This window comes from Nothobranchius furzeri, chromosome 5, assembly GCF_043380555.1.
Source record: "Nothobranchius furzeri strain GRZ-AD chromosome 5, NfurGRZ-RIMD1, whole genome shotgun sequence".
In the NCBI taxonomy this organism is placed as follows: domain Eukaryota; kingdom Metazoa; phylum Chordata; class Actinopteri; order Cyprinodontiformes; family Nothobranchiidae; genus Nothobranchius; species Nothobranchius furzeri.
In genome coordinates this window covers 40,926,082-41,180,807 of record NC_091745.1, presented here as the reverse complement: position 1 = coordinate 41,180,807, position 254,726 = coordinate 40,926,082, and the positions used below count along the sequence as shown (strand labels likewise).

At 43.6% G+C, this 254,726-nt stretch overlaps 7 protein-coding genes and 1 long non-coding RNA gene across 32 annotated transcripts; 3 read left to right on the top strand and 5 right to left on the bottom strand.

Annotated features, from left to right (window-relative positions):
• The first annotated feature begins 30,824 nt into the window (after positions 1–30,824).
• LOC107396180 (lipid scramblase CLPTM1L) lies at positions 30,825–45,577 on the top strand. Of its 3 annotated transcripts, XM_054740442.2 has the most exons (18): positions 30,825–30,959; positions 40,067–40,284; positions 41,252–41,343; positions 41,429–41,597; positions 41,689–41,810; positions 41,912–41,990; positions 42,068–42,185; positions 42,271–42,365; positions 43,665–43,749; positions 43,822–43,922; positions 43,994–44,044; positions 44,113–44,172; positions 44,238–44,320; positions 44,524–44,558; positions 44,639–44,694; positions 44,778–44,822; positions 44,906–45,039; positions 45,202–45,577. In XM_054740442.2, the coding sequence occupies exons 2-18, from the start codon at positions 40,081–40,083 to the stop codon at positions 45,260–45,262; spliced, it is 1,590 nt and encodes a 529-aa protein (XP_054596417.2). In that variant the 5' UTR covers positions 30,825–30,959; positions 40,067–40,080; the 3' UTR covers positions 45,263–45,577. The 3 variants fall into 3 exon arrangements, with proteins under 3 accessions (XP_054596417.2, XP_015831247.3, XP_070407864.1); XM_015975761.3 differs by lacking the exon at positions 30,825–30,959 and having other exon boundaries at positions 39,933–40,284; positions 44,113–44,163; XM_070551763.1 differs by lacking the exon at positions 30,825–30,959 and having other exon boundaries at positions 39,933–40,284.
• A 4,258-nt stretch (positions 45,578–49,835) lies between these two features.
• On the bottom strand, positions 49,836–140,802 carry LOC107396176 (focal adhesion kinase 1). 19 transcript variants are annotated; one of them, XM_054740436.2, is made up of 37 exons: positions 140,646–140,802; positions 128,769–128,795; positions 118,977–119,257; positions 118,710–118,876; positions 114,902–114,989; positions 114,663–114,742; positions 111,440–111,502; positions 111,286–111,340; positions 110,903–111,043; positions 110,731–110,808; positions 109,750–109,857; positions 108,928–109,045; positions 108,712–108,742; positions 108,326–108,396; positions 107,961–107,978; positions 107,432–107,488; positions 100,279–100,299; positions 98,509–98,606; positions 98,264–98,348; positions 86,897–86,997; positions 80,855–80,970; positions 80,587–80,687; positions 80,423–80,512; positions 80,124–80,328; positions 70,992–71,103; positions 69,394–70,221; positions 63,806–63,883; positions 63,526–63,714; positions 63,219–63,344; positions 58,135–58,194; positions 53,547–53,586; positions 52,485–52,588; positions 52,275–52,283; positions 51,012–51,167; positions 50,420–50,500; positions 50,261–50,346; positions 49,836–50,187 (listed from the first exon to the last, which is right to left on the bottom strand). In XM_054740436.2, exons 3-37 carry the CDS (start codon positions 119,211–119,213, stop codon positions 50,061–50,063), a joined length of 4,125 nt encoding a protein of 1,374 aa, XP_054596411.2. In that variant the 5' UTR covers positions 119,214–119,257; positions 128,769–128,795; positions 140,646–140,802; the 3' UTR covers positions 49,836–50,060. The 19 variants fall into 19 exon arrangements, with proteins under 19 accessions (XP_054596411.2, XP_015831232.3, XP_015831227.3 ...); XM_015975746.3 differs by lacking the exon at positions 140,646–140,802 and adding an exon at positions 140,264–140,397; XM_015975741.3 differs by lacking the exon at positions 140,646–140,802 and adding an exon at positions 138,996–139,103.
• Positions 140,803–145,451: 4,649 nt separating this feature from the next.
• Positions 145,452–152,241, bottom strand: LOC107396184 (protein NDRG1). Its single transcript, XM_015975767.3, has 12 exons — positions 152,061–152,241; positions 151,680–151,785; positions 151,449–151,569; positions 151,254–151,316; positions 151,088–151,148; positions 150,862–150,948; positions 147,027–147,083; positions 146,779–146,945; positions 146,590–146,689; positions 146,433–146,468; positions 146,298–146,349; positions 145,452–146,174 (listed from the first exon to the last, which is right to left on the bottom strand). Exons 1-12 carry the CDS (start codon positions 152,109–152,111, stop codon positions 145,948–145,950), a joined length of 1,128 nt encoding a protein of 375 aa, XP_015831253.3. The 5' UTR covers positions 152,112–152,241; the 3' UTR covers positions 145,452–145,947.
• A 13,420-nt stretch (positions 152,242–165,661) lies between these two features.
• Positions 165,662–167,823, bottom strand: lhb (luteinizing hormone subunit beta). The gene is made up of 4 exons (XM_015975766.3): positions 167,719–167,823; positions 167,451–167,542; positions 166,348–166,466; positions 165,662–166,212 (listed from the first exon to the last, which is right to left on the bottom strand). The coding sequence occupies exons 2-4, from the start codon at positions 167,539–167,541 to the stop codon at positions 165,979–165,981; spliced, it is 444 nt and encodes a 147-aa protein (XP_015831252.1). The 5' UTR covers position 167,542; positions 167,719–167,823; the 3' UTR covers positions 165,662–165,978.
• Positions 167,824–169,554: 1,731 nt separating this feature from the next.
• On the top strand, positions 169,555–172,553 carry LOC139070098 (spectrin alpha chain, non-erythrocytic 1-like). Of its 4 annotated transcripts, XM_070551760.1 has the most exons (8): positions 169,555–169,736; positions 170,886–171,008; positions 171,075–171,291; positions 171,709–171,801; positions 171,912–172,016; positions 172,089–172,121; positions 172,192–172,227; positions 172,436–172,553. In XM_070551760.1, the coding sequence occupies exons 4-8, from the start codon at positions 171,736–171,738 to the stop codon at positions 172,511–172,513; spliced, it is 318 nt and encodes a 105-aa protein (XP_070407861.1). In that variant the 5' UTR covers positions 169,555–169,736; positions 170,886–171,008; positions 171,075–171,291; positions 171,709–171,735; the 3' UTR covers positions 172,514–172,553. The 4 variants fall into 4 exon arrangements, with proteins under 4 accessions (XP_070407861.1, XP_070407860.1, XP_070407863.1 ...); XM_070551759.1 differs by having other exon boundaries at positions 170,886–171,291; XM_070551762.1 differs by lacking the exon at positions 172,089–172,121 and having other exon boundaries at positions 170,886–171,291.
• Positions 172,554–172,762: 209 nt separating this feature from the next.
• Positions 172,763–173,265, bottom strand: LOC129163331 (uncharacterized). The gene is made up of 2 exons (XR_008563204.2): positions 173,212–173,265; positions 172,763–173,130 (listed from the first exon to the last, which is right to left on the bottom strand). It is a non-coding gene; the product is annotated as an uncharacterized lncRNA (long non-coding RNA).
• A 4,460-nt stretch (positions 173,266–177,725) lies between these two features.
• Positions 177,726–184,343, top strand: cox20 (cytochrome c oxidase assembly factor COX20). The gene is made up of 4 exons (XM_015975932.3): positions 177,726–177,882; positions 183,419–183,533; positions 183,699–183,762; positions 183,857–184,343. Exons 1-4 carry the CDS (start codon positions 177,850–177,852, stop codon positions 183,999–184,001), a joined length of 357 nt encoding a protein of 118 aa, XP_015831418.1. The 5' UTR covers positions 177,726–177,849; the 3' UTR covers positions 184,002–184,343.
• Positions 184,344–215,601: 31,258 nt separating this feature from the next.
• deptor (DEP domain containing MTOR-interacting protein) lies at positions 215,602–254,220 on the bottom strand. Of its 2 annotated transcripts, XM_054740445.2 has the most exons (10): positions 253,990–254,220; positions 253,720–253,809; positions 239,725–239,903; positions 238,496–238,619; positions 231,601–231,779; positions 228,572–228,754; positions 221,173–221,310; positions 219,562–219,632; positions 219,356–219,460; positions 215,602–216,022 (listed from the first exon to the last, which is right to left on the bottom strand). In XM_054740445.2, exons 1-10 carry the CDS (start codon positions 254,001–254,003, stop codon positions 215,894–215,896), a joined length of 1,212 nt encoding a protein of 403 aa, XP_054596420.2. In that variant the 5' UTR covers positions 254,004–254,220; the 3' UTR covers positions 215,602–215,893. The 2 variants fall into 2 exon arrangements, with proteins under 2 accessions (XP_054596420.2, XP_054596418.2); XM_054740443.2 differs by lacking the exons at positions 253,720–253,809; positions 253,990–254,220 and adding an exon at positions 253,133–253,587.
• Between the last annotated feature and the right edge of the window lie 506 nt (positions 254,221–254,726).

The window sequence follows — 254,726 nt, the reverse complement described above, 5'->3', positions numbered from 1 at the left end:
TTACGAACGTCTATTTAAAAAAAAAAATATATATATATATATATATATATATATATATATATATATATATATATATATATATATATATATATATATATATACATACATTTATATTAATAGGGGTGGTGACAATAGTAAAATGGAAGGTTTGATTTCTGAATTCTGAGATTTTATTTTCACAAAAACTATTGATTTCAAAGTAAAATTTACGAGTATTGTATCAGAAAAAAATCTCCCGATTTTACTCGCTTTTTATTCTTATATTGTCTAAATTGCTTGTTTTGTATAATATTTTTAAACAACCTGCTAGTTTACATATTTGTTTTTGTCACTGTCACTTTTCCAGGTGTTGTGCCATAAATCGACTCACTGCCAAAAAATGATTAGCTTAGTTTTGTCCAGTTCGGAAGTTTAAAGTTCATATTTGGAGACCAACCTTCACAGTTTGGAGGCTCACGCTGGTGAGGAAACACCATTAGTTCTAGTAACACCTGGGCTCCCAAGGCCTATTCTGACAGGATGGATGTTACGGGACCCTTAAGTGTTGCTATTTGTCTTAAACGTTCGCAATGAGGATATATTAATCTATGGCGTTTGAAGCGTGCCACAACCCGTGCACGCGGATTGGGTCCACAGCGCGCGTGTGAACGGGACTCGCGAGCGAAAATATACATGGCGAGAAATATGCGATTGAAAGGTGGTTTGTGGTAAGAACTGGCTTTCTTTATGTTACAGCCTTGATACTAAAAAATAAACAAAATGGCGCCCTGTATTGAATGTAAACGTTGTATAAATGTAAATAAACAATTCTCCAGCGATTTGATTTTTTTCCCCTACCTTTCTTTAGTGGCTAATCATTTTTTGGCAGCAAGTCGATTTATGGCACAACACCGGCAGCTGGGCTATTTGTTATTGTCAGAAAACTCAATCAAACGGGAAATATGGTAGATTCCTGTTGTGCCCCAGGATGCAGAACAGATGCGGACAAGATAAGGGAAGAGCCTTATACAGGATTCCCCAAGATCCGGAACGCCGTAAACGTTGGATGTGTCATGTGAATAGATACAGTGTGTATGCCTTTAAGACTTGCCTGAAGTGGGAGGAGTTTAGAAGGAGTTCGGCGGGCTGGGAAATAAACACGACATGAGCTGAAGGACGTTGAGTCATTTTATTACATTGGTTGTACTTAGAACATGGTGTCAGAAGTTAAGCGGTGAATATGGCCAAGTTTAACCCTCCCGACAACTTTGACTTCACCCGCCCGGAGCAGTGGCCGGAGTGGAGGCAGCGGTTCCAGCGTTACCGGCTAGCAACTAAGCTAAACCTTGAGGATGGTGCTGTGCAGGTTAGCACACTACTCTACGCGCTTGGCAAGGAAGCAGAACAAATGTTTAACACTCTGCGGTTCGTTGAGGAGGAGGATGAGGAGGACTATGACACGGTATTGGAAAAGCTAAATAATTACTTCATTCCAAAAGTTAACGTCATCCACGAATGAGCACGGTTTTACCTCCGCTCGCAAAAGAAGGGTGAGTCCGCGGAGGAATACATACGTACACTCTATGAACTGGCCGAGACCTGTCAGTTTGGTCCAGCGAAGATTGAAAACATTCGCGACAAGTTAGTGGTTGGGATCCTGGATAAAGACATGTCAGAGAAACTACAGTTGAAAGCTGACCTCACACTGGAGAAAGCCGTGGAGATGGTGAGACACTCTGAGCAGATAAAGGGGCAAGTTAACCAGCAAGCTAAGGCTGACACGGGAGATGCAACATTTCTGAGTGAGGTCACACATTCTTGTACCTGTGACTGCAGGGATGCAGCAGCTCTGAGTGAGGTTAGACACAATGTGCGTGCTGCGCCTTCCCAACAACACAGAGGAAGAGAGAGGGCGCGGGGTGGCGGCGGGCCCCAGGCGCCAGGGCAACGCGACGGCAACGCTGCAGAATCTAAATGCTTCAGGTGCGGACGGGATCACAGGAGCAATACGCTGTGTGCAGCCAGGCAAGCAAAATGCAGAAACTGCCATAAAATTGGACACTTTGCCGCCGTGTGCCGCTCGGCAAGAGTAAATGAAATAACAAGAAGAGAAAGGCTGGATGAAAATTACAACGAGGGGCACTTCCTGGGCGAGATAAAAACAACACATCTTCATGTAACTGACTCTAATAAGCCATGGACTGTCAAACTAAACATCTGCGGTACCTCTGTCAGCTTCAAAATTGATACTGGTGCAGATGCCAGTGTAATTTCAGAGGACACATATCATCGCCTCAACAGCTCGCCCCAACTATCAAGCGCCCACACAGTTTTCGACAGCCCTGGTGGAAGGCTCAACTGTCTAGGACTGTTCACTGCCACTACAAAATATAAAGGGCAAAGTTTCAGGTTCAACATCCACGTTATGGAAACAACTAATGGTAGCAACTTATTAGGCCGTGATGTTGCTGTGGCGATGGGACTGGTGAGGAAAATGGAAGAGGTGAGAAGCACGTTCGGGACGGATCTAGGCCTCCTAAAAATAAAACCTGTGAAAATACATCTGCAGGACGACGCTGTCCCATACAGCGTCAGCACAGCAAGGAGAGTGTCTGCCCCCCTTCTCTCTAAAGTCGAGATCGAGCTCGACAGGATGCTGAAATGCAATGTCATAGAAGAAATAACAGAGCCAACAGAGTGGTGTGCTCCCATAGTTCCAGTCCCTAAGAAAAATGGTGAGGTACGGATTTGTGTTGATTTGAAGAGACTGAACATGGCGGTGAAGAGGGAACGATTTGTCCTACCCACCATAGATGATATATTGCCGAGGCTAGCAGAGTCTCGAGTATTTTCTCTACTGGATGCAGCAAGCGGCTTCTGGCAAATCCCACTTGAGAGAGGGACAGCTAAACTAACCACGTTCATTACCCCAGTGGGTCGGTTCTTTTTCAAGCGACTGCCCTTTGGAATCTCCAGTGCGCCAGAAATTTTCCAGAGGGAAATGTCTGTGCTGTTCAGAGGACAGGAGGGAGTGGAAGTGTACATGGATGACATCCTCGTCCATAGCAGAGATGATAAAGAACACGAAGAGAGACTCCAAAATGCTCTGCGTATCCTGAAAAGTGCAGGCCTAAAACTGAACAATGAGAAATGTTTCCTCAGACAAAGACAGCTGAGCTATTTGGGACATCAAATCGGCGGTGATGGCATTCAGCCTGATCCCTCTAAAGTAGCTGCCATCACAGAGCTACAGCCCCCAACTGATGTGCCTGGCTTGAGGAGGTTCCTGGGCATGGTCCATTACCTTGGACGCTTCCTGCCCAACCTATCTGATGTGATAAAGCCACTCAATGACCTGTTGAGGAGTGAAACAGTGTGGACCTGGGACACAGCACAAGATAACGCATTCAACAAGGTAAAACAACTCATTTCCACCACACCTTCACTTGCATTCTATGATGTAACCAAACCAACCGTGGTGAGTGCAGATGCGAGTAGCTACGGGCTAGGTGGGGTACTGTTACAGAGACACTCAGATGGACTGAAACCAATAGCTTTCTGTTCAAGATCATTGACTGAAGCTGAGATGCGCTATGCACAAATAGAGAAAGAATGCCTGGCTGCAGTTTGGTCCTGCGAGAGATTTTCCACTTACCTATATGGCCTGGACAACTTTACAGTCCATACAGACCACAAACCGCTGGTTCCCCTAATTAACAACAAAGATCTTGAAAGGGTCCCCTTGAGGTGCCAGCGGTTGCTGATGCGGATGATGAAGTTTAACCCCATCGCAGAGTATGTGCCGGGGAAAACACTGACAGTAGCCGACATGCTTTCCAGACAGCCATTACCTGTAATAACAAGTGAAGTGTCCGAGCTAACGTATGATGTTTCAGTGTTTGAAGATGCAGCTCACATGGCATGGCCAATGTCACCCTCCAAACTGGAACGGATCAAGCAGGAGACGAGTGTGGATTATGACCTGCAGGTGGTGAAAAGATTGATCTTGGAGGGATGGCCAAAGTATGTGGGGAGCGTACCCGCACAAGCTAAAGCTTATCACCACTGCAGTAACAGCCTGTCAACGTCAAAGGGTCTTGTGCTGTATGGAGACCGCATCGTGATTCCTCACAGTATGAGAAAAGAGATCCTTCACCGGTTACATGATGGACACCAAGGCATCACCAAGTGTAAGGAACGAGCGCGCCTGAGTGTGTGGTGGCCCGGACAAGGGAAGGACATCCCAGCTAACAGGGAACGTTCCCATAACTTTCGCTAACATTCTTTAAAAGTTTTTTTAATGTTAGTACATAACGTTGCTAAAGTAATGTTTTCAAAATGTTCTTTGAACGTTATTAATGTTGCTGTAACGTTGATAGAAAATGTTCTTAGAAGATTGTTATAAGAACGTTGTAACAACATTATTTCTGCATGATGAAAGTTCTCATAACGGTGATAGGAAACGTTTTTATAACAATGTTCTCTGAACGTGTATATAATGTTATTGTGATTGATCAAAGTTCTCAAAATGCTGAAAGAAAACATTCCTAGAACCATGTTCTTGTAACGTCTTTACAACGTTATTTATGGTTGATGAAAGTTCTAACAATGTTTGTTAGAAAACATTCTTTGAACCACATTATTGGAACGTCTTAACAACGTTATTCATGACTGATGAAAGTTCTCATTATGTTGTTTGAAAACATTCATAGAACCTTATACTCGGAACGTTTTCACAACATTATCTGTGATAGATGAAAGTTCTCACAATGTTGCTGGAAAACATTTTCAGAACCACATTCTTATAATGTCTTTACAACGTTATTCATGATTGATGGAAGTTGTCATTACGTTGTTAGAGAACAATTTTAGAACCACATTCTCGGAACATGGTAACAACGTTATTTATGATTGATGAAAGTTCTCTTAGTGTTGTTAGAAAACATTCTTAGAACCACGTTCTTATAATGTCTGTACAACGTTATTCATGATTGATGGAAGTTGTCATTACGTTGTTAGAGAACAATTTTAGAACCACATTCTCGGAACATGGTAACAACGTTATTTATGATTGATGAAAGTTCTCTTAGTGTTGTTAGAAAACATTCTTAGAACCACGTTCTTATAATGTCTGTACAACGTTATTCATGATTGATGAAAGTTCTCATAATGTTGATAGAGAACATTTTTAGAACCACATTCTCGGAACATGGTAACAACGTTATTTATGACTGATTAAAGTTCTCTTAGTGTTGTTAGAAAACATTCTTAGAACCACGTTCTTATAATGTCTTTACAACGTTATTCATGATTGACGAAAGTTCTAATAATGTTGATAGAGAACATTTTTAGAACCAGATTCTCGGAACATGGTAACAACATTATTTATGATTGATGCAAGTTCTCTTAGTGTTGTTAGAAAACATTCTTAGAACCACGTTCTTATAATGTCTTTACAACGTTATTCATGATTGACGAAAGTTCTAATAATGTTGATAGAGAACATTTTTAGAACCAGATTCTCGGAACATGGTAACAACATTATTTATGATTGATGCAAGTTCTCTTAGTGTTGTTAGAAAACATTCTTAGAACCACGTTCTTATAATGTCTTTACAACGTTATTCATGATTGACGAAAGTTCTAATAATGTTGATAGAGAACATTTTTAGAACCACATTCTCGGAAGATGGTAAAAACGTTATTTATGATTGATTAAAGTTCTCTTAGTGTTGTTAGAAAACATTCTTAGAACCACATTCTTATAATGTCTGTACAACGTTATTCATGATTGATGAAAGTTCTCATAACGTTGTTAGAGAACATTTTTAGAACCAGATTCTCGGAACATGGTAACAACGTTATTTATGATTGATGAAAGTTCTCTTAGTGTTGTTAGAAAACATTCTTAGAACCACGTTCTTATTATGTATTTACAACATTATTCATGATTGACGAAAGTCCTAATAATGTTGATAGAGAACATTTTTAGAACCACATTCTCGGAACATGGTAACAACGTTATTTATGATTGATTAAAGTTCTCTTAGTGTTGTTAGAAAACATTCTTAGAACCACGTTCTTATAATGTCTGTACAACGTTATTCATGATTGACGAAAGTTCTAATAATGTTGATAGAGAACATTTTTAGAACCACATTTTCGGAACATGGTAACAACGTTATTTATGATAGATTAAAGTTCTCTTAGTGTTGTTAGAAAACATTCTTAGAACCACGTTCTTATAATGTCTGTACAACGTTATTCATGATTGATGAAAGTTCTCATAACGTTGTTAGAGAACATTTTTAGAACCAGATTCTCGGAACACGGTCACAACGTTATTTATGATTGATGAAAGTTCTCTAAGTGTTGTTAGAAAACATTCTTAGAACCACGTTCTTATAATGTCTGTAAAACGTTATTCATGATTGATGAAAGTTCTCATAACGTTGTTAGAGAACATTTTAAGAACCCCTTTCTCGGAACATGGTAACAACGTTATTTATGACTGATGAAAGTTCTCTTAGTGTTGCTAGAAAACATTCTTAGAACCATGTTCTTATAATGTCTTTACAACTTTATTCATGATTGATGAAAGTTCTCATAACGTTGTTAGAGAACATTTTTAGAACCAGATTCTCGGAACATGGTCACAACGTTATTTATGATTGATGAAAGTTCTCTAAGTGTTGTTAGAAAACATTCTTAGAACCACGTTCTTATAATGTATTTACAACGTTATTCATGATTGACAAAAGTTCTAATAATGTTGATAGACAACATTTTTAGAACCACATTCTCGGAACATGGTAACAACGTTATTTATGATAGATTAAAGTTCTCTTAGTGTTGTTAGAAAACATTCTTAGAACCACGTACTTAAAATGTCTGTAAAACTTTATTCATGATTGATGAAAGTTCTCATAACGTTGTTAGAGAACATTTTAAGAACCCCTTTCTCGGAACATGGTAACAACGTTATTTATGACTGATGAAAGTTCTCTTAGTGTTGCTAGAAAACATTCTTAGAACCATGTTCTTATAATGTGTTTACAACGTTATTCATGATTGATGAAAGTTCTCATAACGTTGTTAGAGAACATATTTAGAACCAGATTCTCGGAACATGGTAACAACGTTATTTAAGATTGATTAAAGTTGTCTTCGTGTTGTTAGAAAACATTCTTAGAACCACATTCTTATAATGTCTGTACAACGTTATTCATGATTGATGAAAGTTGTCATAACGTTGTTAGAGAACATTTTTAGAACCCCTTTCTCGGAACCTGGTAACAACGTTATTTATGACTGATGAAAGTTCTCTTAGTGTTGTTAGAAAACATTTTTAGAACCACGTTCTTATAATGTCTTTACAACGTTATTCATGATTAATGAAAGTTCTAATAATGTTGATAGAGAACATTTTTAGAACCACATTCTCGAAACATGGTAACAACGTTATTTATGATTAATTAAAGTTCTCTTAGTGTTGTTGGAAAACATTCTTAGGACCACGTTCTTATAATGTCTGTACAATGTTATTCATGATTGATGAAAGTTCTCATAACGTTGTTATAGAACATTTTTAGAACCAGATTCTCGGAACATGGTAAAACGTTATTCATGATTGATTAAAGTTCTCTTAGTGTTGTTAGAAAACATTCTTAGAACCACGTTCTTATAATGTCTTTACAACGTTATTCATGATTGACGAAAGTTCTAATAATGTTGATAGAGAACATTTTTAGAACCAGATTCTCGGAACATGGTAACAACATTATTTATGATTGATGCAAGTTCTCTTAGTGTTGTTAGAAAACATTCTTAGAACCACGTTCTTATAATGTCTTTACAACGTTATTCATGATTGACGAAAGTTCTAATAATGTTGATAGAGAACATTTTTAGAGCCACATTCTCGGAAGATGGTAAAAACGTTATTTATGATTGATTAAAGTTCTCTTAGTGTTGTTAGAAAACATTCTTAGAACCACATTCTTATAATGTCTGTACAACGTTATTCATGATTGATGAAAGTTCTCATAACGTTGTTAGAGAACATTTTTAGAACCAGATTCTCGGAACATGGTAACAACGTTATTTATGATTGATGAAAGTTCTCTTAGTGTTGTTAGAAAACATTCTTAGAACCACGTTCTTATTATGTATTTACAACATTATTCATGATTGACGAAAGTCCTAATAATGTTGATAGAGAACATTTTTAGAACCACATTCTCGGTACATGGTAACAACGTTATTTATGATTGATTAAAGTTCTCTTAGTGTTGTTAGAAAACATTCTTAGAACCACGTTCTTATAATGTCTGTACAACGTTATTCATGATTGACGAAAGTTCCAATAATGTTGATAGAGAACATTTTTAGAACCACATTTTCGGAACATGGTAACAACGTTATTTATGATAGATTAAAGTTCTCTTAGTGTTGTTAGAAAACATTCTTAGAACCACGTTCTTACAATGTCTGTACAACGTTATTCATGATTGATGAAAGTTCTCATAACGTTGTAAGAGAACATTTTTAGAACCAGATTCTCGGAACACGGTCACAACGTTATTTATGATTGATGAAATGTCTCTAAGTGTTGTTAGAAAACATTCTTAGAACCACGTTCTTATAATGTCTGTAAAACGTTATTCATGATTAATGAAAGTTCTCATAACGTTGTTAGAGAACATTTTAAGAACCCCTTTCTCGGAACATGGTAACAACGTTATTTATGACTGATGAAAGTTCTCTTAGTGTTGCTAGAAAACATTCTTAGAACCATGTTCTTATAATGTCTTTACAACGTTATTCATGATTGATGAAAGTTCTCATAACGTTGTTAGAGAACATTTTTAGAACCAGATTCTCGGAACATGGTCACAACGTTATTTATGATTGATGAAAGTTCTCTAAGTGTTGTTAGAAAACATTCTTAGAACCACGTTCTTATAATGTATTTACAACGTTATTCATGATTGACAAAAGTTCTAATAATGTTGATAGACAACATTTTTAGAACCACATTCTCGGAACATGGTAACAACATTATTTATGATAGATTAAAGTTCTCTTAGTGTTGTTAGAAAACATTCTTAGAACCACGTTCTTATAATGTCTGTAAAACTTTATTCATGATTGATGAAAGTTCTCATAACGTTGTTAGAGAACATTTTAAGAACCCCTTTCTCGGAACATGGTAACAACGTTATTTATGACTGATGAAAGTTCTCTTAGTGTTGCTAGAAACCATTCTTAGAACCATGTTCTTATAATGTGTTTACAACGTTATTCATGATTGATGAAAGTTCTCATAACGTTGTTAGAGAACATATTTAGAACCAGATTCTCGGAACATGGTAACAACGTTATTTATGATTGATTAAAGTTCTCTTCGTGTTGTTAGAAAACATTCTTAGAACCACATTCTTATAATGTCTGTACAACGTTATTCATGATTGATGAAAGTTGTCATAACGTTGTTAGAGAACATTTTTAGAACCCCTTTCTCGGAACCTGGTAACAACGTTATTTATGACTGATGAAAGTTCTCTTAGTGTTGTTAGAAAACATTTTTAGAACCACGTTCTTATAATGTCTTTACAACGTTATTCATGATTAATGAAAGTTCTAATAATGTTGATAGAGAACATTTTTAGAACCACATTCTCGAAACATGGTAACAACATTATTTATGATTAATTAAAGTTCTCTTAGTGTTGTTGGAAAACATTCTTAGGACCACGTTCTTATAATGTCTGTACAATGTTATTCATGATTGATGAAAGTTCTCATAACGTTGTTATAGAACATTTTTAGAACCAGATTCTCGGAACATGGTAAAACGTTATTTATGATTGATTAAAGTTCTCTTAGTGTTGTTAGAAAACATTCTTAGAACCACGTTCTTATAATGTCTGTACAACGTTATTCATGATTGATGAAAGTTCTTATAACGTTGTTAGAGAACATTTTTAGAACCAGATTCTCGGAACATGGTAAGAACGTTATTTATGATTGATTAAAGTTCTCTTAGTGTTGTTAGAAAACATTCTTAGAACCATGTTCTTATAATGTTTTTACAACTTTATTCATGATTGATGAAAGTTCTCATAACGTTGATAGAAAACATTTTAAGAACCACATTCTCGGAACATGGGAACAACGTTATTTATGACTGATTAAAGTTCTCTTAGTGTTGTTAGAAAACATTCTTAGAACCACATTCTTATAATGTCTGTACAACGTTATTCATGATTGATGAAAGTTCTCATAACGTTGTTAGAGAACATTTTTAGAACCAGATTCTCGGAACATGGTAACAACATTATTTATGATTGATTAAAGTTCTCTTAGTGTTGTCAGAAAACATTCCTAGAACCACATTCTTATAATGTCTGTACAACGTTATTCATGATTGATGAAAGTTCTCATAACCTTGTTAGAGAAAATTTTTAGAACCAGAATCTCGGAACATGGTAACAACATTATTTATGATTGATTAAAGTTCTCTTAGTGTTGTTAGAAAACATTCTTAGAACCATGTTCTTATAATGTCTGTACAACGTTATTCATGATTGATGAAAGTTCTCATAACATTGATAGAAAACATTTTTAGAACCAGATTCTCCTGTATTAATGGCACCAGTTTGAACTCATTATCTGTATAAAAGACACCTGTCCACAGCCTCAAACAGTCAGACTCCAAACTCCACCATGGCCAAGACCAAAGAGCTTTCGAAGGGCACCAGGAAAAGAATTGTAGACCTGCACCAGACTGGGAAGAGTGAATCTACAATAGGCAAGCAGCTTGGTGTGAAAAAATCAACTGTAGGAGCAATTATCAGAAAATGGAAGACATACAAGACCACTGATAATCTCCCTCGATCTGGGGCTCCACGCAAGATCTCATCCCGTGGGGTCAAAATGACCATGAGAACGGTGAGCAAGAATCCCAGAACCACACGGGGGGACCTGGTGAATGACCTGCAGAGAGCTGGGACCACAGTAACAAAGGTCACCATCAGTAACACACTACAACGGCAGGGAATCAAATCCTGCAGTGCCAGACGTGTTCCGCTGCTGAAGCCAGTGCATGTCCAGGCCCGTCTGAAGTTTGCCAGAGAGCACATGGATGATACAGCAGAGGATTGGGAGAATGTCATGTGGTCAGATGAAACCAAAGTAGAACTTTTTGGTACAAACTCAACTCGTCGTGTTTGGAGGAAGAAGAATACTGAGTTGCATCCAAAGAACTCTATGCCTACTGTGAAGCATGGGGGTGGGAACATCATGCATTGGGGCTGTTTTTCTGCTAAGGGGACAGGACGACTGATCCGTGTTAAGGACAGAATGAATGGGGCCATGTATCGTGAGATTCTGAGCCAAAACCTCCTTCCATCAGTGAGAGCTTTGAAGATGAAACGTGGCTGGGTCTTCCAACACGACAATGATCCCAAACACACCGCCCGGGCAACAAAGGAGTGGCTCCGTAAGAAGCATTTGAAAGTCCTGGAGTGGCCTAGCCAGTCTCCAGACCTCAACCCCTTAGAAAATCTGTGGAGGGAGTTGAAAGTCCGTGTTGCTCGGCGACAGCCCCAAAACATCACTGCTCTCGAGAAGATCTGCATGGAGGAATGGGCCAAAATACCAGCTACTGTGTGTGCAAACCTAGTAAAGACCAATAGTAATCGTTTGACCTCTGTTATTGCCAACAAAGGTTATGTTACAAAGTATTGAGTTGAATTTTTGTTACTGACCAAATACTTATTTTCAACCCTGATTTACAAATAAATTCTTTAAAAATCCTGCCATGTGAATTCATGGATTTTTTTCCACATTCTGTCTCTCACAGTTGAAGTGTACCTATGATGTAAATTACTGACCTCTGTCATCATGTTAAGTGGGAGAACTTGCACAATCGGTGGTTGACTAAATACTTTTTTGCCCCACTGTAGTTCTGACAAGCTTTCTCTGTATTCATCTTATCTGTTTCTAATACATTCTACATTTTACTTTGATCTAGCTAAATAACTCACCCATAAGACAAAAATACATTAAAAAATTTATAATAATAATTTTCACATGAGAGTACTATCTTTCTAACATTTGTTTTATTGGTTCCCACATTTTTTCTAATTTCACTAGTCCCAGTCATAGTCTTGCATTAATTTGTTCCATTTTGTAGACCTGTCTAACTCTGTCTCTCCACTGTGCCACCCTTGGGGGTTCTGTGTCCAGCCATAAAACCTTAATACACTTCTTGGCAGTCATAAGCAGAATTCTGATTACGTATGTCTCCATTATGTGTGTAAGAATTTTTGTATAGCATTCCCAGTACAAACCATTTTAACTTAAATTGTAATTTCACCTTCCAGGTTCTTTCAATTTCTCCCTAACACCTTCCCAGAATGGTATGAATTTAGGGCAGAACAAAAGTATATGTGAAAAGTCTCCCACTAGCCCGCATTTTCTCCAACATAAATTTGAAACGTTACTATTTAAATCAAATCACTTTTTTTGTCACGTCACATGTGCAGGTACACTGGTACAGTACATGCGAATGAATTTCTTGTGTGCGAGCTCCACAGCAACAGAGTTATGCAAAAATACAGTAATGTAAAAACAAGTAAAATATAAAAATGGCTAATCTAAGTAATAATATGTATAAGTTGTAATGTATATACATTACTAAATGTTTATGCAAGTATATTATTATTATTTTTTTTAATATATTGTTCTACGTGTGTGCGTGTGAGTGTGTGAGTGTGTGTATAGTGTGTATATACGTGTTTTACAAATGAATAAAGTAAACAATAAGATAAGAGATATAAAACGTACAGAGGCTGGTATGTGCAAAACAGTGGCATTAATGTACAGTATGGAGTGTGTAATGTTGGAGTTTCAGTAGTGAGGGTGAGGTGTCTGCGAAGTGTTCAGCAGTCTGATGGCCTGATGGAAAAAACTGTCTCTCAGTCTGCTGGTTCTGGACCGGATGCTGCAGAACCTCCTTCCTGATAGAAGTAGTCTGAACAGTTTATGGCTGGGGTGACTTGAGTCCTTGATGATCCTCCCCGCTTTCCTCAGGCACCGCTTCCTGTAGATGTCCTGGAGGGAGGGAAGCTCACCTCCAATAATCCTTTCTGCACACCGCACTACTCTCTGGAGAGCTTTGTGGTTGTAAGCGGTGCTGTTGCCATACCAGGTGGAGATACATCCAGTGAGGATGCTCTCAATGGCACAGCGATAGAAGGTCCTGAGGATGCGGCGGCTCATGCCAAATCTTTTCAGTCTCCTGAGAAAGAAGAGGCGCTGCTGTGCCTTCTTCACTGTATTGTTCGTGTGCACTGACCACGTAAGATCCTCAGCCAGATGAACTCCAAGGAAACGGAAGCTGCTCACCCTCTCCACAGCGTCGCCGTTGATGATGATGGGGGTGTGTATTCCTCTGCTCCTCCCGGAAGTCCATTATCAACTCCTTTGTCTTTGTGACGTTGAGGGTGAGACGGTTGTCCTGACACCAGTGGGTCAGGGCGCTGATCTCCTCCCTGTAGGCCGTCTCATCGTTGTTGGTGATGAGACCTACCACTGTGGTGTCGTCCGCATACTTCACAATGATGTTGGAGTTTCTCGTGGCCGTGCAGTCGTAGGTGTAGAGTGAGTACAGGAGAAGGCTCAGCACACACCCCTGCGGAGCACCAGTGTTCAGTGTGACGGGGGATGAGGTGGTGCCGCCTAGTCTGACCACCTGGCGTCTGTCAGACAGAAAGTTAAGGATCCAGCTGCAGAGGGAGCTGCTCAGTCCAGACAGTTTCCTGTCCAGCTTAAAGGGAACAATGGTGTTGAATGCTGAGCTGTAATCTACAAACAGCATTCTCACATACGTGACATGATAAGTGGAGTTTTAAAGTATGCGCCTTCACCTTCCATTCAAATTCCCTCCAAGACAGACTATTAGTTAGTTTATGGCCTGCTTCAAGTGTTTCCTCCCATTCCTCATCTGTCATCATTATGTTCACTTCCAGTTCCCATTTTTCTTTAATATCTGTATTCTTAACAGTCAAATCCTGTTGTAAAGCTTTATATATTTTGAAATCAGTCCTTTTTTTTGACATGTCCTTTCTGTTTAACATATTCCTCCATATTCCTTGCTTGAATCTTTGCCTTATTTCGAAATAACTAGTCAATTAAGTGTGAGTATTGAGTGGTACTGGACTTCTGTAAAAATAATTTTCATAGGGATGAAGAAAGTACTCTGTCTGGCTGTCCTAAATAACATATTAAGCATGAAATTACGAATTATTGTGAAATTACACGCACAGGAAGTGCTTTTATTTTGTAGCATTTGCTCAGTCGGCTCTCGAAGCTTCTGGGCAGACCGAGAAGAAGAGCAGGGTCGGAGGTGCATTAACTGTCGGATGTCACGCTTCTGTTCTGCACTTGACAGTCGATGCTTCTGCACCACTGAGCTAAATGTAAGTAGCCACCATAAAAGTTGCTTAAATGTTTTTAAGACGGACATGGTGAGTAATGTTGGCCACGTAGCAAGCTAATATGCTAAGTCATCGTGTAAGTTAGCTGTGTTATTAACGTTGTGTGCGACTAAAGTCCGTTTATCAAATGAAACGAGCAGCGCTTTCTCATTATTGAAGGTTAGCATTACTTTAGATACTTTTTATTAGACTTCTAGAGACTTATTCCCTCCATTTTTGTCCCCTCCATTGTATTTTTTTTAAACGTGACGTTCTGAGAAAAAAATGAAAGCGGGAGCTCAGCGCCACCAAGTCAAACTTAAACGTCCATTTATTAAAAGTAAATGAGCAGTGGTCTCTTGTTCAGCGATGAAAAATCAGTCTGTGTTGTAAACTATTTTCCCCGTAGCACCTGTGCCATAGCTTTGCAAGCAGCCTGCTTTTTTAACCGTAGAAGAGGATTGTGACCGCAAGAGACGAAGCAGTGCTGTATCTCGATGCTATGTTCCCTCCTTCCCTCCATTTTTGTCTCCTCCATAGTTTTTTTAAAACGTGATGTTCTGAGGACAAAAAAAAAAAACAGGAAGTTCAGTTCGCTGGCGGGAGTTTGTCAGTTTTTGTGAAAAGTTTTATTTAATACACACATATACATCGAAATTTTGTTAATGTTTTTATCATCAAATTAACTAGTGCTCAGTTGCACATATCTTGAACCGCAGAACGCTGTTTCTATTAATTTCACAGTATTTTAGTGTTGTAATTTTGTCCTTACTGTACGCTGTTGCTACAGATTCTTTTCTTTAAATGTTATGTTTTTAGCTTTGTGTGGATAAGTCAAATTACACTTGAATCTTCTCACATAGCTTCATATATAGTGGAGGACTGCCTAAATTTTGCTGACTAACACAGATCTACCTTGTGATTACCAAAGTTTTTTTTCTCTACTGATTATGCTTCCTGGTGTAGATGTGTAAATGTAGAGTATCTGCGTTCCTATGAGCTGTCAGCCACACCGGGAAGCATGTCTATGAATCTAAAGTCAGACTTCAATGATCCAACCCCACTTTCTGCACACAAGATTGATGGCATGCTGCTGTTGACCCCCAAGAGGTTCATACAAGTGAGACAGAAGTAAGAACACTGGTGAGTAATTCTCACAATCTGTATTTTTGATGGCACATTCTAAATAACATGACTATATATGTATGTATGTATATATGTATACAGATTTGTCTTTTAAAACTCGCTTTGGCACAGAGGCTGTTATTCATGATTGTTAACATTCAAAAAACTTATGAAAGCCCTATGTTTTCTGTATTAAGGTGCTTTTAACTTAAATATCTCTTCATTTCTTTATTACAGTGATGGCGGCTGAAGCCCCACGAAACATGATCCTACGTGCTGTCGAATCTGACCGTGTAATTAAATTAAAACTTGACTCCTGTCCGGCCTCTTTTGATGAACTGATTAAGATTTTAAAAGAAAAACTGGAACTTGACTGTGATTTCAATTTGAAATACGAAGATCCAGACTTTGATGGAAGGCTCACTTGCCTTGTTGACATAGAGGAGTTACCACAAAAATCCTGTGTTCATATTTCCCTTACACAGGATTCTCGTTCTGTTGCATCAACTGATACCTTTTCAGATGTGTCATCCCCAGAGCGTCTAAGCAGATGGCCCCCAGGTCCTTTTCAGATTCCCAAATTTCCATTTGACATTGAGCTGACACGTAGAGATGTGAATACTGAATTTGAAAAGAATGAAAGACTTCAGTTGTCAAGAATCTGGCATCTACCATATATACAGTAGGTTCAAGGCTTACCCTAGTGACAAAGAAATAGCAATGGTCTTGTGAGCAAACATCATGTTTAAAAGAAGCAGGATCTGACAGTGGTTGGAATGGATGGAAAAACAGCATCAAGTTCAAAAAGGAAAATTACAGGACTAAGAAGAGAAGAGAAGAGCTGGATGTCAGGAGGTCTCCGTAAATGCTGGGAAAAGAAGCCAAAGAAACCCAGAGAATGAACCTTCCCATTCAAACATCCAAGCGTGCAGAACTTCCTGCCTAACTTTCCTCAAGGAGAAGACCCCTCTAGTCTGGGCTGTATGAGGCAGGCTGTTGTTGAGGAAGTAAAGAAGACTGAGAGAAACATATGTGTTATTAGCCGGATGATGCAGACAACATTTGCCTTGAGACGACAGACGAGTCATGTCCTGCCCTCCTGTGAAAGAGCTGATGGACCTCTGGCCTGCTCTTCATATGCCAGCTGAGGTAATGAGGATCAGCTCTTTCATCTGGTTTTATCTTTGACCATGCTATTTCACATTGCGTGTAGCGTTGCTGTATTTCATTCATCATAACTTAATAATTGTTTTTATTGTACTGTTCTTTCATTAATGCAGGTGTATGCAGAGTTTCAACGAATCACAAACCAGAACCGTCCTAACACCTTTTATGCGCAGCTAGATCGCCACACTCCTCATTTGATGGCCTTATTCAGACAGAAAGCTTCCAAAACTGGAAAGACTGCAAATGCTTTGGCTGACATTGTCAAAGCCCATGATGCACAGGTGAATATACAATTTACAGGTAATGTCTTTATGCTATGAGTATTGGAGCCACTGAAGAAAAAAAATATAGAATTCTGAGAAAATAAGTCATAAATCTGAGTTTAATCTCAGAGTTCTGACTGGTACCTAAAACAAAAAAAAAGGGAAATTGGGGAAGATTATGAGGGGGGATCAGAATTCTGACTTAAATCTTAAAATTCAGGCTTTTATTTTTTTGTTTGTTTTGATTTGGGTTTTTTTAACAAAAAATTCCTAAATAGTTTTTTGTTTGTTTTGTTTTAGGTTTATGAAAAAAGTCAGAATTCTGACTTAAATCCCAGAATTTTGAAAATATCTGAGTCTTTTTCTCAATTCTTTTTTTCTTCTTCAGTGACTCTAATACTCTTAGGCAATAAGGCAGTATTAGGGCCACTGAAGGAAACAATTGAATACTAAGATAAATGTCAGAATTCTGACTTTATTTATTTTATTTATTTTCAGATTTTTTTCTTCTTCAGTGGCCCTCATACCCCTCCGTATTATGTAATGTTAAACACTTCAAATTAACTTTTGAATTCAGCAGTTTATCATTGGATTTAGATGCAGATATCACTGTCTTGGAAAATTGGTCAGAGCAATTTGGCATTGAGTTTGATTAGTCAACTTGACAGTATTTACACTCTTAATCTTCTTAGGAATTGCATGATGTCCACACAAGGCGTACCACTGTTCTCCATGCCCTTCCTGTCTATCTGCGTGAGGAAACCTCTGGGTTTTTGAGGACATGTGTGGTAAGTCCCAGTATTGTAAATTTGAACAAATCATTCTATTTATTTATGCATAAAGACAACACACATGAACATTTTGGAAAATGTGCCATTGTTTCAACTACAAACCTTTGGCAAGATGTTTAAGCCTGCCACACACGAGAGCAATCAGCTGAGCAAACGGCCTCGAATGACTGTTTGCTCAGCAGATTGCTCGCCATGTGCGCCTGATTTTCACTGAGTTTTCTGCCTCTCGAGACGCTGAGGTGAATATCTGACCAGTTAGATATTTTCTGCCTCACAGGGGTAAAAACTCGCTGTGTGTGCACTACTGAGCTGCTGGCTGAGCTGAAATATTCTAGTGGCCAATCAAAGCACTTTCTCCGCTCACATGACCCCAAGATGTATTCAGATACAGCCCCTTACCTTGTCTGCGTGTCTGAAAAATAAACAAAACGGTACCTTGCGGATCGATGGGCCCACTGTTTCCATTACCCTTTCGGAAGGATTCTGGGTCTTCCAGGTGTGTCTCGGAGTAAATTGGCATAAACTCCTTGCCTGGTCCATCTTTCCAGCTACTGTACCCATATTTTCCTAACCTTGAAATGCCGGTGGCGGCGACATTTCGTCAACAAAAAAAGGATAGGCATTTCCTCCGTTTCCAGCTCTGTCTCTGTGTTGTTTCTTTTCTGACATGCAGACAGGGGGCTGCCATCTTGGGGTCATGTGAGCGGAGAACGTGCTTTGGTTGGCCACTAGAATATTTCAGCTCAACCAGCAGCTCGGTAATGCGCACACGGCGAGTTTTTACCCCTGTGAGGCGGAAAATATCTTAACTGGTCAGATATTCACCTCAGCGTCTCATGAGGTGGAAAACTCAGTGAAAATCTGGCGCACATGGCGAGGTATCTGCTGAGCAAGCGGTCATTCGAGACCGTTTGCTCAGCAGATGGCACTCATGTGTGGCAGGCTTTAAGGCACTGAGAAAATTTAACAATCACTGCAAAGAATTCAAGTAGCTTTCATTAGCATAACACAGGCACACACTGAAGCCATCTCACTTTATTCGTAAATGAGAGCACAAAGCAACAGAATGAACAGGAGTAGGGCTGGGCGATATGGCCTAAAATCAATATCACCATATATTGAAGATCTCACCTCGATAACGATAAGTAGACGATAACTACAGGAATGCGTAGCAACAATATTTGTCCACTAGATGGAGCTGTCTCGTGTATTACAATGACTAAAATTTTACATGACTCAAGGTGCTACAGCTTCTTAAAGGGACATAAATGTGGCCAACTTACACATCTTTTCATTTTTTTATTATCAAATTTATTGACATGGGAAAAATTATCTGGATGAGAGACAAGAACTTGGATAACGATAAATCTTTGACATGTTGCCCAGCCATAAACAGGAGTCTATCAGACTGCATTTATTGTTATTTACATGACAATCTACTGAAATAAAAATGGCCACAGTCAGAGTTTCAGTTCAAATATGATTAGTGTATGATCTCCCTTTCATTTTTGTAAGGATGATACCAATGAGCCGGACCTCAGGGATGCAGCAGTTGTCCTCCTGACAACCATCACCGATGATGCCGAGAGTCCAGTTACGTACGACCCAGTGAGAATCTCTTATCCTAGAGCAGTGGTTCCCAAACTTATTTAGCCGCGCACCCCCTTCTATGTCCCGACCATGTCGACGCACCCCCCAGCCACCACATCAGGGCATGGCTATATATATATATATATATATATATATATATATATATATATATATATATATATATATATATATCAGACGTCAAGCTAAACAGACAGGGTTAAAAATAATGATCGACCTTTTCCCCCATCACTTTCATTTTTTAAATAGTAATTAATAAACATTCGATACCATTATGATTTCCTTTGATTTAATTTTAAATAAATATTTAGAGTGTCCAGGTAGCACATCAACAATGCAATTTAACGGTTTTCTTAAAGTAGGAACGTTTAACCTGTGCGGCCAGAGCGCTCTCCTTCCTTCTGTTCTGCGTAAACCTGAGCTGATCACCTACTTGTGCGTAATCAAATGTCTATAGGGGACAAGATATAGCCATGAGGTTCACTTTTACCTCAGACCGACTTATTGCTGTTTTATGGTGTGGCTGAATCTGCGATCCGCTGCCACGCTGACTGGAACAACAAATGCTGCAACAGGGGTTGTAGTCAGGTTCGGAGTCACTGCTGGAGCGGACCCGACTTTAATACGTCATCCCAAAATAGAAGCTAATATCTTAATTTGACCTGGAATGAAAAATGTTTTAAAACCTCTTAAAAGTTTTTATCACAGAGGAGGCAGCGCTCATTTCTGGGGCGCCGGAGTTTGCGCAGCGTGCGCTCTTATTGAATCTGCGTGTGTGTGTGTGTGCGCGCGGCACAGCTCCATGAGGCGCTCCAGTCACCTCGCGTCGTTATCGGCGTTATTTAAACCAATGTTGTAAAATGACTTCTGCCCAGCCCAGATGTGCTCGCTTGTGCACCCGTGAGCCGTGGTTCAGCTGGCACGCGTCTGACCTCTGACAGACGCACTCTGAACTTCAGATCTCCGGCACGCTGTTAATAGCCTGAATGGGAATCATTTCTTATTTATTTAATTACATCCACAATGTTCTGTGTGTGAGGTTTACAATGTCAGAACACCTGCATGAGACAGGTGTTAATTACAATCTGCCAGAATGACTCACCACCTTCAGATTCCTCCAACACCGTTAAAAATGATCAAATACGGAACATATCGGCGTGCGCAGGCCAGAGTGCTGAAGCTCGTCGCATTGTTATTATGAAGCTAGGGCACATGTGGAGGACACGCGCGCGCGCGCAAAAATATACTTGTTTTCAATTATATTTATTGTGGCCACTTACGTTTTCTTTGGCCCACCCACAAATGAGTTTACGCTAATAGTGACATATGACAGACTTCTCTGAGCTCCGCAGCCATTACACTTTTCACCTCGCGCACCCCCTAGCGGCAGCTCGTGCACCACACTTTGGGAATCCCTGTCCTAGAGGGTGATGTGATTGTCAACCTCTCCAGGCTTCCTGATGCCTTCCTGGTAATGTTCAGCCTCATCTATGCCTTACATCTAGATTATCCGAAGGGACTGACCAACACATTTGAGTTCATGCAGAAAATCTTACTTGGTCTAAACTGTCACCCAAGCTGCAGAGTCAAAAATGACCTGATGTTACATGTGTAACTCAAAATCTTAAAGAGTGGTGGAGTCAGATGGCTCACTCTGTTAGAGCACTGTCCACATCCACAATGTAATTTACTATTTGTCTGCTCTTTAATTGTTGATGTTAAAGTAACACACCACCATTTGGGCAAATATGTTCATTTTCCACTTCTCCTTGAGTTAACCCTCCCACTGTCTTTATGGGTGACCCCGCGAGGAAAGTTGACCATTGAGCAGGGTTGATGGTTCATCCCTTGGGTCTATATGGCAGAGGTGAGGAGTGAGCACCACCTCACCCCTGTCACGTGGACCTCAAGGGATAAACCATCAACCCTGCTCAATGGTCAACTTTCCTCGCGGGGTCACCCATAAAGACAGTGGGAGGAACAGTTGAGTTTTACCTTTTCTCTGTTCGTCCAGCCGTTCTGAGTCTGGCAACTCCATTTGTGGCTTTAGTTTCTTCGTCTTCGTCTTCGTCTTCCTCCGCTTATCCGGGTCCGGGTCGCGGGGGCAGCATCCCAATTAGTCTTTAGTTTAGCATGAATAATTGAATCGGATTAGCCCATTAGAATCTAATGCTAATAGGCTAATCCGATTCAATACTCGACTGGTTTTATGCCAAATGGCATAAAGTACTCACTGACTTACTTGATAGTGGTTAGTGTAATTCATATTTTGTTAATGTTGAATTGATGTGCATCCTGATGTTGCTTTAAACCAGGGATTCCCAAAGTGTGCGCGAGCTGCCGCTAGGGGGTGCGCAAGGTGAAAAGTGTAATGGCTGCGGAGCTCAGAGAAGTCTGTCATATGTCACCATTAGCGTAGAAACTCATTTGTGGGTGGGCCAAAGAAAAAGTAAGTGGGCACAATAAATGTAATTGAAAACAAATATATTTTTGCGCGCGCGCGTCCTCCACATGTGCCCTAGCTTCATAATAACAATGCGCCGAGCTTCAGCACTCTGGCCTGCGCACGCCGATATGTTCCGTATTTGATCATTTTTAACGGTGTTGGAGGAATCTGAAGGTGGTGAGTCATTCTGGCAGATTGTAATTAACACCTGTCTCATGCAGGTGTTCTGACGTTGTAAACCTCACACACAGAACATTGTGGATGTAACTAAATAACAAGAAATGATTCCCATTCAGGCTATTAACAGCGCGCTGAAGATCTGAAGTTCAGAGTGCGTCTGTCAGAGGTCAGACGCGTTCCGGCTGAACCACGGCTCACGGGTGCACAAGTGAGCACATCTGGGCTGGGCAGAAGTCATTTTACAACATTGGTTTAAATAGCGCGAGACGCGGTGATTTGAGCGGCTGTGCTGCACACGCGCGCACACACACACGTGCACACAGATTCAATAAGCACGCACGCTGCTTTAACTCCAGCGCGCCGTCAGACTGAAGGCAGAAATGAACGCTGCCTCCACCGTGATAAAAACTTTTAAGAGGTTATTTTTCATTCAAGGTCAAATTAAGATATTAGCTTCTGGGATGAGTCGGGTCCGCTCCAGCCAGTGACTCCGAACCTGCAGCATTTGTTGTTCCAGTCCACGTGGCAGCGGATCGCAGATTCAGCCACACCATAAAACAGCAATAAGTCGGTCTGAGGTAAAAGTGAACATCATGGCTATATCTTGTCCCCTATAGACATGTGATTAATACGCACAAGTAGGTGATCAGCTCAGGTTTATGCAGAGCAGAAGGAAGGAGAGCGCTCTGGCTGCACAGGTTAAACGTTCCTATTTTAACAGGGTGTCCGCGGGGTTTTAAAAAGTATTAAAAAGTGATAAATAAAAATAGTCAAATTTAAGGCCATTAAAAGTGTTAAATTTGGTCTCAGAGGTATTATTTTTTCCAAATTAGGTATTATTTTTTCAGACTATCAGATGTCGTATTCTGAACATCGTCATAGAAATATATTCCGAATGAAATGTGTTGAACGATTATAAAAACAAAGCAAGCCGATTATTTGCTCCTCCCACTTGCGCTGCCTTGAGTTGCAAATGAAGCGCTCCTCCCAGTGTTGCCAAGTTAACTTAGCGACTTTGACGCTATTTCTAGCAGCTTCTCAGACCCCCTTCTTGACTTTTTAAATCTTAAAAGTACCTAGTGAACACCTCAGAAACATCTCTGGTAACCCTTAGCTACTTTCTGGATAACTGTCGTCGACATTTCCTGCAGGTTAGCTAAACACTCCGCCTGCGCTCTGGACCGTTCTTCAGGACATTAGGAAAGGGAATGATGTAGTGATGTGTCAGTCGCTAAAGAAACGGCTCTCGGAGCCGGCTCCCTGTTGGATTAACCAGAGTGAGTGACACACACCCGCACCTGCGGACTCCTGAGCCGATAAAAACGGCTAAATGTGCGCGTGCGGCGTGCTAAACACACGTGCAGCTTGCCCCTGATTGCTGTGAGACCGGGTTGGGGGTGGGGGTGCAGCTGTGGTTGGGACAATTATTACATTAACTGATGGACTTGTAAATAAATAGTTTATAAATAAGGTAGAAATAAGTTCCTCACGCTGATAAATAAAAACTAATCTCTCTGAGGACATGGTGCTAGTGCACTCCTACAGCACCTTGACACGACTCAATAAATGCTATGCAACATTTAGTGAACAGCAATTTGCATGTATTTATAAATGCCACTGTATAATTCTTGCTGTCAGTATTTGCAAGATATTGGTATTTGGGTCTGTACTGGTTAGACTTAAATGAGTTAAACCAAGGTCTATAGCCCTTGGGTCATAAACTAGGAGCTATAAGTATATTGGTCTTTTTATACTGGGAATCAGGAGTTATTTTAGTGATCATCTTGTTTCTTGTTTATTTTTGCCCTGATTGTGCCCTGAGCAGTTTTATGACTGAATAAAAATAAAAAAATAAAAATCTACATAATTTGAAAAATCGTCTTAAATAATCGAGATCTCAATTTCAGTCACAATAATTGTGATTATTGTTTTTGCCATAATCGAGCAGCCCTGCTTTAGCATATCCGGTCACATAATGATGACGTCATATTCAGTGGTCGTTGTGCATCATTTCAGGCCTCGTTGTCGACTGTCTGAACCGCTGAACAGAAGTGCCTGGCTTATTTTCTAAGTAAAATAAATATGTGCAATACGTTGTCAACATCAGTGAGTCTCTAAGTCTATTCTTTTTGTATGTTATATATGTTAAAATATGTGTAAATAGGTCGCTGATTAACACTTGCAATTTAGTGTTGTGATGGTTTTAAAAAAATTCTGAAGGTAGTAAAAAAAGTATTAAAAAGTATTAAATTTTACTTAAGGATTGCTGTATATACCCTGTTTAAGAAAACCGTTAAATTGCATTCTTTATGTGCTACCTGGGCACTCTAAATATTTATTTAAAATTAAATCAAAGGAAATTGTAATGTATCGAATGTTTATTAATTACTATTTAAAAAATGAAAGTGATGGGGAATTTTTTTTAACCCTGTCTGTTTAGCTTGACATCTGATAAATATATATATATATATATATATATATATATATATAGAGAGAGAGAGAGAGAGAGAGAGAGAGAGAGAGAGAGAGAGCCATGCCCCGATGGGGGGGGGGGGGGGTGCGCGGCTAAATAAGTTTGGGAACCACTGCTTTAAACCACCTACTCAAAGAAAGACTACACACTGCTGTTGTCCAGTTTTCAAAAGTGTCCGTTTGTAATTGTTTCTTTCAAATTTTGTTTTATTTTCTGTTTGAGTTGGCTTAATCTGTAACTTTAATTTGATCATAATTTGAAAATATATTTAATATAAACTCCAAATATTTAAGTTTATTTATGTTCTGATGTACTCAAATATCTGAGTTTATAAACTCAGAAAATATGAGGCAACTGATTGCCTTACATTTTTTGAGTTCTTCCTACTTATTCGGGTTTACAGTGTACGAACTGTAAAGATTTTGTGGTGTCAGAGTTCACCTAACAGTTCAAGTGTTCATTTTTTTGCTTTGTGTGTTCACAGGGCATGCTCAGTTGAAGTTTCCCTCTCTGCGCGTTCAAGATAAAAGAAAAATAATACGAAAGAAATGCAACAATGAAAACTTCAAAAAGGCATCAACAACCAAGCAAGTGGATCCATAAAATGGACTGATTTTTTTAAAGGCATTTTTAAAAAGTCTTTCAAAATGGACAGAATTAACGCGTTAAACATGTTCAGAACAGTTTGCGTTCTCATCTTTGATTAATCCTGGTAAACAGGTCTGTTTTTGTTCTGTTCTAATTCTCTCTGTTTAATACATTTAAACAAAATTACTTAGCTACTTTATTAACTTTTTTCTCTGCATAAAGACGAAGTATCAGTAAATAGTGGAAATTAAATGTATTGGTAGTAAGCAAATAGATGTTAAATGTTACTTGCAGTATGTGTTTATAGAGAAAATAGAGATACTAAAATTTACTAAAAGAATATTACGTCAAGTTTACTGTAAAGTGTACTTTCAAAACTGTAAGTATACTCAATTATATAAGAAGTACACTACAAGTAAACATATATTATTACTTTAAGTATAATTTTAAGTATACATTCAAAGAGAAAAGTATACTCAATTATTTCAAAAGTACACTGCAAGTAAACGTATAATGTTAAAGTTTATTTTTAAGTATACTTTCAAGGGCAAAAGTACTCAATTTTATTAGAAGTAAACTTATACTGTTACTTTTAAGTATACTTTGAAGGAGAAAAGTATACTCAATTATATCTGAAGTACTCTATAAGTAAACTTATATTATTACTTAAAGTATATTTTAAGTATACATTCAAGAAGAAAAGTATACTCAATTGTATGAAAAGTAAACTTATATTGTTACTTTAAGTATACTTTCAAGGACAAAAGTATACTTAATTATATCAGAAGTACACTCCAAGTACACTTGTGATGTTACTTTAAGTATACTTTCAAAGAGAAAAGTGTACTCAATTATATCAGAAGTACACTACAAATAAACTTAAATTATTACTTTGAAGTATACTTCAAGTATACTTTTAGTGGCCCAATTTAGACCCAAGGAGTATAATTCTAAGTAAACTTTAAGAACAAGTATGCAAATAAACTTATGTACACTTAAGTATACTTGAAATTAGATACTTAAAGTATACTTCTTTTTCGTAAGGGTTTCAGAAACTAAAGTTTTTGCAATGTTATACTAATGTTACTGCAAAGTAATATTAACCTTAAGATAACGTTTCAGAAACATTAATCTTCTGTTCCATTATTGTTTTGCTAACCTTAAGATAACGTTCCAGAATCATTATGCTGATGTTCAAGCGTTGTTTTGCTAACCTTAAGATAACGTTCCAGATACATTATACTTGTCATGTTCTGTGTCCCTTTGTTCCCCAGCCCCTCCAATTCCCACTCCAGGTTCTCCTTTTGTGTTTCATATCGCCCTCATATGTCCTTTGCATCTCATTTATGTGTCTCCTGTGTTCCTTTAGTCTTCTCCAGTCATCCCTCTGCAGTGTTTATAGTTTCAGCTTTTCATTTTTATTAGTCTCTTTAATATGTTTTGTCCCACCGGTTTTTGTAGTTCTCCTTCCCTTTAGAATTTTAGTTATATGGTTGCTTTTGTGTTTTTAGGTTCACTCTTAGGTCATGTTAGTTTCTTCCCTGATTAGTCATTGCTTTCACCTGGTCCTCCCCCCACACTCCACACACCTGCAGCTCATCTGCCTCCCATTATGCCCCAGTGTATTTAAGCCCTGTCTTGTCTCTGTGTCTTGTCGGTCCATTGTTGTTTGTTGTAATTCTGTCAAGTTCTTCTCGTGCCTCTAGTGCTTGGATCTAGTCTTCTCGTGCCTCTTGTATTTTTGGATCTCCAGATCTCTATCTGGATTTTTGGACTGTTGGCTCCCAGCCTTTTGGATTACTTTTGTTTTTTGGTTACTCCTAAAATAAAGGATTTCACTTTACATCTTCCCCAGCCTCGTGTCATCCTGGGTTTCAGCATATTTGGGTCCTAAACATCCCCAGATCGTGACAATACTGATGTTCCAGCGTTGTTTTGCTAACCTTAAGATAATGTTCCAGATACATTATGCCGATGTTCCAGCAATGTTTTGCTAACCTTAAGATAACGTTCCAGATACATTATGCTGATGTTCCAGCAATGTTTTGCTAACCCTAACCCTAACATTCCAGAAACATTATGCTGATGTTCCAGCAATGTTTTGCTAACCTTAAGATAACGTTCCAGATACATTATGCTGATGTTCCAGCAATGTTTTGCTAACCCTAACCCTAACATTCCAGAAACATTATGCCAATGTTCCAGCAATGTTATGCTAACCTTAAGATAACGTTCCAGAAACATTATGCTGATATTCCAGCAATGTTTTGCTAACCTTAAGATAACGTTGCAGAAACATTTTTCTAGCCTTTAGATAACGTTCTGGTAATGTCAGGCTAACGTTTTAGCAATGTTTTGCTAATGCTGCAACAATGTTTTTCCAAACATTAACAAAATGTTCCGGTAACATTGTAGCAGTATTGCAGCCATGTTATGAAAATATTCCGGGAACGTTATGCTAATAATCAAATAACGTTTCAGTAACCGTTCCAGTAATGTTATGCTAATGTTCTGTTAACATCACGCTAACCGTAAAATAACATTCAAACAACTTTAAGCAAACATTCCAGCAATGTTTTTGTATCGTTAACACACCATTCCAGTAACGTTAAAAAAACTGGACATTTCTACGTTTTTACAACATTCAAAGTAAACATTCCCATAACGTTCTGTTAACATCATGCTAACCGTAAAATAACATCCAAACAACTTTAAGCAAACATTCCAGCAATGTTTTTGTAACGTTAACACACCATTCCAGTAACATTAAAAATACTGAACATTTCTACGTTTTTACAACATTCAAAGTAAACATTCCCATAACGTTCTGTTAACATCATGCTAACCGTAAAATAACGTTCAAACAACTTTAAGCAAACATTCCAGCAATGTTTTTGTAACGTTAACACACCATTCCAGTAACGTTAAAAAAACTGGACATTTCTACGTTTTTAAAACATTCAAAGTAAACATTCCCATAACGTTCTGTTAACGTCATGCTAACCGTAAAATAACATTCAAACAACTTTAAGCAAACATTCCAGCAATGTTTTTGTAACGTTAACACACCTTCCAGTAACGTTAAAAAAACTGGACATTTCTACGTTTTTAAAACATTCAAAGTAAACATTCCCATAACGTTCTGTTAACGTCATGCTAACCGTAAAATAACATTCAAACAACTTTAAGCAAACATTCCAGCAATGTTTTTGTAACGTTAACACACCATTCCAGTAACGTTAAAAAAACTGGACATTTCTACGTTTTTACAACATTCAAAGTAAACGTTCTGTTAATGTCATGCTAACCGTAAAATAACATTCAAACAACTTTAAGCAAACATTCCAGCAATGTTTTTGTAACGTTAACACACCATTCCAGTAACGTTAAAAAAACTGGACATTTCTACGTTTTTACAACATTTAAAGTAAACATTCCCATAACGTTCTGTTAATGTCATGCTAACCGTAAAATAACATTCAAACAACTTTAAGCAAACATTCCAGCAATGTTTTTGTAACGTTAACACACCATTCCAGTAACATTAAAAAAACTGGACATTTCTACGTTTTTACAACATTCAAAATAAACATTCCCATAACGTTCTGTTAACGTCATGCTAACCGTAAAATAACATTCAAACAACTTTAAGCAAACATTCCAGCAATGTTTTTGTAACGTTAACACACCATTCCAGTAACGTTAAAAAAACTGGACATTTCTACGTTTTTACAACATTTAAAGTAAACATTCCCATAACGTTCTGTTAATGTCATGCTAACCGTAAAATAACATTCAAACAACTTTAAGCAAACATTCCAGCAATGTTTTTGTAACGTTAACACACCGTTCCAGTAACATTAAAAAAACTGGACATTTCTACGTTTTTACAACATTCAAAATAAACATTCCCATAACGTTCTGTTAACGTCATGCTAACCGTAAAATAACATTCAAACAACTTTAAGCAAACATTCCAGCAATGTTTTTGTAACGTTAACACACCATTCCAGTAACGTTAAAAAAACTGGACATTTCTACGTTTTTACAACATTTAAAGTAAACATTCCCATAACGTTCTGTTAATGTCATGCTAACCGTAAAATAACATTCAAACAACTTTAAGCAAACATTCCAGCAATGTTTTTGTAACGTTAACACAACCGTTCCAGTAACATTAAAAAAACTGGACATTTCTACGTTTTTACAACATTCAAAATAAACATTCCCATAACGTTCTTACAACAAATTTTTGTTAGCTGGGATCCAGGAACTAGTGACAAAATGTCTGGAGTGCATGAGAGTCAGACCTACACAACAGAAGGAGCCTCTGATTACAACACCACTACCACAGAGGCCCTGGCAATCGATAGGCGCGGACATCTGTGAGTATGAAAAAGAACATTACTTGGTAGTTGTGGACTTTTATTCTCGTTATTTAGAGTTGGCTCACCTACCGGACATGAAGAGTGAGACCATATGTTCCCGCCTGAAAAACATGTTTGCTAGGTGGGGTTGTCCAGATGAACTCACCACTGACAATGCTACACAGTTTACGAGCAAAGAGTTTGAAGGTTTTTCTGTAGCCTATGATTTCAGGCACATCACCTCCAGCCCCCACTATCCTCAGGCCAATGGTGGGGCCGAGAGAGCTGTTCAGACAGCAAAGAGGATTCTCCGGCAGGACGACCCGTTTTTGGCTCTCATGGCCTACAGAGCCACGCCAGTACAAGCCACAGGGGCCAGTCCTGCCCAGCTGATGATGGGTCGTCAGATCAAGACGACTGTACCTACAATCGGTAAGGTTCTGCTGCCTAAGTGGCCCAACTTCGCAAAGGTGCGTGCAGCCGATGCCAAGGCGAAAAGGAGCTACGGACATGCCTACAACTGACGCCATGGTGCCAGAGCACTCCCACCCCTTACACCCGGGCAGGATGTGGCGGTGAAACTTGATGGTGATTCTGGCTGGACATCTGCGGCAACGGTCCAACAACCACATCCAGCTCCAAGGTCCTACCTGATCCAGACAGAACATGGGACACTGCGGAGGAACCGGCGCCATCTACGACCAATATTCCTTCCTGGTGTGGCAGATCAGCCACCACCACCATCGTCAACACCCCAACCCACACCTTTAGGCTCCCCGGTTAGAGGGGCTGCCTCACCTAATGAAGAGTCTGTTTCGCCTGCCCAAGGGACCGTCCCAGCAGACCTTTCTGATTCTCCTCCAGGATCAGCTCGGATGTCTTCTACAGGCAGAGTCATCTGGACCCCCAGGAGGCTCAAGGACTTTGTTTGTTATTGAACTGTATAGCCGGCCTAAATGGAGCAGAATAACCTCCGGCCGCTATAAGGGTGTTTGGGTAGTCCACCCCATCACCCCAACGACGCATGTATGGTTGCCTGTTGCCTCCAAAAAAAAAAGAGAGTGTTGGGTGATCGTTTGTAATTATTGTGATTGACTCTTTGGTTAAAAGCATCTATGTTATGTTCCTACTGTCGGTTGCTGTTACAGAGGGTTCCAATGCTTTGAGGAAAAGACGTACTTTGTTCTTTCACATACTCTGTTTACACTGTCTCTGACTCAAAGGAGGGGAGATGTCATGTGAATAGATACAGTGTGTATGCCTTTAAGACTTGCCTGAAGTGGGAGGAGTTTAGAAGGAGTTCAGCGGGCTTAGAAATAAACACGACACCTCTTGAGCTGAAGGACGTTGAGTCATTTTATTACATTGGTTGTACTTAGAACAGATGATTGTAATAAAACGCGCTTAGTGACCGGGCTAAAATGAAACTGTGGGACCCCGAGAGTAAAGGTTTTCACTTATAAATAATGCAGCGACCGCTTCATATCAGGTACTTAAACCAACGTTTCCTCAACTGTGTATGGTATTTATTTTAAATGCTTTTATTACGATTCTTAGTGGGCTTCCTAAACTTATTTAGGCGTGGCTTTTTCTGTCCTATTACTCACAGCAACAAGTAAACATCACGTAAAACGTTACCTCGTGATTTCTGCGTGCTGCCGTTTACGTGTTCAATGATCACAGCAATTAATCGGCTAAGCTGTATTTAATTTTTAAGCAATGGTTGATCAATTGTCAGATCACATAAAAAGCACTTTGGATTGCTATTATCTGTCTCACTGAGACAGATTTCAGACAGATCCTGAGACGCTCCTGCCTGACATATTTATTTTATTCACGGAAAAAAATCAAACAAGTGATTTCTCTTTGCGTTCAGTTTATACATTCAAACAGCACAGCACTCTATTTAAACTACTTCCGTGTAAATCTGTTATTTGTCCATCCATCCATCTATTTTCATCCGCTTATCCGGAGTTGGGTTGCGGGGGCATGTAGCGTCGAGAGGCCCAGACTTCCCTCTCCTCAGCCGCCGGAGCCAGCTCCTCCGGGGAAATCCCAAGGGGTTCCCCGGCCAGGTCCCTGTAAGAAGTCCGCTCCGACAGCTTCTGGCGTTTTTAAAAAGTATCCCAGGGGCACGGTGGTCGGAGAGGTTTAGTCTATTTAATTTCTGACTATATAAAACGATTTCTTCGGTTTTAAAGTGTGAAGTAAACTCAGACGAAGTAAAATCCAAGCGGATCCCGTTCATGTTCATGTTTACATCTGTGTTTGTTTACCTTTTTTTCCCTGCCAAAATGGCGTCTACTAACTGAGAGTCACGTGGGGTCCGGAGCTCCATAGATAAGAGCTGTATGTACAGTCTATGGAGCTGTTGTACAGCCCTGACCGCTGCGTGTCAGCACATACTAGCTCTATCACAAGTCCCATTTATTTAGCATAAGGAGCCTTTAGATCTGCCCGCTTTGCCCATCTTTCCTTAGTTTACTCCATCTATGTTTTTATATTCCCTACTTCTAAATAAAGTGATGTTCTGTCTGGAAGAGTTTTTATGGCTCCATGCTGATGTGAGGAGAGATCACCACATGTTGCATAAGCCAGTTAAACACCGAAACCAGAGATGATTCAATGTTACTGTAGGGTTAATGACCTAAACATAGGAATTAAAGGCTGTTGCTATCATCTTATATTTAATTCCTAAGATCAAACAAATTGACGAATGAGATTATATATGGATATATAAATATAATAGATATAAATTCATACACCAACTTGCTTGGTCTATGTTTAATCAAAAGATTATAATATTTATTTTTAAAGATTTAATTTAATAGCAAAGATTATTTGTTAATTCAGAAGATCTAAAGATCTTTGCCTGTTCAGTGATCAATGTACACCCACTCTGTGTTTATTTCAAGAAAGAGTCAAGTTTAAGAAGGTTAAGAAATTTATTACTAAACAAATATAAAACATGACAATTTATAAAAGACTTTGATATTAAAAAGACTTTGGTATTAAAAAAGCAACCCTGTGTTTGGATGAATCTAATATGAAGTGTTTGTTTGCAGGTGAATGCAATGTCTCAGAACGTGTCTGGCACAGGTGTGTTCTCTGGAGGGCCCTCGGTCGACGCTGTAGCGTAATGGTTTATTGACGTTACAACTCGCAGGTGCAGTCAGAGATCAGGGTCAGCCAGTGTGGTCACAGGGTGGCATTCAACCTTCCCCCTGTGGTAGGCGAGTCACCAACGTCAGGTCTAGAGGTCACTAGCACCAGCTGTAGGAGTAGGGTCAGTGATGTTGTCAGCCCCCCCCTTCGGCAGGTGGCATCCCCAACGCAAGGTACTGGGCTTCAGCTGGAGTCTCGGTGCCACCATCAACTCCCCCTTCGGCAGGTGGTGTTCCCACTCCAGTGTGCGGAGTCTCAGGTGCAGTGCCACTGCAAACTCCCCTAGGTTAATGTTGTTTATGCTTGACGCATCCGCGAGGTTGCGTCATTTTAACAACCACGCCCCTCCACAGCGCCTCTGCACGGCCCAAAATTTCCGCACCGCGCACCTAGGAAATTTTCTAACCATGCGGACGGTCGGACGCGGAAAAACATGGCGGACTGGCAAGAACTAGTATGGCAGAGGTTTGTAAATACAGACATTTGTATGATTCAGCTCTCAAAGATCACCGCGATCAACACGTTGTTAATAATTCTTGGAGAGAAATAGCTCGCACTGTCGGAAAAGACGAGGAAGCTGTTAAAACATGCTGGAATGCCATGTTGTAAACAGTAATTTTTACTTCTACTATGGTGTAGTGTTGGATGCATGCCGTAGAGCTCTATGCTGCCCCCTACAGTTTGAGAGAATATTAGCTCACCGCAGAGACAAGCCGCATGAACCTATAAACGCTGCAAGTTGTGAAGCGCGTTCCATCCGCGAGCCGCATCACCAAGCGGAAAGTGAATGCGTCAAGCATAAACCAAGCTTAAGGTGGTTTTCCCACCCCCGAGTGAAGCAATCTTGCTGCAGAGACGACACAGACTCTGTGGGTGTCACTGACCTTGGAGGCTGTGGATCGACTGGTCACTCTGACAGCGCCGTTGTAGTTAACAACACCTAGAGAGGGAATGACACGAACACGAAAGAGAGCCCATAGCTCAGGAACGGAGTCAAGCTCGACAGGAGAAGGCAGATGAGCTGTCGGATCAGAAAGGTACAGGATCATCCTGCTAATATCAGAGTCCTGGGACTGAAGACTGACAAGGTTGTTTTCAGAAAAGACAAGAAGAACAGACTCAAAACCATCGGACGGTCGAGAGGTGGACGCGTTAACGGCCTGAGCTCAAGTCACGACACACACACGGGGTGGGTTTGACCGAGAAGACACACTGTCAGGGAGCCACAAGGGGTTAAAGGACCATGGGGTACCAACAGCTGCACCTTGTTTGGCAAGAGAGTCTGCAATCAGATCCTTATCAGTTCCGGGTACACGAGAAAGACCTTTGACTTCACGCCAATAGATCTGCATGTCATGTGATGTCGCTAGGGTTATCACAAGCCATGAAGAGGTCTTCATGTTTAACGGGCTTCCGATTAGAGGTTAAGAACCCGTTAATTTTCCAAGAAGGTAAGGGAGGTGGTGGAGGACCTAAACTTGGAGACGGCCACAGAGAAGGAACGCTCAGAAAGATAGGAGGAGAACCACTCCAGAGCCGTTCCTGATAGAACTACCCAGTCTCTCAGCCTCTCCAGTTGCAGGTGATGGTCAACAGTGTCAAAAGCTGCAGTCAGGTCCAGCAGGACCAGAACAGAACAGTCCCCTGCATCACTGTGAGTCAGAAGGTCATTAGAGACCCTAAGGAGAGCTGTTTCAGTAGAATGAGCTCTACGAAAACCTGACTGGAAGCTATCATAGATGTTATGTTCATCAAGAGCAGCTGTGAATTGTTTAGCCACAACCTTTTCTAAGATCTTGGAGATGAACGGAAGTTTAGAGATGGTCTGAAGCTGCTATGGAGAGAGGGGTCAAGACTCGTTTTTTTAAGAAGCGGGTGGATTACAGCGTTCTTAAAGTAAGCAGGAACCTGACCAGAAACCAGAGAAGCATTAATTATAGAGAGCACGCTGGGACCGATGGACTGAAAAGCACTTTTAAACAAAGACGAGGGTAAGATGTGGAGGGGGCATGCAGAGGTCTTCATAGAGTTAACTAGTTTGGTTAACTCAGGCAAAGAAACAGGAGCAAAGCTATCTAGGATGATGGGCCTGGTTGGAGTCAGGAGAGGCAGTGATAAGGCTGAAGGAGAGATGCTAGATCTAACCTTATTGACTTTGTCCACAAAGAAAGACAGATAGTTCTCACAGTTTGCAACAGAGTGGATGGAGGCTGTAGGAGAGGCAGGAGAGACGATGCTGCTGATGGTGTTAAACAGCACCTTGGGGTTCCCTTTGCTCTGGGACACCAGGTTGCAGAAATAGGAAACCCTAGCGTCTCTGACTGCAGAGTTAAAGGATGTCAGAAGATCTTTTAGGTGCAGCAGATGGACGTGGAGATGAGTTTTCTTCCACAAACGCTCAATTTTTCTGCATTGGCACTTCAGGCTATGAAGGCTGTCATTAAACCAGGGAGTAGGGTTCACTGCAGGAACTAATCTGGTTCTGACAAGACAGATGTTGTCCAGAATGGAGAGGCAGTGATCGTTAGACTGAGAAGGTAAGGAATCTGGGTCGTTATCAGAAGAACAGGGTGGATCAAAAGCAGCAGAAAAATTTCTAGCTGTGCTCTCATTAAGAAAACGAGAACTAACCATACGGCGAGCAGGAGGTGGGGACGCAGAAACTGACAAGTTAAAGAAAATGCAATGGTGATCAGAAGTAAAAACAAGGTCCAGAGTGTGCCCCCTGGTGTGTGTGGGGCCAGAAACATGATGGGTTAAGCTGAAGGAGTCCATAGTGCTGGAGAAATTCATGGCAAAGTGATGGGAGGGATCATCAACGTGGATGTTAAAGTCACCAACAATCACCAGTCTGGACAGCTTCACAGTGGAGGATAGAAAGTCACTAAACTCCTGAAGGAAAGAAGTGTTTGGACCAGGTGGACGATAGACCACAGCACAGTAGAACGGGCCCTTACACCCGACTTTAATCAGCTGCAGTTCAAAGGAAGCAAAGTGACCAGAGGTTGTAGAGCTACGTGGAAGATGGTCTCTGTAAACAACAGCTAGGCCTCCACCACGACCAGAACCCCGGGGCTGGCTAAGAAAAGAATTACCACTCGGGCAGAGTTCAACCAGACCAGAATATCGTGGGCGATTGTGAACAAACGGAAGGACAAAAGAGTCTGGCGATCATAGGAGATGGCAGCAGGGACACTACTGAAGAGTATCGCAGACAGGAGCAAGGTGAAAAAGAGGAGGTTAGTGGAGAAAAGTTTGAAAAAGTGGCCGGTGACTGCGGCTAAGCCAAGCACAGGCGCCATCTTGTTACCGACCGGAAGCGGAAAGAAGGTCACTGGCCGATGTTGTGTTTCAATGACGATGATTTTCTGTCCACCAATGTAGCTGGAAAAGTGTTTAACTGCCCACATGGTGGAAAGCAAAGCTTTTCACAGTCAAGAGAATTTAAACTCAGGACCGGACAAGAGCTTACTAGCATATGCTACGACACGCCTGTCACAGTCATATACTTGATAAAGACCGACACTGAAGCAGTTAGATGAGAACACGACCTCAAGGTGGAACTCTTTGTCACAATCAGGAAGCGCCAGGCACGGAGCTGAGCATAATGCGACCTTCAGGTCGTACATGGCCTGCCGTTGCTGCTCAGTCTGAGGATGTGCCTTTCGAGTAGACTGAGCCATGCACGCGTGGCCTGTTGCTGCATGTCATTCCCTCTTTGGGTGTTGTTAACTACAACGGCGCCGCCAGGGTGACCAGTCTGTCCAATACCTCCAAGGTCAATGACACCCACAGAGTCTGTGTCGTCTCTGCAGCAGGATTATTTCACCCAGGGGTGGGAAACCCACCTGCCCTAGGGGAGGGAGGCTGACAGTTGCAGTGGCACTGCACCTGAAGCCTGATTCATGCTTCTCCGTCTGCGTCAGTGCGAGACACGCAACGTCCTTGCGGGCCTGCCGGAGAGCTCCGCAAGGACGGACGGAGTCGAGCTCTCTTTTCTAAACATCCGTCAGTCGAGACGGACAACGCAAGCTTGTGATTGGTCAGGACGCCGCTGTTGTCTACACCGCTGCCATTGCGCCCTCAAAAGCATAAACAGAACCGAGGATAACTAGCGGCAGACACGGAAAAGCTTGAAGAATACATCGCGACTTAACTCTAAAACATGAACGTTTAATTCTCCTGTGACTGGAGGAGTGAAAAGATGCGCAGCAAGCGTTTTATTTGTGGATGGAAATGACAGGAAACTTGGGTTTAGAGGTGGTGAGCGCATGAAGAGGTGGAGGAGGATGAGAGACAAATTTGTCTGTGTTAAAAAGTCTCTTATATACAAAAAACACAATATAAACGCACTATCTTGGACCGATGGATGACAGGATACCACAGAACAGCGCTACGCCCTCTGTTGTCCTGCCGGGCAATTGCTTTGCAACACTCCCCAGGAGACGGAGAAGTATGAGGGCAAAACGCTTCCGTCAATCCGTGCGCGTCTGTCCCTTGCGGAGCTGACGGAGAAGCATGAATCAGGCTTGAGACTCCGCACCCTGGAGTGGGAACACCACCTGCCAAAGGGGGAGTTGATGGTGGCGCTGAGACTCCAGCCGAAGCCCAGTACATTGCGGCGGGGACGCCACCCGCCGAAAGGGGGGGTCGACAACATCACCGACCCCACTCCACTACAGCCGGCGCCCGTGACCCCCAGCCGAGCCGACGAGTCACCCACCGACGGGGTGGCCGAACGCCCCCCGCACCACCACCGGCCTACCCCGATCTCTATGACTGCACCTGCGTGTCGACTGAGGGCCCTCTGGAGCGCACATGTGTCACCCTGAATCAGTTCTTCCTCTAAAAAAACAGATGTGTCACTGTCTATTTCCTCTAATTCTTCATCAGTAGGAGACATTTCCTCCTTTTCTTCTAAAGAAAGTGATATTTCATCATTCTCCCCAAAGTTCTCCTCCATAATTGTGGAAAGACCAGCCTGATTCTCCCAAATATCCCTCTCTGTAGTCAGAGACAGACCAGCGTCCTCCCCCCATTGAGTCAAACACATCCAAATCTGACGTAGTTACTTCATCTGACGAAAAATCAGAAAGGTGCTTCACCTGAGACTAAATCTGTAAGGCTTGTTACCAGCATTCAGACATCAATTCTGTTTGCTTCACAGCCAGACAGGACACGGTAAAAAAAAAATAAAATAAAATAAAGAAAAGAAAAAGAAATATTTTTCAGTCAGTGGTTCTGCGTCTTCATGGGCCACAGAGAGACTTGTTTGGGATCCAGAATCCTCTTCATAGAAAACCGATTGTTCGACGTCTCTGAGTAGACTAGTTTCTATCTCCAGGCCAATCTTCCGCTGAAACCGGAGATGTTTTCGCTTCTCCTTCCATAAAGCCTCTAATTCTTTCAACTCACTGGGAGCTTTAGAGCCAGAGTCTCTTAAGTCAAACACATCCAAATCTGACGTAGTTACTTCATCTGACGTAAAACCAGAAAGATGCTCCACCTGAGACTAAATCTGTAAGGCTTGTTACCAGCATTCAGACATCAATTCTGTTTGCTTCACAGCCAGACAGGACACGGTAAAAAAAAAAATAAATAAAGAAAAGAAAAAGAAAGATTTTTCAGTCAGTGGTTTTGCGTCTTCATGGGCCACAGAGAGACTTGTTTGGGATCCAGAATCCTCTTCATGGAAAACCGATTGTTCGACGTCTCTGAGTAGACTAGTTGCTATCTCCAGGCCAAAACCATCGCTGCTTTCATTTTCTGGTTTTCGCAAAGTGGATAAACTGTCTTCTGTTTCTCCGTAAGAATGTTCAACATCAGTTCTGTCAGCTTTCAGAGAGAGACGATTCGTCCCTTCATCGTCTGTAACCGATGGGTCGATGTCTCTGTAAAGAAGAAGAAAGTATCATTTCTATAGCGCCTCTCAAGATAAAAATCATGAGGCGCTTCTCAAAAGCACAAAATGTAAAAATATAAAAAAGCATTTAGAAAATGTTTAAAATACATATTTAAAATGAGCAAAAATTGGCAATTGTGATTAAAAAATGTCAAGAAAGAGTGAACAGGAAAGAGGGAAATCAGCAGTGTTGGGCAAGTTACTTCAAAACTGTAATGCATTATTTATTACTTGTTACCCTCATTTTAATGTAATTGATTACATTACAATATTACTGATTTTAAAATGTAAGGCATTACACTACTTTGGCATTACTTTAAGTTACTTTCACCAAAACAACTTCAATATGAATCTGGTAATGTGACGCTCAGTGCTTTAAAATGATTGTTTATTAAATAAAAGCAACAACAATCTGTACTCTCAGCACGCTGCCATCTTAGATTAACTGAGCAGGGAGTGAGGTGGTGGGGGCTCCAAGCCCATTTTGCTTTGGTCCCCAAATGCCTTGATACGGCCCTGGATGTGGGACTGACTTCTGGGGTGATCTGATTCTATCACATGTATAAATATGAAATGCTTATATATTTTTGCTTTTCACTGGTAAAAATGTGTATTGGGGATAAATCTACCTACTTTTTTCCTCTTTGTTTTGTTTTCTTGACTTTATTTGAATAATTTCCGGCCCTTTCTCTAACCTTCCTGCATGCTGCATGTTTTCACCGTCTTCCAGAAAAACAGTTTCCTAGATTTCTAATCAGCCAAAGGGATCTACCGAACGCAAAAAAAAAAAAGCTTAATATGCGCTGCGCTCCCGCAGCAATGAGTCGAAATCACCGAGCGAGGGCACAGATTATGAACTCAGCTGAAGCAAAGCACGTCATATATATATATATATATATATATATATATATATATATATATATATATATATATATATATATATATATATATATATATATATATATATATATATATATATATATATATATATATATATATATATATATATATATATATATATATATATATATATATATATATATATATATATATATAAATAGGGGTGGTGACAATAGTAAAATTGAAGGTTTGATTTCTGAATTCTGAGATTTTATTTTCACAAAAACTATTGATTTCAAAGTAAAATTTACGAGTATTGTATCAGAAAAAAATCTCCCGATTTTACTCGCTTTTTATTCTTATATTGTCTAAATTGCTTGGTTTGTATAATATTTTTAAACAACCTGCTAGTTTACATATTTGTTTTTGTCATTGTTTTAATCAATTTTCAAATAGAAGACAATCTGAACAGTAAACGGTGTCTAAACATTAATCATCCAGCAAAAACAGGCAATTTCCGTAATTTGTAGCCAGATTTTCTCTGTAGTGATCCAAATCTAGTGAGGGCGGAGCCGAGCAGGTTAGCGTCTGCATCGGGATGCGGGAAACCGGGATGATGCTGCGGAACGGATGAATCTGTGTGGATTATATTATGTTATAGATTAAATCGGGTCTCTTTCTTTGTTTAGTTCCATCGTTAGCCATGTTCCCGTCCTGTTACTCCAAACCCGCGACAGAAGGCGGGGGGAAAAGGAGCTCCACCACGAAGCTGCTGCTGGGTGTGTTTGTGGTGTACGCGCTCCACAGCGCCTGGATGCTCTACGGCTTCCTCAGCACCAAACCCTGCGACGGAGGAAGAGGAGAGCTCTGCATCGTCTCCTACCTGGCTGCTAAACCCAGACTGCAGGTTGCACATGCTTCTTTATTCATCACTAAATATGTCAGAGGTAACAGGAACCTGGGCGGTCCAGTTAGCACATAGCAGGGTTGCTTTGGTTTTCTTGTGTCATGACTGTTAAAAGTCCCTCGTTTGTGTTGCATTGATCACACTACATTTCCCATGATGCCCGTCAGCATATTATATGGCATCCTGAGTGTGCCCGGCTGTTTTGAGTGGAGTTGAGGTGTTTGTCAGTGTTTCCTGGGTGTATAACTCCTGTGTGCGCACTTATTATGAGAGTATGGAAGCTGAGCTGAATGTATGTGCATGTATAAACATGGATTGATGTCCCCTATTGTTGTTTATTGTTATTTGTGGACTGTTTAGTCTGTATAGTACAGATTTACAGAATCCAACGCCATGATGGGGCCTACAGTGTGTTGGGTGTGTTTGCTGTGCTATTTATCCTAGTCGCTTGACAGGATTTAATCTATTAGTGGTGTGTCTCCAATCTTCAAACTGTTGGCCTGCTAAAGTTAGCTGATATTTGTCACTTGATAGTGCCATCTGGTGGATGTATTATGAAGGTGTAGATTGTGGTACTAGAGGTGGAAAATCATTGTATAGGGTTGTAGATTGACCATCATGTATTGCTGTCTGTTAATCTCTCCTTTATTTGTATTTTCTAGATAATCACATCACAGTCACACACACACACACACACACACACACACACACACACACACACACACACACACACACACACACACACACACACACACACACACACACACACACAAACCTCTCTCTGAGGACATCCGTACACACTGGAACAGAATGCTAATAAACAGCTTGAACTGTACCAATGGAGTTGACTGTTCCTTCTGACCGAGGAAGACTCGGTTGAAGCAAATCGGAAATCAGTGCTGTAAATTCTCGATGACATTTGGATATAAAACGTTGAGGTTTCATGTTTCTCTCCTCTTTTATCCAGCTGAGTGTCTTCACCTGCCTCCAACCAGACGACAGCCCCCTCAGCCTAGCTGTAAAACTCGACCCCTTTGACCCCGACTCTACCTTTGAAAAGTCAGTTTGGTTTAATGATGTGATCACTTCAAATAATAGTAATATTTATTTTTTAATATGTGAATATTTCTCATCCCCTTGTCAGGCAGGTGAACGTGTCTCTTCCTGAGCCAACCCGAGCTAATGGCTCTTTGTATGCAGTTGTTTATGTTCACAAAGCTGGAGTTTCTCCTCTGGAGGACAGAAGAGAGGTCCACCACTCGTCTCGTCTCACCACACACGTCACCCGCCCACGCACACGAGTCCAGGACAAGGTGACACTTCCTCTCCAGTTCTGTAAAACAGTGTCAGATCTCAGCAGAATTTGCTGCATGTCTGTCTTTTTTCACCCCGTGTACCCGTCAGAACCTGAGACCCGAGAGCGCTGTGTCCCACTGGAGACCACACCTGTCAATCACAATGATGTCAGAGGACTTTAGCTTCAGTAAGGCGGGACTTCCTAGTGACGTGCGTCGCTACATAAGAGTGTAAGTCACAGGAGGAGTTAAAGAAAGCCGAGGCTGATTTTTGCTTTTCTGTGTCTGCAGAAAATATTCAGTCTTCATCAATCTGACTGTTTTTCTTGCAGCTCCCAGGAAGGCGGACGGACGATTTACCTCCCTATGCTGCTGATCGACGAGCTCGGCTTCAGAGTCAGAGATCTGGTGGTGGGGAAAGTCTTCTGTGCAGGTTTAAATCATTTATTAGCTTTTAAAAATGAATGCACCCATCCATCTGCTGGCAGGAGATCAACATCAGCACCGCGCAGCTCCCTCTGACTGTGTCCTACGAAGGAATCTCTCTGAGAAAGTTCAGGTTTTCCATCCATCTACACGACATTGTGTATTCTCTGAGGCAGTTTGGTGAGAGGAGTCTGTGTGTTTCTAATGGAGCATCTACTTACTCCAGCTGTCTGCTATCATGGTGATGAATGTGTGCTTTCTGAAGGCTTCACCGAGGAGAACATAGACGAGATCAAAGCGACTCTGATGGGATCTGACCTCTACCTGTTGGTGCTGACGGCGCTCACCACAGCCCTACAGGTAAGAGAACACGTTTCACTCTACGTTTTTACCGTGTTGACTAAATAGTAGGGATGCACCAATCAGGTTTTTTGCTGCCGATCACCGATACCGATTACGTGGATTGGCCAGAAATTTTCTACAACATTATAATGAGTGCTGCAAACTACATAATCTGGGAATAAATGCAATGTAACCTAATCTAAAATGGTCTGTATTAGGGTTGTCACGGTGTGAAAATTTAACCTCACGGTTATTGTGACCAAAATTACCACGGTTTTCGGTATTATCGCGGTATTTTTTTTAAACGTGCTACATTTTCACAAAATTAAATAAACCCTGTATGTCAGGAAATATTGTCCTCAGTTTGTGTCTAAATTTAGCCTAAAATGTATTATTTTATGTTGTTTATTTGTTTACATTTTTCCCCTTTAGTCTTTAAAATACCAATATTTGCCCATAACTTCTTATTTTATGTCTGTTTGATGTCATCATTTTAAAAATATTAGATCAGATGATACTCAGTACTCAAGTAGCCTTCTAATCAGATACTTTTTTACCCTTACTTGAGTAATAAACCCTATATCAGGAAACTATTGTCCTCGGTTTGTGTCCTTCCAGTGAGCTTTGCAGATGTGGGAACATGTCATCAGGCAGTAATCATTTTTAAATTCATAATTATTCTCGGAGAGAAACCAACTCTTATCTGCCCCTGGGAGCCCCGTAATGCATAGCGTCATTTCAACATGGGGGTGTCCGTGACACGGTTTATATGCAGGTAGCGGCGCTGTGGCTGCTTTATATAGCGACTCGTTGCATTCTCCCTCAACCCAAATCCTCGGATCACGCATTTTAGCTAAAACACTAACGTTAGCTTGCCTTGCGTTGACTGTAGAGTTGTGGGTGATGGTCACGCAGATGTGTCATGAGATTTGAAGCGTTGCTGCCTTTCACAGACACTTTTTCTGCACGTGCTTCAAACAGGAGAGCCGTCTTCTATAAACTCCCTCGGCATTCTTCAGATATCTAAAAAATGCCCGTACTACCGACTTTGTCTTCTTTGAGGGATAATAAATGTCCTGAGCACTGCCGTCTCCTCCTTTGGCCATTATTTCAGCTTTAGCTTCAAGAAAGTTTTGGTCGTAAACAACGAAGCGCGCAACGTCTGCTTTGATCTATTTTGAAAACTCCGATCAAAACCGATAGGGGAGCTATCGGCCGATTACAATCAACTGCCGATCCATCGGTGCATCCCTACTAAATAGTCTAAGAACCGGGTCTCGGGGCGGCTTATTTATTTATTTTTCTGCTTTTGCTCAGCTCATCTGTGAATTTCTGGCTCTAAAAAAGGACATCGGTTTTTGGAGGAAGAAGAAGAGCATCGCAGGGATGTCGAGGAAATCGGGTGTTTATCATCGTTATGTGTTTGAGAGATGACATGCATTTGTTTACTGTAACTGGTCTCATCCGTTCGTAGTTCTGTGGCGCTGTCTTGGCACTTTGCTGATTTTCCTCCGTCTGCTGGAGGAAACCAGTCTGCTGGTTCTCCTTCCTGTTGGACTGGGAGCCTGTGTGGAGGTTTGCTGGTCTCTTCTAACAATTAAGAGTTAAACAGATCTAATGATAACAATGATCTTTGTTCCCATCAGGTGTGGAAGGTGTTCAAAGTGTTTAAAGTCCATCTCGGTAAAAGGTTTCGTGTGAGTATGAGGCCTTGCCGGGTTCTCGGGGCGTGGGGCGATTTATCGAAGCTCTTTTCTTACTGCAGATAAACAAGCTGGATGAGGAGGAGAGGAAGACGGTGGAGTACGATGCTCAGGTTTCTCTTGTTAGTCTGCCCCCCCCCCCACTCTGGACTGGACTGAGTCTAATGAAGTGTGATTCCCTCTGCAGGCGTCCCAATTGCTGTCCTACTTGGTGTATCCTCTGTGCATCAGTGGAGCCGTTTTCTCGCTGGGATACTTACGCCAAAAAAAGTATGACCACTTTCATCCGTGCCACATAAACTTTCAGTTTTATGTTTATTACAGCGTCATTATTTCAAAATAAAATATAGGAGAACACTTTAGGGTGCTTGTTTCTGGGATATAATTGCTGCTTTTATACAGAATGAATTTATCATGAAGGAAACCGAACTACATAAATACTTTATTATTATAACTTTGTTCTGTTCCGACAGTTATTACTCCTGGTTGATCAACACCCTGATCACCGGTGAGCTTTCGTTCTACTTCAGCTGATCTCTGGCCAGATGTTCTGAAGTTAACATTAAACAAGTGTCCGCTCTCCTGTAGGAGTGTACGCGTTTGGTTTTCTGTCCATGGCTCCTCAGCTCTTCATCAACCACAAGGTCAGGTAACCCGCCTGCTGAATGTCGGGGTCAGAGTTTGCTGACTGAGTAAAATTAACATGTTTTTGTTCTCCGTGGAAAAGCTGCAGTCAGTGAGTCACCTGCAGGGGTCAGTGTTGATGTACAGAGTAAGTTCTTCACTGATCTCAGTGTTGCAGCTGCATTTGGTTCCCACTCTTTGATGTATTCATCTCCAGACTTCTCTCATCAGGGAATGAACACCCTGATTTCAGATCTGTGCTTCTGCGCCTCCTCTTTTGGCTCTCCTGTACCCTTCTCCTCCTCCCACCAGCTCTCCTGCTTCAGAGACGAGCTCCTCTTCTTCCTCTACCTCTTCCAGCGAAGGTACAACAAATGCTGCTCATGAAGGAACCCAGAGAGAATGAGTCTTGGAGATCAGATCAGAAAGCCAAACACCAAACTGTTTTATTTGACTCAGTGATAAAACCCAGAAGTTGTTTTTATTGTGATAATAATAATTTCCTGCTGGTCTCATGTCTCCACCAGATGCTACGCTTCTGTTGCTAAAAGACGAGAGTCTGTCACCAGGAAAGCGAAGACCCAATGAGGAGATCAGATCAACCAGAGACAGCACAACTGATCTCAGCTATACGATCACAGAGCTTTTCTTGAGTTTTATCATGAGCTCAGTATTTTCTGCTGCTGTAAAGGATCTGTCATCATCGCTCAGAGCACCTCATTTAAAATGTGTCTAAAGAGAGAAAGGCTTTGGAAAGCAGCTGGTTTGGTTTTAAAGTGTGATTTAATAATCTCTGGTAAAAATCTTCTCTTGTTTGTTGTTTCAAAGCTTAGATTTACATACGTGTATGATTTTGTTTTTTTTCCCTGCTGCATCAATAAATCTAAAAGATTTTTTCTGTTGGCTTTGGAAACTTTTCTCTCCTGACTGTAAAATAAAGTTGCAAGAGTTTTTTCTGCAGGGACTGAAAATCTAACTGCGTCTTTAACAAGAAATAATGAATAAAAAGGTGAAACTATGAAAACGCATGACTGCAAACTTACTGACAGTTTCTACTGAAGCGTTAGCTCCCTGGAAAACGAAAGGTTTCTAAGAAGAGGTGGAGTCGCACCTGAGAGTCACGTCATACCTGTTGGCCCGGTCTGGATCTGTGACTGCTGTTAAATTCAGAAGGTATCTACGAAACCACAGCAAAACGCCGCGTGAGACCACATCTGTGCAGGGCCAGACTAACACTTTGTTGTACCCTGGGCAACAATATTCAAGGGCCCCATCATCACGACCCAAGGATCACCATAATATGGTCACATACAGAATATTTTACTGTAATATGCAGTAAATATACTCAATACTTGAATGCCTGAAATCACGTAACCCACTCAGTGTAACCTTTGACCCACCTTGTGTGGACTGACCAATGAAGAGAGGGTCTTAACTTGAGGCCCTCTCTTTGTTGGTCAGTCCGACTCTCAACTGACGTTCAAAGTCATAGGCAGCGAAGTGTCTCTGTGCAGCGCTAAAGCCCGGGTGGACAGTTTGTTTAATATAGGGTGATCATATTTCCCTCGTCACACTGGTGGTGGTGGTGGTGGTGGTGGTGGTGGGGTGGGGTGGGGGGGGGGGGGGGGGGGCTAATTTTGCCTTGGCCCCCAAAATGTCTTGAAACGGCCCTGGGTGTGTGACTGAATTTTGAAGGTGATCTGAATTGTATCAGATGTATAAATATTACATGTGTAGAACTTATTGTTTCATACAGGTAAAAACACTAGTGGATATAAATCTACCTACATTTTACTTTTCAACACTTTGTTTTGTTTTCTTGTTTGTATTTAACTATATTTTCCTGTCCTGTCTGTCTCTCATCTTCCTGCATCTCCTCTAAACTCTCCAGAAAATCTGCTGCCTGGATTCTCACTTTTTCACCTCATCAGTTACTTTTGAGCAGCAGGGAGGAGAGCTGCAGCATCACGTGAGGAACACCAAACATCGTTCCCACCTCTGACGGGATGAAACAGGAATTTACATGTGTTGGTTTAAATCAGCTAAAGTGTGCTTTTCCCATCATGCATCAGTTTGGTGAAACGCCAGCAAAGCAGAAAACCAAGAATCAGCTTCTATATAATTAAATAAGCGAGCCTGAGGAGTTCAGAAGCCATTTTTCACTCGGTTCTGTTGAAACATCAAATGAGCATCCTGTTCTAAACTTCTGTTGACTTAAATTAGGACTCAGTCTGGTCGAACAGATTCTGTTCTCAGGGATTATTTTCCCTCCAAGATTAAATCTCATTTTCTAAAGCAGGAAACGTCTCCTTAAGAGGCTGACACCAGCTGAGACTAGTTTGACTACAAAAGTTGGATCTTTAGAGATACGTGTGCTTGTTTGAAGGCGTTGCATGTCTCTTTTATTTCTTTTGGTAGTCACCTGTCAGCCATGTACGACTATAAACCATCTCGACATGAACGTCAACGTGAAACCACCTGAAAAACCTCCAGGAACGCCACCCTCATTAACGTTTGTGCCGCTTTCATCGTGTGATGTGTAATCCAGCTTTAAACGTGCTCCTGTGCAGTAATCCCACTGAAGTCCTACGTGTGCAGCTTCTCCTCCACCAACGCAGCGTGTAACCAGAACAACCAGGAGTGCCAGCAGCCACTCGACACCTGCATGACCATCGTTGACGCTTTGGGTAACCGGCTGCTGCGGATTATGGTCCAGCTTTGAACAATAGAGCTTTCATTTGGATTAAAATGAGTTGATGGTGACACATTGGGCTGGATTATTAATAGTTGCTGTTGAATTATACAACTCTAAAGTTGAGATCACGACAGCTGTTCCAGACCTAGAACTTTTAGATGAGGCCAATGCCGACGACAAGAGCCGTGCTAAAAACTCGCTTTTACAAATGCTGACACAAAACATTCCCCCTAAGTCTTCATTAGGAGTTATTTAGTGAATGTGAGATGTTATTTTTTAAGGCAGCGGAGGTTTTAGTCGTGAGATTGCGGAAGACGTTTCTGCCCCAAGCCTCTTATGGAGTTCCAGAGGCGTCCTAGAGCAACCAGGTGAGACCCACAGAGCTTTAGATGTTCTGGGTTCTTTAGAACGTGGCATGATGAGATGCTTTTTGAGATCTTGTAGCCAACTTTGTGCTGTCAGACAGGTTCTGTTGAAGTGATTTCTTACTTCTCCAGGTCTGGTAGCAATCAGGTGTGGGTTTGGTTAGGCTAACTACATGTAGCGTAATGATAGTGTTAGTTAATTACTGATACAACACAGGGCCAGGTCGGTCTGAATAGCTTCTTTTTTGTTAATGAATGAAACCATCATCTGAAAACTGCCTTTTCATTCACTCAGGTTATCTCAATAAGTCGGCAGCCCAGTGAAAGTACCTCAGTGTAAAGTTACTGTTAAGTTGCAGTACCCTCCACCCGCCACAGAGAGGAGCTGCACCATCAGCAGCCTTCCACATTTTCAGTGCAAATCTCTAAAGTTCCCTCTTTGTGTGATGTTCAGGTCCGGTGACGGCCATCGTGAAGCAGCATGCCAGCAGCACTGCGTGCAACGGGACCGCCTCCACAGCCTTCGTCGATGCAAACGGAAACAGCGTGAGCTGCTGTGGCGGCTACGACTACTGTCACTACAGCGGCGCCGGCTCTGTTCACACACACACACCGCCATGCTGCTCGCCGCGGGTGTTTCACTGCTGCTGGCGCTCTGAGGTCCTCCTCTATCGTGTTTATAAAGCATCGTGTAAATACTCTGACTCTGTAAGACTCCTGTAAACAACTATGTCCTGATACTTTTATAGTTTATAAGCTGTTTGTGATAAAATCACTTTTACACTCTTTAAAGTGAAGAACAAAAGCATGAAGTCAATAGTTTTTAAAAATGAATGAAACTGACCAAAAGCGTCTCATTTTCCTCTCATCGTTATTTTATTTCACCGGTTCTTTCCTCCTATTTAACACGGTGGCAGATTCGGCCGAGAAGACAAGATAAAAACCAGTGTTTACTAGTTCTGTACACCTCACCAGTGAGACACACCAGTATCGCTTACAATATACCAACATGAGCAGATTTACACAACAACAACAACGCCGAGATAAAATAGATTGTTTTGTTTACGTGTTTTTAAATAGTTTAACCCAATCGGACCCAGATTTCCCATCTCGTCATCACTGGTTAAAAACTAAAATATTCTGGGTAAAACTGGATTAGGTTGGTTTTTTTTGGTGCTGTGCAAATATGCTCTTTTCCATACCAGTAAATCATGCTGTGCCAGTATAGTCACCAGTACGGTCTACGTAGCCGTCAGTCGTACTCCAGGTGGGCTCAGTGTCGACAAAAACATCTGGGACCTGATTTCAGATCTGCAGAACGAGTTCCAGTCGTGTCGATCCACATTTCAAGTGTGTTTGTTCACCTCTAGACGGTTGCTAGGTGGGACATTTCTAAAGTGTTACACCTAACAGGAGCACAACGTTTCTGAGGCGAGGTTTGTTTTTGTCCCGAGAATACACAAGATTTTCTTTTTTGTGCCCCGGTCGAGTGACTAGACACTTCAAAGTGGGACACCAGTCTTTTAGGAGCAACATCTCGGACCAACCAGAGGACACGTTGTTGTCTTTATGTTAATATTTTAAAATCAAACTTTTCTCTTAGCTGCTGGGATTGACCGTCTGCTTGTGTTCAAGTTACAGTTTTCCGTACAGAGGAAGAAGAATGTCACCGATAAAAACAACACAAAGACATGGAGCCAGCCAAAATTAAACAGGAAGTAGGAAAGATTTGGATTCTTCACATTTAGAGTCTTTAAAACCTGCTCTGAGGAGCAGAGGAAGACTGCAGGAAGAGACCAGTGAGCAGGAAGAGGACGGGGACAGTGTGGACTCCTGCTCCTCCCTCTGTCTCCTCTATAAATAAAAGCTGGTGAGACCGAGAAAACAACGCAGAAGACTCTTCCAGAGCAAAACCGTGATGCCTTCACTGAAATCCGTCAAGTTGAAACCTCCGTCCAGAACAGAAAAGGTTCATGACTCCACTGAGAATTAAAACAGCTGACTGATGTCGGCCGAAGCTCGTTCCCTCCGCTAGAAACATTCCTCTCAGATTATTCACAGTCCAGTCAGCATGACAGTGTTGAGTCTAATAAATCTCCAGTCGTCGCTGCTCCTCTCGTCTTTACAGTCCAGACCCAAGGGAATGACGCTCCCACGCTCTGATCCAGGACGTGGTTTTGATTGGTTCTCGTACGAGGAAAGTCACAGTGGTTGATGATTTAACCCCATCCTGAAGCACGACTGTTGTTCTTCCCCAGGGAGCAAAATGACAAGAGCGGCCGCGGTTCACCTCGGAGATAGCTCTCATAAAGGGGGGTGAGCGGGGCTAGTGCGGGCGGGAGTGGGCCATCATCTTCAGCCGCGATTGGTCAATGACATCCAAGAGGTTCTTGGCATCGACGGCGAGAGCATGAGCGGCTGTCAGCATCTGCTTCTTGTAGTCCTGCTGGAGGCTGAGAAGAAGACATCAACGGGTTTAGAAGCAGGGAGATGTCTTCAGAAACTCATCGCACGCTTGCTGCCTACCTCGTCATCACATACTGTTGGGCTAACTTCATTTTCCCAATCAGCTCCGCCAGGTCAGAGTTCAACAGCTTTTGTGCCATCTCGATCTGTTAGAGATGAAGAGTTTCGACATCAGTCGGGAGAGAAGATGTAAAAACGCTGTGGAGTGTGTGTGTCTACCTCTCTGTGTGTGCTGGCTGGGAGTTGAGGTAGAGTCTCATCCACTGTGGCGAGTAACGTCCTCAGGGCCAGACCCACATCCTGGGAAACACGTGAAATCAGGACACGGTGGAAAAATAAAACAGCATCGTGAACGAACTGGAGACGTTAGTGATGCCAGACAGCTGCAGACTCACAACAGTTTCCTGTTTCTGTTTAGCGTGGCCAGCTTCAATCAGCTGTTCAAGGTGTTTATTAGGATGAACACATGTAAATAAAGAGTGAAAATCACTAAATATAAATAAAAGTTGGTTTTCCTTTTCTTTCCATCCTGCTGAGTTTGTAAGAGTGAAACAAAACAGAGAAAACAACTAAAAGGACTGATGAGGAGCTTTTAGTCCCTGGTGAGCCTAAGATGTCAGATCTGCTTCTGAATCATTATTTATTTAGTAGGAAGTCTAAAAATGTTAACCTTTAAAGATCAGCACAGCGTTCCTGAATCAAGAGGGTTTGCCACCGCGGTCAGCAGAACCGTCTGAGTGCTGCTATCGTCATGGCCGATGGATCCGAGCGGATTCAGACTCTACTGGGACATGGCCAGGACGTTTCTCACCTTCACCATGGGTACGTATTCCTCTGGAGGAGCTGGCTGAATCTTGCTCGACATCTCAATCACAGCCTTCACCAGGCCGGTCACGTTCTCGTACACTTTGTCGTTTGAGCGGTCCAGATTGGCCGTGGGAGGAGGGCTAATCTCCTGAGGCTGCAGCTGAACAAGGAGAGGAAAGGAAAACAAAGAGGATGGGCTCGATGACACCGGAGAGGTGCAGTGGAAAGTATAAATGACAAATAACAAACCCTGCTCAGAATTATGTAGATATACAGATGAACTAACTGGCCTTCTGCACATCTGATGAGTCAAAACTAAAATCGTCCCAACTTCCCAACAGTCAGTTTAACAAAACGGGTTTTCATCCAGAACCAGGAGCAGAGGACAGCGTGTAGTTCTCCCTTCTGGCCACTGGGCGGCAGTGTTACACCATTTGTACATGATTAACTTTAAAGTGAGGATTCAGGTAAAAACAAAAACATTTCAGTCATTCCATTCAAACAGCAACAAAAGTAAATGCCTCTCCAAAAGATCTGAACTGTCCCTTTAATGAACAAAAGCCCTTCTTCTTCTCGGTTTCTGCTCCAAGGCTGAACTCCTTTTTCTGCAGAACAAAACACTGATTGCTATGATTACTTCAGAGTTGATCAAATGTAAGCAGCGTGAGCATACACATGCTAAGCTAGGCTGATAGTTAAGCACGAGCCTTGGGTGAGGATTCTTGTGCTTGTGTTAGTTGTTTGCTAGCTGCTAGCTACACATAGCTACGTGCTCCAAGGACAGCAGATCTTCTGCACGGCAAATTCCCAATTATTCACAAGTCGTGCCAAATAAAACTAAAACAGTTCAAAAACTAAACCTCAAATCTACAATATTTCGTCATTTCTGAGAGAGGAAATGAAGCCGAAGGGCTGATGTATAATATGAGCATGGTGTGTAAAAGTTGGGTTCCTAAAGGAGTAAAAACCAATAAAGATATTTCCCAATATTACAATTAAACAATTAAAGGCCAATATCGGTAGACCGATATTAACAGACACCCCTAAAAAAGTCAATGAAACCTGTAAAACGAAGAGGGACGACAGGTTTGGCTAAACAAACAAGCCACTAGGATTAGTTTATGACGACAGAACTGAACGTTAGTTGGAGATTAGAAACACATGAAACCATCTTCTGAGCAGGAAGATGGTTTTAAACGTTAACATTACTGATGTAATTAGTTAGCCGAGGAATTAACGAGCTGACTCAAGACAGTGTGCTGCTTACCCGCCAGGGCTAGGGGTCAACAACAGGGAGGAGGAGGAGGAGGAGGAGGAAGAGGCAGAGCAGCCAAAGGAGAAAAAAGAAAATATTTTGTGTCAGCATTTCAAAACATGCATTATGTGTCTGGCTGAACTTGGCATGCTCCTACTAAAGAGAGGATGTTTTAGTAAAGGCTTGTGTGTATTTATTCACACAGTTTATGTGCAGATGTACCTTGACTCCATCGTTGTAGCTGTCTGCTGTGTTCAGACAAGCCAGACTGCCCACTTGGCTCTGGGCTCCAGGCCGGGGGGGCTTCTTCGGAGGAGCCACATGATCTGAGAAGCCCAAAGTAAAGGGAATTGGTCAGAACTTACTCAAGCATGCACACACATCCAGTTCTCTTGGATGTGTTTAAACAGAGTTGCTTCATATGAATGAAGTCATCATGCTGTAAATTAAAAGCAACCACTCATTATTTAATGAATCGCTTCTATATCAAACTTTAAATCAGTGATGCACCGATATGAAGCTTTTGGGCCGATACCGATATTCGATACTGAGATCACTGTTATGACAGATAACCGATATTTGCCGATACCGATATACTGACATTAATGCTTCTAATAGAATGACAATTATTAAAGCTGAAATTATGTTATTATGTACACACAACACACACATTTACGGTTCTGAGATGATTTCACTCACTGTTCACATGACTATAAACAAATACACACCACCCCCCCTCACCCTCTGAAACAGGCAAAAATATCGGTTGTTAATATCGACCCGGTTTTATTAATCGAACCGATACGATATGCTTAAAAAAGACTAACATCGGCCGATACCGATATTAATGCCGATATATAGTCCATCCCTACTTTAAATACAACCTTTTAAGCTCCGTATTCATATTATTCTAGACCTTTGGAACGGCGGCCAGCACTTCTGCTGGTTTGAACTACAATCCTGATCATTTTCAGAGGAATCTTTGGTTTTTAAATGGTTAACCCTCAAGTCTAAAACAATAACACCACTTTAAAAATATGTTGAGAAAGCCTGGAGATCTCCTGATAAAATCAAAATATTTCAAAGTTTTTTTTAAACAAATTATAAAGAAACAAGGGGTGGTTTAAACTTCTGAACTCTCCAGTATTTAATCTGAATGTGGAGAGGAAATACTAGAGCTACAGTCAGTTATAGTCTATGGAGAGGCAACAAAGTGCAGAAGATTATAAAAGAGCAGGAAACAATAGTGGTTGTGTGACTGAATGGTGCGGTTGTGTTTATTACCTGGTTTACCAACGGGCTGGTATATGTGCTGGCTTCCTGTCTGCACAAACAAACAAACATTGGATTTTTGAGTGCATTTAATCAAAGACTCCGCATGAAATTCACAGGCAAAAACCACCAGCTGTCTGCATCACTTCTTTTTTAAAATTTTATTGAACAAGGAAGAAAATCCCATTGAGATAAAAAACTTAGTTTTCTAGGGAGACCCGGTGAAGATCGGCAGCAGCAAGCATCACACTGAGTTACAGAAGAGAAAGTGACACAGTTAAAACACGTGCCAACGTAGTAACAAATAAGTTAGAATCTAAATGGAACAGTTACATGTCGTGGAGTTGGCCTCAAGACTTTTGTTTAGATTTGAAAACAAAATGAACTTTTTCCAGTCGTTCCGAGCTCAGGGTGCTAAAAAAAGCTCTTTCGCAGAGTTTGATGTGTGTGAATGGAAACGAAAGCAGACAAAGAGAATAGCGACCAGCATTATTAGTCTGCTGTTAGTAGAGACGTGCAGTGGTGAAAATCTGGCGATACGATACGTATCATGATACAGGGGACACAATACGATATGTGTTACGATATATTGTGACACATTCAGCCAGACGATTTTAACGATTTTTTAGACTGAAATTATTGTAGGAAAACTCAGTAGGCAGTCCAAACTGATAGATAACATGTTTAACCTGAGGTACCTGAACCATAACAGAGCAATTTACATTTCAGTGGTGGAAACTTCAATTCAATTCAATTCAAAAATACTTTATTAATTCCAGAGGGAAATTGATTGTTGTAGTAGCTCAGAATAATAATAATAATAAAGTCATCAAAGAGTTATTGTATATTACAATGGCTGCTGGCAGGAAGGATCTCCAGTAGCGGTCAGTGTTGCAGCGGAACTGAAGAAGCCTCTGACTGAAGACACTCTTCCATTGTCGGACAGTCTTGTGAAGAGAATGCTCAGGGTTGTTCATCATTTTCTTGGTTCTCTGGAGAATCCTTCTTTGCATCATCTCCTCCAGTGGTTCCACAGTCGTCCCCAGAACAGAACCAGCCTTTTTTATTAGGCTGTTGAGCCTTTTCAGGTCCCTGCTTCTGATGCTACTACCCCAACAGACGATGGCTGAAGAGATTACACTCTCAACAACAGACTTGTAGAAGATCTGCAGCATCTTGCTACAGACATTGAAGGACCTAGGCGTCCTCAAGAAGTGCAGTCTGCTGTGTCCCTTCTTGTAAATGGCTTCGCTGTTCTTTCTCCAGTCCAGTCTGTTGTCCAGGTGAACTCCAAGGTATTTGTATTCCTCAACCACCTCCACTTCTTCTCCCATGATGGAAACAGTGTTTGACTCCACCCTGTTTCTTCTGAAGTCTAAAATCATCTCCTTTGTTTTGTTCACGTTCAAGGTCAGATGATTGTTTCCACACCATGCCGCAAAGCACTCCACTAGCTCTCTGTACTCACCTTCCTGTCCATCTCTGATACACCCGACAACTGCAGAGTCATCTGAGTATTTCTGTAGATGACAGGTATCTGATTTGTACTGGAAGTCTGAGGTGTACAGGGTGAAAAGGAATGGTGAGAGTACAGTCCCCTGTGGTGCTCCAATGTTACTGATCGCCTGGTTTGATGTGAAGTTCTTCAGCCTCACAAACTGTGGCCTGTTTGTCAGGTAGTCTTTAATCCAGGCGATAGTTGAGGCCCCCACCTGTGTCTTCTGGAGTTTCTGGCAAAGTACATCAGGCTGGATTGTGTTAAATGCACTGGAGAAATCAAAGAACATGACCCTGACAGTGCTGCCTGCTTTGTCCAGATGACAGTGGGTTGGTTGAAACAGCTGGATGATGGCATCTTCAACTCCAACTCCATGGCGATAAGCAAACTGCAGCGGGTCCTGATATGTTCTAGTTTGCTTATTCAGGTGGACCAACAGGAGTCTCTCCAGGACCTTCATGATGTGGGATGTCAGGGCAACCGGTCTGTAGTCGTCACCGACAGATGGGCGAGAGAGCTGCTCTGCACAGGCCTTCAGTACTCTGGGGCTGACACCATCTGGACCTGCAGCCTTGTTCCTGTTCAGTCTCTCCAGCTGCCTCTTCACTTGACCTCTAGAGACAGATAGGTGGGAGGGGGAGGTAAATGGGGCAGCAGCATCTCCTGACTTGGTTGAAGACAGATTTATAGAACAAGAAGAGTCCATGACTGCATTAGCGGACAAAAGAGCTGGCGTGTGACAGGAAAATGTTGGATCAGAGGAGGATGGGATGTCTGATTGGCTGGGGACAGGCGAGGAGGATGCTGGCTTTGTTCCTGAACTGAACCTATTGAAGAACTTGTTCAGTTCATTGGCTGTGTCTAGGCTGCCATCTGTGCAATCCTTCCTCTGCTTGAAGCCCGTGATCTTCTTCATCCCTGACCAGACATCTCTGATATTGTTCCTCTGTAGTTTGTTCTCCAGCTTCTTCCTGTATGCTTCCTCGCTGTCTCTGATCTTGATCTTCAGTTGCTTCTGTATACTCCTCAATAATTCCCTATCTCCCTCCTTGAAGGCTCTTTGTTTCTCATTCAGCAGATTCTTCAGTTCACTGGTGATCCAGGGTTTGTTATTAGCGAAGCATCTCACTGTTCTGGTGGGTATGATGTTGTCCACACAGAAGTTTATATGGTCAGTGACAAATCCAGTCATGGCATTGATGTCCTCTTCATATCCTTAAACAAACAAACAAAACCCACTGCACACTGCACCTACTGTATTTTCCGGACTATAAGTTGCACTTTTTTTCATAGTCTGGCTGGTCCTGCGACTTATACTCTGGAGCGACTTATATACCAAATTATGTATACCACGCTGCTGTGGATCAGCTCTGGACCAGGAATAAGCTCCTCTGCCTCGCCATCACCTGCTGGAGACCATGGCACGCTGCTGCGGGCTGGCTCCGGTCCAGGTTTCAGCTCCTCTGCCCCACCATCACCTGCTGGAACCTGTGGCGAGTTGCTGTGGGCCGGGTGGCTCAGACCCAGTAATGAGCTCCCCTGTCCCGCTGGGAGGGTTTCAAACACCCCCATCACCTGCTGCAGCCTGTGGTGGGGTGCTGTGGGCCGACTCCAGCCCAGGAATGAGCTCTTCCCGCCCGCTGGGAGGGTTTGAAACACCGCCATCCTCTGGTGGAGACCGTGGCGCACTGCTGCGCCCTGATTGTTTATTCTGTTATTGTTATTGGTACTTGACCTGTAATGTAAAATGCTTGGTCTCAGATTTTGTAAGAAAAATAATTAAATTTCCCCCCAAAATGCGACTTATATATGTTTTTTTCTTCTTCATTATACATTTTATGGCTGGTGCGACTCATACTCCGGAGCGACTTATACTCCGGAAAATACGGTAGCAGTCGGTGTTTGTGTTGCACCAAATCCAAAGAAAATATACGACGGTTCGCAAGTTAATTCTTCAAAAGATTTAATACATGGCTTTTGAATATCAATATAATACCGCAGGAAAAAATATCGCCATATCAATATTTTCTTACATCCCTAGCTGAAAGTCTATGTTTTTTTATAGTTAAACAACTCAGAGACAAACTTTAACTGAAACTCGATCCGAGGGATAAAAACAAACCGACTCTGCTGTTTTTGCATCTTTGCTGTTTTCTCAGTATGAGAAAACAAAGTCCCCAAATACCCTGGTGCCATCAGAGTGTTGTGGCCTGACAATCACCAACACCCAAAAATACAGCGCTACAGCGATTCTCACACACACACACACACACACACACACACACATACACACACACACACACACACACACACACACACACACACAAACCACAACCATTCAATGGGAGGAGGAGGAGGACAAGTAGAGAGATGAATTACAGAGACAGAAATATCTGGCCTGTGGCAACTTCAGACTGCTACAACTGCTGCTGGCATCAGGGGAATCACACACACACGCACGCACGCACGCACACACACACACACACACACACACACACACACACACACACTAAAAATACACGATCTTAAAACACTAGGACTAGAACATCAGGGGTTACCTTTTACAGCAAAAACATGAAAACTGTTAGCAGCTGTTGTTTGGCCTCTACACAACATCTGAACAGAAAACAACTTCAGGTTCTCCCTCTCTGAATAAACGTCACATATCTGCTAAACTACAGATTACTGAGACTAATTTTCACACAAACCTCGTTCACAGCAATCACCAAGTTTTAAGATACAGCATAGAAAAATGAAGTAAAGTCATATTTGAAAGACCCAACTCTTCATATCTAATAATGCCTTTCAAATGTTTAAATATGGTTCACAATAAATCTGGAGGCATAAAGTGGGTTAAAGCCCTCTAATAATATCTAACAACACTGTGAGAAAACACTGACCCTTCATCGTTGACCCCACCCCTTCAGTTAGGCTACTTCCTGTCCCCACAAACAGCAGAGACAATCACATGGATGTAAATGTACACTATCCTGTCGAAAATAACATTTAAAATAAGAAAAGCAGCAAATTCAGAAAGCGTGTGTCAACCCCAGCAGAAGAGTGTGGAGTTTTAAAAGAAACGGCTGTAAAACGAAGACTCACCGGCTGGAGTCCACCTTCGTCTCTGTCCAAGCTGCCTCTGGAGCTCCTCGTGTCTGGTTTCTAAACATAAGATAATCACAAACATCAGGACGAGTCCGGGTTGAGTTGAATATTTAGATTTTACAGCAAAGTCACGCTGCTTTTTGCCCATGGCTTAACTAGCAAAATAAAAAACATGTTTAATCCAGGAACGTGCTCGTTCCCGTGTTATGGCCTAATATTAGCCCAGCACAGCTCAAAACTCTCCAACTGAAAAACGCAAACAAAAGAATTTAGACTTTCACAGCTGAACATCTGCATCTAAAGCCCAAAATAAACACACACACTACTGTAACACTGCTCACACACATCCATCCTCTCATACCAGTTTTCCAAGACAGGACTTGAAGACCAGCATTGCCACAAAGGGTCATCAAAGTTGTCTGAAGAGTCGTTTGTGTCCGAGATGTCTGAGGCGTTTTGCCTCTCTCTCTCCTCAGATTTTACACAATCCGTGTGCCTCTGTCTGAACGTTTTCTTGCTTTCTGCTCCCCTGATTGAAACTCCAACTTCCTGCCTGCAGCACACTTATATCAGACTCCAAAACATGGAGAGAGGGAAGGAGGAGGAGGGATACGCCGCCAACGAGCTGTCAGTAAGCCAGCACGGACACCATTTTTTCCCAAAAACCTTTTCTTTTTCACCCCCTCTTTCTCCTCCCATTCTCACTGAAGTAACCGTGTGATAAAAACCAGCCAGTCTCCAACAAACACTTTCACACGAGCATGCTCCAACAAACACACTCAGCTTTTCAGTAATGGTGTGTGTTGTTGGTTAGTGGTTATGGGTCAAAGACAGACTGTTGACTGAGCTGTCAGAGTCTGTAAGCCTATCATTAAAGCAGGAATTCGCACAGGACACATCTTCCTTCTCACTCACACTCACACGCACACACACAATAAAATCCTTCAGCAGAATCTCCAGCTACCTCTATCCCCGCTCACAGAAAAATGCATGAAACATGAAACCCTGCTCCCGTCTGCCAGCCTCATCTTCCTGTTCGCGTCCATCTAAAGCACAACATCCAGCCTGTTTTGGTCTCTCACCAGCAGAGGCAAGCACTGATCAGCCTTCATTACAAACTAATAAGGATAAGATTGCTCGTTCTCCCTCACAAAACAACACGATGAGCAGGGATACATAACTTTGAAGCACACCAGAGCTAGCTGTAGCTAGCTAGGCTCTTGTTCCAGCTCAATGCTATATGGAGACTCCATTGGGGAGGTGTGAGGGTGAAAAAGGCATCAGCTCACCATCAAACCCAAACTCTGACATTTGAAGGGGGATATTTTATGAGGGAGTTGTTTAATGTGAGCTCTGCCACTTCCATGTAAACCAGTCTGGTGGCATTGTTGGAGGTTGCAGGTTTGAATCCTGACTGCAGCCTTTCTGAATGTTTTTTCCTTTGCGTGCATGGATTTCCTCTGGTTTCCTCACGCAGACCAAAGACTTGCATGTTTAGTTTAATCTGTAAGTGGTTTGTGCAGTAATGGATGCAGACCTGATGGATGTAGAGGAGGGCGACATCATCCACTGGATTTCAGATGTTAGAAGCAACAGAGGAAACGCTTTCACGATATTAGATCATGTTTGGGTGGAATTGGGCAGGATTCGAGAAGAGATGCCAGTCACCAAGAGACCAAAGGTACTTTGGTTTATTATTATGAGCTTTCATCAGTGAGGAGCGGAGGGGTCTGCAACCTTTACAAAAGAGCTGTTTTCACCCCTCAGGTCACCTAAATTACACTTATTTAGAACTGTTGAGCTGTTACAAGGTCTTTCTTTCCTCAGAATCCTGAGAGCAACGCGACACGTCTGAGAATAAAGTCCAAATTCTTTTTTCCCTTTCCTGTGAATCTCTATTATGAGAGAATTGTTGTCTTTTTTGACAAAAAACACATAAATGGTTCTACGAGACCACGGTCTTAAAACAGAAAAGGGTAAATGCCTTCTCCAGGTCAGGGATGAGGTCCTGCCTCAAGCGGAGGAGTACAAGTATCTCAAGGTCTTGTTCACTAGTGAGGGAAAATAGAGCATGAGATCGATAGGCGGATTGGTGCTGCGTCTGCTGTGATGTGGGCGTTATACCGATCTGTCGTGATGAAGAGCCGGAAAGCAAAGTTCTCAATTTACCGGTCGATCTACGTTCCTACCCTCACCTACGGTCATGAGCTTTGGGTAGTGACCGAAAGAACGAGATCACAGGTACAAGCGCCTGAAATGAGTTTTCTCCACAGGGTGGCTGGACTCTCCCTTAGGGCGAAAAGCTCGGTCATCCGAGAGGGGCTAGGAGTAGATTTGCTGCTCCTCCACATCGAGAGGAGCCAGTTCAAGTGGCTCGGGCATCTGGTCAGGATGCCTCCTGGATGCCTCCCTGGTGAGGTTTTCTGGGCACGTCCAACTGGGAGGAGACCCAAGGGAAGACCCAGGACAAGCTGGACGGACTATGTCTCTCGGCTGGCCAGGGAATGCCTTAGAATTCCCCCGGAAGAGCTGGCCCAAGTAGCTGGGGGGAGAAAAGTCTGGGCGTTTCGGCTTAGGCTGCTGCCCCCTTGACCCGACTCTGGATAAGCGGCTGAAAATGGATGGAGAGATAAAACGTTCTAAACGTGTTACTGGTGCTTTAGCATTGCTCTGTTGTGAAATTAAACTAAATTATTCCATGAAAACCCGGCATTTTTTATGATCACTAAACAAGATTTAGTTAATGTTTAAATTCTTTTGTCCAACGTTATTAAGAGTTACTGAAGAGGGCCCCTTGTGGCTCCAGGGCCACAGCTTGAAAACCCCTGCTCTAAACCAATATGATGACATCAAAGTATTTCTAAACTGGCAACATCAAATATTTTATTTATCTGAAGGCATTTTCACCTTCTAGAGCCTCTCTAAGGGTCAATGTCAGGATGTATGTTTGTTTATTTCTCCTATTTACTTGTGTTATTTAATATTTTCTCAGTAAACTTTTGGGGCATCAATGAAAATGATACACACCATGTGACAGAATGAAACGGTAATTTGTTTTTATAGATGAAGGAATTAATCGGAACCGTTTTAATGCACTGCCACAACAAAACGTGGATGACATGATGCTCAAAGCAACTTAAAACTGATGTAAATAAAAACACAAGAAAAGAACCAATTAGTCAAGACATCTGTGAGAGAATGTCACACACAACATCAAATTAAAGAGAAATCATGTTGAAAGTTAGTTTTTTTATGCTCTTGTGCAGATAAATGAAAGTTTTTATCTCATTTGAAGCTTAAAGGTGTGGCTGACTCATTAAATTATTACATTGGCAGTGGTATGTAGTGGGAATTAATGCCTTATAAGTCGTACTCTGGGTACCAAAAGCCCTGGTGTGCCTGGCCAGTGACTCCTTTTACATTCCAACGTTGATGTTTCATCTCCACAAATAACTCAAGCCTGAAGGAGTTCTGCTCTGTGGGGGAGTTGCTAAGTCTAACAGTTAGCTTCTAGTTAGCTTTTAGCTAGCTGAGACGTTCTCTGCCGTTTCCTGGACGCTAAACCAACAGCCTTCCCCGTCGTGAGTCAAGATGGGTGAATCCATGAATGTTAAGTGACAGTGTGACGTAGATCTGTCAGGATTTTCTAACTCTAGAGTTTCACCGTCTGTTTTCTATCAGACGCTAATGCAGGAGGTAGGTGTAGGAGACTATTTTCATGTTCAGTCTGCATGAAAACTAATTATAATCAGAAATAATGATTAAAATTTATTTTCAGTCAACCACCTTTAAAGCCTTGCTAAACACTAAATAACACTAACAATTTAAGATCTTCTATGTGAAAGTTTTTACCTTCAGAGTTGAAATTTTCAGGTTAATCAGAAATTGAGAAAAAATAAAAATTTCTGATGATTCTTTAAATATAAATAAAAAAGGTCTAAATCCATAATGGCAGATCAGGGGTCTCATTTATCAAACATTGTGTAGAATCCTTACTAAAACCGTACTTAAGCTCAGCAAAACAAAAGTACTAACACCAAGTAGGTTTGTGATCTATCAAACATGGAGTACGCACAGCTGCACACAATCTCCTCTTCATAAATCAGAAACTATCTAGAAAGGTTCTCAGCTGCTTTTTAGTCACATCCCGCCCTCACCACGACCACTTACTGCCATAAGTGATAATGCTGCAGGATTTCATAATTGTATCCTTCTCAGCAGCAGCACTGCAGGTGCTCTCCATGTCCAAAATGTGTGTAAGCCAGGTCCTTAGTCAACTTAAAGTTGCGCACATTTTTCCGCTAAGTTTTCTTTTATAAATCCCAAAGTGAGTCACAAAAATATGCCGGATGCAACAGGTACCGTCCAAACCACCATAAAAACATAGAATCATCTTTTTCGACCTGTTGATGGCACCTTTCCTGCTGTAAATTTGTACGTAACGCACCCACGTAACAGTTGCGGATGTTTCTGACGGTCAGAAGTTCTCTGGACTTAAAGCTCCCCCCACTTAAAGCTTAGGAGACAGACACCAGTGAGACCTGGATCGGAGATCCAGTGGGAGAACTGGACGAACTACACTGGCAAGCCCCCCCACTACTTCTGCGCGAGCTACAAAACTGTACCACAACTTAGTATGCTAGCTAATATAGCTAGCCCCACTCAGACTCGGCTTCCTGTTTAGCTGCTCACAGCTGAGATCATGTGATTCATTCACAGAGGATCGAGAGGCGGTCAGAGGGCAGCCTGGCTGATAATCAGAATCCAATCTTTAAGAAGGGGAGGTTCAAAATGATTGGATGAGGTTTTGTCAGGATTGTACGTTTCAGGAAATTAAAATTATTCATTATTTTGACAAACCATTTAATTTATTGGTTGCCATGAACAAGTGACCAGCAGTTCAACTTATATGGCTATGTAGAGAATGCTGCAGAGAAAGACCACCAACCCCACCTTTAAGACGCTAATATTGTACAATTGGTGAGCGGTGTGTTAAATCAAAGATGTTAGATAAAAGATGTCCTGTCTAAGCGTCCTGTTCCAGGCTCTGTGTTGTCCTCCAAGTGTGCTGTGCGTGTTACCAGCAGCCTTTCCTCCTGCTCCAGCCACCTCTGATCCTCCTCCATCTGCTGCTGTTGTATCATCAGCTGCTCCTCCATTAACAGGCACTGCTGGCCTACACACTGCTGCATGTCTACTGCCCTGTCCTACGCACGCACGCGCACCCACACACACATAAACGCAACAAAAGACAAGCACAGCACAACAACCATGTACACAAACACAATGAAAGTGCATGAAAAAAATGCACAGAGACGAAATGAAGACAGATGGATGCAGAACTGAAACTAAGGTGGATGAAATTTTGTGTGTGTGTGTGTCTCTTACCTCCACTGCAGAGCCCCACAGTGCCATGTCTGCTCCGTGTGGCTGGGGGAGGTGCTGTGTGTGTGAGTGTGTGTGGATGTGATGACGAGGGTGTGTGTGTGCGTGGTGTGTGTCCACCATGGGAGCAGGTGGAGGGTACAGGGCGCTGGGAACAGACGGAAGGGTGTGAGGCCCTGGATACCCAGCCATCTAAACACCAAAAATGGACAAAAAACACAGATGTCTAAATGTTTCGCTCTGCGCCTGCAGCTGAGGGGTGTGAGGATTGTGTTTACGTTACCTGGTAGTGTCCAGGATGCTGGGGACTGGGGTAGAAACCCTCACTGGAGCGGGGACTGGGATAACCCGGTCTACTTGGCTATAAACAGGAAAAAACAACAAAAAAGAAGGTCAAGGAAGATGGAGGATAGAGAAAAGAGGCTGGATCACCATTTCCTGAATTAAACACACAATAATCCACACACACACAAACCCCTAGGAGCTGTTTGTGTGGTCAGGTTAGCTGTCATTTATCACAGGGAACACCCACAGGGCTGCAAATCCAGCAGGCTGTTAGTTCAACCAGAACACCAACACCCATGAGCGATTGTATTGTTAATCTCTGGTTAGATGTGATGCAGGTGTGTAAACACTGTTCACCAAAAACCTCTTTTTTCAGACTGTAATACGTCTGACTGGGTGAAACGAGGGGGAGTTAGGGGTCTGTGTGGGAAATGAGCTTTTAATGAATTACAACACAAACTCCTGTCGGCTTTATTGTCCAAACGGAGACGGGTCTGAGTCGGATGTTCTGCTGTCCGCTAAAAACAGAAGTACTTGGTGAACCCACAGTGTTAAATCTCCTGCTGCCTGATTCAGATGAAGCTGGGCAAAGCTGATGTAAAGTTGCTCCTCTTGGAGCCATGTAGGAGTTGGCTAAAAGATGCAACACAGAGCTCACTTTAGCACAACCACGTTGCACGTTCTACCTTCCACAGTCTGTCATAGAAGCTTTCTCTGGACCACACCTCCGACGGCAAGACAGACACCAAGACACGCAGAAGGGAGGAACCAGAAAGTAAAGGAAACACGGAGGGATGGAAGGAGACAAGGAAAGGGGAAAAGAAAAGCAAAGTAGGGAGGAACAAAGAGAAGCAGACAAGACAAAAAACTGAACATGAAAGAAAGCAGCTTTGAGAGTTCAGACACAAAGACAAACATGACTGTAGACGAGCTCATAGGATCAAGGTTCTGCAACATTTTAGTTTAAGTGATCGACAGAAAGCTTTAAACAAACGCTCCCTACAGATCATAAACACTGAAGCGTGAACGAGCCTCCTAGCCGGAAAAACAAGCGTTAGCCTCGTGTGACACTACGCTAACCTGCAGGCTGTGGCCTTTACAGGTGTCTGTTGAGCTTTGTCTCCTTAAACCAAACAGAAAAAAATGCTAGGTTGTGAGCTTGCTGGTGCCCTTCCTCAAAGATTTAATGTTTACTGAAATCAGAATAGCTGCGCAGTGGTGCAGTGGTTAGAGCTGTTGCCTTGCAGCATGGAGTTTGCGTGTTCTCCCTGTGCATGCGTGGGTTCTCTCCGGGTACTCCGGCTTCCTCCCACAGTCCAAAAACATGACTGTTAGGTTGATTGGTCTTTCTAAATTGTCCTTAGGTGTGTGTGTGTGTGTGTGTGTGTGTGTGTGTGTGTGTGTGTGTGTGTGTGTGTGTGTGTGTGCATGATTGTTTGTCCTGTGTGTCTCTGCGTTGCCCTGCGATGGACTGGCTCTCTGTCCAGGGTGTACCCCGCCTGATTGCCCGTTGACCGCTGGAGATAGGCACCAGCCCCCCGCAACCCTGCGTGGACAAGCGGGTTACAGAAAATGGATGGATGAAATCAGAATAGATTAGATCTTAAGCGTGCAAATTTATGTTAAAGGAAACTCCCCAGTTGGTTATTCAAGGCCCCGTTTATGTATGAAACAAATGTAGATCATGTAGAAAAATATGAAAATGTGGAAACAATCTAAAAAATAAAAAATATTTGTGGAAGAAAGTAGAAATACTTTAGTGCAAATACGTCCACAGATACATAAACCCGCTGTCAAAGTGCTAATTCTTACCTCCTTTATAAAAACGTATAATTAAATTGTCCCGTCAGACAGAAATGTGATCTCTTTCCTGTTTTACTTGAGAACACGAGGGCTGAAATGTATAAAATACTACGTCAAGCAAAAACAAAGAATGTTAATGTCCTACAGGTGTATGATGTGATCAGATATTGTTAAGTGCTGCTTTTACAGAAACTTTCCATTTGTTTCAAACGTATTTAACGTCATACCAGGTGGAAAGAAAATAATTCATTTTTTATGATTCAGGGAAAACAAAACTAGAGAAAAGGTCAAATAAATCTCATTTGTGGTTTTGAAGCATGAATCTCTGTAGTGACATGTGGGTGGTGTGAGTTATAAATGTTACAATTTAATAGATAGTAAGTAGAAAAGCTTTTTTAAACAACCTAACGTTGTAAAATACGTGCCTGTTCAGGTTACACAACTCCACACAAACCTTTAAGGACCGTTGTGTAGCGCATAACAATTAAAGTTTCCTTTCACCACACACACACGCACGCACACACACACACACACACACACACACTCACGCGCACACACACGCTCACGCGCGCACACACGCTCACGCGCGCGCACACACACACACACACACACACACACACACACACACACACACACACACACACACACACACACACACACACACACACACACACACAATCTTTTATTTGTACCCATGATAGGACTGTATTGACTTACATTCATTTTAGAGAGCCCACTATGCCTAACCCAAACCCTTACCCTAACCCTAACCAGTGTATTGCTAAAGTTATCTGTAACAAAAACTTAATTCACATCTTATCTGTAAACCTCACCCCTAGGGAGTACTCCGTATTAGGACCGGGTTTTGGTCCTAACAAGGACCATCGATTGTAAGAAGGTTAGTAAATATCTCAAATCAGGTCTTCACAATGGTAGAAATACAAGCCCACACACACACACACACACACACGCACGCACGCACGCACACACACACACACACACACACCATGTCTGTTTCTCTCTCTCTAATGGGCCATTCCCATCTGTACCGGGTCGGCCCGGGCCGGGTAGCCCCAGTCGGCCCCAGCCTGGCCCGGTTGATTCCACACATCCTTGTCTTAAGCCCATGTGGGCTGATTCTACCCACCAATCAGAGGCTTGCTCTAATGGAAGGTGTGAATTTGCTGTCAGCAGTGGGTGTGTTGGCCCTGGTCGGCCTGAAGCAGACCCCCTCAAGAAGAGGGCTGAGAATGAGCCTTGTGGGCCATTCCCATCTGTACCGGGTCGGCCCGGGCCGGGTAGCGTAGGTTGTTTACATATCTGGGTGGCCTGGAATTTTCCCGGGCCAACCAAGGCTCATTCTCGGCCCTCTTCCCGAGGGGTACTGCTTCAGGCCGACCAGGGCCAACACGCCCACTGCTGACAGCAAATTCACACCTTCCATTAGAGCAAGCCTCTGATTGGTGGGTAGAATCAGCCCATTCACACCTTCCATTAGAGCAAGCCTCTGATTGGTGGGTAGAATCAGCCCACATGGGCTTAAGGCAAGGATGTGTGGAATCAACCGGGCCAGGCTGGGGCCGACTGGGGCTACCCGGCCCGGGCCGACCCGGTACAGGTGGGAATGGGGCTTTGGTTGGCCCGGAAAAATACCAGGCCACCCAGATATGTAAACAACCTACGCTACCCGGCCCGGGCCGACCCGGTACAGATGGGAATGGCCCATAAGCTTCAGCAGTGCTAGGACACACAGCAGTCTGGTTGTAATATCAGATCACTTCACATTGTTACTGATCACCTCATGCTATTTTTGTCACATGTAAAGACACCCCCCCCATTCCCAGTCTTGGAGTCTGACAAAAAGCCAAAAAAACTGAGAAAAATGCCCAGCAACACCACCATTTTGTGTGTGTGGTAGGGGCTTATCTGCTTAAATGTCTCCCCAGCCTTCATTAGTGTCTACAGGAGTGATTCATCATAGAATCAAACAAATCAGCTGTGTTCATGATCTAAAACATGCAGAAAACATGCTGGCAGCAGACTGCAGTGTCAGGTATGTTGGCTCCAAGTCCACAGGTGGCGGACTGCCAGTCTGAAGTTGCAAGTGCTGTATTCTGGTGGTAGGGGGTCACAGTCTCAGTCACATTTTGAAAACCCTTTAAAGGGTAATTTCAGCCCATACTGGCTCAAGAAAGCGATTTAAAAATAAACAGTTGCATAGCATCCCTCTAAACCAATGCTAATGGTTTATTTTTTTGCTTTTTAAAGCCAACTGTGTACTGCTGGAGTCTTTCATGTGTACTACAAGAGTCACACTGTTAGCTCTGTGGATTTAGGATTTACTGCAGGCATCTCCAACAGGACAGAAATAGGATGCAATAATCCAAGGAACTTGAGCATCCACATTCAGACACAGGGTTGGGGCTGGGAACATGTTCAATAAAACATGCAACCAGATAAAAGGAAAACATGCTGATTGGGCAAAATTATATTATTATATTAAATCTATAAAATATTAGTAGTTTAGCAAAAGTATTGCTGCAACGTTTCTTCTTTTTGAGAATTGGTATAAAACTGGTTTATATTATTTTACACATCAATACCAGATAGTTTAAACCAATTACAAGTACTTACTTTTGAGTACTTGCAGATACCAAGTACTGATATGAGTATTAATAAATAAATCCCATTACACTTCATGTATCCCATTATCTCCGTTGAAATAGTTTTATTTTCATTAGAATCAATGCTAATGCTTTTTTCTAAGAAAGTTGCTTTTTTATGTAAAAACTTTTATGTGATTGAAGAAAAAACACGTTTAAAGGTGTGGCACTTTTTAAAGATGATTTCTAATTATAACTGGTCACTGTTGAGTTTTTCATGCAGGCTGAACATGTCTCCTACACCTTTCTCCTGCATTTGCTTCTGAAAGAAAATAGACGTCACACTGTCACTTAACCCATTCACTGCCATTGATGACTAAAGTCGTCATTTGCATTTTTTTTACTGTGTGGGCATCGGAACGAGCCCCCGCACCGTGAGAACAAACATCTCAGCTCTAAAGCCGATCTTCATCCGCATACGTCACACGTCACGTGATCAGGAAGCAGAAAATCCATGTGTTAGGAGATCGTTTTGTGCCGCTGCTGCAAAAAAAAGTGAGGCCAAACCGGAAAAGCTTCTGCCGATCACAATTCAAGAAGGGATTATGAAAGAACAGATAACGCTCAAAACGCGCAGATTCTTCCTGATGTAAGAAGTGAGTCTCTGCTTTTTTTTGGTAGTTTTGGCGTTGACATCATCCTAGTGCGCAACGTTCTGTGACTCTTGAAAAAATTGTGAAAACGCTGAAAAACGCTGACAGCGAAGGACTTTTCTGATCAGGAAACGGCCGGCAGTGAATGAGTTAACATTTGTGGACTCACCCATCTTGACTCACGATGGGGAAGGTTGTTGTATTGGTGTCCAGGAAAAAGCAGAGAACACCTCTACTGGTAGAAGCTAACCGTTAGCATTAGCAACTCCACCGCACAGCAGAACTCCTCCAGGCTCATGCGGTTTGTGGAGATAAAACATCAACGTTGCAGAACAAACAGTCAGTGGCAGAATCGTGCCGTTGTACTGATGTATTGATGAAACGAGTGTTCCACACCTTTAATGTAAAACACACATTTACTTATTTGTTTTACCTTCAACTGTTGGATGTTTTTAAATGGGCTCAAAAAGAAGTAAGGCTGCATTTTTATTTATGTGACCTTGTTATTAGATCAGCACACCACCTGCCTCTAAAGGTCTGGACCGGGGTCCTTGAGAGTGGGGACTGGCAAACGGGACATTGGTAGCTGCAGGACGGATGGGCAGTGGTTGAGGAGTGTTGAGGGATGGATAACGGGTCGATGGGACTGCAAGGGCCTTTTGTGTGTGTGTAGGATCAAGTGGGGGCTTCCAGTATGAATGCGCAGCAGGGGGTTTGGTATGAGGGTCAAAGTCAAGATGGGCTGGAGCACATGGATTAGTCTGGCGGTCAGGGGGAAAGCTGGGGGACAGCAGGGTCTCAGGGTTACAATTTGACTTGGACCAGATATGTTGTGGAGGATAAATGTTTGACATGCTGCTGAGCGAGGGGTCAAAGTCTGGTCCAGACCGGGAAAAGAGCAGAGGGAAGTGCCAAGAGTCGGTGTTGTTTAACTGGGATGAACCAAGCATGACATTTGGGACATTTGTCTTGAGGGGACAGCTGCCGGTGGACAAGCTGCGTGAATATGTGTGAGGTGAAAAGCCACCTTTACCCTGAGGCTGGAGCAAAAATGAGGAATAAGGGTTGGATTCAAGATGTAACTGGATGTTTTGCTGAGACAGAGATCTGTGTTGAAGAGCTGCAGAGTGAGGCTGAGGACTGGCAGAGGAGAAGCCAGGAGGAAAATTCAGAGGTAGTGAGAAGAGAGGAGGCGTGGGTGGGTGAGAAGGAGCGTGGGGAGATGATGGATGAGAGTTTCCAATGCAGAGGGGCAGCTGTGAGGGAAAGCGTTGGTTTGGAAGGCAGTGATGAGGAGAGGGAGCAGAAACACAATCCAGACTGAAGGTGGGCTGAAGGGAAGGACGGCGGCTCGGCTGTAGACAGAAAAACACAAGCAGAGGAGGGGCATGTGGAGAAAAAAAGGGTTTCACATAAAGAAAATACGTGTTGTGGTCAGGAATGTACCTGAAGACAAGTAGGAAAAAAGTCTGAAACACGATTAGGTTACTGTTTCATTTGCACTCCTCCTGGTTATAAAATCCACCAATTTTAGACGTTTTTCTCTATAACAGAAACCAGATTTTGTTCCAGAACTTTAAGACCTCCAAACCACATCTCCTAGTCTTGAAGATATACGGCCTTAGCTGCAACTAAAAGAAGCAGTTAGCAGATGCTGACAGCAGGGGAATGATGGCAGTAAGTCAGAGAGGAGCAGAGAGCAGCTGGATTAACAAGCTGAGAGGAGAGATGAGACGAGTCTGAGAGAGAGAGAGAGAGAGAGAGAGAGAGAGAGAGAGAGAGAGAGAGAGAGAGAGAGAGAGAGAGAGAGGGAAAGAGAGAGGGACGGAGGGAGGGATGGATGGCGTTAGTAACAAACATGCAGAAAACAGACAGTAGGGAGTCAACGTGGGAGGGGGGTCAATTAATCAGTGTTTTGGAGCATTTTGTGCACAAAGTTATTTCATAAAATCTGAAACAAAATTTGATACCACCTGCTTGACTTTTGCTGTATTCTAGTGAATTAGAACCCAAAAACTATGGAATAAATGTGTTTGTCAGAGAAATCAAACTGGTTCAAGTTCAGAAAAAAAGCAAAATAAATAAATAAATAGCACAAACACAGACACGAGAGTAATTGTGTCACCTTCGGCGGCGCTTCATCAGACCCTCCAGAGTCCCAGGAGACGGTGACCTGTCTCCTCATCTCCATCCTGCTCCTCTCTTTCTGCTGGAGTCTCTCCTCCTCCAGTATCGTGCTGCAAATAAAGAAAATGGCTGAATATAAACATAAATAAACAGTCTAAACAGGATATCAGCCACAGGACATCGCTCATAGTACAGGAGAGACAGTCGATAAATTGTGAAAATAAAAGTCAGACAACATTTGTAATTTTTAAGACAGAATTTAGCTGAAAACTCAGGACAGACTTTTCCAACATTATCACATCTAATTTCATCAGAATGAACTGCTGCCACCTGACAGACGGCGATTGAATCCTAACACACACACACACACACACACACACACACACACACACACACACACACACACACACACACACACACACACACAAAATATATATAGTAAAGGTTTTCATGTAAATTATCAATAAAAATCCGACACACTGCTTTTGGGCATCGATTCAGCATCATAATACGAACAACCGTGATATTTCAGGAAAATGGCCACAATGACCAAGTGGAATGAAAGCAGGAATCACGAGGCTCCTTCACTTGTTTTGTTATGAATAATTATGATTTTATGACTTCCTTTTACTTTCTTTCAAATTTCGACTATGAAACAAACCTTATCAAGTAGTTTTACTTGCTACAGTGAAAACATACAAATACTCAGTTTCACTTCCCAAGATTTCCCTGGACAGGAAGTTTTATCTTCTCATTCTTTTAACTGTCACTAGAACCCTGTTAAAAAGCACACACTGTTCTCCGATGGTTTTATTAGTGTTGGGAACACAGTTTTACACAAACAGACCTCCTCAGGGGCCAGAAGATAATATATGACTGTTTTTCCTCTTAAATAACTCACAATAACATTCCCTGAGCTGCTTACAATTAGAGAAACCACTGAAGGCAAATAAAAGACAACCCCCCCGCTCTGTCCTAGGATGTCTGTTGTGATGCACTGTTACAAACTACTGGCGTTTGCCTCCACTTTAATGACAGGATCCGATACAACATATGTAAAAAATTCAGGTAAACAGTAAATCTTTCGGTTACATTCTATAAAAACCAACTGAATCACGGAGAAATTACACAACATTAAACCCCGCAAACCAGAACATTTGTCCCAAAGTTACATTTAAGGAAAAACCAATCACACTAACCTGTTTTCAGATTAAGGCAGATTAAACTCTGAGAGGAAGAAGTCGATCGCTGGGAGCTACTGGGACCACAAACACAAAAGTGTGCCGTCAAACAATTCAGCACGCACACTCAACAAGGCTAAGAGCTATTTCTAGTCCCATCCTGCCCCCCTGCTCGCTCTGTTGTCTCCTGCTGAGTGTTTGCGTGTCCCTCCACCTGTCCGAGTCAGTCTCCTGATGCAGCTCGTCTTCCATCACAACACACAGTACTGCTGCTGTTTTCATCTATGAACTCTCCAATTAAAAATAATATTTTTGTCAAAAAGATAATGTGTCCTTACAGGTCGTAGGTGTGTTTTTGTTTCCCTGCTGAGTCACTTTTCGGCCCAAAAATCTGACAGCAGTTAGACCAGCTCAGCTCATTAAACTCAACCAGTCGGCCGCTCTGGCTCCACGTCGTAAAATTTAATCACGCATGAACGTGTGATGATGAAACTGTCAGCACATAGAAGCTGCAACACACACACACACACACACACACACACACACACACACACACACACACACACACACCACAGACAGTTTCCTACCCCAGCTTTGCTACCACTGCAGCACCTGGAATAACAAGACGTCCTACAGTTGTTTACTCAGGCTGGACTGACTGAACAGTTTTATGTTTTTCTGCAAATGTGTTGAGAAATCCTAAAGATTCAGTATCTGTTCATTCATCTCACACCTCACCAACATCAATAACAGCAGCAAAATACCTTTAGATGACCCGAGCAAGGGTGCCCGCAAGGGGTGGCCACCCCTAGAAAGTTGCTGCCCCCAACAAAAGACAGTGTTAAGAAATCATATTAATGTTCATTCAAACCATAAATTGATCTTACTTATTCAAGACATAATTGTAAAACAAAACAAAAAATAATACAACTAATGAGTAAAGAAATAATCAGAATTAAAAAAAAATACATACGTTTCTGCTGCTCCATTTAAAAAAGTTTTGATCTCCATAGTTTTTTTGTGAACACGGCAAAAGGTGAATTAAACTAAAAAAATACATAAAATTTTAAATAAATTATAAAACAACTGAAATGTATTTTCTGAAATGTTTGTTTGTAAAATTTTAGATACATGTTTGGATACATTCAGTTGTTTTAAATAAAAACAAATAAAGGAGCAATGCAATACAATGACATGTGCCACCCCAAAAATGTCTTTGGCCCCGCCTGGCCACCCCATCAAAATTTTCTGGAGGCGCCCCTGGACCCGAGCAGGGATGTTGCTATGCTAGAGGTCAGAATGTAACACGGCTCATCAAAAGTGCAGCAAAAATATTAAAAATTGTTAAATTTTTCCCCCCAAAAAGAAAGAATAATCTTGAATAGTGGGACAGTTCCCGTAAAATGTTTAAATGAGTTTGAAACAATCACTCTTCAGCAAATTTAATACATTGTTAGAAAGTTTTTATGGAAACATGAAAAGCCAAAAATCAAATGATGGGTTTTGCAGAAATGGAGAGGTTTCAGATTATTAAACAGAACTAATGGATATCTTAGTCCAGAAAAAAACATCTTCTGCTTGAACTAATCATCATGGTCAACACAGGCGCTACATTTAAATAAGGTATTTTATATTAAAGACACAAAAAACGATTACCACAATGCAAAAAAATATTTACATAATAGATCTAAAATACATTTTTTAGTCGATCCTAAAACTAAATGAAGTTCTCGACATTCAGGCTCGGCGTGTCGATTGTGAATGCGGGTTTGTTAGTAATAAAAAACAGCACTGCTGAGGTGTCTAACTCGCATGACTCAGCATCTGGACACCATTTAATACTAATTACACAGAGAAACAAAGTAAAAGAAACATTTAGAAAATCTGAGACAAGAAAAACCTTTACCTCAGACAACACCAATCGCACCAGAGAGTATCCTCTCAGAGCCTTGAAGGAAAACCAAACATCCAGTAGGCTGATGATCAGCCAGCTGCAGTCGGCGCTGACGCACCACACAGAGTCGACTACACCAATAACAGCAAACCGTACTAAACGGATAAAGACTTGAGCTCCTGGGTGATGAAACTATGCTCTGCTGCAGCTGAAACTCCATCAAACTGCAGGCGTCAGTCGTTCTTCAAACACACATCTCCATCAGGAGAAAATCTCAGCATCACACTTCTCCTATGAGCTACATTAGAGGTGGGATTATTCCTTCTCTCTTTCATACTCTCCATTTCTGCTCTTTGGAAGGTTGTAGCTGCTGTCAGCTGCCCGCCATGCAACACCCTTTAGGAAGACTGCAGTAGGAGTTAAAGCTGCATATTTGGCCTGAGAGGCCTATAATCGATATGATGATACAAGAGCGAGTCAGACCAAAGCTAATTCAGACTTTATAACCTTATACGGCACAAGTTTCTCCTAAGAACAGCCAGCACCCAGAATGAGCACGGTCAATGTTGACTCTGTATCCAGGGAACACCAAGAATTGGTTAGCCTTCGGCTATGTTGAGCTGTCATTTTCAATTTGAATGAATGTTCTTAATTTTGTCAACGCGGGGTAAACTTCAAACATGCGTCGAACAGGTAAAACAGGATGCCGAAGCCCTGTGGCTCGTTTTAGATTCAAACCCGTTAACAAAAGGAGACTGATAAAAGGCTTGAGAGGCCGGGACAGGACAGGAGGGAAAAGGTAGTGTTAAAAAAAGGAGAAATGAAGAATTTGCACTACTTGGAGGTGGAATTTCAGGTGTGAGTCATTCTGCTCTTTAAAAACTCATAAAAACCGCAGGAGTTAAATACGCACTCTTATTTTCCTGTTTCTGCTTTAGTAACGAGAAAATGTGCCTGCAGAGGGAAACTACGACGGCACCGTGCTGAGGCTGCAGCCGTGTGTGTTTCATAATGAGATTTTAGTGTAAAATATCACTTTTCACTAAATGTTTAAATCACAGAGAAAAAAGCTAAATGTTTTTTTTTTTTGCTAAGCACGCCCCCTGCCCTACAGCGCTCCTGTGCAATAGGAAACCGAGTGTCGACCAGAACTAACCAATAATGTTAGACTGTTTACATGCTTCAAATTTAAGGAACACCTCAGCTGATGCAGATGAACTTTTCATGGACAAGTAAGTCTCTAAAAGGTAAATATATGAAAACACAGCATGACATGAGAACCATACTTGTAAAACATGTTTTAGCTGTTTGTCAGCTACAGGACATTTATAAACAAAACATGTGAAGTCGCCACCTTAAAAAAGGGTTGCAGAGACTATTTGTGTCATATGCTTGTCAGCCACTAGTTGGTGCCATCGGATAAGAGAATAAAAAAAAAAATAATAATAATAATACATTTTATTTAAAAGCGCCTTTCTGGTCACTCAAGGACACTGTACAGAATAAAAACACAAATCATTCAGTAAGTAAACATACGTAAACATGAACAAACAAGGCACTCTAAAATTCAAAGCTGATATGGGGTTATGAAGAGGTGAGTTTTGAGTTGTTTTTTGAATTCTGTGAATGAGTTAATGTTCTTGAAGAGACGGGGAAGGGAGTTCCGGAGTTTGGGAGCGGTGCAGCTGAAGGCTCTACTCCCCATGGTGCTGAGACAAAAGGAGGGCACAGAGAGATGAATGGAGGAGGAGGACCTGAGGGAACGGGACGAGGTGACGATGTGAACAAGATCTGTGAGGTAGTGAGGGGCGAGGTTATGGATGGCCTTGAAGGTGAGAAGGAGAATCTTGTAGTTAATCCTGGTGTGCACTGGTAGCCAATGGAGTTGTTTGAGGATGGGGGTGATGTGATGAGAGATGGGAGTTTTAGTAATGATGCGTGCTGCTGCATTCTGAACCAACTGGAGCTTACGGAGGGTTTTTCTGAGGGAGGCCTGAGAGAAGAGAGATGCAATAATCGATACGTGATGTAACCAGACTATGGACAAGAATAGAAGTAGAGTGGACATCAAGGGAGGGGCGAAGACAATTAAAGTGACGAAGATGGAAATAAGCTGACCGTGTGATGCTATTGATATGAGATTGGAAGGATAGTGTGCTGTCTAGGATGACACCCAGACTCTTGACCTGGGGAGAGGGGGAAACTGAAGTATTATCAACTGTGAGAGAGAAACTGTCAAATTTTGAGAGGGTGTTCTTGGTACCAAACAAAAGAAGTTCTGTTTTGTCTTTATTTAATTTCAGGAAGTTCGAACTGAACCAGGATTTAATTTCTTGAAGGCAGGTGATGAGGGAGGAGGGAGGAAGTGCAGAATTTGGCTTACTGGACAAATAGAGCTGGGTGTCATCCACGAAGCAGTGAAAATTAATATTGAATCTGCGGAAGATATTGCCTAGGGGAAGGATGTATATAATGAAAAGGAGGGGCCCCAGGACAGAGCCCTGGAGCACACCAGAAGAAACAGAAGAGGGCTGTGAGCGGGAGGATTTGATAGTAATGAACTGAGTGCGACCTGATAGGTAGGACTGAAACCACTGAAGTGGGATGTTAGCAATGCCGATGGAAGATAACCTATGGAGGAGAATGGAATGAGATATTGTGTCAAAGGCCTCACTCAAATCAAAGAGGACCAGGATGGATAGTAGACCGGAATCAGCAGCAATGAGGAGATCGTTAGTTATTTTGAGGAGGGCCGTTTCTGTGCTGTGAAGTGGGCGGAAACCGGACTGGAAGGGTTCATTGAAGGAGTTTAGTGTCAGATGGGTGTGGAGCTGGGTAGCGACTATTTTTTCTAAAACTTTGGAGACAAAGGGAAGGATGGAGATGGGGCGGAGATTAGTAAAAATGTTAGGATCCGAACCAGGTTTTTTAAGTATTGGAGTAACTGCAGCAGTTTTGAAGATAGAAGGAACAATACCGGAGGAAAGGGATGCGTGTGTGAGAGCGGAGACGAGAGGGAGCAGGGAGGGGAGGCAGGATTTAACCAAGGCCGTGGGAAGGGGGTCGAGAAGGCAGGTAGAAGGCTTTGACTTGTGGATAATATCTGATATCTCAGAATCACTGGGAAGTTGGAAAATGGAAAATAACTGTGTTGGTTCGGGAGGATCATATGGGGAGATAGGGGGGATGCTTTGGTTGATTGCATGGTGAATGTTTATTACTTTTTCGTTGAAAAACAGAAGAAGGGCATTACAAGCAGCAGTAGAGCACATGTGTGGGGGCAGATTATCGGATGGCCAGTGAATTTTATTGATAATGGAGTACAATGACTTAGTGTTGCCTCGATTGGAGATGATTAGACAGGAGTAATACTGTTGTTTGGTTAGTATAATTAAGTCCTTATACTGAGTCATATGATTAAATAGAAATACTCCGGAAAGAGACTCACGGCCCTGTGTGTGTATCCTGCTTGTTACAATACTTGAAGCTTATAAAGCTTTGTTTATGCTTGACGCATTCACTTTCCGCTTGGTGATGCGGCTCACGGCTGAAACTCGCTTCACAACTTGCAGCGTTTAGGGTTCATGCGGCTTGTCTCTGCGGTGAGCCAATATTCTCCCAAACCGTAGGGGGCAGCATGGAGCTCTACGGCATGCATCCAACACTACACCATAGTAGAAGTAGAAATTACTGTTTACAACATGGCATTCCAGCAGTTTTTAACAGCGTCCTCGTCTTTTCCGACAGTGCGAGCTATTTCTCTCCAAGAATTATTAACTACATGTTGATCACGGTGATCTCTGAGAGCTGAATTATACAAATGTCTGTATTTACGAACCTCTGCCAAACTAGTTCTTGCTGGACCACCATGTTTTTCCACGTCCGACCGTCCGCGTGGTTAGAAAATTTTCTAGGTGCGCGTTGCGGAAATTTTGGGCCGTGCAGAGGCGCGGTGGAGGGGCGTGGTTGTTAAAATGACGCAATTTCGCCGCGCGGAGCCGTGCGGACGCGTCAAGCATAAAGCAACCTTAAAACAAACAATTTTGGATGAATCTGATTAAACGTGAAGTTCAGAATTGGCTTGACTTTTTTGTATTAGTGTAATTAACTTTAATAAAGGTGAAGATATTTGGACAACAATGGCTGAAGTAAGCAACTTGTTTTAGGGAGAAATCCCGTTAAAAACAAACAACTATTTGTAGATTCATCTGTGATGATCTGCTTTATTTAGATTTGCCGTAACCAAGTCTGGGTATCTCTGTTTTTCAGACCAGCTGTTCCCAGTGCTCACGTTTCATTTACGAAGACTAAAATCAACATTTCCAAAAACCATCAAGTCTTTTCATGTCTCAGTTATGACTTGATGAGTGAAGATAGCTGAGAAAAGCTTTGCCCAGACTGGACCTCAGCGCCTCTAGTGTACGAGCGCTCTGTCGTAACAGATATCTGGTTTCTGATAAACCTACCAACAGGACAGTGATGTGTCAGTCACCGGAGAGTTGAAGCACAAAAAGGTTTTGCATTTAATCTGCCCACAGCTCCATTACCACACCAACCACTATCTCATTAAGCAAAACAGCTTGGTGATAAAATGCATCCTCACAACCACAAACTAGGAATCCAGTGAGGAAATCCTCTGTGAAATCAGTGATTTCAGATACATGTTCTGTCTGGTTTGTGGGAGTAAAGGTCTGAATCTAAGGAACAGCAGGTGTGTTTTTGATGGAAACTCTTTGATGAGGAAACAAAAAGAAAGAAATGTTAACAAACCTTTATTAAGCCTGAAAAATGGCCAAGGTGATGATTTGGATGGCGACCAGCACTTAGGTGCTATTGGGGCGAACTGGAAGTGACTTATGACACCAAGTGGCAGAGGTGTGACCAAGTCACTGCTTTGCAAGTCACACGTAAGTCACAAGTCTTTCCATTCAAATCTCAAGTCAAGCCCAAGTCGAAGACTACCAAGTTCAAGTCGAGTCCAAAGTCAATGACGTGGAAGTCCAAGTCAAGTTCAAGTCCTTAACTTTGAATTTTCAAGTCATCAGTCTCCGTTTCTTATTCTGAGCTGAGCTTGTTGCACTTTTGTGCTAAAATATCAAATATGCTCAAGTCATCATCAAGTCAACAGATGCAAGTCGATTCAAGTTGCAAGTCATTGGCGTTCAAGTCCGAGTCAAGTCGTAATCTTTACAGATTTTATCAAGTCAAGTCAGAAGTTAATAAAATAATGACTTGAGTCCAAGTCATGTGACTCGAGTGTACACCTCTGCCAAGTGGTTCCATGCAGAAAAAAAATCTGTTAGCAGAAGTTTTTTTAACTGATCTTTTAAGTTTATTTTTCTTCATCTTTCTCCATGAGCCCAGTTTAGTTGTGAACAGCTGGGAAATGATATCTAAACAAAAGCAGAACTGAATAAAACAAACACATCAATCTGGGCCACAGCTGGAAAAAACAAAACAATGTTTTAAAGATCTAAAGAACTGATATTATTTGTCACATCTGTGCAAACATAATCTACCAAAAGAAAGAAGAGGTGAGAGTTGGAATCAAACAGCTCCATATAAACGATGGGTTTAGCTGTGTGTTAGAACAGAGAGAGTGACACCTGCTGTTAGAAAGAGGTTTACAAACACTTCACCTGGAACATTTACGGTCTACTTTCTACTGGTATGAAAAAAGGCCTCTAGTGCACTTCACAGAGATCACAAATGTACACATTTACCTATAAAGACAGGCAGCTTTTGAAAGACAACACGGATCTCTGACTTAGTGAGCAGAAATTGATACGAATAAGTTACAAGGGGGACAAAATGTCATTTGAATTAAAAAATAGGGTATAAATGACACCTGTAAACATGTCAGTTCGACTTTCTTCATAAAAAAATATTAGAGCAGAACAGAGAAAAGACACCAAGAGGTCTAAATCTAACATTTTCATCCTTCAGAAGGAGATAAGCATACTTCACAACATTTTCTGATCCAGACTAATCCAACCACTTAGGGACACACACACACGCACACACACGCGCACGCACACACACACACACTAAGTACCTGAGTTGTGTTTTGAGCTCATTGAAGCGCGGCCTCTTGCTGGGATCATACGACCAACACTTTGTCATCAAGCTGTAGAGAGTGGGAGGGCACTGAGGGGGCATAGCCAATCGCTCGCCGTTCTCTATCCGGCCGATAACGTCGTTGTTTTTCACACCCTGGAATGGCTTGACGCCGAACATCAGAATCTCCCACATGCAGACGCCTTTGAATGGACGGGCAACAGAGAAGTGCATCTTAGTGGGACAAACACATATCTGCTGCTGGGATTAAGAACAGAACTGCAGACTAAAACTCACCAAACATCCAGACATCGCTGGCTGTGGTAAATCGTCTGAAGTTGATGGATTCTGGAGCCATCCATTTAATTGGCAATTTCCCTTTGGATGCTTAGAAAAGAGAAAACAACCAGTTACACCTGACTGATGAGATGTGTTCACACAGCGTGAGAAGTTTCTGTTACCTTTATAATAAGAGCTATCCTCCATGTATCGAGATAATCCAAAGTCTCCCAGCTTTACGCAGTCAACCGTAGACACCAGCACGTTTCTCGCAGCAATGTCTCTGAAAAACAGAAGACACACTGATATTTACTCCATAAACAAAAACTGGAAATATTTCTCAGGAGCTTCTTTTTTCTCAGTAGATGGCAACACAAGCTCAAAGTCACCCACTATTAAACAACCTTTCTCCTACAACTACCTAATAATATGAATGTTTACAGTCTGTACCTGTGGACGAAGCGTTTGCTCTCCAGATAAGCCAGCGCTGTGCTGAGCTGGTAAGAAAACAGGATGAGAGTGGCCAGATCCAGACTGTACTTCCTAACTTGAAGAAATGAACGTAACTATGGAAAAAGGACGGGAGAAGAAGAGTGCAGTGAGCAGTTATTTAGACCAAAAAATAAAAATAAAAGAAAACATAAAACAGAAAGAGCCAATGAAGACAAATATGACAGAGAAATTCTAATAAAGCAATAAATTTAGAGAAGCAACATGTGAGGATTCCTGTAAAAACCAGTAACAAGTAAAACAGCAGAAAAAGGGTGTTGTTTTCATGTATTTCTATATGTTTCGCTTAGAAAATAGATGCAAAAACAATAAAACGTGTAAACAAATTGCGTGTGGGAAGCAAACAATTTATGACCTTGAAAGTGAAGATTAGGTACGACTCTTTTGACCTTTCCATCCATTCATAGTTTATTTACAAAGTACTTTTAAAGCGTTGCGGCTGACCAAAGTGCTGTACATACAAAACAATGCCATTACAAAAGTGGTGGACAAAACTAGGGTAGCGCGAATAACTAACCACAGAGGGGACAATCCAATAAAGCTAGTGTTACAATAGTAGTAATGCAAACATTTAAAAGCCTATGTAGCAATTAATACATATTAATTATGATCAATAAGATGTGATATTCCACACAAATATAAAATATCAACCTGATTGATCTTTGAATGTTTAATCAGAAGACTCTCGGGTTCTTTGCTTATTCAGGGACCATAAACACACTTCATATTAATTCAGACAGTGTCAGTATATAGTTTATAAAATCAATTTATTTATTTTTCCTAAACTAATGATACATGACAAGATATGAATAATGAGATGTGATGTGGTGGATGTGGTGGATGTGAGGTGTTGTGATGGAAGCTAGACGTTGTAGCAACCGTTCTTTGTATCTGAGACAAATGGTGAAATCTGGGTGTAAAAGAATTTGTTGTTTGTTATAAACTAGAGAGTTGTTTATTTATGAACCTCATCAGACTCCAGTATGCAGGCTTACGATACCCTGGTATGAGTTGCTCCCGGCGGTCTGGAGGGTTGCAGTCAGAGTGGTGAGGTCACCAGACGTCGAAACCACAACACTCAGAGATTAGTAGCTTCCTCTGAGTTCGGTTTCCCCGGCCATGAGATGCAACCCGGGGTCTGCAGATTAGGTGTGAAGTAGCTCTGAAGAGCTGTTGTGTCCGTAATCACTTGCAGCGTCGCAGAAGGGTTGTGACTTAAGGTCAAAGGAGTTTGTTTCAAAAGAGGCTTCTTTCCCAATTTGGCCGAATCGGGGCTCAGCTGGAAACTGAATTAATCGGGAAGTAAATCTTGTTTTATTAAACTACTTTGTTATGATTTCTGGCCAAGTTTGGCAAATCAGAATTTGACACGTTTCTGAGTATTTACCAACATCCCTCAGGAAGCCACGCCCTCCTCAGATACAAAAGTCTTAACACTGTGAATGAGAATCTTTAAAGGGACTTTACGGAGTTTTGAATTCTTATGCTCGTGATTGCCCCCTCAGGCCAAAAGCGTAACGGCATCTTCAATAGTAGACTCGTGCACGAGGCGCGCATGCTGTACGTGCACACTCCTTAACGAAAATAACAGCTGAGACAGTCCCGTGTGTGTGTGTGTGGCCCGGAGGACAGAACTGTAACTTTTATATCCTTGATGACACCTGAAACAACGTCAATCCAAAGAATGGTTCGGAGTGAAAATGGCTATTTTGTTGCTAATTTGCAGGAAATATCTAGAAGAAAGTTCTACAGAAAGTAGCTAAGGGTCCTCAGAAATGTAGCTAGGTTCATCACTAGGCGTTAGGAACAGCGACAAAGTCGCTGAGTTGGCACTGCCTCTCTCTCTGCTGCTAAAACTACGGATAGCAAATGCTACGGGCTATGTCTGAGCGTGAACGCGCATGAAGCAGCCTGCTCGACCCGAGCATCGCTCTTTTTCTGTGATTTTACAGAAAAACAGGCAATCACAGTAAAAATGCCAGGGCTCATTCTACAGGATCAGGGCATTGCAGGAGAATGTATGAAGAAGACATTTATTATTTCTATACATGTTCTGGCTGTCAAACTTCCTTATAGTCCCTTTAAAACTCATGTGATTTGTATGAGTGTACGCATTAACTTGTTAAATCAAACACATACTGATTTGTGATATAAATGGATAATTGTAAGAACAATATTCATTTCAAATTCATTGATTTATGCACAGGTTATTCAAACATTTGATTTAAACATCTTGTTCATTCATCACATATGATTATTTAACTTATAACTATAACGTCGTGGAGTCTTCACTTATTCAGAGTGAAGAATGTTGACGTCTGGCGTTCACACAGTGAGTGCAGGAACCTTGGGTGAGAATGTTGGTTTGAATGTTTTGTCTTCATGTTATGTAAACTCGAGCGGTGTTTTGTTATTGGACTTCTGTGCAAGCCGCAGTTTGGCCATAACGAACACCATGTTCGAACATAAGGATGCCCACCGGTACACTTGGTACCAGGGCAGCCTAGGTCACAGGTCGATGATAGATGTTGTAGTCGTATCATCTGACCTGCGGCCGTATGTTTTGGACACCCGAGTGAAGAGAGGGGCGGAGCTGTCAACTGATCACCACCTGGTGGTGAGTTGGATCAGATGGCAAGGGAACATGCCACGTAGACCTGGCAGACCCAAACGCATAGTGAGGGTCTGCTGGGAACGCCTGGCAGAAGAACCTGTCAAGACGGTCTTCAACTCCCACCTCCGGCAGAGCTTTGACCACGTCCCGAGAGCAGTGGGGGACATTGAGTCCGAGTGGGCCTTGTTCCACTCTGCGATTGTCGGGGCGGCTGTTGCTAGCTGTGGTCGTAAGGTGGCCGGTGCCAGTCGTGGTGGCAACCCCCGTACCCGCTGGTGGACACCAGAGGTTCGGGGAGCCGTCAGGCTGAAGAAGGAGGCCTACAGGGCGTGGCTGGTCTGTGGGTCTCCGGAGGCAGCAGACAGGTACCGGATAGCCAAGCGGGGTGCAGCAGTGGCAGTTGCCGAGGCAAAATCTCGGGCGTGGGAGGAGTTTGGTGAGGCCATGGAGAAAGACTATCGATCGGCTCCAAAGAGGTTCTGGCAAACTGTCCGGCGCCTCAGGAGAGGAAGGCAGCAACTCGCTCACACTGTTTACAGTGGGGATGGGGAGCTGCTGACGTCAACTGAGGCTATAGTCGGACGGTGGAAGGAATACTTTGAGGAGCTCCTCAATCCCACCAATGCGCATTCCGAGGAGGAACCAGAGCTGGGAGGCCTGGGGATGGACTGTCCGATCTCGGGGGCAGAAGTTGCTGAGGTAGTCAAACAACTACACAGCGGCGGAGCCCCGGGGGCGGATGAGGTTCGTCCTGGGTATCTCAAGGCTATGGATGTTGTAGGGCTGTCATGGTTGACACGTCTCTACAACATTGCGTGGTCATCGGGGGCAGTTCCTAGGGAGTGGCAGACCGGGGTGGTGGTCCCCATCTTTAAGAAGGGTGACCTGAGGGTGTGTTCCAACTATAGGGGGATCACACTCCTCAGCCTCCCTGGAAAGGTCTACGCCAAGGTACTGGAGAGGAGGGTCCGATCGATAGTTGAATCTCAGATAGAGGAGGAGCAATGTGGTTTTCGTCCTGGCCGTGGAACTGTGGACCAGCTCTATACCCTTGCAAGGGTGATGGAGGGGGCATGGGAGTTTGCCCAACCAATCCACATGTGCTTTGTGGATTTGGAGAAGGCTTATGACCGTGTCCCCAGGGGAACCCTGTGGGGGACGCTCCAGGAGTATGGGGTGGGTGGCTTTCTGTTAAGGGCCATTCAGTCCCTTTACCAGAGGAGCGTGAGTTTGGTCCACATAGCCGGTAGTAAGTCGGACCTGTTCCCAGTGAGGGTTGGACTCCGCCAGGGCTGCCCTTTGTCACCGGTTCTGTTCATCACTTTTATGGACAGAATTTCTAGACGCAGCCGTGGTGTGGAGTGTGTCGAGTTTGGTGGCAGGAGAATCTCGTCTCTGCTTTTTGCGGATGATGTGGTCCTCCTAGCTTCATCCAGCTCTGACCTTCAGCTCTTGCTGGGTAGGTTCGCGGCCGAATGTGAAGCGGCTGGGATGAGGATCAGCACCTCCAAATCTGAGACCATGGTTCTCGACTGGAAAAGGGTGGCTTGCCACCTCCGGGTCGGGGGAGAGGTCCTACCTCAAGTGGAGGAGTTTAAGTATCTCGGGGTCTTGTTCACGAGTGAGGGTAGGAGGGATCGGGAGATCGACAGGCGGATTGGTTCGGCGTCTGCAGTGATGCGGACGCTGAGCCGATCTGTCGTGGGGAAGAGGGAGCTGAGCCAGAAAGCCAGGCTCTCGATTTACCGGTCGATCTATGTCCCAATCCTCACCTATGGTCATGAGCTTTGGGTAATGACCGAAAGAACGAGATCGCGGATACAAGCGGCCGAAATGAGTTTCCTCCGTAGGATGGCCGGGCTCAGCCTTAGAGATAGGGTGAGGAGCTCGGACATTCGGGAGGGACTCGGAGTAGAACCGCTGCTCCTCCGGATCGAAAGGGGCCAGTTGAGGTGGTTTGGGCATCTGGTCAGGATGCCTCCTGGACGCCTCCCCGGGGAGGTGTTTCGGGCATGTCCTGCCGGCAGAAGGCCCCCGGGTCGACCCAGGACACGTTGGAGAGGTTACATCTCCAATCTGGTCCGGGAACGCCTTGGGGTCCTGCCGGAGGAGCTGGTGGACAAGGCCGGGGAGAGGACGGCCTGGAGCTCCCTAATTGGGATGCTGCCCCCGCGACCCGGTCCCGGATAAGCGGAGGAAGACGAAGACGAAGAAGTTATGTAAACACTCGCTGAACAGAACCTTCTGGATTTGGAAGGCCAAAACAAGCGGATTTATGCTGTAGATGAAAGGTCACCATAATGATCAATATATAGGTGAAAAGTGACCCTTTTGGACGTTACACCCATGATAAAAGCACAACAATGGGTAGGGGAGGCTACAGTTACAGGGAGCATAGGAAGAGTGGCCATTTTAGGAACCAAAGGAAATGCTGGAGTAGTGGGTTTTTAGTCGTGTTTTGAATTCGTGTAATGATTGTGCTTTCCGGATGTGCAGGAGTAGTGCGTTCCATAGTTTGGGTGCTGCGTGAGAAAAAGCTCCCTCCCCATGAGATTTGACAGAAAAGCTTCTTAAAGAAGACGTTACAGGTCTGTGAGAGCCAGAGATTTTCCTTGTTTGAAGTGACCAAATACTTATTTTCCACCCTGATTTACAAATAAATTCTTTAAAAATCCTACCATGTGAATTCATGGATTTTTTTTTTGACATTCTGTCTCTCACAGTTGAAGTGTACCTATGATGAAAATGACTGACCTCTGTCATCAATTTAAGTGGGAGAACTTGCACAGTCGGTGGCTGACTAAATACTTTTTTGCCCCACTGTATTTGTCCCAGTCAGGATGGAATTAGCATGGACCTTTCACAGAAAGGTGTTTAATTATAAAGTAACTCGTGTTTGAATCATTTTTAGGAAAAGGTTGTCTAGGGTTACTGAAAGAGGTTTTAAAAATCCACCTTTGATCTTGGCTGCCCTTAGCTTCTAGGACAAAGCCAGACCATGACAATAGTTGTTATTTTACTGCGAACTTTGGCTCATTTTCTTTAAATACAAAAAAATGAAAAAATGTTTTTATTGACAGTCTGCAAAATAGAGCTGATTTATAAAATTATAATTATATAAGCACAACAATTCAACCAATCCTAGAGTTTAGGCTTTTGTGTTTGAATGACTATAAGGTCAGAGTTAAAAGGTTTACAGAAAGAAACTAATGGACTGGAAAGGCGTCAACATCTAAAACTAATTTTTGCACAGTACTGATCAGATGTTAGTTGCTAAATTAAATTAAAAATTGATTTTTTTTTTCAAAACAAAAGCATGAATCAGTGTAAAGATGACAACGAAATGTTCTTATCTTCTGGTGTCCTACCTCTCCAAGTGTGCAGAGCTCCATGATGATCCAAACTGGATTCTCAGTGATGACTCCCATCAGCTTCACTATGTGAGGATGGTCGAACTGACGCATGGTCACTGCAAGGGGTAACAACAAGGAGCGTCACTCAGTCACAAAGGGGAGAGACCACTATGTTGCTGCAGAAAATGACGATGTTGCGGCCATTTTTACAGAATTCCTGTAAATCACAAGTTTTTTTTTTGTAAGAATGTACTAAAGCAAGTTTGGTATATACATCTGTGATGGACTTTTATATTTGGAGAAGTTTGCAGGATTAAAACACGATTAGTTTAACTTCTAGTCTCATAGAAGTTAAATGATGAAAATCACACTGGGAAACGCGTGAGAACGGTCAAATGTCAAACAGCACCCACCACGTTCCTTCTCCCGCTCACCTCCGACATAATCTCTCACTTATGTCGACTACAAAACACAGTAACACCTAATTTTGCACATTAACAATCATGAATTGCATTTTTTTTTATCAAAGGATGAGTAAAATATGTTAACTCATTCACTGCCATTGACGACTAAAGTCGTCATTTTCATTTTTTACAGTGTGGGCGTCGGAACGAGCCCCCGCACCGTGAGAACAAACATCTCAGCTCTAAAGCCAATCTTCATCCGCATACGTCACATGTCACGTAACCGGGAAGCAGAAAATCCACGTGTTAGGAGATCGTTTTGGGCCGCTGCTGTAAAAAAAAAGTGATATGCAAACTGGAAAAGCTTCTGCCGATCACAATTCAACAACGGATTATGAAAAAACGGATAACGCTCGAAATGCGCGGATTCTTCCTAATGTAAGAGGTGAGTCTCCACTTTGTTTTGGTAGTTTTGGAGTCGTCCTAGCGCGCAACGTTCTGTGACTCTTAAAAGAACAGTAAAAACGGTGAGAAACGCTGGCAGTGAAGGGCTTTACCGATCAGGAAACGGCTGGCAGTGAATGAGTTAAAGACCTTGCAGAAGCACCCAGTGTTCTGCAGAACTACGGCACGTTGATATATTTGTGAAAGCAAAAGTTACATTTTTCATTCTGGAAGCTTATGCGTTTAAATATTCTCTCAGATTATAATATCAAACTTTTAAGTGAATAAATATAGTTAGAATGGAAATGTGGAAATCAGAGGAATTAAAAATGGAAATGTGGAATCTGGGCAAAAATAAAATGGTTGTAACGGGATTATTGCTACAGAAGAAATAAAGATGAATATCAACATTTTCCGGACTTGGAAATTAGTAAATGGCCTGTGTTCGTATAGCGCCTTCTTAGGGTTCTACAACCCCCCAAGGCGCTTTACAACACAATCAGTCATTCACCACTTCACACACCCATTCACACCCTGGTGGGGATGAGCTACGATGTAGCAACAGCTGCCCTGGGGCGCACTGGCAGAGGCGAGTCTGCCAAACACCGGCGCCACCAGTCGCTCCAACCAGAAGCAGGTAAGGTGGGTTGTGTCTTGCCCGAGGACACAACAGCGACATTCTCTGGTCGGAGCTGGGATCGAACCTGCAACCCCCCACATACTGGACAACCCGGTCTACCTCCTGCTGCCCACTTTGTTCAATAGTCAGATTAATCATCACAATGCTCTGAAGTACAGTGATAACATTTTGGGCCCTGTTGCCTACCCCAGCCATTCAAATCCATTTGTGACAAGTTGTTTCAGGCAAAATCACTGGGGCGTGTAAACCTTCTGACAGGGTCACATCTGTATTACATTTTGATATGGTACTGTATATCACCGTACAGGGCAAGACTATCACTTTGATGGATATATTAAAAATTGTAAAAATACAGAGCGTGAGAAAACGCTGGATTGCTGCTTAAGTCCTTTTACTTAAAGCCTAGTTTATGCTTCTGCGTCAGCTCCTTGAGGGAGAGACACGCACACATAACAACGTTTCGCTCTTGCACTTCTCCGTCTCCTGGGGAGTGTTGCCAAGCAGTTCCCCTCCAGAAGAACAGAGGGCGTAGCGTGCTTCTGGAGTATCCTGTCACGTATTCGGTCATGATAGTGCATTTACTATCGTGTTTATGTTGTGTTTTTTGTATTTCAGAGAGTTTTTAACATGGACAAAATTGTCCCACATTCTCCTCCATCTCTTCATGCACTTGCAATTGGTAAAATCATTAGACAGCAAGGGATAAACTTTCACTGTTATGCTGACGATACTCAGCTATATTTATCCATTAACCCTGATGAACCTAATCGGTTGGGTAGATTACAGGCTTGTCTTGAGGACATAAAAAATTGGATGACTCTAAACTTTTTGCTTTTAAATCAAGACAAGACGGAAGTTCTCATCTTTGGACCAGAAATCCAGAAAAGGAAATTGCTTAGCCAGTCGCCTGACCTTAATGGCATTACATTAATCTCCGAGAACAAAGTAAGGAACCTTGGTGTTATCTTTGACCAGGACATGTCATTCAAATGCCTGGTTAATCAGGTTTGTAGGATTTCCTTCTTCCACCTTCGGAATATTGCTAAGATTAGAAGCATCCTTTCCAGGAGTGATGCTGAAAAACTAGTTCATGCATTTATTACATCAAGACTGGATTACTGTAATTCATTACTCTCAGGAAGTCCACAGAATGTAGTTAAAAGTATTCAGTGTCCAAAATGCTGCAGCTAGAGTTCTGATGAGAATTAAAAAGAGAGATCATATCTCTCCTGTCTTAGCTTCCCTACATTGGCTACCTGTTAAATTCAGAATAGATTTTAAGATCCTCCTTCTCACATATAAAGCTCTTAATAATCATGCTCCATCATACATCAGTGATCTGATTGTTCCATACGTTCCTAACCGAGCACTTTGCTCTCAGACTGCAGGTTTACTGGTGGTTCCCAGATTATCTAAAAATAGGATGGGAGGCAGATCTTTTAGTTATCAGACTCCTCTCCTGTGGAACCAGCTCCCAGCTTTAGTCTGTGAGGCAAACACCTTGTCTACTTTTAAGAATAGGCTCAAAACATATTTATTTGATAGGGCTTATGGTTAAAATCTGATGTTAGCCTAGATCCGGACAAGTGGGGGAGTAGAGAGAGGTGGAGTGTACAGTCGGTAAAGACGGCTCTCCCATGCCCTGCCTCCAACATGCCTCCATCTAAAAAGGCTAGGTTATCTCTGTAGTTATACTGCTATAGGCTTAGACTGCTGGAGGATACACTGACCACTTTTCACACTTGACTACTTTCTTCTACAATCTGCTCTTTAACTGTATTATTTCCTGCAATTTCAGCGGTTAACTTTATTTTCTCTCTAAGTGTTTTTCTCCCCAGAAGAAGCTACAATGATGTTCTGCTGAGCTGTGGTGGCCTCATGGAGGGGGCCATCGTCTAGCACAGGGATTCCCAAAGTGTGGTGCGCGCACCCCCGGGGGTGCGCGATCTGCCGCTAGGGGGTGCGCGAGGTGAAAAGTGTAATGGCTGCGGAGCTCAGAGAAGTCTGTCATATGTCACCAGTAGCATAGCCAGAAACTCATTTGTGGGTGGGCCTAAGAAAAAGTAAGTGGGCACAATAAATGTAACTGAAAACAAGTATGTTTTTGCGAGTGTGTCCTCCACATGTGTCCTAGCTTCATAATAACAATGCGCCCAGCTTTAGCACTCTGGCCTGGCGCACGCCGATATGTTCCGTATTTGATCATTTTTAACGGTGTTGGAGGTATCTGAAGGTGGCGAGTCATTCTGGCAGATTGTAATTAAGACACTGTCTCAGGCAGGTGTTCTGACGTTGTAAACCTCACACACAGAACATTGTGGATGTAACAAAATGAATCAAGAAATGATTCCCATTCAGGCTATTGACAGCGCGCTGAAGATCTGAAGTTCAGAGTGCGTCTGTCAGAGGTCAGACGCGTTCCAGCGGAACCACGGCTCACGGGTGCACAAGTGAGCACATCTGGGCTGGGCAGAAGTAATTTTACAACATTGGTTTAAATATCGCCAATAACGAGACGCGATGACTTGAGCGGCTCATGGAGCTGTGCCGTACGCGTGCGCACACACACACGCACACACACACACACAGATTCAATAAGCGCGCACGCTGCGCAAACTCCGGCGCGCTGTCAGACTGAAGGCAGAAATGAGCGCTGCCTCCTCCGTGATAAAAAACTTTTAAGAGGTTTTATAACAACATTTTTCATTCAAGGTCAAATTAAGATATTAGCTTCTATTTTGGGATGACGTATTAAAGTCGGGTCCGCTCCAGCCAGTGACTCCTCATGAACCTGACCACAACTCCCGTTACTGCTGCATTTGTTATTCCAGTCCGCGTGGCAGCGGATCGCAGATTCAGCCACACCATAAAACAGCAATAAGTCGGTCTGAGGCAAAATTGAACCTCATGGCTATATCTTATCCCTATAACATTTGATTACGCACAGGTGACCAGCACAGGTTTACGCAGAGCAGAAGGAAGGAGAGCGCTCTGGTTAAACGTCCCTACTTTAAGAAAACCGTTAAATTGCATTGTTGATGTGCTACCTGGGCACTCTAAATATTTATTTAAAATTAAATCAAAGGAAATTGTAATGGTATCGAATGTTTATTAACTACTATTTAAAAAATGAAAGTGATGGGGGAAAAGGCCGATCATATTTTCTTAACCCTGTCTGTTTAGGTTTAACTTGACGTCTGATATATATATATATATATATATATATATATATATATATATATATATATATTTATATATATATATAGCCATGTGTCATGTTCCTGGGCAGAGGTGAGTCACACCTTCTCCTCTCACCAGACTCTGAGCTAATTCTCCACAGGTGAGGAGCAGGGGGAGCGGCAGCTGCAGGAGATTTCCCAATCAGGGACGCGGGTTCAAAAGGAGGATGGAGACACATCACTTTGCCGGATGATTGCACCAGTTTAGGATCATCTCATCATCTACTCACCCTCGCTGTCTTCGTTTTCTGGAACATACTCATCACGTCCCATCCTCCTCCGCCGTTCCTGTTTGGCTTTCCCTCTGCTACCTCACCCCTCCTGGATCTCTCATCCTCTGCCCAGCGTCCTCCCCGGCTTCCCCTCCTCTACTGATTAACCTGAGCACCTCAGAGACTCGAGCCGTATTGCTCATCCCACAGGACTTCCCTGTGCGGTTTCAGTTCCCGTTTTTATAATAAAGACATTTTACTTTACTGCTTTGGACTACGTGTGCTGATTCTGCATGTCTTGGGTTAGACACTTACCTCGAGCCATGACAGAATCATCCGGCCACACATCTAATCCAGCGGAGTCAGCACTCGCGGATCTGGCTACCCGGATGTCCCAACAAGAGCAGACACTTCCCGTCCTCATGGAGCAGCTGAATATCACCAACCAACGTTATCAACGTTTGGAGACAGTCCTGCAGCAGCTTCAGGAGCAGCTCTCCTCTACAGCCTCGGGTTCCGTCCCCGCTCCAGCGACAGCCGCCGCTCCGGCGTTCGGAACAGAACCACACGCACACGCCTCGGGAGGTGTGGTTTCACCTGGACCGGAGGCGCTCGGCTCTCCGGAAATCACCCACTTCCGTTCGGCTCCTCCTCGGCAATGTCCGACCTTCTCCGGTGAATTCGAGGATTGCTTTGGGTTTCTGCTACAGTGCCGCCTAGCGTTTGAAGACTCCCCGAGGTCTTTTCCTACTGACTCAATGAAGATCTCGTTTATTGTTGGACTACTTAGAGGCAAGCGCTTCGGTGGGCGGAGGCTAAGAGCAGAAATCCTAATTTCCTGTCTGGTTCTTACCCAGACTTTCTGGAGGATTTTAAACTGACTTTTTGCAGTTCAGAGACCACCACTGACATCAGAAAAAGACTGTTGCACCTCTCGCAGGGAAGAAGGTCAGTGGCTGACATGTCTCTGGAGTTTAGGACCTTGGCTGCAATGACATCATGGGGAGATGATGCCCTTAAAGCAGCATTCATCGAAGCGCTGAACGATCGGGTAAGGAACCAGCTGGCTCTGTGCCCCGAGCCATCAACCCTGGACGGACTGATCTCATTATGCATCTCTATCGACAAGAGACACAGGGAGCTTCAGAAGACACCATTCAGGGATCTGTCACCACCTGTAGCACATCGTCCATCCCATAGGTCTCCTCCTCTGGACTCACCCGAGGAGCCCATGCAGGTGGGACATACCCACCTTACTCCAGAGGAGCGCCAACATCGTTACAGTAAAGGGTTGTGCCTTTACTGTGGAAAACCAGGACACATGGTGCACACTTGCCCTGCGGCGTCAAAAGGGCGTGCCCACCAGTAGTTCCAGGAGTTCTGGTGGGCAGTCATTCAGGTAAAGAGACCTCCCGTTTTCTTATTGACTGTGCTTTGACTGTTAACAGTCGTCGCCACCGGACGACTGCTCTAGTAGACTCAGGATGTGAACAGTCTTTGGTGGACCCTCAACTGGTGCGGGATTGGGGACTGTCTACTGTTCCACTGCCGGAACCTTTAACAGTGTCCTCCCTGGATGGGAGGCCCCTGGCCATAATCACCCACCGGACCCAACCACTCCAGCTCCAGGTCTCAGGTAACCACACGGAGATGATCTCATTATTTGTGTTTCCCTCCCCGCAGAACCAAGTAGTTCTAGGCCATTCCTGGCTTAGGGTACACAACCCGTGTTTGGACTGGAGATCAAGCCGTGTGGAGACCTGGAGTCCGGAGTGTCATCTTACCTGCCTGACCTCTGCTTCCTCTGGATCCAAGGACTCTGAAAAGACTATTGTGGAGCCGCCCGATCTCACCCAGGTACCAAGTGAGTACCATGACTTGCAGCAAGTGTTCAGTAGAGATCAAGCAGCCACGTTGCCACCTCACCGTCCATTTGACATTGGAATAGACCTGTTGCCAGGAGCTCCGCTCCCAACCAGCCGCCTCTACAGTCTGTCCAAACCTGAACAGGACAGTATGAGGAAATACATTACAGAGGCCCTGGCCAATGGCATAATCAGGCCATCCACCTCACCTCTGGGAGCTGGGTTTTTCTTCGTGGCCAAGAAGGACGGGTCGCTTCGCCCTTGTATTGATTACAGGGGTTTAAATCAAATAACGGTGAAGGACAAGTACCCGCTCCCTCTACTCTCATCAACCTTTGAACCTGTGCAAGATGCCACTGTTTTTACGCGGTTGGATCTCCGCAATGCATATCACCTGGTCAGAGTCCGCCAAGGTGACGAATGGAAGACAGCTTTTAAGACACCCCTGGGGCACTTTGAATATTTGGTGATGCCCTTTGGCCTCACTAATGCTCCAGCGGTGTTTCAGAGACTCGTGAACTCAGTGTTGGGGGACTACATTAATGACTTTGTATCTGTATATCTTGATGATATTTTGATTTTTTCTAGGTCCATTGATCAACACCAGAAACATGTTCGGAGGGTACTCCAACGGCTGTTGGAGAACAGACTATTTGTAAAAGCCGAGAAATGTGAATTTCATGTTTCAGTAGTTAGGTTTCTTGGTTTTGTTTTAGAAAGTGGACGGCTGAGGGCGGACCCAGACAAGGTCCAAGCAGTGACTGAGTGGCCTACCCCTGCCACCAGGAAACAACTGCAGCGGTTTCTTGGCTTTGCAAACTTTTACAGACGGTTTATCCGCAATTACAGCCAGACCGCAGCCCCTCTGACAGCTCTAACCTCTGTTGTTAAGCCCTTTTCCTGGTCTCCAGAAGCCGAAGTTGCATTTAGGACTCTGAAGAGGAGGTTCACCGAGGCCCCAGTCCTCTCCAGACCAGACCCCAAGCAGCAGTTCACTGTGGAGGTGGACGCCTCTGACACCGGGGTTGGCGCAGTCCTCTCTCAGGTATCCCCAGAAGACCACAAACTTCATCCGTGTGCCTTCTTCTCACGGCGCTTGACACCCACCGAGAGCAGGTATGACGTGGGGGACAGGGAGTTACTGGCAGTACAACTGGCTTTGGAGGAGTGGAGACATTGGCTGGAGGGGGCTGAACTACCATTTATCATTTGGACTGATCATAAAAACCTGATCTATCTCAAGGAGGCCAAGAGACTGAACCCTCGACAGTATAGGTGGTCTTTGTTCTTCTCCCGCTTTAACTTTGTTTTGTCCTATAGACCAGGATCAAAGAACACAAAGCCTGACGCTCTGTCTCGCCAGCACTCCTCTGAAGATGAGACGGCTCCTAGCACCATCTTGCCTGCCTCCTGCATCGTTGCTGGAGTAAAATGGCCCATAAGAGACCAGGTCCTGGAGGGCCTTAAGGTGGATCCTGGCCCAGGTAACGGACCCTCCAACAGACTGTTTGTTCCCCAGGCACTACGAGGAAAGGTTATTCACTGGGCTCACACCGGGAGGTTCTCAATCCACCCTGGAGTAGGACGTACTGTGGCTCTGATCAGGCGATCTTTCTGGTGGCCCTCCCTCTACAGAGACGTGAAGGAGTATGTGTCGGCCTGCCACGTCTGTGCCCAACAAAAAGGTACCAATCAGTCTCCAGCAGGCCTACTCTGTTCCCTACCAGTGCCGTCCCGTCCTTGGTCCCATATTGCCTTGGACTTTGTTTGTGGGTTGCCACCTTCGCATGGTTTTAGTGTCATTTTAACTGTTGTGGACAGGTTCTCCAAAGCCTGTCATCTGGTGCCGTTAAAGGCTCTCCCTACATCTGCCGTCACGGCCCAGCTTTTAATTAAACATGTCTTTCGTCTGCATGGGATCCCAACAGAGATCCTCTCTGACCGAGGCCCCCAGTTCGTGTCTCGTGTCTGGAGGAAGTTTGCCACCGCCTTGGGAGCCCAGGTGGCTCTGACCTCGGGGTTTCATCCGCAGACCAACGGACAATGCGAGCGGATGAACCAAGAGTTGGGTGCCATGCTTCGCTGCGTCTGCGCCACCAACCCATCCACCTGGAGTGAGCATTTGGCTTGGGTCGAATATGCCCATAATAGCCATGTCTCCTCCGCCACAGGTCAGTCTCCCTTCGAGTCCTCCCTCGGATATCAGCCCTCTCTGTTCCCCCTTCATACAGATGCCACCATCACCACTCCTCAGTTCCTTCGTCGGGCCCGCCGCACTTGGATCACCACGAGGTCGGCTCTTCAGCGGACCGCGGAAAGGAATCAGCGACTGGCTGACCGACACCGTCGTCCTGCTCCCACCTACTCTCCCGGTCAAATGGTCTGGTTGTCGTCCAAGGATGTCCCGCTGAAGGCGACCACCAGGAAGTTCTCTCCTAGGTTCCTTGGTCCCTTCAAGGTCGCGGCGGTCCCTAGTCCGACGACCGTGCGGTTGGAACTCCCGTCGTCTCTTCGGATCCATCCTGTGTTCCATGTCTCCCTGATCAAACCCGTCGTTTCCAGCCCTCTGTGCCCGGTTCCGGCTCCGCCTCCTCCTGCTCAGCTCTACAAAGGGGGGCTGGTATACAAGGTGCGGCGCATCCTCGACTCTCGCCCCCGTGGTCGGGGTCTTCAATATTTGGTGGACTGGGAGGGGTACGGCCCGGAGGAACGCTCCTGGATTCCCCGGTCTAACATCGAGGACCCCTCTCTCATCTCGGACTTCGAGGCCTCCAGATCCGGTGCTAGGACGCCGGGGGGCGTCCGTTGAGGGGGGGGCACTGTCATGTTCCTGGGCAGAGGTGAGTCACACCTTCTCCTCTCACCAGACTCTGAGCTAATTCTCCACAGGTGAGGAGCAAGGGGAGCGGCAGCTGCAGGAGATTTCCCAATCAGGGACGCGGGTTCAAAAGGAGGATGGAGACACATCACTTTGCCGGATGATTGCACCAGTTTAGGATCATCTCATCATCTACTCACCCTCGCTGTCTTCGTTTTCTGGAACATACTCATCACGTCCCATCCTCCTCCGCCGTTCCTGTTTGGCTTTCCCTCTGCTACCTCACCCCTCCTGGATCTCTCATCCTCTGCCCAGCGTCCTCCCCGGCTTCCCCTCCTCTACTGATTAACCTGAGCACCTCAGAGACTCGAGCCGTATTGCTCATCCCACAGGACTTCCCTGTGCGGTTTCAGTTCCCGTTTTTATAATAAAGACATTTTACTTTACTGCTTTGGACTACGTGTGCTGATTCTGCATGTCTTGGGTTAGACACTTACCTCGAGCCATGACACCATGCCCTGATGTGGGGGCTGGGGGGTGTGTCGACGTGGTCAGGACATAGAAGTGGGTGCGCGGCTAAATAAGTTTGGGAACCACTGGTCTAGCACACTGCTGCTAACCACTTAAACATTCTCCCCCTCCTGATAATAACTTTTTGTTTCCTTGACGTTGGATGTGCTACTACTAGTTTACCCGTTTAACAATATTCACTAGGATAAATACAATAAAGTTTATCTCTCGCCAAATAGAATATTTACTAAGCAATCACGGTGTAACCATGGACACATTGCTTGGTGTGTGTGTGTGTCTGTTCTGTCTTCTTGATCCCCAGTGAGTCGAGGTGGATGGCTGCTTATACTGAGCCAGGATCCTCTGGAGGTTTCTTCCTGTTAAAAGGGAGTTTTTCTCTCCACTGTCGCTATATGCTTGCTTAGTATGAGGATTGCTGTAAAGTCACTGACACTAGTCAGTGACTCGATGCAACCTGCTGGGTTCCTTATATAGGAAACATTTTTTCTGATTGGCTTAATGAACTGACCTGAATTGGAATGATTGTTATGTGAAGTGCCTTGAGACGACTCTTGTCGTGATTTGGCGCTTTATGAATAAAATTGAATTGAATTGAACAACAGAGGGCGTAGCGTGCTTCTGGGGTATCCTGTCATGTATCTGGTCCTGATAGTGCATTTACTATCGTGTTTATGTTGTGATTTTTGTATTTCAGAGTTTTTAACACGGACAAAGTTGTCCCACATTCTCCTCCACCTCTTCATGCGCTTGCTACCTCTAAACCCACGTTTTCTGTCATTTCCATCCACCAATAAAACGCATGCTGTGCATCTTTTCACTCCGCCAGTCACGGGTAAATAATTTCAGAGTTTTTCTACGTTTCTCAGCTTCTTCGAGCTGCTCCGTGTAAGCCGCTAGATATCTTAGGCTTTTTGATGTTTTTGAGAGCACAATGGTAGCACTGTGGACGAAAGCAGCTTCCCGACCAACCACAAGCTTGTGTTCTCTGTCTCGTTCGACAGATGTTTAGAAAATTGGGCTCGATTCCATCTGTCCTTGTAACCCTGCTGGAGAGTCCTCGCAAGGACGGATGATGGTGTTGCGCGTCTCCTTACCGATGCAGAAGCATAAACTAGGCTTAAATAGCACGTGTGTAAATACACACCCACACCCACACACAGACACACACACACACACACACACACACACACACACACACACACACACACACACACACACACACGCCTTACATGCTTCCTGCAGAAACTTTTCCCTGACGCTGTCTGACGTGGAGTTCTTACATGTCTTCACTGCTACGGACAGAGCTGGATTATCCTGCAAGAAACATAAAAAAGGAAAACCAACATCTAACAGTTTATTACTTTGAAACAAGGAATCTATGAAACTCGAGACTCATTTTATGTATTTTATCAGAAACTAACAATAAAGTAAGGGACATTTGGACTCCTATTGCTATAAAGCAGAGGATACGTACTGAGCTGATGTAGACTCCTTGGTGGACATCTCCAAACTGACCCTCCCCGATGCATCGTCCCAACTCGATACACTCCCTCTGAATCTCATAGTCCCGCGCTACACACAACAAACACAAACGTTTGCCCACAGACCCATACAGACACACAAACGGGAACAAAACAAAGGAGATCAATCACACTAACAGTAGCTTTCCGAGCTTGTTAGAGCATGTCTGTTTATTTGTGCAGCAAGGGCTGAAGGAGCCTTCATGACTGGATTATTTACATTTCTCCACAAATCTTTCATGCATGAACAATATCAACAGTCTGATAACACCATAAGTGAGGGATCTGATTCCACTTATGTGTTCAGGACTTGATCTCGGACTCTAACAAGCTTGGCTTTATTGCAATCAGCACGGTCGACAGCATGCAACAGCATCAGCACACCCCAGCGAGACATGCCACACAACAGACAGCAACACTCACGTAAACACAACTACCACTCGGATTCTAACGTGGGATGGATAAAGTCAGGTGGGTTGTGTAACAGTGAATCGTGACTGCGGTGAGAACTAAAAGCCCAGAGGCTAAAATGAGGCCTGTTACATTTAATTGGAAAAACAAATCTATTTCCTTATTACCATTGCTCTTGGTTTGTTTTTGCCAATTAAAACTGATCAGAAACAAGGAGTGGAAGTGGCTGCCTTGACTTTGTCCTCAACAGGTATCTGCAGGTTTAAGGGAGCCAAATTTAAGACTTTTTAAGACCTTTTTTAAGGCCAATTTGACCAAATGTAAGCTATTTTTTAAAATGACATGTAAGCTATAATTTCCAGCTATTGCCTGGAACCGGTGCTAACCACGTCACGAACGTGGGATTAGCCATCCAGTTACCATAAAAGTTGCACGTCCCCATGGCGCAAGCTCCCACTAGCTTAACCAGCTAATGTGCTCATCTAAAAATAGCCCCCTTTCACAACCAACTGAATGTGTACGGTTCTGCTTACGCCAACATTATACACAAAAAATGCTGAACATTAACTAGAAATTCATGAAAATTGAATTAAAATAATCTTGTTTATTGGGTATTTGGTAATTTAAGACCTTTGGAAACTGTATTTAAGGATTATTTGTCATTTTTAAGGATTTCTAAGGCCTTAAATTTGGAAAAGCAAATTTAAGACTTTTTAAGGACCCGCGGATACCCTGTAATAAGTTCATGAATAAAAGCTCCAAACATCCAGCTTATAGCAGCCTTTAATGCTGTTTTCTGATCAATACTTTTTCTGATCAATCCTGAGGTGTAAACATCTAGCTCATGCGTGACTTTTAGAAGCAACAGTTTCAGGCACTTAAAATCCTGAAGTGTAGATATAGCAGCGCAAAGTGATAAAACATTACGCATGACCATAATTATTAATTTCTGCCTCTAAATGTCACCCGATTTTCCTGCGCTATAGGCTACTCCACTGTTGTGGTTTTACGATAAAGCATATCTAAGAGCTTCCTCCCGCTGCCCTTCCTCTTTCAGGGCTGAGCTGTTAAAGGATCGTGCCTCGAGTAAACTCGCCTGGTAAGATTGTAGAAAAACGTCTTTATTATTGACAGCGTTACCAAAAGAATCACGGACAGCACACCAAGCATCAAATAGAGGGGTTGGGGGAAAACAACGTAGAGGGATAGAAAAATATCCTAAACTTTGTTTTAAAACTGCAAGCAAACATAAAAAGGATTCACAACAACCACCAAGTCAAGGGGCCAACACAATAGTGCGATCCAATCATTACCTTGATCCAGTCCATAGTATTCTGGGAAAATGGGTTAGTGATAAGAGAATGAAACTCCCCATGAATACAGTCATAACCGGTTATCTCTGGCTAATAGATAAATATATCACAGCAACAGAGGAATGGGTGTTAACAACTATTCTGATGAATGTTTATCTCAAAGGCTTTCTTGCTTTTAAATATAAAACATTTGATTATTTTTTCTCAATAAAGTGTTATTTTCAACAAACAAATAAAAAGTAAGCAAGAGACACACCTAGGCCTGGGACAATATCAAATACTGTTGAACAATATATTGTCCTACCAATTATTGACGATAAACAATATTATTGTCGACATTATTGACACCAAAATAACCACTTATGTAATGTTAACATATCACAATAATGCAAGTACGCAGTTTAAAATGCAACAATTAAACCTTTATTTTACTTACTCAAGTGATATATTTTTGGCGGTAAAGAAACGTCTGAGCGCCATTCGTTTCCTTTGAGGTTGTAGAGATCTACGTTATTGACTGTAGAATTTCTGTAGTAATTTCAGAAAATACCGATCTCTAGACTCCCTCACAGTTTTATTCCTGTAAGAGGTGCATTCATCCCTGTTCTTTTTATCCATCCTTTTCACTCTTGTGGCGCTTACACATTAGTGTCGCCATGGTCGGGGTTCGGGCGGGCTGGATGGCATGAGTTGGGTCTCGAACGGGCGGTGTAGGGTTCACATATAAATCCGAGGGACTTCTCAATGCGGAAATCCCAGAGCCTGTGGGCGGCGTTTAATACGCACGGGAAAGTCCGCGCCGTCCTCCATTATAAGGTAAAGAAAGGCGGGCATGAGCTGTGTTGCTTTTGGAGACTCGGAACCACAATATTTTATTAATTTGCTGTCTGTGTCCTCGGAATCTTGTGCCACACACACACACACACACACACACTCACACACACACACACACATGGATTTCTCCCGAGCAGCTGTCTGCTCGCCATGGCAAGAGCTCGATGCAGAGAAAAGGAACGCTACGCACACACAGATCTACTCTCTTCTCCCGTTCCCACACTGATTGGCAGGTCCAGAACGGCGGCTTCGTGCTACAGACAGAAGTTTGCTCAACAGCATCCACCATGAAAATGAATCGCACATGCGAGAACCCCCCACTGGCTCATTCTTGTCGTAGATTGGAGGCAGTAGGCGTAATTTTAGCCGGCCAATCAGTACGCAGTGACTCCTCAGTCCCAATCTGACTGCTGGGGTCTGAAAAAAAGTCGCTTCGGCACCGAAAACGCAAATCTGACCTGTGTGTGAAACCAAATTACGGTCCAGATGCTAATGTGTAAGCACCATTGTTCTGCTTCTTCTTCAGCTGCAGCTTCCCCGAGCAACGTGAGTCATGCACCTAAAGTGGCGCTAAGGGGGTGTGGTTGACATGCAAGTCACGTATCTGGCAAAGACCGATATATTGAGGCTGGGAAAATTATTGAGTTCATTTTCATTTATCGTACGATTAATTGATTTATTGATCATCGTCCCAGCCCTAGACACCTGTGGCCAATTTTAGCTTTTTGTACAGGTGAGTTTTCCAACACCTACTAGGCTGGATTCTGTACAGAATGGTTACAATGAGCATGAACTCATCTGAATATCTGACACAAACTGTGATAAAACACGTGCAAGCTTTTCCAAAGCCCAAACAACAGCTCTTTTGTTCATTTCAGGATTGTTTTTACTGTCATTGTACAAGTGCACCATGAAATAGTCGCTAGCTTAAAGGTGTGGGACACTCGTTTAATCAATGCATTTGCAGAGATCTCTAGTAGGAATGAATGCCTTGTAAGTCGTACTCAGTGGGAACACCGGTGCACAATTTCCAGGAACTAGAAGTGAGCCACATCACAGCTGAGATTCAGACTCTCATTTCCTGATACTTGGACATCTCGTCCCGGATTTTATCTCCACAAATAACACAAACCTGAAGGAGTTCTGTCATGTGGTGAAGTTGCTAATGATAACAGTTAGCTTCAACTAGCCGAGACGTTCTCTGTTGTTTCCTGGATGCTAAACCAACAACAGCCTTCCCTGTCGCGAGTCAAGACGGATGAGTCCATGAATGTTAACTGTCAGGATTTTCACATCCTAGAGTTTCACTATCTGTTTTCTATCTGAAGCTAAAGCAGCAGATAGGTGTAGGAGACTATGTTCATGTTCAGCCTGCATGAAAAACTCAAAGTGACCGATTGTAATCAGAAATGATCATTAAAAAGTAGTTTCAGTGTCCCACACTTTTAAAAACAGCTCTCGTAAGAAAATTTACATTTAACTAAATAAGACTAAAGCAGATGTCATGTGAATGGGGCAGTGATAATGTATGAGTATTAATAGTCAGGCATTTTATTCAAAAACCTAATTTCTATTAGTTGTTTTTCAGTTCATTTCAATGCATGGTAAAAATACCTAAAGCTCTACCAAGCAACAGACCCCGATTAACCCTCATGTGAATGTGCCGATGATATCCAGACAACCCATTGTGGCATTTAATAGTTAAAGTCCTCAAAAACTTCTGTTAAAAACACCTTTTCAGTCTTGTCAAAGTGTGCTTATGAGTTACAGTTAAATATACATTTGTAAAATCAGTCATAAACTCTCATTTCTCACACTGAACAGTTAGAAAAATATCTAAAATTATAATAATTATTATTTGTATCACTTACATTTAAATACAATTGAAAATATCCTAAATATCCCTTAACAAGCTTCAGTATATAGCCGTGAACAGAACAATAGTCTGTACCCAGCTATAAAAGACTCAGAGATGAACAGAGAGTTTAGAGGAAGTTGTGATTGTTTCCTAATCTTGGGGCAACTCATCCATATAGACAGCGGGGCTAATAATGTGTGTGTGTGTGTGGCTTCCTCTTGTAAAGCACAAAGCAGCATGTGACTGAGGAAAATGTAGTTTTATTTACAGGACATTCACTATTATGGGTTGGGGCAGCAGTAGCTCAGGTGGTAGAGCGGGCTGCCTCATGATCAGAGGGTCATGGGCTCGATTCCAGCTCCCGCCAGGGGTATCCTGCTGTTGTGTCCTTGGGCAAGACACTTCACCCAACTTGCCTGTGTTAGTGGTGGTCAGAGGGGCCGACGGTGCCAAATGGCAGCCTCGCCTCTGTCAGACCACCCCAGGGCGGCTGTGGCTACAAGTAGCTTACCATCACTAGCAGTGTGTGAATGTGAGAGTGTGTGAAAGCATCTTTGGGTGTCTAGAAAAGCGCTATATAAGTTCAATGCATTATTATTAGGCCCGAGCAGCGAAAGCGCTGCGAAGGCCTCTTGTTTTTGCTCTGTTTATTATTTATTATTCTTAGCCCGCTTTGAACGGATTTTTGGGGACCTTAACATATCCCAAAACTCACAATATTTTGCACACTTGTCAGGCCTGGTGAAAAATTTGATATTTTAAAGGTCCCAAAAAAATCGCAAAGAAAATGGCTGAACAGCGCCCCCTACAAAGTGAAAAAAAAAACCCTCTCCATAAAGCTTAGTTTATCGTACAGTTATGAAATTTGGTACACACGTAGTACTCAACAGTCCGCACAGAAAAGTCTCTTGCAAGCATGGTCAATATCAAACAGGAAGTCGGCCATTTTGGGTTGAAATGGCGATTTTCAGCCCTTTTTGCCGTTTTTAGGGTCCGTTTCTGATTGGATTGCTCGATCATTTTTCGCACGATCGACTCAAAAATTGTGTAAAATTGCTCAGAAGGGATGGGCGAACAAAATGAGACAAGGATTCTGAGTTTTCGTATATGTTGAAGGGGCGGGGCCAGGCCTCGAAGTTTGACTACTCGCCAAAAAAATTTAAATTGCTGTAACTTCATACCTGAATGGAATAGTTACCAAACTTTCTGTGGTCTTTTGTCATCCACCCACAAAGTAAAATGAATAGTCGGATGATGACATCACACAAGCCCCGCCCCCTCAGGACCAAAAAGGTCAAGTTTTACTGTGAAAGGTCCCAAATTGCTCCATTTCACTTAGTCACCACAAATTTGTAGCTGGTAACTCAAGACAAGTTGGGGTTGCTTGGCGTCAATTTATGGGAGTTTTCGGCAGAGGGCGGGGCTGTGGCGGCGCGGCGAAATCAGGCGTACCGCCGTGGCCTTATGTTTGCCTCCCATTTCGTCATTTCTAAAGATATCGTCACGAAACTTCTTGTGAGTGATCGTAGTCCGGCCCCTCAAACAATCTGATGTCAACATCCGGTGGGCGTGGCCTATTTTCTGAAATAGCGCCCCCTAGGACCATTAAAACTGGCAGCCCCAAGCCATGCTTTGACTGAGGATTACAAAATTTGGTACACTAATGTGCTGTCTCAGGACCTACAAAAAAGTCTCTTGGAGCCAGTGCAAAGTCGCACAGGAAGTCGGCCATTTTGGTCCAAGTACGCGATTTAGTGGTTTTCGCACACGTTGTTTGGAGAGTGATGCTCCGTCGCCCTTTTCACCAATCTCCTTCAAAGTTCTGCTATATACTCTTAAGACGTAGGGGAAAAAATTCAACTGTCGGATTTTTCAAAAGTTGAAAGGTGTGGGCGTGGCTAAGCCTCAAACTTTGACCTTTCGCCACGCCACTCTTATTTTCACAGCTCCCTACTGGACTCCTTTTACACAATCACCAGGATTCTGTGGCAAACAGCAGTAGACAACTTGAGGTTACTTGGTCTCCAGCACTGGCAGGTTTCGAAAAAAGGCGGGGCTTTGGGAGCATGGCTAAAATCGCCATCACGCCATGGAAATACGTTTGCCTCTCATTTCTTCAGTTATCGTGATATCGCTACGAAACTTCTGGTGAGTGATCCTAGTCTGACCCCCAAGAGAAATAGACAGCTGAAATGTGTGGGCGTGGCCTAATTTCTGAAACAGCGCCCCCTAGGACCATTTAAACTAATAGCCCCAAGCCATGCTTTCACTGAAGATTACGAAATTTTGGGACACTAATGTGGTGTCTCAGGACCTAAAAAAAAAGTCTCTTGGAGCAAGGTGCAAAGTCGCACAGGAAGTCGGCCATTTTGGTCCAAGTACGCGATTTAGTGGTTTTTGTACACGTTGTTTGGAGAGTGATGCTCCGTCGCCCTTTTCACCAATTGCCTTCAAACTTCTGCTATATACTCTTAACACATAGGGGAAAAAATTCAACTGTCGGAATTTTCAAAAGTTGAAAGGTGTGGGCGTGGCTAAGCCTCAAACTTTGACCTTTCGCCACGCCACTCTTATTTTCACAGCTCCCTATTGGACTCATTTTACCCAATCACCAGGACTCTCTGGCAAATAGCAGTAGACAACTTGAGATCACTTGGTATCCAGTACTGGCAGGTTTCAAAAAAAGGCGGGGCTTCGGGAGCATGGCGAAAATCGCCACCACGCCATGGAAATACGTTTGCCTCTCATTTCTTCAGTTATCGTGATATTGCTACGAAACTTCTGGTGAGTGATCCTAGTCTGACCCCCAAGAGAAATAGACAGCTGAAACTTGTGGGCGTGGCCTATTTTCTTAAATAGCGCCCCCTAGAGCAATTAAAACTGTCAGCCCCAAGCCATGCTTTGACTGAGGATTACGAAATTTGGTACACTAATGTGGTGTCTCAGGACCTACAAAAAAGTCTCATGGAGCCAAGCGCAAAGTCGCACAGGAAGTCGGCCATTTTGGTCCAAGTACTCGATTTAGTGGTTTTCGCACACGTTGTTTCTAGAGTGATGCTCCATCGTCCTTTTCACCAATCTCCTTCAAACTTCTGCTATATAATCTTAAGACATAGAGGACAAAATTAAAAGGTCGGATTTTTCAAAAGTTGAAAGGTGTGGGCGTGGCTAAGCCTCAAACTTTGACCAGTCGCCATTACATTACTTGACTTAATAACTCCCAAGTGCATTATCAGATCTATTTCAAACTTTGTCTGTGTGATCACTGACCACATTTCAATGCAACGACAATGTGGACAGCTGACATCACCTAAGCCCCGCCCCCTAACAACAGGAAGTCTATTGTTTTATGGTGAAATGCCCATATTTGTCCCCTCTAATTTAGTGAACATGACACTGAGGTCATACAGTGTCTTCATGATGTTGTAATGACCATTCAGATCTGATAGCTTTCCAGAAAGGGAGGGGCTTTGATGCCATGGTGAATGCTGGCGTGACGCCATGACCTTACATTTGACTGTAACTTCCACAAACGGCCTCCGATTTGCCCGAAACTGAACATGGCAATGAACAATCATGCCCTTTAGCCAATGAGGCACAAACGGTTGGTGAATGTTATATAATGTCACCAAAGCTGACCTCAATGGGACTTTTCTGTAGTTGGTCACAGCGCCCCCTAGATAACATTATCCTACGATAACTTTAAAAAACATGGTCAGAATAGCATTAAAGTTGGTCACTGTCATCACACCACCAGTGTGGTGAAGATAGAGGATTCCCTAGTGGTGAGACATAAAATATAATGGTGGGCTCAAAGGGGATGCTGACTCAGGGTGAGGTGCGGACAAGGTGGCCGTTAGCAGTTTCTGGTGTCGGGGTGGTCGACGTTTGTGTTCTGCGGACGTGCCCTGGTGTCCCGGGCTGCCGGCCAGGCCGGAGCGGCGCGGAGCTGCGAGGGCCGAACGACGCTGCTTGCAGCTTTAATTATTATTATTATTATTATCAAATATAAAAACAACTGTTACCAACAAGGCTTTAAACTGATATCTGAATTATTTATTCTGGATAAATCTGCTTCGGCACATCAAAGTTGCTCCAAAACGCACCAAATTAACTGAAGTCTTGACTGAATTAATCACAAACATCTCACGCCAAAATGATTAAGAGCCAGAAGATCTGACTGGAGCTGTTCTCGCGCTTCCTCAGTTAGTCACTAACACACAGTCAGTACTACACACTTTTCTGTAGATAACACAACAATCCTCCTACCTGCACACACTCATCCTATCTTTGTACTCACACACACACACGCACACGCACACACACACGCACACACAATTATGCAACGTAACTCCAGTGATAAACAGACACACCTGTTCTGTTAGCAGCATGTGTGTGTGTGTGTGTGTGTGTGTGTGTGTGTGTGTGTGTGTGCCTGTGTGTGCCTGTGTGTGCACTTACTTGAAGGCATGGTGTAGGTGTCCTCCTCATCTATGATCTCAGCATAGTCGTCCGTTTCTGCAAAGACAGATTGAGAGCAGTTTTTAAGCTGAAGACGCTTCGTGACAACGACATGAACGTTTGTACACAACAGCATGCAACTACAGAATTCCGTTAAAAAAACAAAATCACTGTCATTCTGAATACCGTACTAAAAACCGTCAGCAAATACAGGCCATTTACCATTCAGGATTCCAAACAGGAGCTCAACATTTAACATGCTCATGCACTACTGAACCGAAACACACGAAGAATGACTCAGAGCTGCACAACAGTGAGGAAGACAGACAGAGATACAGGCAGGAAGAAAGGGGAGGGATGGAAACGTTCTGGTGTTTTCCAGAGAATCAAACTGAAGAAAATGGCTTTAGCCATGGGTCATTAAGAAAATCACAGGCAGTTACGAGTTTAAAAGTAACAAAAATCCCGTTTTCCTTCAATTTAATCAATCTGCTAATGGAAAACGTTTAATAGAAAGAATGAGGTTTACCATCGCCACTTATGTGACCTGTAGAAGCCACAAGCAGCACCAAACACAAGCATGATGCAGGAAAAACAAAGAATTAGTTTTATTATGAGCCAAAAAATCAAGTTAACCTTTTTTACGTTTTGCTTAAAATTTCCTGGTGTTTTAACTCCAAACTGTAAATGTGAGTTAGTCAGAGGTCAGCAGACAGAGGAGAGGCCGTAGCTGTGACTCAGACTCTCCACAGAGACATCTGGTGAGACAAGAGCTCTTCACTGCACACAGATCAAGCTTTATAGGAGGAGCTGCACACACATCTATGAACTCTTTATCCGACTCCTGCCACATTCATGACACTTAGAGCAGAGGACAGTGGCTGGGGTTTATACCTGACACACACACAGCTCGGGTTCGTACTCCATCCATTCGCTTCTCCATCCGTTTCTCATGATTGGAAACTCTACAACAGGAACACACAAAAAAACCCAAAACAAGCTGCAGTGAAGCAGAAAACGAAACTATCCACCAACACGCTGTCCTCTTTGCTGTTCGATAGAGATAAAATGAGTCTTTTCATATCAACACAACTGTTCAGTTTACTAAATGAGTAACTCGTGGTCTAAATTAAGATGCTGAGCTTGAATTTGAGGAAGAATTACCACAAAAACTGTAAGAACAATGACAATTCCTCATCCAACACCAGCTATTTGACTACAATATCTCGGTTTTCATGGTGCACATCTCTTTAAATCAAAGCAGGAATTCGTTTACTTACTTTGGTATAGAAGGAAGAGCTCGGTCACCATCTGCAGAGACAAAGAACAGGAACTGAGCACAAAAAAGACCTGCTTGATGTTAGAGCTCCAAATGAACGTTTACTGTTAAGCTTTGGCGCACACACACACACACACACACACACACACACGGTGGTGTTACTGAAATATCTTTGTTAAACAGAAAACACATTTATCGTCTTCATTGCGCGACTTACCTTTGTGAACTCGAACGATAAAGGAGTGAGGAACCGAGGAGACGAGTCGACAATAACCATCAATCAAGTCCGCCATGTTTTCTGCAGTAGTCAGTGACGCTGTAGTGACAGTGAGGGGCTACACGCACGCACGCACGCACACACACGCACGCGCACACGCACACGCACACGCACACACACACACACACACACACACACAGAAGGAGCAGTGTGAGAGCGGGACAGGGAGATGCTTCACAGTGACACAATGACAGCTTTACTTGGACGAGCGTCCCCCACCACTGAGCGCTCACACACTCTGCTTTTCGAGTCCCGACAACCCAACAACAATGCTGCTGCGATGATACACAGATGCAGCATCTGGCTGAAAACACACAAAGACACTCTCCGACACTCGAGCAGAATAGCTGCATTCAGAAAACCGGTTTTCTTTCTCCTGCACACATTCATTTGGTTTGGTCAGCGGGGTAAGAGTAGCAGAGGTCCCTCACTGGGAAGAAACCATTTTTACTCATTATGCTTGAAAATGAGCAGTCGCTCTGCCTTTAACATCTATTGCCTGCATTAGCAGGACCACCTTGACGTAAGCAGATGCCTATCATGATTTTGAAATGTCCTTTGGGTAAAAATGTTGTCAGAAAGTCTTTTTACACGTCGTTTTAAGGATCCATTAGAGAATAATTACTGTTAATAAGGGAGACACCTTGTTCCCAGCTGAAACCCATCAACTATTGCAGTGCATTAACAACCTGAATAAACAATGAATGTTGGCTCAAAGATTTTATCTGTAAATGAAATTGTAAGACGATGAGAGCATCTTACCTCTGGAGCTCCAGCCACGTTCAGCTGCAGCATCCCTTTCCTGTCCTTCTCCTCTAAAGCAGAGTACTGGATGGACTGGACTTGGTTAAAATTAGCTAAGTGTGTGGGCTGCAGAGACAAAAAAATATCCCAGGCCCATTAAATCCCATATAAGACTCAGAGTAAAGTAAAGTGCAAATGTTTCAGAAATAATTCAAATCTTTGGTCGTGAAAAACCGAGAACACTTGGAGGAGAGCGAGCAGTTCCGTGATAGGATGGATGTTTATTTATCAGGCAATAAACACCAACTGAACTAAGCAACAAAACCAGCCAGTAGGAAGAAGCTGCTGGTGTTAATCTGTCTGTACCAGTACCAGTACAGACACTAACTGGTCTAAAGCTCATTTGATTATTATAACGAATCCTCCTAATAAAAATGGTCCAACTTCCTAAAGGTGATTCCTTCCTTTTGTAAATGCACTTGTTATTCTTTCCTCTCATTTTTAAAGTGGTCCGCTGCTTAGTGACTGGTTACGTTTTAATAGCGGGAGTGAAAGTGAAGCTTCTTCAGCGTTGAATCAGGGTTGGTCTAAAGGTGTCGAAGGAGCAGGAAGGAGCAGTCAAAGTCTTAGAAGATCTGTTGTTTTTAAACCATCTCCAGTGAGAGGAAAGAAAGCCAACATTCAGTATCTGCATAGTGACAATGATCCGTTCATAATAATTATTAAAAGAATATAAAGAGAGCTGTGACATGATGTCTACACCTAGTCATTTAGCATATTAGGCTCTTAAGCCACGTTAGGAGGAAATCAAACCAGGAAGAGAATCAGAAACAGCCAGGAGATGGCAGTATGGTACATAGCACTCACTGCTTCCGCATTAAAGCACACCATAAAGCAGATGTCATCAAATCCCGATCCTGGGGGACACTATACCGATCCAAATGAGTGTGTAATTAACAGGCTTCAGCAGAAGAGAGATGTAACTGTGAGGACACTCACCGTCGAGCCCTTATCTGTGAGGTAGCTGATTCCTTCCTCTGGTCCGATCGCCAACTCAACCGATATAACCCAGCTGGACTGGAGGGGAAAGAAAAGACAGCAATGACATTTAATTTATGACCAATCACATAAATTTAACTTAGTAACTTAAGTGGAGAAAGCAGATTCTTACTCCTAAAGCACATTTGAAGCATTCCTTATCAAAAGGGTAGATGGGAAAGAGAATCTCAAAGAACTTGTGGATGCTCTGCTCGTCATTAAGGTTAGCAAACTGTTTAAACGTCTGCTGGATCTGCTTACGAAGAGTTTTCGCCTGATGGGACGGGAAGAGGAAGATGAAAGCATTAAGAGATGGTGGAGGCTGACTCCCAGCACGCGATTGAGCCGGGCGAGCTGAGAGCGACAACAGGAGCTTTAACTCGATTCTGCACAATCAGATAATCGGACATTTAGCCAGAGATCAATTCACTCATCACATCTGTCCTCCTGCCAGTCAGCTGATGTTACAACAGTTTACCAGTAAAGGATTTGTGTGTTTCACTGGTTTATTCTCACCTTTAGAGAGTCCAAAAGGCTTTTAGGAAAGAACCTTCTCAAACCAACATCCTTCCTAAAAAAAAATAAAATCACATTTTCAACACAATAAGCACACCCACGTGTGTTTATGTGGTACAGCAGTGGGTGTGACTGAAGACAAATTCAGTCTTACTCTAGTAGTTCATAGTTGGATTTCTTATCAAGTGCATTGCCCGGCATTTCTCTGAAGAACCTCCTGTACAGAACAGAAAAGAAAACATATGAGACACCAGTAAATGCCAGCTAGTTAAACAATCTAGTTTCAGTTAAAAATCTGAAGAAAATCATTTATATCATTGATGACAACATCAACTAAGAAAGTCAGGGTTTAAGTGGTGATCGAATTTAAAACTGATGACACTTAATTAGTACAGAGGCACATAAAGGTTAAAGGGACCAGCAAACTTTGAATAAAAGTCCTGAACAGGCTCATTTCACAGCAGACACAACCCCAAAATTCCACTACCTCCGCTCCGCCCCCGCCTTCCGCAGCCGCTCGCTTCCGAACTCAATTTTTACTGGTACCCGCTCTACAACGGCTCTGCTCCGGTGCGGAGACCTGAGGTGCGCAAACAGGCATGCGCGGGATTTTCGAGATCTTGCGATACAGTCCGAGCAATAAACGCGGAAGTTAGATCCAAACACCCGTTGTGTGGGAGAAGCATCGAAATGAACTGTTTAATCTGCCCATCATTTGTGTTGAGAGATCAGCAATGTTTGGATCAACAAAGGGTGACTACTTTGATAGTAGAAACTGTATTTATGGCTTACTTTTGTGCATTTAAAGTTCAGCCGCCATTGATAGTTGTTAAAAGTTGTTAAACCTGTGCATATGAAACAAAAAACGCCTTTTGTTTATCGATTTATTGTGAAAAAATGGAAGTTGTGCTTGCTCCTTTTCCTGTTGGGCGTTTGTGATTTCTGTCCATTTACTGCGGAGGTGCTCCGGCGTCCGGCAAAAATAGAATTGATCCTATTTTTGCCGGATGGCGGAACGGCGCCCGGCCGCAGTAGTGGAACAGCTCTGATTGACTACAACGGGACCAATTTTGCTGCGGAGTTCGTGCCGGAGCGGAGGTAGTGGAATTTTGGGTATAGACTTGAACAGTAGGATCTTAACCAAAACAAGGGTGAGCAGCTCCCTTTGGTGCTGGGAGTGAGCGAGCCTCAAATGGACGAGTCAGCGTGGGATTATTGGTGTCTTGTCTGATGATAGCCAACAGTTTGATGCTTCGTATGCAGCGATGAGAGAGTTGTGGAGTCTACAGCTGTCTTTCAAACTGTCTCCATACACAACTGGACAGAGCTAGGACTCATCAGAGCAACAAATAACGTGATTTATTCATCGCTACGGAAATCAGTCAACGGAGCAGTCCGTTATACACCATAGAAGAAAAAGAAGCAAATACATCCTTTTTGAAATACATGACTTATGTACATCTGTCTTCTTGTTGCTCGAGTGAGTCTAAATCTTCCAAAGCTGATGCCAAAGCCGTTTCTAACGAGCGCCATTCCGGAGCTGATGCCATCTTTTTAGTTTTTCCACGTAACAGTTCTGCTGCAAAGCCGCCCAAAGACCACAAAACTGTTCGGGCTGACGGTAGAGCCGCTAAGGCTTCAATGCAGCGTGCTAGACCCACCTGCAGAGCAAAATCTGTTTGCAATGGTTGGTCTAGATTTCTATAATAATAAAAAGCATGCAAAATTCAGCTAAAGGTCAGAATTGTTTTTAGGCGTATTTATTAGTTTTCCCATAACCATTTACCAAAGTGAGCTGCTTGGGACGCTTTTATGAGCTCCCTGAGAGTTTTTCCTCACAAAACCCCGCTAGATCACCAAATGCTGATTATATCACAGCCGTAGCAGCACTACAAAAACAATTAAACAACCAGATGCACCGCTCTGTGCGTTCGTTTGGCTCCAACATTCCTCACCTCTCCTGCGCGCCGCTACCGCCATACCTTTTAAAACCAGGAGAGATGTTGGATGTGTTGCAGAAGAATTCCCCACCAGGACAACAGAGGAGCGGTATCCTGCCACCATAACTCTCTGGTCCACGGTACTGTATTTACTAATGTGTTTATGTATTTGAGACTTTATAACACGGACAAATTCTCCCCCACCTCTTCATGCGGTCACCACCTCTAAACCCACGTTTCCCATGATTCCAGCCGCGTTTGCACTGTATTTTGTACTCCTGCAGTCACGGGTGAATAAACGTTCAGATTTTTTTACTTTTTCCCGCTATGCGCTCTGCAACCTTTTCTGGGTCTGCCGCTAAATATCTTTTCACTTCTTAACGAGGCAACGGAGGCGCTGAGAACGAATTTACAAGAAGCGGTGTCCTGACCAATCACAAGCTGGCGGTCTCCGTCACTTTCGACGGATATTTAAAACTTTGGGCACACCTCTGCCACCCTCTGTGAGCCCGTCTGAGAGCCCTTGCATTATGGCGTCGCGTGTCTCCACACCGATGCAGACGAAGAACTATAAATCAGGCTTTAGAGCGCATCATCTGACAGATTTTAACTCCAGATCCACTGGTACACGTTTAATAGTCAAAGGTTTCAGTCAAATTTACTGAACAGCTGTGTGGAAACACAGAATGTGTGATTCTCTAAAGCCAGGCGTACACTGTGTGACTTTTTCACTCGTAGCACTCAGCTTCAGCTCAAACTGTACGACTTCCTCGCAGGGCAGATCTCACGAGTCATGTGCTCACACTGCACGACCCAGTTCTCGGATGCGACCTGACTGCTCACACTGTACGTCTGGTAGCAACACGTCGGACCTAAAAATATGCTAAAAATAGCAGTTTTTACACAACACGTCAGACTTTTTTGTCTTGTTTTGCCTGTTGTCCTTCGGGAGTGCTGCAGGACACACAGGGATTTATGGGGGTTGGATGAGGAAAACAAAATAAAGAAAGTAAATCTGTGTTTTGTGATCAGTTTAATTTGACATGAACACGTCAAACACGCTTTCTTGACAATCCTTGTCACTGTGTGTAAAAAAAACATTTAGAAATAAAAACGAACAACGTGTGTTATTAGGGAAACAGCGGGTGAGCGGTTCTGATACTTTTTGGGTCGCAGCCGCTCGCCGCGCCACTTCAACCCTCACGAGGAACGAGCAAAATATCAAACACTCCAGAAGTCCGTGCGAGCTCACGATTGCTGATCGGTAGCTGGTCGCATGGTGTTAATCGCCTCTCGAAACCCCCTGTACACTACACGACGCTCAGCGCAAAACTCGCCCCAATCTTGTGGATTCTCGCACGAGTGGAAAATCGGCTCAAAAAGTGAAAAAGTCACACAGTGTACGCCCGGCTTAAGAGTTCATCCTTGTGTTCTTACCTAATTTCCAAACAGCCTAGTTTCAGTGCAACATCTTGATCCACCCGGTCAGCTGTTTGTTGCATATAATCACTTTTCACCTAAAGAGACCAAAAAACATAACAGAACTTAGAAAAGTTTGCCTCACGACAACAAATGACAGAAAAACATGTTAAAAACATGCCTAAATCCATTTTGTCAGTATTTAGTTTACAAGACAGGAATCAAATTATGTTTCCTGTTTTTCTTTGTCTCCTCACCTGGTGATAGAGGTAGTTGAGAGAAGGCTTGTCTTCAGAGAAGTGACTGAGATAACCTTTAGGAAAGTACCGTATCCGCAGCTCGTACCTGAGGAGACAGGGACAACGTCAGGGTGGGGTGAAGTGTTGGATGGGACATCACTGATGGATGAGGGCTGACTCTACGTTTTGTTTTGCTGCATCACTTTAAAAAGGTGGCTGCCTGCCAGGCTTCGAGGGTGAAACTGAGTCTTAGAATTGAACGACATGGTTCTTGCTACTCACTAAATCATATCAGGAAGCACAGGCAAAGACTATACAGTGATTAGCTGATAAGTAAATCAACTAAAAGTGATAAGTTTGTAATATAATAAAGGTTAATGGGACCTCTGGAATTACACCAGCCCACTGCTGTGTTACAGAAGTAGCCCAACGAGCCATTGCTGTCTTTAATGACACATTTGATCAAGTGTGACACATTACAGAGACTACAGAGGAGACAAGTGGGTCAGGAGTAGTCAGCTCCAAGCAGCTGTGATGATGTAGTTAGGTAACAAAGGAAATCAAGGCCAGGCACTAAATAAATAAAACATCCTAGTTTATTATGAAAAGAGAGAGAGAGAGAGCGAGAGAGAGAGAGAGAGAGAGAGAGAGAGAGAGAGAGCTGAGAGAGAGAGAGAGAGAGAGAGAGAGCTGAGAGAGAGAGAGAGAGAGAGAGAGAGCTGAGAGAGAGAGAGAGAGAGAGAGCTGAGAGAGAGAGAGAGAGAGAGAGAGAGAGCTGAGAGAGAGAGAGAGAGAGAGAGAGAGAGAGAGGGAGAGCTGAGAGAGAGAGAGAGAGAGCTGAGAGAGAGAGCTGAGAGAGAGAGAGAGAGAGAGCTGAGAGAGAGAGAGAGAGAGAGAGAGAGAGAGAGAGAGAGAGCTGAGAGAGAGAGAGAGAGAGAGCTGAGAGAGAGAGAGAGAGAGAGAGAGAGAGAGAGAGAGAGCTGAGAGAGAGAGAGAGAGAGAGCTGAGAGAGAGAGAGAGAGAGAGAGAGAGAGAGAGAGCTGAGAGAGAGAGAGAGAGAGAGAGAGAGAGAGAGAGAGCTGAGAGAGAGAGAGAGAGAGAGAGAGAGAGAGAGAGAGAGAGAGAGAGAGAGAGAGAGAGAGCTGAGAGAGAGAGAGAGAGAGAGAGAAGTGAGTCCATCCCCTGAGTGGCTGCTGCTGTTCCAACAATAGCTTGTCGGCAGCAGAAACTCCTGTGGGCTTGCAGCTCTGCTGCCCTCTGAGGCACACAGCCTTCTCTGCTCCTCTGTCTCACTGCTTCGTGTTGAATTCATTTCACTTTGATGACTTCAGAGAGCTGTTAACAGCATCTGCTGGAGACGGTCAGCAACCAGAACAGTTTAGATATGCGCGTTTCCGTTGTTGGAACTCCAGGGTAATTTCTGGGAGGCGGACGTTGACCGGGAGATACGATGGCTCGGTCCTCTCAACTGTTGAGCCTCCATACAAACTCAGCCCTTTCAGGACTTTGCAATGCCGTCAGCATATCGCGACTGCTTTGGCAGTGAGTGATGTCACTGATCAGTATCACAAAGCGTCCACAGACATAGCACGAAAAGTTTTATTCTACCAGATTTCAACATAATTAAATCCATGCGGAGGACCAGGAAAGATGCTGTGTGACGTAAAATGTGGCATTTAATGACCAAAAGAAGGGCTGTTTTTTACGCTGCTCTCCGAGACAACAAAGCCTCCTGAGTTATGTCGTTGTGGGGGAATTTAGCTACATTTGTTGGTGTTAGGAGTTTAGTAAAACAGCGTGGACGGTGCTTATTTGCTTTCGCATCCATTCTGCTAAAGCAACCCTAATTTTACAAATGACTGTTTTGAGCAACATCTGCTGATGTAATTTCCTACTGAGTTAAAACCAATCAGCGCGAGTTAACCAAAAGTTCTGCTTATCGACTCTACCGGGCCATTCCAAACACCTACCCCTGTTCAGGTCCTCTGCTGGTTCCTGAAACGGCCTGGAAAATGGTCTGCTCGGCCGGCCTGATTAAGCGGGGATGCATGCATGCCGGAAAGTTACAGTAAAACTACCCTGATAGTGGAAACACGTCTGATGTGGGCTGAAAAGGCTTTAAATATTAACCCGTTAAGCGCCAAAGTTGCAGAATTGCGACAAGCACCATTGCAGAGTTTAACAAGGCATAACATAATCCATCATGAAGTCATTACTTTACAACAGTGGATAGCGGATATGTGTTACTTCAATCTGAACACTTTTGGGTGTTTTTACTGAAATTTTGGGAGTTTGTAGAGTTTGAAAACCGCCTCCCACCGGGAGGCTCCCGACTGAGAAGGGGAGGAGACAAGTGGAGCACATAGAGGGCGAATACTTACAATGCTGACAGGTCTGTTCATTGTTGACAATGTTCTTTGACTAGTTATGGTAAATGGTCTGTATTTGATATAGCGCCTTCTAGAGTCCTGGAACCCCCCAAGGCGCTTTACAACACAACCAGTCATTCACCCATTCACACACACATTCACACACTGGTGGGGATGAGCTACAATGTAGCCACAGCTGCCCTGGGGCGCACTGACAGAGGCGAGGCTGCCGAGCACTGGCGCCACCAGTCCCTCCGACCACCACCAGCAGGCAACGTGGGTTAAGTGTCTTGCCCAAGGACACAACGACAGCGACAGACTGAGCGGGACTCGAACCAGCAACCTTCCGATTACGGGGCGAGCACTTAACTCCTGTGCCACCGTCACCCCAATTAGAGTAATGGATTACTCTAATTGTGAGAGGAGTATTCACCCTCTGATAACGATATTCATTCGTTCAGTGAGAAAGGCAGTGACGTTGCTGAGTCTATGTGCTTCATGAGAGTAAACACGCTGCACAAACATGATCTGAAGCTTATTTCGTCGTGTTTGGGACAAAGTGGGAGTAGAAAGGATAGTATAAAATATCGGCAGACGTAGTGGGAATGTGAAACATGTTTCAAAAGCCGGGGCAGACCCTGACGCGGAATAAGCCCAAAAATCTGACAAATATGACCCATTCACACACTGGTGGGGATGAGCTGCGATGTAGCCACAGCTGCCCTGGGACGCACTCACAGAGGCGAGGCCTGATGAACACTGGAGCCGCCGGTCCCTCCGACTAGCAGCAGGCAAGGTGGGTTAAGTGTCTTGCCCAAGGACACAACAGCAGAATTCTCAGGTCTGAGCCAGGATCGAACCTGCAACCTTCTGATTACTGGAGAACCCGCTCAACCTCCTGAGCTACTGCTCATAATATGCAAATGAGATGGGTGATTTTTCTCATCCACAGTTTACTTTTATCTCCAACCATTTGAAATAGTCGTGTCATAATAGTAGGGATGCAACGATACCACTTTTTCCCAAACCGATACAATACCGATACTTGGATCTGAGTACCGATTACCGATACTTCTACCACACAAAACAATACAACGAATTGGGATGCAGGTTTTATTTACTTCTCTGCTTTCAACAGGAAAATTATTAGAAATGATCACAAAATAAAATATTACGTGAACAAAAATTGCAAGTTGCAGTGAAGCCACTTCAAGCAACTGCATTGTATCGGTTAACTTTTACCGATACCGATACCAGTATCCGAATATTTTCCCGAAGAAACTCAGACGCCCAATCGGTTAAACACCAAGAGAAGAAAACAATTCATTTGTTTCACACGAGTGAATGTGTCCACTAAGTGCATGTAAAGGACTTTTAAATGATTAGAATTATTAAAGTCTTAGCGTTTGCTGAAGGGATGCATGCCGCCCACCAGGAGAGATGAGGGATAGCTTTACCTCCACTCCTCCTGAGGATGCTGTTTCTCATATTTCTCCCTGATGTGAGAAACGCCCAGATCAGGGTGTAACCAGTGGAGAGCATCGGAGTGCAAATGTGTCAGACGGAGGCCCAGCGAGGACACACAGCGCAGTTTGTGGATTTCTGCTATCTTCTGAATAACACCCTGTTAAAGTGGTTTGATAAACAAAGAATTATTAATAATAACATATTAATAATAACATAAAAACACACATTAAAACACTGCGGTCGCAAGAGTGTCTCACCCGGACGTCTGTAGCATCTCCATGTCTGATATTACTCGCCCAGGTGCTCGGTTCACTGTTCGTCTCAAAGTAATGGAAGATCTTAAGAACCCGGTCCATGGACGTCGGAGGCCGCTCCAGACCTCCCGCAGAACCACTAGTGCCGGGACCACCTGGCATTCCCAGCCGGGATTTAACCCCACAACCACCTGCTGCTGAGTGATTGAGGCTGGGCTCCAGGTAGGAAGACGATGCCATGCCTGACTCAGTTGGTCCTGCTGGGGCTAACTGGCCATCATATTCTGCAAATAAACACAAAAAATACCTCTGGTATGTTTCCAATACTCTGTACTGAACTAGGATGTATATCTTTGGGGAAATAAACATTTAATAGTCTAAGTTTTAAGGATATTAGTAAAAAACTGCTTGATCCTTACTAAATGTAAAGTGTCAGGGTCAATAGTCACTCGTACAGCCACTCAGTCATGACTAAAACATGCAAGAATCAATACGACATAAAAGAGAATCAATGACAAACAAATCCAACTGAAGAGGAGTTTTCAGGGCTCCATCGATCAATTTCAACCAGCGAAACACAGACACGAGGTCTTTCATTCATGTCCTAATGGACTCAAAGTCCACAAACTCAACAGAAAACTAAAGTGATACGGTTTCAAATTCCCTGATCTGCCACGGCAATAGGATCTTCAACAGGCGCAAGGTGTTACATCAAGCTTTCAACCTTAAATAATCTGACACCTTCTATAGATTTGAGCAGATTTAGCCTCCTCCACGCCCACTCCTTCCTGTGATCAGCTACTCCAGAGGAACAAAATGAATGAAATCCTGCTTATGACGTGTAAAATCAGCCAAGAGATTTCTGCTCAAAATGTTTAACATTAAAATAACTAAAGTCACGTTTGCTGTAATTAATGTTTACTGTAAAAACAAAAAGATACAGCAGCATCTTATGAATCTAAATACTCCTAGTCATGAAAGAGTGAAATTAAAACCATTTTTCTGTCTGCAGCTTTGTCACGTAAGTGCTTTATTAAATCAAATGATTGACTCAGCCCCTCTTTCTACTGTAAACATGTCAGTCACCCTTCAGGGAGACGCTCTGATCGCCCCGATGCTTCCTGCATCATTCAGCCCTTTCCTGGACATCCCAGCTGGGTTAGTTGACTCATCATTGCAACAGGAACTGATTTTAGCTGATTCTGAATTTAGCCTATCAAGTAAAACCAAGAGATAAAAAAAAACAAAGTCTGCTCTTTGAAAGTATATTTTCACTTATAGATTTACTCATTCTTCCCTTCTTTATATTCAGCTACAGATAGCGTTAGTCATACTTAGTGAGACGGATCGGACCGTAGCGAGAGGAAGAATCAGTTGAAAAACATTTCATTCAGCTTCTTTTGCGCTCAGGTCAGAGCCAGATTACTTCCTACTTAAAAGAAAAACAGAACTATGGGCTCTAATCCACACTGAGTCGATTCAGCCCTTTCAACAGCTTGACCATTGGTTGCCCTTTTAGAAGGACAGTATTATAATCTTAAATAATGGTTTTTATGTGCGTTCACGTGCAAAGTAAAATGTAAAGTAGGACATTATGTCCTCAGCCTTCGCTGACAAAAACTACTGCATGTGAACTCTGCATTGTAAAAATATCCCAAACAAAGCATAAAAGTTGTCGTCTAAAACCCTAGTGGCTGTAACCACACCAAATGGTTCCCGAGCGCGGCCGTGTCTGCAGCTCACCGCTCCCCCAGGGGATGGGTCAAATGCGGAGAACAAATTTCGCACACACATCAGTGTGTGTGACAACTGATGGGACTTTGACTTTAACTTTAACCCACAGAGATCAGCGCATGCAATCAGCAGACCCTCATGTCTTTAACGCCACAGATTAGTGCACATCAGATTATAAATGCACCTCTTACAGAGTAACAATGATCATCCAGATAATATGAGACTAATGCGGCTGCATGGGGGTGCAGCAGTTAGCACCGTTAGCTCACAGCAAAAACGTTCCAAGTTCAAATGTCAGCTGGGGACTTGACTGCTGGAGGTGATTATCCTGCAATCCTGAAACAAACTAGGAGATGGATATTAAAGACACACTAGACAACTTTTTAATATTTTAAATCATTGTCTTGAGCCAGTATGTTCTAAAATGACCCTTTACAGGGTTAATGAAATGCCATTCAGACCCCCACAGCCCTCTGTGGACCATAACACCGCATTTGCAACTTCAGAGTGCCGGTCCGGTCTGTTGGATGTAGAAAAGAAGTGAGCTGACATAACTGGCGCTGCAGTCTGTTTCCAGCATGTTTTAGATCTAAACACAGCTGGTTTGTTTAACTTAGCGATGAAGCGCTCCTGTAGACACTAATGCAGGCTGGGAGACATTTCAGATAAAGTGTTAAAAAGTCGAACGTACAGAGAGGAAGTGAGTTTCACGTTTGGTTCTACTAAACGGACACTAAAGGGTGCTAAAAGCAATCATTGTCAAGTGTGCTTTTAAGGCTCATGGGTGCAGTAATAATAATTATTTATCAATGCTTACATTGATAATAATCATTGATTAAATTATCATTAGTAATTTAATAACCGTTTAAAACTGCTATGGCAAACTTGGAAAACAAATTAGCTTAAAACATTTTGTTCATGCCACCTCATATTGTTCTAACATGTTATATCTACTATAAATATATTGTGGAAAAACAAACAATAATAATAAAGTGGTTCTTTTGCATTTGTCTAAAAACCTCCACCAGTAACACATTTTGGACTGAAGCCAACTATTGGACTATCCAGTTGTCAGTCTCACTGAATCACCGCACTTCCCTGGGTCCCCCACTCATCACACACTCACGTGTTTAGCAACAGAACACTATTGGTGTTGGAGGTTCTCCGCTCAAGAACATCAGCGAAGGAGAACCAGCCGGCTGCTTTAACTTTAGGACAAACTACCAGAGTCCCAAAAAGAAAAACACCACTGAAGTCACGGACAGCAAAAGACGCTTGGACCTAGAAAATGGCAACTGGTGTTTAGCACTATCTCACTTCCTCCGGCATCGCGGGTTTCCGGTTCCAGCTGAAGCGTCTCAGGGTAGATACCCGAGGGGAGGGGTGAGTGTTCTGTTACTGTGTTTGCGTTCAAAACCTAGCTTGTTGGCAGATTTGCTATAACAGCTCTAAAACTCCATCACCAATAATATGTTCCACATTACTGCACAGAAATGTTAGTTATTTTCAGAAAGAGTTTAAACTCCATCGTTTTTATAAAAACAGCTTGAATTTTTCACAATAAGCTCTGAGAAGATTGGCCCTGTGTGTTAACAGGCTTTAGGAAGCCTACTTTAGGTTCTGGGAGCTACTGGGAGCTACTGGGAGCTACTGGTTGTATTATATGTTCCATAACATTTATTTTGTTTTATTTGGCGATATAGAAATAATGACTTCAGAGACAGCTTTACTTTCCTGATTGTGGAAAATTGAAAGCATCTAGAATGTGTGTGTGGGTAATTGTTTCCTGCTTGTCAACAGATGCTTGATGTATGACTTAAGCAGTAACATAAAACCCATTCTTAAATAATCATATTACGAATGCAAGAGCTCTACTTAATCTTGTTTAAAAAGTAGGAATGCCATTTTTTCAGGAATAAAAAGCCACTTTATGTTCGAAATACTTTTAGATCACACCTCTAAGAAACACACGGATCTGTCCGAGTAGTAAGAAGCTGAAAAATGAAACTCAACTTAATATCTTTTTATACAACAAAATAACACACACACACACACACACACAGAGACAGGAATCAAACCAAATAGGCCACGCAGACAGCTAGCAGACCTATCAGCTCCCATCTCAGCGGGGCTCCACTGACAGTAGTCAGCCCTCAGCAAAGGGAGGACGAGTCCTCCTGCCCTACACCAGCTGCACCTTAACGGGTAACTGGGTTACTGGGATGAACCCAGTCCTGCATGTACTAAGGCTTTTCCATCTCTTTAACAGCTGCTTTCTCTGCATTTTCTCCTCAAACACTCCTGACTCTTGCTTCTTTCTCTGCTTTATGCAACACATTTCTAGCACCCCTTTTTTCCATCCACTCACTCTTCATCTCTACTCCTTTCTCCTCCAGTCTCTCTTCTCTCATGCTCACAGACCGTTAAGGTTCCACTTTTCCATCTCCACTTGATCCTTCTGTCCTATTGAACCACCTCACCTCCTTCCTGCCTCTCATCTTTCTCTTTCCCTCTAGCAATCCCATCTACCCTCCCTATTATCACCTAATCAGTCTCTCCTCTGCCAACTGTCTACATCATCTAACCAGAGGGCTGATGGGAGAGTAAAGTCCAAACACTAGCTCTATATCTATAAACATGTGAATAATGGGTTTGTAAGCATGTCCTTAGATTGTGAAGACAAAATAAATACACAACTGCAACATACAAATTCTGTTTGGTAGAACGTGTGAATTACTAAAATATTTTACTTTATAACAGGATAAATAATCAATATTAAGTATAGTTATAGAATAGTTGTGATAAATAAATATTTAATGAAGTAAAAAGTAGATAATTAATTCTCTGGTTTAAATGAAACCGGAAGAATTAGAATATCGTGCAAAAGTCCACTTTAAAGGCTCAGGAACCCTTTGCAGGTGTTTTGGACTCATTAGCTGATTAGAGTATCTAGAATATTGAGCCTTTTCACCATATTCCAGTTATCTGAGATTTAGAATTTGGAGTTTCATAAGCTGTAAGCCATAACAGGGGTTTTCCTGCATTCAAATTTGCGTGGCAGCCGCCTCCAGCTAATTTTGTATCGCCCCAGCCTGATTTCACTCTGCCCCCAGCTATATGGATGTTGTTTTAACTGCAGTTGCAGCGTTGCGCCACTAAAGGGGTGCTGTATCAGCAGCGGTGCACCAAAGAGCGCTAAAACCGCTGCAGACAAAGAAGATCAAGCTTTTCTCGCTAGTTGGCACCAATTTGAACTAGATTATTGCCAACCCGTACAAAATAGACATGCCACCATTACATTGTTAGCAGCAGAAAAGAAATGTTATTACCATTTCCAATACAAATGCATGTTAATGAAATGCATTATATTTTACTGGATAAATTTATGTGTTATTTTGACTAAGATGAGAGTCATTCATGCAAACCTAAAATGTTACGGAATGTAGGTAAAATATTTAAAAATATTTTTAACTATAAATATCAGATGCAAAAAAGGGAACTAAACACTAATCTAATGCATATTATTGAGGCTTTTATAATAAGAGTCTGTTATTTCAGCCTGATAATTTTGTTGTTTTATTTCTTTTTTTTTAGCAGCAAACCATTTTTGTTTCACTTGAAACGTTGTCAAATGGAATATTCAATTAATCCACAGAAGCTTGGATTAGAACACTTAACGAAAAAATAGTTTGCCCTTAAAAAAGTGAGGCAGTTGAATGCACGTGCTGGCGCATGGTCAGGATGGTACCACTTCTGCCTCAATTTGAGCCAGGAAAAACCTGCATAATCATCACAGTTGCAACAAATGAAGGCTGAAATATTTGGTTTTGCGTGCAATGAGTCCATCTTATGTATTAGTTTCACTTTTTAAGTAGAACTAACAACATAAATGAACCTTTGCACCACATTGTAATTGTTCGAGTTTCACGTGTAGATCAGCAAACTGTGAAAAAGCAAAGTTGTAGTTTTTACAAAATGTTTTTTGTTGCAAGTTAAAATAAAGCCGAACATAAACTATCAGTACAGAACGGCTGTTTTTAGTACATACTTGGTAAGGGGTGCTGTGCATAGATGCAGGCCCCTTTGCTCCAGCAGAGTGGGATGCAGCCACTATTCTCCATTTGTTCTGCTTGGGACAGACGTCCAGGTTGGGCCACAGGACCCTGCAAAAACCACTATGCCCCAAAATCAGCATAGAGCTTAACACCAGGAGTACTTTCTACTCTGGCTTTTCCAAACAGATTAGACAAAATTCCTGCTAAACAAATCTGGATGCTCCAAGGAGACGGAACTAGAAAGATGTCCTAAAATGTCCACAAAAGGCTGGAAACTGATAGCTGCCGTACTGGAGAGAGGACTGCAACTCAACACAGGTGGATCCATGGTAAACTTTGTCCAAAAGTGTTGTAGCTTAGCTTAGTGAAACAAGTGACCAAGTGGAGGAAATACAGGATGTGAAGGAGGACACAGCACGTGCAGGAAACACCAGTCTGCAATTCCCTACTTATAAAAATTTAAAAGATGTCCACCACCTCTGGGTAAAAAAGCATGGACGCCAGACAGCTGAGTTTGTTTGCTAATTTGAAAGTCAGCCCTTCTGAAAAGACATTAAACAAATTAGATCAATTCAAATTTGAACTTAAAGTTCAGCAAAACTCCCACTCAGCTCTCTTCAGCTTAGAGATGTTTTTGTGACTTCAAGCGCCTCATGGCCAAAGTTCATGTCCAATACACGTTGTGACCTTTGACCCAGCAAAGTCCTTTGACTATGAAAGGTGAAATGTAATGATTTGCTGAAGGACGCTTTGGTACGATGAAGGTTTTGCTCCTGAGGCCGACAGATCGATATGTGTTCCCGTTAGATTCCTCTGTGGTCTAATAAATCCTCAAATTCAGGTCATCAGCTCAAACTTAACGATCCACTTTATCAATCATTCCTGTGATGTTCACAGATGAGCTCCTCTTCATGACGCCATAAATCTTAGCTTGTCAGGTTACTTAAATACTCCATAAGAAAACCGTTAAAGTCAAACATTTGTCGTTTTCTTCTGGAAATCCACGATTCTGTCCAAAGGCGATGGCAAAACAAGTCCCAGGAAGCAGATGAGAGAAATGGGCATCAGTGGGAAAATGAGACGAAAATGTAGGGCAGAGAGGGGCACAGAGAAATGGAGCATAGTGAGGGGAGGATGAAAGAGGCTGATGGAGGAGGGAGGAAAAGAGGACAGGATACAGAAGGATGAAGAAAGTACATAAAAAAAACCCAAAGACTAAAAACATGGGCTGCAAAAAGAAAGATGAGATCATCGAGTCATCAGGATGAAACACAAAGCGGAGAAACCCCTGGGAGAAGCTGCGCCCCACATCCTCCAGAGCTTCCTCGTATTTCTGCAGGAGGTAGATAGGTCAAAGCAGGTGTCTGATGTTGGACAGGGACATGATGTGGCAAAGAACTAAAAAAAGAGGTGGAAAGAAGAAAAAACAATGGCTGAAAAACCTGTAGTGCAAATCCATACAGGTCGAAGACTGGAAACCGAAGGAAAGAGGTGCAGGAATAGGTTTGATGCAGTAAATCCTTTTCAAAGTCAGTCAGCCGTGGGTCGTTCAGTGTGGTTTCAGATGGCTCTTCTCTGTAGCATCGAAACGGAAGCAAGAGAGCAACTTCATTCCCAATCTGTCACACAAAAACACCGCGTCAAAACAGAAACACCGCATCTATCCAGAAAAATCCTCGAGCAGTCAGAACTAATCTGTAGACGAAGAAAGTATGTACGTAAGCCAGAAAGAAGGACGTCAGTGCGCATGTTGGTATGGCAAGTACCTCTGTGTGTGTGTAAGTGTGTGTCGGAAATATGAATGTAAAATCTAAGCAAGTGCATTTGTGTCAGCAAAAAGTGAGTAATCCAAGTGCTTCTCCTCTGCTGTGTCCACGCCGCAAAAAAGCTGCTCAGATCACTAACAAGCTGAACCATCAAGGGAGGGCAAAGTGTGTGTGTGTGTGCGTGCGTGCGTGCGTGCGTGCGTGTGTGTGCGGAGGAGGAGGAGGAGGAGAAAGAACAACAGTGAAGTTCTGTAATTGAGACTTGATGCAGTGGAAACACACGAGCTGATTGGACGCTGCTGAAGAGGACAACACTCCTCATCAACACTCTAATAAACAGCCACTCATGTGACCAATCACTCACAAGGGTTTACCAGGATCAGTGCTAAGCAACTGGAAGCATGCCAGACTTTGACGCTTTGTAACACTTGATTTTTTCAGTGTTTTTTCTTTTTTTCTGCATCAGTCCTCTGTGTCTCCTCTGCCCTCCCCTCTAAAAGATATTTCACCTCCTGCTGTGTGCCAACTCTCCACTGGCGGTGAAATACTCCATCAATAGATCCCTTGAAGGTGATGAAACACAAGCTTGTGAACACTTGACCACCATTCACAAAGCATGACAACAATCGCATTTCAGAGGATGATGAGTATGTTGATGTATATTTCACCACAAAGGGAACAATCATGTCCACTAGGGATGTGTACTGGTGAAAATCTGCCGATACCATACGTATCACGATACCGGGAGACGATATGATACATCACAATATATTAAGACATTCAGTCAGACGATACTAGCATCTTTTTTTAGACTGAATTTATTGTAGGAAAATTCAGTAAACAGTCCAAACTGATACATAACATGTTTAACATGAGGTATCTGACCCATATTTTAACGGTGGAAACAAAACCCAACCTAAACTGCTGCCAATGAGCGGTCGGCGTTTGAAATGCACCAAAAAAAAAAAAAAGACAAATGTTTGAATGTAAATTCTTCCAAAAATTCGACACACAGCATTTGAATATCGATAGCATATTGCAGGAAAATATATCACGATATATTGCCACATGGATATTTTCTTACATCCCTAATGTCCACTGCCATTGTTGTGAAGAAACCACCACATCACACAAACTACTAAACTCCTTCAGAGAATGCTGTGAGGTGGCGTGGTGAAGATCCCACGCTGCACATCTACATCTCTCCTGCAGGGAGGGGCGGAGCTGTGCAACGCTACGTTTGACCAGTTACAAATCAGGGTTGGTGCGGTAAAAGCTTGAAGCTAACCGAAGTTTTGCTGAAAACTTTGTAAGACAGACTTTGGAAAAAAATCTGACATTTATAAATGGTAAATTGCCCGTACCCCCCCCCCCTTTACATCACAATCAGTCATTCACACACACATTGACACACAGCTACTGTGGGGCACACTTACAGAAGCAAGGCTTCTAAGCACTGATGCCACCAGCGCTTCCAACCACAACCAGCATCCAGGGCGGGTTAAGTGTCTTGCCCAAGGACACAACAGCAGCCTTCACTGGTCGAAGCCAGGATCGAACCTGCACCTTTCTGATTACGGGAGAACCCGCTCTACCTCCTGAGCTACTGCTGTCCCTGTTGATTTGTTTATTCAATGGAATCAACAAATAAACTAAACCCTAACACACCTAGGTAGAAATATTTTAGAAAACTTTAAATATATTTGATCAATTACGTTGGAAAGATTACAACCTTACCCAACACTTCCCTCATTGAAGAAATATCAAAGTTGACACTAATAAATGCCATGCATCTTTTGGACCCTTTTTAGGAGCAATACATTCTGCTGATGGATGAGACCCTTGGTTACCTAGCAACAACCAAGAGGAAATCCTGGAGAAATGGGCCATAAAAACAGCTTACAATTAATTAATCTTAACCCTGAGGCACTTCTTGATATTGTTAGGCCATCTAATTTACACAGGCCAAAGTGCCAACAGATGAGGTAGCAGAACGCAACTCAAACAGAGTCTTGTACTTTCATTAGAAGAAGGACACTACTTCATTCATAACTGATACCAATGTCTGCCAAACAAGCCTAATGATGTACAGGATTCAAGCATTCACCTAATGTACAAAACTCGTGCAGACATTTGATGCAATTCTGTAGAATTGTATGAAGTCAAAATTTCACATTCATGGTCTTTGTTATTTTATCTGAAAGAATGAAAATAGAACACCCATTAAAATATGTACTCACCAGCGTAATAAGATATTCTGGAGATATCTGAAATAGAGAAGACAAGAAAAATATTTTACTTTTATACATCTGTGAGTTAAATTCAGCTAAAGAAATGTCCTGATTAAACTGAGACTTCACACTACTTAGTCACAGCAGAGGAGTTCTGAGAAAATGGTATTAATGGAGCTCTGTAACAACAAATGTGGCACATTTACAGTCGAGTATTCCAGTATGCACCAGTGTGCACGTAAGGGTTAAGACAAATTCTGTGACCCTATTCTGATCGTCTCCTTGTGAGAATAAGAAGCTTTTTTTTTTTTGGCTGAATTCTAAAACGTACAAAAGAAGACATGTAGAAGCTTAGCCTAGTGAACTAGACCAAATTCTTGCTTTGCAAAGAAGATACATAAAATACATTTATTTAGTCTGGCTTGCCAGGCTAGTAGAAGCTGACATGGAGTGACAAATCCACGTTAATCGAAAGACAATCAGCAAAACAAAAATCTGAAAAACCAGAAGCACAAATATCTGCTTGAATTAACCACTTTACTGACAGTCGGTCTCTAATCTCATTGAGCGTATTCGGTTGTTTAAATGTCAGCAAGCATTGACCAATCGGAATGTGCAGCAGCTCTAGGGGGATATGATACATGCTGAGTCTCAGGCAGGTGGAGCGAGGACAGAATCATGACAGGGCAGAGCTGATCTGCTGTGTCATGCTGCAATAACTTCACACAGGCTCTTAAATCTGCCTCGTGACCTCAGCCTCCCTGTTCTCGCCACTCCTCTACTCCATCTTTACACATATTCTTCTTTCCAAAACGAGCATCGTGATGAAATGTCCTGCACTCAGAAGATGCACTGACTCCTGTTACTAAGCAACAGCTGCAAAGCAGGACTGTGGTGCTAATAAGGATGCCAAGGCTTTGTCTTTTACTATGTGTGGGACAAAAACTGTGTCCCAGTTCCTTAACGGCCATTCACTAGTGTGTACAACATATTTGTGTTCAAAGGATGCTCCTTTTACACTTTATCTAAGGTGTTTGTAGTTTTGTACTTTTTGTTTTTAAACAGTGCTTAAAAAACACGTTATAGTTTGTTAATTGCACAAAAAAGTTCACAGATTTAAAGGGACGTTATGGAAGTTTGACAGCCAAAACATGTATAGAAATAATAAATGTCTTCTTCATACATTCTCCTGCAATGCCCTGATCCTGTAGAATGAGCCCTGGCATTTTTACTGTGATTACCTGTTTTTCTGTAAAATCACAGAAAAAGAGAGATGCTCGGGTCGAGCAGGCTGCTTCATGCGCGTTCACGCTCAGGCATAGCCCGTAGCATTTGCTATCCGTAGCTTTAGCAGCAGAGAGAGAGGTAGTGCCAACTCAGCGACTTTGTCGCTGTTCCTAACGCCTAGTGATGAGCCTAGCTACATTTCTGAGGACCTTTAGCTACTTTCTTCTAGATATTTCCTGCAAATTAGCAACAAAATAGCCATTTTCGCTCCGAACCGTTCTTTGAACGTTGTTTCAGCTGTCATCAAGGATATAAAAGCCACAGATACAAACAACGCTACTGGCGCTTTAGCTCACCTAGTTAGAAGACAGACTCCCGTGCGGAAGATCCGGGTCCGAATGTAGGTGTGAACAAAATTTATTTAGTTAAATTTTTACATTAAGGACATTTTTTTTTACAGTAAGATGCCCACATTTTTATTTGAGACTCGCCAAACGGCATTGAATTCACAGATAAAAAAGATGTGGGTTCAACTTTCATTTTGGAACAACTTTTCAAGCAAGGGAAGGGAAGCTCTGTGAAGCTGACGGACTGACCCATCTTGAACCTTTGTCGGCTGTGCTGAAGAGAAAGGTACAGAACCAAATTATTTAATTAATTAGCTGCGTGTTCTCCTGTCCTCTGTCCTCTGGGACACACACACACAGGACTGTCTCAGCTGTTATTTTCGTTAAGGAGTGTGCACGTACAGCATGCGCGCCTCGTGCACGAGCCTACTATTGAAGCTGCCGTTACACTTTTTGCCTGAGGGGGCAATCGCGAGCATAAAAATTCAAAACTCCGTAAAGTCGCTTTAACATTTTTAGAGATAAATAATGGAAAAAAGGATCTTTAAGGGTTTGTTGGAGCACAAACACAACTTCACTATTGGCATCCTTTGAATACACTTAACATACGCCTTCATTTAATTTATGTACAGAGTTGGCTTCTTTTTCCTTGTTTTGATGAGTAGGTCCCACGCCTTACTTGCAACTTTACAGCCAGATATTTTTTATCTTAAATTTTTTTATTCAGTCTTCCTTCCTTTACACATTTTCACCATATTTATGTACTCCTTAAAATTTATTTTAAACTGTACAATATTTTTCTTCTTCATCTCGGCCCTTCCACAAAGTTCCTCCACAAACTGATGTACGCATGTTTTGAAGAGTGACGTGTACGCATGGATGGTTGTTTAAAATTCTGTTGTCCTCTCAGCTCATAACCTCCCTCTCTATTCTTAAATTAGTCTTGAATGTTTTTGAGCAGTCTGTTGCCTCTCACTTTAAACATAACCTGTGCAGTTTTGAATTTACCCAAATACATACATTTTATTCAAATCAAGAGGAGCCAGTTGAGGTGGCTTGGGCTTCTAGTTAGGACGCCTTCCTGGTGAGGTTTTCCGGGCACGTCCAACCGGGAAAAGACCTAAAGGAAGACCCAGAACACGCTGGAGGAACTATGTCGCTCAGTTGCCCGGGGAACGCCTCAAGTGGCCAGGGAGAGGGACGTCTGAGCCTCTCTACATAGGCTACTGCCCCCACGACCCAACCTCACATAAATAGCCAAAAATGGATGGATGGACATACATTTCATACATGTACAGTAAAGGATGAGCAGAGTTTTATAGCTTAAAATATGACTTGTTTTTCCATAAATGCTGACTGATGCAACCTGAGATAATACGATCGGGGTGTACACTAAGCCTATTGCATGACGGGTAATAATAACATTGCGTTGATGAATATATGGAATACATTTGGACTCATTACAACATTTTACATTTTTATGTTGCTGAAGAGCTCAAATCTTTACGCTCCAAAACAAATCTAAACCCTTAAACTCAGTTTTGTTTTATAACCGCACCAGACTGTTTAGTCCAATGCTAAACTGTTCCCTTCGCATTGTATTTGCTGAAATACTCTAATAAACACAGAGCCGTTACCGTTCGACCAAAATAAATTCATTCAGATCACAGTTATACAATATATATTACTCTGGCCACATGTCTTCCTCAAAGATTCTGGTTTTCTTTCATCCTCCCAGGTTTTAATAATGCATCAGACTGTTGTATCAGCCTCCAGTTGTTTCAGATCCTTGATGCAGAAAAATAAGACATTTGTGTAACATGTTTCCAGTATGCACAATTAGAATATCCACATTAAAGTAATGCCAGTAGAAGCACAACAATCAGTGCATATCTCTCTCTCTCTCTCTCTCCCCCCCCCCTCTCCCCCCCCCCCCTCTCTCTCTCTCTCTCTCTCTCTCTCTCTCTCTCTCTCTCTCGTAAATATTTTCGTTAAACGGTTATTCAGATGCTTCTCAGGTCATTTTTGCAATACATTTCATTTCAAGAGAGCTCAATTTGTGTTTTGCTACCTCACAATTTTCTATAATCACATAATTTAATTTGATTCTGGCAGTGTTGTGTTGAGTAAAAGTATTAATAAAAGCAACAGGACACCAATTCTAGCATCATTCTCTCTCTTCACTTCCAGCTGAGTCTATCATTGTAAATCCTTTTATCAACATAAATACGACATAACGAGAAGTCGATTTGGAAATGGTGGCATGTTGAGAAAACAGCACCAGAGGGGTACAGCTTGTGTAAAACTGAGTTTTACTGTTATCAATCATTTTCCAGCATCATTGCCCTTAAAAGTAGCCCACAAATCTGACTGAATGTTCAATTAATTTAAATAGAAAGTGCAACTAAACTGTTTTACACATGAGAACTGCTTGTCTGATTCAGATAAGCATCAAAGCAGTCTTCTTGTTGCTACACGAGGAAAGAGAGAAAAAAACTTATGTTGAACCTTCCAACGGGTCCCAGAACCTGAAAGCAGCGCAGAAACATCCGTCACAACTACCAAAGACACTTTCACTTGTATGATCACTGCACAGAGCCTCTCCCCCTTACTCAATCACATCTCCCTTCACGCTCTCAGCCTTTAACTTTCCTTCTCCCTCTCTAAGTTAAAAAATAAATAAATCTATTGCCTCTGGCTATCAAACAAAAAAGGCTATGCAAGCTGACTCCACACTGAGGGCGTTGCACAACTCCATTCTCATCAAGAAAACAACAACAGCTCTGAGCAGCACTTCTCTGCAAAAATGTACTTGTCGAGTAAAATATAAGAATAAAAGAACATCGGGGGAAACAGCACAAACACAGTAGTTGTCACTAGAGCTGTTTTAAACAACTGGAACTATACGACTGAATTAACTTCACACACCAGCACACTTTTCATATTTACATTTTTCATACTAACCGAAAACATCTTGACGTGTGCACGACCATCACTAAAGCACCCCTGTGAGCTAAGAGAGCTTGGCTAAAGTTTAATAAATGTAAACAACCCTTACATTCAATCACTGCCAATGACAGAGCTACTGGTTACACACTGTCCCCAGTTTAATTCTTTTCAAATATCTCCCGCAGAACACGCCAAAAAGTCCGAATAGGAATAAAAAGACAAAAGACGATGTGCTTGTTTGTCTCTATGTATGTTTGCTAAATATCCCGAGAAAGTAATGATTGCATGCACATGTACAGTTGATTAATTTAATTCAAGATGGCTGCCACAACTAACTGACATTAGCAAACACAAAAAATGGCTCTAACTCAGTGAACTGTACAGATGCTGTACTACAAATTGGTGTATTAGCAGTAGGACTGGGCAATATGGCCTAAAATCAATATCATGATACATTGAGGATTTCACCTCGATAACGATAAATGGACGATAACTACAGGATTGCTCAGAAACAAAAGCTGTCTACTAGGTGGGGCTGTCACGTGTATAACGTTGAGTCAAATTTTTACGTGACTCGAGGTGGTACAGCTTCTTAAAGGAACACGAACGTTGCCAACCCACACACATCTTTTCATTTTTTATTATCAAATGTATTGACATGGGGAAAACGATCTTGATAAGAGTCAGAAATTTCGATAATGATAGATTTTCGATTTATTGCTCAGCCCTAATTAGCAGTAGTAACACACTGAGTAACACAATGAGAATTAGGTGTTGCTAATGCTAGGTGACATTTGTTCAAATATTTAATAACGTTTGTTCATTAGATGAGATGCTTGTATGTAAATCACAGGAAGTTTCTTTTACAGAACAAATGCATTTAATTTTCCAAATCCCACAAAATATATTGTCCACAATGTGGTGCAGTTCAAACTCCGACTGCTAGGTGGCAGCAGTTTTCACCGCCTTCGTTCCAACGGAACGACATCTCGACACTGGGTGTGCCTTGGAAGCATCTGGCCTGCGTTTTCCAATTCAGTCTTAAATTTCAAACATTGCCTTGCTTTTACTTTCGCATTATATAGTGTTGCCATATTCTTGGCTAAGCACACCCCTAAAAATTATGTAAACATATATGAACAGCTTTAACCAGATCCAGGGTGGTTGATTTAGCACTGTAATAAAAATTTGAAATAAGTGAGAAAATATTTATTTTAACTGAACATTTCCAGAAATTGAGACAGGGAATTAAATGTAAAATCACTGTACATTTGTACAGTTAAACATGTTTAGACATGATGAAATAATTCCTACTGTCGATGCTAGAGTTCTTTCTAATGATCTGACCTAAAAAAAAAAACAATTTCCTGTTAAAGGGACTTTAAGGAGTTTTGAATTCTTATGCTCGGGATTGCCCCCCCCCCCCCCCCCCCCCCCCAGGCCAAAAGCGTAATGGCAGCTTCAATAGTAGGCTCGTGCACGAGGCGCGCATACTGTACGTGCACACTCCTTAACGAAAATAACAGCTGAGACAGTCCCCTGTGTGTGTGTGTGTGTGTGTGTGTGTGTGTGTGTGTGTGTGTGTGTGTGTGTGTGTGTGTGTGTGTGTGTGTGTGTGTGTGGGGCCAGGAGGACAGAGGACAGGAGAACGCGCAGCTAATTAATTAAATAATTTGTTTCTGTACCTTTCTCTTCAGCACAGCTGACAAAGGTTTAAGATGGGTCAGTCCTCCTACATGCTCAGATCATTCCCTTCCCTTGCTTGAAAAGTTGTTCCACAATGAAACCCACATCTTTTTTACCGTAACTCCTCTAATACAGGCCCGGGCCTGTATTTGACTCAAGCTCATCAAGCTCCAGGCCTTTATTGGAAGGAGGGCCAGTATTAGAGGCAGGCCTCTATTTCTATTTGAGCAAAATGAACTAATGGTTCGCTGGAGTTTTTGACAATTAAAAGTGCACCCACATTTTCAAAGTTAAACACATTTCTTTTAACAACGGTAGTTCCTGCTTCAGCCCTCTCCCCCCTCCCCCTGCGCAGCGCCGCAAACTCACTGATGCGCCTGCAGCCTCTTGGAGTTCCTGCTGCTCTAAACATTAAAATAATTATTTCAATTTCTGTTCCTCACTTCTGATGACCTTCAATGGTGTCTGTTTGTTGCAACCACCAGGTACAACAACTAACTTGTTTTATTTGACTATTTTTCTGTCCTGTCTGTTTATTATCTTCCTGCATCTCCTCTCAATCCTAAAGAGAAACTGCTACCTGGCTTCATATATATTCACCTCATGAGTTACCTTTGAACTGCAGTTCTAAAAGATCTACCGACCGCAAAAACAGCGGAGCGCTTGCTGTTTGGCGGCTGTATCAGTGATCAGTGCGTCGGAGGACAAGGTGATGCGCCCCGCTCCACAGCAGCGATACACATCAGGCGCAAATAAAAGACAGAAAACATTAAAGGAAATGAACCGACATGAACGATCGCGTGTCAGTACCTACGGTCTGGCACTTGAGTTTTACCCCCAAAAAGAGAATGTGATCATACGATAATTCAATAGGGAGCGTGGTTTCGCAGACGCGGAAGTGATAGCGTCGGTGAAACGCCGGCTGCTCTAGGAAACCCCCGAGCGTTCGAGCGTCAACGAAGTGACACGGAAATGCCGGGCTTTCCAGAAGTAAGTAAGATAACTTACTATGAGCTGATAGTTCGTTGGATTGATCGGTAGGTTGGAAACTCTGATCATGAATCTGAAGAAACGATGACTGAGTGGTGAGCTGGAAAGGCGACTTCCGTTTATAGCCGCGGTTTGTGACGTAGGTGCGACGTGAAGGGAATCCCCGCGAGGGGCATGCTGGGAGTCCCTACTTCGCGGATTTTCACCTATCGCGGCCAGGTCTGGAACGCATCTACCGCGATAAACGAGGGATTACTGTAGTTCATACACCCCCTACTGCTGCTCCCCAGAGTGTTCTGCAGCATAATCAGCACGTTCTCTTTGAACTTGATAGTGTAATGACCTGGCTGGGGTTGTAAGCCAGGTGCATTCTGGGTATTGTGTTATATGTGTTTCCTATCGTTCTGCTAGTTCCTATGTGCTGATTTGCGTGTTGTGTGAGTGTTATGTAAGCCACAGGGAAGGTGATGTGTGTTCTGTGGATCGGGTTGAATTAGCATGGTTAACTGACACCGTGACTCTGTGTGGTAGGAGCGTGATAGAGGATCGTGTCTGTAGCGTTTCAAACGTTGAAGAAAAAGCCTATAAAAAAGGTCTGCGTGAACTTCTACTGCCTCCTGCTGGTTGATTTGGGGACTATAAACCTGCCGCTAGGACGCTCGTACTTGCTTGTTACCACATTCCATCCGGCCACAATAAGAGACCGGCCATTATTTACCTCCGCTGACTCCGACACCGGCCAGAAATGGAGACCCGGCCTTTAATTGAATACCGGCCTGTATTAGAGGATTTGCGGTATCTGTGAATTCAATGCCGTTCGGCGAGTCTCAAATAAAAATGTGGGCAACTTACAGTAAAAAAATATACCATTAATGTAAAAAAGAAATTCTAAATAAACTACATTCACATCCAGAATCGAACCCAGAACTACTGCACGGGAGTCCGACTTCTTACTAGGTTAGCTAAAGCGCCAGTGATATCCTTTGTATCTGTAACATTTATATCCTTGATGACAGCTGAAACAACGTTCAAAGAACGGTTCGGAGCGAAAATGGCTATTTTGTTGCTAATTTGCAGGAAATATCTGAAAAAAAGTTCTACAGAAAGTAGCTAAGGGTCCTCAGAAATGCAGCTATGCTCATCACTAGGCGTTAGGAACAGCGACAAAGTGGAACTACCTCTCTCTCTGCTGCTAAAGCTACGGATAGCAAATGCTACGGGCTATGCCTGAGCGTGAACGCGCATGAAGCAGCCTGCTCGACCCGAGCATCTCTCTTTTTTTGTGATTTTACAGAAAAACAGGCAATCACAGTAAAAATGCCAGAGCTCATTCTACAGGACCAGGGCATTGCAGGAGAATGTATGAAGAAGACATTTATTATTTCTATACGTGTTTTGGCTGTCAAACTTCCATAATGCCCCTTTAAAGACTTTGTTACGTGTTGGCACAATAATTGTTCATCACTTGAACTGAGGTGCTTTTTGGAGCAATTATTGAAATGTCAGGAATATTTGGCTTAACATACAAAATAAGTTATCTACAACTGGTCTGACACAAGGACTTAGAATAGGTATAAAAGCAGCCACTGGTCAGAAATCTGCAGAAAAAGCAGTAGCTTGTGACTTTTGCACAACATATCTTTGTAGACTTTACTTATGCCTTTCATAGCTAGTATTGTGGTGTCAGTGTTGTCAGTAGAGATGTGACCACGTGTTTAAACAAAACAGAAAGCTACAAATGCAAATGATGGCTGCCTGATGAAGGTGAGCAGGTGTTTGTTTCCAGGCTCACCTTCACTCGTTTCCTCTGATCATTTTCTGGTCAAAAAATGTGACAAATTCAGTCAGCGAATCAACTAAATTAAGTTTATCTTAATGAACTTCCCCTCATTTAAATCTTACTGCCTCATTAAGTTGCACATGTTTTATTATACAGCCGTTATGAATTCATTTTCATTTCTTGGCCACTTCAGTTACAGATCTGTCGGTGCATATTTTTGCACTAGTGCCCCTGGGTATGAAGTGTGTGAATATGACATAAACCACCAGGTATTCTGGCTATAGTTATTAGTGCAACAGAAGAAAACAGCCCCAGGCACAGGATGGGTGTTTGCAGCAGAACGGCACTGGAATTAAGTACAGCACAATCAAATAACCACATTTGAGAAAAGACATGAAACAACTGAACTTCACTGAGATTATAAGGCACCGTTTAGTCTCCTTAAAAAATTATAAGGGTATACAGACAAAAATGTTTTTTTCCATTAAACTGAGGAGGTTGTTTTGTTTTCCTTCTTAAGTTAGTTTTAGATGAGGGTTGTTGATGCTTAGTTGTGTTTGTATTAAATCAGCGCTAATTTTGGGTCAGTGTCACAACACACGCACGGCTGTGAAAAGTAGTTCATCGTCAAATAAATGTTACAGATCTTTTTGCTTCTGCCAGGGCTAGTTTAACTAAAGATGATTCTCTCCACAAGAAAAATAAAACAAATTCAATGTGCAAATTTAAATGTAATGAAGTGACAACAGTTAAACTGACTCCAGCGATCGAGCTGGCTGTTGCTGATCTTGTGTGGCATTATTATAAGAATCAGTGTCCATGGACTGTGGCAGCATGCTTTAATGAACTCTGTCTCTGTGACAAAGGCAGCAGAGACGGGTAGAGCTCATCTGTAGGGCAGCACTAGTTTAAAAATATGACAGCAACTCTATACTGGCAGGGAAACACGCGTTAAGCCTTCCAAAGCCAGGCAGCTGGGATCTGAAGATCAATCGGACCAGCCACAAATTCATTTGTGACAATCATCTGTCGAATCTGTACTCAGCAGCAACCAGCAGGGTTTACCAGGAAGACAACAGAGCGCCTTTATTTGTTTCCACTCTCTACCTGTCTGTGAGGCTTTCACATGCAACCGCTTGCAGCACAAATTCCATTCCAGCTTTCAGCCCGCCAGACCTTCTCCACCTGCCTACAACAGCCGTACAGCAGCGTAACACAGGCTCACCGAGCCATCGGTCTGACCGAACGCCTACGTACCTCCATTGGTGCAACCTAGAAAATCCCAGAACTGCATGTTTGGAAGCAGAGGATGGAATCCCAAACGTGTGTACGTGTTCCTCTCCTGTCTTCCCACTTCCTAGTTGTACTGTAACGCTGTCACAAATAGGAGGGAAAACACCCGCCTACTGATAGTTTGGAGCTGACACACCTGGGGGCTGAGTTTCATCTTCAAACCGCTGCTGCTGCCTCCTCCTCCTCCTCATCTCCTACTCTCTCAAATCCATCTTACCTTCCCATCTGTTCATCATCTTCCACCCCTGAATAAAGACAGCAGTAAAAGGGAACTCAGCTTCCTCGTTATCCTCTAATCAGTGAAGACTGGTGAGAAGCACGGGAAAAAATCTTACTGAAACCTCTTTCATGCATCTCTAATAGGAAGAACAAAGAGTTGATAAAATATTCTTCATGGCAGCAAAATATTGGATTAAATCAGTTTGCCTTGTTGCAGCAGTCTGTGTATGACACAGGAAGTAAAGTCGTAAATAATCTGACAAACCTCACTAATATTTACTAAGAAAGTGTTCATCTCTCAGAACAGAGGTGCAAATGTAGAGCAATTTCATTTGTTAATCATTCACAAACAGAACATGTATACCTCAATCACTCAATCAATCAAAGCTTTATTTATAAAGCGCCTTCCGCAACCCTGTCAGGAAGCCCAAACCGCTGAACATTGTACAGTTGTATGTAAATATATTGAATAAATCAACAATAAAAGAAATTCAAATTACAAAATACAAATTACAAAATACAAAATGGAAATTACAAGATAGATGAAACATACCTAAGAGTAAACCATTCCATGTTTGTGGAATATTCATCATGTTGACTAAAGAGGTTCATCCAAATAGTGGATTCTTGTTGTTTTTACTCCACATTCATATAAAATATGTAATAACACTTATTTTAAACATGCATAAGGATGCAGGCAGGAAACAAAAAGGAAAAATGGAAAGAAACAAGAGAAAGAAACCTTTCAGAAACATGACAGAGAAGCTTGGACCCCAAAAGGAGGAAACAGGAATCACCACAAAGACGCAAATCAGAGCTTCAGAAATCATTCTGGCTAATTTCTGCATCTCACGCGCATTTTTCTTTAACTCCGACACCGCACATCCAGCAACAAGCCTTGATTAAATATTAACACATTTCCTGTCGGCCCACACAACAACAATATTGTTATTAAGAGGCAGAAACCCCAAACTTGAGACTGAACTGCCCCTTTAATCAGCTCTACGCCCTACCTTCCAACCATGAGTCACACTTGACAACTCGTTGCTCAACAGGAAAGCAGATGTTCGGATAAATCCGGCTCCTCAGGGGGAGAAACCCTGCTCGGGTTTGGACCTTTGCACCCAGCAGCAGAGAGCTGGTTCTGGTTCAGCCACTGCACCACGGTCCGACCGTCCGTTAGGAATACAAATGACTCCCTGCTGTCAAAACGACGAGCGATTCCTATCAGCTAGTCCTCGTTGTTTCCTTAAAACACACCCACGCGTGTAGCATGACCCCATTGTCTCTGGTGTGTGTGAGTGTGTGTTACCCCCCCCCCCCCCTCCCTCCCTTTAATGCTAGGCTAGCTCGGCTAACACTCAGTCCAGCCCCCCGAGAGGGAGCGACACTCACCCTGAGGTCTCACCGGTCCTTCTTTCCCTCAGAAACCTCTCAGCGTTTCCAGCCAGGAGTGTTTTACAATTAAACCCGCTAGTAGCAGAACCGGCTCGGTGGCGGTGCTCCTCTCCCGGTGTGTTTTCGTCCACATCAGCGCCGTGCCCGGTTGTTGGTGTCCACTGACGTTAGCTTAAAGCGCTGCTGCTGCTGAAGGAGCCTGCTTCTCTCCAACATGGCTGCAGCTGACAGGAGACAGGAGGAGAGGGGCCCAGTGTCCACACACACACACACACACACACACACACACACACACACACACACACACACACACACACACACACACACACACACACAGTTCCAGAAGGGGTTTCACCCACGCACACTCAAGGTTCTAGAATATCATCATCACCTTCAGGTTTGTATAAATAAATTTAAGATAATCTTATCTTGGTTTTGAGAATAATTTAGATTAGGGGTGCACGATATATCGGTATCGGCAGATGTTAGTCATTTTTTAACATATCGGTCCGATAAATAAAAGCCAAGCCAACTTCATTTGTGAAGCACCTTACAACAGTATAAAATGGACTAAAGTGCTTCACAGAAATTAAAAACAACACACAACATAATAATGTATAAAACTAAAGCTGAAGAACTAACACTATAAATACTCTCATGCTGAGTTAAAAGCCAAATCATAAAAATGAGTCTTCAAAAGAGATTTTCAACCAGACAGTGGAGACGGACCTAAAGCTCAAAGGCAACCAGAGCCTAGGGGCCGCTACAGAAACTGGGCCGATACTAACAACCGATTTTTTCCATCTTGTTTCCATTTGTTTATCTGTTTCAGAGGGTAAGGGGGGTGATGTGTATTTGTTTAGTGATGTGATAGTGATTGTGATCATCTCAGAAGCGTAGGTGTGTGTGTGTGTGTGTGTGTGTGTGTGTGTGTGTGTGTGTGTGTGTGTGTGTGTGTGTGTATGTGTGTGTGTGTGTGTGCATACTAATGTAAATTCAGCTTTAACAGTTTTCTTTCTATACAAAATCTGCTGATTTTACAATCATTAATGTCAGTATATTGGTATCGAAAAATATCGGTTATCGACTATAACAGTGATATTAATATCAGATATCGGCCCAAAAATCTTATATCAGTGCATCACTAATATAGATGGAATTCAGGACATTCTTTCATGGTGCATTATTGCTCTAATCCTACTGAGGTGGTCTTATAGCTGATGTTGAAAATCAGCACAATACTGATTTGAGTACCCTGATGTTTTAGTTTCAAAACTCTTGTACAATTGTTCTTAAACACAACTTGGGAATGTTTTTGTTTGACATGGAAACACATGAAATTAGCCTGAGTGGGAAACATAGCAAATGAAGAGGTCATGCAGGCAGTGTCATTAACTAATAATGTTATAATAATGGAAAAGAATAAAGTTCAACTGTTTAAAAAACATCCCCACATTATGTAGAATTTTTTTGTGTAATTAATTTAATACGTAGAATAGACTTTATTAATCCCACAGTGGAGAAATTCACTTGCTGCAGCAGCACAAGCACTTAGAGAAAAGGAAGAAGAGAAATAACAAGATTAAATACACATAAGCAGTAAACAATTATTGTTACCTTCAACCACTTAAAACAAATAATAAAAATGAAACTTGGGTTTCTAGAAATATGCAGTACAAGCAACACTGAGATGCTAATGTTTCCAGTATTGCACAAGTATTGAACACATACAGAGCATTGCATTGGTGTTATAGTGTACCAGGATAATGCCAGTACCAGTTCAACTGAGGAGTAAAGGTCAATAAAGAGGGTGATCATCTTAGATGAAGAACTTAACTGTTTTTGTGAACATGTGGAGGGAAAAAAATCCTAAAGTTTATCACATTGTGTTAATAAAAACGTTTTTCTCGGTTAATTTGTACCGTGGTTTGTTCAGTTCTAATAAGCGATGCACCGATACGAAATTTTTGGGCCAATACCAATATCTGATATTAAGATCACTGTTATGGCCGATAACCGATATTATCCCTGGTTTAATTAAACCCTTCAAATCATAGATGGTTAAGCTTGATGAGCATAGTTTGAAGCAGGTAGACTTCACAGATTAAACGCCTGTAATAATTTATACATCTCAACTAAAGCAAGGATAATGATTAATGAAGGCAGGAGGCCTAGAAAATCCCCCATCTGTTTTATTACAGACAGTGAAATGGGTTGGATTTTAAAGTGATGATGCCATCAGTGACTGAGAAATCCACTGTTGTGTGGAATATTTATTGATTTTAAATGTGAAATTAAACAGCAGAAAACATGCTTGTATGAATCTAGAGCAAAGTGAGAGCCGAGGTCCCGTGTTTAAAGGAGGTCTTCAGAGAATTCTGTCATAAATAATTCACTGTTTTCTAATCAAAGGCAAACAAAAGAGGCTTTGAAATAAAAGATGCAACACACACACACACACACACACACACACACGCACATTCATAAACAAAATAATTGTGACTTTGATGCTGACTGTCATTATGCTGCCTTGGATCCACATCTTAGCTAACACACTCACACACTCACAGCTGAGAACAATCCATCTACTCACTGGCCTACACACATACACACACACACACACACACACACACACACACACACACACACACACACACACACACACACACACGCACGCGCGCACACACACACACACACACACACACACACACACACACACACACAACAGTCAGGCATGTGGCTTATTTCCAAACAAACATTGATTTCTACAGTCACACACACAAACACGCAAAATTCTAGTAAATTTTATACACATGTATATGTGTGTTTTTTCTCTTTAACAACTACACACATAGAAATAACAGCTAATAAAAAATTTCATCTTCTGGCTGATGTTCCAACAAATCCTAGCAACAAGTCCAGAGATCCAAGGTCCGTTTGTACATAACGCCACCTAGTGATCAATGTGGAGAGTATCATCTATCTATCTATCTATCTATCTATCTATCTATCTATCTATCTGTCTGTCTGTCTGTCTGTCTGTCTGTCTGTCTGTCTGTCTGTCTGTCTGTCTGTCTGTCTGTCTGTCTATCTATCTATCTATCTATCTATCTATCTGTCTGTCTGTCTGTCTGTCTGTCTGTCTGTCTGTCTGTCTATCTGTCTGTCTGTCTGTCTGTCTGTCTGTCTATCTATCTATCTATCTATCTATCTATCTATCTATCTATAGGGAGTGCAGAATTATTAGGCAAATGAGTATTTTGTCCACATCATCCTCTTCATGCATGTTGTCTTACTCCAAGCTGTATAGGCTCGAAAGCCTACTACCAATTAAGCATATTAGGTGATGTGCATCTCTGTAATGAGAAGGGGTGTGGTCTAATGACATCAACACCCTATATCAGGTGTGCAAATTTATTAGGCAACTTCCTTTCCATGGGCATATTTCAGAGCTGCAACATCACTGGAGTGCCCAAAAGCACAAGGTGTGCAATACTCAGAGACATGGCCAAGGTAAGAAAGGCTGAAAGACGACCACCACTGAACAAGACACACAAGCTGAAATGTCAAGACTGGGCCAAGAAATATCTCAAGACTGATTTTTCTAAGGTTTTATGGACTGATGAAATGAGAGTGAGTCTTGATGGGCCAGATGGATGGGCCCGTGGCTGGACTGGTAAAGGGCAGAGAGCTCCAGTCCGACTCAGACGCCAGCAAGGTGGAGGTGGAGTACTGGTTTGGGCTGGTATCATCAAAGATGAGCTTGTGGGGCCTTTTCGGGTTGAGGATGGAGTCAAGCTCAACTCCCAGTCCTACTGCCAGTTTCTGGAAGACACCTTCTTCAAGCAGTGGTACAGGAAGAAGTCTGCATCCTTCAAGAAAAACATGGTTTTCATGCAGGACAATGCTCCATCACACGCGTCCAAGTATTCCACAGCGTGGCTGGCAAGAAAGGGTATAAAAGAAGAAAAACTAATGACATGGCCTCCTTGTTCACCTGATCTGAACCCCATTGAGAACCTGTGGTCCATGTGAGATTTACAAGGAGGGAAACCAGTACACCTCTCTGAACAGTGACTGGGAGGCTGTGGTTGCTGCTGCACACAGTGTTGATGGTGAACAGATCAAAACACTGACAGAATCCATGGATGGCAGGCTTTTGAGTGTCCTTGCAAAGAAAGGTGGCTATATTGGTCGCTGATTTGTTTTCGAATGTCAGAAATGTATATTTGTGAATGTGGAGATGTTATATTGGTTTCACTGGTAAAAATAAATAATTGAAATGGGTATATATTTGTTTTTGTTAAGTAGACTAATAATTATGCACAGTAATCTCCTGCACACACAGATATCCCCTAAAATAGCTAAAACTAAAAAACTTAAAAACTACTTCCAAAAACATTCAGCTTTGATATTAATGAGTTGTTTGGGTTCACTGAGAACATGGCTGTTGTTCAATAATAAAATTATTCCTCAAAAATACAACTTGCCTAATAATTCTGCACTCCCTGTATCTCTGTCTGTCCCTGTCTGTCTATCACCAGTTTTTGTTATCCTTGACTTGAAAAATTATGTTCCTGACACTGACTTCATCCTTAAGAGTTGCATTTAATTATGTATCAAATGAAATGGGTTATTTAAAAATGGTAAATCAACAATTGGGACATTTATATAACGGCTGAGTGATGCATTAGTTTATTGGACAGTATCACTTTAGGCTCATTAAGCTTTGAAGGAATGAGATCTGTGAAATTAACATTAGGAGTGAAAGATGCTCATGTGAATCACTGGTCAACACAGAGCTGAGAGCAACAGAGTTTTATTTCTTTAATGGATCTTACAGCTGTCATGAAGAGAAGATCATGAAAAGTATTCTTAATACAAAAGATAGTTAAAGTGCTTTTTGGAAGAAGTAACAGCTGCATCTGAAACGAAGAGGCTATCCCACACTGTCATGTCTGTACAACAATCACATTCCTGTGGTTTTACTCTACGCGTGACACTAAATGTAAACAACTATTACAGCTTTATGTGAGTTTATTTATACCTAAAAGAATGATAAAGCCTACATCTGAGGCTTTAAAGTTCAAAGAAAGAGGATCAAAGATGAAAATTAGAAGAAACCAAAATAATGATGAAAGGATGACCGAATTCCACATGTGGCAGATATGATAAAAAGAATGTGACTGAAGCGTTAAAAGATGGGTTGAAAAGGACATAACGAGTGCATGACAGAGGTGAGGAGATTTAATGAGGTATTGTTTGAGTTTAGTGCATCAGTCTGAGAGCTGTCTGCGCTCTAACAGGCCACCTCAGTGGACTTTGAGACGCTCTGGTTCACGGTGGAAACACTCTCCATGGAGATGTCAGTGCGTGCACGCCCACGCTTCTCCTCAGCACCGTGCGAGTGTATCCGGCCACGCTGCAGCTCGTCGGTGTGTGCACGGCTCCGAGGGCCATCGAACGACGCAGTGCTGGAACCGGAGGCTGTTCGGGAGCGGAGCCTGGTCATACTGGCACTGGACACTGAGGAGGAAGAGGCACATGAGGATTTCTAATCCCTCACTATGTGATTTACATGGCGAGTGATCTCATCTTCATGGCAAACAAGAAAAAGAGTTGATGGGAGTCACAATAATTAAAACTTACAATATCCCAGGCCTTGGATGAAATACTTGAGGGCTTCGATCACTTTGGCTGGCTGTGGAGAGCAACATAAAACACATTAAAACTAATTATGAACAGCTAAAAGCAACAATAAAAGTCTGAGAAGCTAAATCAGACCTGATCCACCTGAGGAAGCCCTCCACAGTCTGCCATCTGAACCAAAAAGCAAAAGAATAGAAAGAAATGTAAACACATTTAAAATATGACAACCCCAAGATTTCGTTTATCACATTTGATGCATGTAATTGTTTTGAACAGGCCGTGGTTTGGTTACCTTAAGCAGTGTGGTTTTTGTGGGATTGAGCTTTGAGTTGCAGTCAACCACAGCTTCCACAGCTGGAGAGTTATCACCAACAACCAAGAGTGACGAGCACCTGTGGCGTAAACCAACACATGTGGTTCAGAAGGCTGAATAAGTGGGATTTTACAAGAGATCATCCGTAAAGTTTACACTTTTACTGACTTGAGAGTCCTGACGTTGATGTTCCCTTCAGGAACGGGCCTCTCCACCTCCAGAGCACTGCGGTTGCTGTAGGAGCGCAAGAACTGACTCACGTTGGCCTCGTTCATGGTTGCAGTGATGTAGTGACGATACGTAGCTACAAGGTCCTGGTTAGTCTGGAGCTCCTCCTGTTTGTGATACACACTGAGCTTCTGAGTGTGTCACGTTCTGCTTCAGGGAAAAGCAAAATTACTCTTGATTTGTTTTACCTTTCCCAGCAGGTTTGCAAGGATTTTGTCTGGGAGAGTGTAGGTCCAGTCAGTAATCTGTAAGACAAAGTTGTTTTAACAACGTTGGTTGTAAAATGATAACTTAGAGGAAAAGAAAATGAGAAACGTCTGAAAAAGTAGCCCATAATTCCAACAAACATGAACTTTCTTTATTAAAAGTAATTTGGGACTTTGTTGTGTTTTAATCTGAGCTAAACCGTTCAAACATGTTGAAGGCAGTTTTACGTCTTTTGCATAAATGCAGATGACCATGTAGCTTTAACGCTCAGAGCATAACAATAATGTAGCTTCTACTTTTAGCTATTCAGAAGTTCAATCAGAGCAAACTGCAAAAAATGTGTTTTTAACGTTAAAATATGCAAAACTCCTCTAGAGTGCAGTAAATGTAAAACCTTTACATGTGACAATCCCACATGGCTGCATGAACAGGTGTCACACTGTCATACAAGTTACACACCCAGATGATATTATTCCCACATGACCCTTAGTGGCCCCCATATTGCCCTCTCACCCCCATCTCTGCTCAATGCACCCTGTAACCCAGATCTTGAGCAAATGGCTGCAATCCTTGATTGCAGGACCGAGAGTGTCCAAGGTGCTGAGCGGGTCTGTTTTGGTGGCCTAGGGATCGGTTTTTGCTTGTTGGAGATGATGTGATCCTCTTAGCTTCATGAGACAGTGATCTCCAGCTTTCGCTGGAGGACTCGCAGCCGAGCGTGTAGCAGCTGGGATGAGAGTCAGCTCTTCTAAATCTGAGGCCACGGTCTTGAAAAGGAAAAGGGTAGAATGCCTTCTCCAGCAGGGATGAGGTCCTGCCTCAAGTGGAGGAGTTATTTCGGGGTCTTGTTCATGAGTGAGGGTAAGATGGAGCATGAGAACGATTGGTGCTGTGTCTGCAGTGATGCGGGCTTTGTACCGATCTGTCGTGGTGAAAGAGAAAGCTGAGCCAGAAGGCAATGCTCTCCATTTACTGGCTGATCTACGTTCCTACCTTCACCTATGGTCACGAGTTTGGGTAGTGACCGAAAGAACGAGATCACGGATACAAGCGGCCAAAATGAGTTTTCTCCGCAGGGTGGCTGGGCTCTCCCTTAGAGATAGGGTGAGAAGTTTGGTCATCCGGGAGGGGCTCGGAGTAGACCCGCTGCTCCTCCACACCGAGAGGAGCCAGTTGAGGTGGCTCGGCCATTCAGTTCAAATTCAATTGAAAGATAATTTATTAATCCCAGAGAGAAATTAGAGTTTCAGTACACACAATTCTGAGATCAGACATACATAGACACAGACACATGACAAGAATTGGTGACTGTGGTCATTCGCAACCCGAGTCGTGCTACCTTAATAGAGATCAGAGGGTTTACATGAGGATTGGGTCAGGTGGAGGAAAAAAAAGTCACTTCAGAGTTACCCACCACAGAGAGGGCAGCTTTGCTATGCAAAAAACTCCTCAGACAGAAATGCAACAGACTTCAGACATCACACAACATAAGTGTCCACTAGGTGGGGAGGTAGAGTTGGGGACTCTCCTCACATCAGTGCATGCAGCTGCAGTGAGCAGTGCTCGTCACCTCCGTTTGGACAGGGGAGGGAGGTAGTTGGGTTAGAGAGCACAGTGACTCCTGGAAACGATTCCATGGCCTTCAACGGTCGCAGTCCCACCCAGGCTGGGATAGGGAGACAGAGTTACCATGGCGACAGCAGCATTCTACATTTCTTCTGAGGGGGAGTATTCACTTCAGCCTCACAGGCTCAAGAGCACCAGATTCAGATAAGAACTTGTTTTGGTGCCAGACAGAAATAATTTCCTCTCTGTCTTAAAGTTCTGTTGATCTACAACCCCTCTGAATCCAATAATGGCGTAGATTAATCTATTCCCAATCAGTGCTGATCCGTCAACTTTATCCTTGATGCATCAACCTTTTGTGCCAGAGTCTGAATCTCAGCCAAAGTTCCAAGTTTACGACTCATGTCAACAATTATATGAGTTTGTGCGTTCACAGCGCGGTATAATCCATCCCTGAACTCCGGGATTGAGCCAATATTCCTCAAAAGCTCATTAATTTTCCGGTAAGCCAGGTAACAACTCAGGCCGAAAAGCAGGAAACCTGACACCAACACCACGAATATCCAGACGTCTTCAGAATCCTCTACAGACAGCTGAGAGGCAGATCAGGTTCCACTGTTTCCAGGAGTCCATGATATGCCCAGCTGGCTCTGTCCCAGAGGGGCAACCGGGAGCCCCTTCTCCCGTTCTCATCGTTGAAAAAATTTTGTCAATCACGTTGAGAGACAAACTGACCAGATTCATTTTAATAATTTCCAGTTTCCAGTTTCCATCTAGTTAGGACACCTCCCTGGTGAGGTTTTCCGGGCACGTCCAACTGGGAGAAGACCCAAGGGAAGACCCAGGACACGCTGGAGGGACTATGTCTCTCGGCTGGCCGGGAAACGCCTTGGGATTCCCCCAGAGGAGCTGACCCAATTTGCTGGGGAGAGGGAAGTCTGGGCCTCTCTGCTTAGGCCTCCTCCCCCACGATCCAACTCCAGATCAGCGGCTGACAGTGGATGGACGGATATCATCTAATAAATTATTTATTAGGATTATGGACACTAAACTCTATTCCTGATTCCTGATCCTTTACGGATCTCATTCTTTAGTCAGGAAAATGAAACCCATGGATATCAGGTAGGGCTCAAATCAGGATTTGTATGCAGGGGCGGGGCCAGAAGGTGGCCAAGGCAACCATAATTTGTCTTTAACTTTATAACAGGGGTCTTCAACTAGATTTGTTCAAGGGCCAGAGTGTTTTTCAGCAGACACAGTGGGGGCCAGATGCTCTTCTAAAATAAATTAAAATTATTATTGTATATTAATATATTAATATTTGATATATTAATTTCCCTTTCAAATTTCCTGTTTTTTAAGCATTTGTCAGTGTTTATGTTCAAATTTCCTTTAGTAACCCAAGCCACTAGGAGGCAACCGCGGCATATTAGACTTCCTATTTGTGAAGCAGTTCTGCCCTCTCGCTTTGGTGTATTTTAAGCATGATATTTGCCAAAAGTGATTAATCCAATGCTTTGTCCTGCCGAGTGGTTCTCTCTGCCAACCTGGCAAATATTGTTTATTTGTACATGTGTTGCTTTCTTCCCGTGAACATTTACTTGCTTGTGTCGCCAGGTCATGTTTGTAAATGAGAAGTGGTTCTCAAACATTTTACCTGGATAAAAAAGGTTAAATAAACAAATACATGTATGCAATTATGCACTTTTTTAGTGGAGAGGGCAAAAACGGAGTTTCTAAGAGCTGCTGCAGGTGAAATAAAAAATATTGAAGGAGACCTGAGTTCGTAGTCATTTATGATTAAAGGACGTTTTTTGTTTGATTAATTTGATATAAAAAAAGGGAGAACATCCATTTTTTTCTATTCCTGATTCAGGCATAATGGGGGGCGGGTGTGTCCCGTGGGCCACCAGTTGACAGTTACTGCTATTCTCCTTCAAACCATTTCTGTTTGTTAATGTAAAAAAGGCACGTGTGAAACTTTTGTACACGCCCCTGTGAAGCCCGTGATGTGAGTGCAAATGCTGGACAACACGTTTAAAAGAAACTACTTTCTGTTTATCTTTAGATTAATGAGCAGAAAACACACAACAATGCCATCACAAGGCTGAGCAACTTAGTGTTTGTCTGAGATCCACGAGGTCAAAGGTGTTAAAGGAGGCTGGGGGGTGTGGCAAGTCTGAGAAAATCTTCTGCTAACGTCATGAGCATAACCCCTATATAGGTGACCTACATACGTGCTCTACATACCTTACTAGTGACAGTATCCATCAGGCTTTCAGAATTAGGGTTAATGTTGATCAGAACCACCCCGTCCACCAAGTCAGGGTAGTTCAACTGTAAACGCAAAGTTTTGTTATTAGTAGGTTTTTACACCCGGAAGTCTTTTCCTGTCATGTTATAAAAACGATTGATGGTTTTAAATGAATGTGTGTGTGTGTGTGTGGGGGGGGGGGGGGGGGGGATGTAAACTCACAGCAAATCTAGCAAGGATGTACGCTCCAGCTCCGACTCCCAGACCGATCACACTGCGCAACCTGAAAAACGCGCAGTTGTTTCCCCAAAAGAACTCGGAGAGTCCAATATGAAGTGTTTGATGTCAGAGACTCAGAGGAGCCTGCAGAGGCAAAGATCTGACTCACCCAAAGTGTTTCAGAACACCAGGCAGAACTTCAGAGAGCTGCTCCATGGAAGGATAGGGATACCTGAGGGGTGAAAGGTCAAATTTATCATTGAACAGGAAACAGAAGATTCGTCCATGTGACACAGGTACAAGTACTACCACAACGAGGAAATGTGGAAAACAAAGAGTAGAGGAGGGAAGATGGTTTACTGACGCGGCAGGCAGAGTTTTAGCTCCCTCCTGTTGTCCTGGTGCCTCAACGTGACAGACGGCAAAATGTCTGACGATTTCATGCATGTCTTCGTGGTTGAACAGAGTCTCGAAACAGGATTTGTCTATGCAGAGAGAAAGCAACAAGAACTTCACTGTTGGTGTTTTTACTCAGACGTTCGATTTGTTTGATGATGATAAACGGACGTAAATGGGCCTGAGAGCCAGCACTCACGGTTCAGGCCGACATCTGGAAAAGTCAGGATAACGGGACGGTTTGCTTTCACCGTCCCCATCATGACGCAGTGGACGTCCCCAAACTGAGTCTCCACATACTCGTCCTGAAGCAGAATCACATGTTTTCATTTATGACTGGAGCGCCCTTTGACCTCTGCTGCAATATTCTTCCTGCAGCTGCAAGAGCTTGTGTGAGCTGAGGCAAATGCATAAACAGTGTTGAATTTGCAACCTGCAAACGTTTGTGAAATTGTACGTTTGTCTATTTCTAATAATCCTGATTCACGCTGACAATATCACAAACATCAGCTGACTCACAATAACAACCAATAACAGCAGATCTGGTGCAAAAGGTAGCTAAAGTCTATGTTATACTCACAGTGACCTGAGGCTCAAAGACAGAGTCGTTGTCAGTCTCCTCCAGAACCATGGCTGCAGATCAGAGGAACTGATTAATAAATAGATGTGTAATTTTCTTCTAGAGCGGACTGACTGCTCCTACAAACAGTCAAACAGGCGTTCAGTGTGCATGTGACAGACTCTGTTTGAGCTGGTTTTTATATCCTCAGACTCTGATCTGTTTTAGGATTTAACACCTACCTGGCTCAGGCGTGGCCAAGTGGCCTTTTTAAAGTTAATCTGACCTCAGGCTACTGGGTTCCCACACAGACAACACTGTTTTTATACTTACAATGAAGAAAACAGGACGTCCATGTTTAATGATTAAACACAACTTTCATGTGAGATTTGAAGTGCTGCGTTCAGAGACAGAAAAGATGCAGATCCTTTTGCTTTCAAGTCTCCTCAAAGATTTTCCTGTTTTACTTCAACCTAGTTTCTGATGTTTTCCTTTAACGCAGAACTTTCATGCTGTGTGAAACTTAGTCAGACTAACCGTTAATGTTAAGGAAACATGCCGTAGTTTGGTTTGTTGTGATGCATCAGCAGAATCAGCGCGCGTGCAGCAGAAGCATGAGCAGGTCAGTGGTCTAATCTCAGCAGACCATCTGTTATTTACAGTAAAGAAGGCTGTGTTTCAATAGGAAACCATTCTGTTCAAGTAAAATCATTTGAATTGAGATAAATAGCTTTTTTGAGATCCATGTTTGATATAGGCTTCAACAAAAAAGCGTGCTTAAAATAAACTTAGGCAACAAGTGTGTCCAACTGAGGCCATTTGTGAGGCGGTGATCATCAGGAGACTTTAAAAGGTCATTAACGGCTGTGTTACATGAAAATAAATCACTTTTGCCAAGGTCGATGATTTGATTTCTTCATTTGTCACCAAAAACTAATAAATAATTGTAAGAACAAGAACAGCATATCAACTGTTAAAGATTGTCCCACAAAGTTGCCAATGTTGATTGTTATTTCCTGTTTGTCAATTTTCAAAATCATTAGTTTAATTTGAAGAATTAAAACTTTTAATTGTCAAACTGGTTTCCTCATTGAACTGAAACACAGACACACAGATATTATCGTCAGTTTATCGATGAAAACAACCTTTGAGTCTTCTTAACAATATAAAATTTGGTTATTGATTTATTAAAAATTAATATTCCGAATTAATACGTAGCATGGTTCCTCTTTCATGAAAGAGCATAAAACCACAACGCTACATTAATGGTGAGCCAAGCCAGTTTCTTCTACATAATCAAGAAGAAGAAGAAGGAACTACAATCACTAAATATAAGAGGCCACGTTTTCGTATTTTTTTAAGATTAGGATTCATTCTTTTTATTATCACACCTAATTCTCCAAAGATGACACATGCACCTTTAATAAATAAACAAATATATAATAAAAGCCATCATTATAAGAAAGCAGGAATAAAAATGTTGTCATCTTGTTTGATTCCTTTTGAAGACACCCAGATCAGCTTTGCTTCGTCTTCGTCTTCCTCCGCTTATCCGGGTCCGGGTTGCGGGGGCAGCATCCCAATTAGGGAGCTCCAGGCCGTCCTCTCCCCGGCCTTGTCCACCAGCTCCTCCGGCAGGACCCCAAGGCGTTCCCGGACCAGATTGGAGATGTAACCTCTCCAACGTGTCCTGGGTCGACCCGGGGGCCTTCTGCCGGCAGGACATGCCCGAAACACCTCCCCGGGGAGGCGTCCAGGAGGCATCCTGACCAGATGCCCAAACCACCTCAACTGGCTCCTTTCGATCCGGAGGAGCAGCGGTTCTACTCCGAGTCCCTCCCGAATGTCCGAGCTCCTCACCCTATCTCTAAGGCTGAGCCCGGCCACCCTACGGAGGAAACTCATTTCGGCCGCTTGTATCCGCGATCTCGTTCTTTCGGTCATTACCCAAAGCTCATGACCATAGGTGAGGATTGGGACGTAGATCGACCGGTAAATCGAGAGCCTGGCTTTCTGGCTCAGCTCCCTCTTCCCCACGACAGATCGGCTCAGCGTCCGCATCACTGCAGACGCCGAACCAATCCGCCTGTCGATCTCCCGATCACTCCTACCCTCACTCGTGAACAAGACCCTGAGATACTTAAACTCCTCCACTTGAGGTAGGACCTCTCCCCCGACCCGGAGGTGGCAAGCCACCCTTTTCCGGTCGAGAACCATGGTCTCAGATTTGGAGGTGCTGATCCTCATCCCAGCCGCTTCACATTCGGCCGCGAACCTACCCAGCAAGAGCTGAAGGTCAGAGCTGGATGAAGCTAGGAGGACCACATCATCCGCAAAAAGCAGAGACGAGATTCTCCTGCCACCAAACTCGACACACTCCACACCACGGCTGCGTCTAGAAATTCTGTCCATAAAAGTGATGAACAGAACCGGTGACAAAGGGCAGCCCTGGCGGAGTCCAACCCTCACTGGGAACAGGTCCGACTTACTACCGGCTATGCGGACCAAACTCACGCTCCTCTGGTAAAGGGACTGAATGGCCCTTAACAGAAAGCCACCCACCCCATACTCCTGGAGCGTCCCCCACAGGGTGCCCCTGGGGACACGGTCATAAGCCTTCTCCAAATCCACAAAGCACATGTGGATTGGTTGGGCAAACTCCCATGCCCCCTCCATCACCCTTGCAAGGGTATAGAGCTGGTCCACAGTTCCACGGCCAGGACGAAAACCACATTGCTCCTCCTCTATCTGAGATTCAACTATCGATCGGACCCTCCTCTCCAGTACCTTGGCGTAGACCTTTCCAGGGAGGCTGAGGAGTGTGATCCCCCTATAGTTGGAACACACCCTCAGGTCACCCTTCTTAAAGATGGGGACCACCACCCCGGTCTGCCACTCCCTAGGAACTGCCCCCGATGACCACGCAATGTTGTAGAGACGTGTCAACCATGACAGCCCTACAACATCCATAGCCTTGAGATACCCAGGACGAACCTCATCCGCCCCCGGGGCTCCGCCGCTGTGTAGTTGTTTGACTACCTCAGCAACTTCTGCCCCCGAGATCGGACAGTCCATCCCCAGGCCTCCCAGCTCTGGTTCCTCCTCGGAATGCGCATTGGTGGGATTGAGGAGCTCCTCAAAGTATTCCTTCCACTGTCCGACTATAGCCTCAGTTGACGTCAGCAGCTCCCCATCCCCACTGTAAACAGTGTGAGCGAGTTGCTGCCTTCCTCTCCTGAGGCGCCGGACAGTTTGCCAGAACCTCTTTGGAGCCGATCGATAGTCTTTCTCCAAGGCCTCACCAAACTCCTCCCACGCCCGAGATTTTGCCTCGGTAACTGCCACTGCTGCACCCCGCTTGGCTATCCGGTACCTGTCTGCTGCCTCCGGAGACCCACAGACCAGCCACGCCCTGTAGGCCTCCTTCTTCAGCCTGACGGCTCCCCGAACCTCTGGTGTCCACCAGCGGGTACGGGGGTTGCCACCACGACTGGCACCGGCCACCTTACGACCACAGCTAGCAACAGCCGCCTCGACAATCGCAGAGTGGAACAAGGCCCACTCGGACTCAATGTCCCCCACTGCTCTCGGGACGTGGTCAAAGCTCTGCCGGAGGTGGGAGTTGAAGACCGTCTTGACAGGTTCTTCTGCCAGGCGTTCCCAGCAGACCCTCACTATGCGTTTGGGTCTGCCAGGTCTACGCGGCATGTTCCCTTGCCATCTGATCCAACTCACCACCAGGTGGTGATCAGTTGACAGCTCCGCCCCTCTCTTCACTCGGGTGTCCAAAACATACGGCCGCAGGTCAGATGATACGACTACAAAATCTATCATCGACCTGTGACCTAGGCTGCCCTGGTACCAAGTGTACCGGTGGGCATCCTTATGTTCGAACATGGTGTTCGTTATGGCCAAACTGCGGCTTGCACAGAAGTCCAATAACAAAACACCGCTCGAGTTCAGATTAGGTGGGCCGTTCCTCCCAATCACACCCCTCCAGGTCAAGCTGTCATTGCCCACGTGAGCATTGAAGTCCCCCAGCAGGACAATGGAGTCCCCTGATGGAGCACTATCTAGCACTCGTCCCAGGGACTCCAAAAAGGGTGGGTACTCTGAACTGATATTTGGCCCATAAGCACAAACAACAGTCAGGACCCATTCCCCGACCCGAAGGCGCAAGGAAGCTACCCTCTTGTCCCCCGGGGTAAACCCCAACACACAGGCAGAGAGTCTCGGGGCTAACAAAAAGCCAACCCCAGCCCTCCGCCTCTCACCCGGAGCAACTCCAGCAAAGTAGAGTGTCCAACCCCTCTCCAGGTCTCGGGTTCCAGAGCCAATGCAATGTGTCGAGGTGAGTCCGACTATATCTAGCCGGTACCGCTCAACCCCTGCCACAAGCTCCGGCTCCTTCCCCGCCAGCGAGGTGACGTTCCATGTCCCAAAAACTAGTTTTCTTGTCCGGGGATTGGACCGCCAAGGCTCCCGCCTTGGTCTGCCACCCGATTCGCATTGCACCGGACCCTTCATGTTCCTCCTGCGGGTGGTGGGTCCACAGTTGGACGAGCCCATGTATCCGGTTCGGGCTGGGCCCGGCCGGGCCCCATGGGCGAAAGCCCGGCCACCAGGCGCTCGCTCACGGGCCCCAACCCCAGGCCTGGCTCCAGGGTGGGACCCCGGTAACCCTCCGGGCCGGGTACTCCGACTCTTTGTTTTAACCGCCATGAAAGATCAGATCAGCTTTGCATTTTTTAAAATCCCAATCAGGACAATCCTGTTGTTTCTATTCATTTTCTTCATGTCTGCAGCTAAATGAACCCTGTTTTAAAAGCACACTGTGGGTTTGCAGCAAACATTTCTAAAAGCAAATGTAACTTTGAAATCTGTGCAGAGGTTTCAAACGAGAGAAAAAAGAAACGATTTTAGAGTTCCTACAAAGCGGTTTTCCTGCTAAAGAACTGTCAGTCCTTCATGAATCCAGGGATTCATGTTGTATTGATTATTCACCTTGGGGAAATAAGACAAATCCAAACCCTGGGACCTTCATGCTGGGACGTGTAACACCTTACTGAGTTCTCTCTTATTGTTCTGTGTGAAAAACGGCAGGTAGAGCGTTTGGAGACCGGATCCAACTACAGACAGGAACAGCTGGCTGAGCGGAAACACAGCAGACGGCTCTGTGACCATCTTCCTACTGGAACCTAATACCTCCACTGTTTGGACCACAAACACAGCAGGTTTAATCCACTTAGTGGAGGCTGAAGAGTAGCAGATGGCGTCACGTCACTCTGAGGGCCAGGATGTCGCAGGAGCCCTGACTGGGCTCTGGCCTCCAAACCTATTTTTACCATCAAACACTCCTTCAGTCTGGGTCATCTGATCCTTTTCTCCAGGTGTTCCACTTACTCTGCTAAGAAAGAAAACAACAGATGTTTCTGTTTGTTTTTAAGATTCTAATTCGGTTTAATAAAGTATGGCCTCATTAACATCACATTTGAATCGTATCCTTTGGAATTGGGTCAACTGGCAGGTAAAAAAAAACCCATCAAGAATAGATTCTAATCCAAAGCAGTTCTTTCTTACAGTGATGAAGGATTTCTAATAAAACTGTATATTTTTGTACTCTTCTTCTCTTCTTCTATGGACTGATCCCTAATCAAATAAATTCCAGCAGCTGACTTCTAAACCGAATGGTGATTCGGAAAAGGGTAGAATGCTTTCTCCAGGTCAGGGATGAGGTCCTGCCCCAAGTGGAGGAGTTTAAGTATCTCAGGGTCTTGTTCATGAGTGAGGGAAAGCTGGAGCGTGAGATCGATAGGTGGATTGGTGCTGCATCTGCAGTGATGCGGGCGTTGTACCGGTCTGTCGTGGTGAAGAGAGAGCTGAGTCAGAAGGCGAAGCTCTCGATTTACCGGTCGATCTACGTTCCTACCCTCACCTATGGCCAAGAGCTTTGGGCAGTGACCGAAAGAACGAGATCGTGGATACAAGCGGCCAAAATGAGTTTTCTCTGAAGAGTGGCTGGGCTCTCCCTTAGAGATAGGGTGAGAAGCTCAGTCATCCGGGAGGGGCTCGGAGTAGACCCGCTGCTCCTCCACACCGAGAGGAGCCAGTTGAGGTGGCTCGAGAATCTAGTTAGGATGCAGAGCAGATCCTGATAGGCCTACCCAGTCTCTCAGCCTCTCCAGTAGCAGGTGATGGTCAACAGTGTCAAAGGCTGCAGTCAGGTCCAGCAGGACCAGAACAGAACAGTCCCCTGCATCACTGTGAGTCAGAAGGTCATTAGAGACCCTAAGAAGAGCTGTTTCAGTAGAATGAGCTCTACGAAAACCTGACTGTAATAGGAAACCCTTGCGTCTCTGACTGCAGAGTTAAAGGATGTCAGAAGATCCTTTAGGTGCAGCAGATGGACGTGGAGATGGGTTTTCTTCCACAAGCGCTCAATTGTTCTGTATTGGTGCTTCAGGCTGCGAAGGCTGTCATTAAACCAGGGAGTAGGGTTCACTGCAGGAACTGATCTGGTTCTGACAGGACAGATGTTGTCCAGAATGGAGAGGCAGTGCTCGTTAAACTGAGAAGTTAAGGAATCTGGGTCTCTGAAGGTGTGTGGATATTCCTGGTGTTGGTGTCGGGTTTCCTGCTGATTGACATTGAAGGCTACCTGGCTTACCGGAAAATTAATGAGCTGTCGAGGAATACTGGCCTGATCCCCGAGCTCAGTGATGGATTGCACCGCGCTGTGAATTCACAGACTCACATAATTGTTGAGATGAATCGTAAGTGTAGCGTCATGAATGTCCTCATATTTGTGACCCAAAGGTCACATTTTCCCAGCTGGGTCAAGCTGGGTCAAGCCGTAACTTTGACCCACAGATTACCCGTCAGGAGCCGTGATGTCTGCTGAACACCATCTTTATCTGGCTGCTGGTCCGTCCCAAGATGGACACTTCAAGATTTTAAAATATTAATTTTTAAATAATAATTTAATAAACTGTTTTACTGTTTAATACAATCATCATAAAATAATCAGCATGTTCAGTATAAATGTCTTTAATTACTGAAATGACTTGTGCTTTGGGTAATAATAATAATTATTATTTATGATAATCAGTAATGTGTGTTCAGTAAACCAGAAGGTCATTTGCACGTTAACCACCTCATGCAGAGGGTGTATCCAGGGTAAAGGTTAACCACCTCACATGTCTTGGAACTTGGCCGAGATTCATTCATTGGCACAGAAGATGGATGTCATCAAGGATAGAGTGGAGGAATCGGCACGGATTGGGATAGTTTAGTGTCCATTATTGGGATTTTGAGAGGTTGAGGACCAACAAACTGTAAGACAGAGAGGAAATTATGTCTGTCTGGCCCCAAAACAATTTCTAATCGGAATCCGGCACCCTTGAGCCTGCAAGGCTACAACGAAAACTCCCCCCTCAGAAGATATGTGGAATGTAGCGTTGGGTACCGAATTCGGTACTTTTTAAGATACCGACCGAATTCCATAGTACCGACTGAGCACCGATTCACATCATTTGAAACGGTGCCTCGTTTCGGTACCCGTCCTTCATAACGAGAACTTGTCTAGACAGCTGCGCATTCGCAAGAGCGTTATGTCGTCGGTCCCTGCGAGCCAGTTGTAAACAGAGCAGCATGGTAGAAAGAACGCACGCTAAAGCTTGGGTCCACTTCACTAAATGTGATGGGTAACTGGGTGATGATGAAACCAGCGACAACGATCTAAGTGAGACATCCTCATCTTAATCTGCTCCGGTAGGTACATAAAATGTTTAAGATAACGTTAGCTTGATATGTTAGCTTCCGTTCCGCTAATGGTGCGTTCGCTTTCTCCTCGGAACTCCGATTTTCCGAATAGAAGAACATGAACGCGCTCTTAAGTTTGGCTTTACTTTTCTAAATGCGACGGGTGATTGGGTCAAGATGAAACCAGCGACAATGATCTAAGTGAGACATCCTCATCTTAATCTGCTCCGGTAGGTAAATAAAATGTTTAAGATAACGTTAGCTTGGTATGTTAGCTTCCATTGCCACCATTGTTATCAGCTAATGGTGTCATGGTCTGCGTCTGCCCCCTCCTTTTTGTGCCTCCTGGTGTCCTCCATCCCTCTCTAGATTCCCTTTTGTGTCTCATAGCGCCCTCATGTGTCCTTGTCTTCGTCTCAGTCATGTGTCTTATGTTGTAACCTGTAAGATTATTCCTCCCAGGTCCCATGTCATCTCATTCCGCCCCAGCCCCTCCAGGTCTTCATTCACATTCTGTGTCCTTGTAGCCCCCAGACTCTCAGTCCCCTGCTCAGTGTGGTGTGTGTGTGTGTGTATGCGTGTGTGTGTGTGTGTGGGTGTCCTGCTCCAGTTCTCTCTGTGTGTGTGTGTGTGGGGGGGGGGGTGCTTGGCCTTTTCCCAGTTCTGTTTATAGGTGTCAGAGTTTGTGTGTGTGCGTGTGTGTGTGCTTGTCCTGTTTCTATTAGTGCATTTGTGTGTGATGGTGTGTGTGTGTGTGTGTGTTAGTCCTTCCCGCAGCCTTTAGTTTTAGTTTTGTGTTTTAGAGTTCTTAGGTTTATTTGGCCCTCCTCAGATTCTGTTTTCCCATTTTGATAATTACACTCACCTGTCTTCCCTCCAGCCCTCACTTCACACTCCTGCTGCCAATTCCCTAATTGACTCCTTCCTGTTATTTAAGCCCTGTCTTGTCTTCGTCTGGTGTCGGTCCATTGTATGTGTTTGTATTCTGTCAGTGTTTGCTTGTGCTCTTGGTGAGCTTTGTTTCTCCAGCGTTGGAGTTGTGTACTTGAGGCTCGCTGCCTGGATTTATTTGTTTCCTCCACCAAATAAAGGGATTTTTACTTTACACCATCTCCTGCCTCGTGTCATTCTGGGTAATCTGCATTTTGGGTTCTAAACATCCCCACATCTTGACAAATGGTACGTTCGCTTTCTCCTCGGAAATTCTAACTTCCCAGTAGGAAAAATCAAATGAAAAAGGAAGGCAAAAGGAATGAAGATACACAGTAAATTTTGTTCACAGTAAAGATGTTTGCTTCAGTTTAATTATCAGCTTATAAAACTACAAGGACGATGTTAATAAAATACAAACAGTTGTATGTTATTTATCGTGATATTTATCAAATATGGTTATAAATTGAGAAATATATATATTTAATTATAAAAAAGAATTAAAATATTAAACACTCAAAAGTATCTAAAATTGGTACCGTTAAGTGCCGGTATCGATTCCTAGGTACCGGGAATTAGTACCGAATCGATTCAGATGTCAAAGGTACCCATCCCTAGTGGAATGTGCTGTCGCTATGGCAACTCAACTCTGTCTCCTATCCCAGCTTGGGCGGGACTGCGGGAAGGCTGCTGAATCGTTCCAGGGTCACTGCAACCCTCCAGCCCTCAATGCTCCTCCCCCTATCCACACTGAGGTGACGCTGCTTCTATCGTGGCTGCAGGAATTGAAGTGAGGATAGTCCCAAACCCACCACCCCACCTAGTGGACACTTATGTTGTGTTGTCTGAAGTCTGTTGCATATCTGTCTGAGTTTTTTTTGTTGTTGTTATTTTTTGCAGAGCAAAGCTGCTCTCCTGGTGGAGGGTAACTCTGAAGTGCCTTTTTTTCCCTCCACCTGAACCAATCCTCATGTAACCCTCTTATCTCTATTAAGGTAGCGCAACTCAGGGTTGCGAATGACCACAGCCACCAATTCTTGTCATGTGTCTTGCCCATGTATGTCTGATCTCTGAATTGTGTGTACTGAAACTCTGATTTCCCTCTGGGATTAATAAAGTATCTTTGATTTGATTTGTTATCAGAAGAACAGGGTGGATCAAAAGCAGCAGAAAAATTGCTATCCGTGCTCTCATTAATAAAACGAGAACTAATCATACGGTGAGTAGGAGGTGGGGATGCAGAAACTGACTAGTTAAAGAAAATGCAATGGTGATCTGAAATATAAACGTCCTCAGGACAAACACTGTCAGCATTTAGACTCAGGGTAAAAACAAGGTCCAGAGTGTGCCCCCTGGTGTGTGTGGGGCCAGAAACATGCTGGGTGAAGCAGAAGGAGTCCATAAGGCTGGAGAAATCCACGGCAAAGGGATCAGAGGGATCATCAATGTGGATGTTAACGTCACCAACAATCACCAGTCTGGACAGCTTCACAGTGGAGGATAGAAAGTTACTAAACTCCTGAAGAAAAGAACTGTTTGGACCAGGTGGACGATAGACTACAGCACAGTAGAACGGGTCCATAGGCCCGACTTTAATCAGCTAAAGTTCAAAGGAAGCTAAGTGACCAGAGGTTGTAGAGCTACATGGAAGATGGTCTCTGAAAACAACAGCTAGGCCTCCACCACGACCAGAACCCCGGGGCTGGCTAAGAAAAGAATAACCACTCGGGCAGAGTTCAGTCAGACCAGAATAATCAGATGTTTGCTGCCAAACTTCAGCCAGAAACAGAAAATCCAGGTTTTTAGACAGAATTAGTTCGTTGAGCAGGAAGGTCTTATTGTTAACAGAGCGGATATTTAATAGAGCCATGCTGAGTGAGGTGGAGGAATCAGAAACTACAGAAACAGCTGGAGTTAGTGGACGTAAATTAGCAGGGTTAGATCCACGGTGTTTATAAAAACCACTTATGGAGGGAACAGGAGGAGAAACCACTGAGGAATGAGGATAAACCGACCTTAAAAAACTTGAACGGAGAAACCGCACCGCAACGCGGCCTGGTGGGAAAGCACAAGTGGCGCTCAGGTCACCAACCAAAGGACAAGAAGCTAGAAGATCATGCCGATGTTTACTAGATAAACCACCCTTTAAGAGAAGTCTTATTCTCACCTGTGTAGCGTTATGAATATGCCATTTCTGCCCTTAACAGCTGCCCTTTGACACAGTGACAGTGTGCATAAATTGCCAAGGTCGTGCGCTTGCTTGTGGTGTTTACATTCTAGCAAAGAAGACAGAAGAAGGACGAAGAACGCTTTTCATTAGTTAATCAAAGAACTTTATTTCTAATAAAGCTAATCAAAACAACTGTTGGTCAATAATAATCAGGTGACTGATCTGTGAAATCACAATGTTATGATTTGTGTTTTAATGAATCACAGGACTAACTGAGCTAGAATTCTGATCCACATAAGATAAACACATGGCACATTGTTCACTCATCCAATCAGAACTTCCGTTCTGTTGCGGGGCAGAGTTCTGTGGTGTTTAGTTCATCTGTCCACTCCGGTTGGCTAAGATTCATAAACATCTAAGCTTAATAAAACAGAACCACGCCATTTTAATTTAGTTCCACCGCAAGTTTCAATGTAGTTCCAACGTGAGTTGGACCAGCTCTCAAATCCATCATCGCTAAGTAAAGTGCAGACTGGCCAGCTGTATTTTCTACTTTTAAGCTGAGAACTGTCAAGCTGGAAATATTCTGTCGTTTTACCAACAAGACGACGGTTCCTTCAGAATAAAAGCTGAACTCTCTACGTGACGCTGACACCTGCCGTTGCTACCGGGAGTCGATCCGTAGACCGGATTTGTCGTCCTGCAGACGCTGCGCTATCAGTTCCAGCACCAAAGGAGGGTCCGAGGACCTGGCATTCCGGATCATACACGGGAGTCTCCGAAGGTACGTAGTTCGGCATAGATGGCGTTTCATGTCTCTTCCTCCTGAAGTCCTGAAGTTAGTCAAAACAACATCTTGCCCTCAGACTCGCCTCGCACCAGATGGAGATTCTGAACTGGCACACACACACCAACACTTCAGCATCCAAATCCATATTCATCCATCATTAGAGAGTTAGTCCTGGAGATTGTTTCGAATAATTATAAAATAAATATTCTTAAACGTCCCATATTTCCCTTTTCTTGTCTCTAAGTCAATACAAAGTGTTTGAATAAAATTCCCTGTGGTAAAAACAACCTCTTCTGATTCTAAGGTAAGATTAATCTCTGTACCTTAATAAGTGTAAGAATGTACCAACTATATTCCACTACACCTGGATTCCTGCTCGTTTAACTCTTTTCCTCCAACGTATTCCCGGGACCAGATAAACATTGCTGGAGGCGCCCCTTTTGGAATCGTCATTTATCTCCGGGCCAGTGCACTACTCAGATAAACAAACAGGGAGGTACGTCCTCGATGCATCTTGGGCGATCGTGAACGAACGGAAGGACAAAAGAGTCTGGCGATCATAGGAGATGGTAGCAGGGACACTACTGAAGAGGATCGCAGACAGGAGCAAGGTGGAAAACATGAGGTTAGTGGAGAAAAGTTTGAAAAAGTGGCCGGTGACTGCGGCTAAGCCAAGCACAGGCGCCATCTTGTTACCGACCGGAAGCGTAAGAGCTGGTAAACACAAAAATAAAATTATAGTGATACATTATAACATGATAGCCTTGTTGTTTTTGAAAAAAATCGATTTAAATGAGTAAAACATACATATATGCCATGTTTCTACAATGCATTTGTGTTGTTCAAATGTGATGTTTAATCAAATGCATTATATTGTTCATAAAATAGGCTATAAAAATATAAAACAATAGCTTTTAAATTGTCAATTTGAAAAGTCCATCAGCATCCTACGTGGTCTCCGTGGTACATTGTAAACTTCAAACTCTGGGTCCCGAATGAATCTTCGTGGTACTGTCATCCATCTTTATGTTTATTAACTTTGGTGGACGTGTGTATTTCCAAGGACGCTCCCTTTTAATTGGCCATCTTCCTTGTGATGATGCTTTGCGGTTACGTGATGAATTGGCGGAGCTCACACTGAAGCGTTTTATTTCCAGGTAAAATACTATCTGACAAAAATGACTCATATTTAGAATATCTCAATGGTCATACTTTATCATATACTGTGCCAACTGTTGCTCTCAGAGACGTCATTTCCACACATGGATTGGCCACTACAGAGTCCAGACCTTAACCCCATTGAGAATGATGTGCTGGAGAAGGCTTTGTGCAGCGGTCAGACTCTACCATCATCAATGCAAGAGCTTAGGGAGACATTGATGCAACACTGGATGGAAACAAATCTGGTGATGTTGCAGAAGCTTATGGAAACAACACCACAGCGAATGCGTGTCGTAACGAAAACAAAATGTTATTGTGTGATCTGTCTTTAAGGTGGCAACTTTCTTTTGGCCTGGCAAGGTATTTTTAATTTATTGATCATGTAGAATGCTGGGATGGACCTATTATACATTATTATTTGTTATTGTTTCCAACAGACATTAGACAAATATCTAATAGACCCTTGCCTGTAGGTAACTGGGCCCTGAGCAGCTTACCTGGGTTGATCCCTTTGCACATCCAGTTTCCTGTCATAGGCTTAGGGTTCAATTGATTTAGCCGTCACTTCTAGAGCTCAGCCTGACCAACATCCTAGAGCTGTTGACTATAAAGCGCCATGCTCCCTCAGACCCTCAGGTCAGCAGCTATTAGATGTGCCCTGTAATACCTTCAGGACTAGAGGTGATCTGGCATTTCAGGCAGGTACCCATGCTCTGTTGGGCGACTGCCCCACACTTTCAGCTTGTTGATGTCTGTGGAAAACTTATATAATAATGATGTGTAAATAAACTAAACCCACACTCACAGAACTGTATATGAACTAGTGCCACAGCATTTGCCATGTTTAATCCATTAGTAGATAATAAAAAAAACAAAGCGAAAAGTCACCAAACGCCTTTTAAAAGAAAAATCACAAACTTAATTACAAAACAATTTACAAGCAAAACGTAAGCTGATCTCTGATCTCAGGCTCGGTACTGTGTTGTCGAATCATTGAATACTTCCTAAAACATTGTTGTTTTTAACCTGTTGCATTAATATTTCTTTCATTTTCTCGTAACATTCAGTATGTTTAGTACGCCGACACATTTGTTTTCTTTTTGAATGATCTTTAATCTGCTGCTACACTAGTAGTAAAAGGTAATGTCATTCATGCAGAAGTCAGGTTTCAGGCTTTCGAAGGTGCAGTCGGACGTATCCATGGAGCAGCGGCCACAGCGGCAGCTCAAAGCCACGGGGTAGGTGACGATGGGGTCGACTCCAGGGAGACAGTCAGGAAGCTCAAACGTCTTGTAGGAAAAGTTCTGATAGGTGCACACATGCTGGTACACTTTGCTGAATCGTATGGGCCCGACGGGGTACTGGAGGGGGACAGAAGTCACATTGTCTCCTTTATCAATCACAATCTGAGGTATTTCAATGTTTGCACTGCCCCAGTTACATTATTCCAGCCAGCATAAACTCTATTTTTTGAAGTTGTTTCCATCACTACTTACTTTGGTGAAGCAGTGCCCACTGCAGATGGTTGTTTCCACTGGATGACACCCGAAGCAGCCCTCCTTCTCCAGAGAAATGGTCTGGTTGGTGAGCTGGCACAAAGGCAGCTGGAACGCCACTGGGGATGGAAAACGTTCCAGTTTCAGTACAAGGGAATCTATAGGCTTGCCTTTTCAGGTGCAGTATTAGGGGTTTATTTGAATTCATTGAACATACAATTTAAGTTAAAGCTGCAATAGCAAAACAAGCTAGCTTTTAACACAAACACAAACACAGTCACAGAACTTGCACCCCTCCGTTTCTATTTTTATTTTTGGGTTCGATAAGACCGATGACTGGATGGTCCAACCGTTGGTTTTGAGCCGAGCCGTGTTGTGGCTTTTTCAGACAAATACGAGAGAACCCCTTCATTATGTTTTAAACTTCACGTGACTGAGTTAGAACATAAAAAAGGTGTGAAAAAATGTTTAATGTTTGTCGTTGTAGCTTTAAGAGAGATCACGTTTCCCACTTTAGCATCACTTTATTGGCTCTCAAGAATTGGACTTTCACTTTGAAATTATGAAGCTCTGAAACATCAAACTTGAGCTGATCTTCTTGTTCCAGATGTTCCCAGCAGAGCTTTAGGTTCAGTTCCTAGAGTTTCTATGGCGCGAGACAGAACTTTCAGGTCTCAGGCTTGATTCTGGAGGAACCAGCTTCCTGTTCCACCCGTGAGGCAGACACACCCTCTCTATAAATAATCTCGTTGAATTTGGCCCTCTTTTATTTTGATTATATTTCCGTTTTCATTGGTCTCTTTATCCCTTGTTTTACCCATTTGTCTTCTACTTTAATGTTTTACCTTTTTTGCACTATTTGAATTGCTTTTATTTTCGATTTATTCATCATGTTTCACATTTCTCATGTACCGTGTTCAGCACCTTGGGCTTCCCAACAGGGTCGCTCGCGGAAGGCGCTTTATAAATAAAGTTTTGATTGATTGATTGATTGAAATCTCAAAACTTCTGGGTTTTTTCTTTATTTAACATTTTTCTTCATTTTAAATTAAAACACAGAAAAGGGAAACTCTCTTTTGCTTAAACATCAATAGTTTCATTACCTGCTGGAGGAAGATGCCAGAAGATAGAGGAGGATCCTAAAAGTAAACTCAACATCAACGGGAATATCTCTTTACTGGCCTGAAGCACCATCCTGTGAGGAATAAAATGAGCCGCTGTCAATCCCAATTATTACCTAAAACCACTAAATCACAGACTGACTCAGATGTCTTATTTATCCCCTTTAGAGCCTTCATCGTTGTAATTTGTTGCAACTCTGAAACTATCAATAAAAAGCTTCAGGCTGCCATTTAAAATGAGCTGACTTACCTGTCAGGTGTGTGCAGGCGTTGTGATGAGGTGAGCCCTTCTGATCCGGTTTTATATCAAATGTGGGACCAAGCCCGCTCACGCTGAAGGTCCGTGATGGAACATTGTTTAGACCTTTATTTATCCGGGAGATTAACCTCTCGTTGAATCATTTTTACATCCTGTTAGATCTCCGGTCAGGATTAAGAGCAGTGTCCTGCTCAAGGACACTTGGATAAAAGGCACAAAAACATGGAATCACTGATGGACGTTTATTCAGCCCATGGACGTAATTTTGGGGGGGGAGACAGGGGGGACATGTCCCCCCCCCCCCCCCCCCCCCACACACACACACATTTTCCAAAGTCAAGTTTTGACCCCTGCACTTTTTACCATCCAAAACAATATTACACTATATTAAATTAACACTGGATGAGCTCTAGGACCAAGCGGAAAACAACAGTTTGTGTTGAAGTCTGTTTCCCATTAGAGCATACCGTAAAGATACCCCTCCCCCCTCCTCCCTCCCCCGTGTCCCCCCCCCCCACACACACACACACTTCTAAAGTGAAAATTACGTCCATGATTCAGCCTGCTTGAGTTTGTGAGACATGGACATGGTCAACTTTTTAAATCCTCTGTTAATTTTTTGGCATCAGAAACATGTCCTCGTTTCAGAAACATTCCACATTTAATTAGAAGAGACGCCACACTCAAACTGCTGCTCAGTGTTGGAGAGGAAAAACGTATATGTCAGAAATAGGAACTTTCCAGGTGTCTCATTTTTACAGAACAAGTGAGGTTTCCTGGGAAATTACGACAATGATAAAATTAATTTCTCATGTGCTCCTATTTATTATCAGGCTTTTAATTGCTATTTGCATAATTTTGCTACTAAAATATTTTTCAGTTAAGCCATTAAAACACGAAATTATCTTGTAAAGAAAATGTGATAATACCAAGCCCCCACAATGCCGCTCTGAAAATGGTCCCATCCCGGAAGTAAGAAAAATTGCAGTTCCATCCTCATCCGCTGGGGGCTGGTGCCAGAAGCGAGCAAATCCTCATTGACTCCCATATTAAAAATGCCGATTTCACAGCAGAAATAAACATGTTTACAGCCTGGTACCAGAACATGGTTTTTGTCTAAATTATCTAGTTTACACTCATGACAACTCTGAGGGGGGTGAATTTTTTCTCACTCTTCTGTTAAAGTGTATTGAAAGCCTAAAATTCTGTATAATTAATGAGCAGCCGACACACGTGACTGCCGCCTCAGAACCACGTGACCACAGAGCTAGCTCCGTGGAAAGGCCTCAGTACTAGTGATGGGAATTCCGGCTCTTTTTAGAGAGCCGGTTCTTTTGGCTCAGCTCACCAAAAAGAGCCGGCTCTTTTGGCTCCCAAGTGGCTCCTCAGATTTTCTGTTGCGTAGAGTACATTTATAACCAAAATAATGCTAAACTATATGTAAAATAATTTACTAATGTAAAAAAAAGCAATATATCAAATATTTATCATTTCTATGGATTTAATAACTGAACACTTTAAGAAATCTCCACTTTCCGACTGCTGGCGCTCATTTTCTCACCGTCTTCGTCGCACTCTCCTCTCTCTCGCTCGCCTTTTTCCTCCTCCTCATTCCCTCTCGTCTCCCTCCGCCCGCATGTGCTCTGCTGTGTGTCTGAGTCTGATCCTCCCTCTTCCTCGCCCCTACTGCTTTGTGTGTGGACAGTCTGGACACGCAGTTACACATGTTGACCTGTAGCTTTCACCAAAGCAAGAGGGGGGAGGGGACGGCTCCCAATGACGAGCCGGCTCCCGTCGTTCACTTCAAAGAGCCGGCTCTTAGAGCCGGTTCATTCACGACCGACACATCACTACTCAGTACAGCCTCGGTCCCTCCTGGAAACTGAGTCTCTGTGCTTGTGAATTCTGTTTTGGATATTATTGGTGCAATATGACTTGGACAAAATGACTTGCAGTGGTATTAATTGCACTAAAAGAGCATCCAAGGAGTCTCCACTTCATTTTTTTCGGTAAGTTAAAATCTATATTTGTATTTTATGTCACTGCCACCTTTAAACTAGCTGAGTTTACCGAAGTAGCTAGCTAACTATCAGTTTAACATGTAGCATGTGCTGTTTAACCATGAAATGTAAATGTAAAATACGGTAAAATAATTAATAGGGCATATTTCGATGGGTAAAACCCAGTGCATTTAAGATAAAAATGGGTTGAAATATGACGGAGCGTGCCGCTTGGAGGGACACCTGTGCTCCATTCTTTCATCCGGTAATCCTCAGCGGTCAGGCTGGGCAGGCTGACCGATGCAGCGCCTCGCTGCTGCGGGCTGACCGGAGAAATACTGCAGCTCGTTGAGAAGTCTATAGGGCATACAGCGTTTCCCTTAAATCCCACCGCCACGCCGACAAGATCCCAAGTTTCTTTGTTTTTGTTGGCACTGTTTACCGAAGAAGCAGCGGGAACACCAGCAAGTTTCATCAGACTCGTAAAGTTAGTTTTTGCAGGGGACCCCCTGTATTTTACCGCTCCCTCCTGCAGTCTTCCCCTATTAAAATTTAAAATGTGTAACTTTATGTTTTGGGATGAATGACTAATATTCATGTTAACTAAAACGTTAGGTATTTAGGGGGAAAAAACAAAATAATAAACATTATACAGATGTCAAATAAATCAAACTGTAATTAAACTATATATTTTCAAAGTCTCGATTCTGGATAAAATCCAACAACATATGCTTTATAAATAAACACTACACATGGCTTTTACACACACACATTACATTGTGATTTCTTAGTAAATATTCTATTTGGCGAGAGATAAACTTTATTGTATTTATCCTAGTGAATCTATAATTAAACGGGTAAACTAGCAGTAGCACATCCAACATCAAAGAAAGTAAAATGTTATTATCAGGAGAGGGAGAATGTTTAAGTGGTTAGCAGCAGTGTGCTAGCCAATGGCCCCCTCCATGAGGCCACCACAGCTCAGCAGAACACCATTGTAGCTTCTTCTGGGGAGAAAAACACTTAGAGAAAAAATAAAGTTAACAGCTGAAATAGCAGGAAATGATACAGTTAAAGAGCAGATTGTAGAAGAAAGAAACCCCTAGGTTAAACTGGTCTGTCTACTGCATAATGCTGAACTCTAACATGTGTCCTCAGGGAAGGACCTGATTGGTGTCCAGAACCTGCTGAAGAAGCACCAGGCTCTGCAGGCTGAGATCACAGGTCATGAACCTCGCATCAAGGCTGTCACCCAGAAAGGAGAGACCATAATGGAGGAAGGTAGAGCAGGTCTGGTCCTGACATGTTTCTGAGGTGTCTGCAGGTTCTGGCTCACTTTGGGTCCAGGTCACTTCGCTGGTGAGGAAGTGAAGACTAAACTGTGGGAGCTTCATGGACGTTGGGACACGCTGAAGGCCAAGGCGTCCCAGAGGAGGCAGGACCTGGAGGACTCTCTGCAGGCCCAGCAGTACTTTGCGGATGCTAATGAGGCCGAGTCCTGGATGAGGGAGAAGGAGCCCATCGTTGGAAGTCCAGACTAAAGGAAAGACGAGGACTTGCCGAGGTATGGAAGTCCCTTCCTGAGAAACTCCAATCGCTTTTCTTTGCTCTCTTTCCAGTCCTTCATAATTAGTGTTTCTGTCATTTCCTTCGGTTGTCTACCAGACATCGTTGCTCGTTTGAGCGTCTCATGGGTTAGGGGTAGAAGTGCTGGCCTCGCACAGGAAGTGATGACAAACGTGTTCCCGTCGCTCTTATTTCAAACGGTTTACAAGCTGTGATGTGTGTTCCCGCTGCAGAGCAGCCATGACACGTGGCAGCCGGCAGAAGGCTCACGCTTTTCCACTAAACACCCGCAGAGCTGCGTCTGCGGTGAACTGAGCAGGGTTTGTTTTACGGTGGCGGATCCGATTGGACCATCGCTGCGAGAAAGCTCCACTTGTGTCAGACGAGCTGAAGGTTCTGATGTTCTGCTCCACAGGCTCTCCTGAAGAAGCACGAGGCCCTGATGTCGGACCTGTCGGCTTACGGCAGCAGCATCCAGGCCCTGAAGGAGCAGGCCCAGTCCTGCAGGGTGAGTTCAGAACCCTCGGCCCGTCAGAACATTCTTATCCACCACGTTCTAACACCAGACCTGTTAACCCGAACGCAACAAGGTAATCAGCAGGTGCTTTTGTCCTGCAGGACCTGAAGGCCAACGAGTCCCACCTGAGGGACATCAACAAGGTGGCATCTGAACTGGAGTCAGAAGGTCTGATGGCTGAGGAGGCTCCTATGGTTCAGGCTCAGGTGAGCGTCACCTGTCTGCAGCAGCTGGTCCCTCTCACTTCCTGGTTTAACTCTGCTCGTCTCTGTTTGTAGCAACAAGAACATCTGGGTTCTGCTCCTGGAAAGGTGCATGTTGTCCTCCACCAGAACCAGACGTGGTGTTTTTGTTACCACTCGTTTGTTTGTTTGTTTACAGGATGAAGCCGACTCTAACACGGCATCACCCTGGAAGGTGAGTTCATTCAGCTGATCAGAGGTCACCTCTGATGGCCGCAGTCACGGCCGACCGTGCTGAAATCACACAGGAATTCAGGTGACCCGGCAGGCACCAGGTGCTGGTGAAAGTGGGGACATGTCAGCTGGTTGCCATGGCTACAGTTATCTTTATGCATCTGTATGACTGCTGACTGGTGTGTGTTTCCTGCGACCTTTGACCTCAGACCGTACGGTTGGGCGTTCAGACGACAGCTAACTTTAATTCCATCAAGGTAAGAGGAAGCTCTTCCCTTCCTGTCTGAGCGATCCGTCTCCAGGTTTCCTCGTCCGGCGTTCAGCCCGCTGGCGTCCACCTTCATCTCACCTTCATCTCATCTCACTTCATTTATAGTGCAATACTTTCACATTATCATTTTCCCACACTTCTGTATACCTGTATTTTGTTGTTTTTCAATAAAGAATGACAAATTATTTAAGTTTGGTTTTTGTTGCACACAAATATATATCTGTAAAAAATATCTACAAAGCTAATGTTTACATAACAAGTATGATTGGGTTTTGCAATACGGCACTCAAGTTTATTTTAGTAAGATTTTCAAACCAAGTAAAGTTAGTAAAGAACACATTTCTATTGTCTGCTAAGAAACTGTTGGGATTTAAAATGGGCCTGTTGTACAAATAACTTGTAAATGATTATTCCTCACTTTTGTCTTAACCAAAGAAATTCCAGTAATTGAGCAAAAACATTTATTTTTAACACTACATTTTATAAAACAGGGCGCAAAGTGTCGGCACATGTATGTATGTCGATGGTCCGCCCCAACCAAACCAGGAGACACAGACGTCAGGGAGTCCAAGGTTGTCTCTGCAGCTCTCTGGGCACCACGCCTCACGTAGCTGTCTCCAATGATCCAAATGGCTATGGAGGAAAAAATAACAGGTTTGTCATAATTGTTTAAAGTACAAAACCATACATGAAGTGGTCAAGACAGGAACTTACACGCTGCGTTGTGTAGCTGATGTTGGAGACACACAGGCTGCCATGGTGACATTTAAACAGATCTAAGAAAAAAATGTAATAAAAGAATGAAACTTAAAAACTCCCAGACCTCATTTCATATTTACTAATCAGCTATGGCTGATTTATTGTTTGGATCACAGTGAGTTACACTAATTCTAATATATTTTTATTTCTATTATACATACATACTTTTTAACTGTTATTTTCACATGACTGTTATCAGGTTTTCTTGTTCTGGTTCTCATGATAATTCTGTGTCTTCCAGTAAGTTATCTTGTGCTTACTTCATCTGTATAATGTCTCTTTACTTTTGGTAAATTGTACTGAGTCCAGAATAAAGGCTAGTTGGCTGTACAAGATACAAACAAGTATTACGTTTTGGAAATATATGAAACACCGCCAGCATCTGTTAGAGCCTGTGGCTGGGTGCTGAGGGCCGGCTCCAGCCCAGGAATGAGCTCTCCTCGCCGGCCGGGAGGGTTTGAAACACCGCCATCCTCTCCTCTGCTGGCTGTTCATTCTGTTATGGTTACCGGTGCTTGTGTTGCAATGTGAAACGCTTGGTCTCAGATTTTGTAAGAAAGATAATAAAATGTCCCCCCAAAATACGACTTAAATATATTTTCTCTTCTTCATGATACATTTAATGGCTGGTGCGACTCAGGAGTGATAGCACCGAAAAAAAACTGTACTGAAAACTTGCTCAAAGCAAAATGTTTTCATTACGGAAATAAATTATAAACTTATCGATTTAAAACTTTTTTAATACAGGTACTTCTCACGAACAGGCGCAGAAAACCTCCACCTAAACTCCGTGTGAGGGTCAGGTCGTTGGGTGTTCCAGTTAGCTCCGGTTGAATTGAAGCTAGGTGGCTACATCCGTTAGCTCGGCTCCCACCTCCGCTTTAGCTTTGGGTTAGCCAGGGTTAGCTTCAGGTTAGCTCGTAGCTAGTTCGTCACTCGATCCCAGCCTTACAGCCCCACCCTCAGCGCCTCCTCTCTTCCCTTTTATGGAATTGTCTGGGCTGGACGGAACCTGTGACACGGTCAAAATGGCGGTGGTGGCCACCTCCCATTATGGACAAAAAACTTGTTATTGGAGCCTATGGAATCCGTTTGTCCAGTATGTACAGTCTATGGATAATACAGGTGCAGATGTTTACAAAACATATCACACAGAATATAAACATGTATGACTCAAGCATCCACATCTGAGTCGTGCAAAACATGTATTAGAAATATTCTAGATGAAGGGTCTTGATGATTTTCACAAATGTTCACAAATATTCCTGAAATGAACATTATCCAACGTGAACAAACCATCATAAACACACCATCAGTATCTCAGCTGTTCCTAGAACTGGGAAACATTAATGCAACATTGGATGGAAACCAATCTGGTGACACTGCAGAAGCGTATCGAAATAATGCTACAAAGAATACGTGCCGTAATCAAGGCTAAAGGTGGTCCAACAATATTTTAGTGTGTGTGTACAGACATTTTTTTTTTGGCCAGGCAGTGTATGTCGGTGTGTTTAAGGGATTGTGAATTCTCTCCACCTCTGTCCTCTGGGGTCCCGCAAGGTTCCATCCTGGGCTTGTACCTGTTTTTTCTCTGTATTTGCTTCCTTGGAGATCAATTTTTTTGGAAACACAGTTTTGCGTTTCACTAACTGACTATCAGGTCTATGTTTCACTGAAAAAAAAAAAGATCTGCTCTCAGAGAGCTCTTGACTGACACGTTTGCAGGACATAAAATCTTGGCTGGTATTACGACCCGGCTTGTGGGATCGCAACATAAGAAGGTGGTCTGGACACATGGCGTAAGTTAGAGTAATTTTATTAAGCTTTGGCCTCCAAAAGGTCTCAAATGCCACACAGGCAGGAACCATCAAGGTTATCTCTCTGATATGTCTCGTTCTCTGGAGTTGCACCAAGCAGCCTTTTATGATGCACCAGGTGCAGCCACTGAAGATGAACTACAGGCTGCACAAAGCCAAACCAGTGGTGGCACAGAGGGGCATGTACAGGGACATTCAAAGCAGCCAATCAGCTGGTTGCACTGGCAAGAAAAAACTTTGTCAGATGAGCGCATGGTTTCTCTCATTGCAGGGGCCGTAACACTGGCCTTACCCTTTCTTTGTTTGAATGATTCAAAAAATGAGGTGATGGTGTCTGGACGGAGTTCTGCCAGTACCCCACTTTTGGACTTGAAGCCATTTTGCAAGTGAGATATTTTAAACCTTGGTTTTTGAATGGATTCTGAACTACAGCTTGACAGCCAGAGCCGGTGTTCCGACTATCCATGCTACTCCTATATATGTGCTATTTTGGGGAAATGCGCAGACTGATTACGACATCACAGCTGTTTACCTGAAGAGACACGCTACCTCTGGAAGCTGTTGTATTACTGCTTGTTGTATGTTTACCTGACAGTTAGCTTGTATAAGGCTTGTAAAACATCGTTATTATACTGTGAACCAGGAATTTCTCCCATTGTTTACCGTCATTCACGGAATAATGACATTACTGTCTTTTTAATAAATAAATCACAACAAACACTATATATTTTTGCAAATATTTATTCTACAGTTCTGTATTTTTGAGGAATATCACCTATTTAAAATAAACAGTGCATAATAAGAGTGTTATTGTAAACAAGAGCGAAACTGTCGCAACACGCTGCGGTAGGAATATTTGACGAGGAAGCACGAATAGTTAGAATACCGGGCAGTTGCCAGATCAAGTTTCTGTCATTTTAGCTCAACAGAAATTTGAAATGACGACCCATGTCTTAAAACTACTTAGCAGGACTACTGCGGTGCTCTTCATCTTGGGGAGAGTGATTTCTTGACTACAATTTATTCAGAATTCGGCTGCATATCTTTTAACAAACCCTCACAAATATGAGCACATCACCCCCGTCTTAATGTCGCCACACCGGCTGCCGCCTTTGTGCATTACAGGATCAATTATCTGGTGTTACCTCATTGCCCCTTTCTGAGCTTCTTCATTATTTTACACTTTCACAGTCACTCAGATCAGCTGACCAACTACTCTTAAGTGTGCCCAGGACTTGTCGAACGAGGGGACTGAGGCATTTTATTGGTGGCACCTAAATTATGGAATGAGCTGTCTTTGCTAATTAGACAGACGCCTTCTGTATCCATTTTAGAATCACTTGTTGACTTTGGCCTTTTGCATTTAGCGTGAGTTATCAACATTGTGATCTGTCTTCTTATGTTTTATTTATTTATGTATTTGTTTAATGGTGGTTTTATTTTGCTCTACCTTAATTCAAAGTTTCTATTTTGTAGCCTTTTGTTTTGTGTAAAGTGTATATAAATAAAGTTGATTTGAGAAAAAAAAGATAGCTTTACACTTTCGGTGTTCTGACAAAATGTGTTACCCTTTAACAGAGGAGTGGACTGAAGTCACATGACTTGGACTCGAGTCAGACTTGAGTCATTATTTTAATGACTTCTGACTTGACTTGATAAAATCTTTAAGGAGTACGACTTGACTCGGACTTGAACGCCAATGACTTGTGACTTGAATCGACTTGCATCTGTTGACTTGATGATGACTTGAGAATATTTGATATTTTAGCACAAAAGTGGCATGACATGGACACAAATCATAAATCATTCTTCATTCTGGGTTTGATGTTGTACTGCTAAATGCAGCAGCACTTTGTTAATTTCAGTTGCACTTTCTGCTTGTTTGAGCTAATAAATTAAGCTTTAACCCTCTCAGGCTCGAAATAAGTTTTGATAAAAGCACAAACAACTAAGCCCTTCAGGTGTACTTCTGAATTAAAAAATGCTCATGAAATATATATGTGGAGTACCCAGTTAGGTAGGTTTTAACTGTTGCAAATCTGCAACGCCTACCTCCAGAGGGTTAAGAAGCTTTATTTCTGGAATTTATTTATTATCATTGTCATTAAATAGAAGTTGGACTGATTATGACTTGAAAATTCAAAGTTAACCCTCTGGAGGCAGGCGTTGCAGATTTGCAACAGTTAAAACCTACCTACCTGGTTACTCCACACACGTATTTCATGAGTATTTATTAACTCAGAAGTACCCCTGAAGGACTTAGTTGTTCGTGCTTTTATCAAAACTTATTTTGAGCCTGAGAGGTTTAAGAACTTGGACTTGACTTGGACTTCCAAATCATTGACTTTGGACTCGACTTGGACTTGGTTGTCTTTGACTTGGACTTGGCTTGAGACTTGACTGGAAAGACTTGTGACTTACTCGGGATTTGCAAAGCAGTGACTTGGTCAAACCTCTGCCCTTTAACGTGTCACAAAAAATTATGAAATACAGAGTGATACTACGATTTTTAACTATCTACGTAAAATTCTGTGCATTTTATTCTGTGGAAAGTGGAAATTGTTTGGGGACAAGGTTTACGGAGAGTAACACATTTTGACAAACAAATGAAGTAGGAACGAATCTTTTCTCGTACTCGTTTCCTCCGGTGACATAAGGAAGACGGACCATTTAGCCAATCGGTGCGCATGCGCGAAACAAATGCTGTTACGAAAAACTAAATTTGGGGTTGTTTCGTTTAGGAAACTGAACAAAAGGGAGTTATTCAGCTGGAGCGATGGCAGAGGAAGACGAGGGCAGTCCGAACAAGGTCAGAACTTCATGATAGACTCAGAAATACAAAAAACAAACAAAAAAAAACGATCAAATGTCCTTTATTGTTGTTTTTGAAAGGTCACTATCGTGCGCACATAATTTCTAACGATCAACTCGCATTTAAGTATCCAGTCAGGTTTTACTTCGTGCGTATTTAATATATAATTGAGTGTAATTCTTAATGAACACCAACTGGTTAAAGAATATTAGCTGACGGATCAGATAACCTTCATCTCTCGATTTTCTCACACAGTAAGTACATTTTATTTATATAGCTCTTATCACAGAAATAGTATCACAAAGTGGTTCACATAGATTAAAATAAAACATAAAGTCATAAAATCATAATGGTCTCAAAACAAAAAAGCATAACCTCAAAACATCAATACAAATATCGTTATAAAATGTAATAAACAGATGAAAGGTTACAAATTTGAGTTCAGAACAAGAAAATCAAAGATTTATGTGAAAACAGCTTTTTATAAAAGGGTCTTCAGCTGTTTAAAAGTGTCCAGACTGTTAATGCTACATAAGGATAAAGGAAGATCATTTCAATGTCAGGGTGCAACAGTCTGGAAGGAACGATCACCTCTGTATCTGGTCTTTGGAACTTTTAGAAGGTTCCGGTGTGTGGACCTGAGGGCTCGGGTTGGAACAGTCCAGTAATATAGGGAGGAGCTTGACCATGTAGAGCATTTATAGTCCGGATTCTAAAATGAACTCTAAAGTTAACGGGTAACCAGTGCAGAGACATTAGAATAGGAGTGATGTGAGCTCTTTTGTTTGCTCCAGTTAGGAGCCTCGCTGCAGAGTTCTGGACCAACTGAAGATGTTCAAGGGCTTTTATGTTAAAACCTGTGAAGAGTGTGTCACAGTAATCTAGACGGGAGGAAATAAAGGCATGGAGAACCATTTCTAGTTCATGTTTTGACACCAACCTTCACAGTTTGGAGATGTTTCTTAAATGATAAAAACATTTTCGGACCAATGTTTTTAAGTGGCCTTCAAGAGACATTGATTGGTCAAAAACAACAGCCAAATTCCTTAGGTTTGTCTTGACGGCAGAAGATAAATGACCAAGTTTTTGACCAATCAGGGGAACCGTGCTCTCAGGGGCAGAATAGACTAACGCTGCTCTTTAGAGATGTTTGTCGTTCTGTTGATGCTAAAGACCACCACTCACTAATACTGACTTTCTCTATACATCTAACATCCTTTTTTGTTGCACTAACTCTAAATGTTCTCCATTCCCGAGGACCACAGTGGGGAAAAGTGAAATAAAACAAGGACGTAGGTGGAAACTCAGGTTGAAATGTCCAGAATGAACTTTTAAAATATAATTTCCAGTATACATTTAAGTATGATTAAATATTATCTGGAAACAAAAATCACCATGATTAGTCCAGTAAAATTTAAATTAACACATTAAAATTGTAAATGTTACACCAGGAAAGAAATATGACGGATTAGGTTTTTGCTAAACATTTTATTAAATATTTCTCCCCCAGTGTGATCTCAGACTTTCGCAGCTCAGTATGAAGCAGCTGGGTCTGAAGATCAGCTCCTTATAATCCGAGACCATTGTCTTTAGCTGGAAAAGGATGGAAGGCCTTCTGCGGGTCCTGGATGGGCTCCTGGGTCAAGTGGAGGAAAAGAAGCATGAGTTTGCTAGGTGGATTGGTGCTGCGCCTATCGTGATGTGGGTGTTGTACCGGTCTGCCATGGTGAAGAGAGCTTTACGGTCCGACCCTCATCTATGGTCATGATCGGTCATCCAGGCGGGGCTCGTAGTAGATCCACTGCTCCTCCACATCAAGAGGAGCCAGTTGAGGTAGCTCGGGTCAGGATGCCTCCTGTACTCCTCCCATGTGAGATTTTCTGGCACATCCAACCTGGAGGAGAACTAAAAATGCTGGAGGGACTATGTCTCTTGTCTGGCCTGGGAACGCATTACAGTTTTTCTCAGTTGCTTTGGTGCATTTCTCACAACAGAATTGATCTCTGCACCACTACTAACGCTCTTCTCAAAACAATTTGTGAAAACTGCAAAACTTGGTGGATAACTTGCAAAAGTGAGTCACTTCATCAAAAAGAAAAGTACATTGCTCAAAATAAGTAGGCATTGCATCAAAAGCAAGTCTCTTAATCAAAACAGATAATATATTCATCAAAAGCAAGTACTTATACCAATTAAAGTGTCAGGGCTGTCACAATTACAAGTCATTCCACCAGCACCTTTGGTCACAAAATCAAATGGTTTGCACATGTTCTCATTGTGACGGATTTCTTTGTAGGTGCTTCCCAATGACATGTCAAGTCTGGACAGCATGCATGGTGTGTTGAAAACCATCAATTGTAAAGGAAAATCAAGACACTTCATATGCACTCTTGATAATATTTAACTGAAACTGTTCACAGCATTGTGCAACTGGGGAAGTACAGTAAAAACAAACATTTTACAGCAAACATAAACTCACTTAGACAGTAAACCTTACTGCAGTAGTTATGAAACAAAAAAAACTGAACAGACACTGCTGCATATCAATCATTGATATCTAGACGCTCCCATCTGTGCCCACATACTTTCATCAACATCACAGGGAATGTCAGCTCTATCGATGCATCGGGGAAAGTATCCTCTGGAGTGTCGGATTTCTGCAGGACTCTGCTGTGATGTCATCACAAGCTGCATCCATACCTGCTAGCAGAGTCATTTGGGTATGTGGATGCCTGGCATATACCTTCCACCTCCAGGAAGAGAAAAACTCCTCAATTGGATTTAGGAATGGAGTGTAAGGAGGAAGAAACTCCATAAGCATCCTGTCGTGTGCATCAAACCACTGCCTGACTATAGCAGAGTGATGGAAGCTAACATCCCAAACCACTACATACATTGTCTGATTGTCACCAGGACACACACACCAATTTTCATTAGTGTGAGATAAGGTTCACCTGAGAAAAGTAATTTATGGAGATTTCCATGGAAACTCCTTAAAAATAGGATTTTCAAAATGGGTGTACAAATTGTTTGGCAAGATGTTCAACAATTTTGAGTGCAACAACACAAGCAATGAAATGAAGACTATTAGTTGTAAGGACAATGACTATTCAGCTGGTACAAGTATAAATAATTGTGACATTCATGATAAAATCAAGGAGATAGTGATGAATAGCAATTCAAAAGTGACCATTCTGTAGACATTTGTACTTACTCAACTGCTTCATGTCCAAAGGCATTTGCCACTAGGTTGTGCCAAAACGACTACATGTTGTGGAGGTTGAACTAACTGTTGTGCAAAGTTTAATTCTGTTGTGAGAAATGCACCAAAGCAACTGAGAAAAACTGTAAAGCTAGTTTATACTTCTCCGTCAACAAGTTTGCACTCATAGGCACACATATTGATGTAGACGTTTTCCAGTTCACAGGATCTTTCATGGATGTAAATTCAAAGAGTCGGAGTACCCGGCCCGGAGGGTTACCGGGGTCCCACCCTGGAGCCAGGCCTGGGGTCGGGCCCGTGAGCGAGCGCCTAGTGGCCGGGCTTTCGCCCATGGGGCCAGGCCGGGCCCATCCCGAACCGGATACATGGGCTCATCCAACTGTGGACCCACCACCCGCAGGAGGAACATGAAGGGTCCGGTGTAATGTGGATCGGGTGGCAGACCAAGGCGGGAGCCTTGGCGGTCCAATCCCCAGACAAGAAAACTGTTTTTTGGGACATGGAAGGTCACCTCGCTGGCGGGGAAGGAGCAGGAGCTTGTGGCAGAGGTTGAGCGGTACCGGCTAGATATAGTCGGACTCACCTCGACACATAGCATTGGCTCTGGAACCCAAGTCCTTGCGTGAGTTTGGTCCGCATAGCCGGTAGTAAGTCGGACCTGTTCCTGGTGAGGGTTGGACTCCGCCAGGGCTGCCCCTTGTCACCGGTTCTGTTCATTACCTTTATGGACAGAATTTCTAGGCGCAGCCGTGGTGTGGAGTGTGTCGAGTTTGGTGGCAGGAGAATCTCGTCTCTGCTTTTTGCGGATGATGTGGTCCTCCTAGCTTCATCCAGCTCTGACCTTCAGCTCTTGCTGGGTAGGTTCGCGGCAGAGTGTGAAGCGGCTGGGATGAGGATCAGCACCTCCAAATCTGAGACCATGGTTCTCGACCAGAAAAGGGTGGCTTGCCACCTCAGGGTCGGGGAGAGGTCCTACCTCAAGTGGAGGAGTTTAAGTATCTCGGGGTCTTGTTCACGAGTGAGGGTAGGAGGGATCGGGAGATCGACAGGCGGATTGGTTCGGCGTCTGCAGTGATGCGGACGCTGAGCCGATCTGTCGTGGTGAAGAGGGAGCTGAGCCAGAAAGCCAGGCTCTCGATTTACCGGTCGATCTACGTCCCAATCCTCACCTATGGTCATGAGCTTTGGGTAATGACCGAAAGAACGAGATTGCGGACACAAGCGGCCAAAATGAATTTCCTCCGTAGGGTGGCCGGGCTCAGCCTTAGAGATAGGGTGAGGAGCTTGGATATTCGGGAGAGACTCGGAGTAGAACCGCTGCTCCTCCGGATCGAAAGGAGCCAGTTGAGGTGGTTTGGGCATCTAGTCAGGATGCCTCCTGGATGCCTCCCCGGGGAGGTGTTTCTGGCATGTCCTGCCGGCAGGAGGCCCCCGGGTCGACCCAGGACACGTTGGAGAGGTCACATCTCCAATCTGGTCCGGGAACGCCTTGGGGTCCTGCCAGAGGAGCTGGTGGAGGTGACCGGGGAGGGGACAGTCTGGAGCTCCCTAGTTGGGATGCTGCCCCACGACCCGGACCCGGATAAGCGGAGGAAGACGACGACAACGTTTTCCAGTTGTTCTTCTCCGTTGATGTCGTGTAGCAATTCTCCCGACAGGATAGCGAAGTACTATTCTGGGGTATCCTGCTATCAATGCAGTCACATTTCTAGGGTGTTTACATTGTGTTTCTGCATTTCAGAGACTTGTTAACGCAGATAATTTTGTTCTCCACTTCTTCATTCAGTCACTGCCTCTAATCTCGTGTTTCTCGTTATTTCCTGACACAAATAAAAAATGTTTTTGTAATCCTTCAGGGTTTATAAACTATCCAACTTTTACAGCAAGGCGTAACTCAATCTGCTCCTTGTCTGTCGCTAGAAATGTTCAGTTAGTGATTTATTTTTTTGAGGGGGAATGGTGGTGCTGTTTACGAAATAAAATGAAGCAGTGTCCTGACCAATCACGGGCTTGTGGTTTCTTTTGCTTTTGAGAGATATTTAGAAAGTGGGCTCTAGTCTGTCTGTCCTTGCCAGCCTGTTGGAGAGCCCTTTCAACGATGGATAAGGGCGTGTGTCTCTGCACTGATGCAGACACAGAAGTATAAACTAGGCTTTAGAATTCCCTGGGCCAGCTGGCCCAAGTGGTTGGGGAGTGTGGGCCTCTCTGCTTAGGCAGCTGCCCCCACAACTTGACCCTGGATAAGTGGAAATTGATGGATGATGTCCGTCTCAGTCTGTAATTGTCTTCTCTGTCTTCTGTGTCCTCCAGGGTTTTAAGCTCTTGGGGATCCTGGACGTTCAGAGGATCCCATGTTCCAGAGAGGCCATCCTTCACGGAGCCGGAGGCTCACTAGCTGCTGGCATGCTTTATTTTCTAGCTACCAGTGAGTTTGATTTTAGACTCATTTTGATCTTTGAACATAAAAAAATGATCTGAAAAATCTTTCTTGCCTTTTTACTCATGATCAGCTGTACTCTGGTAAAGCCAAAGTACTGTTGACACGACCAGATGAATACATTTTATTTTTCCCGCTGCCTGTTATCTTTAGGTCGAGTGAGGAGGTCTTTTGACGTGGGGTTTGCTGGTTTCATGATCACCACTCTTGGTTCCTGGTATGTCTTATGACACTTGGTTTAAACAGCCTTTTCTCTCTCATTTATTCTGTTTCATTTCCGTGTTTGTAACAGAAACATTGTCTGTTTCCAGGTTTTACTGCAGGATAAGCAACGCTAAACTACGAGTGCAGCAGAGGTTTTTACAGGAAGGCATCAAGAACAAGGTCGTGTATGAAGGAACTGTTTTAGATCCCACAAAGAAACCTAAACCTGAAGCACCTTCAGCTCCGCCATGATGCCACTGAACTCCTCCTCCCTTAGACGAAAGGAATAACGGGACAAGAGAGACTCTGTCAGGGTCAACTGACTCTACATGTGTTTGAAGACAATGAAAAATAATATTTAATGGATGAATTTTTTTTATGCCTTTGAAATTTCATTAAACTTTCTGCCAAACCCGTAGGTTGGTATAATTACTGGCAGTAATTTTTTCTTTTTTTCTCCCCAAACAAAAAGTGTTCTTCTGTCTGACTCAGATGTTTTTCCTCCCAACAGTCAGATTATAATAGAATGGGCTTAGTCTGTTATTGATTTTATTATTTAAAGAAAATGAATAAAATTTAAATTTAACACTTGAACTGGAGGGAAAGAATGCTTTAGTGAGTTTTGATGTGTGGATGGTTTGAAGGTTGATTGAGGAGTTGTAGCCAAAGGACCAGAGAGGACAAATACATCCAAGAGATCACCAGGGTCTCTGTCCAGCACCCTGGTGAGAACGTCAACAGCCTGCTGAGGGTTCTGTATGTGTTGCTATAAAAATGAAAGAGAACCATTAAAGCAGCAATATTGAGTATTATTTTGTGTTGAGTAATAAAATTGTGCTTACCCGTTCAAACTTTATCGTTTGGATCTAAGATTCTGAACTCTTCCACTCCATGCCGGGTGCCTTGCACTTATTCAGCCTCTGGACGCACCGCGTCCTTGTGAGGATGATGGGCGGCGTCTTTTTTTAATCACGTTGTCTTCGGGATGCAACGGGAGGTTCAAACCCTTCCTCAGAGGATTCTTCAATAACTGAGCTCTACTGTTAAATAGAAAATATACAAATGCGATAAAAACCTCTATAGAGTATTAAATAAAATTTCACACATAAATACATTTAAATCAGATTTACATCTTGTCCAATTTAGGCCTAAACCCGTTAATGACCTGTATTTCTACAGAACCGGGGCAGCTGTAGCTACATTGTAGCTTATTCCCACCAGCGTGTGAGTGGGTGGATGACTGACTGTGAAAAGTGCCTTGGGGGGTTGTAGAAGGCGCTATAGAAATACAGGCCATTTAAACGTAAACTATCCCATGGAGCTAATGCTAGGATAGGCTAATGACTCAATAAAATGCTAACTATTCGATAGTGGTGGGTTTATTTATAATACGGATTATGTGAACAGTAACTGGTCTTTTCAAACTATTTGTTCATCATAAAATGTCTTTTGTAAACAATAAATTTCTGATCTTACCTCAGAGAAGTCCATTGCAAACAACAGGTCAGCTGTGGGTCAACGCAGCGATGCTCCATAATGACTTCGCTTACGCTGTGCGTGCACGTTGTGAGGCGTGGCTTTCGGCTCTTTCAGGAAAGAAAAGTTATGGAAAATGTGAAAATAATTTAAAATAAAATCTGTGCCTCTAAACAGCGTATAAAATTTAACATAGCAATTATTAAAGTACAATTTTGTTCTGTGAAAATTACCTTGACTTTATTTAAAGGTGCATTGTGTAGAAATGAAGTAAAAATGGCATCTTGTGATAAAATTTTGGTTACTGCAGCCACTTTAAGCAACTCTGGTACTTTTTGCTGGCCGTCGTCAAATGACAACTGTTGGCGCTGCAGCATTAGCTCGCAGGAGACACGGTGACCCCACCCACACTCACTGATGGTAAACAATAGTCACGTTCCCTCCAGCAGCCAGCTGGATATGACATGTGTTTCAGTATAACCTTCTTTCCAAATGACTGAAACATTAGACTCTTAGGATTTTCTCACTGTAAAAGGATCACCATATTTTTACATACTGCACCTTTCGATAGTTTCCAGTCAGGATTTTGTTGAGCTCATTCCACTCTAGCAACCTTCTGACTCACAGTGATGCAGGGGACTGATCTGTTCTGGTCCTGCTGGACCTGACTGCAGCCTTTGACACTGTTGACCATCACCTGCTACTGGAGAGGCTGACGCCGGGGACACACTGGCCGCGGAAGCGCCGCGAAAATAGGACCGCTCCAGCCCGCGCCATGCAGCGATCATTTCGGCGTTGGCTCTATTTTTTTTCGCGAGCCGCGAGTGAATCGCGTCAGTTCTGGCAGGAAGTCAAACGTAGACATAAGAGGCAGGCCGGTAAAGTTAACAAAATAAAGCATTTCAAAATAAAATTCCGCAATAGTCAAATGTGTTCGTAATCAGACACTGCAGAAAAACCACACGAACACACACACACACATTGAACTTGTGTGCGTGTGTGACCACGTGAAGGGGTGTGTGGTTTTGGATGTCTTTTCACCGGAGCAAACAGGACAGAGAGGCAGAAAGTCTGAGGCAAGCAGTTAAGATGGATGACTTTAAATTAATTATGGAAGTTGAGAAACACGAGCTGTACGACCCCCGAAAAACATGATTATTTATCAACCCATTTCGGAGGAAACTGCTAGGATACAGCTGCAGAATTGGAGCGGGTTCCAAGAGATTCAACTGGCAGAAACGACTCATACCATAGGTTCACACACACACACACACACACACACACACACGCACGCACGCACACACACACACACACACACTCAAACGTAGAGGAAAAGAGCTGAGAAAAGGCAATGGAGGAAACCAAGTGTTTAAAAGAAAAACTACAGCTGAGCCGAGGCGCGCCTTGACTGGGGCGCGTCTGATCTGAACTAAGGAGCGGCGAGCAGCGGCCGAATTTCGTGAGCGATTCGCTTCTCGGCGCTTCGCGGCGCTTCCGCGGCCGGTGTGTCCCCGGCGTGAGAGACTGGGTAGGCCTGTCAGGATCTGCTCTGGAGTGGTTCTCTTATCTGTCTGAGCCCTCCTTCTCTGTGGCCGTCTCCAAGTTTAGGTCCTCCACCACCTCCTTCACCCACGGTGCCCCACAAGGTCCTGTGCTGGGACCCCTACTCTTCCTCCTCTTATCTGCTTCCTCTTCAGCACATCCTGAGCTCCTTTAAAGGAATCTCCTACCATCTTTATGCAGATGACACCCAACTGTACATCTCCTTTAAGCACCATAAGATGTCTAAGCTGCAGCTGTTACACACCTGCTTAGACTATCAAAACCTGGATGGCTGGGAGCTTTCTTCAGCTGAATGAAGATAAGACTGAGATCCTCATCTGTGCCCCAGACAAGCTGGTTCCCAAAGTCAGAGACTCTCTTGGTCAGCTTGCTTCTCACACCAAACCCTCTGTCAGGAATCTCGGAGTGACCTTTGACCCTTGCTTGACCCTCTTGATTCTTTCAACTTCGGCGCTTGTCCAGGATCAAGCCCGTATGTCCTGTCCTGTCCAGACTCGACTACTGTAACTCGCTTTATGTCGGTCTAAGTGCATCTACACTCTCAAGGCTCCAGATGGTCCAGAATGCCGCAGCGAGATTCATCACAGGGGTTAAAAGATAGGAGAGCATCTCGCCAGTACTGCACACCCTGCGGTGACTTCCAGTTAGGCACTGCATTGAAGCTAAAGTGATTATTCTCACATATCAGTCTCTGGCAGGGACAGCTCCTCCTTACCTTTCATCCCTTCTGGAGAAATAGGTCTCCTCAAGATTACACCGCCCTGCTGCGGATGACCTCTTGGTTGTGCCGAGGTCTAAGCGCAAATCTTGTGTTTTATCGTGTTCAGTGCTTTGGGCTGCCTTGACTGGTGATGAGAAGGCTCTATATAATTCAACAATGAAATGAAATGACCCAGCTCTCACCCTGGATTCTCATGTCAGTTCTCTTGTTCGCTCTTCCTTCTTCCATCTCAGGAACGTTGCTAAGCTGAGTCCCCGTCTGTCCCGCTCTGAACTTGAGACAGTTCTCCACACCTTCATCTCCTCACGCTTAGACTACTGTAACTCTCTTTTCACGTGTCTGAGCAGAACCTCCCTGAACCGTCTACAGGTGGTTCAGAATGCCTGTGCTCGGCTTCTGACCAAGTCCTCCAAACACACCCACATCACCCCGCTTCTCCTCCAGCTTCACTGGCTGCCAGTCAACTTCAGGGTTCATTTCAAGATTCTGGTTCTGGTCTTTAGGGCCTTACATGGATAAGCACCATCTTACATTGGTGATCTTCTCAGTACCTTCACCCCCAGATGTCCAACGATCCAAGCGTGTTGGTTGTGCAGTGCACCAGGCTCTCTCCCCCTGAGCCTGAGATCTGTTGACTCAGTGGTCTCCTTTAAAAAGCAGCTGAAAACTCACTTGTTCAAGCTTTGGTGTGACCTTCATCACCCTCTCTTTATTCTGCTCTTATTCCGCCTTTTCCCGAGATCCACTGATTTCCCTCTTTCCTGTTCATTTTCTTGCTCCTTTGCCTTTCATTTTTTTAAATCACAGCACTTTATATTTTTCTCATTTTAAACATTTTTAATATTTTTTTGAAATAGTTTTTATTTTTAATTTTTTGTTTTTGTGAAGCGCCTCGTGATGTCTATCTTGAGAGGCGCTCTGTCAAAGATCATTTTCTTTCTTTCTTTTCTTACCTTTAAAAAATGTTTTGTAATTTCCTTTGAAAATGCCTACAAGTAAAAACAAAATATTTACAGTGAAACATTTTAATCTACTATGAGTTAAACAATGTTAATTCTGTTGATTGTTAAGTAAGTAAGTAAGTAAAAGTTTATTTATATGGCACCTTTCACAGATATAAATCACAAAGCGCTGTACAACATGATAAAGATCAGGGCAAATACCTCTAACCAATACAAACATCAGAAAACAATAGCAGTGATAAAATAGGAAATAAAATCATGAGTATAAACAAAGTGAAGGTGTGAACCCGAACAAAGCCATCTTTTAGAACATTTAGGGAGGGAACGCCTGGATGAAAAGGTGAGTTTTTAGATGATTTTTAAAGACCTCTACAGTGTTTGAGAGACAGAGATTAGAAGGTAGACTGTTCCAAAGTCTGGGTGCAATAGTCTGAAAGGCCCTGTCCCCCTTGGTTTTTAGTCTGGTTCGAGGAACAGCCAGGAGGTTTTCAGATGTGGATCGGAGGTTCCGAGAGGTGGTGTGTGGGGATAAAAGCTCAGATAGCTTGGAGCCTGGTTGTTAAGAGCTCTATAGGTCAGGACTAAAACTTTAAACTGTACTCTAAATTCTACCGGGAGCCAGTGGAGGGACTGTAAAACTGGAGTGATGTGAGCTTGTCTGCTGGATTTGGTTAGGAGTCTGGCTGCTGCATTTTGGATGGCTTGAAGGTGTGAGAGGGAGGTTTTGCTGAGACCAGTAAAAAGAGCGTTACAGTAGTCTAAGCGTGATGACACAAAGGCATGGATGATTTTTTTCCAGATCTGCAGTAGAAACCAGTTTACGGACTTTTGAAATGTTTCTCAGTTGAAAGAAACAAGAGCGGGAGATGGTTTTGACGTGTGAGTCTAAACTTAAAACCGGATCAAAAATAACTCCCAGGTTTCTAATGTTGGCCTTGGCTGATGGGCAAAAAGAGGCAATTTCTTGCTCGATTTTTGGTTGAAGTTCCGGGGGTGCAGAGATCAGGGTCTCTGTCTTGTTAGCATTGAGGACAAGAAAGTTGCTGGACAGCCAGTTACTGATCTGGGTCAGGCAGAGTACAAGGGTGGCCAGCCTGTCCAACTGGTGTGGCATAAAGGACATATAGAGCTGAATATCATCAGCGTAGATGTGGTAGGAGATGTCTGGGAAAGACTGAATGATGCCAGCTAGGGGAAGAATATAGAATGCAAATACCGGTAGTAGTTTAATGTTTTAATCATATGTACTTGTTTTAATTATTTTCTAAACACGGCCTAGAAGATTTGTTTTTACCTTTTTTGCTGACAAGTTTAAGCTAAAAAAGGTAAAAGCAAATCTTCTACACCGTGTTTAGAAAATAATTAAAAACAAAAGAAGTATTTCACAGAACGAACGTACAAAAGATATTTAAATAATTTACTGTTTCAATCCATTTTTACTATTTATAATCACCATGTTTTATTATGGCATGACAAACTGTTGAGGGTTTATCAAAGGATTTGCATCATTACATATGATCACCTTTCACTGTTCAATACATAGTTTAAAATATCTTCTACTTTATTTCATGTATAGAAGTAATTTCGAAGCCTAGTAGTTCGATTGCTGTTTTCAAACGACACAGAACCTTTTTAAATTAGAGTGCTTTTAATCATTTAATTATGCAAGCTTATCTCACAAACCAATAACATGAGTTTTATTGGTGCTGTTTTCACTCCAAAAGTCTGAGTGCACATAGAAGGTTGTGTTTTCAAATGTCCATATGCAAATAACTGCAAGAAAGTGTGAATAAAAGACATTACAGGAACAGATTGACATCACCTTATTTTAAGCATCGATCTGTGCAATGAAGCTGATAATGTACATCTTAAATCTGCTTCACCTAACAAACAGAGATCAACAATAGTCTTATACTCAGTTCTGGTGCAGAACTGATGCAAACACTTATTCTCCTACTTGTCTCACACTCGTTGCTAAATTTTCAACACCAAACGCTCGTTTATTAATTTACAAAAAAGATTTCTGTTCCTTCAATCAAAGATACGACCTGCTCCAGCGAAGCCGAAGGGCCCTCATGTGGTTCCAGAGCCACAGATTCATGCAAAGAGCTTCCATTAAGCGTCAAATAACCCTTTAATTTGTGTACTGTCCCTTTAAGGTGAACTGGCTGCAGCTCCACATAAACACACAAGAAACAGAAATAAAGATAAGGTTTGCTGCCGCATGTTGACAGCAGTTTCAAATGCAAATCCCATAATGATCCGAGTCACCCAGGAGCGGATGGTTCAGCTCATTCAAAGCAGCGAGGGGAAGATAAGGAGGCCACAGCAGAAAGACGCAAAGCAACCTGGAATAAAAACGCTTGTTTTGGTTTTGCCTCTGTGGGAAAAAGGCTCTTTTAACAACAACCTGAAGTTTTCATTTACTGCTAAAGAAAGTGGATGAATCCTTTTTTACAGGTAAGTTTGGGTGGGAGATGGTTAACTCACTGGAATACAGGAGTGTTCTTTTAATTTTCTTTTACTTTTTTAAAACCTTAGTTTAATACTTGTTACTCGTATTTTTTTTACATTACACATATTTATTTATTTATTATTTTAATTTTCTGGAAATCAAGTGACCAAGTAAGGTTATTTGTGATAAAAGTTCATAAACACAAAACTTAAACATCCAAAGGAACCCAGAAAATTAAAAAATCTGGACTTTGGTCATTTAAGTCACAAGAAACCGCTTGATATATAGAAAATATTTTGAGATCTACGTAGAAGAAAACGTGGCTGAGTGAGTTAACACATTTAAGACCGTTGTCTGGCTGGATCATTATCTTTTTTTTTTTTTTTTTTTTGCCCTCTCGATGTTTTGGGATTAGATTTGAACCATGCGTCTCAGAGTGGACATCTTTGGTAAAAAGAACTTATGAACATTATTAGTCTAGAACAAAGTGTTATATTTATGATGCATGATACTTTTATGCCCCAGCTCCACCACCTCTTGTCCCATCAGTGGTCATCAGCTGAGAGACATCTCCAGAGCACTGTACAGTAGAGGTGGGAGAAATGATCGATTCTAAGATGCATCGCGATTCAGCCGTGCATGATTCCGCATCGATGCAGCAACGTGACATAATGAGATTCTCTCCCTATGTCTATGTCGGGGGTCGGCAACCGCGGCTCTGGAGCCGCATGCGGCTCTTCCATCCATCTGATGCGGCTCTCTGTGCTTGTAAAATAATGAATGGATATTTAAATAAAATGCTTTATATTTTACTGCATAAATTTTACATCTGTAAGCTAATTCTAAATGTAAAGATTGTCTGCGTAAACCTGAACAGTTCCAACCCGGTCTTACTGTGAGACCGGGTTGACGGGTCACGCTTGTGCGTAATCATATGCGTGTTCTGAGCTGACGAGGATGTGAGATTCCGGGATTCTCCTCAGACGGCTCATGGATGTGTCGCCACATTGGAGACAGGAACAAGCACTATTCAGCCAAAGTTTCATAGTGACAAGTCTCACTTCAGTCGCAGGAATCTTCCTGCATGCGCTTTCTGCGACGTGCTCCAAGCCCCTCTCCACATCTTCAGCTCGCTGTGCGCCGTACGTACGCGCTGATGTGATGGGTTGAAATGTTCTAATTACTGTTTACTGTGTTTACCAGTATGTGTGATTTAATGAATAATAAGAAACGGGTTCATTATTGTTTACATTTGCATTGTTTGTCAGTACTTTTTCCGTTATGCATCTTAAACTTCATTGCAATTTAGTCGTTGTAGTAATGAAGTGTGGCCACCGGAGGGAGTCTAGCGCTAGTGAGCCTTAGAAGAGAGCACGACCCTCCTGGCTCATTCAATACACGTTTGAGCAGAGGGAATAACGTGTCCGTGTTTCTTTTATCATTCACTCCCCTTTTCAGGGGATTTACATTTGGAGGCACCGCTGGGATCGTGGTTGCGAGGCTGGAATCCTACGGTGTAGGAGAACATCCCACATAAACCACCCCATTAACAACCGGGTAGTGGAGGGTGGCTGCAAGCAAGGTGACGCCAAACCAAGAGGACTGTGCATTCTGAGGGGCTAAAAAAGAAAGCTACTAGGAAGCATCAGCTCTGCGGTAACTGGCTAAAACACTAATCTTCAGCGCACCTCAACACTTTGAAAAAAAAACCGAAAAATGGATTCAGAAGTGGAAAGTCTACAGTTTGAAATTAAAGGAGCCCTCTTCCAATTTACCAGCGACCAACTCAGGGGCGGATTTAGGACTGAAGAAGATCCGGGGCTTAACACACACGCGCGCGCACACACACGCGCGCGCACACACGTGACACGCACTAGTCAACATCATATATATTTGTCTTGTACCACATAATGTTTAATCTGAAGCTACATATTCAGCATATTCAGGGCAGAGTATTGTTCCTGTTAGTGTTTAGTGTGAGATGATAGTAAATATTCCCTTTCTTTCTCCAACAACTTTACCTGATAGTAAGCTAACTTTAGGCAAACCAGCAGCACAACAAATATTTTCAAATAAGACTCACAAACCTGAGTCAACACCAGTCTCATCAGAGCTGGGGTTCTGTCGTTGTACTTTTGGTCTAAAAAAACGTCCTTATATCCATCTTCACTCATGCGTTTCAGACAGACTGCAGAAGCCAGCTGCTGAAGGGCTTCTCTTCAGTCTCAGGTTAACTGTATACTGACTAAGTAGCCTAGTGGTAGAGTGTCTGCCCTGAGATCGGGAGATCAGGGGTTCGACTCCTGGTCGGGTCATACCAAAGATTTTGAGAAAAATGGGACCCAATGCCTCCCTGCTTGACACTCAGCATTGGATTGGGGTTGGATTGGGGGGTTAAACCACCAAATAGTTCCCGAGCGCGGCGTGTCTGCAACTCAGGGGATGGGTCAAAATCGGAGAATAAATTTCACCACACACCTGTGTGTGTGACGACTAAATGGGACTTTACAAACTACTGCCAGCTGCGCCCTCTCTGTGTGACTTTGGTACTGCATGTTACTTCCGCGATTTAGATCCGGGGCTTATCATGAAAGATCCGGGGCTTCAGCCCAAGTAGCCGGGCCTAACGCCGCCCCTGGACCAACTGATCAAAATATGTAATTATCTTGACATTTCTGGAACAAATAATGAAAACATCATAGGGAAAAGTCGTAATTTTATTGTTTCACTGATCAGCAAGCATACTGAAAGTGACAAACTGAGCCAACTAGAAGATGCAGGAATGTCAGTACTATTGGAATTATTGGACATGATAAAAACAGTGCAGGAAGATGAGGAACAGGAGAACTTGAGCAAAGAACTAGAACAACTAAAACTCATAGTTCAACAGAAAGAAGCTGAAATGCATATGCTGGCCAATAAAAAATTAAAGGACACTGAAACCGGATTGGTCCAGGCTGCTCCTGCCTATATAAACAGCGGCTCATGGAGGAAAGACTTCAAGATTTCAGGACAAATTGGTGACCCCGGCCAAAAGGACAGATTAACATTTTCCAGCTTGGCCCGCCAAATAGAGACTGGTCTCAGCAAAGGTTACCACGAGTCAGAGATAGTGGATGCTGTTATAAGGACAATAGTTCCTGGTCTACAGCTGCGCAGCTACTTGGAAGGAAAGAGTGATCTGTCCCTTCCCACTCTTAGGAGAATCCTTCGTTCACATTATCAAGAGAAAAGCGCAACTGAGTTATACAAACAACTTACCACAGAAGTGCAGAACAGCAGAGAAACACCACAGAACTTTGTTATTAGAGCAATGGATCTGCGACAAAGAATATTGTTTGCTTCCCAAGAGGCGGAATCTGGTCTTAAGTATGATCCGGCACTGGTACAAATTATGTTTATGCACACAGTTCTCACTGGCCTTCAAAGTGACTGCATAAAGACTGATCTCCAACCACATTTGTTGAAACCAAACACCTCAGATGAGCTACTCCTTGAAGTTCTAAATATCGCCTGTGCTAATGATAAAGAAAGACAGGATAAGAAGAGAGCCACAACACAGAGATTTACTGCTGTGCATGCAGTCCAGTCCAGTGACACAGGTAGTAAGAGGAAACCTGTGGAAGATCAAAATGTTACTACACTCCCCACCGATTTTCTGTCAGACCTGAAAGAAATTAAAGCAGATATGCTTTTGCTAAAGGACCTCAAAACTGAGGTTGCACAGATCAGGGAATCCATCCACAACAAAGAAGAGAAAAATAATACGCAACCTGCAGTGCGCCAAGGACCAGAGTATGGTTATCCCTATCACATGTCAAATACTCACCCACAGTTTACCACCTGGACCAGAGAGGGTGCAACGGTTCCTCATCATCAGAGAGGGCCTCTACAGGAATACCAAGGTCCAGCTGATCCAGGATTGATGAGAGGAACTGCCCAGTTTCAACAAAGATTTGCACCACAACAATACCCGGTGCCACGTGCCAGACCGAGGTGCTATACATGCCAGGAGCAAGGAGAAAACTTCTGCCAACATTGCTACAGGTGTGGAAGTAGTGAACATTTCCAAGCTGGCTGCAGAGGGAACAGAGGCATGCATGCTACTATAAGGGAGTATCCTTTAAACGAGGGAGGGTTGCCCCGGCGGGACAGGGAGTGGCCATACACACCAAGAGGTCCCTAAAATGTGCCAGTTGTGGAGGAATGGAAGGAGAAAAAAGATTTTGACAATGTTCAGCGTGCAAAGTGATGCTCTACTGTTCCAAAGAATGCCAGGAGAGTCATTGGCCAGAACACAGAGAGACCTGTAAGCCACCCATAACAACCGTTAAAAAGACACAACTATGCAAAACAACGACAGGGAAAAAGAAAAGTAGTATCTCAAAGAAAGACACTACAGTAGTCGACCTGGTGGGAAAGAAGTGTTTCATTAGCTGCTACCTACAACAAAAGAAAACAGAAGCGCTCTGGGATACTGGGTCGCAAGTTTGTGCAGTTGATGAAGCATGGAAAGCTGAGAACATTCCAGATGTTAAACTCAGGGACATAGCAGAAATTGTTAACCCAGGTGATCTACAAGTTGAGGCTGCCAACGGCACAGAGATGCCATACGTAGGATGGGTAGAAGTGTTGTTTAAACTAGCAGCTGGTCCGCAAGAGTTTTATGTCCCAGTGCTTGTTATGAAAGGCAGCCAACTTTCTCGCCCCATTATTGGTTTTAATGTTATTGAACACATTATTACTAATGGTCAGGCTGAAATGAACAACAATGAAGCAAAAGAGGGGTTTTTAAAAAGTGTAAAAATGGCTTTCCCAACTTTAAAAAGGGGGAATGAGAAGGCGTTCATTAAAGCGGTAAGGGTGGAACGAGCATGTGAGTATCTGGTTAAAACAGCATGTTCGAGAATGAGAGTGCCAAGCCATAGTACTCTCCAAGTAAAATGCAGAATCAACGTCAGACCATTCAAAGAAGACACTATGTTGGTGTTTGAACCTGATGGGAACCCACTATGGCCAGAGGGGCTCCAGTTTTGTGACACTCTGCTTAATGTACGGAAAGGTGTTCAGCCTAATATTGTTCTTAGTGTACAAAACCCCACAGATCGCGACATCACGTTAACAAAAAGAGTAGTTATCTGCACTGCACAGCCAGTCATATCTGTGTATCCAGTCAACACAGGAAATGACTCGCAGCTACCCGTGTGCATAAATGATATCCAGACTCACAATAGTGAGGACCGGGAAGCTTCTACAGAACCGTGGGAGCCTCCTATTGATCTCAGTCACCGGACTGAGGCTCAAAGACAGATTGTACGTGATATGTTAAAGGAGGAGTCAGATTCTTTCTCTTGATCTGACAATGAGATTGGGTGTATAAAGAAGCTTCAGTTAAAAATTGAGCTAAAAGATTCAGAACCAGTCGCCCGTACTTACATGTCAGTCCCTAAACCGTTATATGATGAAATGAAGGACTATTTGACTGATCTGATTGTGCATGGATGGATTGAGAAATCATACTCGTCCTATGCCTCGCCTGTCGTTTGTGTCAGGAAAAAGTCTGGTTCGATGCGTCTTTGCATTGACTACAGGGAACTGAATCGAAAAACACATCCTGATCGGCAGCCAGTTCCAAGAGTTCAGGACCTTATGGATGGTCTTGGTGGAAACACCATGTTCTCTCTGCTTGACCAGGGAAAGGCATACCACCAGGGGTTTGTGGCAAAAGACAGTAAACATTTGACCGCTTTTGTCACCCCCTGGGGGTTATATGAATGGAATAGGATCCCATTTGGGCTAATGAATGCACCAGCGGCCTTCCAACGCTGCATGGAAGAGTGCCTTGAAGGGCTTCGTGACAAAATATGCGTCCCATATTTGGATGATACACTCGTGTTCAGTAAAACATTTGAAAGTCATGTCAGTGATGTTCGAAAAGTTTTGCAAAGACTCAGACAACATGGAATAAAATTAAAATCCAGCAAATGTGAGCTGTTTAAGACTGAAATCCGCTATCTTGGAAGAATAGTATCAGCAGAGGGAAATAAAATAGATCCTTCGGATACTGCAGCGGTCCGTGTTTTAAAAGATAAAGAACCAAAAACTGTTGGTGAGTTGAGGCAAATTTTAGGACTTCTAAGCTACTACCGTCAGTACATTAGAGACTTTTCCCGCATTGCTGCCCCTCTGTATGATCTGACCAAAGGGCCAGGTAAAGACCAGAGCCGACCACCCTGTAAAGGGAAAAAATCACAAAGCTACACTGAGATAAAAGTAGTGCCATCCCACACTCCAATTGAGTGGACAAAAGGCCATCAACAAATTCTTGAGAAGCTGATTGATTGTTTGATTCACCCACCTATTCTGGCATTTCCAGATTTCTCTCTCCCATTTGTTGTTCATACAGACGCTTCCAGCAAAGGCCTTGGGGCTGTACTGTATCAGAAACAAAATGGAAAGTTACGTGTCATCGCATACGGATCCCGGACTCTGTCAGCACCAGAAAAAAACTACAATCTCCATTCAGGCAAATTGGAATTTCTTGCTCTTAAATGGGCCATCACAGAAAAATTTCGCGACTATTTGTATTATGCCCCATTTTTCACAGTTTACAGCGACAACAACCCATTAACTTATGTGTTGTCAACTGCTAAGCTAAATGCTACAGGGAGTAGATGGGTTGCGGAGCTTGCTTATTTTAACTTCACAGTGAAGTATCGGCCAGGCAGAGAAAACATTGACGCTGATAGTTTGTCCCGGATGCCATTGGATGTGGAAAACTTGATGGCTGAGTGCACAGAAGAGATGTCTTATGATGTTGTAGGAGCAACTGCTTTGGCAGTGGAGACACAGTCAGAGTCGCACGCCTCCTGGTCAATGCCAATTTCTATTCACAGTTTGGTTGACACACAGGAATGTTCTCCGTCAATAACACAGGCAAATATACGGTTAGGTCAACAAAATGACACTCATATCAGAGTTTTGTTGCAGTCCAAGATGTCTGGAGTGAAACCTTCCCGCCAAGAACTAGACCGGCTTGGCCCTCAAACTAGGTGTTTATTCAGGGAATGGGACAGATTGGAACCAGATGAACATGGTGTACTTTGGAGAAAGACAGCCCGCAGGAAGCAGTTAGTTCTTCCAGAACAACACAAAGCACAGGTCCTAAATGAGCTGCATGACCAGATGGGTCATCAGGGTACTGATAGGACAACAAGCTTGATCAGAGATCGATTTTTCTGGCCCTACATGCAACGTGAAATAGAACAGTATGTGATGAAATGTACATGTTTGAAACAAAAGAAACCTAGCAGAGAAACAAGAGCTCCTCTTTCGAACATTGTTACCACACAGCCTTTTGAACTTGTGTCAGTGGATTTTCTACACCTAGAGAGGTGTAAAGGTGGTTATGAATACATACTAGTGATTGTAGATCATTTTACACGATTCGCCCAGGCCTACCCCACCACATCAAAATCTGGAAAAACAGTAGCAGACAAGATTTTCAATGACTATGCTCTGAAGTTTGGGTTTCCAGCACGTATCCACCACGACCAAGGGGGGGAGTTTGAGAATCAACTTTTCAGTCAACTCTCCAAATACTGCAGCATGGCAGGATCAAAAACATCACCATACCACCCTCAGGGGAATGGCCAAGTCGAGCGGTTTAATCGGACATTGATTCAGATGCTCAAGACCCTCACTGAGAAAGACAAGACAAACTGGAAAGACTCTTTGAATAAGCTTGTCTTTGCCTATAACTGTACACGCACAGAGGTGACAGGCTTTTCACCATTTTACCTGTTATTCGGCCGCTCCCCAAGACTGCCTATTGATGTGTTGTTCAGCTTACCAACAGAAACAGGAAGCCATGATCACCATGCTTATGTCGAACAGTGGAAGCAGGGAATGCAACAGGCTTACACGATTGCAAAGGAAAACGCACAGAAAGCTGCTCAAAGTAACAAAAGGATCTACGACACTAAAGTGAGGAGCTCGGTGTTGTCCCCAGGTGACCGGGTGTTAGTGAGGAATTTGACTCCTCGTGGTGGTCCTGGAAAACTTAGGAATTACTGGGAGGACAGCATATACACTGTGGTTCGACAGGTGGGAAACGATATCCCTGTGTATGAACTGAGACCAGAAAGTGGGAAAGGCAGAGCTAGGATACTTCACAGGAATCACATCTTGCCTTGCGATCACCTACCATTGGAAGGTAGGATGCCCACATCTGCAAAATCTAAGAAAAAAACTACAGCAAAGGAGGACGCCAGGGAGGAATCGGAGGATGACGATGATGAAGATGGTTACTATCTCATTCATTCTCCGTTTCTCTCATCAACTCAGCCTATTCAATCTACAGATGATCCCATTGGAGCCGCACCAGATACACCTGAATCAGAACCACTGGACTACGCAGTGGGACCTCACCAGTCTGAGTGGAAAGATGAACTGCATCCCGACACTCAACACATTCAGATTGAAAACTTACCTGATGATCAAGTAGAGGCACCAATGGCTCCGCCTGATCATACTTCTGACTGTGAAACGGAAATAAGATTGCAGCGACCACAAAGACTGCGTCGGCCCCCAAAGACATTGAGGTATGACAAACTTGGTTCTCCGTCATGCTAGTCTTGCTGCACTCTCCCCTTATGTGAGACCCCCAGCCTGGATGCACCCACAGCTATATGGCAATCAGCATCTTTTGTGTATGGGCTGTGATATAAGACAAATATATGGACATTTACCACAAAATGCGGGTGTAACAGAAAACAATGAGTTTGTACTGATGTCAGGCATTTGACTTAAGGACGTTATGAACTTGAATGTAGGCCCCATAGCAAACGCTGTAGCCAGTTTATTTGTATGGAAACATGAAATGTTTTTTCTTCTTCTTTTTTTTTGAATATTCCTACTGGTGACAAGTCGTGGCTGTAAAGATTGTATTGTCCGCCAGTATAATTTTGTCAGAACTTTGTTCCACTTGTTTGTGTTTATTTCCATGTATAGAGACACCCTAGGATGTTGAGGACAACATCTAACTGTGAGGGGGAGTATGTGATGGGTTGAAATGTTCTAATTACTGTTTACTGTGTTTACCAGTATGTGTGATTTAATGAATAATAAGAAACGGGTTCATTATTGTTTACATTTGCATTGTTTGTCAGTACTTTTTCCGTTATGCATCTTAAACTTCATTGCAATTTAGTCGTTGTATTTACGAAGTGTGGCCACCGGAGGGAGTCTAGCGCTAGTGAGGCCGGGGACACACTGGCCGCGGAAGCGCCGCGAAGCGCCGCGAAAATGGGACCGCCTTCATTCGGCGCCCTTGTTAAGCTATTCTATAGACCACATGGGCCGCCGAAGCGCCGCGAATCGCCTCGCGCCGGCGCGCGCCGGCGCTCCAGCCCGCGCCGTGCAGCGATCATTTCGGCGTTGGCTCTATTTTTTTCGCGAGCCGCGGGTGAATCGCGTCAATTCTGGCAGGAAGTCAAACGTAGACGTAAGAGGCAGGCCGGTAAAGTTAACAAAATAAAGCATTTCAAAATAAAATTCCGCAATAGTCAAATGTGTTCGTAAACAGACACTGCAGAAAAACCACACGAACACGCACACACATACACACACATCGAACTTGTGTGCGTGTGTGACCACGTGAAGGGGGGAGTGGTTTTGGGTGTCTTTTCACCGGAGCAAACAGGACAGAGAGGCAGAAAGTCTGAGGCAAGCAGTTAGGATGATGACTTTAAATTAATTATGGAAGTTGAGAAACACAAGGAGCTGTACGACCCCCGAAAAACATGATTGTTTACGTACCCATGTCGGAAGAAACTGCTAAGATACAGCTGCAGAATTGGAGCGGGTTCCAAGAGATTCAACTGGCAGAAACAACTGATACCATAGGTTCACACACACGCGCGCGCGCGCGCGCACGCGCACAAACACTCAAACGTAGGAAAAGAGCTGAGAAAAGGCAGAGAGGAAATGGAGGACACCAAGTGTTTAAAAGAAAAACTACAGCTGAGCCGAGGCGCGCCTCGACTGGGGCGCGTCTGATCTGAACTGAGAAGCGGCGAGCAGCGGCCGAATTTCGTGAGCGATTCGCTTCTCGGCGCTTCGCGGCGCTTCCGCGGCCGGTGTGTCCCCGGCGTGAGCCTGAGAAGAGAGCACGACCCTCCTGGCTCATTCAATACACGTTTGAGCAGAGGGAATAACGTGTCCGTGTTTCTTTTATCATTCACTCCCCTTTTCAGGGGATTTACATTGACAGTGAGCTGCGCTGAGCTCAGTGTCAAGCTCAGATGGGAATCATTTCTTAAGTGATTTAGCTACATCTGCGCAAAACGAATAAAGCGTCAGTTCGTCTGCATGAGTCGGGGTAATTCTTTCTATTCTTTCTCCGTCAAAATAAACGGTTAAATACGGGAACTGTCCAGTCAACACAAGCCCTGATTTTAACTGTTCTGTTTTCTTGTGAAAATTGTTGCAAAGAGATATAATTTAACTTGATTAACACCAGAGCCAGGCGCACTGCACCGTTGTCTCCGTCACTGTAAATGAGGGAAAAACAAAATGATCGGATCCTTTTCCGACCTTCCCCACCTACAAAGTTTAATTACAACAATCAAACGTGACAGAGCCTGCATTTGTATTATGAACATTCTAAACATGTTTTAAAAAGAAACGTATGACAAAAGTGGCACCTGCGCAGTAAAACCACCAACAGGGTGAAAAATATCAAAATATTGTAGGCTACAACTTCTGGATCCACTTTATATAAATCGTTTTATTGATTATCGTCTTATGAAAGATAACTTTGACGTACACGAGCGACCGGTACCGGCTGCTGTCACCTGTTGTGAGCAGCGCTCTGCTGTCTGAGGGTAGGCCCCGCCCACAACGCCGCGGCTGCTGCGGTGTTTTCTTTACTGTGGGAAACAGGTAATAATGGCTCTTTGATGGGAACAGGTTGCCGACTCCTGGTCTATGTCTATGCAGGACAATAAAGTTTTGAGGTTTTATAATCACTTCTGGGGGCAGAGTTGCAATGACATGCGCACTGCGTTGCCCTAGCGCCAATTTAAAACAGAAAAGGCGGACAGGGATACAGGGCCAACATTACCAGTAATCAAAGATGTACCCATTATATTTAAATCGGATGTTTGGGCTAATTTCTGTTTTGGGATCCTGGATGTGAAAGAACCACTTAACACAGTATTTGTTTACTATTTTTAAGTTCAGTAATATTCAATCTTAAAGCTGCTCTACCAAAAACATTATTTCTTATATTATTTAAGTAATTATAGGCAGCACACCTTAAACATTATTGCTCACTATAGTGAATAGATGAATGTTCTGTTTTTCAGGGATTTCGAAATCAAAAAGAAATTGAAAACAATTCTACTGCTTTTATCAAGTAATGAAAATTTTTGTGTGAAGAATCGTGATGCATTTCAGACTCAAATCGAATCGTTAGGCAAATAATCGGAATCGGATCGAATCGTGAGGCAGGTAGAGATGCACACCACTACTGTACAGTCTCTCATGGCTGACATCATCACAGAAACACCAACTCCTGGAAACATCACAGGAAACTCCACATCTGCTGCTGCTCACGTGGTCATGGTGATCAGCTGGTTGACTTTCTGGCTCGGGCTGTCCGCCATCGGACTGGCCCTCTACATCCTCAGGAATCTATCCAAAGGTGACACGTCACTGATCCACAGTCACTCTTCTGGTCAAAGCTTACTGTAGTTCAGAGACCAACTTTCATTCACGTTTGCCGTTTACAGGAGGAATATGATGCTATGCTTTTTACTGACAAAAAACACAAAAATATTTGTCTTTGTTTTTTCAAAACTTAAATAACAGTAATAGATATAAAAGCTGAAATCCTAAAACTGCAGCATTTACACAAGTGAATGTACCAACTACTGTGAGGGTGTTCCCATCACTAACTTCCAACCCTGTGCTCTTCATCCAGGAGAGAGTAAAGTTCCCGTGCATGTCATCTTCCTCCTGGTGTCTGACGTCATCAGCTTCTTCAGCTGTCCCAGAGTGACTCAGGACACACAAAATAACACCATCCTCTCCTCCAGTGGCGTAGACTTCCTCTTTTACTTTGGTGTAGTCTCTAACATCACCCTGATGGTGTTCATTGCTCAGGAGCACCACCTCCTGGTGGCCTATCCTAAGTGCCATGGCTGCTGCACCCGCATCAGGCTGTCTCCTGCAGTAACCTTTCTGGCATGGGCTGCTCCGTTTGCAATGCTCGCCCTTGCTGTTCCGCATTATAACTTTTGGTTTGCCGTGTGTTTTCTAGCTCCTTTTCCTTTTCTCCTGTTTCTTGCTGTGGATTCTTGGCGAGCCCTCCACTGCTCACGATCCAATCCCCCAACCCCTGAGAGGAGGAGGACAGCGTGGGGAATCGGTGCAATCTGGGCCAACTACACATTCCTGTATTCACCCTTTATCCTCAGCATCCTGTTGGAGGCTCTGTCCTTTACAGACCAGGTGTAATACCTGGGACTGGTGTCTCACCTGCTGCTCTACCTCAGCCCTCTGGTGGATCCCTTCCTTTATATATTCATGACCAAAGGTCCAAAAGAGGTTCTGCTGGTGTTACCCTGCTGTCAGAACTCAAGAAAGAAAGTGTGGGCAATTTCTGTTATTCTTAAAGAAAAGAGTCGGAGAGAGTTTTTTCAGTCGAGACAGCGTGGTCTTTTATTTGTCTTCTCACATCTCAGGACAGCCGAAAGACCCTGACAAAAGAGTGGTTCCCCTTTTTATAGCTCACAGCCTTTGAACATTCATTAGTCAACCAGCGAGAACCAGACCATATTTGGTAGCACATCTCTTCTGTGGAAACTGTGGGCGGAGACTTCTGTCTGGGACACAGCAACACTTTTGGAATCACATCAAGTATTTAGCAAGTCAGATAAGCTTTAAGCAATTTTACTGGAAGCAAGCAGAGACCAAAACAGGAAATTCCTTCGGAGCTGATGTTGGAACAGCACACGAACTCTAGCCAGAAAACACTTTCAACCTAAGAACTCAGCTTTAACTCAATACATTTTGTAGATGACCTCTTGACCTTTCTGGTGCCAACAGTCCTCCCTTTGGTGGACAAGAACCCTCTGTGGAAACGGTGGCAGAATCTGTAGAGACAAGGCTTTAAAGGAATTAGCAGATATGCAGCACATACACTTGGAGAAAAGGAAGAAATGTAATAATACAAAAGTAAAGGTATACACATGGGCTGTATGCTATTATTTTAACCTTTCAACAATTAGACTTACAAAAAAAAATTATAGAAAATTGAGTTTCGTAAAAAATAAAGCAGCCTAATGGACAGACATACTAATGTACGTTTGGGTATTGCACAAGTATTGCACACCCACTGCACTGATGTAAGTGTGTAAAAGGAAAATGCCAGTAAGTGTTAAACTGTGGCGTAAACGAGGTAAGACCCATTATTCATCATACACTGGTGAAATTAGAGCTCTGCATTGGCCCGTTCCCTGGGGGAGCAGTGAGCAGCAGACACAACTGCGCGCTTGCACTATTTGGTGGTTTGACTCCCTAGTTGAACTCCTTAATGGTGAGTATCAAGCGAGGAGGCATTGGGTCCCATTTTTAACTCAACTCAGGTCAACTTTACTTTATTTCTATAGCACATTTACACAATTCTCATTGATCAAAGTGCTGCACACAAACACCAAATTAAAGAACAATATTATAGTACAAAAACATGAAAACAGTAAAAATAAACCAGAAGTAAAAGCCTGAGAATATAAATGAGACTTTAAAAGAATTTTAAAATGAATAACTGAGGAGGGTTGCCTAGTAAAAAGAGGAAGCTGGTTCCACAATCTGGGAGCCACTGCTGAAAATGCGATCCTCTGCACACAAATCGTGTCCTCCTTAGAAGGAGCATAAGGTTGCAATAAAGCCCTTAAGTAAGGTGGACCCTGGCCAGGCAACATTTTGTATGTTAGTAAAAGGATCTTAAAATCAATTCTAAAATGAAACAGGAAGCCAATGCAGTGCAGCAAGGACAGGGGTGATATGTGTTTCTCTGTGATGTCTTGGCCCCGTCCCAGTTGCTTAAGACATCCCCTTCAGATTTGGCTTTTTAGAGTCCACATCCAGAAGGCTGGAACCGTGTTTCACTGACACAGGCTGTCAGACTAAAGCCCTGATGAGCTCAGCTGGGGCAAACTCTGGTCTGATGTTTAGGTAAGTGAAAATTTGGTTCTCCAATGCCTTAAAATGTTAGTAAAAATAATTTAGCCAGCAAACTTGTCCAGCTTCCTAATGTTACTTTTATTCTCCTCAAAGGAACACAGAACGCTCGGATGTTGGAGCTTCATGTGACCTACTGAGAAAGGAGTCCCACCAATAAAGAGACGGTGTCTGGACCAGACCAAAGTGAGTGATGACACTTTAACCCTACACCTCAGACTCTAGGAAAGCCACCCTCATCATCATTAAGAACACCTCACCTCTGAACGTCTCCATTTGATGGCAGCAGAGTGATTTGTTTTATTTTTTACTGGTTTAGTCTTAACGCAGTTTGGAATATTTTATTGAATTACATTATTTTCTTCAAATAACCATCTGATCTTAATGCGTACCTGATTCTGGACATGTACCTGATTCTAGACACGTACCTGATTCTGGGCGCGTACCTGATTCTGGATGTGTACCTGATTCTGGACGCGTACCTGACTCTGGACGCGTACCTGATTCTGGACGCGTACCTGATTCTGGATGCGTACCTTATTCTGGATGCGTACCTGATTCTGGATGTGTACCTGATTCTGGACGTGTACCTGATTCTGGACGCGTACCTGATTCTGGATGCGTACCTGATTCTGGACGTGTACCTGATTCTGGACGTGTACCTGATTCTGGACGTGTACCTGATTCTGGACGAGTACCTGATTCTGGACGTGTACCTGATTCTGGACGTGTACCTGATTCTGGATGTGTACCTGATTCTGGATGCGTACCTGATTCTGGATGTGTACCTGATTCTGGATGCGTACCTGATTCTGGATGTGTACCTGATTCTGGACGTGTACCTGATTCTGGACGTGTACCTGATTCTGGATGTGTACCTGATTCTGGACGTTTACAGAATAACTTTCCCCAAGTTCAGCAGCAGCTAACCTATAATAACAGCTGCAGCCTTTAGTAAGTCTGTCTGCACTGCTCTCTAATATACTTCCTTTCATAAGGAATCATTTATATCAGGGGTGTCAAACTCAAACTCAAACGGGGCCGAAATGAAACTCTGGGACGGAGTCAAGGGCCAAACTTAATATTTTTTGAAAAAGTGACGGCAAATTTGCACATTTTCTTTATCAACATATATGCAATTTTGAACCTTTAAATTTGGAAACAAACATTTCTGCATTAACACTGAATGTGGAATAACCAAATTACACACGAGCAAGTCAGTTTTAAATAAAAGGCATCAGTGGTATTCATTACTTGTGGTATAATCAGCATTTTTAAAATCTTTTAAATCTTTAAATCTTTTAAATCTTTTCTCACGGGCCAACAACAAAATAAAAATATCATTTTATCTTAAATGAAAATGCAACATCTCACCTGTTAACTTTCATGTTTTGGAGCAGAAAAAGAGCATAAAACCAACATATTTAAAGCTCAGTGTGCTCCACTGGTTTACTGTGATGCTCACCTGTTCCAGCCAGATACCTGCTTCAAGGGGTTGATCTGAGCTGAGGAGGAGACTCCTGTTGTTTTGTTCATCTTCATCATAATAATGACAACATTAGATGACAACAGGTGCTCACATAGGTTTGTGCTGATGAACATGTCTGAGCAGCTTGACCACGTTGTTGTGTGTCGGGGAGGAAACACGACAGCAACCACAGAGCCGTGCTGGTTTGAGCGTGTTGCTGCTCGCTGGAGTTATATCAGCTCTGTCTGGACGTTAGTTGGAAAACTTTCTCTTTCAGTCGTGAACACATTACTGAGTGGCTAGAATCTCCGTTTCTGGGCTTCAACGTCAGAAAACAGCTGAGTGAACTCGGCGCTGAGTGAGAGGAGTGTGTAGTTTGTCCGAGACAGCGGAGCTGCAGAGACCGGTGTTGTGCCATAAATCGACTCACTGCCAAAAAATGATTAGCAACTAAAGAAAGGAAGGGGAAAAAATCAAATCGCTGGAGAATTTTTTGTTTACATTTATACAACGTTTACATTCAATACAGGGCGCCATTTTACATTGTTTATTTATTTTTTAGTATCAAGGCTGTAACATAAAGAAAGCCAGCTCTTACCACAAACCATCTTTCAATTGCAAATATTGCAAAAAGGATTAATATATCCTTATTGTGAACGTTTAAGACAAATAGCAGCACTTAAAACAACTTCCGAACTGGAAAAAACTAAGCTAATCATTTTTTGGCAGTGAGTCGATTTATGGCACAACACCGGCAGCAGGCGCTGGAAAAAACACAAAGGAGGGGGCGCGTCGGCTCCGCGCTGACGCCGCAAAGCATCATGGGAGTTGTAGTCTTTGCGGTAAAATTGGCCAGTGGGCCAGTTTTAATATATTTTTGATATTTATCTCGCGGGCCACATAAAAATGCTCCGCGGGCCGCATCTGGCCCACGGGCCTGTATCGCATCAGACCCGTGCCACAACCCGTGCACGTGGATTGGGTCCACAGCGCGCGTGTGAACGGGACTCGCGAGCGAAAATATACATGGCGAGAGGTCATTTGTGCACTGAGAGGGAGCAAACTGTGTCTGTGAGCGCACAAGGATGTGCACAAGTGACAAACCTGCGTGTGCGCGTTGTCAACGAGCACACGGCAGAGGAAAACGTGCGCGCGCGGCAGCCACTGTGCGCGCTCGGCAGCCTCTCTGCGCGCTCGGTTTCTGACTCCTGCTCGCTCGGCTGTAAGGGCTTTTGGCACTCTGGAGGCGTGGCCTGTGGCAGATCTTCTCTGTCCTCTGATTGGTTAGTTTACCCCGCACTTTACCCTCTACCTATCTATATAAAAAAGTCTGCTATTCAGTAGGTGCTGGCATAGCTCAGCTGGGAGAGCGGGTGACTTTTGCCCCGGAGGATCCAGGTTCGAGTCCGGGCAAGGAAGATGCAATAGATGTCATGTTAATTTTTCTTAATTTCAGGTATTTTACAGTTGTGACCGTTCAACTGTCATTAAACGTCCGAATGTTTGCTGGGCAGTGTTTTAAAAAGTGCACATAAGCTAGATGGTTTTAACCATATAAAATTACATTTTTTGTGATACTGGAAAAATACATACTGAAATAAAACTACTGATTGAAAACTTTATGACTGTGGTTGTACAATATATGACTCACTAATACACTGCAAACTCCCTTAGAGTGGGGCTTCCAGAGAGAGAGAGAGAGAGAGAGAGAGAGAGAGAGAGAGAGAGAGATTGGTCTATATGTATATATGTACGCCCAACCCACTGACAAGAACACATAAAAGACTCACTGAGCGCCCCGTCCCCACTAAGTGCCTCTGTGGACACGGTCGTAGACCTTTTCCAGATCTCAAAAACACACCAACAGGCTGGGAAATCTCACACAAGTACCCTAGCAAGGGTAAAGAGTTGGTCTATGCTCCCACAGCCAATATCAAAACCACATTGCTCCTCCCCAGTTCTCGACGCCACTGTCCAGTATCTTGAAACAACTTTCCAGTGTTGTCCATTATAGGTGGGACACAGTGATTAGTACAAAGGGAAAAAGGAAAATGAACAGGAAACATACTTTACGTAGATGTGTGTATTTAAAGACATTGAATCGCTCTTAGTCTGACCCCTTTCGTAAGTCTGGTTTGTCATGGGGGCTCTCCTGGGAAGAAGCCTCCAGACATCAGGACCACGGGGTTCTCAAACCCTTCCAATACGATAAGGTGGCGATTCAGCGGAAGGGGTTATTTTTTTATTTAATTTAATAAACCTATAAAATTATACAAAAATATAAAATGTATACAAACGTATAAATATAAGTACAAAAGTATAAATAATATTTTACAAACATGTCAATAAGTAATAATAATATATAAATGAAGGATAAAAACTTAGCAAATACATACAGTATAAAAACCACCCATCCATTTTCCCGCTGATCTGAGATCACATTGCGGGGGCAGAAGCCTGAGCTTAGAGGCCCAGACTTCCCTCTCCATAAACAAAAAAATTACTCTTAAAATACAGTTATTTTGTCTTTTCTACCCTCTGTGGTGTTTGGAACAACAACCTTTAGCAGAGGGAAAGTCTGACAGTGGGTTACCTTCCTTCTGTGGTCCTGGGAACAAGAATCCTGATTACGAACAGAAGTCTGGTTTCTTTCTCTTCTGTGGTTTTGGGATTCAGGACCCTTAGTAGGAACAGAAGTCTGGTACTGGTTTGTCTCTCTTCTGTAGTACTGGGAACGAATATCCTGAGTACTGACAGAAGCCTGGTACTGGTTTGTCTCTCTTCTGTAGTACTGGGAACGAATATCCTGAGTACTGACAGAAGGCTGGTACTGGTTTGTCTCTCTTCGGTAGTACTGGGAACGAATATCCTGAGTACTGACAGAAGGCTGGTACTGGTTTGTCTCTCTTCTATAGTACTGGGAACGGATATCCTGAGTACTGACAGAAGGCTGGTACTGGTTTGTCTCTCTTCGGTAGTACTGGGAACGGATATCCTGAGTACTGACAGAAGGCTGGTACTGGTTTGTCTCTCTTCTATAGTACTGGGAACGAATATCCTGAGTACTGACAGAAGGCTGGTACTGGTTTGTCTCTCTTCTATAGTACTGGGAACGAATATCCTGAGTACTGACAGAAGCCTGGTACTGGTTTGTCTCTCTTCTGTAGTACTGGGAACGAATATCCTGAGTACTGACAGAAGGCTGGTACTGGTTTGTCTCTCTTCGGTAGTACTGGGAACGAATATCCTGAGTACTGACAGAAGGCTGGTACTGGTTTGTCTCTCTTCTATAGTACTGGGAACGAATATCCTGAGTACTGACAGAAGGCTGGTACTGGTTTGTCTCTCTTCGGTAGTACTGGGAACGAATATCCTGAGTACTGACAGAAGGCTGGTACTGGTTTGTCTCTCTTCTATAGTACTGGGAACGAATATCCTGAGTACTGACAGAAGGCTGGTACTGGTTTGTCTCTCTTCGGTAGTACTGGGAACGAATATCCTGAGTACTGACAGAAGGCTGGCACTGGTTTGTCTCTCTTCGGTAGTACTGGGAACGAATATCCTGAGTACTGACAGAAGGCTGGTACTGGTTTGTCTCTCTTCGGTAGTACTGGGAACGAATATCCTGAGTACTGACAGAAGGCTGGTACTGGTTTGTCTCTCTTCTATAGTACTGGGAACGAATATCCTGAGTACTGACAGAAGACTGGTACTGGTTTGTCTCTCTTCGGTAGTACTGGGAACGAATATCCTGAGTACTGACAGAAGGCTGGTACTGGTTTGTCTCTCTTCTATAGTACTGGGAACGAATATCCTGAGTACTGACAGAAGCCTGGTACTGGTTTGTCTCTCTTCTGTAGTACTGGGAACGAATATCCTGAGTACTGACAGAAGGCTGGTACTGGTTTGTCTCTCTTCGGTAGTACTGGGAACGAATATCCTGAGTACTGACAGAAGGCTGGTACTGATTTGTCTCTCTTCTGTAGTACTTGGAACGAATATCCTGAGTACTGACAGAAGGCTGGTACTGGTTTGTCTCTCTTCTGTAGTACTGGGAACGAATATCCTGAGTACTGACAGAAGGCTGGTACTGGTTTGTCTCTCTTCTATAGTACTGGGAACGAATATCCTGAGTACTGACAGAAGGCTGGTACTGGTTTGTCTCTCTTCTGTAGTACTGGGAACGAATATCCTGAGTACTGACAGAAGGCTGGAACTGGTTTGTCTCTCTTCGGTAGTACTGGGAACGAATATCCTGAGTACTGACAGAAGGCTGGTACTGGTTTGTCTCTCTTCGGTAGTACTGGGAACGAATATCCTGAGTACTGACAGAAGGCTGGTACTGGTTTGTCTCTCTTCTGTAGTACTGGGAACAAATATCCTGAGTACTGACAGAAGGCTGGTACTGGTTTGTCTCTCTTCGGTAGTACTGGGAACGAATATCCTGAGTACTGACAGAAGGCTGGAACTGGTTTGTCTCTCTTCGGTAGTACTGGGAACGAATATCCTGAGTACTGACAGAAGGCTGGTACTGGTTTGTCTCTCTTCGGTAGTACTGGGAACGAATATCCTGAGTACTGACAGAAGGCTGGTACTGGTTTGTCTCTCTTCTGTAGTACTGGGAACGAATATCCTGAGTACTGACAGAAGGCTGGTACTGGTTTGTCTCTCTTCGGTAGTACTGGGAACGAATATCCTGACTACAAGCAGGTTTTTGGAGCTTTTCACCAGATTCCTGCTGATCTGTGCCCTGAGTCCCACAGTTAGTAGGCAGTGAGGCTTTTGGGTTGACCTCACTGACCTGAACCTCTGTGTTGGGAGAAAAGTCAATTATTTCATCATAATTGACCTCAACTCCTCGTTCTACGATTTCAAACCAAGAAAGACTTTGTGTGGTCTCCATCTTTAAGACGTGTGAAATATTGACGGGTTTGAAGAGAAAACTGTGACAAAATTCTCAACTATCTGTCCCAAACAGTCAGAAAACTGAGGAGAAACAGTATGTATCGAATGGAGTCACGAGTGTTTGTGAGATACAGACTTGTCTCTGAGATCTGACGAATGCTGTTCTTTGGTGTCTGTGGCAACCAAGAGTGATGTCATCAACTGCTGTCCTTTGATCTATGAACTCACCAAGTGAAGATGAGCACCAGCTTCATCCTTTTATGTACGTGTCTGTGTGCGCGCGCGTGCGCATGCGTGCGAGTATACATGCGCGCGCGTGTGTGTCCAGATTCTAAATTGTATTTTAATCATTTTATTAGAAGCTAAATGTTGCTGCTAATGTTTTTCCTCTACAATCGGTGCAACACAAATAAAAGCTGACCCTGAGAGTTAGCATGTTTGATTTTCTAAAACGATGACATTCGGCCAGAGTTCACGTAAGAAAAGCTAACTAATATAGTGTGATGATGAGAAAATAACCTGACACGAAACTAAATGGCAACATTAATACTAAATGGTTGTTTTCTGCTCGTAAATACTGAAAGCTTCACAGGAAAAAACGACTTACCGGTCTTATTTGAAAGCAATAACATTGGCGTCGCTTGATGATGACGTTGCTTGAAAACTTAAACTTTATTGAAAATAGATACAAACAAAAAATTTTTGCGCATGTTTTTCATGGACTGAAATGATTTTATGTGAATGTGGGACCAGAGCTGGCAGCAAATATCTGACCAAGGAAACGGAATGAAACATTTATTTATTTATTTTTACTTTTTTTTATTTTTTTAAGATAATGAATGAAGCATTAATAAAAACATCTCCCTGACTGCATCTTCCTCAGATGAGCTGGAGGTTAAATAAATCGTTGATCATTGTAACAACAGCCTCCACTGACTGTGATGGTATTGTTGGTTTAAAGGGTTATTGGTGGTATTCTAAAACCATTAACTTACATAAATAATTTATCCTTTCAAACTGGTTTCCTCTGAAAGGCAATGGCCAAAAGGTTTAAGCAGGGTAATAAACATCTACAACTAAGGCCAGTGTCACTCCTTCCACAATGTTCAAAAATCCTGGAAAACTGTTTAAATGTAGGCTAGAAAACGTGTTAACTAAATATATGAAACACTAAACCATAGTCAGTACGGATTCGTGGAAAAGAGGGACTTGTGATATGAAACAAGACCCCAGTCAACTAAAATGCATTGTTGTAAACACCTAAAAAGGCTCCTGAGCCTTTAATGGTCTCTTGGTCTAAGTTGCATTAATTTTGACTCTGGAAAATAAAATGTGCTCTAATGTTATTTTGTTTCTCTGACAGACTATGTGTCATTTCATAAAATGTAATGCCCCCATCCCCTCTACACACACACACACACGCATACACACACACACACACACACACACACACACACACACACACACACACACACACACACACACACACACACACACACACACACACACACACACACACACACAGCAATGTATTAATGAGGAAAAAATAGTAAAACAAAAAAAATGACTTTTATATTTCCTGTGAATCACACGGGAATAACGTGAGAACCCAACCTGGGGTCAAAGGTGAGGTTTTGCTCAGAGGAAACAAACCTGAGACCTAACAAAAGAAGCCACAGACTCAGAATCACTGAACACTTTAATACATTTGAACGCTGAACCTTTGAGTTTATAATGACCTGAAACCCAACATTCAGTCCCTGAAAGCAGAGAAAAGCTCCTGAAAAGTCTCGCCTCACATCGAGCAGAGAGCCATTTGTCCCTTTGGTTATGAATGTCTAAACTGTAAAATCTACAGCAGTACAACATGGACGATGGTGGTGGTCACATTCTTTACCGTCCCTGTGCTATTTACAAGTTCAAACAAGCCCGTTCCACACAGCAGGTTTAAGGCAGGGTGGATTTGTTGTCTTCAGGAACTAAAAGCTGACGTGCTCCTGATGTAACTGGTGGGTTTGGCTCAGAGCTGGCTGATCGTACTGGATTGTTCCGACCAGTAAGCTCCAGTATCACACCTGCATGGGTTACGCTGTGATCTCTGCTTGAAATAAAGATAATGATAGTCAGAAGTTTTGATGCAAAGTTCAAATGGTCGACAACTATGATTAGCAGCTAAAGAACTTAAGGCTAAATGATTTCAACTGTCAAAAGCCCGTTTTCTGCCATCACAGCACCACCACCCCTCCTATCATACAGGTCAGCACTCTGCATGTTTCTGTTTTCTGCTAATTATCACTTTCTGTCCCAGAGCTGCTGTCAGAGTCAGTTTCTCACAGAACAGATGGAGTTTAATAAACGAACACAGAAACATCAAACCCATACTGAGTGGAACCATCAGCTAGACTAACAGAATTACAGCAGACATAATTAGTGTCACTTTATCTGCTGATATTTCTTCTTTGCCTTCACAGATTTGTGAAAATATGTCATTTATCAGTTACAAAGCCTGAATTGATTAATAATGTCTGATATTCCCCTCCAGCGAGTCAACAGAACCAGGAAAAGCTGTCTGTGGGGTAAAAATAAAACCTAACATGTTTACAGCAGTCATGCTGTTCTGAATAAGAGAGCCAACAGGAAGAAAACTAAACTGGACTAATCTGGAGACAGTTTCCGTTAACAGTTTATTCCTAAAGCTACTGAGTAGAAAATCTGGTATTTTCTTCTGTCCAGCATTTGTTCCACTACATTATTTCAGATCTTATCAGGCTGAACTAAAACATGAACACACGGATGTTTTACCCCAAACAAGCACGTCTAGGAATTAGACCAGCAGTAAGAAATGCTTCACACATTCTTCCATGTTAGCATGTTTAAGCACTTATTAAAGGTCAACTGATATCGGTTTTTATATTGCCGATACCGATTTGCAGTACACCCGGTCAGCTGATGGCCGATATGTACTGCTGAATTTTAAGGACATTTTCCACCTTTTTTCCACACTTAAATGTCACTAATAACATCGGCAGGGTTGCGGGGATAACCGGTTTGACCACTAGCTCAGGTTAAACCCCCCCCCCCGCTTTCCACCTAGGAAGCGGTTGAAGTCTCTTGTGTGGGAATATATTTAAAATATTCCCACACTGGAAAAACCGGGCAAATATCGGCCCGATACATTGGTCTACCCCAGCACAAATAATGTTAAAATGAAGGCATCACACTTTGACTTTATTTAAGGATCTTTGAATGAAATTGCAAAGAAATATGCAAAAGTTTGGAGATTACTCATCAAAACTTTTCTGATGGGGACTTCTGCTGGAATTTTAATTATATTTGAGTCCATCAAAGGCCAAGCTAAATAAAATATGATTTATTAATAGAAATAAGAATAAACGTGTGTGCTTGGCACCAGTCTGATCCACTGAACAGGAAATGATGCAACATTTGATCTATTCAAGCTGATTTAGTCCTTATTAACACACACATGCAAAACACGTGTTTTCTAATAGAATTCAATTAACACAATTAAATTAAGAGTTTTGGACTTTATTATTATGATTTTTGCATTTCTTAAGTTTTCATGTGAATTATCAAAAATTCCATTTTTGCATCAATAGATGAATAAATGTGTGATTCTTTACTTAAACTAAAATGTTTAAATCCAGTTCCTTAGAGGTGCAGCAGAATGTTTCAGTCTGATCATCAGATTTTCTGCTAAAAGCCTAGATTTGTGTTCATTTATTTATTTATTTTGTCTAAGAATATACATGAAGCCATAAAAATGATGCTTATCACTTAGCTTTTTTACTTGAGCCTGCTGAACACACATCTAGCTGTTCTGGGCTAACTTGGTACACAGCAGGAGCAGAATGAGCTTTTTTCCTCAGATAGATGCAAACATACTAATGTGCATCTTCCTGTAAAGTCCAGTAGAGGGCAGTGTGGGGCAGTAAATGAACCCAGGTGATGTTCTGCTGCCTTACTGGGGTAGAGGTCACTGCGTGTTTCCATGAAACATTCATGTGTTCAGTTTTATCGCTGACTTTATCCTCTCAGCTTTCTGATTCTGTGACCTGTTTTATCACGACCTCGTGATCCAGAACACAAACCAGGAATTTGCGGATGTTTTCTCCATAAAACTGGAGTTTTCTCCTCAAGAATGACTTAAAGAAAAGGTGGATTACAGATGTCGTCTTGTTTCATTTAAAAGTAAAATGCTCATCTTCACAGGTGGAGGCACTGACAGCCTGGTCCTCCAACATCCGCCTCATCTCAACAGGAAAGATGGAGTCGTGTCGTCCATGTCCATCCGTCCAGTTCAAGAACCATAAACCCACGTTCTCCAAGTCAAACCTGCAGCTCCTCCATCACCTCCATCACTATTGTCCTGGGTCCAGTCAGGATCAGGTTACTGACGGTCCGGTAGTCGTGGCAGAGGACGTTCAGTCCATTCACGGACACAACATACTGACACACCTGGAGACACGAGGACAGACAGGAGAGACGATGGAAACCTGACTGCTTTCATGTTTATTACATATAAGTCATTTCATGTGTTTTACACTAAAGATCAGTTCTTCAAGTTTGAGCCTTAAATAAATCAAAAGATTGACACACATCGGATTAGCCACAGATTGACAAATGACGGTGTTAAAGCTGTTTTAGTCAAATCTTAAAGACTCCATATTAAATCATTTAAATATCTTTACTTGGAGTTCGGGTTGTGAAGGAAACTTCTGCCCAATGTCTGTAAAACTGACTCAGACATTTTTGTATTCAATTCCAAAAGTCAGCCACGCGTGGATGAACATCCAATCATTAGTTTTGAAGAGTTTCATTAGAATCCAGAAGTGGTCCATGAAGATTTTGCAAATAAATAAATAAATAAATAAATAACACACAAATGCACAGGTGAATGAATCAAACACACCCAACACAACCCTTTATCTGTTGTGCTGTTGACTTGATACTGGCTAGTTTAGATTCCCTTTGAAACAGAAAAGCTCAGTTTTTCGGTATGATTGCTGCAGCCAGCACATTTCCGTACTGATGCTCCTCAGCTGTGATCCTCAGAGAAAAAAGCTCCTTTCACCGTTTTAGCTAAACATCCAAATAATGTTTATTCCAGGTGTTCAGTTATAAAAGAGGAGTGCAGGAAATCCCCAGGCCATGATGTAACCAAACACAGAAAGGGTCAGTGAACCCGTCCAGAACTCCAAGGTCATAAAGATGTAATTGAGGCTGTTTAACACTGGGAACATCAGAACAACCACACCTGCATCACTCATCTAACCAGCTCAGTGGTCTAGTGGTCTGTGTGTCCTGAGACTGGGAGATCGCGGGTTCAAATCCACGGTCGGACCAAAGACTTAAAAATGGGGCACAATGCCTCCCTGCTTGACACTCAGCATTAAGGGGATTAGCTGGAGGGTTAAACCCGCGCACAGACGTGTCTGTAGCTCACTGCTCCCCCAGAGGTTGGTCAAATGCGGAGAACAAATATCACCAGTGTGTGATGACCGACCCAATCAGAGCTCTAAAAATCATCCTAAACACTGTCTGAGGGAAAAAAGGACAAAGATTTACAGGAAAACTTTCATCTGAAAGAGACCAAAGTCTTTTTTAATATTCTCTTTCCTCCCTTGATTTAAAATTATATAAATATTTAAATGATGATGAAACATGTCAATAGTTTTTGGAGTAAAATAAATAAAACTGCAGCTCTGAAATATGTGTTGTGCGTGTGCGTGCACACACACACACACACACACACACACACACACACACACACACACACACACACACACACACACACACTCACTCCTAAATGTCCAAAGTAATTGTTTACATATTAATTATGTTACATAATTCATCAGCTCCTTTGTAATAAAGTATAAATTTAAATAACGTGGACTCACATTTAATTGGATGATTTGAAACTAAACGCAAAAAACAAGTTGTTTCCACGGGGGAGGTACAAACACACGCGTCTCAGCCAGCAGCAGTGACTTGCACAAGTGCACTGGTTGCTTGGCAACCTGGGGGTGACAACAAGACTCCAGGAGGGTCTGAACAAGTGAACTTCCAGGATTAGATCATTTGCAGGGGGCCACCTTCTGAGAGGCGCCCGCATACACACACACACACACACACACACACACACACACACACACGCCTCTATAAAGAGGTTTCCCAGAGTTTACCGTAGCTACAGAACTTCCATCCCAAACTATTTCCGCGACTTCAGAGGAAAACTAAAAGCCGCTCGAGAGGCTGAGTCGGGCCGCGTGACGTGCTCTTTACAAACATCAGCTGCCATTCCAAACTTGCGTTTCCAAAAACTTTATTAAAATAACTCCAATTAACTCGAAAGCGCGCTCAAAAACAAAAAGTACAATTATCACAGCGATCAACAAAAATATGCAGCAACCCGCTCCTCCATTCCCCATATTATCTGAGCAGGTGCAGGAGATGAGGTTAAATCCCCACCCATGATCACCTGACCTGACACTGATCTCTGTTTACAACAAACAAACCCACCAAAACACGTCAATAAACATTTATATGTCTCCTGCACCAACTGAAAAAGACAAAAGATGCTACATTTGTGTGTGTATGCATTTATGTGTGTGTGTGTGTGTGTGTGTGTGTGTGTGTGTGTGTGTGTGTGTGTTTATGTACGTGTGTGTGTATTTATGTACGTGTGTGTATGTATGTATTTATGTATGTGTGTGAGTGTGTGTGTGTGTGTGTGTGTGTGTGTGTGAGTGAGTGAGTGAGTGAGTGAGTGCGTGCGTGCGTGCGTGCGTGCATGTATATGTGAGGAGTGAGTGAGTGAGTGAGTGAGTGAGTGAGTGCGTGCGTGCGTGCGTGCATGTATATGTGAGGAGTGAGTGAGTGAGTGAGTGAGTGTGTGTGTGTGAGTGAGTGAGTGAGTGAGTGTGTGTGTGCGTGCGTGCATGTATATGTGAGTGAGTGAGTGAGTGAGTGAGTGAGTGAGTGAGTGCGTGCGTGCGTGCGTGCGTGCGTGCATGTATATGTGAGGAGTGAGTGAGTGAGTGAGTGAGTGAGTGAGTGTGTGTGTGAGTGTGAGGAAAGCCTGCTGATGATTTTACAACCTGCACTCTGAGGATCAGTAGGTGAAGCCGTCTCCGTGGCCTTTCGCCTGGACTCAACCCTTAGCAGAGCCGGTGATCCCTCCTCTCCAGTGTGTGTCTGAGTTATTAAGCATCAGTAAAACTACTCAGCTGAGATGAAGCTGCAGTAACCTTCCTAGACACGCATGTCAGCACAGGTGGAATCTCACCTGCCTCTGACGATGTGAGCAGATTTATTCATCCAAATTCTTAGGATTCAGTTTGGGAAAGAAAATCATTATAAATGTAGTAATGTGTGTCCAGAAACATCCACAACAAGGGTCTCCACGTGTTTACATCTCCATGGTAACAGGAGCCAAAGGTTAACCCTAGTTGTTGATACGTAAACCTCTTCACCTTTAACTCATATTAACCCGGGGAGTTTAAAGGTTGCTGAGTTCAACTCGTTTTTCCTCCTTTCCCATGTTGTGGCTCAAGTCCCTGTTCTGTACATTCCCAGCATTCCTAGCTGTGGCTCATGTTGACATGCCAGCTGTGGCAGCAGAACCAGCAGTTCTTGTCTTGTTTTTTTCTCTGTGTTTTTCTTTACCTCCTCCTCCTCACCAAAAAAATCTGTTCCTCTTTTCTGTTTCTGCTCAAACTGCTCTGGAAATCTTTATGTTGAAAATGAACCAACGGTCTTACGTAAATAATCAGCGGTCAGTGGCCTCACCTTCATGCCCACAGCAGCAGCAGGTCCACCGGGGTCCACGGCCTGGATGTGACAGGGTTTACTGCCCCGCACCACAAAGCCCCAGCCCACAGCGTCCCCGACAATCTGACAAGCAGACGCAGCAGATCAACGGCCGACAGGAAACTACTGCCCTCCTTACATGTATTCATGAATAAGTGTGTGTGTGTGTGTGTGTGTTTTCCTACAGTGAATGTCTTCTTTACAAAAGGTCCTCCTGGTGTCAGCAGCTCCTCTGGACTCACTTGTCTCTTCACAACTGTTGGAAACACACAAACACACGGGCCTGTTTACTTGCTTCATTAAAGTTTAATGGTGTGTGTGTGTGTGTGTGTGCCTGCGTACACACAAACTACAAAAAAAACTAATATTTAATAGGTAGTTTCATTTAATTCTTACATTTGGTTAAAAATACAGATGCATGTAGATAATGTGTGTGGATCACATGCTGACAGCTTTAAGGCGCACTGCTTCCTCAAAAAGTGTGTGTGTGTGTGTGTGTGTGTGTATGTGTGTATGTGTGTGTATGTGTATGTGTATGTGTGTATGTGTATGTGTATGTGTGTGTGTGTGTGTGTGTGTGTGTGTGTGTGTGTGTGTGTGTGTGTGTGTGTGTGTGTATGTGTGTGTGTGTGTGTGTGTATGTATGTGTGTGTGTGTGTGTGTGTGTGTGTGTGTGTGTGTGTGTGTGTGTGTGTGTGTGTCTGTCATGATTACCACATCTCCATGTATACAAAGTGTTACTCAGACTTATTAATCTAAATGAATTATAATATTTTAACTGATTCTGTAAAATCACCATCATGGTTTACGTCTATAGCACCTTCCACTACCTTTGTACCAGCCCATGGTGCTGTACACTTTCAGGAAACAATGAAGCTAAAACATAGTAAAAGAATATTAAAGACAATAACAAAAAGTTAAATAAGTCATAATAAAAGTGAACTTAGAAAATGCAAGACAATAAAAGACTAAAATCCCAATAAAGCCAAGACTGACTTGTGACTCAACGGGAAACAGCCGGTTGGTAAAAGTGTGTCTTTAAACGAGTGGAGGCGTGGGGCCTGCCTCACGAGCAAAGGCGACGTGTAAAGACGAGACAGCATGAGTTTCTTTCACGCTTCTGTTACACTTAAAAGGTATTTCTGTACTTCTCGTTGGATTTTTTTCCTTATTTTTGTTGAACCACTTTTTCTGTTATGCTTGCATAAAAATACCTTTGGTCTGAACCTGGTTTGTGTTTCAGAAGAGAGCGACTAAAGCTTCTTCATCTCCCTGACCTGAAACGTGTTTAATTCTGTATGAAATGTCACTTCTGCTTCACGTCAGCAGCAAGGCTCTTTCATCCAACATCACACAGGATCAGACAAGAAGCTCCTCCTGACTGTGGTTTGACTGCAGATCTTCACATCATGTGACAAAAAAATGAGAAGAAAGGGAACTACCAATGCGTGTATGTGTGTGTGTTTGTTTTCCTGTTTAATGCATGAGTGGTTGTTACAAAGAGACTCTTGTTAAGAAAAACCTCTTACACACAGAACACACACACACACACACACACACACACACACACACACACACACGTGGATAAATGAGGTTTCTAATGATGAGCTAATGTTAAACATGTAATCATTACTTGCTGCAGAATCAAATTTAAAAATCTTTCATGACTGGTTCACCTTTTGTTTAAAATATCAATATAACTGGGTTGAAAAAAGAATAAAAAGGATTGAAAATGTGACTCTAGAGTCCCATGGCGTTATTAGCAGCAGAGGGAGGCCGGATCCGTTTCATCCTACCAGATTTGGGGTTGCAGAGAACAGGTGGACTGCTGCTGAGCGTGGGACTGCTGCTGTAATAACCGCTGCTGCCACAGCTGCTGCTCATGCTGCTCCGCCGAGCGCCAACCAACACCTTTATCTCTTTAGTGGGACTCACTGGGAGGAGGCAAAAGGAGAGGAAGGAAACACATCATGAGGAATGGAAAATGACTCCAAGTGAACATTTATAGATTACCAAAAAAGAAACGAACCAGTCCATTCAGAAATGTTTGTCAATTTTTAAGTGACATTGTGTAGTTTTTACCATTAATCTCTGAAAATATCCATCGAAATGTTGTAAATTAATAAAAAAGATGCCCAGTTTTAGAAAAATATTGACTGTTTCATAACAAGTTACCTTAAAATTCTGTTCTAAAATACATGGGAGTGGGTCCAAGGCCCAATCCCAATACTTGCACTTGCACCTTCGCGTCCTTCGGCCATTGGGTGCAAGTGCGTAGGGTGTCCCGATTCTCAAGTGCGGAAGTTGACCACGCCCCCATTGCAACCTTGATCTGCACTTCACCCAAGTCCGCAGCGATGCGGACCTCGGGCAAGGGCATTACCCACAAGTCATTGCTGCAGGAGAAAGCCTCAAGTTCCTTTTCTGAAAATTTGTATTTTCTAATGAAATTTTAGGACGATTAGTTGGAGCTCTAAACATTTTAGACAAGGCCTGGTGGGATCTGAGTCCCTGGACTCTATTGGATCCCCGGCGGGGGTAGTCGCCCCTGGGTCCCGGGTTGCTGGGTTCCGGGCTCGGCCAGCTTGGGAGTGGGAGGCTGCGGGCGGGCCTGTGGGCTTGCCGCTGATATCCCTCAGGACTCTGCCGGCTGCTGGTTGGCTTTGCAATCGCCCGGGGTCACGTTTCACCCGGACCGAAATAAGTGACGCACATGCACACTGCACTGAATGCACAAGTGAGTAGCAAATGTAACTTAACTTTCTCTTAAGCCACGGCGGACAACGTGGACCCCGGTGGAGTGCGAAAAAGACAGAAAATGTCAAAGGTGTGGGACCATTTCTCACGTCGTAAGGCAGAAAACGTAGTCCAGTGTAAATACTGTAAAATGGATTTAGCCTACCACGACACCACATCCCCGGTGCTGCAGCACCTGACCAGGAAACATCCACGTGTAAATGTCACTTCTGTAAGCGGACTCGGAGCCTCTACAAGGTAATGCACTTTAGCCTGTATTTCTATATGTTCTGCAGACACTGTGTGACTTTTTCATTTGTAGCACTCAGTTTCAGCTCACACTGTACATCTGGTAGCAACACGTAGGACTTAAAACGTGCTAAAAATAGCAGTTTTTACAACACGTCAGACTTTTTACTGTGTTGTTATTGACGTCTGTTGTCCCTCGGGATTGCTGCTGGAGGACACGGGTATTTATGAGAGGAAAACAAAATAAAGTAAATAAATGTTTTGTGATCAGTATAATTTGACATAACCACGGCAAACATGCTTTCTCGACAATCCTTGTTATTGTGTGAGAAGAAAAAGTGTAGAAATTAAAACGGGCGTGTGTTAATAGGGAAATAACTGGCGAGCCATGTTTGCACATGCGCCGTGAGCGGTTCTGGTGCTGTTTGAGTACTCAGTTACAAAAATATTGGATAGCTGCAGCCCTAGTCTAATGTGTTGGATATAGTGATATTTAAGAAACCTGCAACAAAAACAGAATTTCCATTTAATCCCAAATCCTGCTCTAACGTTTTTGTCCGTTTAGGGCAGCAGTTCCCAAACTTATTTAGCCGCGCACCCCCTTCTATTTCCCGACCATGTCGACGCACCCCCCAGCCCCACATCAGGGCATGGCTATATATGAACAGTGTTTATATATATATATATATATATATATATATATATATATATATATATATATATATATAGTGAATCCTCTAATACAGGCCGGTATTCAATTAAAGGCCGGGTCTCCAATTCTGGCCGGTGTCTGAGTCAACGGAGGTAAATAAAGGCCGGTCTCTTATTGTGGCCGGATGGCATGTGGTAACAAGCAAGTAGAGCGTCCCAGCGGCAGGGTTGTAGTCCCCAAATCAACCAGCAGGAGGCAGTAGAAGTTCACACAGACCTTTTTTAGGCCTTTTCTTCAATGCTTTGTAATGCTACAGACACGATCCTCTATCATGCTCCTACCACACAGAGTCATGGTGTCAGTTAACCATGCTAATTCAACCCGCTCCACAGAACACACATCACCTTCCCTGTGGCTTACATAACACTCACACAACAAGCAAATCAGCACATAGGAACTAGCAGAACGATAGGAAACACATATAACACAATACCCAGAATGCACCTGGCTTACAACCCCAGCCAGGTCATTACACTATCAAGTTCAAAGAGAACGTGTTGATTATGCTGCAGAACACTCTGGAGAGCAGCAGTAGGGGGTGTATGAACTACAGCAATCCCTCCGCGGTAGATGCGTTCCAGACCTGGCCGCGATAGGTGAAAATCCGCGAAGTAGGGACTCCCAGCATGCCCCTCGCGGGGATTCCCTTCACGTCGCACCTACGTCACAAACCGCGGCTATAAACGGAAGTCGCCTTTCCAGCTCACCACTCAGTCATCGTTTCTTCAGATTCATGATCAGAGTTTCCAACCTACCGATCAATCCAACGAACTATCAGCTCATAGTAAGTTATCTTACTTACTTCTGGAAAGCCCGGCATTTCCGTGTCACTTCGTTGACGCTCGAACGCTCGGGGGTTTCCTAGAGCAGCCGGCGTTTCACCGACGCTATCACTTCCGCGTCTGTGAAACCACGCTCCCTATTGAATTATCGTATGATCACATTCTCTTTTTGGGGTAAAACTCAAGTGCCAGACCGTAGGTACTGACACGCGATCGTTCATGTCGGTTCATTTCCTTTAATGTTTTCTGTCTTTTATTTGCGCCTGATGTGTATCGCTGCTGTGGAGCGGGGCGCATCAACTTGTCCTCCGACGCACAGATCACAGCAGGGAGCGCTCCGCTGTTTTCGCGGTCGGTAGATCTGCCTCCTGAGCACGGCCACAGTAACAATCAGGTGTCGCCACCTCAAAAACTAATTTAACACGCGATCGTTCATGTCAGTTCATTTCCTTTAATGTTTTCTGTCTTTTATTTGCGCCTGATGTGTTTCGCTGCATGCTGTGGAGCGGGACGCTGCGCGCATCACCTTGTCCTCCGACGCACTGATCACTGATACAGCCGCCAAACAGCAAGCGCTCCGCTGTTTTTGCGGTCGGTAGATCTTTTAGAACTGCAGTTCAAAGGTAACTCATGAGGTGAATATATATGAAGCCAGGTAGCAGTTTTTCTTTAGGATTGAGAGGAGATGCAGGAAGATAATAAACAGACAGGACAGAAAAATAGTCAAATAAAAACAAGTTAGTTTTTGTACCTGGTGTTGCAACAAACAGACACCATTGAAGGTCATCAGAAGTGAGGAACAGAAAATGAAATAATTATTTTAATGTTTAGAGCAGCAGGAACTCCGAGAGGCTGCAGGCGCATCAGTGAGTATGCGGCCGCTGTGCAGGGGGAGGGGGGAGAGGGCTAAAGCAGGAACTACCGTTGTTAAAAGAAATGTGTTTAACTTTGAAAATGTGGGCACAATTTTAATTGTCAAAAACTCCAGCGAACCATTAGTTCATTTTGCTCAAATAGAAATAGAGGCCTGCCTCTAATACTGGCCCTCCTTCCAATAAAGGCCTGGAGCTTGATGAGCTTGAGCCAAATACAGGCCCGGGCCTGTATTAGAGGATTTACGGTATATATATATATATGTATGTATATATATATATATATATGTATGTATATATATATATATATATATATATATATATATATATATCAGACGTCAAGCTAAACAGACAGGGTTGAAAAAATATGATCAACCTTTTTCCCCATCACTTTCACTTTTTTAAATAGTAATTAAAAAGCATTCGATACCATTACAATTTCCTTTGATTTCATTTTAAATAAATATTTAGAGTGCCCAGGTAGCACATAAATAATGCAATTTAACGGTTTTCTAAAAGCAGGAACGTTTAACCTGTGCGGCCAGCGCGCTCTCCTTCTTTCTGCTCTGCGTAAACCTGAACTGGCCACCTACTTGTGCGTAATCATGAAGTTCACTTTTGCCTCAGACAGACTTTTTGCTATTTTATGGTGTGGCTGAATCTGCGATCCGCTGCCACGCGGACAGGAATAACAAATGCTGCAGTAACGGGAGTTGTAGTCAGGTTCAGAGTCACTGGCTGGAGCGGACCAGACTTTAATACGTCATCCCAAAATAGAAGCTAATATCTTAATATGACCTGGAATGAAAAATGTTATAAAACCTCTTAAAAGTTTTTATTACAGTGAGGCAGAGCTCATTTCTGTCTTCAGTCTGACGGCACGCCGGAGTTTGCGCAGCGTGTGCGCTTATTGAATCTGTGTGTGTGTGTGTGTGTGTGTGTGTGTGTGTGTGTGTGTGTGTGTGTGTGTGTGTGTGTGTGTGCGGCACAGCTCCATGAGCCGCTGAAGTCACCGCGTCTCGTTATTGGCGCTATTTAAACCAATGTTGTAAAATTACTTCTGCCCAGCCCAGATGTGCTCACATGTGCACCCGTGAGCCGTGGTTCCGCTGGAACGCGTCTGACCTCTGACAGACGCACTCTGAACTTCAGATCTTCAGCGCGCTGTCAATAGCCTGAATGGGAATCATTTCTTGATTTATTTAGTTACATCCACAATGTTCTGTGTGTGAGGTTTACAACGTCAGAACAGCTGCATGAGACAGGTGTTAATTACAATCTGCCAGAATGACTCACCACCTTCAGATTCCTCCAACACCGTTAAAAATGATCAAATACGGAACATATCGGCGTGCACAGGCCAGAGTGCTGAAGCTCGGCGCATTGTTATTATGAAGCTAGGGCACGCGCGCGTGCAAAATACACTTGTTTTCAATTGCATTACTTTTTCTTAGGCCCGCCCACAAATGAGTTTCTGGCTACGCTAATGGTGACATATGACAGACTTCTCTGAGCTCCGCAGCCATTACACTTCGCGCACCCCCAGGGGTGCGCACACCACACTTGGGGAATCCCTGGTTTAGGGCTACTGTAGAACGGTTGACCTGCAGCTTTTTAAATGTATTTTATTCATTCTACTCAAATAAAAATGCTGCTCTGCCTTTGTTTCAGAAGAAGACTTAGATCTGTGCATAAGATCACATTAGGAATCTTTCACCTTTTACGGTTTCAAAATGACAACAACTGCACTTGGAGCTAGTTCTTTTGTTATGTGAAGCTCTGATCTTTAGCTACGATAAAGATGAATGAGCCAACGTCGAGACACGCTCAATGACTCAGCATCATATCGGACTAAATAAAAATATTATGAAGACATTTTGAAAGGTGCAGAAGTAGCTGCTTATGAAATCCACCTAGCCAGATGTTTACGTCTGAGTCCCAAAGCAGAGCAGCGTTCCTCACTAGCTGCACCAGAATCTCCGTGTTTGTAATGAGGAATTCCATCAGCTGTGGGCGATATTCCTGATGAACCTCACGTTTTCATGTAAGATGTTGTTTGTTACAAATGCTTTTGCATTGGCAGCTTTTATCAGTCATTTCACTTCTTTATGAGCTTTTCATAATAAATTCTGCTACAGAATTACCTGAAACTTCTAAAATAGGTTTGATTTCACATGAGTTCCTTCCCAGATTCAACTGATCACGACTGGCTAGACGGAAAACATTTGTTGTTCCACTGCTGCTTTTTCCACCACGACTTGCTGATTCAAACAACCCAGTTCCACTTTTATGATGCATCTTATTTTTTGTTTACAAGCAACTATGAGCAAAGAAACCCCTTTCACAATAAAAGCATGTTCCACAAGTGTTCAACAACAACAGTAGATGCTAGAGATTATTTCTGTCAAACTCCTACACACTCAAACTTTTCTGATTAAAGAGTGAATACCAAAGTAACCACAAGCAACTACAGCTGAGAAACGTCCTTTTGGAGATGTGATAAAGAGTCGAGAGTCCACCTAGCAACACAAACAGAGCTGCCCTGGTAACCTTATAACAGGAACATGAGTCCAGCCCACCAGAATTATTACAGTGTCCGTTTTCATGGATCGGAGTCGACAAACAATAAAAAACATGAAGTAAACGTGTCAAAAACACAGATAATCTCCGGCTTTTAAACATGGCTTCCAAATAAGACAACAGATGTCCTTCCTGTTTAACAACAGATTGTTTTTTTCTACTTTAAAGGTGTGATTCACTCATTTATTCAATACATTTGTAGTGTTCTCTAGAGTAAATCAAAGCCTTATGAGTCATTAGAAAAATAAAAAAGCTATGATGCTCCTGTTCTGAGATGCAGAAGTTAGCTGGTGCAGAGGTGGTCTTAAACATCAGGACTGCTCATTATTATTAATGATATGCACACACCTTGCCTCTGATTGGCTAACAGAATGTCTTAAGCCATGTTGCTAAGTCACCACCACAAAGACACTCTCCGCTCTCTCTCCTTGCTGCAAAATGTTTTAAAAAGCCCTCCTGTGGGCGGGCACGACAGTGTGACATAGATATGTGAGACTTGTCAAATCCTAGCATTTCATCTTCTACTTTCTATCAGAAGCTAATGCTAATGAGATAGGGGTAGCCTGTGTGAAAAACTCAGTGACTAATTATAATCAGAAATAATCATTAGAATTTGTTTTTTCAGTCATCCACACCGTTAAGCTTGAGTTTTATCATTTATCTCAGTGATTGTTGAGTTAGAAACATGGCCAGTTTTATATCTGACACCACTCTGCAGCCCTCAGCTGACCAAAGACTGCACTTGATTGTTTTGTGGAGCCGGTAGGTGTCCTAAGAGGTACTCTTTGCCTGCTTCACAGCTGTTAGCTGTGATGCTAGTGGTTAGCATTTTCAGTTTGCCGATCGTCAATAAAAAGCTCAAGAAGAAGAAAAAAAGAAGTTAGCTGCTTCTGCTGGGATCGTGGTGGAGCCTGGAAGGACAAATAAGAGAGTAATAACTTTGGAGGTTAAGAACCAGAGTGAACATCGACACACCCTACACTAGTTAGCAGGAGCTAAAGGAAGCTACAAAATCACGGACTGATGGTGACCTGGCTTTGTTGCTGCTGGAAAAATATAATTTTTTTTTTCAGTTCCAATAGTGTGGCTCTTTTACTTCTTGGTTTATATAAGTACTAGTTGGCTCATGCTATTTTTAGCTCATTGTTAGTATTAGCTACAGCAGGCTGCAGCAAGGTTGTTTACGGCAGTTGTAATTCCACTTTCAACCAGTAGGGCAGAGGAGTAGAAAGCAACTCGTTACTTTACATGTCCATATATGTACCTGACAGGAAGCTGGTGTTCCCTCCATCCGAGTGCTGTTTACGCAGACAGAAGGGACTGTCGTAACTCTCAGGGATGCTGCGGCTGCGTTCTTGAAGAAGCTCCATCAAACGCCGCCGCCGCCGGAAGTTCATGCGAAACTGGTAGAGAAGAAGTCCGTCGACAAAGTGATGCTTGTTGGTGACTGAATAATCATAAAAACAGACATGAGGTAATGAGGAGGTTTTGTATTAGGAAGTTAGAAACGGATGTGGAAATGAAAGCTAATAGACCTGTTAATGTACGTGTGTGTGTGTGCGTGTGTGTGTGTGTCTCTACATTTTTCTGCTCTGGAGCTGCTCAGTTCTGCAGCAGCTGCTTGGAGCTTGAGGACAGGAAGTGAATGAGAAACAAGAGAACAGATGGACTCATTGAGGGCCCAGAAGAGACGGAGGAGCAGAAAAAGCTGAATCACATGACGACTGGTCTTTACAACACATTTGTCATTTTCTCTAAAGACTTTTTTTCCTTCCTGAAGTTGAGTAGTAAAATGTAACCTCTGAATTTCTCCTAAGTTTGCATAATCCAAGTAGTTTGTTCCCTAAACCATCTTTCCCCCTCAAGCTGGGCGTGAGAGAACAGAGAAACTTTTACTTTTGTTGGAGGTTCTGGAATCACTTTATTTATTGTTGTAAAACAGAGTTTTGGTGAAGGAAGCCTTTATAGTTCTCCATTAGGATGCATCTACATGAAAAGATGAAGTGTCAGTGCAGTTTGGCATTTAACAAGAAGAAATTTAAACATTGAATCACCAGAAATGAGTCTTTTTTCTTCCAACCTGCTTTTAGAGAAAATAAACCCTTCAGCAATGAAGCCATGTAACTTCTAAGCAGTCTAATCTCATCACACTCTAGATCCAAGTCCATTTTTCTGTCATGTGGTGACATCTGCAAAAACTCATTTAGGCAGCCGCTCGGGAGAAACTTCCTACAAAAGTGGTCGCTAATGAACCGTACGAGAGCAGGAAAAGATACCTGCAGGTCAAAGTCCAACTTGTTTAAACTCACCCTCAGACAGGAAGTGAAAGGTGCTTTTATAAAAGTGGGACATGCAAACAGCAGCTGGTAATATTGTCTGTAATTAGTCTGATTCAACAGAGGCAGCAATCATCCTTCACACCTGCAGGTAATGTGTTTGATTACTCTGCACACAACGCAGAGGCACTGCCCATCTGTTAAAAACAAGGAGCAACACAGCTCAGAGTCTCTAAAATAATTACCAAAAACAATATTTTCAACAACACACATTAATTAGCTTTGTAAGCATGTTCTCGTTTTGGCTCAGTTTCTGAATGACTTGCACTGTTTTATCTTCTGAAGGGAAAACTCGCCTGAGTCTTGTTTTGATTTTTTTAAAAGTCAGCGTGGGTAAAGATGGCAGAATGAAGGCAAAACTTACGGAAAGCAAATAAAACATGGCAACTTTGACCCCTCAAGGTGCATCCAGTGATAACTTCCCTTGAGCCCCCTTCAGACAAGCCATGAAAAACGGAAATGTTCCGGACTCTGTCCGTAAGACCTTTGTGTCTGAATACAAACATCCGGATAACGTTTTCCGTAATTAAACCGGACGAAGCCCCTAGTAACAGGTCCGGACTTGTTACGGACAAGGTTGCTGCTTCAGACTGGTGAGTTCCGGACAGGGAGGAGGGGGAGGAGGGGACCAGGGGACGCTGTGCGCACCTAGATAGCTCGCTCCTGTAGCATGCGGCAAACAATGGCAGCTCGCCTCCTACGGTACCGTCCAGACGCGCGACGGAGCGCTTCACACCGCTTCAGTGATTCCTTTAACCATTGAGCTTCATCATCCAGGTCTCTTATGCATCATCGTGTGCGCAGAATTATGCTTAACATAAGTCCGACCCCCACCCACCCCCCACCCCCCCGACATCTGGAACTTTTTCCTGCTGTGTGAAGGCAGCCGAAAGGACAAGTTCCGGTACAAAAGTGGTGTGTCTGAAAACACAGTTCTGGTTTAAAACCGGATTGAATTGTCCGCAAATGTTCCAGAATGTCTATCTGAAAAGGGTTTTGGTGTCTTTGTGGTTCAAACTCCTGTTTGAATTTTACAAAACTATTTATTTGACTCTTAATCCACGTTGGCCTGGCGTTAGGTATTTTTTATGGCAGTCTATATTGATTCTGGACTGATAAAAGTCATAACTTAAACTCTCAAAAGTTTTAATCATCGCTAAACCGCTCAATTCTGCCATCTACTAATGTATGTATGTCCGTATGTGTATCTCTTGAAAAGGGACAAATCATGACATAAAAATAAAAAAAAGATAGTACGTGTGCCAGTTTAGCTTAGCCAGGATCCTAAAGGAGCTCTAATGAGGTTCAGGAACCAAAGTAACACTGTTTCTATTTTTAAAATATTCAGATTCTTTCCAGAGATTAAATTAACCTAATTTATGTTTTTAGGTGTTTTAGCCCAGAACTCTGAACAAGACGCTAAATTATAAAGTGGGTCTTTTTATGCTACAACTCCCAATCTGACAAGGAGTTGGGTTATATTTAGAGCAACAGCAGCAGCAGCAGCATGTGAAGCACAGAGCTCGAAATGTTCTGGTTTCTGGGTTAATGAGAACCGGATGTGCCAGCACAGATATCTTACTGGATCACACGAACCGGGACCGGACTCAGAACCATATTTACTTTCCTCAAGAGTCTTTTACAGATGATCAATTTGTCAACAGCAAGGCCCAAGCCAGACTCTCATCCCTTTGGGGGACATTGTTTGAGGCCGGAGGAAGCAGAAGGAAAAGCATTTTCTAAAACTAGATGTAGTTTTATTTGAAACTCGAACATTACGTCTGTATAATGCGGAAAAACTAGGAGAAATGTTATTTAGTCACTAAACCATCACCGTTAGGGAGAAAGCATGAACTTTTGTCCAACTCTGCACTGATTTACCACAACAGATTAGTCGTTTTGTTGTTGACATGCTAGGTTCCTAAACATTAAACCGTGTAACCTTCCTCCTCCTCACCGTGCTGAATGATGCCATGTTCTAGAAGCCGCCGTCCCAGCTGCTCGGTCTCCTCCCTGGTCGGCATCTCCCCCTCCTGCAGCAGCCAGTCGATGAACTCCGACGCCACCAGCGTCCGCTCAAACGACACACCCTCCTCCTCTCGAGTCTGTACCAAGTTGTTTTCTGTGTTCATCAACCTGTCGAGACCAAAAGACAATGTGTTATATAGATCAAAATGCACTGGCCATTTTAAATTTCTTATGCAGCGACACCTTTATGGGTGAAAATGTGGACATAATCAAATCTCAGCACTCCCCATCTACTGCAGCTGCTTCTGTAGTAAAAACAATATCCCCCACAAATCAAACCAGAGCATTACCCATAATCACCCTTCCCACAGCTCTGCGTCACTGTGGAAACTCTCTTAAGAGGCAGCTGCACAACCCTACGGCACAAAGAGCTGAACATGAACGCTTCATGTCTGCACCTCGGCCGGAGGATTTAGACTGACTAGAAACTGATTTCAACAAAATGTTGTCAGAATAATCAAGTGACCCATTACTGGACTGTGGGAGGAAACATACAGGAAACACACACACACACAAGCACTAACATACATGCAAACTCCCCACTTTTACTATTGGATGACAAAGTTAACCACAACACCACTATGTGTCCAAAAATGATCAATTCACAATATGAAAATGAACTTGTGTGTGTGTGTGTGTGTGTGTGTGTGTGTGTGTGTGTGTGTGTGTGTGTGTGTGTGTGTGTGTGTGTGTGTGTGTGTGTGTGTGTGTGTGTGTGTGTGTGTGTGTGTGTGTGTGTGTGTGTGTGTGTGTGTGTGTGTGTGTGTGTGTGTGTGTGTGTGTGTGTGTGTGTGTGTGTCTTCTCAAGCCCCAGTTGCTTAACCGCCCATCTGATGAAGACCATGGAGAGACTCATGCTCACCCACCTACACTCCGTGGTGAGCCCAGAGATAGACCCACAGCAGTTTGCATATGAATCAAATGCCTTCAACACCGTCCAGCTGTGTCTATTACTGCAGACGATGAGGGGTGCAGGAGTGGACAAACGTCTGACTGCATGGACATCAACTACCACAGCAAAAGGTCACAGTACGTGAGGCTGCATAACTGTACATCTGAGGTGGTTGTGTGTAGTACTGGAGTTCCACAGGGTACGGTGCTCGCTCCCTTCCTTTTCGCCTTCTACACCTCGGACTTCAGCTGCAACACCAGCAGCTGTCACCTCCAGAAGTTCTCTGATGACTCGGCCATTGTCGGCTGTGTGTCTGAGGGGAATGACCTGGAGCAGTGTTTCCCAACCCTGGTCCTCAGGACACACTGGCCTGCACATCTTCCATGTGTCTGCTTCAGCACGCCTGATTTACATTGCCTCTTCAGGAGGTCATCAAGTGCTGCAGATGCCTGTTAAGCACTCATTCAAGTCAGGTGCATGGCAGCAGGGAAGCACTGGTGTTTAAAAGGGCAACATAGAAAGCATGTTGTACAGTGTGTGGGGTGCAGATCAATCATGGACTTTGTGGGCTGGTATAAGCGTAACCACCATCACCAGTAAAAGAAAGGAAATGGTTCCTTCGGAATTAATTCCAATCTGCTAAAATCCTTTTATCACTTCATGTTGGCTCTGTTATCCACTCTGCTGTGGTCTGTTGGGGCGCAGACGGCTCTGACCGAGACACGAAGACACTTAACAAGCTTGTTAACAAAGCTAGCTCGGTTCTGGGCTGCCCACTGGATTCAGTTGGGGAGATGTGTGAAAGGAACACCTGTGTGAAAGGTGGTGAAGATTACCTCCATCTTGGAAAAATCCCTCCCACCCACTGCATTCCACTCTGGAGACTATGGACAGCTCCTTCAGAGGCAGCCTGAGACATCCCAGATGTAAAACAGAATGCTACTGTAGGTCATTCATCCCCTCTGCAGTAAGAGTGCATAAGTCCTCATTTTAACTGGTACTGGCATTATCCTGGTACACAATAACATCAATGCAATACTCAGTATGTGTTCAATACTTGTGCAACACCAGATGTACTATGGGTCTGTGTCTCTTATGCTGCATAGTTCTGGAAACACAAGTTTTCTTTTTATTCATTTTAGTGGTTGAAGGTTACAACAACAGCTTACTGCCTTTGTGTGTTTACGTTTAATCTTATTATTTTTTTCTTCCTTTTCTGTAAGTGTATGTGCTGCAGTAGCAAGTGAATTTCTCCACTGTGGGATTCTATTCTATTCTATTCTGTTCTATTCTATTCTATTCTATTTGTTTGCTTTGTATGGGCTTTGCCTTAAAGATGCTGACACAAGTCTGTGGCTCGATGCAATCTGATGGGTTTCCTTACATAAGAAACCTTTACCTTTGGCATAATGAACTGAACTCAACTCACTGATTACATTGTGCTGACATACCTGGCGCTGCGGTCTGCTTCCAGCACGTTTCCTGCAGGTTTTAGATCATGAATCCAGCTGATTTGTTTAATTTATTGACTCACTCTTCTAGACACTAAACAAGGCTGGGGAAACATTTCAGCTGTTAGATTAAAGTGTTAAAAGGACGAACGCACGGCGAGAAGATGGGTTTTGCTTTTGGTTCCTCAAACGGACACTAGGGGGTGCTAGCCTAAACTACCTAGTCTCCCGTTAAAATGAATGCTTTAGGGTCACTGATGCCGTTTGCAAGCAAGATTTGACTAAATAAAGTAAGTCAACATAACCTTCAGCTTCACATGTGGTGTCTTGTTATCTAGTTTACTGATCTGGAGCGCCAGAACCAGAGGGTGTGGTCTCTTCAGGGTGAACAAAATCAAAACAGGTACACAAGAGCAGAACTTACTCAATCACACACACATTCACACAAACACACACACACACTCACACATATTCAAAGTTATAAACTATCCCTGTATAAACTTTATAATGTCATAAATACCCAGACTTCTGTTTGTTGCTGCTACGTTCCACACAAACACTCTAACTAAAACCATTAGACAGGAAATTTAAAAATATTGCTTCTATAAATCAAAACTGTGAAACCACAGCAGCAGTAGCTGCATGAATACTGAGATTTAAACAATGGGAGTAGGATCCAGGCGGATGAATCGGACCGGTTCAACAGGAACCAGATACTTTCTGTCTATCTGGCAGCAAACCATTAACCTGTAAAACCACATTAACGTAAGTGGGTATGAGACCAGACCAGAACAGGACAAGTCCAGGTGTGTTCTGTTGGATCACTAGAAAAGGGTTTGGACTAAACAAACAAACATGTTAGAACTTTCCTGGTGGTAATCTTGGCTAATCCAAACCATCAAGTGGCATCAGTAAAGGGTGGTGTTAATCTCCTCATTGAAGCCAAAAACATTTATATGATATCCCAACAGAAATGATGATCCATCTCATCTACTGCCCCAGCCTCCCTCCAACCTAACACCCCTACCCCCATTAGTGGACACAGCTCTAGCTGGTTTGATGACTTCCTCAACTTGGGTAAAATTGGATTAAACCATCAGTTTAACAAATCTGAGCAGACACTGGTGTTGTGGAGCTTCTGAGCTTATTTAACTCAACTGGTAGCTTAGTAAACCCAAATTTAAGTAAATGAACCCTAAATTAGGTGCAGCGTGCCTCAAATTCTCACCGACACGTGCTGCCAACCTCCCAGTGTGCCTCATTAAGTTACATAATTGTTGAGGCGCTCACGACGAGAGGAACTTAATCTTCCTTAAATCAGGAACAAGCTGTTTTTCTCTGATTTAATCTCTGAATTGAGTTTTAAAAAACCAGAAAATGGCTCTAAGGGAGCACCCAGAACTGCTTATATGCCTCAAAGTTATATTCAACAACCCCACAAAGTTCATGACCTGATCTGGACATCAAACTTTGATAGATGGAGTTCTTGCAGCAGAACTGATAAGATAGGAATAAAAACTATGGCGTCTTAATGCAAACGTTGAAATAAGTCAACATAAACCTGTTAAATCAACAGGTTGTGTTGGCTCTAACAGACTGACCATTGCACATCATATTCTCAATATAATAGATGTCAGTAATGCATTATTATGTGTGACCTGCTGTAAACACACCATGATCATGATAACCTAAAGTGAGGTAACTTGAGCTCTCCTGACCAGGAGGTGCACTTAGCTGCTCCGTAAGTAGAGCCGAGCCCGGAGCGCTGCTCTCTGAGATGCACCAGTGCCTCTACAAGCATGCTGAACTTTTATGTAATCATCACGTAACTTTCAGGAGACGGAGCAGAGGCTTCAACCTTTGACATTTAGATCAACCTTTCGGTAGAACATGTTTATATCCCTTTTAAACCATGTGTCATCTACACAGAGTTTAGATGTAAACCTAAGGAACACTAGACCTAAAACCGATGCACAAACACATGACATGGTGGACATTACAGGAAAGGAAATTGAAAGTATTTGAGTTAAATGCACGTGGGAGGAGAAGTTATTATTATTCATTTTCCAGTATCAGGCTTAGGAGTGGTGAAAGGAAATGGGCACACTCTGAGTTTTTCATACACTTTGTACAGAAGCTGGTTTTGGAACATGTAGGAATGGGAGGAACGCGGCTGCTCGTGACAGCTGGACTCTGATTTAAATCATCCTGGTCTCTGATTGTGGAGGCATTGTTCACCAACCTCGCTTTAGGCCTCATGTGAGGTTTGTCAGTCAGCAGTGAACACTTTAAACCGCTGAAGCTAGAGATGCCTTCTGATTCTACACGTTTAAAACTCTGAATCAGAAAAGTGAACATTTAAAAAGTCATTAAAGAAATGTTAGAATGTATAAAACCTGATAAGATTATAGATATTTAACAACAAATTACAACATGAACATGCTAACTGGTGTCATCAATGAAATCATTCTGCTAGCAAGGCTAAAAATATCATTCATTTTCTGAGAAATACAATCCATAAAGATTAAGTATCCTCGTGTATCTAGAGGATTAGATTTTTTCCATCACTCTTGTAAGGTGCCTAGGCATCTTCATCCCTGAACACGGTGTTCATTATGGACAATCCACGACTAGCACAGATGTCCAACAAGACACCGCTCTAATTCAGAATTGGGGGGGGGTCCTCTCAACCACACCTCTTCAGGTCTCACTGCCATTGCCCACGTGAGCGTTGAAATGTAGGAACTTATTTTTAAACAGCATTTGCGTGAACCACTATGATATTTTTGAGACTGGACTTGTTAGGCTGAAGTAATCACTCTGGTCCTGCTCAGACTAGCCTTTAGCTTGTCAATCTGAGTAGAACTAATCTGTTCCTTCAAACTGAGGTCATTCAGAGAGGAATGGTATAGAAGTCACAACACAAGAGATGTGTGTGTGTGTGTGTGTGTGTGTGTGTGTGTGTGTGTGTGTGTGTGTGTGTGTGTGTGTGTGTGTGTGTGTGTGTGTGTGTGTGTGTGTGTGTGTGTGTGTGTGTGTGTGTGTGTGTGTGTGTGTGTGTGTGTAACTATTGTTTTGTTTTAATTGCCATGCTGTTTTTCGATGACAACAATGTTACAACCACCCGATGACTAATTAATGAATTAAATTTGATGTTAGATAAAATCTTTTTAAGTATTTTAGAAGTTTTTTGTTTGATAAAAATTAAGTTGTAAGATTTAAACTTCTTGGGAAAAAAACAGGCCTGAACTTAGTCAGAGACGTTTGGGTCCAAATGGGATCCAAACGGAGTTGCATCTCTTTTTTAGGCTTATCATAAACTAGACTGAAGCCCAAGTTTGCTCATATTTCCAGTACATTTGCAGTGGTCTCTAGTAGGAATGAATACCTTGTAAGTCGTTCTTTGGGGGAAAGAAGCTCAGATGCTCCTGATGCTCCTGACGTAGAAGTCAGCTGGAGGAGAAAGTAGCTTCAGAAGGCAGGATTTGGAGTCTTATTTCCTGATACTTGGACATCTCACCTCTGATTGGCTAACATTAATGCGACTCTACCACTGATTCTGTCTGCTATGCAACACTGATGTTCTATCTCCACAAATAACACAAGCCTGGAGGAGTTCTGCTGTGTGGTGGAGTTGCTAATCCTTGCGGTTAGCTTCTGCTAGCCGAGACATTCTCTGCTGTTTCCTGGACGCTAAACCAACAACAGCCTTCCCCGTCGCGAGCCAAGATGGGTGAGTCTGTTGACGTTAAGTGTGACGTAGATCTGTCAGGTTTACTGAAGCGAGCGTTCTCTTTTCTATCAGAAGCTAAACCAGGAAATAAAGATAGAGCCTGCATGTTAAACTCAGGGTGACCGACCAGTTTAAAAAATAATAAGTAGAAACGGTTTCTCAGTGAAGCCGCTCTTTAACCCTCTCAGGCTCAAAATAAGTTTTGATAAAAGGACGAACAACTAAGTCCTTCAGGGGTACTTCTGCGTTTAAAATGCTCATGAAATATGTGTGTGGAGTAACCAGGTAGGCAGGTTTTAACATTGCAAATCTGCAACGCCTGCCTCCAGAGGGTTAAGAATACTGCTGTTAGAAGCAAAAGAGACTGGTTTGAAACTGCAGCTGGGAGGAGAACATGTGGAGTCATTTACTTTCCCTGCAAATCTAAACCACCCATGAGATATTTTAGGCCAAGGCAGTTCCCAACAAAATGCCGGAGTTGTGTTCTTCTCCCAAAAGTCCGTGAGTTGAAAGGGATTTCACTCATTTTTACGTATGATGAAGGTTAGGGTCAGGGATGAAGAATTAAGAGATCACATCTAAACCATAAGATCTCTCTTCCTGCATTTATCACACAGGTCTTAATATTCTCCTCTTCTACACCATCAGCATGTTTGCGGCCCTATTTCTGAATTACAAACTAAAAACGAATGAAAGCACCAGAGTGTGTGCTTTGGCATGGCCGCATGTTTGTGTTTGGTGTTCATACTTCTCATAGATCCTCTGTCCCCTCATGAAGACCTTGGCTTCGTTATCCAGTGGAAATGTGCCGTCGTCCTTTCTGAAGCGGTAAAACAGCTTCATGTCTTTGAACTCCCGGTGCTCGTCGCACACTGCAAAGGAGCAGAAACGCAGCGTAAAGACACTTTTTACCTGAGAGGGTCGCATTCTGCTACAAGAAATGCATTTAGAAAGTTATTACTGACTCCAGTGTTTAGTGTAGAAAAACAAGTATTAGAAAGACACAAATAATACACACATTGGTGTTTAGACAGGCCAGCATGTCTCTAATAAAGAAAAATCTAAATTTAATGATGTTGTTTGTGGCTGATAAATCATGAGTACAGTAAATCTTGTGATGGATTTCCACTAAAAAATAAGATTTCCTCACAATGATGTCATAATTCAGCCAGACCAATGATGGTTCTTAAAGAGCAAGTCACCCCCAAGTCTCCTTTTTTTCCTTTTTTTTTTTGCTGATGAACTAAATAAATGAGTGTTAATGGTGCTGTAGACATGTATAGGCAATAATTTTGCTAATCTGCCATCATTATTGGCTAAGAGGTACACTATGACGTTAGCTGGTACCATATGATGTCACAATGTTGCTTTGAGCCCGTGAATTTTTGTATTTGTTTGTGTATTTGTTAGCGGCTCGGCCCTCTCTGTCTGCCAGCCAGCACCTCCTTGTGGTGCATTTTTCAAACAGGAAATGGAAGTGGAGTTGGACTCTGGAAGAGGGTGACTTGCTCTTTAAGGTCTAACAGTATCAGAATTTACACACGTATATAAATGTGATGGGATCATGGAATTATTGGGTTTGTATGAACTGGTCACTGATGTTTAAACATCCTGGAACAATTTTTCTAAAAGTTCTGATGAAAAGAGGAATGAGGACGTTCTCTCCTGTCTCTGGGGAAACTGTTGTGTTGGAGCCAAACTGGCTGGGAGACGTGGAGAATCGTCCAGTTAGAGACTCGGCCTGTTCCCAGAAAACGTCAAGCAAGAACTTCGCTGTTATAGAAAAAACTCCCCCGTTTTACACACACACACACACACACACACACACACACACACACACACACACACACACACACACACACACACACACACACACACACACACACACACACACACACACACACACACACACACACACACACACACACACACACACACACACACACACACACACACACAGAGGGAGCACAGCCTCACCGTGGTGAATGATGCTCTGGTCTAAGAGTTTCTGCATGATCTTAATGGCCGTGTCCCGGTCTGTGGCTTCCTTATGTTCCATCAGCCAATCAATGAGCTCCTTGGCCACAAAGCAGTTTGGGTAAGTTCGAAGGTGGTGCCTCCGGTCCTTAATTACCTTCGCCTCATGGAGGCGCAGCCTGAAAACAAACAGGGGAAGTGTGATTGATGTAGATTTCTTAGAAAGCAGATTCAGAGCGTTTGTTTTGTTCTGTTTGAGAGTTCAGATGTTCGATCTGAGAGGTTTAAGAAAAGCTAACAAACCCGACTGGCTTTCACACTGCCAGACAGTTTTGATGCTGGTTTCCCACTTTCCTCACATCATCCACCTGAACCTGAGAGCTGTGGTACAGCCCATATCCCTGGAGCTAGCCTGTTCTACCCCATGCTGTGTCTGCGTGCAGCTGGCTAGCATCACATCAGATTAATGGTGACAGCCAGTCCAACAGCTCTGCCAAGTCCTAAAGTCTCAGATAAACAGATCATGGACCTCACATCATGTAAACAGCTGGAGTGCTTCTATCTCTGGGAGCTCTGCAAGTTTCAGTCCAGTCTGGAATTTAAATCTTTTCTGAAAGTGATGAAAAATCAAACAATGAAGTCTTCTATAAATCCTGTTTTGTCCACTTTCACACACTGGTCACCACACCTCCTGCAGCAGGGCGACGCTTGTGTGGGACTGAGATGTTTCTGAGACACGAGCGGCACGGGACATGAATAATAAATAATACACAGAGTTGTGTTATCAGGATCAGGAACTGCTCGCGTTCCCCGAGCTTGTGACCACATGAACAAACAAAGGTGTGGATGGAGACTCGACTCTCACAGACCCTGTGTTCTGCTGCAGGTCCAGTTTTAAACTCATCACCGCGTGAAAGCTCCGACCGTTCAACGTTTGTTCGTGCTGTGTGCAGCACGAACTGCACACCAGCAGCTGCTTCATTCAGGCACAGCAGAGCCAACATCAGCATTTAAACATGCTCACATCATCAAAACCGCAGGACAATACTGTGCAGGTGCAATGTTTTCCCCTGAGATTCATCTGAGTCATAACGACAACACGCTCACATCTGCAGATTCTAACCTGACCTGTAGCCTAAACAGGATTATGAGCTGATTAAAGGTAAAACTTTGTTTAAACTTGGTAAAAATACATATGTAGGCTGTTTCGTTTAAAGATGCAGTTGAAGGTTCATCCGTCTTGCTGTGGATCTCACAAAAAGTAGTTGACCCATATAGGTTGCTCTAAAGGACGGTCAATAGCCTATAAACAATACTGAAGACTGTTGTGTTTTGGGTTGAATTTAGGAATGTTAAAATGTAAAAATACACAGAGTAGCAGCTGTGAGCCGGTTACAGGGAGCCTAAGTCACTTCCGGACCACGGGTCCCCAGATGAACGAAAAAACGAAAGCAAGTCAACGGGGCTAAAAACGCTATTTTCTAATTCCGCTTGTTTTGTGCCATGGATGTCACACATGATGTCCGTGGCTTTTAAAGACACATTTTGATACCAAGAGCGCGCCTATTTTCGAACGGGGGGGGGGGGGGGGGGGGTAGAGGGGGGGGGGGGTGTTAGGTTTTGTGTGAAAATAAGTCCAGGACTACAAATGCGCTTCACGAAAGTGACGTCATCGAACCAGACACAGAGAAAACTGAGGGAAAAGGGCTGTAAGTTCAGCAAACTTCCCACAGAAGGAAAGAACCACCATAAATCTGGTCATGTGGTAAGTAGCAGCTACGCTAGGGGAGAGGAGATTATGTGGTGACGTCACATATGCGATGTGCCGATTTCTGGTGTGTAGTCATGCTAAACACAAACTTTTGCAAGCTGATAAATCTCAAAGTACGTGACTGGCGTGGTCGAAACACCCATCATTACTTTTCATTTAAATTGCAGTACAGCATATGTGTGATCCAGGGTAAAGCAGACTAGAAAACAGCGTTTTTAGTCCCGTTGACTTGCATTCTGTTTTTTTGTTCTTCCGGGGACCCGTGGTGCGGAAGTGACTTGGGCTCCCTATAGCAGCTGTTGCATGGTGATCAGCAGAGTGTGCACAGGCATAGCTAATAGATGCATATCAGCTGATTTATTGGTTGAAACAAAATGTCCAAAGCCAGTTATAACTAAAAAAGGACATTTCTTGCAGCAATGCAGTTTGAATGCTGGTAGTTGAAAATGATAGCTGAAACTGCTTCACTTGCTGAAGTGTTGTAGTATCTAGTATTAGTATTAGTATTAGTATTAGTATCTATCAAATAAGACAGCTGTGTTCATGATTTAAAACATGCAGGAAACATGCTGGAAGCAGACTGCAGCCCCAGGCACGTCAGCTCCACTTTACTAAGTGGGTTAGGGTTAGGGTTGGGGAAGGGGGTTCTCACACTCGTGCCATTTCCTGTCATGTCTGTAAATATCACTGTATGTTGTCAATAATCTGCTGCAGCTGAACCTTGATTTAAAAACATAATGAATTGAACTGAAATCTGAAGTTCTGCTAGAAAAACGAACACTGATTGAAACCAGCCAGTCTTAGTAAAATAAAGACGATTAAATAAAATATGGAAGCGAAGTCGGTTTGTCTGTTCTTCATTGAAAGTAGTTAAGGAATAGCAAAAGAATGGCCAGGGCCGCACCTAAAATATATTCACTACAGTATTTTTTTTTCAATAATAATTTTTATTAATATGTTATTTTTTTTCAACATCATCCAGCCCTAGGCTGGGTGACATTTCATTAACCCTCTAAAGGGTCATTTTAGCACATGCTGGTTAAAGAAAATCAGTTAAAAATATGAAAAAATTGCAACGTGTGGCTTTAAACCAAGATCTGAGCGTTAAAGACTAAATCCAGTTTCCTGTGGTGGATTTGATCATCAAAATCCTTAAACCTAAAATAAACATTTACATTATCAGCCAGTTCCTTGTCCAAATAAAACCCATTTAGTCTGATGTGTGAGATTTCCAGAATGTTTTAAAACTTTTACCCTCAAAATTATGCTCGTTTCCAGTTTTCTGGCCTCTCTTTCCCTCTCAGCCTTACCCTTTTAAAACGGCTTAGGGTTTGTTCGGTTTATGCATCTGGCAGACGTTTTTATCTAAAGCAGCTTCAGCAGAGTCAGGTAGCGAGGCAGGTGAAGTGTTCGATCCAACGGCCGACTCCACCTGCTTCTCTGTGATTCATTCCTGATCCGTAGGTTATTTATGTAGACGCTCACTTCAGAAACAGGAACACACAGCCGTTTATGTGGCAACATACTATAAACATCAGTTTGTTTGGGTCCGTTTGACCCGTGAGTGAATCTTGCTGTCCAGCTGGATGAGTGAATCCAACCTGCTCTGCTGTCACAGTCTGCCCTGCTCACTATTCATTTCACTTCATACACTGCGGTTCTGTTTCGTTCCCTCCTGACTGCCAGTGGCAGTAAACAGAGTGGATGTATCTCCTCGCGCTCTGCGCAGGTCGAGTACTAATGTAAACAAAGTCACGCACGTGACACGTAGCGCACCTGGTCGCGAGTCTATAAATTACGCGCCGATAGCTACGTTCGGGTCTCTTTGATCTTCTCGCTGTTGGCCTGGCGTGCTTCGCTGGTCAATCGCTCCGTAAGTCCGTGATTCGGATCTTATCGGTCTTGAGAGGTGAGTACTGTTTTTACTTGGCGTCTTCCTGCCCGGGACCGTGTGGTCGGAGCGCTCGAACGAGCCCTCTGGGGCGGTGGATTGACGCTGTTATTTATCTGCTAATTGTTACCGAGTGCGGGTGGTGCGGCCGGCCGGCGCCGTTCGGACCGCCGCTGCCGGCTCGGATAGGGCTCGCTGGCGGTCGCAGGTTTTCCCCTGTGGAAAGGGGAGGTGAGTGCGGCCGGCGAGCGCTACAGGTAAGTGGGGCTGGACGTTCTGACCGTGGTGGTGGCACTCTCAGATTACCTAGCCGACACACACGCACGTGTGTTGTTTTACAACGTTACCGGTGAGTGGGGCTGGACGTTCTGACCGTGGTGGTGGCACGCTCAGATTACCTAACCGACACACACAGACGTGCGTTGTTTTACAACTCCAGGACTGAATCGCGTTCTTCAGTTTTCCTCGAAGTCCTCGCTCAGTTCCTGTGGAGTCGCTGGCGTCTCCCACACCGGTAAGGATGTTGGAGTGTACGTCATGCGGGGCTCCCCTCCAGGTGGAGGACGGCCACGACTTGTGTCCTAAGTGCCTGGGCGTCGGTCACCTCAGAGAGGCGCTGACTGACCCGTGCATGAACTGCAGCATTTTGCCGCTGGCGGTGCGGGAGGACAGGCTACGTCAAGTGGAGTGCCTCCTGTTTGAGTCAGACCTGCCGCCCTCTGGTGTCCCTCGCCCGTGTTCCGGGAGACGGAGGGATAGACCGGCTGAGGAACGCGGCAGCCCGAGGCGCAAGAAGCGGCGTGTGGCACAACCCTCTCGCCAGGAAGTGGACTCTTTGCGGGCGGAGGTGGAACAGCTCAAAGCGCTGCTGACCAGAGCCCCGGACGAGGGGGGCCCGGATGACCTGATCTCTGTGAGGGCCTCAAATTCTGAGTTTCAGTCCCTCGAGGAGGAGGGCCCCTCTCCTGGCCGTAGTCAGGGGCTGGTGATGGAGCCCCCGGGCCTGGGAGGTCACGGTGACTCGGGGATGTCTCTCCATAGCTCAGCAAGCTCGGAGCTGGCGGAGGACCCCTGTCAGTTGCGGGCGATTTTGCGAGCGGCACTGGCCAGGATTGGACTGGACGACGTGCCGGTGGCCCGTCCGGCGGGGAATCCCTTCTTCCGCCGGGCTCCGGCGGCGCCCCCGTTTCAGGTCCCACCATCGCCAGCCTTTGTGGAGGTGCTGCAGCGGTGCTGGGGGGACCCGAGACAGCTCTCCCACCATGGTAGGGATGCCAGGACCCTGGCATCGATGCGGGAGGCAGGAACCTATGGGTTGGACCGCATGCCCCCGGTGGACCACTGCGTTGCCTCTCTGGTGCTCTCCCCGGATGAGGCATTGAGGGACAGGGTCCGCTGTCCGAGCACCCAGTGTAGGGTGACCGACAGCTTACTGTGCCGGGCTTACGACATCGGGGCACGGATGGCACGCACCAGCAATTCGCTGTCAGTGCTGTTGCTAGCCCAGTCCCAGATGCTGCAGTCGGGCGCAGCGGGGATGGCACTGGGCGATACGAACGACGCAGCCCTGCAAGCATTTGGGCTGATGTCCAGGGAGCTTGGTCGGTTGTTGGGCACGCTGGTAGTGGCTCGCCGTCAGGTCTGGTTGGCGCAGGCTCCGGTGTCGGATGATTGCCGACAGAGCCTGCGCGGTCTGCCCGTGGTGCCGGGCCAGTTGTTCGGGCCCGAGGCTGAGCGGGCGTTGGAACGTCGGCGGCAGTCCAGACAAGCCGCAGAGGCCTGGAGTGGGCGTAGCGGGGCAGGGGTCCTCCCCATGCCACAGTCCAGGCCACGAGGGGCACGGGACCCTCGGCGCCGGTTTCGTCCGGCCGCCCCCTTGCAGGTCGCCCAGCAGGCCGCGGCTGCGGCAGGGACTTGGAGACGCTCGGGGGCAGGTCAGGCCCCGCCCCGGGGATCCTCGGGGCAGGACAGGGGCCGCCGCCCCCCCAGGGCCCCAAACAGGCGTCGGGACACGGCCTGAGGGCTGTGGGCCGGCGGCGGGCAGATTTACACCACAGCACCTGGCCCTCTGGGAGGCCCAATGCGGAGACGCTTGGGTGGTTCGAACTATGTCCCAGGGCTACAGGTTGCAGTTCCGCCGTCGGCCCCCACCCCCTTCGGGGGTCAGGGTGACTTCGGTCACAGATCCTGCACGGGTCAGCATCCTGATGCAGGAAATAGATGTGCTCCTGGACAAACGGGCCATAGAGGTCGTTCCGCCGCATTTGCAGGCAGACGGCTTTTATTCAACGTATTTCTTGGTGCCCAAGAAGGACGGGCCCCTGCGGCCGGTACTGGACCTCAGGGGTCTCAATCGGTTCCTGAAGGTGCTGCCCTTCCGCATGCTTCGGACTCGCGATGTCCTTCAGGTGGTTTGTCCGGGAGAGTGGTTTACGACCATAGACCTCAAGGACGCATACTTCCATGTCCCGATCCATCCGGGGCACAGGAAGTACCTGCGGTTTTCTTTCCTCGGGAGGGTGTACCAGTTTCTGGTTCTGCCATTCGGCCTGTCTCTCGCCCCCCGAGTTTTCACGCGGTGCGTGAAGGCAGCCCTGAGCCCCCTGTGTCGGGCGGGGTTGAAGGTCCTGCCATATCTCGACGACTGGCTCGTCTGCGCGCCGTCGTGTCGCGAAGTGGGTCTGGCCACGGCCAGGGTCCTTGCCCACGTCGAGGCGCTGGGGATGACGGTGAACCTGCAGAAGAGTTCTCTGGTTCCGACTCAGCGGGTGGATTTTATCGGCATTGCCATAGATTCTGTGGCCATGCGGGCGAGGCTGACCGAGCAGAGGAGGGTCCGGATTCGGTCCTTGCTCCGGGCCTTTCGCCTTGGTGCGGCACCCCTGGTCCAGGTGTGGCTGCGACTGTTGGGGTTGCTGGTCTCGGCTTCTGCACTGGTGCCTCTCGGGCTGCTCCACTTTCGGCCCTTGCAGAGGTGGTTCAACGGCTTCCGCCTGGATCCCCGGCGACACAGACGGGTCGAGCTGGAGGTCACGAGCAGCTGTGTGGCTCTTTTGCGTCGTTGGGACGATGTCGCCTACCTGAGTCTCGGCGTCCCGCTTGGCGCGGTTCCCGCCAGACGGGAGGTGGTCACGACGGATGCGTCACCCCGGGGGTGGGGGGCGCATTGGCAGTGCAGGTCGGTCCAGGGGTTGTGGAGCCCCCGTCAGGCATGGCTTCACATCAATGTCCTGGAGTTGAAGACCGTCTACTTGGCGCTGAGGCGCTTCTTGCCCTTTCTGCGGGGCAAGCACGTGCTCATCCGGATGGACAGCACCTCGGCGGTGTTCCACATAAACCATCAGGGGGGCACCAGGTCGTTGCGATCGTTGAGGGAGGCTCAGACGCTGCTGACCTGGGCTTACCCTCGCTTGGCCTCCATCAGGGCGCTGCACCTTCCGGGGTGGAGGAACTCGGTGGCGGATTGCCTGTCCCGGTGGGGTCTTCCCCCGGGGGAATGGAGGTTGCACCCTCAGGTGGTGCAGGGGGTGTGCCATCAGTTCGGAGAGGCCCAGGTGGATCTGTTCGCCTCGAGGAGCAGCACACATTGCCCTCTGTGGTTCTCCCTGGCAGAGGCCGACGCCCCTCTGGGGATGGACGCCCTCGCCAATGCCTGGCCGTTGGTTCGGCTGTACGCTTTCCCGCCGTCTCCGTTGATCTTACCAACCCTCCATCGGGTGAGGGACTCGTCACACGAGGTCCTTCTGGTGGCGCCAGACTGGCCCATGAGGCTCTGGTTTCCATTGCTTCTCAGTCTGCTGAATGGAGAGCCATGGCGGTTGCCGGCGAGACGGGACCTCCTGTCTCAGATGGAGGGGAGGATTTGGCATCCGTCCCCAGATCATCTTCGGCTCACGGTGTGGCCATTGAAAGTGGCAGGCAGCCCCCAGTCGGCTTAGAGCCCTCCATCCAGCAGGTGCTGGATAGTGCCAGGGCTCCGTCTACAAGGGCCACGTACGCTCGCTGTTGGCAGCGGTTCGCTACCTGGTGTTCTGGCAGGGACGTGGACCCTGGTTCTTGTTCCCTGCATGAGGTTCTGCGGTACCTCCGGCACCTGTTTGACAAGGGCCGGGCCGCCTCGACCCTTAAGGTACACCTGGCGGCTATTTCGGCCAACCACCTCTTGGTGGATGGCAGGAGCATTGGGGCTCACTGTTTGGTGACCCAGTTTCTGCGGGGCGTGAGAAGGTTGCGTCCTGCCTTGTGCAGGCCGGCACCTGCTTGGGACCTTCCCCTGGTCCTGCGGGCCATGTGTGGGCCACCCTTTGAGCCAATGACTACCGCCCCGTTGGCAGTGGTGTCTGTGAAAACCGCCTTTCTCTTGGCAGTGACGTCGGCTAAACGGGTCAGTGAGCTGCACGCACTGGACATCAGCCCCGCCTGCCTGCGGTGGAAGGCAGATGGGTCGGGGGTGACGCTGTGGCCCAACGTCGCCTTTCTTCCCAAGGTTCTGCCCGCGGGCTACGTGAATGCCGCAATCGAGCTGGGGGCGTATTTCCCTCCCCCATTTCTTTCGGAGGAACAACGGCGGGCGATTTTGCTGTGCCCGGTCCGGGCACTGCAGCTCTATATTGTGGCCACAAACACTGTCCGGCAGTCGAACCAGCTGTTTGTCTGTCACGGAGGAGTGAACAGGGGTCGGGCCCTCTCGAAGCAGAGGCTGTCGCATTGGGTCGTGGACGCCATTGCGATGGCTTACGCGGCAGTGGGTGCCGTGGCTCCCCCTGGGATCGTGTGCCATTCCACCAGGAGCGTTGCTACATCCTGGGCGGCGATGAGAGGTGTGCCACTGGCGGACGTCTGTGCTGCGGCGTCCTGGGCAACTCCGTGCACGTTTGCACGCTTCTACCGCCTCAACGTTGGCCACAGGTCCGCGCTCGCTTCGGCGGTGCTGCCTCTGGCGGCTACCTCCTGAGTGACGGTGAGTTTTATGTTCCTCGTGACACTTCTGGCATAAGTCATCCACTCTGTTTACTGCCACTGGCAGTCAGGAGGGAACGAAACAGAACGGAAGTTACGGTGGAACTATGGTTCTGTGAGTTCCTGGATGACTAGGGATGAGTACCGAATTCGGTACTTTTTAAGGTACCAACCGAATTCCATAGTACCGACCGAACACCGATTCACGTCATTTCAAACGGTGCCTCGTTTCGGTACTGCCAAGACAGTTGCGCATGCGCAAGAGCGTTATGTCGCCGGTCCCTGCGAGCCCGTTGTAAACAGAGCAAGCATGGTAGAAAGAACGCACGCTAAAGCTTGGGTCCACTTCACTAAATGTGATGGGTAACTGGGTGATGAAACTAGCGACAGACAACGATCTAAGTGAGACATCCTCATCTTAATCTGCTCCAGTAGGTAAATAAAATGTTTAAGATAACGTTACCTTGATTTGTTAGCTTCCGTTTCGCTATGGTGCGTTCGCTTTCTCCTCGGAACTCCGAATTTCCGACTAGAAGAACATGAACGTGCTCTAAAGTTTGGCTTTACTTTACTAAATGCGACGGGTGAATGGGTGAAGGTAAAACCAGCGACAACGATCTAAGTTTGAGGCATCATCGTTTTAATCTGCTCCAGCAGCTAAATAAACTGTTAAAGATAACGTTAACTTGATATGTTAGCTTCCATTGCCACCGTTGTTACCAGCTAATGGTGCGTTCGCTTTCTCCTCGGAAATTCTAACTTCCCAGTAGGAAAAATCAAATGAAAAAGGACGGCAAAAGGAATGAAGATACACAGTAAATTTAGTTCACAGTAAAGATGTTTGCTTCAGTTTAATTATCAGCTTATAAAACTACAAGGACGATGTTAAAATACAAACTTGTATGTTATTTATCGTGATATTTATCATATATGGTTATATATTGAGAAAAATATATATTTAATTATAAAAGAGAATTAAAATAATAAACACTCAAAAGTATCGAAAATTGGTACCGTTAAGTACCGGTATCGACTCGTAGGTACCGGGAATTAGTACCGGATCGATTCAAATGTCAAAGGTACCCATCCCTATGGATGACTGCCAGTCACAGGGGTCACTCGGAACTTCTCGGGCGAGAAGATCCCGGGAGACCCGAACGTAGCTATCGGCGCGTAATTTATAGACTCGCAACCAGGTGCGCTACGTGTCACGTGCGTGACTTTGTTTACATTAGTACTTGACCTGCGCAGAGCGCGAGGAGATACATCCACTCTGTTTACTGCCACTGGCAGTCATCCAGGAACTCACAGAACCATAGTTACACCGTAACTTCCGTTGTCCCAGCTCTGTGTTAACAGGTGGGCGTGTCGGCGAGCCAGCTGTTCCTGATCTCCCTGATCAGAGGGCCAGGAGTACTAAAGGAGCAGGTGTGACAACTCCAGCTCACAACCAGTTTAAAGTGCAGCCATTCAGAAAGCAGACCAGACATACTCATAGAGATTCAGCAAACACTTTATAGAATAAGCATGATGGGACGTAAAATATATTTTTTATGGATTCCAGCTCATTGTGGAATCAGAGGAAATGAAGGAGTCGATGAGATGGCTAAGGAAGCAACAATACAATGCAACGGTTCAGTTAGATATTCACTTTTGTCAAAAAGAGATCAAGAGCTTAATAGCAAGAAATGAAGAAAAAATGGCAAAAACAATGGGAGGAGGAAAGGAGGGGAAGATGGTTGTATGACATTCAAAGAAGAGTGGGAGAAATAAGAAACACTGGAAGGAGTAGGAGAGAGGAGGTGATCATTGCTAGACTAAGGTTTAGACATACTGGGTTAAACAATACATTAGTCGTGATAGGGAAACATACAGGGAAATGTTATTATTGTGGAGAAGAAGAAACTATAGGTCATGTTATATTACAATGTCACAAATATCAGGCGGAAAGAAGGACAATGGTTCACAATCTTAGTCAGATGAAAGTGAAACTGGATCTTGTTGATTTATTGAGACAGAATTCAAAAAGTGACTGTTTTCAGATTTTATTTCGGTTTTTGAAAGAGATAAGGATGTTTGGGAGACTCTGAGGTTGTTGTTTTTTTTCCCCTGTTTGGTTTTGTTTTGTGAGAACTGTTCCAGACCACACTCCACACTAGTTGGTGGCGGTAATGCACCATTCGTTGTTTGCCAACCGCCAATAAAGCACCAAAAGAAGAAGAAGAAGAAGAACTCCAGCTCACAGTGGAGTAGAGGGTAATGAAATTACTGATTATTATGCAAAGCAGGCAACGAAACTGGATACTATGATGGAGGTTCCACAGAGTGTTGCAGAGGGGAAATCAGTTATTAGACAGCAGATTCTGGATGAATGGCAAGAACAATGGATAAGGGACGTGAAAGGAAGACATTTATACAAATTAAAGGGAAAGGTTGGAAGAATGGAAGTCATTCAAATGAGTAACAGAAATCAAGCAGTGATAACAAGGATGAGAATGGGACATACGGCTTTAAACAGTATTTTTATTCTTGGACGGCATAATACCGGTATGTGTGACTGTGGACTTGATAGGGAAACAGTAGAACATGTATTATGTGCTTGTAGGAAATATGTGGGTAATAGGAAACTGTTGGTTGAAAAATTAAAAGTTAAAGGTTATAAGGAATTTGAGTTGAGTATTCTGTTAAATGGGGGACTAGTGGTGTATAAGTTAGTCATAGACGTTTTAAGGGACAGTGGATTACTTGATTGAATTTAGTTTGGTTTTTTTGTTTGTTTGTTTTTTTATGTAGGATACTCCCCACTCCGACTCACAATCCCATTCAGTAGGTGGCGGAAATGCATCTGAAAGTTGGTTGCCACCCGCCAATTAAACAACAGAAGAAGAAGAACTCCAGTGCCGGTTGGTACTCGCATCTTGGGTAAACACTAGCCAGTCGCAGTCTCGTTTGATGTTCTGTTTTAATCTTGTCTGCCCGTTCCAGTCAGCCCTGATCTACCGAGTCCTGAAGGTTCCTGCTCGTCTGTTCTCAGGAATTACCCACCGCCGTCTGGAGTTGTTGTTCCAACATCAAGTCGCTCACCATCCCCCTGCTCTCCTCACTCTCTGCTGCCCGCCTGTCATCCTGCCCGCTTCCCAGCCTGCCTAACCACCAGCCTCCGGACCTGCATCATAATCTGCCTCACTGTCTACCTCGCAACCTGTTTCCTCATCCCACCCTGGATCCTCATTCTCTGCTGCTTGTCTGTCCCCACCTGGCCCCAAAGACCCAGCCCTGCCTCACCAAGACCGATCATCTCCAGTAAGAATAGCTCTCCAAACAATTCCCATTCTGGTTCTCTGGTTCCAGGGTTTCGTGATTCTAACACCAGTTTGCTTTCCCGTTCTAGATCACGGTCCCTCCTGTTCCCGTTTGGAGCACCGTTTTCAGTTACACACCGTTCTTAATAAATATGATTTGTTATTTACTTACCATCGTTTCCGTCTGTGATTCTTTCATGTCCTGGGTAAAACATATTCCCAACATAACATCTGCAGATGCTGCGCCTCATCTTTTGTTTAGTGTTTCTGAGTTTAAAAATCCTGTAGATGGGTTCCAGATTAATAGTGTTGTGATGATATGCACCTTTAAAGGAGGAGTTGAAGTATTTCGGTGGATTGGCCGGTGAGTTGCGTTTTTATTTGTTTATTTTTTTACTGGGGACATAAAAATCTGAAGGAACTCCGTGGAGAGGTTAAAGCTGCAATGGCAAACGGGAGTTTTTCTTTCATGCTTCTTAACAATAATTTAACATAGTATAGCTATAAATATATTGTGGAGATTAAAAATAAACTAATGAAGTGGTTCTCTCACATTTGTCTAAAAACCTCCACCAAAAACACGTTTGGGACTGAAAGCAGCAGGACCATCCAGTTGTTGGTCTTCTCTGAATTGTAGCACTTCCACGTTTCCCTGGGTCCTCCACTCATTACGCACTCACGGATTTAGCAACAGAACACCACTGTGAAAAGTTCTCCGCTCAATAATATCAGAGAAACAGAAACTTTAGGACAAACCACCAGAGTCCCAAAAAGAAAACACCTTTAGAAGGACAACAAAAGCTGTTTGGACCTAGAAAACAACTACTGGTGTTTAGTACCATCTCGTTTTGTCCGGCATCGTGGGTTTCGGATTCCAGATGAAGCATCTCGGGAGGGGCGATTGTTCTGTGATCGTGTTTGCGTTTAAAACCTGGGTTGTTCTGCAGATTCGCTATAACAGCTTTAAAGGTCAGACTGACGCCAACGATAATTCTACATCAGGGGTTCATGTTGGACCGCACAAAGGCTGAAAGCAGTGACTCGTGTAAAGTCTGAATAAAGACTAGTCTGAAGTGAGTTGGAGAAGAAGTTTAAACCGCAGAAAGTTTGGCAACATAAGACTTATCATAATCCCAAAGTAGAAATGATGTATGCAGCATAAACTATAATCTAGCAACCAGCTGGACTAAAGATCAACTGATGGAAGGAGATATGAAAAAGGAAAAACACACACAGTCGTTCAACATGTCGTGTGTGTTACGATCTCAAGATCAGAAGAGTCTGGGTCGACCGAACCAACTCCACGCTCACCGCCACCAGCCATGGTGCAGGCTGGCCAGCTTCGGTACACAGCTGTGCCAGGAACACACACACACACACACACACACACACACGGCTAACAATGACAGACACTACACAAGCTCGTATGCCCTTGTACAGAAAAATCTGACTTCAAACTTTCACACCCAGATGGATCAAACCTACTCTGTAGTGGTTCTCTCATTGTTCTGCTGGGAGCTGAAATTCCAGGCATTGGTGCCATGCCTTCCTACTGAGCCTCTATTCATCACTGAGGTCATGAGGCCATGGACGCCACCATTTACAGACACACACACCACTGTACGCCTGAGGGTAAGCGATATCAACACTGCCCGGGTTATTGGTCCAATTCCCTGATAGGAGGAATGAGCAGTGTGTGTGCCAGGTCCAGAATAGTCCCTGCAGCTCAAAGGGCGCTGTAACAGTGGAGCAACCATAAAAAAGGGAGGAAGTCATTATGTAATCTTGTGACACATCTAGGTGATGAGCAGCAGAGCATGTCTCAACGTCTTTGTTTGACTCGCCATGCTGCAGAGAGGCTGGAGTTAAAGTGTGTGACTTGGTCCCTCCTGCAGATCATGTCCGGTCATGTTCTTCCTCGCCCAGACATGAGGAGGAGGACTAAAACACACGGGGTGGTTTATTCTGCAGGTTTGACAGCCTGCAGGTAGATTTGACCAAATAAACTCATTTGACATCACACTGAATGTAAACGCAAGAGATCCTGGAGCAGAACAGACCGACCCACCCACCTCAGCTGCTCCCCGGTGACAAGCACCTCAGCCAGCCGCTCCAGTTCGGCTGCCTTCTTCTGCATGGCGGTCCCGATCCCGTCCATCTCCCTGCAAACGCAAACACCTCATCCTCAGCGTGGATTCTTCGGAGGGTTGAATGAAACATTTTGCTAAATCTAAATGTGCATCTGCAGCGTTCTGCATTACAGAGTGGATTCAAGGCGAGTGAGGAAATGAGCGATGTTCTTTTTTGCACAGAAATGAAACAGCGGCTCTTCTGATACTCACCCTTCAAGCACCATGGAGAGCGAAAGGACCAGGTCACCCAAAATTTATGAAAAATCCAATAAAACACACGTGGAGTCAAAGTGACAGCAGCTTCCATCGACACATGATGGTCAATTAAACCCCGCACACACACGCGCGTGCTCAAACACGCATCAGTGCATCCGTGCACGTTTCTAGGTTTCTAAATCCTGACCGAGGCTCTCTGGAGTTTCTGTCACTGACAAACTGTCACGGCGACACGGGAACAACTCACGTTTTCTCGCCGACACCACAGCCCTGCATTGGGAGGACTCTGCTGACGTCAGAGGGAGGCGTTCACCGCGCGGGCGGGACCGCAAACGCATCATGGGGCGCTCGATTTGCACACCGTTAAACAAAATCAGACACATTCGTTTAGTATTCTCATTAGCGTCCCACGTTTTCATTTATGGGATTAATTTACAACAAAAACACAGGAATAGTGTCAATTAATTTGTTACCATAGTAACAAAAATCAATTAAAGCTTGCTTGCATATAAATGGGCTAACAACCTTATAGTTACATCTGAATTCATACAAATTTATGCTAATGCATTAAAATATAATCAGGGTGGATGGACATTAATTATAACTCATTAAGCATCAACATATAGGGTGCCTGTGAGCTGCTCCTTTGTTAAAGATGGAAGAAAACAAGTTGGAACATGTCTCTGGCCTGGAGCTTCTGGGTGCCAAATGTATAGACAAACACAAGCTAA

What these genes read in the sequence shown, in the direction of transcription:
- LOC107396180 (XM_054740442.2), top strand. Translation starts at nt 40,081, where the DNA reads ATGTTCCCGTCCTGTTACTCCAAACCCGCGACAGAAGGCGGGGGGAAA. An exon ending in GTATTCTCTGAGGCAGTTTG is followed by an intron (nt 42,186 to 42,270) that starts GTGAGAGGAGTC and finishes TGCTTTCTGAAG; the next exon opens with GCTTCACCGAGGAGAACATA. An exon ending in AGCTCTTCATCAACCACAAG is followed by an intron (nt 44,695 to 44,777) that starts GTCAGGTAACCC and finishes TCCGTGGAAAAG; the next exon opens with CTGCAGTCAGTGAGTCACCT.
- LOC107396176 (XM_015975740.3), bottom strand. Translation starts at nt 124,828, where the DNA reads ATGGAGAATAGTGGCTGCATCCCACTCTGCTGGAGCAAAGGGGCCTGC. An exon ending in TGCACAGCACCCCTTACCAA is followed by an intron (nt 119,258 to 124,755) that starts GTATGTACTAAA and finishes GTTTATTTGCAG; the next exon opens with AATATGATGGCCAGTTAGCC. An exon ending in GCTTCAAATGTGCTTTAGGA is followed by an intron (nt 110,809 to 110,902) that starts GTAAGAATCTGC and finishes TTTCCCCTCCAG; the next exon opens with TCCAGCTGGGTTATATCGGT.
- LOC107396184 (XM_015975767.3), bottom strand. Translation starts at nt 152,111, where the DNA reads ATGGTTCTGGAGGAGACTGACAACGACTCTGTCTTTGAGCCTCAGGTC. An exon ending in TCCAGATGTCGGCCTGAACC is followed by an intron (nt 151,570 to 151,679) that starts GTGAGTGCTGGC and finishes CTCTCTGCATAG; the next exon opens with ACAAATCCTGTTTCGAGACT. An exon ending in GGTGTTCTGAAACACTTTGG is followed by an intron (nt 151,149 to 151,253) that starts GTGAGTCAGATC and finishes CGCGTTTTTCAG; the next exon opens with GTTGCGCAGTGTGATCGGTC.
- lhb (XM_015975766.3), bottom strand. Translation starts at nt 167,541, where the DNA reads ATGGTGCTTCAGGCCAGTAAAGAGATATTCCCGTTGATGTTGAGTTTA. An exon ending in CTGGCATCTTCCTCCAGCAG is followed by an intron (nt 166,467 to 167,450) that starts GTAATGAAACTA and finishes TTCCATCCCCAG; the next exon opens with TGGCGTTCCAGCTGCCTTTG. An exon ending in GTGGGCACTGCTTCACCAAA is followed by an intron (nt 166,213 to 166,347) that starts GTAAGTAGTGAT and finishes GTCCCCCTCCAG; the next exon opens with TACCCCGTCGGGCCCATACG.
- LOC139070098 (XM_070551760.1), top strand. Translation starts at nt 171,736, where the DNA reads ATGTCGGACCTGTCGGCTTACGGCAGCAGCATCCAGGCCCTGAAGGAG. An exon ending in TGGGTTCTGCTCCTGGAAAG is followed by an intron (nt 172,122 to 172,191) that starts GTGCATGTTGTC and finishes GTTTGTTTACAG; the next exon opens with GATGAAGCCGACTCTAACAC. An exon ending in ACACGGCATCACCCTGGAAG is followed by an intron (nt 172,228 to 172,435) that starts GTGAGTTCATTC and finishes CTTTGACCTCAG; the next exon opens with ACCGTACGGTTGGGCGTTCA.
- cox20 (XM_015975932.3), top strand. Translation starts at nt 177,850, where the DNA reads ATGGCAGAGGAAGACGAGGGCAGTCCGAACAAG. An exon ending in GCTTTATTTTCTAGCTACCA is followed by an intron (nt 183,534 to 183,698) that starts GTGAGTTTGATT and finishes TGTTATCTTTAG; the next exon opens with GTCGAGTGAGGAGGTCTTTT. An exon ending in ATCACCACTCTTGGTTCCTG is followed by an intron (nt 183,763 to 183,856) that starts GTATGTCTTATG and finishes GTCTGTTTCCAG; the next exon opens with GTTTTACTGCAGGATAAGCA.
- deptor (XM_054740443.2), bottom strand. Translation starts at nt 253,404, where the DNA reads ATGGTTGCTCCACTGTTACAGCGCCCTTTGAGCTGCAGGGACTATTCT. An exon ending in AATGAGAGAACCACTACAGA is followed by an intron (nt 239,904 to 253,132) that starts GTAGGTTTGATC and finishes GTTTGTTTTCAG; the next exon opens with GCTGCGCCTCCATGAGGCGA. An exon ending in CCAGAGCATCATTCACCACG is followed by an intron (nt 238,620 to 239,724) that starts GTGAGGCTGTGC and finishes GCTCCTTTGCAG; the next exon opens with TGTGCGACGAGCACCGGGAG.